The sequence below is a fragment of the Neofelis nebulosa genome, chromosome X (genome assembly GCF_028018385.1).
Source record: "Neofelis nebulosa isolate mNeoNeb1 chromosome X, mNeoNeb1.pri, whole genome shotgun sequence".
Taxonomy (NCBI): Eukaryota; Metazoa; Chordata; class Mammalia; order Carnivora; family Felidae; genus Neofelis; species Neofelis nebulosa.
In genome coordinates this window covers 80,753,572-81,041,929 of record NC_080800.1, presented here as the reverse complement: position 1 = coordinate 81,041,929, position 288,358 = coordinate 80,753,572, and the positions used below count along the sequence as shown (strand labels likewise).

General features: G+C 38.9%; 1 protein-coding gene and 1 pseudogene across 3 annotated transcripts; one reads left to right on the top strand and one right to left on the bottom strand.

Annotated features, from left to right (window-relative positions):
* Nucleotides 1-12,417: 12,417 nt before the first annotated feature.
* On the bottom strand, nucleotides 12,418-13,628 carry LOC131502572 (annexin A2-like; annotated as a pseudogene).
* A 55,931-nt stretch (nucleotides 13,629-69,559) lies between these two features.
* PCDH19 (protocadherin 19) lies at nucleotides 69,560-223,554 on the top strand. Of its 3 annotated transcripts, XM_058712763.1 has the most exons (7): nucleotides 70,569-73,356; nucleotides 76,988-77,315; nucleotides 141,332-141,390; nucleotides 165,222-165,394; nucleotides 176,494-176,597; nucleotides 177,424-177,442; nucleotides 217,763-217,865. In XM_058712763.1, the coding sequence occupies exons 1-6, from the start codon at nucleotides 71,210-71,212 to the stop codon at nucleotides 177,439-177,441; spliced, it is 2,829 nt and encodes a 942-aa protein (XP_058568746.1). In that variant the 5' UTR covers nucleotides 70,569-71,209; the 3' UTR covers nucleotide 177,442; nucleotides 217,763-217,865. The 3 variants fall into 3 exon arrangements, with proteins under 3 accessions (XP_058568745.1, XP_058568746.1, XP_058568744.1); XM_058712762.1 differs by lacking the exons at nucleotides 176,494-176,597; nucleotides 177,424-177,442 and having other exon boundaries at nucleotides 69,560-73,356; nucleotides 217,763-223,554; XM_058712761.1 differs by lacking the exons at nucleotides 176,494-176,597; nucleotides 177,424-177,442 and having other exon boundaries at nucleotides 165,225-165,394; nucleotides 217,763-223,554.
* The last annotated feature ends 64,804 nt before the right edge of the window (nucleotides 223,555-288,358 follow it).

Below are 288,358 nucleotides of genomic sequence, written 5' to 3'. Positions count from 1 at the left end.
TGGCACAGAAGCAGACACAACGACCAATGGAATAGAGACTCCAGAATTGGACCCATGAAAGTATGGCCAACTAATCTTCAACAAAGCAGGAAAGAATATCCAATGGAAAAAAGACAGTCTCTTTAACAAATGGTGCTGAGAGAACTGGATAGCAACATGCAGAAGAATGAAACTAGACCACTTTCTTACACCGTTCACAAAAATAAACTCAAAATGGATAAAGGACCTGAATGTGAGAGAGGAAACCATCAAAACCCTTCTGCATTGCAAAGGAAACAATCAATAAAACTAAAAGGCAACGGACGGAATGGGAAAAGATATTTGCAAATGACATATCAGACAAAGGGCTAGTATCCCAAATCTTTAAAGAACTCACCAAACTCCACACCCAAAAACCAAATAATCCAGTGAAGGAATGGGCAGAAGACATGAATAGACACTTCTCTAAAGAAGACATCCAGATGGCCAACAGACACATGAAAAGATGCTCAAGTCACTCCTCATCAGGGAAATACAAATCAAAACCACACGTGAGATACCACCTCACACCAGTCAGAGTGGGCTAAAATGAACAAATCAGGAGGCTATAGATGCTGGCGAGGATGTGGAGAAACGGGAACCCTCTTGCACTGTTGGTGGGAATGCAAACTGGTGTAGCCACTCTGGAAAACAGTGTGGAGGTTCCTCAAGCAATTAAAAGATCTACCCTATGACCCAGCAATAGTACTGCTAGGAATTTACCCAAGGGATACAGGAGTGCTGACGCATAGGGGCACTTGTACCCCAATGTTTATAGCAGCACTTTCAATAATAGCCAAATTATGGAAAGAGACTAAACATCCATCAACTGATGAATGAATAAAGAAGTTGTGGTTTATATATACAATGGAATACTACTTGGCAATGGGAAAGAATGAAATATGGCCTTTTGTAGCAACATGGATGGAACTGGAGAGTGTCATGTTAAGTGAAATAAGTCATACAGAGGGAGATAGATACCATATATTTTCACTCTTATGTGGATTCTGAGAGACTTAACAGAAGACCATGGGGGAGGGGAAGGAAAAAAAAAGTTAGAGAGGGAGGGAGCCAAACCATAAGAGACGATTAAAAACAGAATACACTGAGGGTTGATGGGGGGGTGGGAGGGTGGGTGGTAGGCATTGAGGAGGGCACCTGTTGGGGATGAGCACTGGGTGTTGTACAGAAACCAATTTGATAATAAATTTCATATTAAAAAAAAGGAAAGAAAGGATGCTGTATTTTGTCAAATGCTTTTTCTGCATCTATTAACAAGATCATATGGTTCTTATCCTTTCTTTTATTAACATGATATATCACACTGATTGATTTGCGAATATTGAACCAGCCCTACAGCCCAGCAATTAATCCCACTTGACCATGGTGAATAATTCTTTTTATATATGTTGAATTCGATTTGCTAGTATCTTGTTGAGAATTTTTGCATCCATATTCATCAAGGATATTGGCCTGTAATTCTCATTTTTTGCTGGGTCTCTGTCTGGTTTGGGAATCAAGTTAATGGTCGCTTCATAGAATGAGTCCTGAAGCTTTCCTTGTCTTTGTATTTTTTTGGAACAGTTTGAGAAAGATAGGTATTAACTCTACTTTCAATGTCTGCTAGAATTCCCCTGGGAAGCCATCTCGCCCATTACTCTTATTTGCTGTTATACTTTTGATAACTGACTCAATTTCTTCACTAGTTATGGGTCTGTTCTAATTTTCTATTTCATCCAGATTGAGTTTTGGTAGTGTGTGGTTGTTTACAAATTTTTCCATTTCTTTCAGGTTGTTCAATTTGTTGGCATATAATTTTTCATTGTATTCCATGATGATTGCTTGTATTTCTGAGGAATTGGTTGTAATAATTCCATTTTCATTCATGATTTTATCTATTTGGGTCCTCTTTTCTTTTTGAGAAGCCTCACTAAAGGTTTATCAATTTTGTTTATTTTTTTTCAAAAAAACAGCTCTTAGTTTCATTGATCTGTTCTACTGTTTTTGTTTTTTTTCTTGGATTCTATTTTGTTTTTTTATACTCTCATATTTATTATTTCTCTTCTTCTGCTGGCTTTGGGGTGTCTTTGCTGTTCTGCTTCTAGTTCCATTAGGTGTGCTGTTGGATTTTGCATTTGGGATTTTCCTTGTTTCTTGAGATAGACCTGGATTACAATGTATTTTCCTCTTAGGACTGCCTTTGCTGCATCCCAAAGAGTTTGGATTATTGTATTTTCATTTTCATTTGTTTTCATATATTTTTTAATTTCTTCTCTAATTGCCTGGTTGCCCCATTCTTTCTTTAGTAGGATGTTCTTTAACCTCCATGTTCCAAAATTTTGGAATTTTTCCAGACTTTTTCCTGTGGTTTATTTCAAGTTTCATAGCATTGTGATCTGAATGTGTGCATCATATGACCTCAGTTCTTTTATATTTAATAAGGGGGTATTTTGTCACCCATTATGTGATCTGTCTTGGAGAATGTTCCATGTGCACTTGAGAAGAAAGTATATTCTGCTGCTTTAGGATGTAGAGTTCTAAATATATGTCAAGTCCATCTGGTCCAGTGTATCATTCAGGACCATTGTTTCTTTACTGATTTTTCTCTCTAGATGATCTGTCCATTGTTGTATGTGGAATATTAAAGTCCCCTGCAATTATTGCATTCTTACGAAAAGATTGCATATGTTTGTGATTAATTTTTATATATATTTGGGGGCTCCTACATTCAGTGTATAGAGATTTATAATTGTTAGCTCTTCCTGATGGATAGACCCTGTAATTATTATACAATATCCTTTTTCATCTCTTGTTACAGCCTTTAATTTAAAGTCTAATTTTTCTGATATATGTATGACTACTCCAGCTTTCTTTTGACTTCCAGTAGCATGACAATAGTTCTCCATCCCCTCACTTTCAACCTGAAGGTGTCCTCAGGTCTAAAATGAGTCTCTTGTAGACAGCAAATAGATGGGTCTTGTTTTTTTTTTAATCCATTCTGATACCATATGTCTTTTGGTTGGAGCATTTAGTCCATTTACATTCAGTGTTGTTATGGAAAAATATGGGTTTAGAGTCATTGTGATGTCTGTAGGTTTCATGCTTGTAGTGGTGTCTCTGGTACTTTGTGGTCCTTGCAACATTTCACTCACAGAATCCCCCTTAGAATCTCTTGTACAGCTTGTTTAGTGGTGATGAATTCCTTCAGTTTTTGTTTGTTTGGTAAGACCTTTATCTCTCCTTCTATTCTGAATGACAGACTTGTTGGATAAAGGATTCTTGGCTCCATATTTTTCCTGGTCATCACATTGAAGATTTCCTGCCACTTCCTTCTGGCTGCCAAGTTTCAGTAGATAGGTCTGCTACTACTCTTATGTGTCTACCTTTGTGTGCTAAGGCAAGTTTATCCCCAGCTGCTTTCAAAATTCTTTCTTTATCCTTGTATTTTGCCAGTTTCACTATGATATGTCATGCAGAAGATTGATTCAAGTTACGTCTGAAGGGAGTTCTCTGTGACTCTTGGATTTCAATGTCTGTTTCTGTCCCCAGATTGGAGAAGTTCTCAGCTATGATTTGTTCAAGTGCACCTTCAGCCCCTTTCTCTTTCTTCTTCTTCTGGAATTCCTATGATACGTATATTGTTCTGTTTGATTGAATTACTTAGTTCTCTAATTCTCTCCTCATGATGGTGGATTTTTTTTATCTCTCTTTTTCTCAGCTTACTATTTTTCCTTAATTTATCTTCTATTTCTCCTATTCTCCCCTCTGCCTCTTCAATCTGTGCTTTGGCCACCTCCATTCTTTTGCACCTCATGTATAGCATTTTTTAAAACATCGTGACTAGTTTTTAGTTCCTTGATCTCTGCAACAATAGATTCTCTGCTATCTTCTATGCTTTTTTCAGGCCCAGTGATTAATCTTATGAAAATTATTCTAAATTCTTGTTTAGTTATATTGTTTATATCTGTTTTTACCAATTCTTTAGCTATCACTTCTTTCTGGAGTTTCTTTTGAGGAGAATTCTTCCATTTCATCATTTTGGCTAGTTTTATGTCACTTTTGAGTCTTAAAAACTTTTTATGTGTTCTGCACCTGCAAGCACTGCTATATTAAAGATGGGTCATACACTGCCCAGGGCCTGGCCCTTCAGGAGGTGTTTTTTTTGAGAGTTTTATTTGCTCTCTGTTGTGACTTTGGTTATTTTATTTCCCCACTCATAGTGATGTTTTGTACCCTCCACCAGGTGTGCTTTTATTTGTTCCTTGAAGTAGCCCTGGATAAGAAAACAGACAAACAAACAGGAAACAAATACATGCAAATACACAAATAAAACAAACAAACAAACAAACAAACAAACAAAAATATCCAAAAACAAAAAAACCAGAAACACCAGCTACAAGTAAAGAACAGGGTGGAGGCAGTGCTGATGGAAGAGCACAAAGAAAGAAATGACAGGGGCGGGGGGGAAAGAAAAAAATAAACATTGAGCAGGCAGATAAAGGGCTTAATCCAGAGAGAGAGAGGAAAGTAAAGGAGGTGGGGAAAAAGAAATGAAGATAAAGGAGGTGGGGAAAAAGAAATGAAGATAAAGTTACCCAGACAGAGAAACTATACAGCTTGATTATTCCAGTGAGAGAGAAAGGAAAGTAAAGAAGGAGGTGTAGAACATATATCAAGAGAATGGTGGGAATGTAGATCCACATGGTCATTCTGTTAGACAATTTGGCACTATTATATCAAATTTTAAAATACAAATATACTTTGATGCAGCAAATTCACTTATAAAAATGCTTGCACATGTGTACAAGGAGATGTATACAAGGATGTTTATAGTTTTAAAAGATTATAAACTACCTAATGGTTCATCTGTAGTTGAAAGATTAAATAAATTATTGTACCTCCTTGCTATAAAATACCACTGTGCAGCTGTAAACAAAATGGAGCAGACCTATCTATCCTGGCATACAGAGGTCTACAAAGCATATTTTTAAATGAAAGGAGTAGGTATCATAAAAATGTATAGAGTATGATCCAATTTTTGTGAAAAATCAAACACTTCAAATTCTATACATGTGTTTGCATGTACATAGGAAAATTTGTGAAAAGATGTACACAAAATTGTTAGCATTGGAGTTATCTCTGGGGGAGTAATATAGAAAGGACAGTGATGATGAAGAGAGGCTTTCATTTTTACTTTATATAGTTTTGTATGGCTCACATTTTGAAATTTTTTTATTGAGAAAATTTGTAGATATTTTATGATGAGAATGCATTCTATTTGTGTATTACCTGAGTAATTAAAAAACATTTACAAAAAGTGAAGATAAGCAAATGGATTTGAAAGCTTTTCATATTCCTTCATATTGGGAGACAAGAAAGTGAAGATGGAAGATTCAGGAAGTGTAGGAAGTGAGAGTAAGACAAGAGATAATTCTAATTCTACCTCTCTTCCAATTCTACCATATATATTTTTAAAAATCAATGATACTTTAAATCAGTAGTTTGTTTAGGATCTTGTATCACTCAGAGTACAATTAGGAGGGCAGTTCTATGGTATAAGAGATTTATAGGGGCGCCTGGGTGGCGCAGTCGGTTAAGCGTCCGACTTCAGCCAGGTCACGATCTCGCGGTCCGTGAGTTCGAGCCCCGCGTCAGGCTCTGGGCTGATGGCTCAGAGCCTGGAGCCTGTTTCCGATTCTGTGTCTCCCTCTCTCTCTGCCCCTCCCCCGTTCATGCTATGTCTCTCTCTGTCCCAAAAATAAATAAAAAAAAAAAAAGAGATTTATGATATCCTTATGGTTACACCTCTTATGAAAAAAGAGATCTCTTACAATTTTGGGAGGAACATATAGCAGGAGAGAAATAAAGGTCTGAAAAGAATAATTCAAAGATCACCATAAAGATTACTAATCAGCTCCACAGGAGGTGTAAAAGTTGGAATTTGGAGAGAAATCTAAAAGTTAGGCATGTCAGGCTGTGAGAGTTAGGCTGTGAAAGGGGCTGATGCAGAAAACTATGGAAGATTTTTGGCTTTGTTTGATTATACTGTCTTAGTGAGGTTGCAGTGAAGTATCTGGTGGTGAGCCTTGGATAAGTAATAAATGTTGGAGATGGAGCAGAAAAACATGAGGGCAAATTGGAATATATCCATGCCTCTGTCTGTCTCTTCCTGCTTCTAAACAAAGGTGACATGTTTAGTGTAATGACTACTGCTTTACTTCAGCCTCTGAAATCTCTAAAAATCTCACTTTTTCCGAACTCTAAGCAAACACTATCCAAGGATAAGGATTTGGGGAAATATAGTTTCCAGTGTACCCAAGTTGACAAGAGAACAAAGTAGCATAGATCCTATTCAATAATCACTAAAAGATAATAGGGGCATTACATAAACTGAAAGATAGGGTTGTGTATTTGTACTGAGGTTGGATTGGAAAGAAGTCTGTATTTTGTAGCCCTCTTTGAACTGGGCATTTTGGTTTTGCTCTGTGACTGATTTGCAGCATTGTTTCCAGAAGTCAGAGATTAGCAGGAAGTGGTCCATACTAACAATTTATTCATGTCATTCAGCCAGTGAATATTTATCAGAGTCCCTAATATGAGGTTGGTGCTATGCTGGTGCTGGGGATATAGACGGAGCAAAACTAGACATGGTCTGTCCTTGTATAGTTCCCATTCATAAGGTTGAATCACAAACGTGTGTGTACAATTGCAAGAGATATAAAAATTGTACATTTGGTAAATATTATGAATGAGTGTGTTATTATGGGGCATAGAGGATATTTAAGTGTTCAAGGAAGATTTGGGCTACAATTTAAAGACAAGTAAGAGTTAACTAGATGATAGACAATGTTGGTGGTCATAGTGGGAAATAAAGTACAGAATGTATGTATTTCTGTGCAAGAGTGAAGGCATGGATCTTCAATGAACAGAAGCTGAGAATGAGGAGAAACTGGGAAATTCTGATGGCTAATGACAGCAGCTCTGTGGGAGTTGGTACTAAATTGGTTTCTAGGCTTCCCAGTCACTTGGAAGCTAGTTTTGGTTGGGTTGGAAACTGGGATTTTTGGGTCAGGAATAAGCTGGAGGTTAGAGCCTCTTAACTACAGCCCCATGGAAACATAGAATGTCTCCCTCCCCTGTAATTGGGGTTGAGATGTAGGTCAAACCCCAACCATTTCTATGATTTCAAGAAGACAAAGCAGTTTCAGTGGATGTGGCATGTACCTACCTTCTTGGTGGAGCACATTCAAAGTATATGCTAGCAAAGCTTCTCTTTTAATATTAAATTGAGGAGGTATTAGGGTGCAGGTAGAGCAGAGTCTCCAGCTGCATCCTTAACTTGATACACGTATCTGCAGGTCCTTGATTCCGTGTGGGTGACAGTGGGACACAGAAACTATGGGCCCTAGGTAACATGCTATCAAACCCTCAGTCTCTGATGGGGAGCCTGGATGAAGCATAGACTGGGATCCATGGAGCCAAGACAAAAATGGAGTTGCCAAAACCAAAAATATAAGCAGAGCTAAAAATTCTGCAGAAAGTCAAGTTTCCAGAGTTAGGAGGGGAATAGTCTGCCCATAGTCAGTTATGGTGATCTGTGCACAGATACAGGACCGACATGGTAATATATTAGAAACAGTGACTAAATATAGTAGTAGTGATGGTTGTGGGCATGTCTGTGACATTGGTCTAGAAAGATAGAGGCTGTCTGCTATTGTTTTATCTTCATTAATGGGGAGGTCAGGTGTTTATGGAATATCCAGTTAGAAACATCTTTGCAACTCCATGTGTGTCTGCAAACTCTTTCTCAGTTGCTGGTGTGTGATAAGATAAGGAATTTTAGCTAGATTGTAAGTCAACTATTTTACTGTGCATACTTTTATTTAGTTCAGCTTATTTTTTTGATAAAAAAACTTTCTCAAGGAAGGAAATGGTATGTTGATATGCATCATTCTGGCCAAGCTCCTTATCTTAAAACTTATGAGCACTTTGAATAGCTCTAGAGATAACTCTGGGCTAGAGTAAAATCTAGGAGTCATCAACATATTCCTAGTATTTGAAACTATGGAGTAGATAAGATTTCCCAGGAACCATACAAAGAATGAGGAGATAGCCAAGAACAGGACCCAGAAGGATAACAATATGTTTTATAGTTCATTTATTGAGCATTTTCTGTGCTAAGCACTTTGCATGCAATAACTCTAGAAGTATGATTATTCCTATTTTGCGCAGGCAAACCAAGGCTAATGGTTACTAATATTTTGTACCCAATTTCAATGTGTGTGAATTTTTCCAAACCACCAAGCAATTCTGTGACAGGAACTGGGTGTCCTACAATTCAGCTCAATTCTGACACTGTCTACCTGGGAATAGTATCAGATCCCACAGATTAAGAGCTCGGTTTCACAAGACTTCCCCCTCCCCACCTTCAGATGCCAATTGAAAGTCCAGTTTGTCACCTGTGCTTCTGATCTACTGACTATAGATTGGAGATTCCAATGGCCCCCTCCTTGGGTTTGATTAATATGCTAGGGCAGCTCACAGAACACAGAGAAACATTTTTCTTACTAAATTATTACCAGTTTGTTATAAAAATATAATCAGGAACATCCATATGGAAGAGATGCATAGGGCAAGATATGGGGATGGGGCATGGAACTTCCATGCCCTTTCCTAGCCCACTGCTTTCCAGCATTTCCATCTGTCCATCAACTTGGAAGCTCTTTGAACCTGTCCTTTTGGCTTTTTATGGAGGTTTCATTACATAGCCGTGATTGATTGAATCATTGGCCATTGGTGACTGATTCAACCTCTAGCTCCAAACCTTCCCATAGGTCAGAGGGTAAGATGGAAAGTTCTGAGTATGGAAATGGTTTACAGTAAGCAGGGATAGATAAGGGATCCTTGGGGAGGCTGATTGAAGCTGCAGGCTCCACCCAGGCCCAAGGCTCACCAAAGAGGCAGGGCCTCTGCCCTCCTACTCCTTCTACTCCTCCGTGCTAGTGCCATTGCATCCCCTGCCCCCACCCCCTGCTGATGCAGGTGGGAGGCTATAGCTACGGAGAGGATTTTGGAAGAAAAAGGATAAAAGTATTCCAGATCTGGCCATGCTTGGTGCCATGAATAGAATCTCACAAACTGTTATACAGTTCCTGATAAGGTCCCAATAAAAAGTCAGAGACAAAGACCCTTGGCAGCAAGCCAGTTGGGAACCCTCTCATTCTTGAGAGCTTTGTACTTTCCCTTAATAAACCCTATAGCTTTTGTCACTCTGTTGTCCAGGAAATCCATTCTTCATGACTCCATGAGACAAGGACTAGCATTTCTCCCACCCTCCTGTAACAGTTTCAACCCTCTAATCACATGGTTGGTTCCCTGGCAACCAGCTACCTTCCTGAGGTGTGGTCCAAAAGTCATCTTGTTAACATGGCAAATGACATCTTTATTGCTCTTATTGCTTAGGAAATTCCAAGGGTTTTAGGAGCTCTGTGTCGGAAACAGAACAAACACCAAATCTATATTTCCTATTTTAACTCACTATATCATAGCTACAAAGCTAGGAGGTAGCAGGACTAGGAATATAACCCAAGCTCTCTGATGCCAGAACCTACACTCTTAATTGCTAAGATCTACCAGGGAACTGTCTGGAAGGAGAAACCTCCCAAGAGCCTCTTACCAACAGCAGCTTATGAAATAGAAGGTGCTTGGGGGCAGAATCATATGGGGGTCCAAAATGGTTCACTGGATCAAGGTCTGTAAACAACAAAAAAGGGAGCTGAAATGGGCTCATGAGAATTAGGGTCTGGGCACACACCAGAGACAGTTCCTAATATCAAAAGTGGGCTTTATAGTTTGTTTGATGGAGTGAATGTGTTACACAAATTTTCTTGATTTGTTTTTATAGGTATTGTGCAACTGAATAAAGGACACTTCATTTAGAATGGAGTTGATAGGCCATTAGGGACAACTCTCATGACCTACTGAGGCAGAGAAGCTAAAGGGACACCACGAAAAACTGATTTTTTTCTCTCATTTTCCTGCTTCTGTTGCTAGTATTTACACTCTCTTCCCCTTACAAATACCTTATAAGATAGATAATGCATGTCTTCCTTGTAAGGGTCAAGGATTTAATCATCTCTTTGGAGTCTTCCAGCACAATAGATAATATATAAGGTGTGACCAGTTGGGGTCATCATGAACATTTTCCAAGATCACTCATTCATCCAGACCCCAGACTCTAAGGCATAAGTGACTTATTAAGAACATCTAACCACTCACCTTTCTTCCTAGATTACTAAGAAAGACACGTGCACCAAACTATTCTCAATAAAAGCCCTAGGCCCCAAGCAAAGAATGAGGCTCACTCTTCTTTCATTTCTGAGTCTCCCAGATGCTCTGTCCATATCTACACTCTCTATGCCTTCAATAAACTTTACTTTTACTTATTCTCAGTTCACTTTGATTTCTATTCTGTGTGAAGCCAAGGACCCTCTGGGTTGGTCCTGTGGGACCCCCTCTGTGTCTTCAAACCCAGCCAGCCTGTATAACTACCACTCATTTTCAATTGCAGAACCTAACAGGAAGAGGCCTACTTTGCTACTCTGGCAGGAGAAAGGAATAATTTCTCCTTGCCCAGCAACGAGCTCAACCAATAAGAAAATACCACCACTCCACTGATGAGAAATCATCACCACCCTGAACTCTGGCTTTTGAAAGAGGACTATTGAGTAAGGACTACAACTACGTCCATTTTGACCTCAGTCTGTAGTTTTTAATTAAGTTCTTCTTTCCGGCTTATCTTTTAACTTAGGAAAAAGACCCCTTGGGCAAAACATACTGTGATGGGAACCAAAACTACTCCTTCAAGCAATAATGACTTCCCTGACACCAGCAAGACCCCACATGATTGAACTGAAAACAATGATCAACATGACCTTTACAGCCTAGCTGCATGTGCTCACTGACCTTTGTCCCACATTTTCCTTACATAAACCTAGCAGTATTTTCAGCATTTTGGAGACAGGCTTTGAGACATTAGTCCACCGTCTTCCTGGTGTTGGCCTCAGTGAACCAAATTCCTTTCTTGTTTCACCACCACTCATTTCTATACTTTTGGATTTTGTCATTGGCAAGTGGCCAAGCCTGGTCTGTTTGCAACCCCCAGAGTCAGGTGCTTTTGCATCCCTGTGCCCTGATTACACTATCATTCAAAAGATAACCCCCCAGAATCCTCTTTTTCTCTTTAATGTTCCTCTCCTTTGATCTCTGGACTTGCACATGGTTTCCTATACGTTACATATCCTGAATTGTATTTCTGCTTCTATTCCTTAATAAACCCATTTTGTCTGGTAAAATAGCTGGCTGCTTTACTTCTAAGCTTGATGTTATGATGCATGGTGCATGGCAGAGTGCCCTGGCTTAAAGGGCCAAAAGTGGAACAGATGGTTATTGGATGTTGGAAATATTTTGATCATGTTGGACTGACTTGTTTGGAATGTTGTGAGATGATCCACTTGTGGCAGGGCTGGGAAGAAAACTTCTGAGACCTGTGAAGAGCTGAGAATTTGAGCTGGGAGAGACCTGAGCTTTCTCCAGCCTCAGGGTACCTTGTAATTTTTGTTATGTAAATGGACTGAGAAAGATTTGGGTCCTGTGAAACAGGAATAAGTGGGCAGGCACCTCAGGAGCTTGGGCTTCTGAAAGAGAATAACCTGCAGTTTTCTGCTATTTCAGCAGGCGAGTGGGAATTAAATGAGAAAAAAGCTGTCACAGAAGCCATGTGCCTTCCTATGATCCCAGAACAATAGGCAGCAAATCTGACCTTCTTCAAAGAAGAGAAACTGCCTTAATTTGCAACTAGTGATTGGTTCAAAGCAAATGAAACTCATCTCTACTTTATTTACTTCAAACATATACAACTGCATGATGCTATATTATAGATTAATTCATTTTCTCTCACCACTCTTCACCTGTTATACCCCACTAGATATTTCATGTTGGCAGACCTTGTTCACTGTTATAGCACTATGCCTAGAACAGTGCCTGGCACATTATAGGTCTTTAATAAGTATCTGTTGAATGAATGAAAAGACAGAAATGGATTTTGGAGGTGGGAGAACAGGGACCCATAGCCATAGAAATGTTTATGAGGAACAAAGAATAGTTACAAACAGAGACTGGCACTAAATTGCTTTGCTTCAAATCATATCTCTCTTACTTATTAACTATGTGATCTTGGGCAAGTTGGGTTTTTTTAAGCAAAATTCAGTTTATTAATCTGTCTATAACACAGTACACAAGAGGTAAACTGTTTCACATCATAGATTTCACTTGCAACTCCTTGGAATGTTCATTTCTTTGGATAAAAGGAAAGACTAGACATGAGAGGCAGGCATGCTTAGGCAGCTTAAATAAGGATGGAAAGGGGGCAATGCTAACATAATCCTTTCAGGGATGGGCATAAGGGGACTGTTAGTCACAAGCTAATTTCTAGAACTCTTAGCTAGAACTAAAGGAGCACCACTCCTGACACCCATGTTGTTGTGGACCTCAGTCATCTCCACCACACAGGTACAGCAATGCTTTCTGGTAACTCCATTTTGTGTCTTGCTGGATGCAGTAGTACAGGGATTTGGCATACTTTTCTCTTGAATTCAGACCTAATTTTCAACATGTCCACTTCATTGCGAGAGACCATGATTCTAATCAGGACTTTACCGCAATTCCCCCTGGAGTTGTACAGTCAGTCAACAAAATACAGGGGTTTGTTCTGAATGCACTAGACCAAGTTCAGGAAAGCATTTTCCAGGTCTCCTTGGATCTCCTTCTTGATGCTTTCCAGCTTGTCATAAGGGCTGTAGCTCTTGTACTTGACAAATACTTTCTGGAGGTGAAAAATACTCTGCTCGGTCATGATGCTGATCCATTTGGGCACATCATTCCTTTCCTCTTCAATCCTAGCATCATAGAGATCCCAGGCATCTTGGTCAATCAGTTCATAAGCAATTACAGAGCCATCCTCTGATCTTCTACCTTTGCAAGGGCAACCATCAGCTTGCAGAAGTCACCAGATGTGTCTGAAACAATGTCCTTCTCTAGATCAGTCTTGTATATTTCCTTGTAAACTCCATTAATTTCCTGAAGCTCCTGGTTGATCCTTGAGCAGATGATCTCAATGAAGGAGTCCTTATCAATTCCCAGCCCCTTCATGGAGGCTTCTAGCTCAGAAGCCTCATACTGAACAGATATTTTGATTAGGCCCAGAATCATGGTCTCCAGGTGGCCAGACAAGGCTGACTTTAGTGCTGATGCAAATTCCTTTTTGGTCTTTTTTCAGTAGGCAAAGGCAATATCCTGTCTCTGTTCATTGCTGCGGTTGGCCAAAATATTGACAATGGTAACCTTATCCACACCTTTGGTTGTGGTTGCCATTTCAATGTTCAGAGCATCACGCTCAGCGTCAAAATTGGTGTATGCTTTGAAGCATATGCACTTGGGGTGTGGAGTAATCACTCTCCAAGCTGAGCTTACAGAGAATTTTGTGAACAGTAGACATTTTGAAAGAAGCTGAGCCAGGCACTGAGAGCTGCAAGTGTCCCTAGTTGTGGAGCTTGGGCAAGTTGTTTAAGTTGTGCTTTAAATTCCTAATCTGGAAATGGAGAAACTATTATCTATTTCATAGGGTTTTTTATGGCTTGAATGAGCTAATAGGTGTGAAACATTTAGAATAGTGCCTGACACATAATAAAACCAATATAAATGTTTGCTATAGTAACTATTATTATTTTGGAAAGGTTGGTGAAGGAAAATACTAAGTACATGGAAAAAGACAGGTTAATATTCTCGAAGCAGCTGCTATGTTCCAGAAACTCTGCTTTATGAATTACTTGCACTACTTTATTGAATCTAACTATAATCTTGGGAGATGGGTTGCATTACTATCCCATGCTACAGATGACACTGTATCCCAAGTCATGAAGAGCTGAAACTAAACCTTCATACTGTGTCCAAGCTTTTCCCACTTTAAAGTACTAACTGCAAGCTCCAGATCATAAGAAAGGGCTGTGTCTGGTTTTGTTTATAATTTTATTCTCAGCTGCTAGCAAATAGTGGGTACTCACAAATGATTCATGGATTTGAATGAATGATGAATAAATAAATGCTTTTAAGAACAGCAGAAAGGGAAATTCCAACTTAAAAACTATTGAAGAATCTAGGAAAATTGTGGAGGCTGTCAGTTTGAAGTAGGACTAAAGCAGACCAGAGTGGGCAATCTGAGTCTGCCCACATGGTAATGAAGAAGGCCGTTGGGTGTTACAGTGCCCATAGGAAGCCACTTTGGAATCTTGAACTGTGGATAGAGATTACAATTATGCTTTTAAATTAAAAAATAAAAATAAAAATATATGAAATACATTCTCACTTTTTAAATGCACACTATAAAATTCAGGGGAAGATGGCAGAATAAGAGGACCCTATGTTCACCTCATCCCATGGATACAACTAGGTAACACTCATATTAGCATAAATAACCCAGAAATCAGTGCAAAGACTGGAAGAACAGTCTCCATAGCTAAAAGTAGAAAAGAGACCACATAGAAGAAGGTAGGAAGAGGTAGAGAAGAGGCCACATAGAAGGTGAGAAGGCAGAGATGTGGTTTGGGAGCAAAATGGACTATATACAACTGAGGTCAAGAGGGATCTGAGGGTGTGGTAAAGGGCAAGAAATAGACTATCACCCAGGGCAACCTGCTTGGGGAAGACAAATCCCCATAACATTTGACTTTGAAAGCAAGATGGGCCGAATTTCATGAGTTCTTACAACCAATGGGATTTAAAGCCTGGAATTTTAAAAAATCAACAGGCCCAGCTCTGGGAGAGCCAAGAGGGTGGTAGGAAGCTGAGTCTCTTCCCTTAAGGAGACAGTATGACAGCCACTGGAGATAAAGGATAGAAGCAGCAGTTTGAAAAATGCCTGGGGTACACAGGAGGGAGAGTTATTTATTCATCTCAGAGCATGCCCCCAAAGAGACAGGGATCACAGAGAGACCCCACCAGGAACAAAGGAGCTGGCAGGTGCCATTTCCTTCCCAGACCCCCAGAATAGACACATGGCCACTTGTGGAAGCCAGCACAGCTCTGACACTTGATACCTAACTTGTTTGCATCAAGCCCTGCTACCCACACTTCTGTGGAGCTGCCCTTTCCAGTCATGCTTGCCTCAGTATCAGCAGTGCAGGTCCCCTCCTCCAGAAGACTGGTGAAAATCTTGACAGCAACTCGTCTCCTGACCCAAGACCTCAATTCTGGCAGTGGAAGGTCTCATTTTGCAAACAGAGCAGAGCACACGTGGTTAAAATGCAACCCACCTGGCCAAAGACAAAACACTGATGACAACAGACAAAGGGAGCCTCTCCAGACAACGGGACTGAAGGAAAGAGTGGCCAGGACACAATAACAGGACACATGAAACACAAAAAAAGACAGTACCTGAATCAACAGGTTATAGAGAACAGGGAACCTTACACTACAGGGCACTATAGGACCTTATCTTTATAAAGCCATTACCTTCAAGAGCAGGAGAGGTAGCTGACTTTCCTAACACACAGGAATAGACACATAAAATAAGGCAAAATGATGAGACTGAGGAATCTGTCCCAAATGAAAAAAATAAGACAAAATCACGAGAGACCTAAGTGAAATGGAGATAAGTAATATGCCTGATAGAAAATTTAAAGCAACGATCATAAAAACACTCAGTGGACTGGATAAAAGAGTGGAGGACAACAGTGAAACCCTTACTACAGGGAAAAAAAATAACCAGTCAGACATGAAAAACACAATAATTTAAAGAAAACATACACTAAATGGAATAAACAGCAGGCCGGAGGAGCAGAAGAACAAATCAGTGTCATGAAGGACAGAGTAATGCAATATAATCAAGCTGAGCATGTGAGAGAAAAAATATGCAAAGTGAGAATAAACTTAGGGAACTCAGTGACTCCATCAAATGTAATATCATCCTCATTATATGGATCTCAGAAACGAGAAAAGGGGGCAAAAGACTTATTTGAAGAAATAATAGCTGAAAACTTTCCTAATCAAGGGAAGGAAACATATATTCAGATCCAGTAGGCACAGAGATCCTACTGCAAAATCAACCCAAGGATGTCCACACCAAGACACATATTAATTAAAATATCAAAAAGTGGAGACAAAGAAAATATTTTAATGCAGCAAGAGAAAAGAAGACAGTTACATACAAGGGAAACCCCATAAGCCTATCAGGGGATTTTTCAGCAGAAACTTTGCAGGCCAGAAGAGGGTGGCATGATACATTCAAAGTGTAGAAAGGGAAAAATCTGCAGCCAAGAATACTCTATCCAGCAAGGCTATCTATCGTTCAGAATGGAAGGAAAAATACAAGGTTTTCCAGACAGACAAAAACTAAAATAATTCATGACCATTAAACCAGCCCTACAAGAACTATTAAAGAGTATTCTTTGGGGTGCCTGGGTGGCTCAATCAGATAAGCATCTGACTTCGGCTCAGATCATGATCTTGAGATTCGTGAGTTTGAGCCCCGCATCAGGCTCTGTGCTGACAGCTCAGCGCCTGGAGCCTGCTTCAAATTCTGTGTCTTCTTCTCTCACTGTCCTTCCCCCCACACACTCTGTCTCTCTCCCTCAAAAATAAGTAAACATTTAAAAAAGAGGACTCTTTGAGTGGAAAAAAAAGACCACAAGGAGAGTATGAAAAATAGAAGCATAAAGCAATAAAAATAAGTATTTTTATAAAAATCAGTCAAGGGATTCTCAAAATAAAAGCATGTAAAATATGACTCCATTTACCTAAAACTTGTGCGGGAGGAAGAAGAGTAAGTAATGGATTCAAATTTAAGCAATCATCAAATTAATATAGACTGCTAGACAAGAGATAAAGAAGGACACTATATAATAATAAAGGGGGAAATCCAGCAAGAAGGTATAACAATTATAAATATTTGTGTACCCAAATGGGAGCACCCAAATACATTAAACAGTTAATAATGAACATAAAGGTACTAATCTATAATAATCCAATAATAGTACGGGACTTTATCACACCATTACATCAATAAACATATAATCCAAACAGAAAATCAACAAGGAAACAGTGGCTTTGAATGACACACTGGACTAGATGGATTTAAAAGGTATATTCAGAACATTCCATCCTAAAACAACACAATACACATTCTCTTCAAGTACACATGGAATATTCTTCGAATAGATTACATATTACATCACAGAGCAAGTCTTAACTAATTAAAAAAGAAAGAAGTCATATCATGCATCTTTTCTTTTTTTAATTTTTAAGTTTCTATTAATGTTTTATTATTTATTTTTGAGAGAGGGGGCACAGCATGAGTGGGGGAGGGGCAGAGAGAGAGAGAGGGAGACACAGAATCTGAAGGAGCTCCAGGCTCTGAGCTGTCAGCACAGAGCCCGATGCAGGGCTCAAACTCATGAACTGCGAGATCATAACCTAAGCTGAAGTCAGACACTTAACCAACTCAGCCACCCAGGCACCCCTCATGCAACTTTTCTGAGAACACTATGCAACTAGAAATCAAACACAAGAAAATATCTGGAAAGATCACAAATACGTGAAGGCTAAATAACATGCTAGTAAACAATGAATGAGTCAACCAAGAAATCCAAGAAGAAATTATAAATTACATGGAAACAAATGAGAATGAAAACACAATGGTCCAAAACCTTTGGGATGCAGCAAAAATAGTTCTAAGAGGGAAGTTTATAACAATACAAGCTTACATCAAGAAGCAACAAGGGGCACCTGGATGGTTCAATTGGTTACATGTCCGACTTTGGCTCAGATCATGATCTTGAAGTTTGTGAGTTCGAGCCCCACATCAGGCTCTGTGCTGACAGCTGGGACCCTGGAGCCTGCTTCAGAATCTGTATCTCCTTCTCTCTCTTCTCCACCCTACTCGCTCTCTATCTCTCAAAATAATAATCAAAACATTAAAAAATCTTTAAAAAAAGAAGCAACAAAAATATCAAAAGAACAACCTAACCTCTCACCTAAAGTAGCTAGAAAACAAGAACAAACAAAACTGAAAACCACTAGAAGGAAAGAAATAATAAATAATAGAGCATGGAGGTTAAAGAACATCCTTCTTGGGGCATCTCAGTTTAGTGTCAGACTTCAGCTCAGGTCATGATCTCATGGTTCATGAGTTTGAGTCCTGTGTCAGGCTCTGTGCTGACAGCTCAGAGCCTAGAGCCTGCTTTGGAATCTTTGTCTCCGTCTCTCTATGTCCCTCCCCCTGCTCTCTCTCTCTCTCTCAAAAATAAATAAATATTTTTTAAAAATGTAAAAAAGGGGCACCTGGATGGTTCAGTCAAACATTGGACTCTTGGTTTCAGCTCAGATCATGATATCAGGTTCATGAGTTTAAACCCCACATCAAGCTCTGTGCTGACAGCGTGGAGCCTGGTTGGCATTCTCTCTCTCCTTCTCTCTCTTCCCCTCCCATGTTCACTCTCTCACTCTTTCTCTAAAAATAAATAAGTAAACTTGAAAAAATAAACAAAAAGTCTTTATTTAAAAAGGGGGGGTATCCTACTAAATAATGAATGGGGTAACCAGGAAATTAAAAAAGAAATTGAAAAATATATGGAAGCAAATGAACATGAAAACATGATAGTCCAAAACCTTGGGATGCAGCAAAGGCAACATGAAGAGGAAAATACATTGCAATTCATGCCTCTTTCAAGAAGCAAGAAAAGTCCCAAATACACAACCTAACCTTACACCTAAAGGAGAAAGAAAAGGAGCAGCAAGTAAACCCCAAAGTCAGCAGATGAAGGGAAATAATAAAGATTAGAGCAGAAATAAATGATATAGAATAAAAAAACAACAGTGGAACAGATCAATGAAACTAAGAGCTGGTTTTTTGAAAGTTTAAACCAAATTGATACCCCTAGCCAGACTCCTCAAAAAGAAAAGATTAATGACCCAAATAGACAAAATCACAAATGAAAGAGGAGAGATCACAACCAACATCACATAAATACAAACAATTATTAGAGAATACTATGAAAAGTGATATGTCAACAAACTGGACAATTTGGAAGATATGGAAAAATTCCTAGACACTCACACACTACCAAAATTCAAACAGGAGGAAACAGAAATTTGAACAGGCCCATAACCAGCAAAGAAATTGAATCACTTATCAAAAATCTCCCAACAAACTAAGAGCCCTGGGTCAGATGGCCTTTTAGTGGAATTGTACCAGACATTTAAATGAAGACTTAATACTTATTCTCCTCAAAATGTTCCAAAAAACAGAAATGGAAGTAAAGCTTCCAGTCTCACTCTGTGAAGTCAGAATTACCTTGATTCCAAACCCAGACAATGACCCCATGAAAAAGGAGAATTATGGGCCTATATCCCTGATGAACCAGGATGCAAAAATTCTCAACAAGATACTAGCAAATCAAATTCAACAGTACATTAAAAGAAATATACACCATGGTGAAGTGGGATTTATTCCTGGGCTGTAGGGCTAGTTCAATATTCTTGAATCAATCAACATGATATACTACAATAATAAAAGAAAGGATAAGAACCATATGATTCTTTCAAAAGATGCAGAAAAAGCATTTGACAAAATACAGCATCCTTTCTTGATAAAAACTCTCAAGAAAGCAGGGATAGAAGGAACATAGCTTAACATCATAAAAGTCGTATATGAAAGGCCCACAGCGAATATCATCCTCAATGGAGAAAAATTGAGAGCTTTCCCCTTAAGATCAGGAACATGACAGGGATGTCCACTCTCACCACTGTTGTTCAACATAGTACTTGAAGTCTTAGCCTCAGCAATCAGACAACAATAAGGAATAAAAGCCATTCAAATCAGCAAGGAAGAAGTCAAACATTCACTCTTTGCATATCACATGATACTCTACATGGAAAACCTGAAAGAATCCACCAAAAACCTGATAGAGCTGATACAGGAATTAAGCAAATTTTCAGGATATAAAATCAATGTTCAGAAATCGGTTGTATTTCTATACACCAATCTTGAAGCAGGAGAAAGAGATCAAGGAATCAATCCCATTTATAATTGCACCGAAAAGAATATGATACCTAGGAATAAACCTAACTAAAGAAGTAAAATATCTGTATACTGACAACTATAGAAAGCATATGAAAGAAATTGAGGGCACAAGGAAATGGAAAAATATTCCATGCTCATGGATTGGAAGAACAAATATTGTTAAAATGTCAATACTACCCAAAGCAATTTACACATTCAATGTAATCCTAATCAAAATTACACCAGCATTCTTCTCAAAGCCAGAACACACAATCCTAAAACTTGTATGGAACTAGAAAAGACCTCAAGTAGCCAAAGTAACGTTGAAAAAAAAATCAAAGTTGGAGGCATCACAATCCTGGAATTTAAGCTGTATTACAAAGCTGTAATCATCAAGATGCTATAGTACTGGCACAAAAACAAAGACATAGATCAATGGAAGATTATAGAAAACCAGAAATGGACCCATAAATACATGGCCAACTAATCTTCAAGAAAGCAGGAAAGAGTATCCAATGGAAAAAAGACAGTCTCTTCAGCAAATGGTGTTAGGAGAACTGGACAGTGACATCTAGAGAATGAAATGGGACCACTTTCTTACACCATACCCAAAAATAAATGCAAAGGATGAAAGACCCAAATGTGAGACAAGAAACCATCAAATCCTACAGGAGAATGCAGGCACACCCTCTTGGACCTATGCTGTAACAACTTCTTAGCTGTCTCCAGAGGCAAGGGAAATAAAAGCAAAAATGAACTATTGGGACCTCATCAGGATAAAAAGCTTCTGCACAGCAAAGGAAACAATAAAACTGAAAGGCAACTGATGGAATGGGAGAAGATATTTGCAAATGACATATCAGATAAAAGGTTAGTATCCAAAATTTATAAAGAACTTACCAAACTCAACACCCAAAAACTAAATAATCCACTGAAAAAATGGGCAGAGGACATGAATGGACACTTTTCTAAAGAAGACATCCAGATGGCTAACAGACACATGAAAAGATGCTAAACATCCCTCATCATCAGGGAAATACAAATAAAACTCACAACGATATACCACCTCACACCTGTAAGAATAGTTAAAATTAACACCTAAAGAAACAACAGATGTTGGCAAGAATGTGGAGAAAGGGGAACCCTTTTGCACTGTTGGTGGGAATGCAAACTGGTGCAGCTACTCTGGAAAACAGTATGGAGGGTCCTCAAACAGTATGGGTCTTCTCCCCATGCCTCACCCACACCTGTGCCTGTGGAGGGGACCAAATACCCCTCACTTTCATTGAGGTATCTGACTAGAAAACTTCCTCTGTGCATTTGCTTACATTTGAACTGAGCTCTACATGTTTAGTCTAAACTCGTGGTGGTATTTTAGGCATTAATTCCTGGGCACAAAAGGATTATTTGAACCTCACAGCCTCCAGGTACCTCTTAAACTATAGCAAATTGTCAGTAAGCAAATTCCTTCTTTACCTCAGGCCTATACATGGTTCAGAGTGGGCATATTGTATGAGGTCCTCAAGGGTCCTTTCCTCTTGAATAGTAAGAAGAGATTTTTCCCCTTGCTTGTAGATGTGGTTCAGAAGTCAGTTTTCAGAAACATAGCCTAATCCGTATTATCAAACTGTCAAGAGAATGGGATTCCATTTGGCTTAGTAATTGTTTTCTTTTATTAACTTTTTAGTAACAATTTTCCCTTCATTGTAATTAGACCTAGTGATTAGAATCTCTAGAGTTTCCTCTTTAAGTACAAGCAAGTGTTAAAGTGTCTAGGATTGTGAAGAAAGCTGAAGTTTGAGCTGTTGGTGGACAGGGGAGGTTTAGGCAGGCCCTCAGTCTCTAGAGCTGTTGATTTAGAACAGGCATTAGGTGCCCAGAGAGACTTGGGAGAAAGGTGTTTATAGGGGCCATTAATGAATCCACAGGGGAGAATGAATTATTTCTGTAATAATGTGGTCCATTTATTTTTAAGATCATTTGTGGGTTCCTTATATCATCTAGTTTGTGGTGGAAAGAGAGGAAAGGGAATATTTCTGTCCTTTTCCTCTTTGGATTTTGGAGAACTTTGCCCTGATAAAGACATAAAAGCTCCAAAGTACAGTAGTACTGTAGGTATGGAAATGGTCTTTAAAGACAAATACTTGATATTATTAATATATAATGAGCACCTATAGATTAATAAGAAAAATATGAACATCCCAATAGACAAAAAGACAAAGGAAATGGACAGTTTACACACACACATACACGCAAAGACAAAAAAACAATGAAATAAAAATGGCCAATGATCATAATTTGAAGAACAATGAACTCACATGCTCTAATACCTAAAACATTGTCAGCAGTTAACAGGTTAAAAACAAACTGTCATGGCCAATGTTGGACAGTTTAAGGGAGAAACATTTCTAGAGGAGTTGTAAACTGGTTTGACCTTTCTGAAGAACAATTTGAGAATACACCCCAAAAGCTATAATATTTGCATATCTTTTGACCCAGTATTTTCACTGTTAGGTATTTATCTTAAAGAAATAATTAAGAATGTACAAAAAGAGGGAAGAGCCAAGATGTCAGAACAGCATGGAAGATTTTTTTGTGTGTCTCACATCCATGAAATATAGCCAGATCAACACTAAACCATCCTGCACACCTAGAAAACTGATCTAAGGGTTAACACAACAATCTGCACAACCTGAAACACAGAACTCAGCAGGTAAAAGGCATAGAGAAGTGAAATTGGGGAGAGAGAAGCCACGGAGGGCAGGCAGCTGTTTTAACTTGCAGAGAGAGGACAGAGATGGGGGGAGAATATGGAAAAAGCACCCCCCCAAAAAGCAGCTGGAGATAAAGTGGAAAAGTGGAAACAGCCACGGGGACTGAACTAAAAAAGGGAGAAGGGAGAAAAGAGAGCATTTAAATTCCATTAAGACTCTATAAACAGGGGGAGTGCAGAGTCTGAAACCCTGCAACTCAATAACTGGCAGTGCTCTGGTGAGAAGGGCAAATCCCCAGGAGCAGAGTGGGGTCCAAGGGTCTTTGGGCCACACAGGGAGATGTGGTTTCCCTACTGGGAGGACATCTAGTAGAGGCTGTGTGGCTCCCCACAAGAAAAGGCGCCAGTAGACCCGGAAAAACAACCACATTCGCTGGTGCTGGAACAAGATCATTGAGGGTGAAGCCTGGTGCCAGATGTGTGTTGTGATTTTCCATAATCCCTGAAATCCTGCTGCTACATGACTGCGTGCTTTTTCTGGGGCAGGATGGCACCCAGCTGCAGTATTGGCATCAGCAGCAGGGAGGTACCACGAATGTTCCTAGGTGAGCCGGCACCCGGCCATTGCTCAGTGAGACCATCCTGCAGAAGGGCAGAAAGGGTGAAAGCCGCAGTCCCTCAGAAATAAGGGGTTAGGAAAAACAGCTGCACCTGAGATAAAACTCAGGAGGGAGGTGCCACCTGGTAACTTGATGGCTTGGTCACAGACAGTGTAAAAGTGGGGAGTGGACTGAGGCCAAAGACAAAGGATGGGTGCACGATTGCTGATCAGGGAAAACAGAGTTCCAATAACTAGAGACTGGGTAGCTGGGTGATGCCATTTTCACCCCTCTAGTGCATGCGCATACACACCTAACAAGTGCCACAACAATCAACCCCAATAAGCTAAGCAGTGCCTTCTAGTGGAGAACGGAGCCATTACACTAAGCCCCGCCCAACTGGGGCCAAGATCGCTCTTCAGCAATACATAAGTCTCTCACTTGCTGAGTTTATGGGCTATAAAGTCCTTCATAGTTTGACTTTTAGGGTAAACTGATGTAATTTCAATCACATTTCAGTTTGTTCACTGATCCATCTATTTATTTATTTTTATTCTTTATCTTTTTTTCTTATACTTGAACACAGAAAGAGAAAAAATTAGTTTTCTTTTCAATTTTTAGTAAAAATATTTTCTTTATTTTTTTTCTACTATATTTTTTCACTTTTGTGTAAATTGTTTCAAACTCTATTTTACTTTCATCATTTAACTTTATTATATTTCAGTGTATTCTTTTTTTTTAATTTTCAGATGATTTCCTGTTTTATTTTCTTTTCCTTTCCCGTTTTTTTACTGATTTTTCAAGTGCTTTTCAAAACCTAGATGAAAACACACCTAGTATCTAGCACCATTTATTTGATTTTTGTGTGTGTGTTGTTTTAAATTTTTTTCTAATTTTAATTTTTTTTACCTCATTAATTCCTTTTCTCTATTCAAAATGATGAAACGAAGGAATTCACCCCAAAAGAAAGAGCAGGAAGAAACGACAACCAGGGACTTAACCAACACATATACAAGCAGGATGCCTGAACCAGAATTTAGAATCACGATAATACGAATATTAGCTGGAGTCGAAAATAGATTAGAATCCCTTTCTGTGGAGATAAAAGAAGTAAAAGCTAGTCAGGATGAAATTAAAAAAATGCTACAAGTGAGCTGCGATCTTGAATGCTTGCCACAGTGGCAAGGATGGATGAGGCCGAGCAGAGAGTCAGCGATATAGAGGACAAACTTATGGAGAATAATGAAGCAGAAAAAAATAGGGAGACTAAGGCAAAAGAGCTCAGTTTAAGAATTAGAGAAATCAGTGTCTCATTAAAAAGGAACAACACCAGAATCATAGGGGTCCCAGAAGATGAAGAGAGAAAAAAAGGGGTAGAAGGGTGATGTGAGCAAATCATAACAGAAAACATTCCTAATCTGGGGAAAAACACAGACTTTAAAATCCAGTAAGCACAGAACTCCCATTACAGGAAACAAAAACCAACCATCAACAAGACATATCAGGGTCAAATTCACAAAATACTCAGGCAAGGAAAGAATCATGAAAGGGGCAAGGGAAAAAAAGTCCTTATCCTACAAGGGAAGACAAATCAGGTTTGCAGCAGACCATCCACAGAAACTTGGCAGGCCAGAAAGGAGTGGCAGGATGTGTTCAGTGTGCTGAATCAGAAAAACATGCAGCCAAGAATTCTTTCTTCAGCAAGGCTGTCATTCAGAATAGAAGGAGACATAAAAAGTTTCCCAGACAAACAAAACCTAAAGGAGTTTGTGACCACTAAACCAGCCCTGCAAGAAATTTTAAGGGGGAGTCTCTGAGGGTAGAAAAGATGAAAAAAAATAGAGACCAAAAGCAACAAAGACTAGAAAGGACCAGAGAACACCATCAGAAACTCCAACTCTACAAGCAACATAATGGCAATAAATTCATATCTTTCAGTACGCATTCTAAACGTCAATGGACTAAATGCTCCAATCAAAAGACATAGGGTAGCAGAATGGATAAGAAAACAAGGTCCATCTCTATGCTAGTTAGAAGAGACACACTTTAGATCTAAAGACACCTTCAGATTAAAAGTGAGGGGATGGAGAACCATCTATCATGCTAATGGTCAAGAAAAGAAAGCCAGAGTAGCCATACTTATATGGCTAGACTTTAAAGACTGTATCAAGAGAGGCAGAAGGACATTATATCATAATTAAGGGGTCAATACACGAAGAAAACCTAACAATTGTAAATATTTATGTGCTAAATGTGGAAGCCCCCTATTATTTAAATCAATCACAAACATACAGAAACTCATTGATAATAATACCATAGTAGTAGGGGACTTCAACACCCCACTTACAACAATGGACAGATCATCTAATCAGAAAATCAACAATGGCTTTGAATGACACACTGGACCAGATGGAATTAACAGATATATTCAGAACATTTCATCCTAAAGCAGCAGAATACACATTCTTCTCCAGTGTACATGGAACATTCTCCAGAATAGATCATATACTGGGACACAAGTCAGCCCTAAGTAAGTACAAAAATATCGAGATCATACCATGAATATTTCCAGACCACAATGATATGAAATTCAAAATCAACCACAAGAAAAAAATTGGAAAGGTAACAAATACTTGAGGACTAAAGAACATCCTACTAAAGAATGAATGGGCTAAGCAAGAAGTTAAAGAGGAAATTAAAAAGTACATGGAACCCAATGAAAATGATAACACCAAAGCCCAAAACCTCTGGGATGTGGCAAAGGTGGTCATAAAAGGAAAGTATATAGCAATCCAAGCCTTTCTGAAGAAGGAAGAAAATCCTCAGATACACAACCTAAACTTACACCTTTATAGCTGGAAAAGAACAGCAAATAAAACCCACAGCAGAAGATAGGAAATAATAAACATTAGAGCAGAAATTAACACTATTGAAACCAAAAAACAAAACAAAACAAAACAAAACAAAAAAACAAAAAACAGTACAACAGATCAATGAAACCAGAAGCTGATTCTTTGAAAGAATTAACAAAATTGATAAACCACTAGACAGTTTGATCAAAAAGAAAAAAAGAAAGGACCCAAATAAATAAAATCAAGAATGAAAGAGGAGAGATCACAACCAACACTGAAGAAATAAAAACAATAATAAGAGAATATTTTCAGCAATTATATGCCAATAAAATGGGCAATCTGGAAGAAATGGACAAATTCCTAGAAACATATACACTACCAAAACTGAAACAGGATGAAATAGAAAATTTGAACAGACCCATAACCATCAAGAAAATCAAATTAGTATTCAAAAATCTCCCCCAAAAAAACAAGAGCCGAGGGCCAGATGGCTTTCCAGGGGAATTCTACCAAACCTTTAAGGAAGAGTTAAAACCTATTCTCTTGAAGCTGTTCCAAAAAATAGAAATGGAAGGAAGACTTCCAAACTCTTTCAATGAAGGCAGCTTTACCTTGATTCCAAAACCAGACAAATACCCCACTAAAAAGGATAACTTTCGACCAATTTCCGTGATGAACATGGGTGCAAAAATCCTCACCAAGATATTAGCCAACCAGATCCAACAATGCATTAAAAAAATTATTCACCACAACCAAGTGGGGTTTATACCTGGGATGCAGGGCTGGTTCAATACTCACAAAACAATCAATGTGATTCATCACATCAGTAAAACAAAGTGAAAGAACCATATGATCCTCTCAATAGATGCAGAGAAAGCATTTGCCAAAATACAGCATCCTTATTCATAAAAACCCTCAAGAGAGTAGGAATAGAAGGATCATACCTGGAGATCATAAAAGCCATATATGAAAGACCAATGCTAATAACATCCTCAGTGGGGAAAACTGAGAGCTTTCCCCCTAAAGTCAGGAACAAGACAGGGATTTTCACTTTCACCACTGTTATTCAACATAGTATTGGAAGTCTCAGCCTCAGCAATCAGACAAAGAAATAAAATGCATCCAAATCAGCCAGGAGGAGGTCAAATTTTCACTCTTCAGAGATGACATGATACTCTACATGGAAAACCTGAAAGACTCCACCAAAAAACTCCCAGAACTGATCCATGAATTCAGAAAAGTTGCAGGATGTAAAATCAATGCACAGAAATCAGTTGCATTCCTATACACCAACAATGAAGCGACAGAAAGAAAAATCAAGGAATTGATCCTATTTACAATTGCACCAAAAACCATAAATTACTTAGGAATAAATCTAACTAAAGAGGTGAAAAATCTATACACTGAAAACTATAGAAAGCTAATGAAAGAAACTAAAAAAAACACAAAAAAATGGAAAAAGATCCCATGATCCTGGATAGGAAGAACAAATATTGTTAAAATGTCGACACTACCCAAAGCAATGTACCTATTAAAGGCAATCCCTATCAAAATAACACTAGAATTCCATGTAGAGTATCATCAAGATAAAAAGACCTCATCAAGATAAAAACCTTCTGCACTGCAAAGAAACAATCAACAAAACTAAAAGGCAACCGACAGAATGGGAAAAGATATTTGCAAAAGACATATCAGATAAAGGGCTAGTATCCAAAATCCAAAAAGAACTCACCAAACTCCACACCAGAAAACCAAATAATCCAGTGAAGAAATGGGCAGAAAACATGAATAGACACTTCTCTAAAGAAGACATCCAGATGGCCAACAGACACATGAAAAGATGCTCAATGTCACTCCTCATCAGGGAAATACAAATCAAAACCCCACTGAGATACCACCTCACACCAGTCAGAGTGTCTAAAATGAACAAATCAGGAGACTAGAGATGCTGGCGAGGATGTGGAGAAATGGGAACCCTCTTGCATTGTTGGTGGGAATGCAAACTGGTGCAGCCACTCTGGAAAACAGTGTGGAGGTTCCTCAGAAATATAAAATGAAACTACCCTATGACGCAGCAATAGCACTGCTAGGAATTTACCCAATTGATACAGGATTGGCGATGCTTAGGGGCACTTGTACCCCAATGTTTATAGCAGCACTTTCAACATAACCAAATTATGGAAAGGGCCTAAATGTCCATCAACTGATGAATGGATAAAGAAGATGTGGTTTATATATATACAATGGAATAGTACTTGGCAATGAGAAAGAATGAAATCTGTCCATTTGCAGCAATGTGGATGGAACTGGAGGGTATTATGCTAAGTAAAATAAGTCAGGCAGAGAATGACATATACCATATGTTTTCACTCATATGTGGATCCTGAGAAATTTAATAGAGAACCATGAGGGAGGCAAAGGGGGGAAAAAGTTACAGAGAGGGAGAGAGGCAAACCATAAGAGACCCTTAAATACTGAGAACAAACTGATGGTTGATGGGGGAGGGGGGAGAGGGGAAAGCAGGTGGTGGGCATTGAGGATGGCACCTGTTAGGATGAGCACTGGGTGTTGTATGGAAACCAATCTGACAATAAATTACATTTAATAAAAAAAAACATAAAAAAGGGCATACTGATGATGATGATGATGATAACAATGACAATAATAATAATAATAATAAACCTTTGAGATTTGTTGAGACTTAAAAAAAAAAACCAAGAAAAACAAAAACAAAATAACCAGAAAAAAACAATCCAAAAAATTGTTTGGAACCAGAAAAGACTCTGAATAGCCAAAGCAATCTTGAAAAAGAAAACCAAAGCAGGAGGCATCACAGTGCCGGACTTCAAGCTGTATTACAAAGCTATAATCATCAATACAGTATGGTACTTGCACAAAAACAAACACTCAGATCAATGAAACAGAATAGAGAACCCAGAAATGGACCCACAAACATATGGCCAACTAATCTTTGACAAAGCAGGAAAGAATATCCAATGGAATGAAGACAGTCTTTTCAGCAAGTGGTGCTGGGAAAACTGGACAGCGACATGCAGAAGAATGAACCTGGACCACTTTCTTACACCATACACAAAAATAAACTCAAAATGGATGAAAGACCTAAATGTAAGATAAGAATCCATCAGAATCCTTAAGGAGAAAGTAGGCAAAAACTTCTTTGATCTTGACCGCAGCAACTTCTTATTCAACACGTCTCTGGAGGCAAGGGAAACAAAAGTAAAAATGAACTACTGGGACCTTATCAAAATAAAAATCTTCTGCACAGCGAAGGAAACAATCAGCAAAACTAAAAGGCAACTGATAAAGTGGGAGAAGATATTTGCAAACGACATATCAGATAAAGGGTTAATATCCAAAATCTATGAAGAACTTATCCAACTCAACACCAAAAAATCAAATAACCTGGTGAAGCAATGGGCAAAAGACATGAATAGACACTTCTCCAAAGACATCCAGATGGCCAACCAACACATGAAAAATGCTCAACGTCACTCATCACCAGAGAAATACAAATCAAAACCATAATGAGATACCACCTCACACCTGTCAGAATGGCTAGCAATGACAACTCAGTCAGCAACAGATGTTGGCGAGGTTGCGGAGAAAGAGAATCTCTTTTGCACTACTGATGGGAATGCAAACTTGTGCAGCCCCTCTGGAAAGCAGTATGGAGGCTCCTCAAAAAATTAAAAATAAAACTACCCTATGACCCAGCAATTGCACTACTAGGTTTTTATCCAAGGGATACAGGTATGCTGTTTCGAATGGACAGATGCACCCCAATGTTTATAGCAGCACTATCAACAATAGCCAAATCATGGAAAGAGCCCGAATGTCCACTGATAGATGAATGGATAAAGAAGATGTGGTGTGTATATATATATATATATATATATATATATATATATATATATATACACACACATACATACATACAATGGAGTATTACTCAGCAATCAAAAAGAATGAAATCTTGCCATTTGCAACTATGTGATGGAACTAGAGGGCATTATGCTAAGCGAAATTAGAGAAAAACAAATATTGTATGACTTCACTCATATGAGGACTTTAAGACACAGAACAGATGAACACAAGAGAAAGAAGCAAAAATAATATATAAAACACGGAGGGGGACAAAACACAAGAGACTGTTAAATATGGAGAACAAATAGAGGGTTACTGGAAGGGTTATGGGAGGGGGGATAGGCTATATGGGTAAGGGGCATTAAAGAATCTACTCCTGAAATCATTGTTTCACTATATGCAAACTTAGATGTACATTAAGAAAATAAAATTAAAATAAAAAAAAATAAAAAAAACCAGAATGTGCAAAAAGATTTAGATACAAAAACAATTGCAGAAGTAAAATTTGGAAGTAACTAAATATCTAAATATTGGAAACTGGTTAAATTATGATATAGGCATATAATAGAAAATTATGCAGCTATTTAAAATCATGATTTGAAATGAGAAAATGCTTATGATATAATAATATTAAAATAAGAAAGTAAAATATGAAGCTGTGTATACATAATGTGATTCCAATTTCATAAACAAAAGTATATAAGAAGACAAGAAAATATACTTAAATGTTAACAATGATTATCTCTGGGAGGTGGGATGATAGATAATCTTTACTTTCTTCTTTTTAGGCTTTTATGTCTTTTCAAAATTTCATACAGTGAGTATGCTAACTTTTATAATTAGAAAAAACAAGAACAACATAGAAACAGTATTTTTAAAAAGACATTTAAGCTTGTCTCTGAAAGCTAATCTTTGATTTAATTTTTCTCTTCAAATTTAAACATAGTCATTTCCTTTAGGAAATGAGGAAAAACATGTTTACTGTCTGGTGGGAGAAATTATATAAATGCAGGTTTTTTTTCTGGGGCATGCAGGGAATATCACAAGGTAAAAGTATTCCAGTGGAGTGTATATTTTCCAGACTGACCCTTCTTTGAAAGGCTTTATGTTACTTTTAAAACTGCTTTATTGAGATATAACTCACATACCATAAAATTTACCCATTTAAAGTGTACAACTCAGTGTTTTCTTAGGATATTAGCAGGATTGTGTAGCCATCACCATTTAATTCCAAAACATTTTTATTGCCCTATTAGCAGTCACTCTCTATTTCTTCCTCTCCCCACCAACTGACAACCACTAATTTACTTTCAGTCTCTACGAATTTGCCTCATGTGGATATTTTGTATAAATGGAATCACACAATATGTGAGCTTTTGTGAGCTCTCACTTAATACAATGCTTTTAAGGTTCATCCCTGTTTTAGCATGCATCAGTACTTCATTTCTTTTATGGCTGAATAATATGTAATTGTATGGATATACCAACAAGCTTTTTTTTATTCATTTATCAGTTAATAAACATTTGAGTTTTGTTTTCAGTTTTTGGATCTTATGAATAATACTGCTGTGAACATTTGTGTACAAGGTTTTGGATAAAAATATGTTTCCATTTCTCTTGGGTATGTAACTATGAATAAAATTGGTAAGTCATATGATAATTCTATGATTAATCTTTTGAGGAACTACTGAACTATTTTCCAAAGCAGCTGCACCATTTTATATTCCTACGTGTTATGTTCCATCCAACAATTCTTACATGTGCCATAAGAAATATGTACAAAGTTGATCATGATGATAACATAAACTAGAAACAACCAAATATCCATAAATAGGGGGTAAGTTAAGTCAATTATGATATATTTAGGCTATGGAGTACTATGTAGCCACTATAAAGGATAAGGTACTATGTATATTCTTACTGAAAAAGATACTCAAGAAATATTAGATTGAAAAAACAAGTTTTAATGCAGTATATTTGGTGTTATTTGTGTAAAATTCAATTATTACACATATACTAATATATGTATAGAACATTGCTGGAAGTACATCTAGGAAATTGTTAACAGTAGTTACTGCTGGAGAGTGGGACTGGGGTATGTTGTTGATGATCTGAAGTGTGGTGTGGGGAGGGAACTTACTTTTCAATTTAAGGCCTTCTGTACATTAGATTTTCAAGTACTATGTATTATTTTATAGTGATAAGAAAGCCTACATTAGCAAAATTTAGTGTTTTCATTGGAGTAGATAGTTTGCTTTTCATTATTCCTGCAAGTGCACTGGGGAGGAATTGCATATTTCATAGTCTCCATAGCACTTGATTATAGTGCAGAACCTCCTCTACATCAGTAGTCCAGAGTTATTTAATCTCTTTTGGGATACTAAGCCAACATTTAGAAACTAACACCTTTTGTTTTTTCTATTACATCCAGATACGTAAATTTATCTTATCATGAAACATGTTTCTAGGAAAAATTTATGTCTTGTAAACATTTCAGTAAAAGTAGAGCCTTCAAGATTAAAGTAGGAAAGATGTGGGAGACAATATTGAGATATATTTGTTGGTAACCAATTTTTGATAAACTGCACTTTCTAAATAAGAGTTTGGCAGGACAGTTTGTTGTATGACAAAAATTTAGAAATCTCTAAAGCCATTTCTGGGTTAGAAAAAAATTACTTGAACAATATTGGATCATGTGACTACACATAGAATTTAATCATTTAAAATGAGCCAGATCTTGAAAGAAAACAGAGATTGCTGCTTTTTAAAAGATGTTGCATTAAAATCCCCTTGATATGAAACCCTGTGCTGGGGAGAAGGTAGGCACTAGTGTTTGGAGTAATTGCCCTTTATTTTAATGGGAAAAAGTAAGTTGCCTTGGCTCTCAGATTAAGAGAGCCACATGAGATGAACAGTGTGGTGCCCTAGGTATAGTGAAGATGTAACTTGCTCTGTTAAATACCTTTACAATGGATTGCCTTCATTAATTCCTTTCAATTTGGTTACACATCCTTTTCCATTCTATTGTAAGAAACTCAATCAAGTACCTAAGGGTGTGTCAAGCATTATGTTAATCTCTGTAGTGGATACAATTATGAATGAGACTAGGTTCCCATTCCTAAGGAACTCATTTTGTGGCTATTTACAGATAATTTATAAAACTTGCCCTTTTTACTTTAATGCATATCTTATATGCACACAACTGGTTATATTGTCTTTGTTGAGCTTTTAAAGGCTTAAGATGCAATTGGAACACTAATTAAGTGGTCTAATTCATCTAAGGTAAACTTTTGAATTCACCTAGGGAATGGTCCAATGTGGAGCAGAAGCCTGTTTTATTATGGTGTAGGCTAGAGAATTTAAGGCTGTGTTCCTCTGCCTCTGGCTTTCCTATCATAATACCTGGAATCCCTCATACCTCAGAAGAGTTGTGTTTCAACAAAGTCTTCTAAATGTAAAGTTTTATGGGAGTCCTATATTCCATTGTGTAAAAAGAAAGAAAGAAAGAAAAAAGAAATACGTGCATTTTGACTGAAAAAAATGGCCCTCATCTCTAATACAATAAAAATGAAATAAATATATGCCAATAATTACTACTCCTCCCACACCATGTTAATGCTTCTACCAGCTGTACCTAAAATCAATTTCATTTTATAAACAACAACAGTAGCAACAATGAAAAACCCACTGGTAGAGGTAATTTACAGCCAAGAAGGACTTTAGTGCTCTTCTGCCATCCTTTGCTTCATACACTGTTCCTGCTGTAGTAGTATCAATCCTTAAAACTTTAACACATATGCTGATTTTCACCATCCTTGAACATCTTCAGCATTTCTAAATATATATTCAAGATGATTCTATTATTATTTCTGTCACCTTTCACATCACTTGAATTTACACGCCTCTTTTCAGACATTTTCTGGTAACACCTGTACATTAATTACAGTGTTCTTGATTGAGAGAAACTAACAGCATCCACAGGCAGGGATTGCAATATCCCGTCCTTATTTGGCAGTGGTTGTTCAATTGCAGTTTCTGCTGGGAGAGGGTTCCACATTCTGTAGCTAATACTGTTAACTAGATGCCTTGTGAGGAGTTGCAAAGGCAGCACCTCCAGGCCATGAATTTTAAATGGCATGGTTCAAGAGACTTAAAGATGGATTTGACCATTATACTAGGAATTTGGTTTGCTGGGGGACATAGCCAGCCTAAATCAAGATGGAAGAATTACTCTAGGTGAGCACATTTGACTTTTAACTTTGACAAACTAACAATGGCAACAATTCTCTGGATCTTGTGTATCTTACAGAAGTAATTTTGGGTTAAGAGTTTTGGCCAATGTCAACATGATTTCTGGCAATCAAACTTGCATGAATGTTGGCTGGGGAAGGGAATGGTGAATGGGAGAAAAATTTTCCTGCCAAGAATTGCTTTTTCTAGATGTGATCCTTCTTAGGTATGTAAACTTGGGTAAGTTACCTATCTTCTCTAAGCCCCAGTTTCCTTTTTGTGCAGTGAAGATAATAATCCCTATTATGTAAATGAGACAGGGAAACTGAAAGACCCATGAAAGATTGCTTTTTGTTGCCTCTATTCTTGCTAGTACCTACACCCCTACCTTACACATACCTTATAGAACAGATAATGTATGTACTTCTTGTAAAGGTCAGGGAGTTAATAATTTCTTTGGAAAAAGCACAATAGATAACATCTAAAGAATGACCAGGCAGAATTGTCAAGAATGTTTTCCTAGACTACTAACTCCAGACACCTTGATGCCAATACCCTTGGCTTAAATGACTTGTGGAACACACCTAAACACGTGTCTTTGTTTTAACCAGTTCCTGGATGCCTGAGAAGACATGTACACCAGACCACTGTCCTCAATAAAAACCCCAGACTCCAAGCAAAGACAAGACTCACTCTTCTTTCTTTTTTGAGTCTCTCAGAAGCTCTGTTTATATCTGCAGTCTCTCTATGTCTTCAATAAACTCTCCTCTCACTTCTTGGCTCATGTGTGATTTCTATTCTGCATGAAGCCTAAGATCCTCTTGGCAGGTCCTGTGGAGCCCCTCTGGGTCCCCAAACCCAACCAGCTGCACCAGTATCACTTTCATTGATAGCTGTTCAACCTTCTGTATGTATTTTTCCTTATAAACACTTTGTAGTAAGACACCGTATTTTAAGCAATAAAAGGAAGTTTGAAGCCTTAATATTCACTGTTCCCTTTGCCTGAAATTCAATCTTTAGAGACTCCCTCCCATGCCTGTGATAATAATCATGAAGAAAATAAAACTACAGTGTTCCTCTTCTAATCCTTATTTCACTTTCTTTTTTAAAAATAATTTTCATTGTTTTTCCTAGGAAAAGTCTCTCTTTAAATGCCAAGTTAAGACTTGCCACTCAATGATCTCTACAATCTGCCCACAACTTACCTTTGTACATTTCCAACTTCTGTATCCCACCAACTTCCTGCAGACTGGGCTTGTCTCTGTTCCTGGGACAAAGCATATTCACACCTACATTCATCCTTTCTTGATGCCATCCATCTTGCCCTCCTGGCTGCCCTTTAATCATTCAAATGCTCCTTATTCCTCAAGGAAGAACTCAAGAGCATGCCCATATGATGTTTTACTGGTCTATCCTAGCTCAGAGTAATTGCTCTCTCTTTTGAATTTCTAGTCCTTATGCTTGGACCTATTCATATTATAGAGCCTTGTAATTTTTCTTGTTTCATTGTCATGCATTGTTATTATATTTATTATGCATATATGTTTTGAGCATCTTCTATGTTCTTGACCCTGTCCAAGGACCTGAGGATACAGGAATGAACAAAGACATACAAACTGCTGCTCTCAAGGGGCATGTATTCTAGTGGGTGGAGTTTAGTAGATAATTGAAACAAAGAATAAATGAGATAATTTCAGGTAGTGATGAGTACCATGAAAAAATAAAACAGTGAAATAAGGGACCTTCATAGTTATTATTGTAGACATGAGAGTATCTAGGGAAAGGCATTTCAGGCAGAGGAAATAGCCAATGTTAAGGCCCCAAACCTCCTGTTTTTGATTAGAGTATGGGATCTTATTAGTAAAGGGGTTAAAAGGAAAAATATAGAGAGAGGGCCAGGTAGGCATCTGGCTGTGGGAATAGCTGAACTTTATTTACAGTGATTACTGTGCACATTCCTTCTTTTATTTGCCTTATAAATTGAAAAGTGCTATACAAACAGGTTTCCAAAATATTTCACCTGAGTATCACAATGAGCCTTCAACTTTGGTAAGTTAGGTATTATTATCCCCATTTTTTTAGTGATAAAACTGAGGGGTTAGATGACTTGCCCACAGTTTTATATTTAACATCTTTTGTTTCATTTCTTCCACCACAATGGAAACACCTGAAGTCAGGGATCTTGAAGTGAGAGTAATGAAAAGCACTCTGGAGGCACCCAGATTAGAGTTCCAGTCCTGACTCTGCCTTTTCCTATCTATGGAATCTTGGGCAAGTTATTTTACCCTTTGTGTCTCAGTTTCCTCCTTTGTGAAATAAGGATAAGAATATCTCATGGGGTTGTTGTGCAGAATGAAAAAGATAATGCAGGGAAAGCTACTGGCACAACATTTAGTACCTTAATAAATGGTCCCACCTGTTATTATCATTAAAATTAATATAATAAACAAAGGTAAAATAATAGTATTTGCCAAGATCATAGTTCTCAGGGAGCTTTCTGTTCCACTTACATTACATGTATGGTACCATTAACTATTGGCTGATATTTTTCTCTGTACCTAACACAACCTCCATACATTATTAGATACCAGATAATTTGAGTTGCAGTGATTTTGTGAGAGTGATGCAAAAGAACCTGCAAAAGCATTTATCATAGAGGTTGGTATATAGTAGTTCTTTCATTCGTGGTTGCTGTTATTATATAAGCCAGTGTTTCTATATTCCTAGGTTGCCTAACATTGTGCTGAGTGCACAGGTGTTCAAATAATATCAAGTGAGTGAATTAATAATGAATTTAAAGTACAAAATGGCTTTGTTTAGTTGCAGCTAAAAGAGAGACAAATGAATTAAAACTGGACTTTGTCTATTGTTTCTTTATATTCCCACTGTTGTTTTGACTAAGAGGACAAACCATGCCCCTATTTCCTTTGTGTCCCACTCCCACTCTCATTTCCATTGGTTACTGTGCTTAGTTCAATCTTTTGTACAAAGTGAGCAATCAATAACTACATGTTGATGAACAATCAATAACTAGATGTTGAATGCATTACCACTTTACATTGTCTAGAGGCTCATTTCTAACTGATCAAATTCCATGACATCTCAATGACTCACACCTGCATTACTATCATTGTTCGAAGGGGAAACTGAGTCTGAGGGTTCTGGAAATTTGAGGATGGGACTTCATGATTCTTGTTTTAATTCAATATCTGGCACAGGCAGGTGCCCAATACAAGGTTGTTGAAAAAAATGAGTGAATATTGAATTAATGCATCTTTCACTTTTGCAACTAGATGTTTCTTTTGTCACCATTATGTCATAGCAGGGAAGTCCAAGATTTTCATTTCTTTGTCTTTCCAGTGCTTAGAGCCAAAGGGATCCCTTTGGATCTAAGCCATTGTTTCTATATTCCTAGGTTGCCTAACATTGTGCTGAGTACACAGGTGTTCAAGGGATTGCTTAGGGATCCCTTGAGCAATGCCATCCTATTTGAATGCCATTAGGCAAGTCTCTCAACAGAAGCAATTTGGCCTTTGGGTCATCTGATGCCTTATTTTCCAGTGACTGTTCTGCCCAAGTCAGTAAAAAGCAATCTGCTTAGCCTTGGCTGAGTGGGCTTTTGTGCCCGTGATTCAGCCTACTAGAGATCCAGCCAAGTGGGGCCATATTTCCACCTCCAGAGACAGCAGGCTCTGAAAGTGTGTTGTCATTGAAATTTATATCTTTCTTGAATTAGCAGTGGAACCTGGTTAACACCATTAGGTTTGCAGCTTGAGAACTATAAATAGAATTTGGGTCCCTCCATCTAAAAAAAACAAACAAACAGCCATTTATTGTCAGAATAACTATGTGTTAGTGGCCTGGGTGAGGAGGAGGAAATTCTGTTTAAGGATGTTAGGCATTATTTAAATGGTTTTCTATTGCTTATAATACGATTTCATTTTTTTGCTGATTAAATTTATTTACTTTTGAAGCTGGTGTGCAAGTTCCTGGTTGGGAGGGTGTGTGTGTGTGTGTGTGTGTGTGTGTGTGTGTGTGTGACCTTTTTAACTTTGTAGCACTTTAATGCAAATGAAATTTAGATGGTGGGGAAGCAAGCCAAACCAACCTAATGACAATGAAATCATTTTATAAATATGTTTACAATCAAATATCTCTCTCAAAAATTTGATTTGTAGGAAATGGCAGAGTGCAGCATTTTATACAAAATCTTTTCAATAATGCATCCTTATCTCACTGATGTGCAGGACTTTGGTTAGGTTGGTGACTGCAATAGGTGCTTTTGCATTGGGGAGAAATTCATTTGAGCCTTGAAATAAATGTACCCCCTATCTGACCCATCCATCTAATGCTGCTATATCCCTATGACTAGAGGCTTTTCAACCTTAGTGGGCTCCTACAGTTCCCTTTTCCAGGGTACTGGGAATATTTGAAGATTGTGCTTTCTCCTCATTTAATTTTTTTGGGAATTTATATTTATATAATTGTTATTAAGCTACCCAAGTGCTTAAACCTCTCTGTAGATACTTCTGGAAAATTGACACTCTCAAGTGTTAGCTTTTGGGAGCCTGAGGAAATAGAAAACAGTGGGAAGTGGCAATTCAGGGAGAGTCTTCTACTAGATGAAAAGATAAGTCTCTCATTGTCACAAGGTCTAGTGAACTTGAATGCACAGGGAGTAAAGAGTCTAAGAGGCATTTGAAATTTCCAAGTTTGAGTCAACTTCTAAAGTAGTCTTTTCCTGGGAACTTACATTCTTGTAGTGGGTCCTCACAGAGTATCTACAAGACGGAGTTTCTCTGTTCTTGTGTCAGGGTGGGGGAAATCTTTATCAAGCTAGTTCCTGTGGATTTTTTTTTCTGTAAAATGGAGCAGGAGGAGGTAGGATAGAGGGAAAAAGTTAGTGAGGAGAAAATGGCATGGTACACCCAGTCATCTCAATCAGAGTCCCAGAATCCTCAGGGAGTAGTGTGCTGAGGCTTTGGCACTGAAAGAAACCAGACAGTGACTACCTCTTTTGTAATAATAGACAGGATACATGGAGTTTGCTATTGTGCTGCTACTGCTGCTGCTCTGAAACTTTGTGAAACAATGGATCTGACTTCAATGAACCATAATACTACTGATTTGGTGTCAGATCACTGGTTGGCACTTGAGTCACAGGCTGAGTGGATGTGGTGTTACATTTAAATTGTCCTTTTGTTTGCTTTCTAGTTTTCAAAATCTCTTGATAGAATGTGTGCTGCCAAGTGCCTGTACAGTCCTTATTAGAGTTCAAGTGCCAAGAACATCTGCTGCATCATTAAACAAAATGGGTGGCACTTGGCCAAATTCTATTGGTCAAACGTATATAATATTTGGTTAGCCTGTTTTTCTCTAACTCGCTCAGAAAAAGGCACTGGGTCTTGTCCTCTTAAGCTGGAGAGAGTAGAAGCAAATCATCCTTCACACCCCCTTATTTCCAATCTTATTCATAGCTGAGATTCATGCCATTCCAGCAACATTTTTGGCTGTGCCAGGACTGAGAAAACGTTTTATAAGGTATGAAAATCCAGCAGGTTGAAAAGTACCTTGGGCCATCACAAAGGCAGTGAGGGGAAAAATCAGTGGAATTACTTTGACACATTTTCCCCAGGTTATAGTTCCAAATTAGGTCTCATACAGGCACAATATGTGAAGTAGTGCACCAGTGAGAATATGAAGTGGGAAAAATAGAGATGTGTAAACTCGTGGAGAACATTCCTTTGTTGATTTCAGTCATTATTCTTATTTAGTGATTACATATTGAGAACTTGCTAGATGCTAGGCACAGTGCTTAGTGCTAGACATATATTAGTGAACCAGAATGACATGGCGCCTATCCTCAAAACACAGTTTAGGGGGGAAAGAAGGACCAAATAACTATAATGAAGAATCCTAGATGCAATGATAGAAAAAGGGAGAGAGTGTGGTGCAAAGGACATGGGCTTTGAATCTGGTAGCTCTGCCATTGAATTTAGATGAGTTGTTTGTTGTTGAACAAATTACTTCTTTTTTTTGAGCCTTAGTTTTCTCCTCTGTAAGATGATGAACATAATAGTGCACACCTCAAAGAATTATTGCCAGAATTAAATGAAAATATGCATGTAAAAGTCTGGCTCAAGGCTTGACACTACTACATACTTAACTGCAGTGGGAAGGAGGAATGGAAAAGTGGTGGAAGAAAGCACACTGACAAGTATATGAAGGTTCGAGAACAAAGGTGAGGGTTCATGGCTAGTTAGGAGACTGTTGCAGTAACACAAATGAAAAATGATGATGTCCAAGACTACAGTGGTGGCAATGGGGATGGAGAAGAAGGGACACATGCCTATGTTACAGATGCAGATAGAGGAGATGAGAGTGAGAGAGATGCTAATCTCCATGTGTCCAGCTATAATAATTGGACATCTAAGGGTTCTCTTTATGCAATAGAGAATAAAATGAGAGGGGATTTTGGATAAATTAAATATTAAATGTCTGTGGGACCTCCAGGTATGTATCAGATGTCCAGTAAATATGCAATTAAATACATAAGTGCAGAGCTCAGTGGACAGATGAGGGTTAGAGATCTAGATTTGGAAATAGTCTGCATATAGATTGAAACTTTAGCTATGAGATATTTCATGAAGAGAGTATGGAATGAGAATGGAAGAAAATCAGGGACAGATTTATGGGCACAATTTGGCAGCCTCCCCCTCCTATGTTTAATACTCTTCCCACATTTCCAGAGAGGGGTATATGAGGTTCTTTAGGCATTTTGTAGAATTTTCCTTTGTATAACTGATTTATGAGTCGCCCATGAAAGGAACAGATAGCTGGCATTTAGATTATGTCCGTATTTTTTTTTAGCAGATGGGAACACAGATGTATCATGAAATTGTCAAGGTCACCCAGGTAGCACCAAACTCAGGACTCCTTCTTGCCCACCTGCCCATGTCAATTCTTTCTTCCCAGTCTTTTTTGAAATAGAGCTGTTCAGTCCTTTGAGTCTAGATATGACATTGTGAATTACTCATGCCTTGATCTCCTCATCTATAATGACATGGGTTGTTATTTAGGGTTGTTTGTGTTGGGAGGAGGGAAAAAGGTAGGGAATGGGAGGGCTCTGTTTTGAGCATGATTTGCCACTGTAGACAGAGGAAACAACAAGAAGTCTGTGGGAGATGATGACATTATGCAGTTGGAAAACAAAGAAAAAGAAATTGAAGAAAGTAGAGTTAAAAGAAGTGGACATGTAGTAAAAGACACAGGAAAATACTGTTTAGAGAACTCAGCATGAAGAATCCCGGGAGTCAAGAGACTCAAGTGGAGGAGGTTGTAAGTACATGTGTGCATGGCAAGAAGCTTGGTTTTTTCCCTTTTAGTTTATTCAGAGTTTGTTAATGAAGGCCCAGCAGCAGGAAACGAACAGTCCATTTAGGAATGACAAGGACCGCTAATCTAGGATTTACCTATGCTTGTCGGAGGTGAAAGCCCCTGCTACTAAATTATTTCAAGTGAATGCACTGGCTCAAGCAGGGATCTAGTTGTCTGGCTGGGTCAAACCTTTGAATTAATGCTTTAGCCCATGACGGTGGAAGTAAAATCTTGAACTGGATTTCCATATTTGTCTAATACAGACTCAGGCAAGAGCCCAGGATGAAGATTGAAGCCTCTGTTTGTTTAAGGAGGCATGCAGAATTTCAACGAGCTTCATTTCCATGAATCAGTGGCTGAAATATGACCCCTAATCACACTGTGAGTTTGAGTGTGCTTTGTACTGGCTGGTTTCAGAGGAGTGACTTTAACCTCTTTGGCATTAGCCTATAGAGAAATCATGCCTTACTGCTCCAGTGCTTTTTCCCATCATCCCCAGTGAATCAAGAACGGCAACAAGATGATAAATACTGGTTAATGGGATTGTTTGCTTGGTTTCTCTCCTAATCTCAATGGTGGGAGCAGGTGCTTGCTTGGCAGCTCTGGAGCCCTGGACCATCACAGAACAACTACAGTCATGAGTCCTTAACCCACAGCCCCTCCACAGCGTCTTTCTGCTTGGCAGACCTGATATGCCCTGATAAACAAGGCTCACCAGCTAGCATCTGCTCTCTGGAAACTAGTCTGAGAATCTCCCCTTAGTACCCCAATTAGCCTGATGCAGATAGATAGGAGGCTTCTGGTAGTATCTATGGGTAAGGGCCATTGTTTGAAGAAAGAATCATTCAATTCCAGACTCCCAGATTCGGGAGCTCATACCCTTTCTTAAACATCCTTTAACAATACTCCCATTGTATTTTTTAAAAATTTTTAAATGTTTATTTATTTTTGAGAGAAAGACAGAGTGTGCATGGGGGAGGGGCAGAGAAAGGAAGACACAGAATTTGAAGCAGGATCCAGGCCTTGAGCTGTCAGCACAGAGCCGGATGCGAGCTCAAACTCATGAACTGTGAGATCATGACCTGAGCCCAAGTCAGAAGCTTAACTGGCTGAGCAACACAGGCACCCCTCCCATTGTTAACATGGTAAACAATTCTTTTACGAAGTGCTTCAGTCATGACCAGAGTAACACCTAGCATCTCTAAGTGCTGAAAAGCTCTTGATTTCCCCATATGTAGTTCAAAAATCTTCTTATTTTGACATAATGACTATCTTGCTTTCTAATAGAAAACATAATAATGTATTTTTTTTAATTTTTGTTAAATTTAGATAATCTGGAAGTGGCTCCAGGCTGACTCTATCAGAATCAGGGGAAAGAGGCTACTTCTGCAGAGAGACCAATTGAAGTCTATATGCAGAGAGTCCATTATTCCAAAGTTCACAACCTCCTTCCCCAACTCATTTTAGAGACTATTACAAACAAATATGTCCTTGTAAGGTGCTCCAGACTGATCCTAGTGAGCCTATGTCATCACTCAAATAGTCAGTGTTTCTCTTCTGGAAAGAACCAAAGAAATCCCAATTGCACAGACTGGCCCAACTTGTCTGAGCTACCTGATTCCCTCTTAATGCTTGATTAGAAAAATCAATCTGGTTAATCAAAGAAGATGATCACTCTGGCAACTCCTCAAATCTTCAAATTCACATCTTGTCTTGAATGTATGACTTGACACTAGCTGTTGTTTGCAGGAACTTCTACCAGGAATTTTGCTTGGCTGCCCAATTTTCATATGAAACAATTCTCCCTTTCCTTTGAGCAAAGCTATTACTGAGGTGTAGGTGGTTTGGGCTGAAAGAGAGGATGGATTTTCTCAGTTCTGTAGTGTGGCAGAACAATCCATCATTAAGTACACAGATGGCCCAAGGGAAACAACTCAAAGATTAGCCCAAAAGGTATTCCTTGATTTGTTCTCTGTGTTGTTTTTCTTTTTTTTCATTTTAATGGAGACAAAAGTATTGCTAGTGGGAGATATACCTTTTTCCACATGACCACATGGAGCACTGAAAACCAACTTTGCTGAACCAAGTAGAGAGATATCAAAGCCTCTAGCAGGAGGAAGTTATAACCAAGAACATTCTGTTTATTCAACAATTTAACCTTAAAGCTCATTGTTGATTAGCCCTAAATAATGATACACTTTCTGGTATACTTCCACTTATGTAGGATTCAGAGAAATTGAACACGGCTTACTGTACTGTGTATTCAGTTGCTAAGCAAGTCTTGAATACCTAGAGAGCTACTTGAAGTAGCAAGGGACTGATCTTACTCTGGACCTGGGTTTATGTCTATGCTAGGGACACCAAGGGCCAGGGATGTTTGGGTGAATTCCTATTCTGAAAAACACCTTAAAGTCTCTGTTTTACTGATTGGGGCTCAATAATCTTATTTCTATTTAAAGGACAGTGCATTCTATTTTTCAAAAGTGATTCCTTCTGAAGCATCTATTATTTATATTAAATAATGCAATGTATATGTTGGATTGGTTTATAGAAACCCAGACTGTAGTTTTGTAACATGTAATATTTTGCTTCCTTATAACTGTTCTTCCTGCAGCAAGCAATCAAACAGAAACATTATTAGTGAACTTGACCTGAATTTTGGGATGGGGGAAAGAACCTACTTATCCATCTTACCAACTGGTTTTGGAATCACAAATGTGGATCTGTAATTCCCAATTACACACTATTTTCCCTAAAGGGATATCTTATAATTGTGTGATCAATATGGCCAGAGAAATGTTTACTAATTTGCTGATAAGAAAACAGGTATGGGCTGGTCAAGCAATGTTCCCAGGTATAGTGGGTTGCATAGTTCCCTCCCTCAAATTAATTTCCACCTACGACCTGTGAATATGATCTTGTTTGGAAATAGGTTCTTTTCAAATGTAATCAAGTTAATATGAAGTCATACTGGATTAGGGTGTGCCTTAAATATAGTGACTGGTGTCCTTTTAAGGAAAGGAAGGTTTGGAGACAAAGGCATAGAGACCATAGGGTAGAAGATGATGTGATGGCAGGCAAAGTTTGCAGTGATGCAGCCACAAGTCAAAGAACTCAAAGGATTGCCAGCAACCACCAGAAGACAGAAGATAAGCATGGAAGAGATTCTTCCATAGATCCTTCGGAGACAGCATGGCACTGCAGACTCCTTGATTTCAGACTTCTAGCCTCCTAAACTATGAAAGAATAAATTACTGTTGTTTTTAGTTCCCAGTTTGTGGTAATTTATTAAGACAGCCCTACGAAACTAATACATCAGAGTTGCATAGGTAGTGAATAGTACGTTCCTAGGGTGCCTGGATGGCTCAGTCGGTTAAACGGCTGACTTTGGCTCAGGTCATTATCTCTCAGTTCAAGAGTTCGAGCTCCACATTGGGCTCTGTGCTGACAGCTCAGAACCTGGGGCCTACTTTGGATTCTGGGTCTCCCTCTCCCTCTCTCCCTCCCCTGCTTGTGCTCTGTCTGTCTCTCTCAAAAGTAAATAAATATTGGAGAAGCCAAGATGGTGGGACAGCATGGAAGCTTTTTGTGTGTCTTGCATCAATGAAATACAGCCAGACCAACACTAAACCATCCTACACACCTAGAAAACTGATTGGAAGATTAACACAACAATCTGCACAACCTGAACCACAGAATTCAGCAGGTACGTGACAGGAAGAGCTGAACTTGGGGAGAAAGAAGTCCTGAAAGGTAGGGAACCCCTTTTGTGGGTGGAGAGAGGAGGGAGACTGGGGGGGGGGGTAGCATACAGGAAAAGCACCCCTCCCCAAAAGCAGCTGGAGAGAAAGTGGAAAATTGGAAACAGCTGCAGGGACTAAACTAAAAAGGGAGAAAGGAGGGGGTTTAAATTCCATTAAGACTGTAAACAAGGGGAGTGCAAAGGCTGCAACTCTGCAGCTCGATACCTGGCGGTGCTCTGGTGGGAAAGGTGAATCCCCAGGAACAGAATGGGGTCCGGGAGGTTCTCAGACCACACGGGGAAAAGCGGTTCCACTGCTGGAAGGACATTTGGTAGAGACTGTTGAAGCCACCTGGTCCCACCAGACCCTGGAAGGCAGCCACATTCGATGGCGCTGGGGAAAGGTTGTTGAGGGTGAAGCCTGGTGCCAGATATGTGTTGCAATTTTCCATGGTCCTTGAAACGCTGAGGCTACACTGTCTTGCTATCTTTTTTGGGGTGGGCTGGCACCTGGCCTCAGTCTTGGGGCACCAGCAACAGTAGGGTACAGAGGGAGTTCCTGGGTGCAGCCGACATTTGGCCATTGCTCATTCAGCCATTGCTCGGTGAGACCCTCCTGCAGAAGGGCAGAGCAGGTCAAAGCCACAGTCCTTTGGAAGTAAGGGGCCAGGGAAAACAGCCTCATCTGAGACAAAACTTGGGAGAGAGGTACTGCCTGGGTCACGGAGAGTGGAAAAGCAGGGAGTGGACGAGAGCTGAAGACAGAGGACTGGTGTGTGATCCTGATACGGGAGAACAGACTGGGTGGCTGGGTGGCGCCATTTTCCACTGCTCCTGTGCATGCGCACCAAAGAGCACCACAACAATCCACCCCAGTAGGCTAGCAGTGCCATCTAGTGGAGAGCAGAGCTGTTACACTGAGTCCTGCCCAACGGCCAACTTCCCTCTTCAAGAACACAAACCTCACTGCCGACTTAATTTATGGACTACAAAGAGCTACATGGACTGACCTCTAGGGGAAAATGAAGCAATTTCCATCCTACTTCAATCTGTTAGCAGGTTCATCTATTCAATTTTTTTCTCTCTCTTTTTCCTTTTTCTCTTTTATAATTCTTTACTTTTTCTTGAATACAGAAAGACAAAAAACTCATTTTTATTTTTAATTTTTATTAAAATATCTGTATTTAATTTTTATTTCTATATTTTTTAACTTTTGTGTAAATTTTTTTCAAATTCTACTTTATTCCATCATTTTATTTTAGTCTACTTCAGTGTTTTCACCTTTTCAAATTTTCAAACCATTTCCTTTCTTTTTCTTTTTTTTCTCTTTTTCATTTCTTTTTCTTGAATGCAGAAAGACAAACACTTCATTTTTACTTTAAATTTCTTTTTAAAATATTTTTATTTAATTTTTATTACTATCTTTTTTGCTTTTATGTAATTTTTTTCAAATTCTATCTACTCCCATGATTTTATTTCAATCTACTACAGTGTATTCAGTTTTTCAAACTTTCAAACGATTTCTTCTTTTTTATATTCTTCATTTCTTTTCTTTTTCCTTAAATACAGAAAATGAAAAAAATTCATGTTTCTTTTTAACTTTTATTAAAAATATTTTTCTATAATTCCTTTTTTCTACTACATTCTCTACTTTTGTGTATTTTAGTCTACTTTAGTGTATTCATTTTTTCAAATTCTCAAACGATTTCCTTTTTTCTCTCCCCCCCCTTTTTTTGTTTGTTAGTTTCTCTAAGCTGTCAAACCACTTTCTACACCCAGACCAAAACACACCTAGGATCTAGCATCATCTATTCGATTTTTGTGTGTGTGTTTTTAATTTTTAATTTTTAATTGTAATATATTTTTTAATTTTAATTTTTTTAATTTCAACTTTTCTACCTCATTAATTCCTTTTCTCCCTTCAAAATGACAAAACAAAGGAATTCACCCCAAAAGAAAGAGCACAAAGAAATGACAGCCAGGTATTTAACCAACATGGACACAAGCAATATGTCTGAACCAGAATTTAGAATCACGATAATATGAATACTAACTGGAGTTGAAAATAGATTAAAATCCCTTTCTTCAGAGATAAAAGAAGTAAAAAATAGCCAGAATGAAATAAAAAATGCTATAACTGAGCTGCAATCATGGATGGATGCAGTGGCGGAAAGGATGGACAAGGCAGAACAGAGAATCAGTGATATATAGGACAAACTTATAGAGAATAATGAAGCAGAAAAAAAGAGGGAAATTAACGCAAAAGAGCACGAGTTAATAATTAGATAAATCAGTGACTCACTAAAAAGGAACAACATCAGAATTATAGTGGTCCCAGAGGAGGAAGAGAGAGAAATAGGGGTAGAAGGGTTATGTAAGCAAATCATAGTGGAAAACTTTCCTAACCTGGGGAAAGACACAGGCATCAAAATCCAGGAAGCACAGAGGACTCCCATTATTTTCAACAAAAACCGACCATCAACAAGGCATATCATAGTCAAATTCACAAAATACTTAGGCAAGGAGAGAATCATGAAAGCAGCAAGGGAAAAAAAAGTCCCTAACCTACAAGGGAAGACAGATCAGTTTTGCAGCAGACCTATCCAAAGAACCTTGGCAGGCCAGAAAGGAGTGGCAGGATATATTCAGTGTGCTGAATCAGAAAAACATGCAGCCAAGAATTCTTTATCCAGCAAGGCTGTCATTCAAAATAGAAGGAGATGTAAAAAGTTTCCCAGACAAACAAAAACTTAAAGGAGTTTGTGACCACTAAACCAGCGCTGCAAAAAACTTTAAGGGGGACTCTCTGAGGGGAGAAAAGATGAATATATATATATATATATATATATATATATATAATAAAATATAATAATAAATAATATAATAAATATATATAGCCAGTAAGGAAATAATATAATGATAAATACATATAACCACTAAGGAAGTCGAATTACTAATCAAAAATCTGACAAAAAGCAAGATTCCAGGGCCAGATGGCTCTCTGGGGGAATTCTACCAAACATTTAAGGCAGAGTTAACACCTATTCTCTTGAAACTGTTCCAAAATATAGAAATGGAAGGAAAACTTCCAAACTCTTTCTATGAAGCCAGCATTACCCTGAATCCAGAACCAGACAGAGACCCCGCTAAAAAGGAGAACTATAGACCAATTTCCCTGATGAATATGGATGCAAAAATCCTCAAAAAGATATTGGGCAACCGGATCCAACAATACATTAAAAATTTATTCACCACGACCAAGTGGGATTTATACCTGGGATGCAGGGCTGGTTCAATATCCACAAAACAATTAACATGATTCATCACATCAATAAAAGAAAGGGCAAGAACCATATGATCCTCTCAATAGATGCAGAGAAAGCATTTGACAAAATACAGCATCCTTTCTTGATAAAAACCCTCAAGAAAATAGGGATAGAAGGATCATACCTCGAGATGATAAAAGCCATATATGAGTGACCCAAGGCTAATATCATCCTCAATGGGAAAAAACTGAGACTTTTTCCCCTAAGGTCAGGAACAAGACAGGGATTTCCACTCTCACCACTGTTATTCAACATAGTATTGGAAGTATTAGTCTCTGCAATCAGACAACATAAAGAAATAAATATATCCAAATCAGCCAGGAGGAGGTCAAACTTTCACACTTCACAGATGACATGATACTCTGTATGGAAAACCCAAAAGATTCCATCAAAAATTGCTACAACTGATTCATGAATTCAGCAAAGTTTCAGGATATAAAATCAATGCACAGAAATTGGTTGCATTCCTATACACCAACAATGAAGCGACAGAAAGAGAAATCAAGGAATCGATCCCATTTACAGTTGCACCAAAAACCATAAAATACCTAGGAATAAATCTCACCAAAGAGGTGAAAAATCTATACACTGAAAACTATAGAAAGCTTATGAAAGAAATTGAAGAAGACACAAATAGACAGAAAAAGAGTCCATGCTCCTGGATAGGAAGAACAAATATTGTTAAAATGCCAATACCTACCAAAGCAAACTACATATTCAATGCAATACCAGCATTCTTCACAGAGCTAGAGTAAAGATTCCTGAAATTTGTATGGAACCAGAAGACCCGAATAGTCAAAGAAATCTTGAAAAAGAAAACCAAAGCAGGAGGCATCACAATCCCAGATTTCAAGCTATACTACAAAGCTGTAATCATCAAGCCAGTATGGTACTGGCACAAGAACAGACACTCAGATCAATAGAACAGAATAGAGGACCCAGAAATGGACCCACAAACATACGACCAACTAATCTTTGACAAAGCACGAAATAATATCCAATGGAATAAAGACAGTCTCTTCAGCAAGTGGTGCTGGGAAAACTGGACAGCGACATGCAGAAGAATGAACCTGGACCACTTTCTTATACCATACACAAAAATAAACTCAAAGTGGATGAAAGACCTCAATGTAAGACAGGAAGCCATCAAAATCTTCGAGGAGAAAGCAGGCAAAAACCTCTTTGACCTTGTCTGCAGCAATTTCTTACTCAACACGTCTCCAGAGGCAAGGGAAACAAAAGCAAAAATGAACTATTGGGACTGCATCAAAATAAAAAGCTTCTGCACAGCGAAGGAAACCACCAGCAAAACTAAAAGGCAACCGACAGAATGGGAGAAGATATTTGCAAATGACATATCAGATAAAGGGTTAGTATCCAAAATCTACAAAGAACTTTTCAAATTCCACACCCAAAAAACAAATAATCCAGTGAAGAAATGGGCAAAAGACATGAATAGACACTTCTCCAAGGAAGACAACCAGATGGCCAACTGACACATGAAAAAGTGCTCAACATCACTGATCATCAGGGAAATACAAATCAAAACCACAATGAGATACCACCTGACACCTGTCAGAATGGCTAACATTAACAACTCAGGCAATAACAGATGTTGGCGAGGATGCAGAGAAAGAGGATCTCTTTTGCATTGTTGGTGGGAATGCAAGCTGGTGCAGCCACTCTGGAAAACAGTATGGAGGTTTCTCAAAAAACTATAAATAGAACTACCCTACAACCCAACAATTGCACAACTAGGCATTTATCCAAGCGATACAGGTGTGCTGTTTCGAAGGGACACATACATCCCAATGTTTATAGCAGCACCATCAACAATAGCCAAAGTATGGAAAGAGCCCAAATGTCCACTGATGGATGAATGGATAAAGAATATGTGGTATATATACACAATGGAGTATTACTCGGCAATAAAAAAAGAATGAAATTTTGCCATTTGCAACTATGTGGATGGAACTGGAGGGTATTATGCTAAGTGAAATTAGTCAGTCAGAGAAAGACAAAAATCATATGACTTCACTCATATGAGGACTTTAAGAGACAAAACAGATGAACATATGGGAAGGGAAACAAAAATAATATAAAAACAGGGAGGGAGACAAAACAAAAGAGACTCATAAATATGGAGAACAAACTGAGGGTTGCTGGAGGGGTTGTGGGAGGGTGGTTGGGCTAAATGGGTTCGGGGCATTAAGGAATCTACTCCTGAAATTATTGCTTCACTATATACTAACTAATTTCAATGTAAATTTTAAAAAATAAAAAATAAAGTTAAATTATAAATAAATATATATATACATATATATACATATATATGTATATAATGTATATGTGTGTGTGTGTGTGTGTGTGTGTATATATATATATATATATATATATATATATATATATATATATGTAGTTGGTTCCTGGATGGGGTTTGGCTTTTCTGAATGCCAGTGAAGTATTTGTTTTTTTCAAGACACCTCAGTACCTCCCTATCAGTGCCTCTTCTCCATCTACTCTTACTGTCCTCAGTAAAAATAAGTTAGGGAAATCATTATCTTTGGGATTTATGCAGTTTGTGTTTTGGGGTGTTTTATTATACGGAGGAAGATAACAGATTTGAGTTTTAAGAGGACAGCAGTGAAAAATTCCCATAGATGTTGTCCAGAGGCAAAACTTGATATACTGGGCAATCCATGTCATGTGGAGAACATATTTCTCCTTTCTGGTTTCCCTCACTGAGACTATATCAAAACAGAGATGTAGTGAGCACTATCTATCTCTGCTGGTAACCTATGATACAATTATGGCAATGATAATGATAATGATAAACATTTATTAAGCACCCACAGTATAAGGTGTTGCTTGTTCAAAATGCATAAAAGATTTGGTCCCCACTATCGTAGTATTTACCATAATATTGGCACAATGGGGGGGGTTGATACTTTGTGTTCAGTTAATGCTTTGAACTGATCTGCTTTAGAAAAACAGACCACAATCCTTCATACTTCTGAATTTCTTTTCGGTGTTCTTGTGTTGTCTCATGTTCTTATAAGTACACTGTGGTTGGAGACCATAAATATTATAGAGTCTGGAAAATTTGGAATTCCTATAATCAGCAAAATACTTTGAGCCTACTTTTATTACCAATTTGCTGATGAGGGAACTAAGGTGTGGGCAGATGAAATAATGTTCCCGGGAGTAGTGAGTTGAGTAGTGCCCCTTGCCTCAAATTCATGTCTACCTGGGACCAGTGAATATGACCTTATTTGGAGATAGGATCTTTGCAGATGTAATCAAGTTAAAATGAGATTATACCAGATTAGTTATGTTGCTTTGGTTGTTGTTCTGAATAACAGAGTTTTCATAGGTTTCCCTGCTTCTAGGTTTCCTTGCTATGGCTCCCTTAGGCTAGCAGTAGTTCTGTTATAAGGAAGAGCTGGTGATGGTCTCAGAACCATATATCTTAGAGTTGGAAGGGACCTTAAGATATAAGTGAGTCACCTACTTTAGGGTAAGCATTCACAATTTCAATTTTACAGATGAAATAAAGATAATTTCAATGACCTGATAAACATAATAGAATTGATTAGTAGTAGATAAAATCCAACATTTTTTAGTAATTTCTGTGTGTCAGGCATTGTGCTAAGAATTTTATGTGCATCATTTCATTTATTTTCTACAACAACCTTATGAGGTAGGTAATATTATTATCCTATATTAAAGAGAAACCTGAGACACAGAATGATGAAGTAATTTGCCAAAGGCAGTAGTGCTGGTAAATATAAAAATCACATATCTGCACCTACATAGGGTATACACCATTGTGACCCAAGAAAGTCTGATTCCAGAGCCTAAGCATTTAATCACCACACTATCCTGTTTAATGGTTATATGGTTATAGTAAGAATCAAGTTCTCTTGCTGAGGTTTAGTAGAGAGGTTCCCAGACATTGTGCAGAATCTTTGAATCTATATACACTCCAAACATTATCTGTAGACTACAAAACAATGTGACCAACTAATATTTTAAAATGAATACTGGTTTTATTTGGATAAGTTTTAAATTCTCTTAAAAGCATTATTTTTTTAAAGTTTTTTAAAAAACTTTTTTATTTTGAGAGAGAGGATGGGAGAGGGGCAGAGAGAGAGAGGGAGAGAAAGAATCCCAAGCAGTGTAGAGCCTGATGCAGGACTTGAATTCAAGAACTGTGAGATCATGACCTTAGCCTAAATCAAGAGTCAGATGCTCAACCCATTGAGCTATGCAGACGTCCCTAAAAGCATTATTGAATTAAGAGTGGCTTCTTGTCATGATTCATTTGATTAAATTAGCAACTAGTAAAATAGCAGCCTTCTTTTGTGGGAGTCTAAAAACATTTTGACCTGGAAAGGAATCCTTATGTTCATAAAGAACATTATGAACTACCAGTATAATAGAGTAAGAACTCAATTTGGAGTCAACAGACTTAGGTTTGAGTCTTGACTTCTGTTTACTTCCTACTTCAGTGATCTTAATTATCTTAGCTTCAGTCTCCTCATTTGTAGAATGATATTTTATTACTTATCTCAAAATTTTGTTGGGGATCTCAGATATAACACTTTATATGAAAGTATTTTATAAAAAATAGAGTTCTATAGGAATATAGGAATATAAGGAGAATGTTATTATTCCTTTGTGATACTCAGGGAATCAAGTTTGGTCCTGAATACTGCCTTGTTTCAATTTTACCCACGGTTGTTCTGTATACATTTTTTAAAGCCTTTGTCACTATTGTGATGATAAGCTATGGAGCAGGCCAATTTTTAAGAAAATAATATTCATTCCTGGTATGAGCTGTCTTCACTTTCTAGTCATGCCTAAAATAGTATATACTTTGTGAGGTGAAGATTTAGGGTCGGAAAGAGAAAAAGAAGATGGCATGTCAGCTCTTCTGTGGGTTCAACTTCATCCTACGACTTTCAGTAGATCACAGCCATTCTGGGAGACCCTACACCATTTTTTCTAGGCTGAGAAGTAGAGATGGAAGAATGGAGTCCAGCCAAAGAGAGGAAGAACTGTTTCTCTCTCTCCCACGTCTCTCCTCTCCTAGTTTTCTAATCTCTTCCCAGGGCATTATTTATTGAAGCAGAAGTCCAAAAGAACAAACCAGATCTATCTTTGGCCTTTTTGGACATGAAAACCTTGTTGGGCCAACTTAGTAAATATGATTATGAAATGGCCAGCCAAGGTCCTCCTGTCAATGAATCTAAGAGCCCTGGAGTTGTGTCTGATGATAGCAGAACTTGAAAGAACCTCATATATAACCCTGCATCTATTTTAGTCTGATTTGGTCACTGTTGTGACTTTTGATTTCCCCTTGGATCTCAGTCATTTGTAACTGCTGAGCTGCTCCAAAGCTTAACATGAAAAGGTTACCTTAAACTAGAGCTGCACTGCCACCACCTGGAATTATGGGGGATTTCAACAGCAGTTGTCAACCTTACTCTTTTTTTTATAATTTTTTTTTTCAACGTTTTTTATTTATTTTTGGGACAGAGAGAGACAGAGCATGAACAGGGGAGGGGCAGAGAGAGAGAGGGAGACACAGAATCGGAAACAGGCTCCAGGCTCCGAGCCATCAGCCCAGAGCCTGACGCGGGGCTCGAACTCACGGACCGCGAGATCGTGACCTGGCTGAAGTCGGACGCTTAACCGACTGCGCCACCCAGGCGCCCCTCAACCTTACTCTTAACAGCCAGTTATCCACAGACAGAATGTTAAATTAATTCTCTTGTTTGAGAAAAGTCCTCTTCTCTGCAAGCTTTCTAATTCTTTGGGAGGTACTTGATAATGGAAGGGGGTTTGGTTTCTGAACTGTCGAATGAAATTTACAAGGTTGACAGTAATGAAGTTTTAAACAAACTTCTCATATGCTAGTTACCAGCCATAGCTATCCATTATGATTAATAAAATAATGTGTTAGTAACCTAGGTCTTTCCAGTGCTAGAGAATGATTAATCTTGAGGCCCAACTATACTGCAGCACTTTTTGTTAATCTCTTGACTGAAAACATATTTGACTCTAGAGAGACTTAGGGCTTCCTTGTCAATTATGCTAGGAGCCCACAGGCAATGCTTTATAAGACCTGGGAAGTATGGGAAAACTGGTTGGTTGCTCCATAATCCTATTATAAACCTATGCAGAGAGCCTTGACACCTATCTCCTTGGTTCCATCTACATTGCTATTGGGGTGCCACCATAGTCTATCCTCACAGTAGACTTCAGTTGAGAGTCTTGGAAGAAGATAAAGATGAACTTCAGTGCTTTATCTGATGCATTCTTCATGGTCAAGGAGAGAGTAGAGGTTACCTTTTTACAGATAAGTGAAACCTGATGCAAGATGGGTAGGTCTTATAGAAAGGAATTTTCCTCTGAACTTTGAAGTAGGTCCACATGTCAGGCCTAAAGTAATCATGTGGGTAGCACCAATAGAGCCATTATTTGCTGGGTTCAGTCTCAGTCAAGCTTGATTTATGTTCACATAGAAGAGGTTGGTTATTTGTGGTGGTCATCTGATTGCTCTTAGACATTTAATTTTCATTATGCCAAGGCAAAACCTGAAAAGAAATGTCACAGGCTTGGAACATACCACACTTCTGGTGCAGTCATGAGATCTGACAGAGGTGCAATTGTGGAAGTACACAGGAGAGTTCCAGGACATTCTGTCCTCAAGATTATACAAACCATAGTAATACGTGGTTTTACAGACATACTGCCAGTGTTGCCAGAATGAATGATTTCCATTTCTACCACTAGGTCTTATACTAACATCTGCCTCCTGGTCTTTTCCTTATACTATGTAATCTTTTGACAAAGCTCTGCTGCTTTTACTGAAACTTTCCTGGTCTAACTGCTAGCAAAAGTCTTGAAGAAAATCAAGTTTGCTCAACAGACTATCTCTTGGCATTTAATGAATTCCTATCAATGTATATGCCTTAGATGGTCTTTACATCTTAAATTAAATGTTACTTCCTCAGAGAGGACTTTTCTGACCATCTGTTCCAAAGTTAGTTTCTCCAACATCTTCTTTGGTGCAATAGTTAAGAAAACATGCTCTGGAGCCAGACAAATCCATTCCCTGGCTCTGCCTACCACTAGTTATGTTACCCAAATTACTTAGTCCTCTTGTATCTCAGTTTCCTAGTAAAATAGGTGAAATAATAGTACATACTTGAGAGGGTTGTTGTAAGGATTAATTATGGTGCATTAAGCATTTACAACAGTGCCTGGTTATCATCATCATTATTTCAGCCCATGTTTGTGTATTTCATGTCACTTATTTTAACTTGAAATTGTTGTAGGTGTCAGTTTGTCTGTTTTTTTTCAGTCTCTCCCTCACTGTTCTAAAAGTTTCATGAAGGCAGAAACCATGTTCATGTTTGTCTTGTTCATTCTCCTTTACCCAGTGCTTAAGCACACAGTAGGAGCTCAATAAATACCTGCTAAGTGAATGAATGATAATTTAAGAAAAATTTCCTAAACTCAAATATTGTATCTTTCCTCCAAGTTTTCCTATTACCATAAAATCTCTTTATAACAACAACAACATAAAAGATTCCCAGAGATCAATCAGTGGGACATTTTATTTCAAGGAACATTTGCCAAAAACAAAATGTCAGGGCAATACATACCAAACAGTCTTCTGTGTCAGCCTTTTTGTTTTCACTATTTCCTTTGCTTCCTCAGACTAATTACAACTAGATCTACTAATGGGACCCACCTCTAGGTCCAGGCCCAGAGCCCAAGTAAATCATCCAAGCCATAACTAAGGTAAGGTGATTGAGTATTTACTATAGGTTATGAAAACTATGAATGTACAGACACATTAAATTACTTAAATGTGTTGTGTAGACTGTAAAGACCCTTACCCTGGCATAAAATGTGTTAGAGATGTATTCTGGGTAACTAAATCATAGTTCTTGTTCACTGTACCTTCTGTTACAAACAGATCTCCATCTAACAGGACTCCATCTGTGTTTGTTGCCTGGAATCTTCTGCTAATGTATCCTGTCCTCTTCTTCCCTGAAACATATTGGAACTTCATGAATTCTTTGGACACAATGCCTTGAACATCCAGCTGCCATTACTGATATCAGCCTCCTCTGATTTCCATTACCTCAGGTCTCAGTGCTGCTACATATTCGCAACCTTAACTCCTTAACTTGCTCTTTTTATAATGTTTTGATGTATGTTATACTGGAATTGCATTTGTGTAAAAATTAGAGGAAGGTAGAGGAAGCCAACTTAATTTGTCATTTCCAAGTAAACCACAAATCACAAAAAAATGTTATTTAGTTACTAACCTGTTCAAAATCTTTGATGACACTGCTGACCTCCAGTATAAGATTCTAAATATTTGTTCTAGCCATCAAGGTTCTACACAATAGACTCTACTTACCTTTTCACCATCAATTCTCATTACTCCACTGTACAAAGCTTCTGTGAGTTCCAAGGATAGAGGCTTTCTTTTTGTGAGTAGCAGCCTGGCATTTTGAATTGTATCTGGCACATTGTCGAGCTCAGTAAATTATAACAGGTAAAAATTACTGGGTTTTTTTGTGCCACACATGTAAAACATGAAATGCTTTAAGATATCATCTCACTTTACAGGTATCATTTCATGTAATTCCCCAACTTTATGAAATAGATATTATGTTGATTTGTCCAAGTTCACTCAATTCAACTAGGGAAATGGTAGAATCAGGACTTGAACCCAGATCTATTTAGCTTCAGATCTTGTGCCATTAAAAACTACACCACATCACTTCAGTGGTGTTTGTAGAATAAATACTTGAGTCAGACTGTACTGTTTGTTGTTTCCCTAAAGCAAGAAGTTACTGAAGCTTAAGTACCTTTACAAACACCCTTTCCTTCACCTGAAAGACTTTCCCACAGCTTCTAGGTGCTCAGTCACCCTTTGGACTTGGACTATATTAACGATAAGCACTACTTCCCTGACACCTGATAAATGCTTCCTAGCATTTGTAGTTCTCCATTTATGATACCCAGAACTAGATTATAAGCCTTTGGAGGACAAAATTCACATCTTACACTGCTATTTAGTCTCAGTCTTAAGCATCAAGTATAGGCACTTAGATCCATTAAGGAATATTTCCTAATGGTGATGGGTTAAATTAGGACAAAGAATAAACTTTTTATTTATTTATTTATTTATTTATTTATTATTTTATTATTTTATTTATTTATTTATTTATTTATTTATTTATTTTTTAATATATGAAATTACTGTCAAATTGGTTTCCATACAACACCCAGTACTCATCCCAAAAGGTGCCCTCCTCAATACCCATCACCCACCCTCCCCTCCCTCCCACCCCCCATCAACCCGCAGTTTGTTCTCAGTTTTTAACAGTCTCTTATGCTTTGGCTCTCTCCCACTCTAACCTCTTTTTTTTTTTCCTTCCCCTCCCCCATGGGTTTCTGTTACGTTTCTCAGGATCCACACAAGAGTGAAAACATATGGTATCTGTCTTTCTCTGTATGGCTTATTTCACTTAGCATCACACTCTCCAGTTCCATCCACGTTGCTACAAAAGGCCATATTTCATTCTTTCTCATTGCCACGTAGTATTCCATTGTGTATATAAACCACAATTTCTTTATCCATTCATCAGTTGATGGACATTTAGGCTCTTTCCATAATTTGGCTATTGTTGAGAGTGCTGCTATAAACATTGGGGTACAAGTGCCCCTATGCATCAGTACTCCTGTATCCCTTGGGTAAATTCCTAGCAGTGCTATTGCTGGGTCATAGGGTAGGTCTATTTTTAATTTTCTGAGGAACCTCCACACTGCTTTCCAGAGCGGCTGCACCAATTTGCATTCCCACCAACAGTGCAAGAGGGTTCCCGTCTCTCCACATCCTCTCCAGCATCTATAGTCTCCTGATTTGTTCATTTTGTCCACTCTGACTGGCGTGACGTGGTATCTGAGTGTGGTTTTGATTTGTATTTCCCTGATAAGGAGCGACGTTGAACATCTTTTCATGTGCCTGTTGGCCATCCGGATGTCTTCTTTAGAGAACTGTCTATTCATGTTTTCTGCCCATTTCTTCACTGGGTTATTTGTTTTTCGGGTGTGGAGTTTGGTGAGCTCTGTATAGATTTTGGATACTAGCCCTTTGTCCGATATGTCATTTGCAAATATCTTTTCCCATTCCGTTGGTTGCCTTTTAGTTTTGTTGGTTGTTTCCTTTGCTGTGCAGAAGCTTTTTATCTTCATAAGGTCCCAGTAATTCATTTTTGCTTTTAATTCCCTTGCCTTTGGGGATGTGCCGAGTAAGAGATTGCTAAGGCTGAGGTCAGAGAGGTCTTTTCCTGCTTTCTCCTCTAAGGTTTTGATGGTTTCCTGTCTCACATTCAGGTCCTTTATCCATTTTGAGTTTATTTTTGTGAATGGTGTGAGAAAGTGGTCTAGTTTCAACCTTCTGCATGTTGCTGTCCAGTTCTCCCAGCACCATTTGTTAAAGAGACTGTCTTTTTTCCATTGGATGTTCTTTCCTGCTTTGTCAAAGATGAGCTGGCCATACATTTGTGGGTCTAGTTCTGGGGTTTCTATTCTATTCCATTGGTCTATGTGTCTGTTTTTGTGCCAATACCATGCTGTCTTGATGATGACAGCTTTGTAGTAGAGGCTAAAGTCTAGGATTGTGATGCCTCCTGCTTTGGTCTTCTTCTTCAAAATTACTTTGGCTATTCGGGGCCTTTTGTGGTTCCATATGAATTATAGGATTGCTTGTTCTAGTTTCGAGAAGAATGCTGGCGCAATTTTGATTGGGATTGCATTGAATGTGTAGATAGCTTTGGGTAGTATTGACATTTTGACAATATTTATTCTTCCAATCCATGAGCAGGGAATGTCTTTCCATTTCTTTAAATCTTCTTCAATTTCCTTCATAAGCTTTCTATAGTTTTCAGCATACAGACCTTTTACATCTTTGGTTAGATTTATTCCTAGGTATTTTATGCTTCTTGGTGCAATTGTGAATGGGATCAGTTTCTTTATTTGTCTTTCTGTTGCTTCATTATTAGTGTGTAAGAATGCAACTGATTCCTGTACATTGATTTTGTATCCTGCAACTTTGCTGAATTCATGTATCAGTTCTAGCAGACTTTTGGTGGAGTCTATCAGATTTTCCATGTATAATATCATGTCATCTGCAAAAAGCGAAAGCTTGACTTCATCTTTGCCAATTTTGATGCCTTTGATTTCCTTTTGTTGTCTGATTGCTGATGCTAGATCTTCCAGCACTATGTTAAACAACAGGGGTGAGAGTGGGAGGACAAAGAATAAACTTAAGTTCTATTTTTTTAAGGAGGCTTCACACCCACTGTAGAGTCCAACATGGGGCTCCAACTCATGACCCTGAGATCAGAACATAAGCTGAGATCAAGAGTCAGACGCTCAATTGACTGAGCCAGCCAGATGTCCCAAGGTTAATTTTTTTTTAAATGTTTTATTTATTTTTGAGAGAGAGAGACAGAGCATGAGCAGGGGAGGGGCAGAGAGAGATGGAAACACAGAATCTGAAGCAGGCTCCAGGCTCCGAGCTGTCAGCACAGAGCCCGACACGGAGCTCCAACCCACAGACCGCGAGATCATGACCCAAGCCGAAGTCGGCAGCCCAACCAACTGAGCCACCCAGGCGCCCCCAAGGTTCATTTTTAATTACAGTTGGCAAGAAACCTATATTACATAAGGACGTGTTAAAACATAAAACCCTTTCATGTGCAAATATTAGTTAGTGGGATGAAAAATTGAGGAGCAAGGAGGAACTAGATAGTCATCATCATAACTATCATCCTTACAAGTAAATTTGCTTCAGAGGTTGAATTATCTTGCTATTTCTGCCATCTATTTTACACCAGTCTATTGGAAGTTCCAGAAATTAGAAATTAGTTGCCTAGGCTGAGAATAGTTATTTTGCATCTATGGAGTAATTTACATTTATAAAACTATTTTATCATTATTTTAATGTTCATTGGAGATCAAACAAGACTGAACACGAATCCCGGGAGGGTCTTCAAAGGCTTCCTGATGATCAGGAACTGTCTCTGGTAAGAAATCTTTGGTTAAATTCTATGTAGATCTCTTTTTCTCAAGAGAGGATCAGATTTCATTGATCTCAGTGTTCCAAAGCTGTTCATGAACCCTGATGTTCTGGATCTGTGACAACTATTTATTTCTCATGGAAAAGGGAACTAAATTAAGCATCTTTATTTTACTCTCCTTGGCTAGAAAAATCTAATGCTTTATTAGAACAGGTTAATGGTCCACTAAGTAATATTCAGACCCCTGAGTTATAAAGGAAAGGAGGCCCATGTGTGAATCTCCCATAATGTACAAGTAAAGATGTAAAATTCAGAGTTGTGAATTCTCTTCTGACTCTTGTTGGTGATTACCTTTGCTGGGGTTTTAATCTGGTGGTTTCACAGACCATGAGATCAAGTATGGTGCTATATATAAATATATAATATGTGTGTGTGTACATATATATATGTGTACACACACACATTATATACCTTCTAATATACATATGTATATATACACATACACACACATATATATGTATGTATATATATATAAAACTTTCTATTCTCTTTACATTGGGAAGAGGGATCTGTGGAAGGTGTCTTTATGTACATTAACATTGAAGATAGACTCTCTATTTAATTTTTTCCCCCAGATAGCTCTGATCTCTGCTATAGAGCATGCAATTTGATTACCTTGCTAGTTTTCACTAGTATGGCATGACTAACAAAATTAATAGCTATAAAATTATTCAGGTCCTTAAAGATGCAGTCACTATGCTTCTGTCAACGGTCTCTTATAGCAACAAATTCTAGGCTGATTAGAAGTTGGTCACCAATTTTAATTTTAAATGTATTTCCATTAATTTAATTAAGCCCACTCTTGCTCTCCTGAAATGGCATCAAGAATCAGAAAAGCTTTCCTGTTTCTCCCACCACATCCTCCATGGTTGGAAGAAATAAAGCCCAGCTTTTCTTGCTTTTCATCTTCACCTTTTCTTTCTGAATGACCCTGCTCTTGACCCTGAGCATGCAATCTGAGAGCTGGATGGGGGTGGAGTGTGGGGAGGATGTTCTGGAGCTCAGCAGATGGATCCCAAGAGCACAATGCTTACCAGCCCTCCTATGATTGTTGCCAAAATTTTCAAAAGTATTGTGTCCCCTGTTGCTTTGTTTTGTTTTGCTAGGACACTGAAGTTCTGACTTTGCTAAGAGCCAAATCTGCTGTTTCAAGGAAATGCAGCTGCTTGCTTTGGTGGGTGGCTTGAAAGAGATAATTTTTCTACCCTCCTTTCCCAACCTCCTTCTCACCCCACCCTCATGTGAACTCCACTGGCTGGCTCATCATCTCATGAAGCATTGATTTCAGAAGCTATTTGTTATTGTTTGGCTGGGGCTGCAACGAAGTCATTGATGTATCTCATTTTGAGCTATCATCCTGTCTACTGTTTTCGGTCAGCCTTCCAGAACTGATTGTTGCCCCAAATGAAACTGCGCAGCCAGACAATGAGCCTTTCTCAACTTCTACCTTTTCCCAGTGCAGAGAACACTCAGAGCTTCATGGGCCTCAAGCTGGGCCTGCTCCTCTCTAAGACTGTTAGTTCTCTTACCAAACCATCATTAGGCATGAGACTTAATTTAATCACTGCTGCCTAGGATGTTATTCTTGAGTAGATATTGCTTGGTACTGATGTTGCTGCATTTTGTGATCTTTGCTAACAGAGACCAGCCAAGCGTAGCCCAGCTGGTGTCTCCTGTGATACAGGACACTCTTTCCCTACTCTTCCTAATTCCCAGATTTTGGAAGAAAGGTCATTGGTTCTCTATGGCCGTTCTGGCCCCAGCTGCAGGCAACAGACACAAATTAATATGCTTTCCCTTCCCAAGCCCAGTGCACCGATATGCAAACTGTTGGAACCCAAATCAAGATACTTTCCCAGCTGGCAAGCCATTGTTTTCTTTTCATTCAAAAAAGGTGCATAACTTCTCTGTTGCTAAAATGATTTTTCTGTCACTTCTGCTCTGTGTATCCCTTTTGTGGTGCTCTCTTTGCCTCCTTCTGGGATCTACTTTTTTCAGTTTACTCTCCACTGCCCCGGGGCTTGTCAACCTGAACAAATATTATGCATTGTGCTGTTAGTGGCACACGTGACATGCCTTTGGTACTTACATTGCTAGCCCAGGTAATGTAACTGCATCTGTCGAACTGGCAGTTCTTCATGTTTATTAGTTTTCTTTGTTTCATTTTTAAATTGACATTAACTAACTAGTAAGTTTTCCTAGTTCAGTGAAAAATCAGTCAATGGAGCAGATAGAACTCCCATGAAGCTACACAAAGCCTCTCCTAAGTCCTAGGTGAATCTTTGGAGGAATCAAGAACAACTTAGGCCTAGCCTGGTCACCTAGAGCTAAAGAGTATACAACAGGTCTGGTGTCCTCACCGAGATCATCTTTGGCCCATGATATCTACAGAAGCCCTGGAAGTTGGCTTATCAGATTGAATTTTGTATTCCTCTTCTTACCAATTCTCTGGCTATTACTGTCTATTTGAACTTAATGCAAAAGGGTGCTATAACACGGAGTTTACACACTCATTCCAGCTCTATTACCATATGTCTCTAAGCCTTGAAAGATCTGGTTTGTTTTTTCCAGTCCTGTGTACATCTCCAGAAAGAACTGAGCCTCCATTAAGACCAGACAACTAGTTTTTTTTTTTTTTTTAATTTGGAAAACTGATCATCAAGACCTATCCTGTAGGGCTGATATGTTGGTCAGAGGTCTTTCAGCACCCTCAGCCATTACTTTCAGTGATATTTCTGCCTCTTTTTTCTCCCTTTTTTGCTTCAACCACTCCAGAAAGAACAGAAGAGACTGTGAGAGAAATCTAGGCTGAGAGTCAAAAGCCAGACCCCTGCCTAGAGCTCGAACTTGAGGAAGTTACACATGGTACAAAGGGTTCTTAGGGATCCATCTACTAGGTTGCAGCCCTAGAGTTTGGGGGGGGGTAGGTTACAGTACAAAAAATTCACTTGCCCTAAATGAGGGCATCCCTAGTCTGTACATTTACAGTGTTCTCTCTCTCTCTCTCTCTCTGTGTCTCTCTTTCTCTCTGTCTTTCTCTAGGATTCAGTTCATATTTCAATTGGTTTTTGAGGTCTCTTATTTGGTGATAGTTTTTTTCCCCAAGTTGTCAGGAAAGCATTTCACCTAGGGGTGTGTGTGTGTGTGTGTGTGTGTGTGAAATCCTCCTTGGGATGAGAGAGGCAGCAGTGGGAAGGCTGGTCATGATGTGATCAGAGTGCCTTTGAAAGGAGAGCTCTCTGTTTTCAAAGGTAGTGGTGGGGAACAACAACAGTTGCTATGAGTTTGCACCTAAGAAGATAGTGTTTGGGATCCACTTGGAGAGAATTCACAGGAAAATGTTGAGGCAATAATGCTGGGAGCCCAAATGGTGCTGTCAAAACATCACAGGTAGTCACTGCAGGGTAGTATAGAAGGTGTTAGAGAGTGGTGTCATTTATTGAAATGTATCTGCTGATTTAGCCTTTGCTAAATAAATGGTCCCCATGATGTGTGTTTATTTAGGTATAGTTATGAGTTTTTTAGCAGCAGAGGTTTGGCCCTGTGGGAAGATCCATTTCTAGAGAGAGGAGATAAATATGGAGCAGGATTGGACATAATTTCTTCAGGGATGCTGGCCTTGTCAAAATGGGAAGAGTTGGAGTGATTAATAGCTTTCTCTCCCTTTTTCACCACTGTTCCCTACTTCTCCTATGTTTCTTGGAAAAGGCAGGTGACAGGGCCATAGTGAACAATTTTAGCACTTAAGGAGTACTTTCTCTTTGTTTTTCTGCTACAACTCCCTGGGTGCCACTGTGATCCTATGTCACAGGGTGGGAATGGGAATGGAGCTTGGAGGAAGAGGGAAGAAAAAGTGCAAGAGACTTCAAAGACTTTTCTTGGCCCCCTTACCTGGTCTTCTTGGTATTTCAGAAGGGTCAGAAACAGTATCCAGTATGGTGGAAACTGCATCCCACCCCTGCCCAGCAGGTCTACATCTCTGGTTGTTGCTTTTAATGACTGTCCTTGTGATGCCTGGAACACATATGTGTATGGGCGCATGTGTGTGTGTGGGCTTATTTGTGTGTGTAGGGGGGTGGGGGTACTAACCAGAAATTGGACAATCACTTTGAGCAGAAGGGAACAGATTTTTAGGAAGCCATCAACATGATATACCTCATTCTAGTTCCTCTTCTAGAAAAATCCATAGTATATAGAATTGCATGCTGCTATTAAATTAATCAACTGAATTTAAAACTTTACAAGGGCAGGGACCATTAAAAAAATTCTCAGTCCCTAACACAATGCTGGGCACACAGCCAACATTTGTTGATTTCATAAGGGATGTGGTTGAGTTTTGTGTAATGAGATCATCTTGGCAAATCACTGCTCTGCTCTGCAACTCTGCTTCCACATCTGCAAAGTCTCTTTACCTCCCAGGGATATCTTAAAGATTAAATGAGAAGATGACTTTAATAATGACACTTTCCAGTATTGTGCTGTTTCCTCCATTTTCATTTTTGATTTTCTCTACTCTAGGGAGTACTCTCTACTTGTAACCCAAGTAAAGAGACCAGATATGCAGGATGAAGAAACTTTGACTTTGGCTATTTTTTTAAATAAAGGTTTTCTTCCTATGAGAACTTCATCAGGTAGCTGGTCAAATTGGTTGGGTAGAATGGGATGTCCATGAGATGCAACAAAAGCCAAGCTAATAGATGATGTACATTTTTGCAGCAAAGGCAGAAGGTTGGGGTGAGGAGTTTGGGGGAAAAAAGAGAAAATCAAGTTATGTGAAGGTTAATCTCTTTGGAGCTTGAAACAAACATTTTAAAAACACATCGTGAAAAGCTCCCTTAAGCTTGTCAGTGCTACAGTCTTCATATATTGGTATCTGAGTATTTATTATAAATTTTAACTTTTTTGAACAAAACCTTTTACTCTATCCTTAATGATATCAGGACAGCAAGAATTATCCACACACACTGGCTCAATTTAAATGTAACGATATCTCCATTTTGGTCTTCTTCCATTGCTATTTCAGCATTGTTTCAGTGGTGTGGCTGAAATTTTAAAGACACAAAAATCTTACTAATTTTAACTCTGGCCTCAGCAACCCAAAGAGTTTCCTTGGCCCAGAGAGTTGGTGCAGGCTGCACAGCACTGTAATTGGTATCCAGGGCCCACTGTTTCTCAGCAAAAGTTGGGTCAAAAATACTGAGGATGGTCACTAGATGTCCCTCTTGTGTCTCTAAAGAGGCTGAGTGGTGGGCCTTCTTCAGGATTGAAATGAAGCTAAGACTGAGAGAACTTTCTTTTTGTTTTTATTATCCTCATACAGAACGTTTTTTTTCCCCCAGAATGGTTTTATTAATTTAATTAATAAATTCCTGATCATGAAGGTGTTTTCAGGCACTCATTTAGTCAATAGCATTATTGGAGTATAATAATCAAGTGTGCTTATTTAAAAAAAACACATTATCAGAGCAAACGGTGTTAGGATTATCTGTAGAAACAGACTGGGAAGATGGAAGAACTATTTTTTTGGAGGGGAGGTGTAACTATCAATTTGAGCTTGGGGGTGATGGTAAAGATGGAAAGCAAAGATACACTCCTGTGCCTCTCTCATAGCCTGGCTTCCATAAAAGCCATTTGGTATAGCTGGAAGTACTTGGAGTGCTCTGCCTGGAAAGGAGAGGTGCCTCAAGTGTGAACAGCGAGCAGGAAGCAGGGAACCTGATCTCCTTAGGGAAGAGCGTGTTTGTCTTTGCAAATGCAGAACATGTCTTTACAATGTGATTGCAATTATAAAGGTAATGACATTGTATGTGAATTGAATTCCCCTATTTATCTTTAAAAGACAGCATAATATAGACATTCTATTAGCACTCCCCAAGGTAAGAGGTTCACAGCCTTCTTATCTTGTTGTGTGCATCTTTATAGATGCCACAGCAATGTTAATCATTTTACTTGAGTAATTCTTCCATTTCTTGTTACCTGGGGGATTGTTAATGGCCAAGACTACCTCTCAGACTCTTTGCTCCCACTCGATCAAGCGGTGGAGGCGCCAGTTTACTTTTATTGATCAGCGGGTTCCTGACAGCCTGCGCCACAAGGAAGCAGCATCATCCTTTTTTAACTTAAAGGGGAACAGATCGCCTTAAAGTTTACAGCTAAAAGCTTCTAAGCATAGCATGCAAACATTTTAGCATGCTGCTAATTGTTCTGTTTAAATAGTGCAAGCAATATTTTAGAAAGCTGCCAAACACCGAGTTCACATCCCGTGATCAGATAGCAAACCCATTTCAAATGCCTTTTTAGGCATTTTTATTTAGACAAAGATTCACTTCATTCCCACTGGCTGACATCAAAGGTAAATAACTGTGATAAATCAAATGAGACCCTTCTGTTTGTGGAGCTTTGAGGTGCGCCCACGCTGCCTGCCATGTTGTCACTCTCCTCCACTACTTGCCCATTTCTCAAACCGGCTGTGCAGAAAAACGGGAGGACCACTGGATTCCCTCCAGCCACCACTCTGCTGTCCACCCGTACCTCTAATTTTTTTTAAATGTTTATTTATTTTTGAGACAGAGAGAGATAGAGCATGAAGGGGGGGGAGGGTTAAAGAGAGGAAGACACAGAATCCGAAGCAGGCTCCAGGCTCTGAGCTGCCAGCACAGAGCCCTACGCGGGGCTCGAACTCACGGACCGTGAGATCATGACCTGAGCCGAAGTCGGATGCTTAACCCACTGAGCCACCCAGGCGCCCCTGTCCACCCGTACCTCTAAATGACCGAGACTAAATGATACTCATTGAAGACACTTCGATTTTCTTCCTAATGTTTTGGGCTGATTGGCATCCTAATATGAAAGGATCCCCATGGCCAAATTGGATCAGGCTCCCAGCGCCCTCCCCTTGGTTTCAGAGGTACGTTCAGGGGATTGTAACCTCACTCCTGAAATAATTCCTTTTTGTAGGAGGAAGGTGTCTTCTCCTTCCCGCCGCCAAGGTAAAGGCTGCTAAACCAGCTCCTCTGGGAAGGAGAAGTGTTTTTTAAAAGAAGCTCGGTTGCTCTCTGAAAGATGGCATTTTGAGAAAACCTATTATGTTCCCAAATTCCACTTCCCCCTTTCTCGTTTAATGTTTTTTAAAGGGCAAAAGTGAGTCTCATTTTAAACCCACAAGCTCAGGCCAATGTCGCTGGACTAATTATAAGTTTGCTCACCCAAGACTCCCAAATATCCAAGACGACTCACTCAGAAGGTAGGTTTACTCTTCCAAGTATTGTGAATTCAGAAGCTGGTCCCCGCAACCCCCACTCTATGATGGAAAAAAATCCCGACTTGTTCCACGGCGTGTTTTTGTTTCTTCCTGCTGGTGATCTTAATTAAGAGCCACAGAACAGGGTGGGGTGGATTCCCCCGTTGTCCTCAGGGCGCCTTAGTTCGGAAGGCACACTGAGTTTGATGTCAGCCCCAGCCATGCTGGCCTTCATCTTCCCAGCACTGATACAGGCCGCAGCCTTTGCCACCACAGCCTGAGAGAGCTGGCAGTCCCCTGGGACTGAGACCCCTGGGAAGGCTAGGGAGCCCCCCACACCGGAGCCGGATCCAGCGGCCGGCCAACTATCGGGACTGAGCGCCCGCCTCGCAGCTCCCGCAGGGCTGGGGCTCTCCGGGCAAGGCACTGCACGGCAGCGTCCGCTCCACCCGCTCTTCTCCAACGTACAGTTTATTTATAGGGAGCTAAATTCTCCAAAAGGGTGGGGTGAGGAGCGACGAAATTTGTCCTGCCCCCTCCCGTCTCAGTCCCTGCGACAAAGATCCCATTTGATTAACAAGCAGCAGACAAGAGCGAACCGAACCGGGCCAAAGGCCCTGCTCTGGGGGAATAATTGCAGCGTTTGCCGGGGAAGGAGGGATGGAGGTGACGGTCCGGGAGGATGGCCGCCGGGGTTCTCAGCTGAAGTGAAGATTCACCCGCCAAGAGCCGGATGAATGACCACCACCTCGGGGGCTCGTTCTCCTTTCCTTTTTCCTTCCACTACCAGAGAAAGAGAGGCGAGGAAGACAGAGAAGCAGACAGACAAAACCCAGGGTGAAGAGACAAAGAGGGAAGGGGGAGGGTGGTGAAGAGAGAGAAAGAATATGAATATGAATATTATATTCAAGATATGAACAAATGTGAGGGAACTGAACATGCCTAGAGATTCAAATCCTCATCTTTTCTGCAATCTACAAACAAGAGAGGCGCGCAGTTCCCGGGAATGCTCAGTCTCATCACCAGCACGCCCTCCTCCCCACTCCACCCAGTCCTCTTGCCCCCGCCTGCTCGCCCGCGGGGCCTCCACAGACTCCAGCGCCCGCACGGCGGGCGGGGGTACCACTTGGTTCTGCCAGTGTGTAAGTTTCCGGCTGGCCCTGCCCAGCCCCGCCCCCCGTGCTTTGGCCCCGCCCCAAGCCCGGAGCCCGCTGGGCGGCGCGCTGATTGGCCAGAGCCTGGCGTAGCCCAGCTCCGCAGCTCAACTCTCACCCGCTCTCTCCAGACTCCACCGCCAGTAGTTTGCGGCAACCGGAGGAGCAGCAGCAGAAGCAGCAGCGGCGGTGGCGGGCGTAGGGGGAGACGGACCAGAGGGCGCAGACGGCAGCACAGCTCCAGCACACCATGCCGGACTTGCCCGGAGGGCAGTGGCACTCGCGTCCCTAGCCTGGTGCGGGCCCTTGGCGCGTTGCGCTCGGCGGCATTCCAGCTGAGCGCCTTCATAGGAGATCGGAAATCTCCCACCCCTGCTCACTTACACTCCTACATTCACACTCCCCGCACCACACACTCAGTCTTCCTCTCTCTCACGCATTCACAGAGAGCAAGACAGACCTCCCGAGTGCGACAGCGTCCGGGAGGGAGGGAGCCCAAACGCAGAGAGGCCAGCGCCTCTTTGGGAAGATGGAATCAAGACGCTCCCGCAAGTAAACTTTGGCGGCGACAAAACCCTCGACCGTGGCAGCTGCTGAGGTGGACCTTAGCGACCTTCGACTGGGCTAGGAGGGTTTCCTCCCACCGCGGCGGCGGCGACAACGGCCCGCAGACCTACACCCCAGCCTAGACCAAGGGAGGAGGTGAAGCCCCCGGTACCCGCGGCAGCGGCCCCGCCTCTCCTTGCCGGTACTGTTGTCGATTTCCCTTCCCTCTTCGCCATTCCCTGCCCTCCCCCGGGCCATTGGAAAGAATGAGACTTTGATACTCTTGAACAAATCCCCATCGCCCCGTTTTCACAAACTTGACGTGGAGGCCCGGGCTGCGTTGGTAATTTTGATTTCTGAGACGCAAACGCCCTCAGTCCAACTGCTCTGTGGAGGGGACTCTGCACCTATCTCCAAGCCTGGACAGACGTGCCCCCCGCCCCGAGTCTTCTGAAGCCAGCCTCAGCGAGAGGGAGCGCTGTCTTGTCTCAGCAGCCTCCTTCTCTCCCCTCCCCCTTCTGCCAGCCCTGGAACTGCCATCCCTTTCAGCTGGTTACCCGGGCGCCTCCAGCGCTTGACAGCAATTCTAACTCCCATCTTTGATCATCCTTTCTCCCCAACAGACCTCGAAAAAACCAGCGTGCCCCCCCTGGACCTCGGAGGGCGCGTTCCAGGCGGGTTCTCTCTCCGCAGTGAGCCAAGGTGGGGGGGGAGGTCCTTGCGCATGCCAGGTGCACACACAACGCGTTCGCCAGCCTCAGTGCTGGTGCTCCAAGGCGGGTTGGGCAGTGTCTGAGAGGCTGCACCCCCACCGACCTCCCTGTCTTAGCCCCAGGTGCGGTCCAGACTCAGCCTCCCGTCGGCCAGGCAGCTCAGAAGGCGTCCGACCCTCAGCCCTGCGCCGCCTCAGCCAGTCGCGCCTGGCTAACTTTGAAGGGGGAAAACTGAGTAGCCGGGCTGGAGGGAGGGGGCTCGGGGCCGCGCGGCGCTTCCTCGGCCCCCCAGAGCCCTCGGGCCCCCCGCCAGCCCCCTCCGAGTCTGCTGCAACCTCAGCATTGGAGCCGGCGCGGGTGTCTCCCCCGCGCCGCGGGGCCGCCCTGGGCGGGACGCCTCCCGCGGCCTCCGGGGCCCCGGGGCGCGCGCAACAGGCGGCCCGAGTCAGCGGGAAGCTGGAGCGCCGGCGGCGTCGGCCTCGGAGGGGTGTGGAGAGGCGAGGCCAGGCAGAGCCCCGCGCAGCCATGGAGTCTCTCCTGCTGCCCGTGCTGCTCCTGTTGGCCGTTCTGTGGACACAGGCAGCCGCCCTCATTAACCTCAAGTACTCGGTAGAAGAGGAACAGCGCGCCGGGACGGTGATCGCCAACGTGGCCAAGGACGCTCGTGAGGCGGGTTTCGCTCTGGATCCACGGCAGACCTCTGCCTTTCGTGTGGTGTCCAACTCAGCTCCGCACCTGGTGGATATTAACCCCAGTTCGGGCCTGCTTGTCACCAAGCAGAAGATCGACCGCGACCTGCTGTGCCGCCAGAGCCCCAAGTGCATCATATCGCTTGAGGTCATGTCCAGCTCAATGGAGATATGTGTGATTAAGGTGGAGATCAAGGATCTGAACGACAATGCGCCCAGCTTTCCAGCGGCACAAATTGAGCTGGAGATCTCAGAGGCGGCTAGTCCAGGCACGCGCATCCCGCTGGACAGCGCCTATGACCCGGACTCCGGCAGCTTTGGCGTGCAGACGTATGAGCTCACGCCTAATGAGCTGTTTGGCCTGGAGATCAAGATGCGTGGCGATGGCTCACGATTTGCGGAACTTGTAGTGGAGAAGAGTCTGGATCGAGAGATGCAGTCGCACTACAGCTTTCACATCACTGCGCTCGACGGCGGCGACCCACCGCACCTGGGCACTGTTGGCCTCAGCATCAAGGTGACCGATTCCAATGACAACAACCCGGTGTTTGGCGAGTCCACCTATGCAGTGAGCGTGCCAGAGAACTCACCTCCCAATACACCGGTCATCCGCCTCAATGCCAGCGACCCAGACGAAGGCACCAATGGACAGGTGGTCTACTCCTTCTACGGCTATGTCAATGACCGCACGCGCGAGCTTTTCCAGATCGATCCGCACAGTGGCCTGGTCACAGTCACCGGTGCCCTAGACTATGAAGAGGGCCACGTGTACGAACTGGACGTGCAGGCCAAGGACTTAGGACCCAACTCCATCCCGGCACACTGCAAGGTGACCGTCAGCGTTCTGGACACCAATGACAACCCACCGGTCATCAACCTGCTGTCAGTTAACAGCGAGCTTGTGGAGGTGAGCGAGAGTGCCCCTCCAGGCTATGTGATTGCGCTGGTGCGGGTGTCTGATCGGGACTCTGGCCTCAATGGGCGCGTGCAGTGCCGTTTGCTGGGCAACGTGCCCTTTCGGCTTCAGGAGTATGAGAGCTTCTCTACTATCCTGGTGGATGGACGGCTGGACCGTGAGCAGCATGACCAGTACAACCTCACGATCCAGGCGCGTGACAGCGGTGTGCCCATGCTGCAGAGTGTTAAGTCCTTTACAGTTCGAATAACTGACGAGAATGACAACCACCCGCACTTCTCCAAGCCTTACTACCAGGTCATTGTGCAGGAGAACAACACGCCCGGCGCCTACCTGCTTTCTGTGTCTGCCCGAGACCCAGACCTGGGTCTCAATGGCAGTGTCTCCTACCAGATCGTGCCATCGCAGGTGCGGGACATGCCTGTCTTCACCTATGTCTCTATCAACCCCAACTCCGGTGACATCTACGCGCTTCGATCCTTCAACCACGAGCAGACCAAGACATTCGAATTCAAGGTGCTGGCCAAGGATGGCGGCCTGCCCTCGCTGCAGAGCAACGCCACCGTTCGGGTCATCATCCTCGACGTCAATGATAATACTCCGGTCATCACGGCCCCACCCCTGATCAATGGCACTGCAGAGGTCTACATCCCCCGCAACTCTGGCATAGGCTATCTGGTGACGGTCTTAAAAGCAGACGACTACGATGAGGGCGAGAACGGCCGGGTCACCTACGACATGACCGAGGGCGACCGTGGCTTCTTTGAAATAGATCAGGTCAATGGCGAAATCAGAACCACTCGCACCTTTAGTGAGAGCTCAAAAGCTTCTTATGAGCTTATTGTGGTGGCCCACGACCATGGCAAGACGTCTCTCTCCGCCTCTGCACTCCTATTAATCTACCTGTCCCCTGCTCTTGACGCCCAAGAGTCAATGGGCTCTGTGAACTTGTCCCTCATTTTCATTATCGCCCTGGGCTCCATTGCGGGCATCCTCTTTGTCACTATGATCTTCGTGGCAATCAAGTGCAAGCGAGACAACAAAGAGATCCGGACCTACAACTGCAGGTAGAGCCAAAATTTTTTCTTTCCTTTGTCTTGGATGAATAAGGTATATCTGTGCCTCTGTGTGAAAATACCAGTGCTTTTGTTTCCTACTTAAATGCATGCTCTGTACATACTGTGCTTCTTTTTGGAGGGGGGAAAGTTTGTGGCAGTCCAAGTTTATCAATTCTTTTGATCTGACAGTTTGCTGGAAGACAATCATTTACTGTTCTAGTGGATTCTGTCACACAATGATGATGAGCAGAAAAGCAATTTTCATTTTTTAAAATTTGCACAGCTGTCTCCATGAAGTTATGGCAGGGAAAAAATGAGAGGGAGAGAGAGAGAGAGAGAGAGAGAGAGAGAGAGAGAGAGAGAGAGAGTTAATTTACAGCAGAACCACCAAGTTCCACGACTTGATTTCAGGGCCACAGTGTTTTGAGGACAGATATTGAAAGGAGAGGAAGTGCTGGTAGTTGCCCTGTCCTGTTGTAAGGATGAACTGAAGACAGCCGGTGAGTGAGTGTCTAAGGTAGGAAACAGAGAGTTGAGGGAAGAGAGAACAAGAATGTGTGGGGAAGCAGGTGCCTAGTGTTTTCTAAAAGTGTGTTATTGGCTTATTTTTTATCTATTCCCCAAACATCTGGCTATATAAGGTGAAATTCTACCAGTCATTTATGTTTTCAAATATCTGGTTGGTTGGTGGGGTAGAGATCTAATATCCTAATGGGGGGTAGGACTTTGCCTCCAGATGTTGTGGTAAAAATGGCAGTCTTCTGGAGCTGATGGTGCTTTTCTCTAATGTGGGACTCTGCTGTAGCACTAAGGTCTGGTCCCTACCAGTGGATGTCACTATGGGCTATTTACTGTGTTACAGTTTCTCTTGAACTGTATGCAGGGTGTGTGTGTGTGTGTGTGTGTGTGTGTGTGTGTGTGTGTATGAGAGAGAGAGAGAATATGAGAATAGAAAGACAGAAACTGGAATGACAAGTAGTATTAAGAAAATTTCCTGAAAAACATATCAGAGGGTCTTGTTGAAGCCCTTCCTTACAATTGGAGAGAACAAATAAATATAAGTACTTCTAGAGTAAATTTAGGATAATACATGTAACGTTTTTCCAGCAGTGTCTTATCGAAATGGTTGAAAAAAAAAAAAAGAAGTTTCTTTAGTTTCCTGAAAATGAATGACACTGCTGTTTCTAACCAAGGTGTGTGTGTGCTTTCAACACACCTAAACATCCAGTGTGTCTTTTGTGCCATCTGTGCTTGCATGTTAATCAGTCAAAATATGTTCCTATAGATCCAATTTGTGTTTGACACCATCTGAAATGCACACTTGTGTGAATCAGAGCCCCCTGAATATGTAACAGCCATGCAATTATTGTTTCCCTTTTACTATTCTCTGCATTACACAAGTTAGTAGACAAATGCTAACCACACATGAATATCAATCAGGTGCCATAAAAGAGCAGCTGCAATGCCTCATAAATGCTTTAATCCTGTTACTAGTGAAATGGCCATGGCTTTTCTTTCCTTCAGCTCTGAGTCATTTCAGATGGGAGAAATGGAAATTAATATTGCTCTTACCTTTGAAACCTGTAATTGTCAGTGGCGATTTTTATAGGAGAAAAATTCGGGGTCTGTAAAATTTTATTTATATGGAGATAATGAGAGAGTGGACTCTCTTTTTAAGCCATTTCCTTAGCATAAATTAAATGTATAAGACCCTTTTCTTAATGAAAAAGAAATGATCTTGAAATAAAGATAGTGAAGGCTTTGCCACTTCCTGGTAATGTATGACTAGAAGTGAAAGCTCTTTCTGAGAGCTTGCCAGGGAGATCATTAAACAGGGAGGAGAGCATTTGAAATTAAAAAAAAAAAAAAGAAAGAAAGAAAAAAGAAAATCTCAGTTCTCTCCAACTTCGCTCACATGTGTATTTTGTAAAGAGCTCTGTTCCCTGTGATGGTTTGGGATTAATGAAGTACAGTTTAATTAAATAATTGGCCAATACAGAAAGGGCTGCGCAGTGAATGCCTCAGCCAAGTAATTGGATGGGGCATTGCCAAACTTACCCATCATGGGTAAACAAAATCATTAAAACTTCCCATTGATTCTGTAAACAGATTAGTAAAGAAAATAAACCCTAGTCCTGGGGTCTTTGGGATTTTATCTGCTCTCAAACTCCAGTAGCATCAGCTTGCTATCACTGCAGGTTTGCCTGACCACTGAGCTAAAAAGGGTGAGGGGAATGCAACTGCTCTAGAAGATCCCAGGGACAGAGTAAGAATTTGCCTCTGGAAATATGCATTCTTCCTGTATGCTCAGACTTTTCAGAAACCTAAAGTTCAAGACCTTGTGTTGCCATGTATTAGGCAGAGGTCTCCTGTTCTCAGCCTCTCCTGAGCCTCTTCCCCAAATGCATTCATTTATGAGACTTGTGAGGTGATCTGCAATTGCTGCTGAATTGGGCTCCTTTTGTATTCAATAATTAGCTTTGTTGAGAGAGAATGCAGACACAGTTTCCCTTGTGAAGATCAACCCCATATTATTTATTAACCCTATTGTTTTGCTGATTATTGCCCATAAATGGAATTTTGAAACAATAAGGTGAATCATTATGTGCAAAGTAATAAATAACTTTGAGAATCTGGCTGCATTTTAATGTATTCTGTTTAAGTGTCTTAATGCTTGGTGTCTTTGGTGCATGTTGCTGGGTCTGTGTCAGTGTTAATTAAATTGAGCTCTTTGTGTTCCAGTTGTAGTGCAGCTGCTTGTAGGTACACCTGAATGGAGAAGGATGCTGAATGCACTAACCTTTAAATTCCTTTGCAGTAATTGTTTAACCATCACTTGTCTCCTCGGCTGTTTTATAAAAGGACAAAACAGCAAGTGTCTGCATTGCATCTCGGTTTCTCCCATTAGCAAGGAGCAAGACAAAAAGGTAGAGGAGAAAGTGAGCCTGAGGGGAGAGAGGTAAAAAGCATTTCCCCTAATTCAAATGGGTTTGGCTATCAGATTTCTCCAGGAGAGGAGGGGTCAGGGAAGGGAGTAGAAGGGAGCAGAGCTAGGGCAGGGGGATGGAGGGTGTGGAGGAGAAAAGCTGAGGATATGTCAAAGGATGGTGTCTGATCTCCTACCCCAGTCCAAAACTGATCAGGTGAATCAAAGAGAAATCTGATTGAGAGTGTTCCCCACATGGAAAAGGCCTAGAGGCACTGGAAAGGGGGTGAGTTCTTATTTCCTTCTATCTCCTCTTCTGTTAAATTAAGACTTCCTTCTTATTTCACCCAGGGGTTCCTTTGGGATCTAGGGGAGCTCCAGATTTGAGCATTTTCATGCTTTCTTTCTCATAGGCTCAACTTTCCGTGCCCACCCCCCTTGCTAAATAGCCACTCACAATGAGGAATTCCACATCCAAAGTATGGAAACATTTTTGGGGGTGGAAGAGTGGGAGGTTGGTCTGTTTTATATGAAAACTGTATGGCCCTTAGTTTTTTTCACATGTAAAAAGCACAGGGAGAAACCCAATGATGTAATGCACTGGAATAAGAAGCTGGAGCGGAGATTGGGTGCAACTCTGTGGGGTGCTTAATATTTATTAACACATGGTTCTGGAGGGCATTAGCAATATATGTTGCCTTTTTTGTCATATAGAATCGCTGAGTACTCCTATGGGCATCAAAAGAAATCAAGCAAGAAGAAAAAAATCAGTAAGAATGACATTCGTCTGGTACCCCGGGATGTGGAGGAGACAGACAAAATGAATGTTGTCAGTTGCTCTTCCCTGACCTCTTCCCTCAACTATTTCGACTACCACCAGCAGACACTGCCCCTGGGCTGCCGCCGCTCTGAGAGTACTTTCCTGAATGTGGAGAACCAGAATACCCGCAATACCAGCGCCAACCACATCTATCATCACTCTTTCAACAGCCAAGGCCCCCAGCAGCCAGACTTGATCATCAATGGTGTGCCTCTGCCTGAGGTGAGTGCAGCCAAGCGGCTCTGTGAGGTCCTCCCAGATCTTTTTCCTTGCTGCTTGCTGACAGAATAGGCCTTTATGCTGGAGAATTCCCTGGCACAGGTGGAGAGAACTTCTCTGCTTAAGCCCATTTCTGTGGTCAGGGTTTGCTACCAGGCTCTCTTGGGGCAAAGGGTAACACAACATATGGAGCCTTTGTAGGGGTGGATGTTGGGAGTGGGAGCTCCAGGGGTCTGAGCATTTGAAATCTCTGTATGGTATTCTGGCATAATACGAATTTGCTCCACCTGTTGCAAATACAATATGTTTGCCAGCCAGTGGCAGTAGCATTTCAGTTAAAGTGGCTGAGAAAGAATCAACAAGTATTGTTAAAGATAAGTGAACCTTAGAATGCTCAAGGGCCAAGTTCCCAGTATGAGAGTGATTCAGCCTCCTGAAGCCCCCTTTTGCTTTTTATTTGGCCATATACATGCTTTGCCAAGAATATGGATGGGCTACTTAAAGGGAGACAAATAATTTTTAAAAACACTGCCATTTCTTGGTAGTTCTTATAGTGACGTTTGACAAATGAGGAAGTAGAAATTGTCACTAATAATGAAAATTTCAGAAATTAACTATGATTTGAATTAGCTCTGTTTTCCTTTACCAGGTATGAATGTTTTCAAATGGAAGCATTTTTAAAACATTATGTAGTCCAGTGTTTGCTGGCTATTGGAATATCTCAGGGTAGTAGGGTGATAACATGGATGATGGTGGGTGGCTGGCTGGCTGGGTGGAGGGCTAAAAGTTCTTAAGTTGATTTCATTTTTCCATGAATTGCTTAAGTCCCTTTTTGGTTGGAAATTTTATGCACTTGGAGGTATATGTCCCGTTCCAGGCCACTAATGAAAGGAATACTGTATATTTGAAGAACACTTCCACATTTTTTGAAGCACCTGTATGACCATTGTCTCCTTTGATCCTTGTAAATAGTTATCTTGATAGATTGCCCATCAGTAGATGGTGAAACAGAAGTCCAGAGATGGTAAGAGAGATGGTAAAGAGTCAAAGAGCAGGAGAGAGAGACAGGGAAAGGGAGAGAGAGAGAGAGGAGAGACTAGATAGCAGGGCTCTATGACTCTCTGGCAAGTTCTGTTTCAGTGACACCTTCCTGCCTGGGAAATAATTCAGCCTGATATACTTAAGCTATGATGCATATAAAATGGCCTCATAGTATTTGTATCAATTTCATAGGGCAAAGGGTCTTAGGACTTCTTGAATCAATTGCTTTTCCTGGTTTCCTGAAGAATAATTCTCATCAGAATTAATTGGACCAAACAGCAGTGCTTTTAATGAGAAACTGATATTCTGTAAGCAACAAAGCACCAATATTTTCAATATATAAGTCTATAAATAAGGATTTATTGAAAATCCAGTATCATGCTGTATAGGATCAATTATAATTATGGATTTCAGTATATACTACTAGGAACTAGAAGTCTATACTTTTTGGAGGACTACTTGTGGAGTTCAGCAATAGAGAGGGAGAGGTAGTGCTATGTAGTGGAATCAGGTAGAACATGATTTTGAATCTGGTGTGGAATCTGTCTCTTTCCTCATCTACAAAACAGGAATATCTACCATACAACATTGGTCCAAGGAGTAATATGACATTGTGTAATATAAGATATTGACACATAGGTGTTCCTTGAATCATAGATGTATTAATTAGACAATAATTGGAAAATCATTTATAATGGCCTGCACACCTGAGCATGACCCCATAGACACTGTAACTAAAGAGGAATTTAAGTTGGCTTTATATAGATAACACCTACAAATTGGTGTGGTTGTATTATTCATATTGGACATTAAATGATGAAGGTAAAAGATGGCAAGGTTGTGGGTGCAGGTGCTGACTGCTATTGCTTGTGGAGATAGACAAAGGAATAATCATCTGAGGGCTTGGTGATTTTTTATGTAATCAATTCAAGGCACTAGAGAAATATGAGCCCTGGTGTTACGAGATATTTAGAGGGGGCAGGAGACATATGATGGTGTATGCACTAAGATCTTGGTGCTTTTTTTGATTCTCCTATGGGCAGAATAAAACAAAATATGCTTCAATTATTTCGAAAAGCCATTGAAAGTCTGAATTCTGATCCTATCCCCAACTCACAAAGCCACATGCTCTCCTTATTTAACAAAATCATACAGATGTAATATGTGGGACTAGTCAAGGGCCAAGGCAGTGTGTACTAGACACAGTGAGGTTAAGTGTGTATTTCTAATAAGCAGTCCTAGAAAGTTCAACTGACAAACCCTTTCAGAAAGAGGAGAGACCCTCTCACAGCTAAGCATGAATCAGGCCATTTAACTTGGATCTGCCACAAAGTTATGCATGGGGAAAATAACACTTCTCCTTTTCTTTCCATACCTGAAGACCCTGAATGTGGACTAGGTAGAATACTTAGGTACAGTGAAATCTCCTGAAGAGTGAGAATGATTGATGCATACATTCAACTAATATTTCTTGAAGGTCTACTTTTTTTGCTCTAGGCTCTGGTGTTATAGATATGAAAAAGATGTTCTATTGTCTCAGGGAATGCACATTCTAACAGACAGGACAAGCAAACCAATAGTTGATTTGCAGTATAGAATGATTTATGCTACTATTGGGTTCAATGGGATAGTCTCCATTCCTAGGATAGTAATATCCTGATATATTTCCTATCTTCTCTTTATATTTTCCAATTAATTAATTAATCCATCCAAGAAACCACCATTTATTAAGCAATTATAGCACAGAATAAGTGCTAAGATGTGAAAAATATGAGATTCTGCAGAAATTTCTGTATTAAATCTTATGTCACTTACATTTTTCTTTACATTATTCCATTAAACTCTTATTTTATTTTTTCATTAATTAAACCCAGGAACATTTGTTGTACACTTAGAATGTATTAGACACTGTGCTACTTGTCCAGGATACAAAAATACAACACTTGATTTTTGACCCTGGGGAGTTTACAGGGAGACAGACAAGTAAACAAGCCAATTCAATTCAGGATAACATTTCTTTTCTGAGCATATATTACATTATTACTCTCAAGATTGGGACCAAAGCAGTGCACATTAGGTTTCTCTGCTGGGCTACCTTGTGACAAACCTACTCCCTTCATTAGCTGCAGTCAGTTACAAGGCTTATGGATGACATTGTAGAGGAGTCAAAACTTCTTCCCTTGCAGCAAGCACTCCATCACACCTTATCACCATGGCATTAAATCAAATAAACCAGTAAGAATTATTAGAAAATACACTATGTGCTCAGCTGTGTGGCGGGTACCATGGGGATCCCAAATAAATATGAGATGCAGCACCTGCCCTCAGAGAGTTCAGTCTGGTTGGGGAGCTAAGATCACCCAGTGATTTCCCTGCATGTAATACAAGAGAGTTTCTAACCACGTGTTACTTCGTAGACTTCTTAGTACTCCCCTTCTTCTTCCTTGGCAGCCCTGCCATCATTTATAGGTAGACTTACTGTTGAACTCCTGAGGTTTGGTGCTGACTTGAGCGTAACTTTTACATCAGTGTGCAAACCTAGCCACATCTGTTGGCTCTCTGTAATACACATCTGTATTGTTGGTTCTCGAAACCAAAGGGAACATGATGTTAAGTGCAGTGATTAGTAGGTAAGGTAAAGGGAACGGAGTACTGGTCTAGGGAATTGGAACTCAGCCTTTAGTATCACAGAGACCATCTTGCCTAGAATGGCATATTATTGTTTACTGGTCTTCTGATGTTGGTCAGGAAATCAGCTATGTGGATTTTGTGGTTTTGGACACAAATTTGAAGAGCGAAAATGGAGGATGCCTTTGCTGTTTACAGAAGACTTTTGTAGAATTAGTGATATCAGGTAGCCCATAAATATCTTAAATTGAAAGGTGAGATTTGAATTTCTTGGCACCCTGGTATAATTAGTCCATAGATTTAGTATATGCATAAGTGAATGCATGGTGGTGGGAGGAGAGTGGAAAGAGGGAAAAGAAATTGAAAAAGAATGGAGGGAGAGAATAATAATAGGTTTGCCAATTTGCTAAGATTTTTTTCTAAAAATATTCCAGCATTTTTAGGTTCTCCTTATTATGGCAAATATTTTTTCTTCCAATCTTATGGAATGGAGGCATGCCTATTGAGCGCCTTTGGATGCTGGAAAGTGAAAGTACACCAGCATCCCTGCATTACCCTTTTTGTCACCCAAGCCATGGTCATTGCTGGAGGAAGAAAATGCAACTCATTTCTTTTACTGCTAAATGGAGACTTTGGTGGGACCTCCCTGCCTTTGGGGTGGTGGTGGTCAAATGGCCCAGACACCCAGTCTCTTTGGTGAGGTATTTTAAAACTTTGGTTTTCTAATGTTGAATATTTCTGGGCTGACAACTCTAAGAGAGTGATAGTTTGGCAAAAGCTTCCAGAATTCTAGTCATATGTGCATAGGAATTTAGATTTTGGTTTCGAACTCAATCTTGAGTTCTCTCTGTTTTTCTACCATTCACTAGGAAACTGTAGCATCTTCAATATGAGACATCCTAAGGGTGTGTGTGCTCTACTATAACACTGAACGGTTTCATGAGTAGCAGTGGAAGAGTTTGCAGACTAAGGATGTATGTGGCAAACTAAATTGAATGCTTCCAGTTATCTTATAGGAAGTCTTAGTGCATGTTATCTTAGTGCAAATAGTGAAACTAAGACATCAGTTAGGCTTTGAAGAAAAATAAGAAGAAATAAATAGCTCAGTATGCTTTGGTCCCTAAAACAGAGTTTTAAAATTAGGGATTTGCAGGGATTTGAGTAGAACTCTGGGTTAAGGAACTAAAACAGCAGCCACAAACCTATCAGATGTCAGATTCAGAAATCATTAGGAAATTGGTATGTATGATGAGGCTGGTTTGGATAGCAAGGAAATGACACAAAACACCACCTGCAATTAAAACAAAGCAACAAGTTGTTCAGTGAGCACCTTTTATTTTACTTTCCTTGAAACGACAGTGTCTTGGAACCATCTAAATCTTACCTCTAAAGGGTCTAAAGTAACCCTCAGGTTGTAGAAGGAAACAATGGAAAATAGCCCACATCTTTTCAAGTGTATTCAAGCCAGTTTTCTTTAAATTTTTTTTTTTCAACGTTTTTTATTTATTTTTGGGACAGAGAGAGACAGAGCATGAACGGGGGAGGGGCAGAGAGAGAGGGAGGCACAGAAGCGGAAACAGGCTCCAGGCTCTGAGCCATCAGCCCAGAGCCTGACGCGGGGCTCGAACTCACGGACCGCGAGATCGTGACCTGGCTGAAGTCGGACGCTTAACCGACTGCGCCACCCAGGCGCCCCAAGCCAGTTTTCTTTAAAAATCAAAGGCTCTGCTTCTACTAGGAGACATTCTAGGGCCATCCACTGCCTACATTGTATCTTATTGGCCCATTCAGATCTAGCAGAGGCAGTGTGTTTCCCAGTGAGGATCTGTTTGTAAGATGTGTTCCAGAATAAACCGTTCCACTGTTGTCTCCATGCAACTGCTGCAGCACTGAGTTAGTTTACATCAGTATTTGCTAATTTATTATTATCATTCCTTATTGGCAATTAACTGGTTACCTTAGAGATCATGTCTCTCCCCATACACCTTCACTAAAGTTGAGCTCAGCCAGAGTACTTGCTAATGATCCTGAGATTTCTCTCCCTAGAGGACTGGAGGCAGGACATTTTCCATAGAGGGCTCTGAGGCCTTGGAATTCTTCTTTTTGAGGACCACTTGTTTTGGGTCCTGGTGGCCCTACCTGGTTTTTCTTTTGATTGTCAGTCAGACTTATAAGGCCTGAAAAGCGGCAGACCTCTCCTTCCCTATCTTCGCCCCAGTCTTTGCTGTGATTTTGGTATACTGTGCCCAGAGGCTGAAGGTAGGGTTGTGGAGAATTGCTTGTTAGGAATTAGAGGGTTAAAAAAGGGTGAAGCCACCTCCTGGCAAAGCTGGAATCTTTCAGTTATGGTGCTGCAGTGGATCTGAAGTGGCTGTTTGGAATTTCAGATGCTGAACCCTCTGCTTGTGTATCTCAGCTTCCAGGGCATAGGGGAGACCAAGCTTGGCTGGATCAAGTGTCTCAGATGTGGGTAAATGAAACCATTTGTACAAGAGGCCTGTGTGTGAGAGGCAGGAGGCTGGCTCTGGAGTGGCCATTTTCCCCTACTGAGAGGAGGCTTAATTTCTTGATGTGTGACTGGCTGGCCTTTAATGTGAGCCTCATTTACTTCGAACAATTGAGAGGCTTGAAATGAAAGTCCCAGAGGATCAGTTGTTTGTAGAGGGAAATGTTCCTCAAGTTACATTTCCTTTTTAGCTGTTGTGTAGTTACGAGTAGTTTTTGTGTGGGCTGCATGGTGAGGGTCACTCCACTAACAGTGGGTGTACCCAGGCTGCTAGCGCCTCCATGTGTCACCCCAGGGAATGGTGAGGAAAGTACTGCAGCTGCCTGAAGAACAGCTCTGCCAACTCCGGGAACTTGGGTTCCCATGCAGACATCTCATTTGTTATGTCATTCAACATTTTGCTTGAAAATATTGGCTAGAACCACACAGCTCCACAGAGCTCCTGGAAGAGATGTGAAAAGGAACCAGTATTTTCACTCTAATCATGAAAATGGAGTTACAGAGAGGTCAAATGACTCAACTAAGCACACAACATTTGGGGTCAAACCTGACTATTTATCTTGACAGCAGCTTCAAAGTGCTGCTTCAAGTGCATTCTGTCACAGAACAGATTGGATGTCACAAGAGGACCTGTGGATGTACCTTTGAATGGTAGTTGTGTTCCTGAAAAGCTGTGCAGCAAGCGAGTGCTTTGTAAATTAGACCCTGTTTTAACGACAGTGATGGCATTCCATATTTATAGAAATCCTATGGTGGACTCTTTCATAAAAGAAAGAGCCCCCATGTAATGTGAATAAACAACTCCTGACTGAGATTTCCTTTGTTAAGTCTAGATTTTTCACCTATCTTGTTTACTTAAAGTGAGATTCCTCACATTGGCAAGATTTACAAAATCTTTGAAAGGTGGGCCAATTCATTATTCTCTTGAATTCTCACTGTTTGGCTTTCCTGGTTGAATTTCACTTAATTAAAAAAAATGTCACCATGTAATATTTAAAATATGTGGAGTCCAGAGAAGACAGATACGTATCACCTAGATTTAACAAATGTTACATTTTGGGATACCTGGGTGGCTCAGTCAGTTAAGCGTCTGACTTTGGCTCAGGTCATGATCCCAGTTCCTGGGTTTGAGCCCTGAGTTGGGCTCTGTGCTGACAGCTCAGAGCCTACAGCCTGCTTCGCATTCTGTCTCTCCCTCTCTCTGTGTTACTTTCTCACTTGTGCTCTGTATCTATCTCTCAAAAATAAAATTAAAAATTAAAAAAAAATGTTCCTCTGTGTCTTTATTTTTTTTTTGCCATTTTCATAGTTCACTTTATTTTTTTACATTTATTTTTATTTATTTTATTTTATTTTTTTATAATATATGAAATTTATTGTCAAATTGGTTTCCATACAACACCCAGTACTCATCCCAAAAGGTGCCCTCCTCAATACCCATCACCCACCCTCCCCTCCCTCCCACCCCCCATCAACCCTCAGTTTGTTCTCAGTTTTTAAGAGTCTCTTATGCTTTGTCTCTCCCACTCTAACCTCTTTTTTTTTTCCTTCTCCTCCCCCATGGGTTTCTGTTACGTTTCTCAGGATCCACACAAGAGTGAAAACATATGGTATCTGTCTTTCTCTGTATGGCTTATTTCACTTAGCATCACACTCTCCAGTTCCATCCACGTTGCTACAAATGGCCAGATTTCATTCTTTCTCATTGCCACGTAGTATTCCATTGTGTATATAAACCACAATTTCTTTATCCATTCATCAGTTGATGGACATTTAGGCTCTTTCCATAATTTGGCTATTGTTGAGAGTGCTGCTATAAACATTGGGGTATAAGTGCCCCTATGCATCAGTACTCCTGTATCCCTTGGGTAAATTCCTAGCAATGCTATTGCTGGGTCATAGGGTAGGTCTATTTTGAATTTTCTGAGGAACCTCCACACTGCTTTCCAGAGCGGCTGCACCAATTTGCATTCCCACCAACAGTGCAAGAGGGTTCCCGTTTCTCCACATCCTCTCCAGCATCTATAGTCTCCTGATTTGTTCATTTTGGCCACTCTGACTGGTGTGAGGTGATATCTGAGTGTGGTTTTGATTTGTATTTCCCTGATAAGGAGCGACGTTGAACATCTTTTCATGTGCCTGTTGGCCATCCGGATGTCTTCTTTAGACAAGTGTCTATTCATGTTTTCTGCCCATTTCTTCACTGGGTTATTTGTTTTTCAGGTGTGGAGTTTGGTGAGCTCTGTACAGATTTTGGATACTAGCCCTTTGTCCGATATGTCATTTGCAAATATCTTTTCCCATTCCGTTGGTTGCCTTTTAGTTTTGTTGGTTGTTTCCTTTGCTGTGCAGAAGCTTTTTATCTTCATAAGGTCCCAGTAATTCATTTTTGCTTTTAATTCCCTTGCCTTTGGGGATGTGTCGAGTAAGAGATTGCTACGGCTGAGGTCAGAGAGGTCTTTTCCAGCTTTCTCCTCTAAGGTTTTGATGGTTTCCTGTCTCACATTCAGGTCCTTTATCCATTTTGAGTTTATTTTTGTGAATGGTGTGAGAAAGTGGTCTAGTTTCAACCTTCTGCATGTTGCTGTCCAGTTCTCCCAGCACCATTTGTTAAAGAGACTGTCTTTTTTCCATTGGATGTTCTTTCCTGCTTTGTCAAAGATTAGTTGGCCATACGTTTGTGGGTCTAGTTCTGGGGCTTCTATTCTATTCCATTGGTCTATGTGTCTGTTTTTGTGCCAATACCATGCTGTCTTGATGATGACAGCTTTGGAGTAGGGGCTAAAGTCTGGGATTGTGATGCCTCCCGCTTTGGTCTTCTTCTTCAAAATTACTTTGGCTATTCGGGGCCTTTTGTGGTTCCATATGAATTTTAGGATTGCTTGTTCTAGTTTCGAGAAGAATGCTGGTGCAATTTTGATTGGGATTGCATTGGATGTGTAGATAGCTTTGGGTAGTATTGACATTTTGACAATATTTATTCTTCCCATCCATCAGCATGGAACGTCTTTCCATTTCTTTATATCTTCTTCAATTACCTTCATAAGCTTTCTATAGTTTTCAGCATACAGATCTTTTACATCTTTGGTTAGATTTATTCCTAGGTATTTTATGCTTCTTGGTGCAATTGTGAATGGGATCAGTTTCTTTATTTGTCTTTCTGTTGCTTCATTGTTAGTGTATAAGAATGCAACTGATTTCTGTACATTGATTTTGTATCCTGCAACGTTGCTGAATTCATGTATCAGTTCTAGCAGACTTTTGGTGGAGTCTATCAGATTTTCCATGTATAATATCATGTCATCTGCAAAAAGCGAAAGCTTGACTTCATCTTTGCCAATTTTGATGCCTTTGATTTCCTTTTTTGTCTGATTGCATATGCTAGAACTTCCAGCACTATGTTAAACAACAGCGGTGAGAGTGGGCACCCCTGTCGTGTTCCTGATCTCAGGGAAAAAGCTCTCAGTTTTTCCCCGTTGAGGATGATGTTAGCTGTGGGCTTTTCATAAATGGCTTTTATGATGTTTAAGTATGTTCCTTCTATCCCGACTTTCTCAAGGGTTTTTATTAAGAAAGGGTGCTGGATTTTGTCAAAGGCCTTTTCTGCATCGATTGACAGGATCATATGGTTCTTCTCTTTTTTTGTTGTTAATGTGATGTATCACGTTGATTGATTTGCGAATGTTGAACCAGCCCTGCATCCCGGGAATGAATCCCACTTGATCATGGTGAATAATTCTTTTTATATGCCATTGAATTCGATTTGCTAGTATCTTATTGAGAATTTTTGCATCCATATTCATCAGGGATATTGGCCTGTAGTTCTCTTTTTTTACTGGGTCTCTGTCTGGTTTAGGAATCAAAGTAATACTGGCTTCCTAGAATGAGTCTGGAAGTTTTCCTTCCCTTTCTATTTCTTGGAGTAGCTTGAGAAGGATAGGTATTGTCTCTGCTTTAAACGTCTGGTAGAACTCCCCTGGGAAGCCATCTGGTCCTGGACTCTTATTTGTTGGGAGATTTTTGATAACCGATTCAATTTCGTCGCTGGTTATGGGTCTGTTCAAGCTTTCTATTTCCTCCTGATTGAGTTTTGGAAGAGTGTGGGAGTTTAGGAGTTTGTCCATTTCTTCCAGGTTGTCCAATTTGTTGGCATATAATTTTTCATAGTATTCCCTGATAATTGTTTGTATCTCTGAGGGATTGGTTGTCATCATTCCATTTTCATTCATGATTTTATCTATTTGGGTCATCTCCCTTTTCTTTTTGAGAAGCCTGGCTAGAGGTTTGTCAATTTTGTTTATTTTTTCAAAAAACCAACTCTTGGTTTCGTTGATCTGCTCTACAGTTTTTTTAGATTCTATATTGTTTATTTCTGCTCTGGTCTTTATGATTTCTCTTCTTCTGCTGGGTTTAGGCTGCCTTTGCTGTTCTGCTTCTATTTCCTTTAGGTGTGCTGTTAGATTTTGTATTTGGGATTTTTCTTGTTTCTTGAGATAGGCCTGGATTGCAATGTATTTTCCTCTCAGGACTGCCTTCGCTGCATCCCAAAGCGTTTGGATTGTGGTATTTTCATTTTCGTTTGTTTCCATATATTTTTTAATTTCTTCTCTAATTGCCTGGTTGACCCACTCATTCATTAGTAGGGTGTTCTTTAACCTCCATGCTTTTGGAGGTTTTCCAGACTTTTTCCTGTGGTTGATTTCAAGCTTCATAGCATTGTGGTCTGAAAGTATGCATGGTATAATTTAAATTCTTGTAAACTTATGAAGGGCTGTTTTGTGACCCAGTATATGATCTATCTTGAAGAATGTTCCATGTGCACTCGAGAAGAAAGTATATTCTGTTGCTTTAGGATGCAGAGTTCTAAATATATCTGTCAAGTCCATCTGATCCAATGTATCCTTCAGGGCTCTTGTTTCTTTATTGACCGTGTGTCTAGATGATCTATCCATTTCTGTAAGTGGGGTGTTAAAGTCCCCTGCAATTACCACATTCTTATCAATAAGGTTGCTTTTTTTTATGAGTAATTGTTTTATATATTTGGGGGCTCCGCTATTCGGCGCATAGACATTTATAATTGTTAGCTCTTCCTGATGGATAGACCCTGTAATTATTATATAATGCCCTTCTTCATCTCTTGTTACAGCCTTTAATTTAAAGTCTAGTTTGTCTGATATAAGTATGGCTACTCCAGCTTTCTTTTGGCTTCCAGTAGCATGATAAATAGTTCTCCATCCCCTCACTCTCAATCTAAAGGTGTCCTCAGATCTAAAATGAGTCTCTTGTAGACAGCAAATAGATGGGTCTTGTTTTTTTATCCATTCTGATACCCTATATCTTTTGGTTGGCTCATTTAATCCATTTACATTCAGTGTTATTATAGAAAGATATGGGTTTAGAGTCATTGTGATGTCTGTATGTTTTATGCTTGTAGTGATGTCTCTGGTACTTTGTCTCACAGGATCCCCCTTAGGATCTCTTGTAGGGCTGGTTTCGTGGTGACAAATTCCTTCAGTTTTTGTTTGTTTGGGAAGACCTTTATCTCTCCTTCTATTCTAAATGACAGACTTGCTGGATAAAGGATTCTCGGCTGCATATTTTTTCTGTTTAGCACACTGAAGATCTCGTGCCAATCCTTTCTGGCCTGCCAAATTTCAAAAGAGAGATCAGTCACGAGTCTTATAGGTCTCCCTTTATATGTGAGGGCACGTTTATCCCTTACTGCTTTCAGAATTTTCTCTTTATCCTTGTATTTTGCCAGTTTCACTATGATATGTCGTGCAGAAGATCGATTCAAGTTACGTCTGAAGGGAGTTCTCTGTGCCTCTTGGATTTCAACGCCTTTTTCCTTCCCCAGTTCAGGGAAGTTCTCAGCTATAATTTTTTCAAGTACCCCTTCAGCACCTTTCCCTCTCTCTTCCTCCTCTGGGATACCAATTATGCGTATATTATTTCTTTTTAGTGTATCACTTAGTTCTCTAATTTTCCCCTCATACTCCTGGATTTTTTTTTTATCTCTGTTTCTCTCAGCTTCCTCTTTCTCCATAACTTTATCTTCTAGTTCACCTATTCTCTCCTCTGCCTCTTCAATCCGAGCTGTCGTCATTTCCATTTTGTTTTGCATTTCGTTTAAAGCGCTTTCCAGCTCCTCGTGACTGTTCTTTAGTCCCTTGATCTCTGTAGCAAGAGATTCTCTGCTGTCCTCTATACTGTTTTCAAGCCCAGCGATTAATTTTATGACTATTATTCTAAATTCACTTTCTGTTGTATTATTTAAATCCTTTTTGATCAGTTCATTAGCTGTTATTTCCTGGAGATTCTTCTGAGGGGAATTCTTCCGTTTGGTCATTTTGCATAGTCCCTGGAGTGGTGAGGACCTGCAGGGCACTTCCCCTGTGCTGTGGTGTATAACTGGAGTTGGTGGGCGGGGCCACAGTCAGACCAGATGTCTGCCCCCAGCCCACCACTGGGGCCACAGTCAGACTGGTGTGTGCTTTCTCTTCCCCTCTCCTAGGGGTGGGATTCACTGTGGGGTGGCGTGGCCCATCTGGGCTATTTGCACACTGCCAGGCTTGTGGTGCTGGGGATCTGGCGTATTAGCTGGGGTGGGTAGGCAAGGTGCACGGGGGCAGGAGGGGCAGGCTTAGCTCGCTTCTCCTTAGGTGATCCACTTCAGGAGGGGCCCTGTGGCAGTGGGAGGGAGTCAGATCCGCTGCCAGAGGTTTGGCTCCACAGAAGCACAGAGTTGGGTGTTTCCGTGGAGGGAGCAAGTTCCCTGGCAGGAACTGGTTCCCTTTGGGATTTTGGCTGGGGGATGGGCGGGGGAGATGGCGCTGGCAAATGCCTTTGTTCCCCACCAAACTGAGCTCTGTCGTCTGGGGGCTCAGCAACTCTCCCTCCCTTTGTCCTCCAGCCTTCCCGCTTTCTGAGCAGAGCTGTTAACATATGACCTCCCAGACGCTAAGTTGCGCTTGCTGTGGGAACACAGTCCGTCAGGCCCCTCCTCTTTTGCCAGCCAGACTCAGGGCTCTGCTTGGCCGGCGAGCTGCCCCTCCACCCTGGCTCCCTCCCGCCAGTCCATGGAGCGCGCACCGCCTCGCCGCCCTTCCTACCCTCTTCCATGGGCCTCTCATCTGCGCTTGGCTCTGGAGACTCCGTTCTGCTAATCCTCTGGCGGTTTTCTGGGTTCTTTAGGCAGGTGTAGGTGGAATCTAAGTGATCAGCAGGACGCACGGTGAGCCCAGCGTCCTCCTATGCTGCCATCTTCCCTCTCTGCTATTTTTATTTCTCTTCTGTGTGTTTAAAAAAATGCTATATTTCCTATTTGTTCCAGATTAAAAAAAAAAAAAAAACAAAAATCAAAAAACTAAAGATTACAGCTACCCCCTTCCCATCCTATTCATCTCCCTCCACTCTTTGTCATTCTGTGGCTGGAGGGACTGAAGCCTATCAGGAATGTTGTTGGTACTTCTTGTCTTAGATTCCTGAGCTCACTTGTGAAAGAGATGGCTCTCACTTTGCTGATCCAGGTTCTGAAAACTCCCCAAGTCAGTAATTGTCTCCCAGGTTGAGTAGAGACTGGGAACTACTTCAGCAAATGAAAGAACTCTCTGATACTTCCTTTAAATTCAGCTTTGGGGGAGGTAGAATATTACTTTTCAGAAAGAACAAAATGAGAGCGAGAGTTAGATTGATGTACAGGTATTAGAGGTAGCTACCTTTACTTTTGAGCAGACAGTTTGGGATTGAAGCAGGCAAGAAGCCAGGTGTGAAGTCTGCATTCTCCTTGAGCTCAGTGTTCATGCACTAGCATCAGGATCTCTTCATGTCAGACTCTTAGGTGCTGCCTTGATGTGCATAGTCTTCGGATCCTGCATTAAGTCTCTGAGTGCCAGAGTGGCCAGTTTTTGACTTCTCCCACTGGGCCCCATCTGGCTGCTGTTCTGGGGCAAGGTGCTCTCGGTCTCTGCCACTACCACTGGTCTTAGTGGTCTTTGCTTTCTGGATTATTTTCATTTCTTAATCTGATCTCCAGAGCATGAGGGGCACCTCTTCTCAGAATGTGTAGTTTGATCTTCTGAACAAAATGAATTCTCTGTGTAAGCTGGCAGGAAGATAAATTCAATCCAAAGACCAGACTCTCCCTCTCCCTTTAGGGGAGTGTGTGTGTGTGTGTGTGTGTGTGTGTGTGTGTATGTGTGTGTGTATGAGAGAGAGAGAGAGAGACAGAGAGAGAATGATCTGCTTCTCTCATCCCCTTATTCCATCTCTGTGGTGATGGAGCCTTTATAGGCCAGAGCACCCCAATTTGATATAGCCCAGCAACAGATCTCCTGGGGACTATTTATAATTGAGAACTCTGAGTAGGAAACAGCCAAATAATCATTGCTGTGCATGTAACCCAGCTTAAGAAAATTTTATGGGGAATTTCAATTCTTTGGAAATTATTTTCTGAGGCTCAGTTTCTCTTTTTGTGCCTTTGAACACAATTCTGTTTCAAACCCTCCTCTTCTTCCTCTTTAGTTCATTTGGCTTGAGGAAATCTTATTTGGGCTGCTTATGTGTACAGGTACTTAACTATGACACGATATCTTTTCTAAGTGAGATGTATGAACAGGGATCAGCCTGTATTCACAGGGGTTGGCTTAACCTTCAAGCAACTTTTTTTTTTAATTTTTACAACTAAAGATGTCTGTAAGCTAACATTCATATTTGAAACTTGACATGTTTGAGGGATGTGGGGCTCTGAAAATGCAGGTACAAGGAGAGGCATCTGGCTATAGGTAATGGTGAATGGCTTGTTGGAAGACTGATTTCCTCCTCTGTGCTGACAGGCACAGAGGCCCATGGTGAGGACACAGGACACAGGTACACTGCACTCAGAGGACTGGCATTGACTATGATTTTGCCATACTGGTCATTTCTTTAATTAGTGCATTTCCATTTTCTCAAGTATAGACTTTCGAGTGATGGCATATGTTAATGGCAATGTTTGTTTCTAAGACCTTAGGGGAGAACATCATGGCATTAGCATTAAATAAGGGCTTTTTCATGGGATTTTGCCTGATTTTTTAAAATTGAACAACAATTTGATAGCTATGGCTCTTTAGAAACAAATCTCAAATGCTACATACGAAACACCAATTTTCTGTGTGGCTTGTGAGCTTGCTAATGGGATGTATGTCCTTATACCTCTAGGTCACTTTTTAAATTTTGCCTCTACTGGTAATTTTTTTAGAAAGGGAAAAAAAAACCACATGCTTTGTTGCAGTAAGAAATACAATAAGGAAATGTCTGAAATGGGAAGAAAGTTAAACTGCTTTGCAAAAACTATACTTTGTAGAGTGACCTGAGAAAGCAAAATTTTATAAAACTAGTAAGCCATAATACCGTGGTGCTGGGCACTGTTGGAATGGCATCAGGGGATTCAGTCTTTGCATATTTGATCATCTGGTATCCTCAAGAAGAGACATTGGAAGGTGGGAAAAATCCAGAACTGTAAAGTTTTGTGGCTGTGCATGGAGCCATTTTTGGAGGTATGGGATCAAAGAATGTGTGACATTTGCATTGTCTGTCTCTCCTCACCCACTGAGCCTAGCAAGCTCTAATCAGGGCAGTTATCTCTAATGTATGACTCACCCAAATCACTGTATTCCCAAAGATAACAATCTAGAAATCTGTAATTCTGTGACAGGGGAGGAGGTCACTAGCAAAACAGATGAAACAGAATTAAAAACCTCATAAAAGAAGAGCTTTAGTTTATTGAAATCTATTATTACTAAGGAAAATTCAAGACATGGAGAATTATGAAAAATCCAAACAGATCCCAAACTGCATCAACCCTGGAACAATTGTGTGAGGAGATTGGGTCAGGATATTTCCAAGTTCTTTTGCCGCTCTGACTGTAATTCTGTGAATTTTATAGCATTGGGTCGAAGGGCTTCATTCATACAGCTGACTGCATTAAGGTTTGAGTCCATGTGATCATTAACAGCTGCTCGGTAGGTGGTATTGAGGGTAAGGGACTTAGCTATGACAGGAGACACAATAAGTATAAGCCTCTAGCTTTTAAATGACGGCAACATATTCTGTGTCTAATGTGAGTTGTGTGTGTGTCAAAATTCAGTAGCCTCCCCGTTCAAATAGGTCTTCCTGTCCAATGTGAGTTCTGCCGTAAAGACAGTATTGAGTATACTAACCTTGCTTCAGTTGGTCTGTACTTGTTCTAGGGATGTGTAGCAGATACACTCCCCTTTCCTGGAAAACTAGAAAACTTTCAGAAGAACACAACTTCACTTAAATATAAATTACGTTGATTATCACGCTACCTAAAATTTCACAGACCTGAAAGTCACCAAGATCTCCTTTTGAGTTAGGTACCCTTGAGAACTGTTTTGTTTATCATGATAAATTATCTAAACTTTCATATTGTTTAAGACCAACATTATGGAAATAAGCAGCTCTTTATTTCATTCTAAGATCAGTCTAACCAAATTATGCAACTTCTAATGCAAGTGCTTGAAGTTTCCATTTTGAAAGTTTTCTCATTTTAATACCTTGCAAGAGATAAATATTTTAGCTACTATTCATGCTTAACAACATATTTTACTGATTGTCATTCTCTTTGTGGCATTTGTTGGCATGAGGGGCAGTTCACCATGGCTTTGCTCATTTTGCTGTTTGCTTTGGATAGTCAGCAAAGAGCCAGAATTCAATAAAAAACATGTATTTTTGTTGTTGCTATTTTTAATCTCAGGCCATGGGAGGCTGAGACCTACAGAATCAATATATATATATAGGGCATGTGGATGTTTTGCCTGAGAGTCAAAAATGAGGTAGATTTTCTTTTAAAGTAGATTTGATTCCAGAATTACTAAACTATTAAACTCAACACATGTTGGAGACTGGCAGATGGCATTCAGCAGGATTTGGGGCACTGTCTGTAACAAAGCAATCTATTTCTTGCAGGGAATAAATTGCTATTTCTGGGGAAGGGGAGGTCAGTTGGGGAGCCCTTGGGAAGCTTTGTTTTACTTTTAAGCTCATAAAGAGTATTTTTCAGGGGCTCCTTGAAGGCAGGGCCAATTCTATACAATTCCTTTTGCTTGGTGTCAGTGTTATTAAGATTTGTGACTTAAGAGTTTCTACAGTGGTTGTTATGCCCTGATCTTAAAAGGTATTCATTTATTTTAGATGAATCTTACTGCTCTATGATGGTTTGCCTCTAGACTTTAGTGAATGGACTTTCCATTTAGTAATTAGGTTCTTTTCAAACAAATATTTTGGCTTGAAAACATTCACCCATTCATACATCTACCAAATATTTGTAGATCATCCTTTACTGACCAGCTCTGAACTCAGCTCTGAGGGATAGAGAAAATATATGGTACCTACTCATAGCTTATGTTATTGTTGAGGACACAAGATGAGAAGTTAAATACATTTTAAAAAAAACAATGGGAAAAGTAAGGATTATTGGCTAAATGGTGCTATGTGATTGATTATTGGAAAAAATAAGTTTTTATTTCCCACTATATGACAAAATAAATTCCACATGGATTAAAGAGTTAAAATTTTAAGATGAAAACTCAGTAAAGTCAATAGCACAGGACTTCAGAGGATAAAAGCAATGGAAATAAACACAAAGAAAAATACCAGCAGCTCTATTAAAATTTGGAAATGTCTGTATGTCTAAAAAATAATAAGCCAAATGAAAAAATAAACTGTAAGCTGAGGACATGTTTTAAGTTTATATAGAAAAGAACCTGTATTTATTACTTCTACAAATGTTTATATAGTGTTTACTATGTGCTAGTCAGTATTCAAGGTGCTGGGGATATAAGAGTGAGCAAAACAAAGTCCCTGTCTTCATTGAGTTTATAATTTTATGCACACAGACAAGTGATAAACAAATAAATATATATGTTAGGTGATGATATGGAGAAAAATAAGGAAGGGTAAAGGGTACATGTTTCTGTCAGAAATGAGGGCTCTCTAGAAAGGTCAGGGAAGACATCTTGGATAAAGGGACATTTAAACAATGCTTTTAATATATAAAGAGCTCTTATAAATCAATAAATAAGACAAATACCACAATATAAAAATTATGCAAAAGACACAGATAATTCATAAAGAAGCTGTACAAATGGCCGGTAGATAGAAAAGTATTTCAATCTTAGTAAGTCAATAATAACAATGGAATGCCATTATTAACTTTTAATTACAAACACTATATATACTTATTAAAAAGTCAAACAATACAGGAGCATATAAAATAGAAGCTAAAGTCTCCACAACTCTCTCCCTATTAATCCATTACCTTGGGGGAACCACAGACAACAATTTGATATGCAAAATGTCTTATTTTTACTTATAGAACTAGGAAAATTTTAAAAATTATACTCCACATTGATATGGTTATCACACACTGTTACATGGAATATAATTGATAGAATTGAAATTGACATAATCTTTCTTGGGGGCAATTTGCAAATGCACATTAAAACCCCTATAATATCTAGTGTTTCTTTTTCTGGGAGTTATCCTAAGGAAATAATTTTAGATTTGCCTAGAAATTCATGTTCAAGGATGTTAATTTCAGTACAATTTATAGAGCTAAAATATTGAAAATATCCTTAATATACAAAGCATTATTATAATTTTAAATATCGTCTGGTGAAGCCATAGGGAAACAGGCGGTCTCATACATTGTTCATGGGTGTATAAATTGGCACCAGTCCCGTGGAGGAAAATTTGATAATGTCCCTCAAAACTGCAAATGCATATATGTGCATTGCTAGAATACTGTGAAGACATTAAAATAATATTTTGAGGAATATTTAATGATGCAAGAAAACACTCTTTGCATAACATACATTAATTGAAAATATCGCAAATGAAACAGCATGTACAGGTTGATTACACTTATTTGAAAATACATGTGTGTGTAGAAAAAAATACTGGAAGGAATATTACCAAAGCATTAATACTTTTCACAGGATTCAGGAAATCAGGTGATTTTTACTTTTGAAACACGCTTTTCTAATTTCCCAAATTTTCTATATTGAACATGCATTATTTCTGAGATCAGAAAAGCAATTACTTAAGAGGTAACTACTAGACTACATAGTAAATATTAAGGACCAAAGAGGTGGCATAAAATATAACTTATTTTGAAGCAGGACATATCAATTATATTCTTTATTTTCATTTTTGAATCAGGTCATACCTTCTAAATTTTTATTTTTTCTTTTTTGGATGTTTCTCTCAGATAAATGTTCACATTTTTAAAATATATTTATTTTATTTTATTTTCAATATATGAAGTTTATTGTCAAATTGGTTTCCATACAACACCCAGTACTCATCCCAAAAGGTGCCCTCCTCAATACCCATCACCCACCCTGCCCTCCCTCCCACCCCCCATCAACCCTCAGTTTGTTCTCAGTTTTTAACAGTCTCTTATGCTTTGGCTCTCTCCCACTCTAACCTCTTTTTTTTTTCCTTCCCCTCCCCCATGGGTTTCTGTTAAGTTTCTCAGGATCCACACAAGAGTGAAAACATATGGTATCTGTCTTTCTCTGTATGGCTTATTTCACTTAGCATCACACTCTCCAGTTCCATCCACATTGCTACAAAGGGCCATATTTCATTCTTTCTCATTGCCATGTAGTACTCCATTGTGTATATAAACCACAATTTCTTTATCCATTCATCAGTTGATGGACATTTAGGCTCTTTCCATAATTTGGCTATTGTTGAGAGTGCTGCTATAAACATTGGGGTACAAGTGCCCCTATGCATCAGTACTCCTGTATCCCTTGGATAAATTCCTAGCAGTGCTATTGCTGGGTCATAGGGTAGGTCTATTTTTAATTTTTTGAGGAACCTCCACACTGCTTTCCAGAGCGGCTGCACCAATTTGCATTCCCACCAACAGTGCAAGAGGGTTCCCGTTTCTCCATATCCTCTCCAGCATCTATAGTCTCCTGATTTGTTCATTTTGGCCACTCTGACTGGCGTGAGATGATATCTGAGTGTGGTTTTTGATTTGTATTTCCCTGATAAGGAGCGACGTTGTAAATGTTCACATTTAAAAATTACCCTTTTCTTTACAGTTTGCCTTTTAAATATGAGAAATAATGTTATGAAAAATAATTTTTCCTTCTTCACTTTTCTTGCCATTATGTATACTCTTGTAAAAGGAGATTTATCTCACCAGTGTTAGACATCTGGCTCACAAATTTTATTTTTAGTATGAGAGATTTTAAAATAGTAACATTTAGCTATGATCTGTACAGATTTTTAATACTATGAAAATGATATAGGCTTTCTCTAATGGTCACTTTTGGCAAAGTGTATTTTTTCAGTTTCCTTTTCAGGACCAAATAGCCAATTTTAAGGAGGACCTTTTTAATATCCTTCAATATTTGATTTCATATTTGGGCTTCTTGAACCTGAGGCACACAATAGCCCCAACAATGTGGAACAAAAAAAAGAGGGATTTAATGAGTTGATCCTCACTGAGATGCTCAAATTTCAAATCTAGCCTTGACTAAATGCACTATTTTTTTTCAACAAAATGGAATGAGTTCAACTTTTCTTTTCCTTCCTTTCTTCTTCTTCTTCTTCTTCTTCTTCTTCTTCTTCTTCTTCTTTTTTGCTTTTTTAATGTTTTTTTATTCAATCTTTTTAAGAAAGGCACATTTATTTGATTGACTGCCCATATAGTAGCCTAACTTTGTAGTGCATAAATAAAAAAGTAGAATCCTCTGGGACAGGAATTTAATTCAGTTCAATTGATGGCTGTGTAAACTTCTCTTATAGTAAGTACTGCACTAAAATGCAAAATGTTTGTTCAGTGGTCCTGTGTAGATACCAGAACTATTTAGATATCGCAAAGGAAATTCTTATTATGCAAACAAACAGATGCTTCACCCCGTACCTAATAGTTAATAGAAGAGAATGTTATCTGTACAATGTCATCCTGATTGTAGATGAAGTGTTTGCCTGCTATGGGAAAACACCTACGGCCTAATTCGGTAGTCTGTCTCATGGATAAATGAATAGAGACTATCGCCTCTGGTAGGATTGATTGTATTTCTTATATCTGTAATCATTTAACTAGATATGTTTCAGCTCGAATTATATGTTTTTCATGTTATAACATGGACTATTTGATAGAAATAAATATGCTGCGTGTGTGTGTGTGTGTGTGTGCGCGCGCGCACAGAAGGGACTAAAAATTAAGGGAGATTAAGGAAAAAACACTACCTTCTTCCCAACCCTCCTCTTTTCTCTCTTACTTCTTTAATGTAAAAGTCCTCATTTAAAGAAATATTGAGAATGCCTAAAATTTGGTTATGAAGCAACTTGAAATTCACATTGTCCCTTTGTATATATCTTAAAGAAGAAATTGTTTGGATTAGAAAACAATTTCCAGGGAATTAAAATACTTAATTGATTTTAAGCCAGAGTTTGAAAGACGTTAATGTGGTAAAGCACAGTATTCTGTCTGAAAAAATAAAATGTAATACTATGCAAATTCATATCACCTCTTAAGTGAGTATAAAACTCCAGAAAGTGATAATAAGATTAAAATCAAGGAATTTTGTTTATTGAATTCTGATCCTATTGGCAGTTGACAGTCAGTGGGGTTTGGTACTGGCTCTGAGGAAGGCCCTGCGAAACACATGCTACTGCATACGATGTATGTGAAAGTCTGATTCTGAACTTGCTTATGGACCCTGAATGGGCCTGAAGACCTTGGAGTTCTCCCTACCTTCATCTCTCCATGGCTGCTGTTGCTTAGGACCCAAGAACAGAACTGATGTTGTGGCTGAGATGTTCTTGTTTACTAGTGCCATTATGAGGGAGACTGAGCCACCTAGGGAGATATACATACCCAAAAGCCCCCTGCAGTAAATGATCTTAGCGGGTTGGCATCTTTGAAGACACATCTGTAAATGTCCTGAATGCAGTATACTATCTGACTTTTACTTTACAATTATTAAGAAACCTGTTGCTCTATGAGGGAAAAGTAGGCAGGGCCCTATTATCTTCTATTATTGTTTTTATTGGTTACTTATTATAAAATCAATTTGTTTCCATTGTGAAAAAAATGGAAAAGAGCAGAAATATTTGAAGTAGTTGGAAAATCATCCATAATTCTACCACTTAGGGGCAGCCACCATTAACTTTCTTTTCAGTGCTTGGCACAAAATAAATACCCAATAAAAGTTACTGAATTAATAAAAAAAACTTTCATATTTTTACTGTTTTAAAGATCATTTTAGTTGGGATAATTCTGACTATTTTTCTATATTTACATTTTATCATAAGAGTTTTTCTATATCATTAGAAAATATTTCTAAGCAAGCTGTTTTTTGGTGGTTGAATTGTATTCTGTTTTATAGGTAGAATTTATTTTACTCAGTCTCTAATGTTGACCTTTTAAGTTATTTAAATTTGGACTTATTATAAATAACACTGTGATATCCTTATACATAAATCTTGTTATGATCTCTGATTGTTTCGTTAGAATAAATTCCTTAGAAGTGAAATTGTTTTAACTGAAGTTTTACATGTTTTAGGCCTTCTGATGTATATTTTCCCTAGAAAAGTAACAATGTATAGTTCCACCAACATTGTATAAGAGCCCATTTTACTGTACTCACAAAGAATTATTATAATTTTAAATATAGTCTGGTGATGCCACAGAGAAACAGGCAGTCATACATTGTTCGTGAGTGTATAAATTGACACCAGTCCCGTGGAGGGAAATTTGATAATGTTCCTCAAAACTGCAAATGCATATGCCCTTTGACCCAGCAATTCCATTTGTAGAGTATTCATCCCATAGATATGCTTGACCATGTACAGAATGATGTAAATGCAAGGGTTTTCACTGCTGTATTATTTAATACAACAAAAATGGAAACAATGAGTATGTCATTTAAAAAATATATTTTTAAAAATGAGTGTTTTATATATTGATATGGAAGAATCTCTAAACATATTGTTGACTAAACAAAAAGAATATTCAGTAAACTATGTAGGCATACTGGGTTAAAAAGGAGAGAAAAAGACAACATATATTTTGTTTTATATATGCATGAGATTGTATGAAAGGATAAATAGGAAATTAATTGGAATGCATACCTGTTGGAAAAATGGCAAATGAGAGGATAGGGAACAGGGGTGGGAGGGAGAATTATTAGTTCCATAGATGAAAATGGATTATATAATTTTATTTATTTATTTATTTATTTATTTATTTAAATTTTGTAAATGTTTATTTATGTTTGAGAGAGACCAAGAGACACAGCATGAGTGGGGGAGGGACAAAAAGACAGGGAAACACAAAATTCGAAGCAGGCTCCAGGCTCTGTGTCAGCACAGAGCCCATGTGGGGCTTGAACCCACAAACTGTGAGATAATGACCTGAGCCCACATCAGACACTTAACCGAATGAGCCACCCAGGCACCCCAGATTATCTAATTTTAGTTTCTTTTATATATATAATTTATTGTCAAATTGGTTTCCATACAACACCTAGTGCTCATCCCACCAGGTGCCCTCCTCAATGCCCATCACCCAGTTTCCCCTCTCCCCCATCCCCCATCAACCCTCAGTTTGTTCTAGGTATTTAAGAGTCTCTTACGGTTTGCCTCCTTCCCTCTCTGTAACTTTTTTTCCCCCTTCTTTCCCCCATGGTTTTCTTTTAAGTTTCTCAGGGTCCACATATGAGTGAAAACATATGGTATCTTTCTTTCTCTGCCTGACTTATTTCACTTAGCATAATACCCTCCAGTTCCATCCATGTTGCTACAAATGGCCAGATTTCATTCTTTCTCATTGCCAAGTAGTATTCCATTGTATATATAAACCACATCATCGTTATCCATTCATCACTTGATGGACACTTAGGCTCTTGCCATAATTTGGCTATTGTTGAAAGTGCTGCTATAAACATTGGGGTACAAGTGCCCCTATGCATCAGCACTCCTGTATCCCTTGGGTAAATTCCTAGCAGTGCTGGGTCATAGGGTAGATCTATTTTTAATCTTTTGAGGAACCTCCACACTGTTTTCCAGAGAGGCTGCACCAGTTTGCATTCCCACCACCAGTGCAAGAGTGTTCCCATTTCTCCACATCCTCTTCACCATCTATAGTCTCCTGATTTGTTCATTTTAGCTACTCTGACTGGTGTGAGGTGGTATCTCAGTGTGGTTTTGATTTGTATTTCCCTGATGAGGAGTGACGTTGAACATTTTTTCATGTGCCTGTTGGCCATCTCGATGTCTTCTTTAGAAAAGTGTCTATTCATGTCTTCTGCCCATTTCTTCACTAGATTATTTGTTTTTTGGATGTGGAGTTTGATGAGTTCTTTTTGGATTTTGGATACTAGCCTTTTATCTGATATGTTATTTGCAAATATCTTTTCCCATTCTGTCCATTGCCTTTTAGTTTTGTTTATTGTTTCCTTTGGAGTGCAGAAGCTTTTTATCTTCATGAGGTCCAAATAGTTCATTTTTGCTTTTAACTCCCTTGCCTTTGGAGATGTGTCAAGTAAGAAATTGCTGTGGCTGAGGTCAGAGAGGTGTTTCCTGCTTTCTCCTCTAGGGTTTTGATGGTTTCCTGTCTCACATTCAGGTCCTTCATCCATTTTGAGTTTATTTTTGTGAATGGTGTGAGAAAGTGGTCTAGTTTCATTCTTCTGCATGTTGCTGTCCAGTTCTCCCAGCACCATTTGTTAAAGAGACTGTCTTTTTTCAATTAGACACTCTTTCCTCCTTTGTCAAAGATTAGTTGGCCATACATTTGTGGGTCCAATTCTGGAGTCTCTATTCTATTCCATTGGTCGATGTGTCTGTTTTTGTGTCAATACCATGCTGTCTTGATGATGACAGCTTTGTAGTAGAGGCTAAAGTCTGGGATTGTGATGCCTCCCACTTTGGTTTTCTTCTTCAATATTACTTTGGCTATTCGAGGTCTTTTGTGGTTCCATACAAATTTTAGGATTGCTTGTTCTAGCTTAGGGAAGAATGCTGGTGCAATTTTGATTGGGATTGCATTGAATGTGTAGGTAGCTTTGGGTAGTATTGACATTTTAACCATATTTATTCTTCTAATCCATGAGCATGGAATGTTTTTCTATTTCTTTGTATCTTCTTCAATTTCCTTCATAAGCTTTCTATAGTTTTCAGCATACAGATCTTTTACATCTTTGGTTAGGTTTATTCCTAGGTATTTTAGGCTTCTTGGTGCAATTGTGAATGGGATCAGTTTCTTTATTTGTCTTTCTGTTGCATTCTTATTGGTGTATAAGAATGCAACTGATTTCTGTACATTAATTTTATATCCTGTAACTTTGCTAAATTCATGTATCAGTCCTAGCAGACTTTTGGTGGAGTCTATTTGGTTTTCCATGTATGATATTATGTCATCTGCAAAAAAGTGAAAGCTTGACTTCATCTTTGCCAATTTTGATGCCTTTGATTTCCTTTTATTGTCTGATTGCTGATGCTGGAACTTCCAACACTATGGTAAGCAATAGCAGTGAGAGTGGACATCCCTGTCGTGATCTCAGGGAGAAAGCTCTCAGTTTTTCCCCATTGAGGATGATATTAGCTGTGGGCTTTTCATAGATGGCTTTGATGATGTTTAAGTATGTTCCTTCTATCCCGACTTTCTTGAGGGTTTTTATTAAGAAAGGATGCTGAATTGTGTCAAATGCTTTTTCTGCATCGATTGACAGGATAATATGGTTCTTATCTTTAATTTTAGTTTAAATTTGTATTTGTTTGAAAAAAAGTCTCCCTTCATTTGTTGCAAAGACTTTTTTTCAGTGTGTCTTGTATGACTTTTAATGCAATTTTTGCTTATTTTTTACTTAGAGAGTTTTGGAAGGAATTATTATATACAAAAATTTAAAAATTGTGTATATGTATATATACATATCTATCTCACATTTTTTCCAGTATATTTATGAATTTTTTGTTATGTTTTTAATTCCTTAAGAATTTATTTTGGCATATGATTGGAAGTGACAATGTAAAAAAATATTTTTCTCGATAGTTAATTGGTTGATTTTGTACCATTTATTATTTTTCTTCCTTCCTCACTGTTTTCTGGTCCTTCTTAAAACCATCATGTACTAAATTTTTATATAGACTAGGAACTTTTTTGAGGTATTTATTTTTTTCCCACTGATCTGTTCACTTTTGTATCAGTACCACGCTGACTTAATCATTGATGGTTTATAATGGATTTTAACAGGTGGTAGGGTTTATTTCTCCCTATTTGTCTTTTCACAAAAAGTTTTAGTTTTTCTGTGTTCTTTTAGATAAACTTGGTAGTCAATGTTAAGTTTTTAAAATGTTGGTATTTTTCCTGGAATTGTGACAAACATAAATAAATTTAGGAAGGGTTGACATGCATATAGTATTTAGTCTTTTTAAAAATGTTTTATTTATTTATTTTTGAGAGAGAAGGGGGGAAGGACAGAGGGAGAGAGGGAGATAGAGAATCCCAAGTAGGCTGATGCGGAAGTCAATCTGACTGTGAGATCATGACCTGAGCCGAACTGAAGAGTTGGCTCCTTAACTGACTGAGCCACCCAGGCACCCCAATACTTAGTCTTTTTATCTAGGAACATGACATGTCTCCATTTGTCACATTTTGTTCTAATGTCATCAGTAAATTTACATAGTTCTCCTTACATTTCTTGTTAACCTTATATCCAGCTATTTCATAGTTTTGCTGTTAATTTGACTGGGCTCTTTTTTCCATTACATTTTCTCTTTTTTCTTTTTCTTTTTTTTAAATATGAAATTTATTGTCAAATTGGTTTCCATACAACACCCAGTGCTCATCCCAACAGGTGCCCTCCTCAATGCCCATCACCCACTTTCCCCTCCCTCCCACCCCCCCATCAACCCTCAGTTTATTCTCAGTTTTTAAGAGTCTCTTATGGTTTGGCTCCCTCCCACTCTAACTTTTTTTTTCCTTACCCTCCCCCATGGTCTTCTGTTAAGTTTCTCAGGATCTACATAAGAGTGAAAACATATGGTATCTGTCTTTTTCTGTATGACTTATTTCACTTAGCATAACACTCTCCAGTTCCATCCACAAAAGGCCATTACATTTTCTAGCTGGTAATGATGGTAGAGTATGTAGGAGAAGTTAACATTTGCATCTATATTTTGAATCTAACTCTTAACATTTGCAGCTATATTTTGAATCTAGCCCTTCTTGTTTTCCCAGGCATGGTTTTCAATTGGGTGGCTGGGCAAGTAAAAGGCAGGACTTGGACTTCTACAGCTAGGCATAGAAAGGACAGGACAGAGATGCCTGGGTGGCTCTGTTGGCTAAGTGTCTGACTCTTGATTTCATCTTAGGTCATGATCTCAAGTTCTTGACATCCAGCCCCATGTTGGATGTCAAGATTCTCTCTCTCCCTTTCCCTTTGCCCCTCCACTACTTGCTTACGTGCACACACATTCTCTCTCTTCCAAAAAAAAAAAAAAAAAAAAAAAGGACAGGATACTAGTAAGAGCTTAGATCCTGGGGGCACCTGGGTGGCTCAGTCAGCTAAGCATCCGACTTCAGCTCAAGTTGTGATCTAACGGTTCGTGAGTTCGAGCCCTGTGTCAGCTCTGTGCTGACAGCTCAGAGCCTCGAGCCTGCTTCAAAATCTGTGTGTCCCAATCTCTCTCTGCCCTCCTCCACTCGCGCTCTGTCTCTCTCTCAAAAATAAATAAACATTAAAAAATTTTATTAAAAAAAGAGCTTGGATTCTGGATGCAGACTATCTTTTAGAATTCTAAGTATACCAGTCTTTAGCCAAGTGACTTTAGGGAAGTTATTCTCTGTGCCTCAGCTTCCTCATTTGAAAATTAGAATAATACTACCTACCTCATAGATTCTTGTGAAGATTCAATGTGAGTATTCAGCATCTGATGCAAAATAAGTCTTAAATAAATATTAAGTAGCTGTTGCTATAATCTCTTTATGCCAGGGAAGACATATAATTTATACTCTCTATCTGGAAGGAGGAAATAAGATTCTCATCTACCTTAACAATGTACTGCAGAGGGCAACACAATCCAATTTCAAAATTAAGGAAAACTTCTATTTGTCTCTGTTTAATTATTACAAATAAATTCCACCCACCCCAGGATACATTTTTGCTTTTAGTTATATGAAGTTCCTTTTACATGCAATATTTACTCTTTTTATTATGGTTCCCTCAAGGTTTTTCATTGTTCTTTACTATGATACTCATATATAGTTCCATTGTGAAGTTGGATGAGGTCCTACATGAATCAGAGTTAGCTAGATGTGCTGGCAGGAGAGTAAAAAGCCTTTTTCTGATGTTACACCTTTGTGTTTTCTTTCTAGAATCAGTGGATATCAATTTAGGCCTTAATCTGGCATTTTTCAACCTTTCTCCTTCGTGAGTCTGTGCTGGGCATTTCCATTAGCTAGGAAGCTCTGGAGATGGCAATTTCATGGACCACTGGCTTAGGTTTGTGACCTGCACTTTAATAAATACTGCCCCAAGCCTTTCTTCTCCTGTGACCTGCTGCTTCTGCAGACCTGGGCTCTGTTTCAGGGCCACTGCTTTTTCTTTTTTCTTTCATGCAAGTGACTTACAAATGAATTTTAAATAGCCAGTTCATGGTGAGGAAATTTTGAGCTCAGGTTCCCAGGACTGTGCTCTGTCCAGATATGCCTTCCTTCCATCCAGGAAACCAGTTCCTGGTGTCTCTTAGGCATATTTTACACTCTTTTTTCAATTTGGGGATGGAATATAGTGGCCTAGGGCAAAGGCTCCAATTCCACTTTGGCCACTTAGGGACCAATTTATACTTTTGGGGGCTTTAGGGAAAATGTCAGGAGGCTGGTTGGGGGGGTGGTGGGAAGGAAGAACAAAAACTTGATTCTCTATTATAATATTTAACTTGAATGAAATGTGTGAACCCTGGCAAATGTGGTGTCACTGTAAGTGAATCACTGCTGCCAACAAAATAATAGGTACCTGGGTGCCACTATTTCCTAATCAGGTTTTTTTTTTAATAACTAGATATTGTTCTCTATGGAGTCAGCAACTGAGTAACAATCACTTTCTGTTCATTTGAGTACAAACTGATCCCCCCCTTAGATTATAAAGTTTTAATCCATGCACGTACAATTAAAATGATATCCAAATACATCTCAGGTTTCCTTTGAATTTGTAGCAGCTTTTGTGCATAGGGAAGGTTGTTGCTTTGCTATAAACCACCGGCCCAGAGTAAACCTCAGCTGTGCTGTAGCTATTTTGGACAACAAGTTTCTAGTTGCTTGTGTGTAATTGCCCATATTACATCATCCTAACCATTGTGAAATGTGCAAAATACAAAGCTTATTTAATGATTCATTTCAGGTGGACAGTTATTTTGAAAGTAATTTTAAAATGTTTCCCTGTATGAAACAGATTTCTCCCCTTTGTTCTTGCTTTCTTGTTCAGATTGAAGGTAATTCAGTAATTGATAATAATATAGCAGAGAGAAGTGTACCATTAACATTGAGCCGCACAACCTTGGCAGTCTGCCTAAAATGTTGCATGGGATGTTGTTTTTCTTCATGCAAGTAAAGAACCGAGGGGAGAAATTTCCCTTCATATCACATCAAGTAAGCATTAACCCCAAATCAAATTTAATTTCCCTATCAGTGAGCAGCAACAACAAAAAATCTATTTTCAATTATCACAAGAAACTTGGATATGTATCACTCACTGGTCTTAGCTGGTTTCATTTTGTCAGATTTTGCTGGCTTTTGTGATGGTAGATGTATGCCATACAGAAGACTTTAAAATGTCTCTGTTGGTGGATTGAATTAACCCATCAGTCAGATATGTGAAATTCCACTAAACTAAGACTTTTTGGCATTTTCCTACCAATGTTAAACATTTGCAGACTAGGTAATAGGTCATGTTTACTCACCTATTAGTAGGAAGAAGAATTTAAAAATAACATTTATATTTGTCCATGTACCTTATATATTGCACACAGAGTGAAGTTTGGTAAAAGGCCTTATAGGTAATATTTCAAAGTGAGAAAAAAAAGATTGCTTAGAATCTGTAAGGTCAGAGATGGATCAAATAATTCTGGGCTCATTTATTACTGAATAATGGAGTTTGTAAATACCATATGTGACTATAAGATCAAATGAGAATACATAGAGTTCAATATTTATTAGTTCAGTATCAGCTGATGGCCTGTTTGCAGAATACAATGAAATTATGTTATCAATATAATGTTTTATCAACTTCTTGGTTTGCAAAATTAAATAAAGATAGCACAAGCACTTGCAGTGTAAGTTGTAGTAAGGAACAGGTTTTGATTTGGAATTTGAAAACAAAATTAAAGGTGATTGAAGCAGAAATCAGTCTGTGGAATAAGATTTCTGCCAGCATTTCTTGAAGGAACTAAGTATATCTGGGTATTTGGGAGGAATAAGAACCAAAGAACAGAGACTTTGGGGGAAGTGTTCCAAAATGCTTTCTTAGGGCTTCTGCCAACATTAACAAATCCTTTTGTTGAATTGTTTAATTTGCTTTGGTATGAATGTATTTACATATTTCATTATATACTTTGCCTTACCAGTGTCTTCTTGGTATTGTTCTAGATACTGGTTAAACAGTGGTGAACAAAACTGACATAGTCCCTGCCTCCATGGAGTGGGGAGACAAAACCTTAATATAAAATCAGTCTTGTGAAAGAAATGATTATATTATTATACAAGAGACAAATGGGGGAACTTGATCTAGTGTAGGGGATTATGGAAGTCATATTTGAATTGACACTTGAAGAGTGAGCAGAAGTTAGTGATGTAAAAAGCTGTGGGGTGGGGTGATCGTTCGGAGCTGAGAATAGCATGTGAGAAGACCCTGATGTGGGAAAGAGCTTAGCAGAGCAGTAGTGAGAGTACCAGTGGAATCAGGGCAGGAGTGGAAAAACCTCACTTGCTGTAACTGGCGAAGTATGGATCTGAAATTAAACCACTGGCCTAATCTCAGGGAGACCTTGCTCCCTCCCCCATGTGGTTTGAAACTGAGTGCTGAAGTCCTGAAGCCTTGAATCCCACAACTATCCATTGGTTAGAAAAGTAGAAGGGGCTGAGGCAGGAGGGTGGTGGCAGAAGTTCACAGAGTCTCTTGTGAATTTTGCAGAGAGCAAATTCATTTCAGAAAAGCAGCCATGGAAAGAATTGATTTCAAAGTAAAGAAAGAAGCAGCCTGCAGCCAGCTTCAGATGGATGGTTTGCAGCTCAAGTCCATTCTCACAGTCTCTGATGAATGGCTTTTCATCTCTTTGCAGCACCCCCACATGATAATGGGTGGTGTGCAGACAGACTCATGTCTGTGCTGCATGCAAAGCTTATCTAGTCACATTCTCGGTGTGGAATCAGTAATTTCAGGGCAATATTTATGATTTTATCTTCTTTTTCGACTGCTCTTGATAGAGAAGACAAGGAATTCTTCCTCTTCCTCATCCCTCTGCATAAACAGACAGCAGGCCCAGAGAAGAAAGGACTCATTCAATCCCTATTTGCTGCTTCCCATCTCCGCTTCTGTTTTCACTTTCTCCATTTTTTTCTGTGAAGTTCTGCCTGATAGTCACCAGAGGGCGTGCAGATGCACCAAAATGCAGCCTTTATTCCTCAGGCCACAGAAATTTCATTGTCTTTCTCTCTTCATCTTTACATTCCTAGGAGACAGGAATGTATCTTGTCCTTTTCTCTTTGTAGTATTTCTATCAAGGGCAACCATTCCCCCCCTATTTTTTAAAGGTGGGCAAAAGCTACTGTCTAGATGAAAAAGAGAAATGGATTGCTTCCTGAGATCTGGGAGGAAAGTGTGTGTGTGTGTGTGTGTGTGTGTGATTGCTTTTGTGAGATCTCGGAGGAAAGTGTGTGTGTGCGCGCGCGTGCGTGTGTGTGTGTGTGTGTGAAAGAGAGAGAGAGAGGGAGAGAGAGAGAGACTGTGACAGATCTCAGAATTGCTAGTACCCTGCGTGACTCGTTTGGGAAGGACTCATTTTGCCAATAGCAAGGTAGACCGTCAGGGCTCCTCTTCTTTTTGCTTTCCCTGGGCTGTTGTCCTCATAGCAGCTGCCCTGCTTCTGACATGTTCTAATAATGAGGATGACGTGGCCAGGAGGAGATTCATCTTCTTCCCCAATCTGACTTCTTTATTGAATTTGCTCCTTGCTGAAGTCCAAAGAGGATTGTCTCCTCTTAACTGTGTGCTCTGTTCACTCTGTCCAAGGTCAGAGAATCCAGCTGCAGCCTGTCTGCCTCCAACATCACTGGCCATAGACAGCAATCTGCATATGGCTGTGACAGTTCTGTGCCTGATGCATGAGAGGCAGAGGAAAGCTAGTTTAAGATCTTCCAAAGATGTCTTGGCATGGCAGTGCTGATGAAAGTGGAGACTTGTTTGTGTCAGTGACATAGCCAGAAAAGACAACCAGGGACCAGCTGCATGGCGTGAGGAGGTGTGCAGTTTAGTATGATCTTCTGAAAAAAGCCCACACACTTTACATTTGTCTGCTCCTACTGCCAATCTCCTTCTGATGTCTTAACCTGACTTTTGTTCTGGTTTGCTCGAACAATTCTGGTGCCACAAAGAATTGCTTGGCCGGTGGTAGTTATACTGGCTAGCATGCTAATATGAATGCAGGACTCTTTATCACCAGCTAGTCTCATAATGATAACTACACATGAGGAACAGTTAAGGTTTAGCATATTCTGCCTATTGTAAAGCATCAGGCACAGTTATAGCTCTTCATAAATAACAGTGATGGCTCTGAAAGGCCATTTTTCATGTGAATTTCCTTACTGTTAGCAAGTTTGGAAAAGAGCTGTGTTGAAGAACAGGTTATTTAAAAAGCAGAGTGATTTCCCAATAAAATACTTTTCAACCTTTCCCTTTAGGGCACTGTGGTGCCCCCTTATTTCAAAGACCCACGTGGGTAGATTGCATGTTAACTTGTGAACCCAGTAGCAGTGTTCTTACTTTCCATGCCAGCAAAGCACTAATACTCTAAACACAAAGGACATTTAACACAGTAATTGTTTCTGATGGAGCAAGTGGCTCTGCCAGCTTGCTCTCTCTTGGATGGCTTCTCTACGATGGGAGCAAGATTGGGAGTCAGGCCCAGGCTACTCCTTGGTTTGTGTGCTATAAATGAATAACTTAAAAAAAGTGTTTGTATAGCCAAGGTCATTCCTGCCCTTTCTTCAATAGACTTGCAATCCTGGGCTGAATACTTATCTGGCTTGGTTTTGTGTCTTTGGAACAAAGGAAACTTCCAGTAACCAGTATGGTTAATCACTAACACTTATTCCCTCTTCCCTATTATTTTGCATTGGGTTTCCTTCTATTTCAGTACATTGGATTTCCAATCACATCAAACCCTATTGGGCTGTTTTCCATTCATAGCAGATTAGATTCCCTTACACCTCACTGCCTAGCAGGATTTTGTTCTCCACAATGTGAAGAGTATTAGGTTCCCTTACATGGGTTGCTGCTTGTTAAGTTGTGTTTGGTGCTGCATAGTATTGAATTATCTTTCTTGTCAGCAATCATTGGGTTATTAATTATACACTTGCAGATTCACTTCTCCTGCACATTCTATAATGTACAGCTCTCCATAAGCTCTGACTGCACACTTCAGTGCCTTAGGCAGCCATATCTGCTCACAGGTTCAGTTCCATTCAGCTGTACAATATGGAGCACCTGTATACCAGAGTCTGTGCTAGATATTGCAGTGTTTACAAAAGTGAGTGGGGCATAATCCTTGCCCTCAAGGAGTTCACAGTCTACTAGGCTGGGAATAGAGAAGGGCAGTATATAAGATGAACTATGTACTTGAAAGGTAAGTGTTGGTTATACTACTTTCCTAGTAACAGTTTATTATTTGGCATATTTAAAACACCTTAGAAGGCAGCTTGATACTTATAATGTCATTATTGTCACCACTCTGTTCCATAATGGAAAAAACATTAAGAAGGACAATTGTGTAGGAAGTGGCCATTTTACCAGGTTCCACTGCAGGTATTGGAAGAATTGTGATAAAAACTCTCATGTCTTTTAACACACTCAGTCCTGCTTTTATATGTAGCTAGTATGATATTAGAAATCGTGTGACTTCTAATAGATACCCATCACGCATGGATAATGTAATAAAAATTCATATGTAGACTATTCTATAACATGCATGGACATTACATACAGACTAGAGTCTATCTCTATTTTTTTTCTTTTGATACTAAAATATGGTGCAATTTTATTCATCCCTGGAAAGGAGGGAACCAAAAGTAATGCAAAAGGGTGTGAGTCATGGATTCCCACAAGCAAAAGAAGGGAAGGACATTACCAATTGTGATCTTAATGCTCTCGAGACTCTCGACTTTGTGTCAGAATCACAATCCTGTGTCTCACATTAGTGTAAATATTGTCTAATTTCTTCTTTGTACAACTTTTCATTCCTTGAACACTTACCATGTGCCAGGAAGTGTTTCAGGTGCTTTATTGTAGCATCTCAGTAATTGCTCACCAGAAATGAACCTTTGTATTTGCTGCCATAAAAAAATCCAAGTTTACTGGCAACAAATGAATGTGTTTTGTATCTCTCTCTGCAAACTCTACCAGAGTGCCTCATTAATGCCAAATTTCTAATTGGCTGTGAACAGTACTTATAGCATAGTCTGAAGCTTGAAATGACAAATAGTGATCTCAAAAGAAATGCAGTTTAGAAAAAGACCTAGGTAATAAATAAAATGATTTGATATAAGAATTAAGCAAAAAACAAGAATTTGGTTTATGTTTTTTATCTTCACGCCAAAATATTGTTCCATTTTTTTTAAATCCCTGGAATGGAGGGAACCAAAAGTAAGGCAAAATAGAAAGAAGTGACAGGACCAGTGCTTTTGCAATTTACCCACTCTTTTCTAACTTGTCAAACATATAGTGTTTCTAAAACTGAGAGTGATGACATCTGTATTTCCTATTCTAATTGTGTAATGTAAAGAGATTTTACTGGTATGGAAAAATGACAGCAACATTCAGAACTCATTTTTCAAAAGTATATTATTATTCCAACATATAAACCATAGCACTGTTGCATTAGAATAATGCAGCATTGATCTTTCAACTGAAATGCCCTGCTTATTTACTGGACCAAGTTCATCACCAGTTGTCAAGGGGATGTTTCTTTTCTTTTCTGAGGCTTTTCCTTACTGCATAAGGCTTAACATGCACATCTGGATATAGACTGTATTATTCCCTAACACAGTCCCCTACTGTGTATAATGCAGCATTCTCTGATCCTCACAAACACTCCTACCAGAGTATATTATGTCCATAACTCAACTATTCCATATTTCATTTTTTTTGAATCCAAGACTTGTGATCATAACTTAAGGATTAGGGTTTCAGAGAAATAGTCAATTATAGTGTACCCTACTATTCCTTACATGCCTTATTTCATAGTACAGTTTCCACTTTCCTCCTATTGCTCATTTTAGCAATAAATACTGTAGAGTCAGTCACTGCTTCAAATCTAGCCACCCTGTTTCACATTAATAGAATAATGGTGAACATTCTGTACATTGCCTGTGACTCACATAATCACCATGCAAAATGCATCATTCATAAATTGTTTAGTGCGACCTTTTGCACAGTAGCACTAATTATTATCACAGAAGCCCAGTAAATGAGACTGGTAATTATCAGGGATTTATTTGAATGGGCAGCTAAGCTATTCTTGGCAAGTTAGTCAAAGCAGTTGTCATGACAGTCATACAAATATGTCTTATGAATTGGGTTAATTAGGGTAATTAATAACTGTTATTTGGCCCCCTTTCCCCAAGGTATTGCATAAGCATTATCAAAAGGGGAGAGGTAAAGTTAAAAAAAAAAGTTTGTCTCCCTCTTCTAAGAAAGCTAATTTTTAAATCAATAACAACTATCCAGCCTCCAAAGGTGGCTCCCCTAGAGAAACCCTTACTTTTACAGGGTCTTCTCCTACTTTTGGAGGTTTAAGAGTCACTAACCACAAGCCACATTAAAAAAAATGTAGTTAAAAAGAGGAGCTAAATAGTTTCCTAAGGTTGCTGCTTTCTTCTAGTCACCTCTGAGAGCTCCCAAGGGACCATCCCTCTGGCTTCTACTTTGGGCAGAGTCTTCCTTTGTTTATGCTCATCTACAACTTTCTTGCCTTGCTTTCTAGCCTGCTCATTGTATTGGTTTTCTTTTCTTATTTTTCCATCACAAGGAAGTTGTGAGTTTTCCTCCCTTGGGTTTCTGGTCCTCTGAGGTTTTTCTAAGTTTTAGTTCTGTTGCAGGACTTTTTTTTTTTTTTTAATGCCTTGGGGACCATCTAACATTGCTTGGTGGCAGTTTTGTTCTTTTTTCAAGAAAATAAAGGGGCTAGCTCTGAAGAGTTCTTTGTTTATATCTCCCCCCCCCCCCAAAAAAAAAGTAAAGGGTAGGGGCGCCTGGGTGGCGCAGTCGGTTAAGCGTCCGACTTCAGCCAGGTCACGATCTCGCGGTCCATGAGTTCGAGCCCCGCGTCAGGCTCTGGGCTGATGGCTCGGAGCCTGGAGCCTGTTTCCGATTCTGTGTCTCCCTCTCTCTCTGCCCCTCCCCCGTTCATGCTCTGTCTCTCTCTGTCCCAAAAATAAAAAAAAAAATTAAAAAAAAAACACGTTGAAAAAGTAAAGGGTAAAAGTCCAAGTTTCTTCTCTGTGCATTTCAACATATTAAGATGTTTTCTTTATTATAGTGCAAAGAGAAAGGGAAAAGTTAAACATGAAACTGGTTTTCTTCAATGAGATCATCCTTTCAGAGAATACCATTGTCCACAAAAATAATTTGAGATTTTTCATAATGGTTTTGAATAGCAAATCGATTTTCCCTGCTTCTTCCATAAAACAGAGAAGTGATACAAAGAGGGAAGGGAATTGAGGACATTAACTGGACATCAGATCTATGTCAGATCCTGGACTCAACATTTTTTATATATTAGCTAACTTAATCCTCATAGCCCTATGAGACTAGAAACGGTATTATCCTGGTTCTACAAATGAAACCAAAGTATATAAAGGTTAAGTAATTATCCTGAGGCACACATAATCAGGACTTGAACCTAAGTCTCTCTGATACACTTTCTTCTATACCAGCTAGCACAGAGTTTCCCAGAAGAGTGATAGGCTTCTAGTACTTTACCATTACAGATACCTTGTTCATAGCCCAAAAGCCCAATGACTAGAAATGCCCGTTCTTTCTTGCTTCTCTACTTCCTTGGCAAATGAGAATTCTGTCAGAGGCTAGTATTTTGGCTCACCTATAAAATTCGAGTTTGAGGACAATTCTAGTAAAAAGCCTTTAGTAGAGGTCATTAGGCTAATACCTTAGAAATGTCCATAACACTTCCTTCCCATGTCACACTGGAATCTCATGATCAGGAAAAAGCAGGTTCCTTTTCTATTTAAAAAAAAAATTAACATTTATTCATTTTTGAAAGACAAAGAGTGACAGCATGACAGAGCATGAGTGGGGGAGGGACAAAGAGAAAGAGAGGGAGACACAGAATCCAAAGCAGGCTCCAGCTGAGCCTGTCAGCTGTCAGTACAGGGCGCGACACAGAGATCATGACCTGAGCTGAAGTTGGACACTTAACAGTAGAGTGCCACATAGGCACCCTCTATTTTATAAGAAAGGCTTTGTGTTGTCTGAAGTGACTTGGTACTGCTTGGAGGCTACACAGGACACATGGGAGATGAAGGTGGGTGGGGTCCTCTGGGTATCCCTGTCCTAGTAAAACAGGACCAAGTTTGAAACCTTAGGGCTATTCTAGGCCCATTTTTTTCTGGTGTATGCTTACAAAATTTAGGAGTATTATACTTGTGGTATTTATTTTATTTTGTGTAGCTTTGCCTAGTCCATAAAAAAAACATTAATTCATTCAAGATATAGTTATTGAATACCAACTTCATGTCAAGTATTGTTTTCATGGTTCCAGGAAGAGCAGAGAACAAAATAGACAGAAAATTTTTTTCCTTAAGTTTATTTATTTATTTTGAGAATGAGAGGGAGAGAGAGAGGGAGAGGAAGAATAAGAAGGGGAGGAGCAGAGAGAGAGGGGGGACAGAGGATCCAAAGCAGGCTCTTTGCTGACAGCAGAGAGCCCAGTGTGGGACTCGAACTCACGAACCATGAACCAAAGTTGGATGCTTAACCGACTGAACCACCCAGGCACCCCAAACACACAAATTTCTAACATCATGGAGTTAACATTCTAGTAGGTGGAAAGAAATAATGAAAAAAATTAGTGAAATATGTAGTATTTTAGACTATAAATGCTATAAGAAAAATAAGGTAGGAAAGGGGGATCGTGAGTATTGGAGAGATTTTGCATATTTAAATAGGATGGTTAGGTAAGGTGTCAATGTGATATAATTATATTCCTTACCATTTCACACACAGACTCTTCTCCATCCAGGCTGATAGTTCATTCATTAGTGCCTACTCCACCTACCTTTGTATCTTACCAGGCATGAGATACACTTTTAAAAGGAAAACAGACATTGCTCCTATCCTTATGGAGCCAAGAGTATGGTGCTGAGGATAGACAGTGAAAAATTATTACACAGATAATGACTTGTAATCATGATAAGTGTGATGAAAAGCAGTATAAGGTACTAACATGTACCATGCATGGAGGACAGTACACACATACTAATTCTTTTAGGATAAGGGCCACAGAGAGACCACTGAACAAAATTTAGTCTCATTGGATTCTGTGGGAAGGACCATGATGACATGATTACAAAACAATAAGTCTCATTTGGTTGAGTTTGTGTCGAGGGATCCATGAATTTGTGATTTCAAATGTCCTATTGCCATAATTGCATGTAGATACCTTTTGCTTCAAACCCAGCTAATTACTGACATTTTATTTTAAACACACAGACATATATGGCTATCTTTTTTTCTGAAAAACAAATAAATTACTGTTTCATGTGGTGAATTGCGAGCCTGCTAGAAAACTGACTCAAAAGAAGGGGAAGCATTCATGACGTTAATGGCTAATTTTTAGAGAAGAGTTCCTATTTGTTTGTTCTCCTTTCATTGTGCCTCCAAAGCTCCAAAACCCCCTAAAATGAAAGATTGTAGGATAAAATGCATCATTTTATTTTTGAACCATTGATAGCAAAGCATTTTAATGAGGAAATATATTATATTAGTCTCCTATAAACCAAGGGCTAATAGCCTTGAACTGGTACTTTGGCTCCCTAAAAAGTCCAACAAGACAAGCCAATTATATACTCTGAAACATTTTTATTTTTAGTTTCTTGTAATAGCAATTCATTCTGTGCTATGGTACATTAACTGGGAAACAAGTTGAAATGAGAGTTTTGGCATCTTTTAGAATAATTGAATATATTTACAAAACTTCTAATAGTGCAGAGAGGTTGGTGGGGGGAGGATAGAAGAGCAAAAGAAGGCATGACTTTCAGATTGACATCTGGGGAACACAGTCTAGCTTAACTTTTTTTTTTTTTACTTTGAGTTTATTGTTCAAGTAGACAATAGTTTGGTCATTTGTGCTGATTTCTGCCTTAATGTATGATGTAGTATCACTTTGGTGAGCAGGAATAATTAGTTGTTTACAAACAAAGAGTGCACTAGGCACATCTGTGATATTCTTCTCCATACCACGATCTCTGGCAGTCCTCAAGTGTCCTCTGTATCTGGGTGCATTGTTAATGCTATTAGATGGCCTGTTCCCTTTCCTTTTAAGTGGAATGTCTTGTTTTGGAGGACTGTTACTTTTTGGATCTACTCTTCCTTCAGTGGTTCTTCATGTCTATCTGGTGGTCTTTTCGGAAATTCCAACCCAATGCCAATGCTAATGTGGAGTGGAACTGGTAATGCCAAATGGAGGAATCTTTGGGAAGGACAGAAATGTTATGAGGGAAGAAAGTTGAGGTAATGAACTGCTAAAACAAATATAATATTAGGCTTCATTAATGAAATATAGCTTCCTGATTATGGAATGTATTAACCCCTCTGAACTCTTTGCTGCTCAGAGACATCTGGAGTATTATATTAAATTCTGAATGCCTTATTTCAAGTAGCACACTGACAGACTGGAGTAAGTTTCAGAGAAGGTTAAGAAACTGGTAAAGGGCCTAGAGACCACATCACTTGTGCAACAACATTTATATTGATTAATTATGATGGATGCAAAAAGTCAGTTGCATGTGTTTCGAAGGGGCACATACACCCTAAAGTTTATAGCAGTGCTATCAACAATAGCCAAAGTATGGAAAGAGCCCAAATGTCCATCAATGGATGAATGGATAAAGAAGATGTGGTATATATATATATATATATATATATATATATATATACACAATGGAGTATTACTTGGGAATCAAAGCAAATGAAATCTTGCCATTTGGAACTATGTGGATGGAACTAGAGGGTATTATGCTAAGCAAAATTAGTCAGAGAAAGACAAATATCTCATGACTTCACTCGTTTGAGAATTTTAAGATATAAAACATATGAACATAAGGTAAGGAAAGCAAAAATAATATAAAAACAGGGAGGGGGACAAAACATAAGAGACTCTTAAATATGGAGAACAAACAGAGGGTTACTTTAGGGCTTGTGGGAGGGGGATGGGCTAAATGGGTAAGGGGCATTAAGGAATCTACTACTGAAATCATTGTTGCACTATATGCTAAGTAACTTGGATGTGAATTTAAAAAAATAATAAAAAATAAAATAAATACAAAATAAACATTAAAAAAAAGTTTCATGAAGCCAACATTATCATTGGGCTGTGCTGGGCAAATGTGTTGAAATGAAGAGACTAAAACATCACAGAAGCATCAAACCTTCTTCTTTTTAGTGTTTGGATTGTGAATTAGTCTGCATAAAAATATGCAGGCATACCTCAGAGGTATTGTGAGTTTACTTCCAGACCAGCACAATAAAGGATGTCAATATGTATGTCAAGTATGTAACAGTATTATGTAGGACAACGTATATAACTCAATTAAAAATATCTTATTGCTAAAAAATGCTAACCATTATTTGGCGTTTGAGTGAGTCATAATTTTTTTGCTGGTGGAGGGTCTTGCCTCTGTATTGATGGCTGCTACTGACTGATCAGAGTGGAGACTGCTGAAGGAGGTGGCTGTGGCAATTTCTTTTTTTGAAGTTTATTTATTTTGAGAGGAATAGAGTGCATGTGCACACAAGCACTGGGGAGGGCCAGAGAGAAAGAGGGAGAGAGAGAATCCCAAGCAGGCTCCACACTGTCAGCGCAGAGCCTGATGACTCAGGGCTCGATCTCATGAACCATGAAATCATGACCCAAACAATCTCACAAACTGTGAGATCATGACCTGAGCTGAAATCTGGAGTCAGACACTAAACTGACTGAGCCACCCAGGGGCCCCTGTAGCAATTTCTGAAAATAAGACAATGAAGTTTGCCACATCAAGTAACTCGTCCCTTCACAGATGATTTCTCTGCAGCATGCAATGCTGTTTGATAGCCTTTTACCCACAGTAGAACTCCTTTCAAAATTGGATCAATTCTCTTGAACTCTGCTGCTGCTTTATCAACTATGTTTATGTCATATTCTAAATCTTTTGTTGTCATTTCAATAGTCTTCGCAGTGTCTTTACCAGGAATAGATTGCATCTCAAGAAACCAGTTTCTTTGCTCATCTATAAGGGGAAACTTTTAATCCATAAAAAGCAAGTTTTATCATGAGATTGCAGCAATTCAGTCTCATCTTCAGGTTCTACCTCTAATTCTAATTCTCTTGCTATTTCTACCACTCCTGCAGTTTCTTCCTTTGCTGAAGTCTTGAACCCTTCAAAGTCATCTATGAGGGCTGGAATCAGCTTCTTCCAAAATCTGTTAGTGTTTATATTTTGATCTTTTCCCATGAATTGTGAATGTTCTTAATGGCATCAAGAATGGTGAATACTTTCAAGAAGATTTTCTTTCTTTTTTTAAACTTAATTTTTAAGTTTATTTTATTTTGTTTATGTATGTATGTATGTACATATTTTGAGAGCACGCACATGTGAGCAGGGATGGGGCAGAGAAAGAGGGAGAGAGAATTCAAGGAGGCTCCATGCTGTCAGCGTGGAGCCTGATGTGGGGCTTGAAATCATGTACCATGAGATCATGACCTGAGCTGAAATCAAGAGTTTGATGCTTAACCGACTGAGCCAACCAGGCACCCCTCCAGAAGTTTTTCAATTTACTTTGCCCAGATTCACAGAGGAATCATTATCTATGGCAGCTATAACCTTACAAAATGTATTTCTTAGATAATAAGAGTTGAAATTTGAAATGAATCCTTGATTCATGGGCTGCAGAATGGATGTGGTGTTAGAAGGCACGAAAGCAACATTAATCTCATTGTATATCTCCATCAGAGCTGTTGGTTGACCTGGTACATTGTCAATGAATAGTAATATTTTGAAAGGAATCTCTTTTTTCTGAGCAGTAGGTCTCAACAGTGGGCTTCAATTATACAGTAAGCTATGCTGTAAACAGGTGTGCTGTCATCCAGGCTTTGTTGTTCCATTTATAGAGCACAGACAGAGTAGATTTAGCATAACTAATAAGGGTCTTAGGGTTTTCATAATGGTAAATGAGCATTGGCTTCAACTTAGTCACCAGCTGTATTAGTCCCCAACAAGAGTCAGCATGAACTTTGAAGCTTTGAAGGCAGGCATTGAATTCTTCTCTTTAGCTATGAAAGTCTTAGATGGCATCTTCTTCCAATAGAAGGCTGCTATGAAAATCTGTTGTTTAGTGTAGTCACCTTCATAAGTTATCTTAGTTAGATCTTCTGGCTAACTTGCTGCAGCTTCTACATCAGCACTTGCTGCTTCTCATTGCACTTTTATGTTAAGGAGAAGGCTTCTTTCCCTTAACCTCAGAACCAACCTCTGCTTTCTTTTGTAGCTTCCTCACCCCTCTCAGTCTTCATAGAATTAAAGAGACTTAGGGCCTTTCACTGGATTAGGCTTTGGCTTAAGGAAATGTTGTGGCTGGTTTGAGCTATCCAGACCACTAAAACTTTCTTCATATCAACAGTAAGGCTCTTTTACTCTCTTATCATTCATGTGTTCACTGGAGTAACAATTTTAATTTCCTTGGCTAACTGTTGCAAGAGGCCTAGCTTTCAGCCTATCTCAGATTTCTATATGTCTTTCTCACTAAGCTTAATCATTTCTAAGTTTTGTTTTGAAGTGAGAGATGTGTGACTCTTCCTTTCACTTGAACACTGAAAGGCCATTGTGAGGTTATTCATTGATCCAATTTCAATATTGTTGTGTCTCAGGAGATAGGAGGCCTGAGGAGAGAGGGAAATATGGGGGAATGGCAGGTTGGTGGAGGAGTAAGAACATACACATTTATCAATTACATTCGCTATCTTATATGTGTGCAGTTCGTGGTGTCCAAAAACAATTAGAATAGTAATATCAGAGATCACTGATCAACCATAATAAATACAATAATAATAAAAAAGCCTTAAAAACTGTGAGAATTATCAAAATGTCACACAGAGACATTCAGTGACCAAATGCTGTTGGGAAAATAGCTGTGATAGACTAGTGTGATGCAGGTTTGGCAAAAACCTTCAATTTGTAAAAAATTCAGTGTCTGTGAAGGGCAATGAAGTGAAGCACAATAAAAAAAAAGGTATTCCTGTATACTGTTTGAATCCAAGACCAGCTAATTATTTGACTAGCACAAAACCTTTCACATATGCAGCATGGAAAATAGGTTCTCAGGTGTAAGGTCAATACCTGATGGATCATTGAGTGATCAGGAACATTTCTTTACCCCTTGTAGAATGTTCTGTACTTAATCTTCTCATCATTAATGAACAGATAATCACCACTGCCAGAGGCAAGATTGTAGAAAGGATGGACTTATGGCTAGTATGCTGCCTTCCATCTTCTTGACCCCTTTGCAGCTTTGTAGTGGTGTGCTTTGTGTGGAGTTAGGAAAAAGTTAATATCTTTGAAAAGCCTTGGATGTGGCTTGTTTTCCTCTTAGGAATATTGAAAAGATGAACATGTGATAGGAAATTTTGAGATTTTTCTGGTATTATAGATTCTTTTTCCAAAAAGCACTTTTCATAATAATAAGCCCAAATGACAGAAGAAATATTAACTTATGAAAATAAAATTTCTAAAAGCAAATTTTATGAAATGGTTGACTGCCATTGTATCTTCATTATTTTTAGAACACATTGGGAGAGGTCACTCATACCTTTATTTATTCTCTATCTTCCCATGCCTTATTTATTTTTTAAAGCACAGGGAAGAAAAGTTTGTGAGGCAAGAGATAAAAGTCGTCTTCGCACAGAAACACAATGTGTACTTTGTTGGCTCAAGGGCTGTAATAGACAGAAGAGTCTGGCTTCAGAGTCATCCATGCCCTGTTAGAAGACATAGAAACATTGTTCTTAGAGCAGAGACAATGTTTCTGAACAAGCCAAGATTTCCCTTGTTTCTTCTCCCTTTGGGCTCTGTATAGGATCAGGCTTCTAGGGATGGCATACAGTTAGCCAGTAAGCGATAGGGAGAGACTAGGGCTCAGGCAGCATCTGGAAGCCAGGAGGGTTATCCAAGAACTTTCAGCTTCTGGAGAAAAGTCACAGTGTCAGGTGATCAGAAGAAGAAGAATGGAACAAGAATTAAATCCACATCTTTAGACTCTATGAAAGGAGAATAAGTGTCTGCTTTCCTCCCCATCAAGCATGTAAATTTTATGGTAATCTCTTTTTGTAGGGCTGAGAGTGAGTGGTCTGAGGTGCTGAGGAAAATGAAGGTCTCCACCTATAGGCTGCTGCAGGAAAGAACTCGATCTTCCTTTTTTACCTCTAAGTGGACTAGGGGAAGTTGTAAGAAGCTATCCAAGCTAGAGTTGACTTGCTTAGGATTCATCTTTATGCAATGGCTGAAAAAAGAATTTGGAAGTAATGAACATCTGCCCACTGGAGAAAACCTTTACTGGCTCAAAAATCAGTCTCTGTGGTTTAATTAGCTTCCCATTTGGACATTGATTTTTCTAGCACTTGTTCTGCATGTAACTTATCTTCCAAACTTTACAGAAGAGCCAACCCAAATCAAGCTGGATTTGTGGCTGTAGGGAAGTTGTTCGATTTTATTAAGCATGGCTTATTCTCTCTCTCGCTCCCCTGACACTCATACATAACTTGCAAAACAAGGAATTAGTGCTAGAGAGAAGCAAACTATTACCCCCAAACAAATGTTTTCCCTACTTCCATCCCCCCTTAGATCTCATGTGTCTAAAGGCAGTTCTGATGGTAGGTGCTACCCAGAGGGGCCTTCATGGTTCCTCTGTCCTCTGTGCTCCACACATATATACCATTGACATAGCATTGCAATGCCACATTATATTTGTGTCTTCACTTGCTTGTCCCTAACATTAGAAATGTGAGATCCTTGAGGGCAGGAGAAGAAATCTAATTCATCTCCATATTCCTAGCATCTACCATAGGGCCTGGCACATAGTCTTAACAGTATCTGTTGAACTGAATTAAATAATTTCGGCCCTGAGCTATACTAGCTGTCATTTGTTCTGCAACAGGCAGTCATGGACAACCAGGGAACATGAATCAAATCTTTTCAATTGTGGGGAGGATTCTGAATGATCTTTTTTTGCTTTTCATTCTACCTCTTCTCATTGCTACCATCTACCAGTTTTCATTACTGGTTACCTATAGTTTGTGCAAAGAATGGTTTTAAACATAGTGCAGGGTTTTCTGTGACTTTTATGTCTTGACCTGTAACTGATGGCTTTGTCATTTTACTCAGCTTTTACATAGTACAGTCAAATCTGATTGAGACTAACTTGAGGGTAGGCCAGTCAGAATTATAGATAGAAAAGAAATGCAATATTATTACTTTCAAGTTCATAGAGTAATAAGAAGTAGACTAACAAAGCCCTTGCCAGGATGTTTTGCCAAGTAGAAGTCCTTGGACCTGCTTTAATGAATAAGTAAGAAATATGTGCAATTAACATATTTATTGTTTCTAAATTGCTTCCAAAGTGCTTAAAAACAATTTATTCTCTTAAGAAGTTTAAACATTTCTCCTGTAATCTTGTTTGCACCTTAATTTGCCCAGCAAAACTTTAAAAAAAATAGATACAGCAGCCTAGCTCTATCTGAATGATCACTAAATATGAATTAGTGATGTCTGAACTGCAAACATGTGATTCCAACACGGGAAAACCAGTAAACCTGAGAATAATGCTTTGAGGAAGTAGGCAGAGCAGATTCCTTCTTTCCTATTTAGATGTTAGTGATAGAGGCAGGGGCTTAGATTTAGCTCCTCAATCCTATTTAGAGTAGAGAAAAGCCTCCTTAGAAGGAAGTAATGTTTGCCATCATTCTAGCCCCACTCCGTAGCCTAATGGCAATTTCCACTGAGGCAGTAAAATGAGCAAATTTACCTTTTGGATAATTTCCCTATGATCAAACAATCCCCAGTGGGCAAGACTAATACCAGATACTGTATTTTGATTGCAGTTTATCTCTAGCAATTATAGATGAGTAATTTAAGTGGCAAGAAAGCAAGTCATTTGCTAGAATGAGGCTATATTTCACAGAGCTTTATCATTCGACTTTCTTTGGATCACTCAGCTAAAGACAGTCTGTTTCCTTGGGTGGATCATACATTCTCTTTCTACAGTATCCTGAGGAACACTTACTTTTCTTAATGATAGGATATTGGTAAGAAGTGGTTTACAAACATCATTTACATTAAGTTTCACTTGTTATTCCTGTGAAAAATCTACTTGACAGAACTTAAAGCCTTTAGTTTTACTCTTTGGGTACTTCTTAGGAGAAATAATAGGAAGGAGCTGGGAAAGTTGAAAAAGATGAGACCTGGCTTGGATGTCAGAAGAGCTGAGTTCTAAACCCATGCCTGTGTATTAACCAGTTGTATTGCTTGGGGGTAGTTGTGAGGTTCCCTGGCTCATTTTCTGGTCTTCCAAATAGTGTGTGTGTGTGTGTGTGTGTGTGTGTGTGTGTGTGACGGAGAGAGAGAGAGAGAGAGAGAGAGAGAGAAAGAGAGAGAGAGAGAGAAATAGAAACAGAGAGAGAGAGACTCCCAAAGGTCTTTTTGAGTTTTAATGCTCTGTGGTTATATGCTTTTGTGATGGTAATAAATTCAAAAGGAAATTTTTCAAAGCTTGCAGTGGACAGCATAGCATTGTCAGATTGCACTAATAATTTGAACAACCTTTGCAAATGACCACATTTTGCAGTAAAGCAACTGAAATCTCTCTCATGATCTGAAGAAGTAATTAATATTGCATAAAAGGATTTTTTTTAATTTATAAAGGATGGATCTCAGAAGAGATTATAGATTGAAAGCAAAAGCAGTAAGTCAGCCAATTGGGCTTCCATTTCCTGATGCCTGTAAAGTTAGACTGGGTGGAAGGTCCCCTGGTTCAAGAAGCAGGAGTCTTAGTTTCTTGCTATGACTCTGCCAACACTTGGCTATTTGATCTTGAATTCAAAAACTCTCTGAGCCTCAGTTTTTACATCTGTTTAAAAGGGGAAATGATACCTTACTTATATAGTTCTTAAGTCTGCTGTAGTTATTGGGAGAGGGTATAAGTGAGGGCTCTGTGAAAAACAATTGCCACAGCAATGCAAAGTACTATTTAAGAAAATATTTTTTTTATTTTTAAAAATTTTTTTAACGTTTATTTTATTTTTGAAAGAGAAAGACAGAGTATGAGTGAGGGAGAGGCAGACACAGAATCTGAAGCAGGTTCCAGGCTCTGCACTGTCAGCACAGAGCCTGATGCGGGGCTCGAACTCACAAACTGTGAGATCATGAACTGAGCTGAAGTTGGATGCTTAATCAATTGAGCCACCCAGGTGCCCCAGAAAATGATTTTTTAAATTGGGCCACTGAGATACACAGCTCTATAGGTGTTTCTCATTCAGTTCAATTGTAAACATCCCCTTTAAAGGTGTGGATTGCATCATGTTCAATATAATGTATATTACATACTGGTGTCTTAATATCAATAAACATGTATTCTAATTTTTTAGGTTTATATCGTACTCTGGATAAATGAAAGAGATGGGAATAGAAAGATGGGAAGACAGAAAGTTAGTTTTTTACTAAGCCATTTCTCCCTACTGTCTAAATTCTTGAGAAATATTGAAATAAATACAAGTCTAGGAAGCACAGTGGCCTTTTTAAAAAGAGCTTTGCAAATCTTACATATCTGAATCAATGTATGAAAAACATGAGTGAGCTCTCTCTATCTCATGGACATGTCTAATATCCACTGTTATTCAATTAACACACAGTGCATGAGCACCTGCTTTGTGCCAGGAACAGTGACAGGCACTGAGGATATATACACTAAAGATGTGGTCTTTACCCTTAAGGAGTTTCCAGCCTAGTGGTGGTGACAAATAGACAATACAATGTGTTACATGATATGATAAAGATAAGTGTACTTATATTTCCTTAGGTCACCAAGTGCCTCACATTTTAGAACTGGAGAGTCCTAAGTCACAGGCCAACAGACTTGCTCTAAGGCAGCACTGTCCAATAGAACTTTATGTGATGATGGAAATGTTCTATATCTGTGCTGTCTAATATGGTAGCCACTAGCCACATTTGCCTACTGAGCACGTGAAATGTGGCTACTGTGAGGAGCTAAATTTTTAATTTTATTTTTGTTAACTTAAATTTAAATAGCTACATGTGTCTATCCCATTGGACAGCACGGCCCTAAGGAGTGGTAGAGTGGGCCCACAGTCAGGGTCCAAGGCAGTCCTGAGTTGGAATCTCTCTTTTTGCTCTGGATCTTAGAAAGCCTTGGTGAAGCTGCTCCCATCCTTTAACCCTATTATTCTAGTCACACACTACACTAGTTTTTGAATGGCTCATTTTCAGCTGACAGCTCTGAATTATGCATGCTAATTTGTTTTACTTAACCCTGGAATGAAGTTTTTCTTTCTTCCTTTGTCTCTCTCTCCCCCCATGACCCCCCTCTTTATTTAAGAACAGAGATTCCATGATAGTTCAGTCATAACAAAGGAAGGAAATGAGGTGAAGGGAAATTAAGGCTTTTAAAATGTCTCAAATCTTGATTTTCACATAATTTCAGATGGTGTGAGGTCATTTCAACTGTCTTCAAGTTGAATTTTCTGTCTCTCTTATACACACACACACACACACACACACACACACACACACACACACATAGACCAGCTAAGGTGTCTGCTGTTGGAGGCTGGGCTCCTTCTATTCCTATTAAATCAGCAATTAGAAAAGTTAGGTCCATATATATTTTTTATCTCTCATGTCAAATCCAAGACTGTTCACTGCATTATTTCTTTTTCTGGTAGAACAGATGGGGGGGCGGAAATGAGATAAAATGTCCTAGTAGGGAACTCCAAAGAAAACTGTTCATAATGTTCAATGGGAATTTAGTTGGAAATGGAAATAAATATGCAAAGTAAATCAAATTTATGACCTGATGATCAGAAGACCTGTCATTTGTCTATTAATACACAGTCTTAGAAAGTACCTGTACACATATTAGTTTATGTGATACTAAAAATAATTCTGTAAGATACTTAGGACAGATGTTATTTCCATTTTATAGATTAGGAAATTGAGTTTCAGTGATTTCTTCAAGGTCACATAGCTGGTAAGAACTTTTTCTATTTTCACTTTGAGGGCTCTGTATTTGAAGGCTTTCTAGGGATTCCCTTTGAATATTCTGTGATGTTTTCTAAGCTTATAACCACTGCAAAAACATTTGCCAGGGTAATTTGTGACCCTAACTGAAGTGAGGTCTACCAGGAACAAGGGCTTTCTAATATCAAAACACAAAGGTACAACGTTCTTTCCCTCACCAAAGTTATGTATAATGTGTGTGTGTGTGTGTGTGTGTGTGTGTGCACGTTTGTGTGGATTAAGACATGACTGCCCACACCTCTTTGTACTTTAACCTCAAACAAAATGTTTCTTTGTTATCAAGTAGAACCATTCTTGAGAAGGCCAGGATGAAGAGTGAGTGTGCCAGTTTTCTTTGATAAAAGGGTGCGTGTATATGTAAGAATAAATGGAGAAAGAGATGTCTAAGAGTATTTGAAAGACCAAGAGGAAGCTGGAGAGGGAGGAAACTGAAAACAGGGTAGGGAAGGGAAGGCAGAAATCAATTGCATAGGTTAAAGAGGTATGACTGCCTGGCAGCGTATGGTATTATATTTCTGACAGTGTTAGTTTATTATTTTTTTTGACAGGTTAAGTTTGGGATTGTTCCCGGTTTTTGCTGCTGGGAGTATGATGGTAGAGGGAGAGTGAAATGCTGCTTCCCATTTTTTTCTTTTTTAATTTTCCAGTTTTAATAAGAAATAATCGACATACATCACTATAACTTTAGGCATACAGCATGATGGTTTGACTCACACATACTGTGAAATGATTACCATAATAGGTTCAGTTAACATTCATCTTCTCATATAGATATAATAAAAAAGAAAATAAAGAAAAACACATTTTCTCCTTGTGATGAGAACTTATAGGATTTACTCTCTTAACTTTCCTATATAATCTGCAGCAGTGTTACAGTTATCATGTTATACATCGCATCCCTAGTATTTATTCATCTTGTGTATCTTGTGTATCTTTTGAATGCCTTCCTCCAATTTCCCCTCCCCCACCCTCTGCCTCTGGTAACTTTGAGTCTGATCTTTATTTCCGTGAATTTGGTGTTGTGCTGTTTAGTTCCATATATAAGTGAGATCACATAGTATTTGTTCTTCTGTGACTTATTTCAGTGAACATAATGCCTTTAAGGTCCAACCATATTGTCACAAATGGGAGGATTTCCTTGCTTTTTTTATGGCTGAATAATATTCCATTGTGTGTGTATGTGTGTATAAAACAACGTCCTCATCCATTTATTAATTGATGGACACTTAGGTTGTTTCCATGTCTTGGCTATTGTAAATAATGTTTCTTTGAACATGGGGGTACAGAGATCTTTTCAAGTTAATTTTTATTACTTTTGGATATATTCCCAGAAGTGGAATTGCAGGATCATATTGTAGTTCTATTTTTAATTTTTTTGAGAATCCTCAATACTGTTTTCCATAGTGGCTGTGTACTAATTTACAATTCCACCAACAGTGCACAATGGTTCCCCTTTCTCCACATCCATGCCAGCATTTATTATCTCTTGCCTTTTTGATGATGGACATCCTAACAGGCATGAGGCGATATCTCATTGTCGTTTTAACTTGCATTTACCTAATGACTAATGATGTTGAGTATCTTTCCATATACCTGTTGGCCTTTCATATATTTTATTTGGAGAAATGTGTATTCAGGTCCTTTGCTCATTATTTAATTGTATTATTTGTATTTTTGATATTGAGGTTTATGAGTTCTGTATATATTTTAGACATTAATTTGTTATCAGATATATGGTTTTCAAATATTTTTCCCACTCCATAAGGTTTTTTTTTTTTTTTCACTTTCTTGATGTCTTTTTTTTCTTCGCAGAAGCTTTTTAACTTGATCTGGTCCCACTTGTTTTTTATTTTGTTGCTTATGCTTTAGATGTCATATTCAAAAAATCATTAACAAGACCCATGTCAAAGTGCTTTGTTTCTATGTTTTCTTCATAGAAAGTGTTTCATAGTTTCAAGTCTCATATGTAAGCCTTTTATTCATTTTGAGTTAATTTTTGTGAGTGGTGTAAGATATGGGTCCAGTTTCAGTTTTTACATGTTAATATTTAATTATTCCAGCACCATTTATTGAAAATATTTTTTCCTATTGGGTATTCTTTGCTTCCTTGTCAAGTATTAGTTGACCTTTTATACTTGTCTTTGTTTCTGAGCTCTCAGTTTTCTTCCATTGGTCTATTTCTCTGTTTTTATGCCTGTACCATACTGTTTTGATTACTATAGCTTCACAGTATATATTGAAGTCAGGAAGTATGATGCCTTCTGCTTTGTCCTTTCTCAGGACTTTTTTGGCTACTTGGGGTGTTTTGTGATTCCATATAAATTTTAGGATTTTTTCCTGATTCTGTAAAAAAATGCCATTGGAATCTTGATAGGGATTTCACTGAATTTCCCCTCATTATATGTAAATCTACCTGCAGGAGGTAATTGCTCTAGTTGTGTTTACCACCCTTGAACCTGTCATGTTTAAGCAGGCTAGATGATTTTTTCCCCTCTCAAATGGTACACCCAGTTAGCCAGTCCTAATTAGTTGTATTTCATTGCATTTTCTAGAATTCTAATGAGATTTGGCCTAGTGGTGTCAGTGCAGGATGTAGAATAAAACGTCTTGAATTCTAGCTGCAGTTGTGACACTGCTTCTCTCTAGCAGAAGGCAAATTTCTTAACCTGTTCTGTTTTGCTGTTAGTGGAGTTAATAATATTTATTTAGCTCATAATAGTAGCGGAAAATTAGGTAGTTAATGTTGGTTAAAAGGTAAAAAAAAGGAGAAAAGAAATGGTAAGTTTTTGTGTATTATGTCCATTTCCAAATGCTAATTCTTTTTACATGATGATATTAATAGAAGGCATCTGCTCCATCACAGTCATTAAGCACCTCATGGAAGTCTTGCTGGCTGGATAAGAAGCAAAATTCTTCAATTCTGTGCCATGAGCTCTGTAGAAAATGTAGCTACCTTCAGCCCCATTTCCAACTTGGGTGTCTATTTTCTGCCTGTCTAAAAATATTTATTTCCCTTCTGGCTTCTCTAAGGTTTAGTAATTTTTCTCTCTCCTGAAACCCTTTTTATTTACTGTTACCAGTGCAACATGATTATTTTGTTTCAGCTGTTTGAGAAAATGATCCCTTTTTATAACAGCCTGTTAAGCATTTATTCTAGAACTCTTTCTGATAGTAAGTTCCATATAAATGCAAGATGCTTTAGTAATTGTTCTGTTGGTGCATTGCATAACTGCATTACATATTTCTAATAGTCTGACAATTTCAAGCTGCTGATAACATGAGCCACTTTGTGAGGTGTAATTATGGCTTTACTATGCATGGTTCCCAGCACTCTATGTCCCAGGCTATGTCAGTAGCCTTTTGATTAATCTCTGTTTTGAAATCAGGTCAAATTCTAATCTGACCTTACCTCACACCCTGCATAAAATGAGAAAGTCTATTAGGACGTGGGAGGACAGGTAGGGGCTTTTAGAGAATGAGTAAACTTTTCCATTACTTTCATGAATCCTCTTCGTATTGCTTCTCATTTATTGTTCATGAAGTGATACTAAAATGTGATCTCTATCTTGCTTCCAACTCTGATTTGCTGCAATGCTTGTTTAAGTTGCTCAAAACTGGAGGCTACTGTGGATTTCCTCCAGTCCCTAATGTCCTTTATTTAAACTACAGACATAATTAAAGGGCTACCAATGTTAAGCAACCATGGAGTCTGATTTTGAGAAATATTTATTATGCCTCATTAAATTTGAAGTTAGTACTTAAAAGATCAGAAATAAATAATCTGTTTATATTTTTGTGACAGTAAATATAAGTGGATGCTGTGTGTGCACATCTTTGACACTACACATTACACTAAACTGAGACGCCCCTTTGTTTGCCATGGCAGTAATCAAAATAGCTGCACCAAGAGAGAACTGTGGCGAATTTCATTGACCAGAAACAAGAAAATGATCTATTGTATTGAATCTAATTAGAAAACATCAATATTAAAGGATAACACATTCACTGTTTCTAAGATGGTATATTACTTGACTGTTTTTTGTCAGCATGATCAAATATTACAAGCTTGAGTAACAAGCTCCTACAAGGAAATGAATTTAGAATGGTATGCCAAAGGCTCACTCCTTCAATTTTAAATAAGCTTGTGGAGGCAACTGGGTTTTAAGTGATGTATAGTATAAACAATGAGACTGGGGTTGGAACTGGATTTGGGGGTATTGTTTGGCTCATATGCACAGGGTCACCCACTGTTTTTTCCCTCCAAATATTTTAAGTCTTGTCAGCTGACAAGGCTCCTCAATAGAAATTGCACTCTGCAGGAAGTTAGGGCTCCATAGCTGCTCAGTAACAGAGAATTGAGGCACCAATAAACTAGAATTTAGCAGAAAGGAATGGACCAGTTCAGGTCCTGAGGGTATGCTGGGCCTCTCTGGGCCAGAAGGGCTCAAACGCATGTTGTATTCAGGAGAGCTCATACTGTGGATCCCGGGCTTGTAGGAGGTCTTATATTGGTTTCTTATTGTCAGTTGGACCAGATTTACCAAGTCATAATTTCTGAAATTAGAGCTACCCCATGAAGTCATCACTAGTTATGTTAGGTCACTTTGTAAAGATGGTTGTCAGTATCACTAAAGAACAGTTGAAAGAGTCACCAAAGTCTAGGAATGAAAGTGGCTCTTTCCTGGATCCCTTGGACTATGTGACTGGGCTGTCCAGCTGGGACTGGAGAAGTATCTTCAGTTAGTGTGTGCCAAATTTATCTTTGTCTAACTGCTAGACTATACTCTCCTGACTCACTCACTTAAAGTAACTAAGAAAGTCATTTTGAGGAAAATAGGTATAAAGCAGTGACTTCCTCGGTGTTGCCATCTTGTGTTTGCTTTCTGTCTCAGTAGTTGGTAATGCCCAGAACAGTGTTCCTGGGAAAATTTCTTATTGTTCTTGTTTTTGTGGCATGGTCTAGCTGAGTTGGTATTTAACATGTCTGTAGCACTTAACCTGTGTGTTTGTTTTTCTTGGCTGTTTAAAGGGGGAATTACAGCACCTGCTTGTAAAGTACTTGGATATTTGGGGATGAAAGACACTCTGTGCCTGCAAAATAGCTTTAATATGCTATAGTTACATATTTGGAGATGGTGATTGGACTTAAGCATTTGTTCCAGTGGTGAATGTGATTGATAGCTATTTACTTCTCAGGTTGAATTTTGTTTATGTGGGATGAGATAGCATGGTTCACATGATTGGATTCACCTTATTCACTTTTCAGCTACTTTTACTCACACTGAGATCTTGTTGATTTTTCATTTGTACCTAGAATAGGCATTAACTGGTTCCCGAGAGCATTTGTACCTAGAATAGGTATTAACTTGTTCCTGAGAGCTGTTTACAAGCACATACTATTTTATAGTACACAGTAGCCCACAAAACACTTAGAAAAAGATCCCAGAGTCTTATTCAGAAACCTGTGCTCATCTATTTAATGGTATGGCACTTAGCCTGGTCTTTCAGCAGGCTTTTTGCCTCTGAATTGCATGGATTCCTGCAGTTTTCTGCAGAAAACTGCTGTATTTCTCAAGGAAGTCTTTGTAGTAAAATTTGCAACTGGGCTGCTCTTCTAAAGGCACCTCTTTGACCCAATCAAATATGAAGGCAGAGAAAAGCATCTTCCCTAGGCTGCCTTTGTCACCTATAGGTAGTCTGACCACATTGATAGTGCCAGTGAAATTTTAGGAGTGATGATGAAAGGCCACCAAGAGGGGAACTCTTTCAACTTGACTTGTTGGATGTTAACCACTTGGCCTGTGTTTCCCATAGCTAGCCTTGTCTTGAAAGCCACTGGAATCCTAGAGTTCTCTTTCACATGTAGAAAAGTAGATGCTGCAGCATCAATCTGTGACTCAGAGATTTGTAATGTGGCAAAGCATTATCTTCTTACAGAAATTTCATCTAAAGTATCCAAAGTGTTTTGGAAGCACTATCATGTGTCACTTCCGTCATTCCCAGAGATGTGGTAGGACTGATAGATTTAGAAGGGAAGAGTTGCCACGGCACCTGGGTGACTCAGTCAGTTGAATGTCTGACTTTGGCTCAGGTCATGATATCATGGTTTGTGGGTTTGAGCCCTGTGTTGGGCTCACTGCTGTCAGCCTGTCAGTGCAAAGCCCACTTCGGATACTCTGTCTCTCTCTCTGTGCCCCTTCCCTGCTTGCACTCTATCTCTCAAAAAATAAATAAAACATTAAAAAAGATAGAAGGGTAGAAAGCACCAAACTGTGTCAGCTTATCCCTGGCAGTTATATCCAGACTACTGTATATTTATAAGGCACTAGTTGGGAGTTAAGACAGAGAACAAATTATAACCACAGAAAGCAGTGTGTAGAATGGATGCTTTCTGAAGAAGCAGGACCACTTGCCCTAATAGAATTGGTCATCTGCTTTAATTGTAATAAGTAGCCTCATTATTAGCCTCTTCCATCTCTTCTCTATTCATTCATTGATGCGTTATATGTATACTTGGTAAGTGTCCAACATTGTGGCACTGAGAACTCAAAAGAGAGGGATGCCTGGGTGGCTCAGTGGATTGAGTGTCTGACTCTTGATTTCAGCCCAGGTCATGATCTCACGAATCATGAGATTGAGCCCCACATGGGACTCTGTGCTCACAGCATGGAGCCTGCTTGGGATTCTCTCTCTCCCTTTCTATCTGCCTCTCCCCTGCTCATTCTCTCCCCCACTCAAAATAAATAAATAGACTTAAAAAAAAAAGAACTCAAAAGAGAGCTTCCAGTCCAGTTGGAAAATGAATTGACTTACATACTACACATGAAATAATCATAGAACCTAAGGAAATGCATAACTACATTGCATAGTCTGTACACAGTGCTGAGAAAATGCTAAGCAATGTGGGATGACCAGTGATGTGGATATATTAAAAATGAGAGAAATTAGATATGGGGGAAGTAGAGGACTTATATTTTATAACCATTCAGTTAAAGATTTAGTTTAGATTTAATGCTAAATCCATCAAGAAACCCCTGGAAAGAGTTTCTTGAGCCGTTGGAAAGAGAAGTGCTGTGATGAAAACAGTGGTTGAGGAAGATTATCCACATAGCGTTTTGCAGAATGGGCTAGATCAAAAGGCAAATACTGATAAGAAAATGGTGTCACAAGGTGAAGGCTGTGGAAATGGAGCTAAAGGAACATATACATGCACTATTTCTTAAAAAATTAAGAATTTTATAACCCATTTCATAGAAGAGAGAGGTTGCTTTTATTTATGATGTGAGTTTATATGTGTAAGAAAAATAAAGTCCAAATCCTCCCGTGTAAGTCACCTATGTTCATCAAGCCGTTATGGTACTATTTATCTCTATGAAGTAGCAGTGTAATTTTCAAAGCTGAATTCTAGCAGCCTGTGTATAAGTATATGCATGTATCTGCGGGAGAGCACATGCCACTCTGTGTGTGTGTGTGTGTGTGTGTGTGTGTGTGTGTGTGTGTGTATTTTTCATGTTTTTCTGAATGGCTGACGTTTTAACCATCCCTGGTAAGAAGTCCATTAGTTTGTGACCTCCTTGCAGGTGTATGTTTATTGAATGGATGAATGAATGAATGAATGAATGAATGAATAAGAGCCTTTTGTTTTAGAATCCTAGAATTTTTGTAGTTTAAAGGGAATATTGACATCATTTAGTTTATTGTTTTCATTTTATAGACAGATAACTTAAGACTTCAAGAGAGATTAAGTGATTTATTCAAGACCATCAGTGAGTCAGTGACAAACATGGGGAGGGAACCCAGGTCATCCCTCTGAACTGTATTGATCACTACAGTCAAAGTGGATATGTATGAGTGTGTGTGTGTGTGTGTGTGTGTGTGTGTGTGTGTGTGTGTGTAAGATGGGGAGGGAAGGAGGGAAGGAGGGAGATGGGGGTGGGGGAGAGAATGAGAATAAGGCCTGAGATATGTGTAGTCATAGTTACTGGGACCTTACTTGGCTTGGCTTGTTTTCCAGTTCAGGGTAAATATGAGCTTTCTAGTGATGGCAGCTCTAGGAATGGTGCATTTTATTCCATCTTCACTAATTCCTGCTTCAGATGCTGAGGTCTGGATGGATGAGTATTTGAAAATACATTCTAGCTGGAGGCATATTGGCATTTTATTTTTATATAGATTTGCATTTTCATTTCATGTGTTGGGCATAGGAAGTAGGAAAAAGCCATTTGGAATTCATTTCCTAAAAATGCCCGTGAGAAGAGATGCCATTTGAACATCTAAAATAGCAATTAGTTTTAGAAAAGGTTATGGGTCTTTTCATCATTGATCAATAAGCACAATTATCATTATTAGACATCAGCAGTTAAAAAAAAGGACTAGCATTTTAAAACCACTTTGCTGTGCATCTGATTTGAGATTCCAGTTTTCCTGTTTGTATTGCTAAAATGATTAAGAGTTAAAAAAACAAAATAATAGGTAACAAATTGCAATTAGAATGCTTTTCAGTTTGATGGGACTTTTAAAGTGCATTTTTAAATGGCTATTCATTTTCAAATGAAGACCTTAAAGTTTGAGGAATCTCTGTTTTAATCTCAGTGCTTGCAACCTTTTTTAGCTTTGTGTAGTGACCTGGGGATTTGTGATACTGGGCAAAGATTCTAGTCCTAGATATCTGCATTTATTGGGTTTCTTTCTCCTTCGGGTTGAAGTCTCTCCTGGTGATAAATGTGGTGCTGAGAGAGTCACAGTCACTCTTTCAGAGAAAAGGGTAAAATTCAGTGAACTGTAAAAGTAATGCAAAATGACAATTAAAGTAGGGCATTCTTGTACTTTGGAGGCCTGACAAAATGGAAACATTTGACTTCTGATGTTCCAGACTTATTAACATAGAGACATAACAGCATACCACCTACCCCAAAGTCTCACTGGAAAATCTGCATATCCAGGAGGGAGCTCAGAATAGAAAGTAGTCATCAGAGAAGGCTCCAAAGCAGGTAAAGAAACCAAAAAGCAACAAGAACCAAAACATTACACAAAGTCTCTGTATTAAAAATCATGTAATTTCCCTTCTAAAACAACATTTCAGCTCTCCGCCCAGACCTTAAGTCTTATTTTCTAGCCAAATATAATTAGCTTCTAAGAACACAGTAGAGTAGAAGTATCAAACTCAAAATGGAAGAGGAGCTGTTTTTGATATACTGATAGCACTGAGAAGTAACAATACTGAGTGTTTGATAGCAACGTGGTGAAGGATGTATGTTAAAAATTAAAGACAAGAACTCAAAAACCACAGCACTTTGGGGTCAGTGAGTGTACAGGCAAAGCCAACCAATAAACAACTATATGATTCCCTTCAGAAACAAGGTAGAATGGTTAGGATTTTAAATCAGTGTTTTAGTCCTTACAGAGGAAAGCCCTAAGCTGTCTAAAAAACTCAGCTATCTAGAAGTATTTATTCTTTAGGTTTTCAGAAAATCAAGGTTTTATTAAACCTAAGCCAAGTGAGAAGTCTGTTTTCAATGAGTTTCTAGGATAAACACTTCTAATTAAGGAAAGGATTTGGGATAAATATGTTAAATGATAGGAAAGTGACTCTTATTTTCCATTGACACTAGAAATAAGAGTTTGTTGCAGACCCATTTTTTTATGTTAAAATTAGGTTTTCCAGAAGCAAATGTTGTTCTTGTCTTTTTACTGCGTTCCTGTGTTAACTTGGCTGTCTCATTAGACATGGGGACATTTCCTAGTGAAATTAATGTGACATTTAGAGAAAATTTCCCCTCTCAAATGTTTCATGTTATTTGCCATTTAGAATACTTAGAGAGGGGATTGGAATAATGTCAAGCAAATTTTGATTAAATAAGGCTAACCAGAAGCCAATACATTCATGCAAAAAAGAAAAGCTCTTTTATCATTTCTTAAAATGTGTATTTCTGCTCTAATTATTTAGTCTATATTGAGATAGCCTTGGCAAATAATCTGACAGAAGGGATGCCATCTTCTAAATAGCTGGGCTTGCATTAGAAAACACAGTACACCGGGTCAAAGCCTGTGGTCGGTCCTTTGCTCAGGACAGTTCTCTTCTCTGGATGTACATTAGAAGTACCTGGGAAGTTTTAAACAAATACCAATGCCTGGGCCCCACTCCAGGCCAGTTACCTCAGAATCTCTTGGAGTGGGACTTTGGCAACAGTATTAAAAAAAAAAAACAAACAAACCCAAATTCCCTAGTTGATTCTAATATGCATTAGGGCTGAGAACCACTGGCTTAAGACATGCAAGCTATTCATTAAGAAAAGATTATTTCTTTCTTCAGGGTGGTCTGAGTCTCACTCTTTACTCCATCTGAAGTGTGGAAAAAAATATACGCTTTCAATGCACAGGAGTTGGGTTTGAGTACATACCTTGAATCACTATGAGCAAGAACACTTGATGTCAATATACATAGACTCATAATTGGCTATTGATAGCAAATTACCTCAGTTGTTTGGAATGTAGTATTAATGGGGCCAGAATAGTGAGTGTGTCCTATCAATTAGAATAATTCTGTTTCATAGGTTGTTTCCAAACTCCAATTAAGTGGCTTCACAGAGACCTGAGACTGAATATAAAAACAAAAAGACAGTGGATGACTCAGCATAGCCCTATCCACTATGGGAAAATTGGTTCTAGGAATCTACCTTATGACTAGTGCTTCTAATTTCATGGGGGTGCAGCATGGGACACCTGCCTATTATGGTTTGTGCCACTTTGGGGAATGGAATATTTACACTTGGACCCACAAAAATGAGTGGTTTAGTCTTTTAGAGTAAAAAAAAAGGGGGGGAAAGAAAGATAGGAAGGTGATATAAGCTTCAGTGATACTCTCCTACCTGCAGTGGCAGATCATGCCTGGCATGTTTGCCCGGGTTAACCAATCTGTATCCCAGAGAGAAGGACAGAGCACTGATAAAGTCTCCATAAGCAAGCCTTCTAGACTTATTTCTTCTTTTAACTCATTGCCTGTGAGTGGGATTCTCATGGTGAGATATATTATTCCATTAGGATCAAGAAGTAGTACAGTCACCAGGGATAGAATTTGTATGGTTTTGTTTATTTGCCCATACATAGAGTTCTGGCACAATGGCTGGAGGTCAGGTCTCCAAAGAGCTCCATATTCCATGCACATTGCACACAGGTTGGATGCCTCATATGCAAAGCTATGCAAAATATTCTACTTGAAAACTGGCTTCTTTAACATGACAGTATCTTGGGATGCTCCTCAATGCTTTTTTTTGCAAAGCCAGTATCATCACAATTTCCTTCTTTTGCTTCTGTGTGTCTATTAACTTTCTTGAAAAAATGATTTAAGTAAGTTTGGAAACTGAAATGAAATGTGTTCATGCTACTCTTTTATTGCCTGAGTGAGGTCAAATTCTCAATCCTATTTGGGGTTGTGGGTTCTGTAGAAAGCAGGGGATAAAGGATTTCCCACCATGTCTACCATGAGTCATGATAAATTCAGTTGAACTTCCCCTTTGGATTCATGTTCTATTATCTTTATTTTACATAGGAGGAAAGTGAGGCATGCATAAATTAAGTAATTTACCTAAGGTTTCATGGTGAAACTAGACATTGAACTCCTTAGTACTTAATCAGTTTCCTGTTTTAATTGGATAGCATGGTGTTTGGCAGGTGGGGAACTTCTAATTGTTAATAGAATATGTATTGAATATCATAGAAGAGCACATTTACACAGCATATTGTGTGTTTATTATGTTGATATAATAAATTAATTCAAGAAATGCTTGTTGGTTGACTGATTGATGGATAACCTCTTCCAGCAATACTTCTAGCATTGTATTCCCAATGTAGCTTCAAGTTTGCCTCTTCTTCCTGTAGTTATATTTGTAACAATTTCAGCATCCATTTTATTTTATTTTATATTTTTAATTTACATCCAAATTAGTTAGCATATAGTGCAACAATGATTTCAGGAGTAGATTCCTTAATGCCCCTTACCCATTTAGCCCATCCCCCCTCCCACAACCCCTCCAGTAACCCTCTGTTTGTTCTCCATATTTAAGAGTCTCTTATGTTTTGTCCCCCTCCCTGTTTTTATATTATTTTTGCTTCCCTTCCCTTGTGTTCATCTGTTCTGTATCTTAAAGTCCTCATATGAGAGAAATCATATGATATTTGTCTTTCTCTGACTGACCAATTTCACTTAGCATAATACCCTCTAGTTCCATCATGCAGTTGCAAATGGCAAAATTTCATTCTTTTTGATTGCTGAGTAATACTCCATTGTATATATATGCCACATCTTCTTTATCCATTCATCCATTGATGGACGTTTGGGCTCTTTCCATGCTGTGGCTATTGTTGATAGTTCTGGTATAAACATTGGGGTGCATGTGTCCCTTCAAAACAGTATACCTGTATCCCTTGGATAAATACCTAGTAGTGCAATTGCTGGCTCATAGGTAGTTCTATTTTTGTGAACAAATTAGAAATGAACTGATCCTTTTTATTTTTTACTCTCCCACTCCATTCCTTACAACAGAACCAAAAATCACTTGTGGTTTATGTTAAAGTGGATTTTAACCTGTACATAAAAGTAGTGTGAATAGATATTATAGAGCCCATCTTCAAATGAGGGGCATGCAGAGGGCATGAGCATGCCTAAGTACAAAACAATGATGGGATTTAGATTCCTTCTCAATATTCTCTCCTCCTTTTTCCTGCCTACTTACCACCCCCCATCCCCACCTACTGTAGATACTTAGGGTCTCTACCCTAACTGTTGGCTGTTTGATACTCATGTGGTAGTTGCATCTACTATCACCTGTCCTGTTCTCCTCTACTAAACTTTCAGTTCCTTGCAACCAAAAGTTGTGTCTAAGAGCCTAGCACAGTTAATGTCTGACAGGTAGTCATCTGAAAGGAATCTGGTATTTTGGTAGCTAGACAGCTATTGTGTTTCCTTTTCCAGGCACTTTTAGTTGAAGTCATTTCAGAAGGTCCTAAGGAATGATAGGAATGGTGGGGATGGAAATGATTTCTGGTAGAAGAGCAGGAGGGTGGAGGAGATGTGTTTATGCATTTTCCAGTATATACGATGGCTCAGTCAGAACAAAACTTGAGTGTTGGGAGTAAGATCCACTGTACTAGAACTTTCAGTTACTTTAGTGTCAACTTTTCCCTGCATTCCCACCTTCTAAGGCTGCTCCCTTTCGGTGCTCATGAACTGTTTTCCCATCTCATTCATCTGGCAGGTATTTTGCATTTGTTTTTGTAAAGCTGTTGCTCAGGCAGTCTACTGTAACCAGATTAGGAAGTGGTGTTTTAATGATAGGAGCTGAGACAGGGTTTGCTTGCAAGCTTCATGTTTCACATGAAAGGCTTTGGCACTCCCTGTGGACTGCCCTTCATCCAGTTTCAGGCATAATAGTTGTTTGCCTTTATATCTGTGATAAAACGAAGGCCTTCCTGCATAACCAATGCTGAGCAAAATGTCTTAAAACAAAAGAAAGTGCAGAGTTTAAATCCACACTAGGGGATTAGCTTGTCTGCATTTCCATATCTATGGAATATATATTTTAACATGTTAATTATGTACTACTAATAAAAATACCTTTGAACTTCCAGTCAATTTGATAGATACAGAATTATATCCACTGGGAATGGAAAACAATTAGTTTCTGTAAAGATTGTAGGTCATGTTGTATCTTCCTCTAAGTAGCCATCCATATTATAGGGGATGTTTGAGTAAAGTTCATCTTGGTCTGTAAGTGAGGGCTGCTTCTACAGAGCCCTCAGAGCCCTAAGCAGGCAGCAGGCATTCCTCAGGGTGTTACCTGGCTATGGCCTTGGTTTCTGATTCATTCATTGCCTCTCATCCAGTAGAAAAATTCCTCATAAGTAGGACAGTTTGGCTCTTTCCATGAATCATCTATGTAACATTTTTAATCTTTTTTTTCCCCATTGCAGACTGAAAACTATTCCTTTGACTCCAACTATGTGAACAGCCGAGCCCATTTAATCAAAAGGTATGTTGATTCGCTTGCCTCTTTCAACAACTAAGCTTGATTTAATATATAGAGAAAAATAGATTAAATTTTTAAATGATGCCTTTGTTTTTGGATTTTAAAATGAATGCCTATCTGCTTCAAAGATATTTGAAAAATTCAGAAAAACATTAAAAAATAAAAAATCATGGTAATTCCACAACCCCAAAATAATCACTGTTGGCATTTTACCATATTTCTTTACATCAAAATGTATTCATAAACACAAATTTAAAAAAATTGGGATCATATTAAAATGTAGTTTCAGTTGATGATTTTGAAATCTAATATTAGAAAACATATACTTTCACAATCATGTTCATATCAAAATTCCTGTTGCTCTTCACTTTAAATGAAGAGAGGCCTTAATGTGGAACTTTCAATGAATTTCAAGATTGCTGTTGTTTTGAAAACTTTGGAATCATCTTAAAGATATTTTAATGGAAGATAAACTAATTTCTTACCTTTTAAACAGTTTGTAGGTGAGAGAGGGAAAGAAAAGATCTTTGCATGATTCACTACTTCTTAAAATATTTGGAAGTGTTTCAAATGTAGCATTCAAAGTTAAGATTTGTGAGATTGGTTGGTCATAACTCAGTTATCCATGGAACCAAAATGTATGTGAATACAGAGCTGAATACTGCCAAGGAAGATTCCCTCTGTTGCCATGGACACTAAGGTTCAGGAAGTCTCTAAGGAGGGAGAACTAAACAAACTGGAGAATTTACTGCACTGAAAAACCAGTACTGATTATTTAGATAATGCCTTTATTACTGCTTCATGCAAATATCCTCTTGAATGGTCTAGTTGTTATTCTTCAGCTAAAATTGAACTCTGAGTGTATTTGTTAAAATAATATAAATAAAATAGAGAGGCAAGCAGTGTATGTTAGAGTTACAGTAGAGAAGATGAGAAAGTTCTATTATTTTTCTGGCTCTAATCCCATAAATTTACATCACCAAATGAGTAGGATTCAAAGAATGAACTGGCTGGTTGAACAAACAACTTCAATTCATATTTAATTTAATTCATGATGCACAGTAACCCCTGAAAACACACTAGTTTTATCTATATTGGTCCCGAATTGCTTGTGACCTTGAGTGATGATTGTAAATTATCATTAATCAAAATGAATAGCCCAGCATTACCAGTCATAGCATAGTTTGGAATGTTTTTGAGGGGTTTGGAGGAATCCATCTCAAATATTATCTTAGCCTACAGAATAAAAACAAAAGCTAAGGAATTCAAAATTATCTGGTTAATAGGAAATAAAACGCCTCTTCTTGTGCAATGATTAGAGTAATTTTGCAGCAGAAATATACTTCATTTTCTGTTTTAGGACTGTTATTTCAAAGCTCCTTTTTAAAAATTCTGATAAAAATGATGACTTGACTTATCCTTACAGGTCCCCTGGGCTAGCTCTGGATACCTGGAAATTCTACGAAAAGTTTAAACGATTAACGTGAGCCTGATTTTCAGAGCATAGCAAAAAGCTAAGACTCTGGGGACCCTCACTGTCTTAGGTCAGCCCTGAATATCCAATGCACAGGGAGACCGATGAGATGAAAAGTTAATGTTCAAACATTTAGTCTACAGCAGCTTTGGGACTCACTAGGAACCTCTGATTCGGATTAGTTACTTCTATGATTTTGTTTACACATGCATACACACAAATTGCACAAACTGGAATGGTTGACAGGCTTTTGGTGAAAAAATCTCCTGATGTTGCCTGAAACCCAGAATAGTGGCTTTTTACCAGGGACCACTTTGATGAAGAGGAAACATCTGAAAACTCAGAGACACATGCATTTTTGCCAGGTTCTGTTTTTGGAACCTTGAAGGATTTGGAAAACTACAGGGGCCTTGGAATTTAAGGGCTCAATTGAGAGTAGACAAAGAACAATACCTGGAAAGATACAGGAAATCTTGTGTGCCATGCTTTTCTGTGAACTAACCACTTTATTTATTTTTTTTATTCTTTTTTTTTCCAATATATGAAGTTTATTGTCAAATTGGTTTCCATACAACACCCAGTACTCATCCCAAAAGGTGCCCTCCTCAATACCCATCACCCACCCTCCCCTCCCTCCCACCCCCCATCAACCCTCAGTTTGTTCTCAGTTTTTAAGAGTCTCTTATGCTTTGGCTCTCTCCCACTCTAACCTCTTTTTTTTTTCCTTCCCCTCCCCCATGGGTTTCTGTTACGTTTCTCAGGATCCACATAAGAGTGAAAACATATGGTATCTGTCTTTCTCTGTAGGACTTATTTCACTTAGCATCACACTCTCCAGTTCCATCCACGTTGCTACAAAGGGCTATATTTTGTTCTTTCTCATTGCCATGTAGTACTCCATTGTGTATATGAACCACAATTTCTTTATCCATTCATCAGTTGATGGACATTTAGGCTCTTTCCACAATTTGGCTATTGTTGAGAGTGCTGCTATAAACATTGGGGTACAAGTGCCCCTATGCATCAGTACTCCTGTATCCCTTGGGTAAATCCCTAGCAGTGCTATTGCTGGGTCATAGGGTAGGTCTATTTTTAATTTTCTGAGGAACCTCCACACTGTTTTCCAGAGTGGCTGCACCAGTTTGCATTCCCACCAACAGTGCAAGAGGGTTCCCGTTTCTCCACATCCTCTCCAGCATCTATAGTCTCCTGATTTGTTCATTTTGGCCACTCTGACTGGTGTGAGGTGATATCTGAGTGTGGTTTTGATTTGTATTTCCCTGATGAGGAGCGACGTTGAGCATCTTTTCATGTGCCTGTTGGCCATCCGGATGTCTTCTTTAGAGAAGTGTCTATTCATATTTTCTGCCCATTTCTTCACTGGGTTATTTGTTTTTCAGGTGTGGAGTTTGGTGAGCTCTGTATAGATTTTGGATACTAGCCCTTTGTCCGATATGTCATTGGCAAATATCTTTTCCCATTCCGTTGGCTGCCTTTTAGTTTTGTTGGTTGTTTCCTTTGCTGTGCAGAAGCTTTTAATCTTCATAAGGTCCCAGTAATTCATTTTTACTTTTAATTCCCTTGTCTTTGGGGATGTGTCGAGTAAGAGATTGCTACGGCTGAGGTCAGAGAGGTCTTTTCCTGCTTTCTCCTCTAGGGTTTTGATGGTTTCCTGTCTCACATTCAGGTCCTTTATCCATTTTGAGTTTATTTTTGTGAATGGTGTGAGAAAGTGGTCTAGTTTCAACCTTCTGCATGTTGCTGTCCAGTTCTCCCAGCACCATTTGTTAAAGAGACTGTCTTTTTTCCATTGGATGTTCTTTCCTGCTTTGTCAAAGATGAGTTGGCCATACGTTTGCGGGTCTAGTTCTGGGGTTTCTATTCTATTCCATTGGTCTATGTGTCTGTTTTTGTGCCAATACCATGCTGTCTTGATGATGACAGCTTTGTAGTAGAGGCTAAAGTCTGGGATTGTGATGCCTCCTGCTTTGGTCTTCTTCAAAATTACTTTGGCTATTCGGGGCCTTTTGTGGTTCCATATGAATTTTAGGATTGCTTGTTCTAGTTTCGAGAAGAATGCTGGTGCAATTTAATTGGGATTGCATTGAATGTGTAGATAGCTTTGGGTAGTATTGACATTTTGACAATATTTATTCCTCCAATCCATGAGCATGGAATATCTTTCCATTTCTTTATATCTTCTTCAATTTCCTTCATAAGCTTTCTATAGTTTTCAACATACAGATCTTTTACATCTTTGGTTAGATTTATTCCTAGGTATTTTATGCTTCTTGGTGCAATTGTGAATGGGATCAGTTTCTTTATTTGTCTTTCTGTTGCTTCATTGTTAGTGTATAAGAATGCAAGTGATTTCTGTACATTGATTTTGTCTCCTGCAACTTTGCTGAATTCATGTATCAGTTCTAGCAGACTTTTGGTGGAGTCTATCGGATTTTCCATGTATAGTATCATGTCATATGCAAAAAGCGAAAGCTCGACTTCATCTTTGCTAATTTGGATGCTTTTGATTTCCTTTTGTTGTCTGATTGGTGATACTAGAACTTCCAACACTATGTTAAACAACAGCGGTGAGAGTGGGCATCCCTGTCGTGTTCCTGATCTCAGGGAAAAAGCTCTCTTTTTCCCCATTGAGGATGATGTTAGCTGTGGGCTTTTCATAAATGGCTTTGATGATGTTTAAGTATGTTCCTTCTATCCCGACTTTCTCAAGGGTTTTTATTAAGAAAGGGTGCTGGATTTTGTCAAAGGCCTTTTCTGCATCTATTGACAGGATCATATGTTTTTTCTCTTTTCTTTTATTAATGTGATGTATCACGTTGATTGATTTGCAAATGTTGAACCAGCCCTGCATCCCAGGAATGAATCCCACTTGATCATGGTGAATAATTCTTTTTATATGCTGTTGAATTTGATTTGCTAGTATCTTATTGAGAATTTTTGCATCCATATTCATCAGGGATATTGGCCTGTAGTTCTCTTTTTTTACTGGGTCTCTGTCTGGTTTAGGAATCAAAGTAATACTGGCTTCCTAGAATGAGTCTGGAAGTCTTCCTTCCCTTTCTATTTCTTGGAATAGCTTGAGAAGGATAGGTATTATCTCTGCTTTAAACGTCTGGTAGAACTCCCCTGGGAAGCCATCTGGTCCTGGACTCTTATTTGTTGGGAGATTTTTGATAACCGATTCAATTTCGTCGCTGGTTATGGGTCTGTTCAAGCTTTCTATTTCCTCCTGATTGAGTTTTGGAAGCGTGTGGGTGTTTAGGAATTTGTCCATTTCTTCAATGTTGTCCAATTTGTTGGCATATAATTTTTCATAGTATTGCCTGATAATTGTTTGTATCTCTGAGGGATTGGTTGTAATAATTCCATTTTCATTCATGATTTTATCTATTTGGGTCATCTCCCTTTTCTTTTTGAGAAGCCTGGCTAGAGGTTTGTCAATTTTGTTTATTTTTTCAAAAAACCAACTCTTGGTTTCGTTGATCTGCTCTACAGTTCTTTTAGATTCTATATTGTTTATTTCTGCTCTGATCTTTCTTATTTCTCTTCTTCTGCTGGGATTGGGGTGTTTTTGCTGTTCTGCTTCTATTTCCTTTAGGTGTGCTGTTAGATTTTGTATTTGGGATTTTTCTTGTTTCTTGAGATAGGCCTGGATTGCAATGTATTTTCCTCTCAGGACTGCCTTCACTACGTCCCAAAGCATTTGGTTTGTTGTATTTTCATTCTCGTTTGTTTCCATATATTTTTTAATTTCTTCCCTAATTGCCTGCTTGACCCACTCATTCATTAGTAGGGTGTTCTTTAGCGTCCATGCTTTTGGAGGTTTTCCAGACTTTTTCCTGTGGTTGATTTCAAGCTTCATAGCATTGTGGTCTGAAAGTATGCATGGTATAATTTCAATTCTTGTATACTTATGAAGGGCTGTTTTGTGACCCAGTATATGATCTATCTTGGAGAATGTTCCATGTGCACTCGAGAAGAAAGTATATTCTGTTGCTTTGGGATGCAGAGTTCTAAATATATCTGTCAAGTCCATCTGATCCAATGTGTCATTCAGGGCCCTTGTTTCTTTATTGACCATGTGTCTAGATGATCTATCCATTTCTGTAAGTGGAGTGTTAAAGTCCTCTGCAATTACCACATTTTTATCAATAAGGTTGCTTATGTTTATGAGTAATTGTTTTATATATTTGGGGGCTCCGGTATTTGGCGCATAGACATTTATAATTGTTAGCTCTTCCTGATGGATAGACCCTGTAATTATAATATAATGCCCTTCTTCATCTCTTGTTACAGCCTTTAATTTAAAGTCTAGTTTGTTGGATATAAGTATGGCTACTCCAGCTTTCTTTTGGCTTCCATTAGCATGATAAATAGTTCTCCATCCCCTCACTCTCAATCTAAAGGTGTCCTCAGATCTAAAATGAGTCTCTTGTAGACAGCAAATAGATCGGTCTTGTTTTTTTAATCCATTCTGATACCCTATTTCTTTTGGTTGGCACATTTAGTCCATTTACATTCAGTGTTATTATAGAAAGATACGGGTTTAGAGTCATTGTGATGTCTGTATGTTTTATGCTTGTAGTGATGTCTCTGGTACTTTGTCTCACAGGATCCCCCTTAGGATCTCTTGTAGGGCTGGTTTAGTAGTGACAAATTCCTTCAGCTTTTGTTTGTTTGGGAAGACCTTTATCTCTCCTTCTATTCTAAATGACAGACTTGCTGGATAAAGGATTCTCGGCTGCATATTTTTTCTGTTCAATGCATTGAAGATCTCGTGAGAACTAACCACTTTAAATGTAAAACGTGTGGAAAATGCTAAGAGAGGGTGGTAACATCAGGTGACAAAACCATGCAAACTGTGTTCAAATAGCTCACAGTGATGTTTGAAAGGGGTTTCACTGTACGTGGTTTCTTGAGGATCCATTTACATGCATGGAAAAAATCTCCTACCCAGTAAATTTGAATCTTATTATCAGTTTTAATTTTGCTATCAAGTCCTATTACTTTGAATACAATTTTGGGTGAATTTTGAGAACTTCTTTTCCTATCCATTTTCTTTTCCTCTATTCATTTCTAGTTATCCAAGGATTCTCCTTGGACCCTTATTTTTGGCATTATCTAGCAGTTGTTAACTTGTCCAGTTTATATTCAGGCTTCTTATTCTCTCTCATATCTATTTACCTTGTATAAACTAACAGAAAAACAGAGAGCAAGGGGGTTCCCCTTAGCCCAAATCAAGGTTAAGAAGGGGAAAGACTGTTTCTGTAAGGGAAAGGGAAAATATATGGCACATGTTTGCACCATGGAATCTGGTGTTACATTTTTGTAGTTTTTGGGTTTTATAATATCACCTGAAACCTGCAGGTGTACCCAAGGCTTATGTCAGAATTCCATATTAACAAGCCAAGACAGTTCAGATTTTTTTTTTTCTGGATGGACTTTCTTCTTGCTGTTTGTTTCCTTGCTATCTTCTGAGAGTAAGGAAAGCCAGCGGTTGCACTTTGCCCCTAGTGCAACACTCTCTCCTCATGGTTGCTTTCTGTGTTGCTGTCTTATATCCATTCCTTAAGTGCTTTTCAAGCAATATCAAGCAGGGCATGAGGCTGTAGCTCAAAGAGAATAAAACAGGAAATGAACAAGGTACTGAAACAGTGTAGAAAGGAAAATGAACATTGGCTCCTAAATCATACATAGTGTTTTCCTTTCCCACCCAAATTGTTCTGGGGGGTTTGCAGCTCCTAGTATGATGCCTTGTCTATAACAAGTGCTGGTACATGTTTATTGAATGAATGGATGAAAGAAGTTGAGGAAAATCTCGCATTTTTTCCATTGAAAACTAGCACTAAACTTCCCTATAAAACCAGAAATTTCTGACCTTTGATGTGCATTAGGATCACCTGGGAGGCTTGTTAAATGCAGTCTTTAGCTCCCTCCCTTGAGAATCTCCAGTTTTCATACATTCCCAAGGTGATTGTGATGCAGGTAGGAGGTACAGGAACCACTGTGGAATCATCCCTATATTCTCCAAATATAGTTACAATACTCTTTTGACTTTTACTCCCTTCTCATTCTTATTCTTACATGGCATTCCTTGGGTATGTGATGTCATCTACTAGGATGATGTGACCTATTTCCTTTCAGATTATTTTGTCTTTTGGAAAGATTTCCAATATATTAAGGTGTAAATACGGGTCAGAATTTGAATAATTTTATTCATGAAGAATTTTCTGAGTAACTCTTATGTTCAGAGTCTTGCTCTTCAAACAAAATCTGTTTTCAAACAAATCCGTCCCTCTATTGGCCACCAGCACAATAATAGAAACATTTGTATTTACAATACCATTGCAAACAGGTACCCCTAATTGATTGTCCCAGAAACATTGTTTTACAAGTCTTTCATCGCCCAAGAGGTACACATGTAATAAAGCAAGTTCAATCAGATTTTTTATGCCTGGCATAAATTGTTATTTGTTTTGGGTGAGTAGCCATTTACCAGGCTGTTTTACAATTTGCAGCATCTTGCTCACAGGGTCTTAAACTTCCTTTCACATATCCATTCATTAAACCACTAAATGTCCTGACAAGATTAGAGTAAGTACTTAGTTCCTCAGATGGGCAAACTAATCTTTAAGTGGCTTAACTATTCCAGGGTTTGGGGGAGGGGAGTAATACCCTTTGCATATTTTCAGAGAATACATGTATTTTTTGAGCCTTTAAAAAAGTTTTTAGTATTTTTAATCATAATTCCAGTATAATTAATATACAGTGTTATATTAATTTCAGGTGTACAATATAGTGACTCAACAATTCTCTACTCAGTGCTCATCATGCTAAGTGTACTCTTTTTTTTTCAATTTTGTTTTTTAAAATTTACATTCAAATTAGTTAGCATATAGTGCAAAAATGATTTCAGGAGTAGATTCCTTAGTGCTCCTTACCGATTTAGCCCATGTCCCCTCCCACACCCCCTCCAGTAATCCTCTGTATGTTCTCCATATTTATGAGTCTTTTATGTTTTGTTCCCCTCTCTGTTTTTATATTATTTTTGTTCCCCTTCCCTTATGTCCATCTGTTTTGTCTCTTAAAGTCCTCATATGAGTGAAGTCATATGATATTTGTCTTTCTCTAATTTCACTTAGCATAATACCCTCTAGTTCCATCCACGTAGTTGCAAATGGCAAGATTTCATTCTTTTTGATTGCCAAATAATATTCCACTGCATATATATACCACGTCTTCTTTATCCATTCATCCATCAATGGACATTTGGGCTCTTTCCATGCTGTGGCTATTGTTGATAGTGCTGCTATAAACATTGGGGTGCATGTGTCCCTTCAAAACAGTATACCTGTATCCCTTGGATAAATACCTAGTAGTGCAATTGCTGGGTTGTAGGGTACTGCTATTTTTAGCTTTTTGAGGAACCTCCATACTATTTTCCAGAGTGGCTGCACCAGCTTGCATTCCCACCAACAGTGCAAATGAGATCCCCTTTCTCTGTATCCTCGCCAACATCTGTTGTTGCTTCAGTTGTTAATGTTAGCAATTCTGACAGGTATAAGGTGGTATCTCATGGTAGTTTTGATTTGTATTTCCCTGATGATAAGTGATGTTGAGCATTTTTTCATGTGTCAGTTGGTCATCTGCATGTTTTCTTTGGAGAAGTGTCTATTCATGTCTTTTGCCCATTTCTTCACTGGATTATTTTTTGTGTGTGTGTTGAGTTGGGTAAGTTCTTTATAGATTTTGGATACTAACTCTTTATCTCATATGTCGTTTGCAAATATCTTCTCCCATTCTCTTGGTTGCCTTTTAGTTTTGCTGATTGTTTCCTTCATTGTGCAGAAGATTTTATTTTGATGAAGTCCCAGTAGTTCATTTTTGCTTTTGTTTTCCTTGCCTCCAGAGACGTTTTGTATAAGAAGTTGCTGTAGGCAAGATCAAAGAGGTTTTTGCCTGCTTTCTCCTCAAGGATTTTGATGGCTTCTTGTCTGACACTGAGGTTTTTCGTCCATTTGAGTTTATTTTTGTGTATGGTGTAAGAAAGTTGTCCAGGTTCATTCTTCTGCATGTCGCTGTCCAGTTTTCCCAGCACCACTTGCTGAAGAGACTCTCTTTATTCCATTGGATATTCTTTCCAGCTTTGTCAAAGATTCGTTGGTCATACATTTGTGGTTCCATTTCTGGGTTCTCTATTCTATTCCATTGATCTGAGTGTCTGTTCTTGTGCCAGTACCATACTGTCTTGATGATTACAGCTTTGTAATACATTTTGAAGTCTGGGATTGTGATGCCTCCAGCCTTAGTTTTCTTTTCCAAGATTGCTTTGGCTATTTGGGGTCTTTTCTGGTTCCATACAAATTTTAGGTTTGCTTGTTCTAGCTCTGTGAATAATGCTGGTGTTATTTTGATAGGGATAGCATTGAATATGTAGATTGCTTTGGGTAGTATAGACATTTTAACAATATTCTTTCAGTTCATGAACATGTAATGTCTCCATTTCTTTGTGTTGTCTTCAGTTTCTTTTATCACTATTTCATTTTTCAGAGTACAGGTCATTCACCTCTTTGGTTAGGTTTTTTCTTAGGTATCTTATGCTAGGTATTTTTGGTGAAATTATAATTAGGATTGTTTTCTTAATTTCTCTTTCTGCTGCTTCATTACTGGTGTATTAAAATACAGTAGATTTTATACATTTATCCTGTATCCTAGATTGCTTTGGGTAGTATCAACATTTTAACAAAATTTGTTCTTCATATCCAGGATCATGGAATCTTTTTCCATTTTTTTGTGTCTTCTTCAATTTCTGTCATAAGCTTTCAATATAGTTTTCAGTGTATAGATTTTTCACCTGTTTGGTTAGGTTTATTCCTAGGCATTTTATGTTTTTTGGTACAACTGTAAATGGGATTGATTCTTTGATTTCTCTTTCTGTCACTTCATTGTTGGTGTATAGGAATGCAACCGATTTCTGTGCATTGATTTTATATCCTGAAACTTTGCTGAATTCATGAATCAATTCTAGAAGTTTTTTGGTGGAATCTTTTTGGTTTTCCATATAGAGTATCATGTCATCTGTGAAGTGTGAAAGTTTGACCTCCTCCTGGCCAATTTGGATGCCTTTTGTTTCTTTGTGTTGTCTGATTGCAGAGGCTAAGACTTCCAATACTGTGTTGAATAACAGTGGCGAGAGTGGACATCCCTGTCTTGTTCCTGACCTTAGGGGGAAAGTTCTCAGTTTTTCTCCATTGAGGATGATATTAGCATTGCCGTCGTTCATATATGGCTTTTATGATCTCGAGGTATGCTCCTTCTATCCCTACTTTCTTGAGGGTTTTTATCAAGAAAGGATGCTGTATTTTGTCAAATGCTTTATCTGCATCTATTGAGAGGATCATATGGTTTTTGTGCTTTCTTTTATTGATGTGATGAATCACGTTAATTGTTTTGTGGATAATGAACCAGCCCTGCATCCCAGGTATAAATCCCACTTGGTTGTGGTGAATAATTTTTTTAATGTATTGTTGGATCCAGTTTGCTAATATCTTGTTGAGGATTTTTGCATCCATGTTCATCACGGAAATTAGTCTATAGTTCTCCTTTTTAGTGTGGTCTCTGGTTTTGGAATCAAGGTAATGCTGGCTTCATAGAAAGAGTTTGGAAGTTTTCCTTCCATTTCTATTTTTTGGAACAGTTTCAAGAGAATAGGTGTTAACTCTTGATTAAATGTTTGGTAGAATTCCCCCAGAGAGCCATCTGGCCCTGGGCTCTTGCTTTTTGGCAGATTTTTGATTACTAATTCGATTTCCTTACTGGTTATGGGTGTGTTCAAATTTTCTATTTCTTCCTGTTTCAGTTTTGGTAGTGTATATGTTTCTAGGAATTTGTCCATTTCTTCCAGATTACCCATTTTATTGGCATATAATTGCTGATAATATTCTGTTGTTATAGTTTTTATTTCTGTTGTGTTCATAGTGATCACTTCCCTTCCATCCTTGATTTTATTTATTTGGGTCCTTTCCTTCTTCTTCTTGGTCAAACTGGCTAGTGGTTTATCAATTTTGTTAATTGTTTCAAAGAACCAGCTTCTGGTTTCATTGATCTGTTCTACTGTTTTTTTTGGTTTCGATAGCATTATTTTCTGCTCTAATCTTTATTATTTCCTGTCTTCTGCTGGTTTTGGGCTTTATTTGCTGTTCTTTTTCCAGCTCCTTAAGGCTTAAGGTTGTGTATCTGAGATCTTTCTTCCTTCTTTAGGAAGGCCTGGATTGCTAAATACTTTCCTCTTATGACCACCTTTGCTGTATCCCAGAGGTTTTGGGTTGTGTTTTTATCATTTCCATTGGCTTCCATGAATTTTTTAATTTCCTCTTTAACTTCTTGGTTAGCCCATTCATTCTTTAGTAGGATTTTCTTCAGTCTCCAAGTATTTGTTACCTTTCCACACTTTTTCTTGTGGTTGATTTCGAGTTTCATAGTGTTGTGGTCTGAAAATATGCACGGTATGATCTCAATCTTTTTCAACTTACTTAAGGCTGATTTGTGTCCCAGTATATGGTCTATTCTGGAGAATGTTCCATGTGCAATGGAGAAGAATGTATATTCTGCTGCTTTAGGATGAAATGTTCTGAATATATCTGTGAAGTCCATCTGGTCCAGTGTGTCATTCAAAGCCATTGTTTCCTTGTTGATTTTTTGATTAGATGATCTGTCCATTGTTGTGAGTGGGGTGTTGAAGTCTCCTACTATTATGGTAATACTATCGATGAGTTTCTTTATGTTTGTGATTAATTGATTTATATATTTGGGTGCTTCCACATTTGGCGCATAAATGTTTACAATCTTTAGGTCTTTTTGTCTATAGAACTCTTGATTATGATATAATGCCCTTCTGCATATCTTGACACAGTCTTTATTTTAAAGTCTAGATTGTCTGATATAAGTATGGCTACTCCGGCTTTCTTCTGTTGACCATTAGCATGATAGATGGTTTTCCATCTCCTTGTTTTCAATCTGAAGGTGTCTTTAGGTCTAAAGTGGGTCTCTGTACACAGCATATAGATGGATCTTGGTTTCTTATCCATTCTGTTACCCTATGTCTTTTGATTGGAGCATTGAGTCCATTGCTGTTTAGAGTGAGTACTGAAAGATATGAATTTATTGCCTTTATGATGCCTGTAGAGTTGGAGTTTCTGGTAGTGTTCTCTGGTCCTTTCTAATCCTTTTTTGCTTTTGGTCTTTTTGTTTTTGTTTTTCATCTTTTCACCCCTCAGAAAGTCCCCTTAAAATTTCTTGCAGGGCTGGTTTAGTGGTCATAAACTCCTTTAAGTTTTGTTTTTCTGGGAAACTTTTTATCTCTCCTTCTATTTTAATGACAGCCTTGCTGGATAAAGAATTATTGGCTGCATATTTTTCTGATTCAGCACATTGAATATATCCTGCCACTCCTTTCTGGCCTGCCAAGTTTCTGTGGATGGTCTGCTGCAAACCTGCTCTGTCTTCCCTTGTAGGTTAACGACCTTTTTTCCCTTGCTGCTTTCATGATTCTCTCCTTGCCTGAGTATATTGTGAATTTGACTATGAAATGCCTTGTTGATGCTTGGTTTTTGTTGACCCTAATGGGAGTCATCTGTGCTTTCTGGATTTTGATATCTGTGGCTTTCCCCAGGTTAAGAAAGTTTTCTCCTATGATTTGTTCGCATAACCCTTCTACCCCTATTTCTCTCTCTTCCTCTTTTGGGACCCCTATGATTCTGATGTTCCTTTTTAATAAGTCACTGATTTCTGTAATTCTTAAATTGTGCTCTTTTGCCTTACTCTCCCTCTTTTTTTTTATGCTTCATTATTCTTTATAAGTTTGTCCTCTATATCACTGATTCTCTGCTCTTCCTTCTCCATCATTGCCACTGTGGCATTCTTTTGAGATCACAGCTTACTTATAGCATTTTTTTTAGCTCATCCTGACTAGTTTTTACTTCTTTTATCTCTGCAGAATGGGATTCTAATCTATTTTCGACTCCAGCTAGTATTCTTATTATCGTGATTCTACATTCTGGTTCAGACATCTTGTTTGTATCTGTGTTGGTTAAATCCCTGGCTGTTGTTTCTTCCTGCTCTTTCTTTTGGGGTGAATTCTTTCATTTCATAATTTTGAAGGGAGAAAAGGAATTAATGAGGTAGAAAAAATTAAAATTAAAAATTAAAATTAAAAAATGTTAAAATTAAAAAATTAAACACACACACACACACACAAATTCGAATAAATGATGCTAGATCCTAGGTGTGTTTTGCTCTGGGTGTTGAAAGTGGCTTGATGGATTAGAGATAAAAGGGGGAAAAAACAAAAAAAAAAGGAAATAGTTTGAAAATTTGAAAAAAATGAATACACTGAAGTATACTAAAATGAAATGATGGAAGTAAAATAGAATTTGAAAAAAAATTACAGAAAAGGAAAACATATGGTAGAAAAATATTAAATAAAAGTGATTTTAATAAAATTAAAAATAAAAATGAATTTTTTCCCTTTATGCTGAATTCTGTGCTTTAGGTTGTGCAGATTGTTGTGTTAAACCTCAGATCAGTTTTCTAGGTGTGCAGGATGATTTAGTGTTGTTCTGGCTGTATTTCATGGATGTGGGACAAAAAAATTCCATGCTATTCCACCATCTTGGCTCCCTCCCATGCTAAGTGTACTCTTAATCTCCATCACTTATTTCACCCATGTCCCCACCCACATCTCCTCTGGTAACCATCAGGTTGTTCTCTATATTTAAGAGTCTCTTTCTTGGTCTGCCTCTTTCTGTCTCTGTCTCTGTCTCTCTTTTTGTTTTGTTTCTTAATTATGTGAGAAAAATCATATGTTATTTGTCTTTAACCTATTTCACTTAGCATTATACTCTCTAGCTCCATACATATTGTTGAAAATGGGACTATTTATTTCTATTTTTATGGCTGAATAATATTCCACTATATATATCCCACTTCTCCTTTATCCATTCATTAATTGATGAACACTTGGGCTGCTTCCATAATTTGGCTATTGTACGTAAATAATGCTGCAATAAACATAGAGTTGCATATGACCTTTTGAATTGGTGTTTCTGTATTTGGGGGTAAATACCAAGGATGTGATTACTGGATTTAATAGGGTAGTTCTATTTTTACTTTTTTGAGGAACCTCCATACTGTTTTCCACTGGCTGTACCAGTTTGCATTCCCACCAACAGTGCACGAGGATTTACTTTTCTCCACATCCTCACCAACACCTGTTATTTCATATGTTGCAGATTTTAGCCAGGAATACCTGACATTTTAAACTCACATTACCAGTCCTGTAGATCCTAGTAGTCAATCCTTCACTGTATTATTATTCCTCTCACTTCTGCATAAAAAACAGAAGCTCTGAGATGGTTTGTAATATCCAGATGCATATAAAAAGAATGATCCCACTTTTAAAAGGCAGATCCAAAACCAATTGGGAGAAGCTAAATAGATATCCCTGGCATCCAAATCACTGCAATTAAACATTATATTTATCTTGAAGCTTTTGAGAAGCCAAGGCAAAATTATAAGTACACCAGGGTATACAGTTCTCATTTTTCATTTAAGGAAGGACACACATTTGACAGGAGAATTTCTTCTCCTGTTCCTGAATTTTAAGAGAAATTAACATAGTTGAGTGTGTGACTGTAGTTTATAGAAGATATAGAAATATTATTTAAATATATATTTCCTTTATTTAAAATATGAAATTTATTGTCAAATTGGTTTCCATAAAACACCCACTGCTCATCCCAACAGGTGCCCTCCTCAATGCCCATCACCCACTTTCCCCTCTCTCCCACCCTGATCAACCTTCACTTTATTCTCAGGTTTTTTTAATATGAAATTTATTATCAAATTGGTTTCCATACAACACACAGTGCTCATTGCAACAGGCGCCCACCTCAGTACCCATCACCCACCCACCCCTCCCTCCCACCCCCCATCAACCCTCAGTTTGTTCTCAGTTTTTCAGAGTCTCTTATGCTTTGCTCTCTCCCACTCTAACCTCCTTTTTTTTGTCCCCTCCCCCATAGAATTCTGTTAAGTTTCTCAGGATCCATATGAGAGTGAAAATATATAGTAACTGTCTTTCTCTGTATGACTTATTTCACTTAGCATAACACTCTCCAGTTCCATCCACGTTGCCACAAAAGGCCATATTTCATTCTTTCTCATTACCAAGTACTATTCCATTTTGTATATACACCACAATTTCTTTATCCATTCATCAGTTGATGGACATTTAGTCTCTTTCCATAACTTGGCTATTGTTGAGAGTGTTGCTATAAACATTGGGGTACAAGTGCCCCTATGCATCAGTACTCCTGTATCCCTTGGGTAAATTCCTAGCAGTGCTATTGCTGGGTCATAGGGTAGGTCTATTTTTAATTTTTTGAGGAAATTCCACACTGTTTTCCAGAGCGGCCACACCAGTTTGCATTCCCACCAATAGTGCAAGAGGGTTCCCATTTCTCCACATTCTCTCCAGCATCTATAGTCTCCCAATTTGTTCATTTTAGCCACTCTGACTGGTGTGAGGTGGTATCTCAGTGTGGTTTTCATTTGTATTTCCCTGATGACGAGCGACGTTGAGAATCTTTTCATGTGTCTGTTGGCCATCTGGATGTCTTCTTTAGAGAAGTGTCTATTCATGTCTTCTGCCCATTTCTTCACTGGATTATTTGTTTTTCTGATGTGGAATTTGGTGAGCTCTTTATAGATTATGGATACTAGACCTTTGTCTGATATGTCATTTGAAAATATCTTTTCCCATTCCGTTGGTTGCCTTTTAGTTTTGTTGATTGTTTCCTTTGCTGTGCAGAAGTTTTTATCTTCATGAGATCCCAATAGTTCATTTTTGCTTTCAATTCCCTTGCCTTTGGGGATGTGTCAAGTAAGAAATTGCTGAGGCTGAGGACAGAGAGGTCTTTTCCTGCTTTCTCCACTAAGGTTTTGATGGTTTCCTGTCTCACATTCAGGTCTTTTATCCATTTTGAGTTTGTTTTTGTGAATGGTGTAAGAAAGTGGTCTAGTTTCATCCTTCTGCATATTGCTGGCCAGTTTTCCCAGCACCATTTATTAAAGAGACTGTCTTTTTTCTATTGGATATTCTTTCCTGCTTTGCCAAAGATTAGTTGGCCATACTTTTGTGGGTCTAGTTCTGGGGTTTCTATTCTATTCCATTGGTCTATGTGTCTGTTTTTGTGCCAATACCATGCTGTCTTGATGACTACAGCTTTGTAGTAGAGGCTAAAGTCTGGGATTGTGATGCCTCCTGCTTTGGTCTTCTTCTTCAAAATTACCTTAGCTATTCAGGGACTTTTGTGGTTCCATACAAATTTTAGGATTGCTTGTTCTAGTTTCGAGAAGAATGTTGGTACAATTTTGATTGGGATTGCATTCAATGTGTAGATAGCTTTGGGGAGTATTGACATTTTGACAATATTTATTCTTCCCATCCATGAGCACGGAATGCTTTTCCAGTTCTTTGTATCTTCTTCAATTTCCTTCATAAGATTTCTATAGTTTTCAGCATACAGATCTTTTACATCTTTGGTTAGATTTATCCCTAGGTATTTTGTGCTTCTTGTTGCAATTGTGAATGGGATCAGTTTCTTTATTTGTCTTTCTGTTGCTTCATTATTAGTGTATAAGAATGCAACTGATTTCTGTACATTGATTCTGTATCCTGCGACTTTGCTGAATTCATGTATCAGTTCTAGCAGCCTTTTGGTGGAGTCTATTGGGTTTTCCATGTATAGTATCATGTCATCTGCAAAAAGTGGAAGCTTGACTTCATCTTTGCCCATTTTGATGCCTTTGATTTCCTTTTGTTGTCTGATTGCTGATGCTAGCACTTCCAACACTATGTTAAACGACAGCGGTGAGAATGGAGATCCTTGATGTGTTCCTGATCTCAGGGAGAAAGCTCTCAGTCTTTCCCCATTGAGGATAATATTAGCTGTGGGCTTTTCATAAATGGCTTTTATGATATTTAAGTATGTTCCTTCTATCCCGACTTTCTCAAGGGCTTTCATTAAGAAAGGATGCTGAATTGTGTCAAATGCTTTTTCTGTATCAATTGACAGGATCATATGGTTCTTATCTTTTCTTTTATTAATGTGATGTGTCACATTGATTGCTTTGTGAATGTTGAACCAGCCCTGTTGCCCTGAAATGAATCCCACTTGATCATGGTGAATAATTCTTTATATAAGCTGTTGAATTTGATTTGCTAGTATCTTGTTGAGAATTTTTGCATCCATATTCATCAGGGATATTGTCCTGTAGTTCTCTTTTATACTAGGTCTCTGTCTGGTTTAGGAATCAAAGTAATGCTGGCTTCATAGAGTGAGTCTGGAAGTTTTCCTTCTCTTTCTATCTGTTGGGACAGCTTAAGAAGGATAGGTATTATTTCTGCTTTAAATGTCTGGTGGAATTCACCTGGGAAGCCATCTGGTCCTGGACTCTTATTTGTTGGGAGATTTTTGATAACTGATTCAGTTTTTTCGCTGGGTATGTGTCTGTTCAAACTTTCTATTTCTTCCTTTTTTAGTTTTGGGAGTGTGTGGGTGTTTAGGAATTTGTCCATTTCTTCAAGGTTTTCCAGTTTGTTGGCATATAATTTTTCATAGTATTCCCTGATAATTGCTTGTATTTCTGAAGGATTGGTTGTCATAATTCCATTTTCATTCATGATTTTATCCATTTGGGTCCTCTCCCTTTTCTTTTTGAGAAGCCTGGCTAGAAGTTTATCAATTTTATTTATTTTTTCAAGAAACCAACTCTTGGTTTCATTGATCCACTCTACAATTTTTTTAGATTCTATATTGTTTATTTCTGCTCTGATCTATATTATTTCTCTTCTTCTGCTGGGATTGGGGTGTCTTTTCTCTTCTGCTTCTCTTTCCTTTAGGTGTGCTGTTAGATTTTGTATTTGGGATTTTTCTTGTTTCTTGAGATAGGCCTGGATTGCAATGTATTTTCCTCTCAGGACTGCCTTCGCTGCATCCCAAAGCGTTTGGATTGTTGTATTTTCATTTTCATTTGTTTCCATGTATTTCTTAATTTCTCTAATTTCCTGGTTGACCCATTAATTCTTTAGTAGGGTGTTCTTTAACCTCCATGCTTTTGGAGGTTTTCCAGACTTTTTCCTGTGGTTGATTTCAAGCTTCATAGCATTGTGGTCTGAAAGTATGCATGGTATAATTTCAATTCTTGTAAACTTATGAAGGGCTGTTTTGTGGTCCAGTATGTGATCTATTTTGGAGAATGTTCCTTGTGCACTCGAGAAGAAAGTATATTCTGTTGCTTTGGGATGCAGAGTTCTAAATATATCTGTCAAGTCCATCTGATCCAATGTATCATTCAGGGCCCTTGTTTCTTTTTGATCCTGTGTCTACATGATCTATCCATTTCTGTAAGAGGAGTATTAAAATTCCCTGCAATTACCACATTCTTATCAATAAGCGTGTTTATGTTTGTGAGTAATTGTTTTGTATATTTGGGGGCTCCTGTTTTCGGCGCATAGACATACATAATTGTTAGCTCTTCCTGATGGATAGACCCTGTAATTATTATGTAATGCCCTTCTTCATCTCTTGTTACAGCCTTTAATTTACAGTCTAGTTTTTCTTCTATAAGTATGGCTATTCCAGCTTTCTTTTGACTTCTAGTAGCATAATAGATAGTTCTCCATCCCCTCACTTTCAATCTGAAGGTGTCCTCAGGTCTAAAATGAGTCTCTTGTAGACAGCAAATAGATGGGTCTTTTTTTTTTTATCCATTCTGATACCCTATGCCTTTTGGTTGACACATTTAGTCCATTTACATTCAGTGTTATTATTGAAAGATATGGGTTTAGAGTCATTGTGATGTCTGTAGGTTTCATGCTTGTGGTGATGTCTCTGGTACCTTGTCTCACAGGATCCCCCTTAGGATCTCTTGTACGACTGGTTTAGTGGTGACGAATTCCTTCAGTTTTTGTTTGTTTGGGAAGACCTTTATCTCTCCTTCTATTCTAAATGACAGACTTGCTGGATAAAGGATTGTCAGTTGCATTTTTTTTCTGTTTATTACATTGAAGATACCCTGCCATTCCTTTCTGGCCTGCCAAGTTTCAGTAGATAAATCCATCACTAGTCTTATTGGTCTCCCTTTATATGTTAGAGCATGTTTATCCCTAGCTGCTTTCAGAATTTTCTGTTTATCCTTGTATTTTGCCAGTTTGACTATGATATGTCATGCAGAAGATCGATTCAAGTTATGTCTAAAGGGAGTTCTCTGTGCCTTTTGATTGCATCACTTAATTCTCTAATTCTCCCCTAATACTCCTGGATATTTTGTATCTCTCTTTTTCTCAGCTTCCTCTCTTTCCATAATTTTACCTTCTAATGCACCCCTTGTCTCCTGTCCCTCTTCAATCCATGCTGTAGTCGACTCCATTTTATTTTGCACCTCATTTATAGTATTTTTTAGCTTCTCATGACTATTTTTTAGTCCTTTGATCTCTGTAGCATAGATTCTCTGCTGTCCTCTATGTTTTTATCAAGCCCAGCAATTAATTTGATGACTATTATTCTAAATTCCTGCTCCATTATATTGCTTATATAGTTTTTGATCAATTTGTTAGCTGTCGCCATTTCCTGGATTTTCTTTTGAGGAGAATTCTTCCATTTCATTATTTTGGGTATTCCCTGGGGTGGCTCCAAACTGCAGGACATTTCTCCTGTGCTTTCCGGAGAAACTTGTGTTGGTGTGCAGGGCTGCAGTCAGACCAGATGTCTGTTCCCACCCCATCACTGCGGCCACAGTCAGACTGGTGTGTACCTTACCTTCCCCTCTCCCAGTGGCAGGACTCACTGTGGAGTGTTGTGTCCCCTGTCTGGGCTACTTGCACACTGCCAGGCTTGTTCATTTTGATCTGGCTAAGGGCGTATTAACCGGGGTGGATCTGCAAGGTGCACAGAAGCGGGAGGGGCAGGCTTAGCTCGCATTGACATGGTGGTCCTCTGCAGGATGTGCCCTGCAGCACTGGGAGGGAGGCATGCCCATCGGAGGGATGGGTCCACAGAAGCACATCTTGGGAGTTTGCATGGTTCAAGCAAGTTTGGTGACAGGAACTGGTTCCATTTGGAAATTTGGCTGGGGGATGGGAGAGGGAAATGGTGCTTGCCAGTGCCTTTGTTCCCCCGCTGAGCTGATCTCTGTCTTTCAGGGCTCAACAACTCTCCCTTCAGGAATCCTCCTATCCTCCCTGCTCTCTGAGAGCAGAACTATTGACTCTTAACATTCCAGATGTTAAGTCCAGCTGGCTGTTAGAACTCATGGAGTCCGGCCCGTCCACTTTTGCAAGCCAGACTTTGGGGACTCTGCCTTACCAGATGGGCTGCCCCTCCACTGCCCTAGCTCCCTCCCGCTAGTTCGTGTAGCACACACCGCCTCTCTGCCCTTCCTACCCTCTTCTGTGGGCCTCTTTTCTACACTTGGCTCTGGAGAGTCCATTGTGCTAGTCTTCTGGTGGTTTTCTGGGTTATTTAGGCAGATGTGGGTGGAATCTAAGTGATCAGCAGGATGAGGTAAGCCAGCAGGATGAGCCAGCAGGACGAGCATCCTCCTACTCCGCCATCTTCCCCAAGCTTTCTCCTAAATATATATTTCCTATATCACTCCTATAAAAAGACCACAGACATAATATTTAATTATAACTCAATGAAGACATCATATGTAGTAATGATCATATAAACAGTAACCATGTATTGAGCATTTGTGTGTACCTGGTACTTCATGTGCAGTATCTCATTGAGTCTTGAAAATGGCCTTGTGATGAAGCTTTTAGCAAATGCCTTTTGCAGACAAAGAAATTGAGGCTCAAAGACATTAGATATCAGGCCCAGGGTCCCATAGATAAAGTGGCAGAGTACGGATTGTTCTAATGACAGTGCTCTTTCCTCTACAGTCTGGCAATCTAACATGCCACAGGAATAGCATTTTAAAGAGTGTAAACAGTGTTTGTCAACTGAGGGTGATTTGGCAATGTATGGAGACCATTTTAGTTGTAAATCTTGGGAGAGGCACTACTAGCATCTAATGGGTAGAAGACAGGGATGCTGCTAAACATCCTACAATGCGCTGGACAGCCATAGACAACAAAATATCAATAGTATCAAGGTTGAGAAACCTTGGTCTAAGGGGTGGTTAATTGCATTGTCCTTATATTCCTCTTCAACGTATGTCTTAAGCATGTTTTGGCAACTGCTGAAATGCACTCAATTCAGGATTGAAGTTTCTGGCTTAAAGTAGCAATTTTTTGTTGTGAATTAAGGAAATTTTCATGTGCTCCAGATACCAGAGATGCAGGTCAAAAAATTAATATTTGTTATAAGAATATATGATTCAGACAGGTCATTTCCTTTCTTCTGAGATGCAGGAGTCCATGTGGGCAGGACCAATTTTTTTTTTCTAAAAGATAAAGTTTGAATCTGTTTAGGCTGTGGGATTAGTATTTACAGGAAGCCCCAACATCTGTGCCATAAAGCTAGAAATGGCTACACGTTGTAAAGCCTGTGTTTCCAGTTGGTCTTCTTGACCATAAAGGAAATATAAGATGATTGGTTTTTTAATAGAACTACATGCTGGTGGGTCCACAGGGCTGCATAGCTGCATGACATAATTTGGAGGAGCTAAGTGAGTTGGCCTATTTAATGATTTTAGTTTTAATACAGGTGATGCTCAGTGATCCTTTCTGAAAATAATTAGCAAAGAGGTCAATGCTTTACTCTCATGCTCTTCATTTTCTTATAATTATGGCTTTCGAGTTATTGGCCTTTTGATCTTTACCTTTTCATATTCAGGGCAGCAAGCATTCTATATCTAGGTTGGTCATATGTTAAAAATCTGCTGTGATTCCTTTTGACCAATGTAGAGAATGACAATGTATCTATTGTGTCCATTGCATAGCTCTTCATAATATGTACTGAATGTTCTTATCAAAGCCTCAGAGAGTCAGGCTGGTGGATGTTCAAGGTTGAGCAAACAAGTTTGCACTATCATCTCCACAGAGGTACACCTCTGTGGTACACCACCTCCCTTTTCAGAGATACAATAGGTCTGTTGGGACTTGTCCTAATTCAAAAGCATGACACTCTCCCTTGTCGAGACAACAACACATTTCCTTGAGTATGCCTTTGCTACTTGCTCATTGACTGGGGAATGGATTCACCATTTACTAGGTATTTCAGATGCATAATTTATGGCGCATGGTGTTGCACATCTGAAGATTCTGTCAGAACTTACAAAATATTAGAAATTGCAGGTGGGGGCCTCTATGGATATACATTATGTATTATTCTCTATGTTGGATAGTATGGATAGTATATTTAGTGCATTGTATGGTGGATTGATTTAACAAATACAAGAAAAATTGGCCGATAAACTCTTCAGCTGAAAGTTTTCATATTCTTATCATAGCTACACCCAAAATATTATTAGAGCTCACTCTCTGGTTCTCTTTCATCTTACTGTGCATGCACCAAGGCTTTTGTCTTCTCAGCCCCTGCTTCTCCTCTTTGTGTTTGAATTTGTCTCTCTGACTTTCTCTGTTAAAACTCACCTGAGTTCTCTCATCCGGATTTCTATTTTAATTACATTGCCTCAATTTCTGCCACTTTCATTTTACAGTTGATTAGTAGACATCTTTGGAGAAGCAGCATACATAGTGGTTAAGGGCCCAGGCTCTGGAGCTAGACTGCCTGTCCTGGGTTTGGTCTTACTAAATTTTCATCAGTTGTATGCAAGTTACTTAACTTCCACGTGCTTCTGATCTTTCATCTGTAAATGGGAATATTAATGGTACCTTTCTCTCATATAGTTGTAATTATTAAAAAAGTTAATTCACGTCAAGCATTTAGAATAGTGCCTTATTTATAGTAATCACTCAGTAAACATTAGTTATTATTTTACTTTGATTCTATAAGAAGAGAGAAAATCTTTTGAAATGGTGATATTCTTTGGAAGTGGTGGTTTCAGATTTGTACCTTCTTCCACCTTGCCTGTAGTAGTAATACATTGAAGATAAGTGAATGAAAGTATTAGCTGCATCAGCCTCCAGTAGTGGGAACCTCTCTGCAGTGTTAAACAGAAATTATCTTTAAACAGAAAATTCCTCTTTCTACTCTTTTGAACAATCCAGTCACTGTTGGCCTCACCACAGAGCTGATATCATCTTGCCTCTGAAAGATTTTACAAAACAGATTTATCACAGTTGTAAATTATCATTCTTTCTTCAACCCAGCAGCTCCACCTTCAAGGACTTAGAGGGCAACAGTCTGAAGGATAGTGGTCATGAAGAGAGCGACCAGACTGACAGTGAACATGATGTCCAGCGGAGCCTATACTGTGATACTGCTGTCAATGATGTGCTGAACACCAGTGTGACGTCCATGGGATCTCAGATGCCTGACCATGGTAAGGGTTGGTTGGATGTAATTTGCAGCCATAGATCCCAAAGAACCCAGAATGTTTGTAGGTACTTTGTTCTACTTTACTGTAATGAGTGTGTTGCCAAGGTGTACACTCTGCTCATGCCTGAGTATCATCTATATAGTTTTGAGGTGTCCTAACACCTAACCAGTCTACTTCACCCTCATAGCTGACTACATGTACATATTGTATACATTCTCTTCAATAATAAATGCACTGAGCACATAGAAAGTGAGCAGATGCCTTCTCACCAGGAAAAAATGCCCCTTTTTGCTTTAGTACATGAAATTTAATTGATCAGTTGAGTCGCAAAAAACATAGCACCAACGAGACCAAAGCGGTGGGTTTTATTTCCATATCAGGCTGGTTAAATTTACCCAGAGAGAGACTCTGTTCTCTGACCACAGATTGCATACCCTTTACTGAGGGTAGAAAGTACCAAACTTCCCATTTTGCCTGTGGGGCTGCAATGCCAAATCCCTCTAGCTACCACACAAATATATGTCATTGATCATAGGACAGACCAGGGTAAGAAAGTATGGCTGACTCAAAGTAGCATTCTGTGCATATGAGAAACACCTCAAAGCAAATGTCAGGAGTGGTATTCTCATGTATGAAGAAGAGTCTATTTTCGTGAATTCAGCCACACATGGTTTAGCAAGAGGAGCTATTTAAAACTGTGTTAGGCAGAAACCAGGGTATAAAAACATTAGCAGAGTTCAGCTAACGCAGAATGTTCAGATGGGCTTGGGCACAAATGTCATTTTAAATGTTTTACTGATGCAAACATGGTAGGCAAACAGCCTGTCTTTTTCAATTAAGAACTATGAATTCATCTTGGTGTTTAGGCTCAGTGAAGCTTCAGAATGCTTGGCTGTGTCTTGGGAAACACTAGACACAACCTCAGTTGGAAGCCCCACTGCTAAAAGACTTAAAGATGAGGAAACAAAATATGGTGATTATGTGCTGGTCTTCAGCTATTTCATTTCACTGTAAACATCATTAAATGCTTTTGTTTTGGTCTTATAAATGAATCCAAAGGAAAAAAAATTGCACAATTCACAAAATAAAATGTTTTTCATAGAAAAAAAGTCACTGTAGAGTCTATTAAATTGTCTAATCCATCCCCTCCCCAGCAGACTCAAGTGTCAAAGTCTATAATATATAGAGCTCACTACTGATTGTGCATTGGTGTCTTCCCTAATTGGTGAGTGGTGACATCCACAGAAATAATATAGTTTCTGGGCAACCTTACTAATATTAAAGATGAAAAAATTAAACATTTATATAACTGAAACAGAGACTGTTTAATTCTCAGAGGTTAGTAGTGTGTTACAGTATACAGACTGTTATGTATCAGTTACTAGTCTTGTGGCTCAAAAAAGTGCTTTTTCATTTATGTCACAAAGGCTTTTATTTGGATGCTTTTTAAAGATGAAGTGAATGCAGAACAGGAAATAGCCATAATTAATTTTCAGTTTATCCCTGGCCAGAACAACATCTGTTTTAATTTTTTGTCACATTTTTATAGAAAAACAGTATCAGTGGACTATTTTAGTTTTTCTGAGGGAGTGTTTCTTACAAATGGGATGTATTGTATATATATGGTGTGCAAATTGTATAATAATCAGAGTATTCTAAAGCAAATGTGTGACATTATTCCAAGACTCTTCTACATATAAGATGATTACACACTCATGAGTGTGCACACAGACACTTTCTGCTATTCCATTTTGGCAATACCTTCAGACATTTTTTTTCCCCTCAATATTCAATTTGCATGTATATATCTTAATTTTTTTCCATCATTCCAGCAGTAGCTAGAGTTTGTTTTTTTCAATTTGGTTGAGTCATTAAACTTTAGGTACAGAGGGCATTCCAGTCTTGCTTACATCTCAGGTTCTAACTTGTGATATCCCAGTACTTCTGAGCTTTCCATAATAATACTTAATTGTTATATCTCAAATCAACTCTAGGCTAGCCACATAAATTGTGTCACCTCAGTTATTGCTACCTCAAGCAACAGCAACAATTTCAACAATTAACATTTTATAGCATTTTATTATCTCAATCCTGGATTCACATGTTTCTCATTTTATCCTGAGGCACAGTAGTTGAAAGACAATCACTGGGGCGCCTGTGTGGCTCAGTCGGTTAAGCGTCCGACTTCGGCTCAGGTCGTGATCTTGCAGTCCGTGAGTTCGAGCCCCGCGTCAGGCTCTGTTCTGACAGCTCAGAGCCTGGAGCCTGTTTCAGATTCTGTGTCTCCCTCTCTCTGACCCTCCCCGTTCATGCTCTGTCTCTCTCTGTCTCAAAAATAAATAAAGGTTAAAAAAAAAAAAGAAAGACAATCACTGAGCAAATTTACCATGTATACTTGATCTTGTGACTATTCTAACTAGAATAGTTCTAGGTATATTAATTCCAGGGCAATATGTTATTGTCACTTCTGAGGACTACTGATTTAGAAAGGTCATGAGGGAAAATGAAATTTTCTCTAAACCTGTACTGAAAGTCTCAAAGATTCCTTGAGGGAAAAAAAAAATATATTCCCAGATCTCTTTGGTTCATTAATACTGTGATAAGCATCTCAAACCCATGTGCCCTGAAATCCAAAGCTGAACTATTTTTAAGGTTTGAGTAGATGTCTCTGGAGAATAAGGGTTATAATAACCTTGTCCAACTAACTCTAATCCTGATAATATTTCTTCTGGTCCTGTTAGAACCACTCCAAAGTTGGGCCAAATATACCCAATAGAGTGTACCTTATACCTTTGTCTTGGCTTACCTTGGATTTCATGATTGTAGTTTTCTGTGTTTTCTAATTTTGATATTAGTACAACATCTTTCTTTAATTTTTTTATTTTTTAAAATTAGTTAAGATACAATGCAATATTGGTTTCAGGAGTAGAATTTAGTGAGCATCTTTCTTTGCGTATATATGGACACATGATTTATGGGGACTTTCAGGATTTGTAAAATAAAGATAAATTTTTAAGTTTATTTATTTATTTTGAGAGAGAGAGGCAGCGTGAGTGGGGAAGAAGCCCAGAGAGAGTCAGAGAATCCCAAGTGATTCAAGAGAGCCCCAAGTGGGGCTTGAACCCACAAACTGTGAGATCATGACCTGAGCTGAAATCAAGACTCGAATGCTTAACCTACTGAGCCACCCAGGTGCCCCTAAAATAAAGATAATTTTATGCATCTGTTAACTTTTTCCTTGAGAAGGAATGGGTTGTTCAGTGAGCTATTATTGTGTTGCCAGAATTTGAGGAAAAGGTAAAAATTGTATTTGTTCCCCATATTTCCAGACATCTGGGCCATGTGCTTCCTCACACTGCCAAAAGCCTCTTTGGGTTTTGTTCTTTTAACTGCTATAGCAAAAGAATGCTCAGTGTGAATGTCAAAGGTGCTTCATGATTTTAAGAAGAAAGGCCCAAATCCCTTAATTTTCAGCAACCCATCTTTGAGGCCATTCCTAGGGATGGGAACCCAGAATCACTATATTCAACCAAGGAAAGAATTTATGGAAGACTTTTGCTCCCAAAGGGCAAAGTCCAGAGTTCAGCCACTTGCGTTTGGATTATATTTTGATTGCTCCAACCTGATACATACATGAGCTGGGTCAGGGTGGGGATAAGAAGAAATGATAGGAATTACTACTTTCTGGATTATTATCAAGCCTGGTATCACTCTCAACATGCCTAAGACCAGGTCAGTTTGTTGATGAACTGGCTGAGCTGAATTTCCTTGTTGCCAGGTGACTGAATTACAAATTCATTTATCATCTGAGTGCCCTTGAATTAATATGTCTCAGCTTGTCCCCAGTAATGCAGCTCTCAGTGTCATGGATTACCAGAAAAGAAGGTGATGGAGACTTCTTTATCCTGTACTTTCTACTCATATATAGCACTTTTTGGAATGCTATCTCTCTATAGCTCTCTAAGTGCCTTGAGAACAATTAAGTGTTGTCACTCAGAGATTTTACTACCTGATTTAGTTCTTGAGGTGATTTGGTGCTGAGCTTGGGAGGTCACACTCAAATATTTTAACCAATGCCTTTTCTTTCTGAATTTGAGTTATTTGGTAAAATTAACTTCTGTCTCTGGAGAATAAGAGAATTCTTATTTCTATAAGGCCAAGAATTTTGCCTTATGGAAAATTGCTGCAGAGAGTCTCTAAGAAGAGTAATTGACCAGAAGAGAGGTCAGAGGTGCTAAAGGTTCATGGGTTTGTTGCACAATTAGGGCTATCACTGGGTTTGAATCTCTTCGTCTCAAAGTTATTTCTGGATTGAGTAGTGCTGGGGTTACTAGGATTCTGTCTCTTCCATGCTTCTTTGCATGGCCATTTGTGATGACTTGGATATACCATTATGCTTACTTAAATATGTAGTCCTGATATGAAATTGAGGTTTATGGGAATCATGTCCTAGAACTATACATACTAGTCCCAAGCTCAACTAATTTGTTTCAAATCATACTCAATCTCTCTTACTTTATGATTTTAATTACTGATTATAAATTCACCAACTGAAAAGGTGACTCTAATTGCTCTAATGTGCACTTAACTTAGAGTTCACTACGACACTGAATTTCCCTCCCCTGCTAATTGATACCGAATGGAAGCAATGTACAGCACCTCGCAATAACATCTATCTGCTTTTATATCCAAATGCATCCAAATGCAATATAATGATTGCTTTATTTCTGAAAGTTTAAATCCTTCTGAATTTTACTAAACTTGTTTATTTGGTAGCTCATCACCTGAGTATCATTTAATATATTTGTTGTGTAAAACATGGATTTAAAGAACTTGATCTGTGCCCAATGCAACTGCTATTATAAATTAGCCATGAAAATATTCTGTAGGCTTCATACTATGCATATTCTAGTTTCACTCACAGGTGTATTAAGATGTTTATACTTCCAACATTCTACCAGCAATTTGTAATTTTATTTCCTTTAGTTCTTCTAATGAAATTATGATTTAGTGAGTGAATATCCCTTCCTTATCCTCTTACCTATCCCCCTGACTCATCTCTCACCTCACTAGATTTCCAAACATTCATTTCAGTTAATCTCTTGGTAAAATAGGGAGTTATCAATGGAGAATATTTTGTGACATTGCAAAGTAGTGTGCTTCTGGGCTCCAGAAATGTTAGCATGGACCAGATGTTCATAGAGTAATTGAAAATTACATTTTATCAGAATAGCATTTACTGTTAAAAAGTTTTATCTTTACTTCAACAAAGAGGTTGAACAGATCCCCCTGGACCTGAATTAGCATCTTTGAGACTAGATATACTGTTTTGCAATTCATGTGATTATTTCTCCCCTAGTTTTCCTCATATAGAATCTTTTAAAAATGTCTTCAGCCTCATGCATATATATACCAGGTGAAATGTTTAATAACTTGAAAAATGGAATGTATATATATATACATATATAGTGAATGTATATATACATACATATATACATATATAGTGAATGTGTATGTGTGTGTATATATATATATATATATATACACACACACACACATATAGTGAATCTGTATATGTGACTTTCAGCTGTTTTCATCTTGTCCCAGGTATACAGTAGTCTAATTCCAGGTAGGAACAATGCATGCATAGCTATTTATCATTTATCCATGCATTCAACAGTATTTTTCAATGCCCACTGTGTGCCTGGCTCTGGGAATTGAATGTGTCAATTACTGCTGTTATTAACTGTGAAAGTTCTCATCTTTTTAGCTTTGCTGATCTGGGGTTTACTGAAGTGAACAATGTCAGCTCAATGATGAGTAACTTCCTGATTTTAGAAATCATCATATGAATAGAGCCAGGTACCATTAAAAACCTTATTACTATTGTGTCAACAAAGAAGAAGAACCAATAAAAGGAGATTATTGCAATCGAGGTCTTATTTTTAATAAGAATATCATGAAAGACTCTTATTTGGTGTCCTAACTTGAACAATGTCACAACGGTAAACATTTTCTTTTTAAATATATCTGCTCTGAGGCTGAACTTCTTGCTCACTTGTAGCTAATGTCATTATAAGATGGTAGGTCTAATGTCTGACATGCCCAGTTACCTTGCTGGTTTAAATTTTATTTAATGTTTATTTACTTTTGAGAGACAGAATGCTAGTGGGAGAGAGGCAGAGAGAGAGGGAGACACAGAATCAGAAGCAGGCTCCAGGCTCTGAACCGTCAGCACAGAGCCCAATGCAGGGCTCGAACTCACAAACTGTGAGATCATGACCTGAGCCCAAGTTGGACGCTCAACCGACTGAGCCACCCAGGCCCCCAACCTTGTTGGTTTAGAGGCACTCAGTGGTATTCAATGCTCAGTCTCCCTTTTCCTCTGATGTCCAGCAATTTTTATACATTCTCAGTCTCAGCACTGCCTGGGCAGGTGGGAATCGAAGGACAGGTGATTGCTTTTGTTATTTCAACTACATTGCTGCACCAGATAATTGGACTCCTTTCAAAGCATTATTTACATTTTATTGGCAAGACAGTCACTGGAATAAAAAGTTGTCCCTAACTAATGGAAACATTCATGCTGTTAGCCGTTGTTTGTTAGCATTATTTTGGCATGGGACTTTTGGTCAGAGATTTCTTTTAGGCCAGTTCTGTTCATCTGCTTTGAAATAGAAACACTATTCCCCCTCTTTTTAAATATTTTTTTTCCTGATCCTCTTGGAACTTTTAGTTGTCTCATATTCAATGTCTACTTTAAAATTTATTATTATTAATAATTACCTGTGGAGAGAGATTCATTATTCATCAAGAGAATAAATGCCAGGGGCTTTCTTGACTGGTTAACGCTAAGAATTTCTATATTTCTAAGCACTTGGAAAGCATTGAAGGATGGAAATTATATAAAGGAAGCACACTGAACAATTAAGAATTTCATTCTCTAGGAGTTCATGGCCCAAAAGCACAAATAGTCCAGTATGGAATAGACCAAGTAGGATCAGTGAATAAATTAAGAATACTTGAGCTACAAAGCAAAATACATTTCAAAGGACACTTTGGTGTAATGGGATCCCTTTGGAGGAATACTGGAAGCCAGGTCCTGGTATAGTATGCTAGATAAAAATATGCTCTGTTTGGGTGATTTGCCAGGTGAATGTTTTCTAATTGCTTTGTTTTTTTTTCAAGTTTTTATTTAAATTCTAGTTAGTTAACATATATGATAAAATTGGTTTCCGGTGTAGAATTTAGTGATTCATCACTTACATATAACACCCAGTGCTCATCACAATAAGTGCCCTCCTTAATACCCATCATCTATTTGGCCCACCTCCACCCACATTCCTCCATCAACCCTCAGTTTGTTCTCTATAGTTAAGAGTCTATTATGGTTTGCTTCTCCCTCTCTCTCTCTTTTCCCTTCCCATACGTTCATCTGTTTTGTTTCTTAAATGCCACATATGAGTGAAATCATATGGTATTTGTCTTTCTTTTGCTGACTTATTTTGCTTAGCATAATACACTCTAGCTCCATCCACATCGTTGCAAATGGCACAATTTCATTCTTTTTGATGGCTGAGTAATATTCCTGTGTGTGTGTGTATACAGCACATATTCTGGTTTTAAATGTTTCCTTATTTTTGAGAGAGGGAGAGAGAGAGAGAGAGAGAGAGAGAGAGCAAGCAGGGAAAGACAAAGAGGGAGGGAGACATAGGATCCGAAGCAGGCTCTGCACTGACAGCAGAGAGCCTTATATGGGGCTGGAACTTACTAACTGTGAGACCATGACCTGAGCCAAAGTTGGGCGCTTAACTGACTGAGCCACTCAGGTGCCCAAATACCATACATTCTTTATCTATTCATCAGTCGATGGACATTTGGGCTCTTTATATAGTTTGGCTATTGTTGATAATGCTGCTATAAACATTGGGTTGTATGTGCTCCTTCAAATCTGTATTTTTATATCCTTTGGGTAAATACCTAGTAGCGCAATTGCTGGGTCATAGGGTAGTTCTATTTTTAGCTTTTTGAGGAACCTCCATACTGTTTTCCAGAGTGGCTGCACCAGTTTGCATTCCCACCAACAGTGTAAGAGGGTTCCCCTTTCTTCATATCCTCAGGAACATCTGTTGTTTCCCGAGTTGTTAATTTTAGCCATCCTGACAGGTGTGAGGTGATGTCTCATTGCAGTTTTGATTTATATTTCCCTGATGGTGAGTGATGTTGAACATCTTTTCATGTGTCTGTTGGCCATCTGAATGTCTTCTTTGGGAAAATGTCTATTCATGTCTTCTACCCATTTCTTTTTTTTTTTCTTTTTCTTTTTTTTTTTTAATTTTTTTTCAACGTTTTTTTTTATTCATTTTTGGGACAGAGAGAGACAGAGCATGAACGGGGGAGGGGCAGAGAGAGAGGGAGACACAGAATTGGAAACAGGCTCCAGGCTCCGAGCCATCAGCCCAGAGCCTGACGCGGGGCTCGAACTCACGGACCGCGAGATCGTGACCTGGCTGAAGTCGGACCCTTAACCGACTGCGCCACCCAGGCGCCCATCTTCTACCCATTTCTTAACTGGGTTGTTTGTTTTTTGGGTGTTGAGTTTATTAAGTTCTTTATGTAGTTTGGATACTAACCCTTAATCAGATATTTAATTTGCAAATATCTTCTCCAATTGCTTTATGATAAAACAATAGTTACATAGGCCATGATAAGTAGGCATACTGCTAATAGGGTAAGAGATGAGAAACAAATCAAGTTGTTTTATCAGACTAGATCATATGGGTTGCTTCGCATACTCAAAAAAGTCCATTGAACTGTCAAAACCATTATTTTCTTTGGGTCTTCCTATCTATTTAACATCATTTCTGTCCTGTCATAAGATGGCTAAGAATCATAAACTCCATCAGAATGGGAAAACATAAATCTAAACTTGTCATTTAAATATTTATGAAGATTTTTTTTCTGTTCATTTTTCCTTAACCCCTTTATTATGAAATAAATATTGAGAATCAAGTCCAGTCATAATTTAAAAAGCAATTTCAAGAATACCAAAATCATGTGTTATTTCTTTACTTTTTGGGAAAAATACTTGTGAGATGTGTTTCCTCTCTTATCATAGATGCTTTTGATCATCCAGAGTTTTATGTCTTAGTCTCAGGTATTTTTGGTCTCAGTCTTTACTAGATGGGTGATTGCCTGTTTACTTTGGGCCAAGAAAAGGTCATTTGACATATCTACTTGCAGTTGTTTTTTTTGACAAGCAAGTCTTTTCAGTTTCTTTTCCTACATGGCTTATCCCCAATAAATTTCCAAGTGTGGAAAAATCACCAAGCTCTAGACTGGAAAATGTTTGAGCTGGCCCTTAGGGCCATCAGAAAAGTTGTTTTTTAGATATTTACACACAGCTCAGGGAGGGTATACAGAGAAGATATTTTTGCAACTGGGCAGAATGGAGTCCCATTAACCAATTTTTTCTGCCATGTAGAGAGAATACAAAGCAGTTCCCCATAACTTGGGCGAAAGAGATTATCAGTGAGATACCAGTATCTATAATTGTTTTGGAGCAAATCCTTTGAGGCTGGAAATTTGTGTGCAGATGACAAAGTCAAAAGGATATTGTGGGATTTTAGGTTTTATGGTGAACCCTGAACATCACTCAAAAATGTGCAGATCTAAGATCTACTCCGTAGATGGAGGAATTTGTGAGATGGTATGTGGTAATTTTTTTTATTATGAAATTTATTGTCAAATTGGTTTCCATACAACACCCAGTGCTCATCCCAACAGGTGCCCTCCTCAATACCCATCACCCACCCTCCCCTCCCTCCCCCCCCCCCCCCCGCCATCAACCCTCAGTTTGTTCTCAGTTTTTAGGAGTCTCTTATGGAATCTGTCCTTCTTGTGGCAGAGGTAATTTGAAAGACACTAAATCCAGAAGTGGCCAAAGGAGTTTATTTGAAAACAAACTTTTTGTGGCTGAACTCATTCAAAGTTTTGTCTTTTTGAGGTGGCCTCATGAGAGGCATTTTGTTTTTTGAGGGTTCCTGGTAATCGGAAATAATAGTTCTTCTCCATTATTCTTTATAATAGTATAAACAACAAAGTTGCAAGCGGTTAAATCTGAAGTAATAGACGATGCAATTTTATCATAAGTTAGTTCTTTTAAACTTTAGTAACATCCATTTCAATGGTAAATGAGACACTTTAGGTTCTTGTCTTTGTCTAACGGAAATATTTTCAATTTGGTGGAAATTAGAACCTTAAAAACTTATTCATCTTCTCCTATCCCAGTTAGCTAAGCCTTAGGTTCTTTCTAATTTGTGGTCTAGTACCTAGACTCTAAGTCATGCAGGATTGCCACTGTACATTGCTTTAAATAAAAGCATAACTTATTACATTGCCATTTTAAATAGATATCTGTAAACAAACACTGCGGTTATCACCTGGAAAAACTTGGTAGCCTTAAATGATTTCAGCTAGGCAGTTTTGCAGCCATGAGTTTGCACACTTAGAGACAGTGCCAGAGGTATGTTTTCCAACTTGTATGAAGCCACTTTCTTTACCTTTAACCTTATATAGTCTCTCCTTTCTATTTTTAGCTTGGAAAATAATAGATGTTTGACCACTTGCTTTCTTCCCTCCTTTTTTACCCTGTGTGGAGTTCACAACCTATGTGAACAATAGAATCTTCCTCATTTTAATACATGGACAAGAGGAATGGTTTAGGTTCCAAGATATTTAGACTAGTCAAACTGTTCCAAGGCATCACCACCTGCTGTTTTTAGTCATTAATGAGGCTGTCAGTTGCTCTAATCTGGGAGGTGAACCAAAATAATGGTTTTTGATTTTAATTTAATTTAAAAATTAGTTCATTGAAAAAAAAATGCCTCCAGCATTTAAGAGTCAGGTTTCCCACTGTTGATAAACCAAAGCCAGTCAGATGCAGAAGTTGAACCACTATTCATATGCAAACATTACTAGTTTAAACTTGGAGAACTATTATTATTATCACTAGGTAGAAAATTTAGTCCTTTTATTTATTTTACTTTTTTAGTTATTATTTTAATTACAGTTGACATACAGTGTTATAAATATTGTTTCAGGTGTACAAGAAAATAATTCAACAATTCCATACATCACCTGGTGCTCATCAGGAGAAGTGCACTCTTTAATCCCCATCACTCATCTCCCCACCACCTCCCCTCTGGTAACCATCACATTGTTATCTATAATTATTATTATTTTTAAAATTTTTAATGTTTATTTTTGAGAGAGAGAGAGGGATAGAGCATGAGTGGGGGTAGGGCAGAGAGAGAGAGAGAGAGAGAGAGAGAGAGAGAGAGAGAGAGACAGAATCCGAAGCAGGCTCCAGGCTCTGAGCTGGCAGCACAGAGTCCAATGCGGGGCTCAAGCTCATGTGAGATCAAGAACTGTGAGATCATGACCTTAGCTGAAGTCAGACACTCAACTAACTGAGCCACCCAGGTGCCCCTGTTCTCTGTAATTAAAAGTCTGTCTCTTTCTTTGACTCTCTATCTCCCATTTTTTTCCTTGGCTTGTTTGTTTTGTTTCTTCAGTTCTACATATGAGTGAAATCATATGGTATTTGTCTATTCTGACTTATTTTGCTTAGCATTATACTAACTCCATCCATATCATTGCAAGTGGCAAGATTTCATTCTTCTTTATGGCTGAATAATATTCTGTTGTATATATGTACCACATCTTCTTTATATATTCATCACTCATTGGACACTTGGGCTGCTTCCATATCTTAGCTATTGTAAATAATACTGCTATAAGTATAGGGGTGCATGTATCCCTTTGAATTAGTGTTTTTGTATTCATTGAGTAAATAGCCAGTAGTGCAATTGCTGGCTTGTAAGGTAGTTCTATTTCTAAGTTTTTGAGGTACATCTAAACTATTTTCCACAGTGGCTACGCCAGTTTGCATTCCAACCAACAGTGTACGAGTGTTCCTTTTTCTCCACATCCTTGCTAACACCTGTTGTTTCCTGTGTTTTTGATTTTAGCCATTCTGGAAGGTGTGACGTAAGATTGCATTGTAGTTTTAATTTGTATTTCCCTGATGATAGGTGATGATGAGCATCTTTTCATGTGTCTATTGGCCATCTGGGTGCCTTCTTTGGAGAAATGTCTGTTCAGGTTTGCTGCCAAATTTTTAATTGGGTTATTTGTTTCTTTTGGTGTTGAGTTTTGTAAGTTCTTCATATATTTTGGATACTAACCCCTTATCAGATATATCATTTGCAAATATCTTCTCCTATTCTGTAGGATGCCTTTTAGTTTTGTTGTTTCCTTTGCTGTGCAGAAGCTTTTTATTTTGATGTAGTCCCAAGAGTTTATTTTTGCTTTTGTTTCCCTTGCCTCAGGAGACATTTCTAGAAAAAGTTGGACTATGGCCAGTGTCAGAGAAGTTACTGTCTGTGTTATCCTCTAAGATTTTTATGGTTTCAGGTCTCAAATTTAGGTCTTTATTCCATTTTGAATTTATTTATTTATTTATTTATTTATTCATTCAATATATGAAATTTATTGTCAAATTGGTTTCCATACAACACCCAGTGCTCATCTCAAAAGGTGCCCTCCTCAATACCCATCACCCACCCTCCCCTCCCTCCCACCCCCCATCAACCCTCAGTTTGTTCTCAGTTTTTAACAGTCTCCTATGCTTTGGCTCTCTCCCACTCTAACCTCTTTTTTTTTTCCTTCCCCTCCCCCATGGGGTTCTGTTAAGTTTCTCAGGATCCACATAAGAGTGAAACCATATGGTATCTGTCTTTCTCTGTATGGCTTATTTCACTTAGCATCACATTCTCCAGTTCCATCCACGTTGCCACAAAAGGCCATATTTCATTCTTTCTCATTGCCACGTAGTATTACATTGTGTATATAAACCACAATTTCTTTATCCATTCATCAGTTGATGGACATTTAGGCTCTTTCCACAATTTGGCTATTGTTGAGAGTGCTGCTATAAACATTGGGGTACAAGTGCCCCTATGCCATCAGTACTCCTGTATCCCTTGGGTAAATTCCTAGCAGTGCTATTGCTGGGTCATAGGGTAGGTCTATTTTTACTTTTCTGAGGAACCTCCACACTGCTTTCCAGAGCGGCTGCACCAATTTGCATTCCCACCAACAGTGTAAGAGGGTTCCCGTTTCTCCACATCCTCTCCAGCATCTATAGTCTCCTGATTTGTTCATTTTGGCCACTCTGACTGGTGTGAGGTGATATCTGAGTGTGGTTTTGATTTGTATTTCCCTGATAAGGAGCGACGTTGAACATCTTTTCATGTGCCTGTTGGCCATCCGGATGTCTTCTTTAGACAAGTGTCTATTCATGTTTTCTGCCCATTTCTTCACTGGGTTATTTGTTTTTCGGGTGTGGAGTTTGGTGAGCTCTGTATAGATTTTGGATACTAGCCCTTTGTCCGATATGTCATTTGCAAATATCTTTTCCCATTCCGTTGGTTGCCTTTTAGTTTTGTTGGTTGTTTCCTTTGCTGTGCAGAAGCTTTTTATCTTCATAAGGTCCCAGTAATTCACTTTTGCTTTTAATTCCCTTGCCTTTGGGGATGTGTCGAGTAAGAGGTTGCTATGGCTGAGGTCAGAGAGGTCTTTTCCTGCTTTCTCCTCTAGGGTTTTGATGGTTTCCTGTCTCACATTCCGGTCCTTTATCCATTTTGAGTTTATTTTTGTGAATGGTGTGAGAAAGTGGTCTAGTTTCAACCTTCTGCATGTTGCTGTCCAGTTCTCCCAGCACCATTTGTTAAAGAGGCTGTCTTTTTTCCATTGGATGTTCTTTCCTGCTTTGTCAAAGATTAGTTGGCCATATGTTTGTGGGTCTAGTTCTGGGGTTTCTATTCTATTTCATTGGTCTATGTGTCTGTTTTTGTGCCAATACCATGCTGTCTTGATGCTGACAGCTTTGCAGTAGAGGCTAAAGTCTCGGATTGTGATGCCTCCTGTTTTGGTCTTCTTCTTCAAAATTACTTTGGCTATTCGGGGCCTTTTGTGGTTCCATATGAATTTTAGGATGGCTTGTTGTAGTTTCGAGAAGAATGCTGGTGCAATTTCGATTGGGATTGAATTGAATGTGTAGATACCTTTGGGTAGTATTGACTTGAATTTATTTTTGTGTATGCTGTAACAGAGTGGTCTAGTTTCATTTTTTTGCACATTGCTGTCCAGTTTTCCCAACACCATTTGTTGAAGAGACTGTATTTTTCCCATTGGGTATTCTTTCCTGTTTTGTCGAAGATTAATTGACCATATAATTGTGGGGTTATTTCTGGGTTTTCTATTCTGTTTTATTAATTTTAATGTTTATTTATTTTATTTATTTTAATGTTTATTTTGAGAGAGAGAGAGAGCAAGCGCAGGAGAGGGGAAGAGAGAGACACACACACACAGAATACAAAGCAGGCTTCAGGCTCCGGGCTGTCAGCACAGAGCCTGGTGCGGGGCTCCATGAACTGTGAGATGAACTGTGAGATCATGACCTGAGCCGGTCAGATGCTCAACTGACCGAGACAGCCAGGTGTCCCTATTCTGTTCTATTAATCTATGTGTTTGCTTTTGTGCCAGTACCATACTGTTTTGATTACTACAGCTTCATAATAAAACCTTAGGTCCAGAATTGTGATGCCTCCAGCTTTGTTCTTCTTTCTCAAGGTTGCTTTGCTATTCTGGGTCTTTTGTGGTTCCATACAAATTTTAGGATTGTTTGTTCTAGTTCTGTGGGAAATGCTATTGGTATATTGACAGGTATTGTATTAAATGTGTGCAATGCTTTGGGTGATATAGAAATTTTAATAATGTTTGTTCTTTCAATCCACGGGCATGGGATATCTTTTCATTTCTTTGTGTCCTTTTAAGTTTCTTTCAACAGTTTTTTATAGCTTTCAGAGTACAGATTGTTCACCTATTTTATTAGGTTTATTCCTAGGTGTCTTATTGTTTTGGTGTAATTGTAAGTGGGATTTATTCCTTAATTTATCCTTCTGCTGCTTCGTTATTGGTATATAGAAATGCAACATATTTCTTTTTTTTCCAATATATGAAATTTATTGTCAAATTGGTTTCCATACAACACCCAGTGCTCATCCCAAAAGGTGCCCTCCTCAATACACATCACCCACCCTCCCCTCCCTCCCACCCCCCATCAACCCTCAGTTTGTTCTCAGTTTTTAACAGTCTCTTATGCTTTGGCTCTCTCCCACTCTAACCTCTTTTTTTTTTTTCCTTCCCCTCCCCCATGGGTTTCTGTTAAGTTTCTCAGGATCCACATAAGAGTGAAACCATATGGTATCTGTCTTTCTCTGTATGGCTTATTTCACTTAGCATCACACTCTCCAGTTCCATCCACGTGAAATGCAACAGATTTCTGTGCATTGATTTTGTATCTTGTGACTTTTACTGAATTCGTGTATCAGTTCTAGCAGTTTTTTGGTGGAGTCTTTTGGGTTTTTCTATAGATTATCATGTCATCTGAAAATAGTGAAAATTTTACTACTTCCCTACTGATTTGATGCCTTTTCTTTCTTTTTGTTGTCTAATTACTATGGTTAAGACTTCCAGTACCATGTGGAATAAAAGCGGTGAGAGTGGACATCCTTGTCTTGCTCCTGACCTTAGGGGAGAAGCTCTTAGTTTTTTCCCATTAAGGATGATATTAGCTGTGGGTTTTTAATATAAGACCTTAATTATGTTGAGGTATGTTCCCTCTAAATCTATTTTGTTGAGGGTTTTTATCATGAATGGATGTTGTACTTTGTCAAATGTTGTTTCTGCAACTATTGAAATGATCATATGGTTTCTATTCTTTCCCTTCTTGCTATGATGTATCACTTTGATTGATTTGCAAATATTGAACCATCCTTACCTCCCAGGAATAAATCCCACTGGATGATGGTGTATGATTTTTGTTAATTTATTGTTGAATTCGGTTTGCTAGTATATTTTTGAGTATTTTTGCATCTATGTTCATCAGTTATATTGGCCTATAGTTCTCTTTGTGGTTGCTTTATCTGGTTTTGGTATCAGGATAATGCTGGCCTCCTAGAATTAATTTGAAAAATTTCCTTCCTTTTCTATTTTTTTGGAATAGGTTGGGAATAGGTATTAACTCTTCTTTAAATGTTTCATAGAATTTGTCTGTGAAGCCATCTGGTCCTGGACTTTGTTGGGACTTTTTGATTACTAATGCAGTTCCTTTGGTGGTTTTCAGTCTTTTCAATTTTTTGATTTCCTCCTGTTTCAGCTTTGGGATTTCATATGTTTCTAGAAATTTATCCATTTCTTCTAGGTTGTCCAATGTTGGCATATATTTTTTCATAATATTCTCTTCTAATTGTTTGTATTTTGGTGGTATTGGTTGTTATTTCTCCTTTCTCATTTGTGATTTTATTTATTTGAGTCCTTTCTCTTTTTCTTGATAAGTGTGGCTAGAGGATTATCAATTTTATTTATGTTTTCAAAGATCCAGCTCCTGGTTACACTGATCTGTTCTATTGTTTTTTTTTTTTTTTTGAAGATTCTGTATCATGGGGCGCTTGGGTGGCTCAGTTGGTCAAGCGTCCGACTTTGGCTCAAGTAGTGATATCACAGTTCATGGGTTTGAGCCCTGCGTCAGGCTCTGTGCTGATGGCTCAGAGCCTGGAACTTACTTCGGATTCTGTGTCTCCCTCTCTCTCTGCCCCTCCCCTGCCCATTCCCTGTCAGTCTCTGTCTCTCAAAAATAAATATATGTTAAAAAAAATTAAAAAATAAAGATTCTATATAATGTATTTCTACTCTAATCATTATCATTTCTTTTCTTCTGGTGGTTTTATGTTTTGTTTGTTGTTCTTTTTCTAGCTCCTTTAGGTGCTAGGTTAGGTTGTTTGTTTGAAATTTTTCCGGCTTCTTGAGTTAAGCCTATATTGCTATAAACTTCCCTCTTAGAATTGCTTTTGCTGCATCCCAGATGTCTTGGACTATTGTGTTTTCATTTGCATTTGTTTCCATGTACTTTTTAATTTCTTTTTTGATTTCCTGTTTGACCCGTTCATTGTTTAGTAGCATGTTGTTTAGCTTCCATGTATTTGTGGTCTTTACAGTTTTTTCTTGTAGTTGACTTGTAGTTTTATAGTTTTGCGGTCAGAAAATATGCACAGCACAGTCTGATTTTGATCTTGAATTTGTTGAGGTTTGTTTTGTGGGCTAATATGCGATCTATTCTGGAGAATGTTCCATGTGCACTTGAAAAGAATGTATATTCTGCTGTTTTAAGATGGAATGTTCTGAATATATATGTTAAATCCATGTTTTTCAGTGTGTCATTCAAATCCATTGTTTCCTTGTTGATGTTCTGTTTAGATGATCTCTCCATTGATGTAAGTGGGGTATTAAAGTCCATGAGTATTATTGTGCTAATATAAATCAATTTATTTATGTTTGTTATTAACTGTTGTATGTATTTGAGTGCTCTTATGTTGGGTGCATAAATATTTATAATTGTTGTATCTTCTTGTTGGATTGCCCCCTTTGTTGTTTTATAGTGTCCTTACTTTGTCTCTTACAGTTTTCCTTTTAAAGTCTATTTTGTCCTTTATAAGTATTGATACACCAGCATTCTTTTGACATCCATTTGCATGATAAATGTTTCTCTGCATTTATCTTCAATCTGCAGGTGTCTTTAGGTCTAAAATAAGTCTCTTGTAGGCAGCATATAGGTGTGTCTTTTTTTTTAATCCATTATGGTAACATATCTTTTTTTCCCCCTTTCTCCAAATTTTCATTTAAGTTCCAGTTACTTAACATACAGTGTAGGGGTGCCTGGGTGGCTCAGTTGGTTGAATGTCTGACTTCAGCTCAGGTCATGATCTCACAGTTTGTGGGTTCAAGCTCTGCATCAGGCTCTATGCTGACAACTCAGAGCCTGGAGCCTGCTTCAGATTCTGTGTCTCCCTTTCTGTCTGCCCTCCTCTGCTTGCACTCTGTCTCTCTCTCAGAAATAAATAAACATTTATAAAAATTTTTAAAAATACAGTGTAATATTTGTTTCAGGTGTAAAATGTAGTGATTCATCACTTATATACAGCACCCAGTGCTCATCTCAACAAGTGCCCTGCTTAATATCCATCACCTGTTTAACCCATCCCCCACTCCCCTCCCCTCCAATAGCCCTCAGTTCATTCTCCATAGTTAAGATTTATTTCTTGGTTTGCCTCTCTTTTCTTACCCACTATGTTCATTTGTTTTGTTTCTTAAATTCCACATATAAGTAAAATCATATGGTATTTGTCTTTCTCTAACTGATTTATTTCATTTAGCATAATACTCTCTATCTCATTTATGTCATTGCAAATGGCAAAATTTCATTCTTTTTGATGGCTAATATTCCATTTTCTTTTGATTGGAGCACTTAGTCCATTTACATTTAAAGTAATCATTGACAGATATATATTTATTGCTATTTTATTACGTGTTGTTTGGTTGTTTCTGAAGATTTTCTCTGACCTTTTCCTATCTTTCATGTTTTGCTGATTTTTTAGTGATATATTCAGATTTATTTCTTTTTATTCATTGCATATTTATTAGTGGTTTTTGATATATAGTTACCATTAGGTTTATGTATAAACTCTTCTGTATATAGCAGTCTTTATTAAGTTTATGGTCATTTAAGTTTGAACCCATTCTTTTCTCCTCTCTTCCCCATGTTTTTGGTATATGTTATTATGTTTTATATCATTTTTTTGAATTCCTTGACAGTTGTTTTATAGGATTATTCATCTTTACTACTTTCATGTTTCCTACCTATGTACTGTCACTTTTGGTCTCTACTTTCCACTCAGATTTTCCCTCTTAATATTTCTTGCAGAGCTGGTTTAGTGGTCATGAACTCCTTTAGTTTTAGTGTGTCTGGAAAACTCCTTATCTCCCCTATTCTGAATGACAGCTTTGTTGGATAAAGTATTCTTGGCTGTATATTTTTCCCATCCAGCCCTTTGAACATATGATGCTCCTCACTTCTGGCTTACAAAATTTCTCTTGAAAAATTTCCTGCTAACCTTATGGATTTTCCTTTATAAGTTAATGACTTTTTTGTCTTGCTGCTTTTATAATTTTTTCCTTATCACTATATTTTTCAAATTTAATTATAATATGTCTTGGTGTCAATCTGCTTTTGTTGATTTTGATGAGAGTTCTTTGTGCCTCCTGGATCTGGATATCTGTTTCCTTCTGCATATTAGGATCATTTTCAGCTATTATTTCTTCAAATAAAATTTCTGCCCTTTTCATTCTTCTTCTGGGACTCCTATAATATGAATCTTTTTATGTTTGATGGGAGTCAGTGGGTCCTCTAAGTGCATTCTCATTTTGCATAATTCTTTTTTCTCTTTTTTTTGTTCTGCTTGATTACTTTCCGTTACTCTGTCTTGTAGGTAACTAATTTGTTCCTCTGCTTCTTCCATCGTGGTGTTCATTCCATCAAGCATGTTTTTCCTTTCATGTATTGTACTCTTTATCTCTACTATGTTATTCCTTATCTCTGTGTTGAGTCTTACTCATGTCTTCCACTCTTTTCTGAAGTCCAGTGAATATCCTTATGATCACTGCTTTAAATTCTCTATCAGGCATGTTACTTATATCTGTTTCTCTTAGATCTGGCTATGGTCTTGCCCTCTTCTTTCATTTGGGATAAATTTCTCTGTCTCATTTTGTCTGCCTGTCTTTATTTCTCTGTTTTAAGAAAGTCAGCTCTGTCTTCTGCTCTTGAAAGTGGTGACTTTATGAAGAAGAGGTCCTGAACTGCCCTTCAGTGCAGTGTACCCTGTTCACCAGAACCTGCCACTTCAGGAGAGTATCTTATGTGTGTTGCTTATGTCCTGCCATTGTGTCTGAGTCACTTTTCATTGCCATTGGTCACCTGCACTAACTCTCTGCCAGTTGTGGGGTTGCTTGCTCTCTGTGGTGTCAGTGAGACCCAAGCAGGCCAGCTCTGGGGGAGCGTGCTTATCAGGGAGCTTGAGAGCAGGGCAGCAGTGTTAGCAAAGTGTGTGCTGGACCAGTAGTTGTATACTAGATTCTCTGAAGTGCTGTGGTGGCTGGGTGCTAGGTGTCAGGGCAGCCAGGGGCATGAGGCTAGGCACAGTATGTGACACTGGCTGGGGGCACACCACTAGGCACAGTGTGGTGGTTTGGCCCAGTGCTGTGGCTGAACTGAGCATGGAGCATGGCCTCAGCTGTGCACCTGGTGTCTGTGCCCATTATGTGAAGGTTGCCTGGGGCACATGACTTGATATGGTGTGAGACAACACCTGTGGGCACCTGGCTGGGAGTGGAATGTGGCAGCTGCTGGGAGTGCGTGGCTGGGCCAGACACACAAGGATGGCTGTGGATGCACAGGTAAGCATGGCACTGTGGATGTGCACCTCACTTGGTGGCAGCTGTGCACCAGGCAGCTGGTGGGGTGAATTCTTAGCTTTAACAAGATTTGTCCTGATCCCTGGGCCGAGGCCAGCAGGCTTAGAGTGGGTAAGTCCTCAGGAGAACTCATGGGCATGGTGCACTGCTAGAGGGTTAGGTAGCAAGTGTCTGTACAGCCCTGCCTGGGGCAGGTGTCTTTGTCCTTATTCTGGGGATGGGGAAGGAAAATGTCTCCTGCCAGCTCCTGTGTTTTCACAGTCCCCCAACATGATCAGAAATCAGTATGAATAGATCTGTCTCTTGTTTGCCCTGGAATTGTGTAAACTGTAGTTTTTATGTTGCCTCTCTGAGCAGGCTGCTATCTCTTTAATGACAGTGAACAGCTATTACCAGCCCTTTAGGCTCTCCCATTGCTGAGTTTGCTGTCTTCCAAAGCTCCAGGTTAGAAACCCCACAGGTTTTACAAGCTCAAGGAATTCAGCCCCTTTGGTTTTTAGAGCCAAATGCTTTGGGGATTAGTATTCTCTGTGTGAACTCCCTGGTATGAGGGCCAGTTTCTTGGCTCTCTCTGAGTGCACAGCCTCTTCCCTCCTACAGACAGCCTCCCTCTGCCTTTCTGACTTTACTAACTTTTCAGATGCAGCTTCTTCTCTATATCTAGTTGTAGAGTTTGTTCTGCCAGTCTTTGGATCACTCTCCAGTTTATTGACTTGGATATGGGTGATATCTAGTTGAAAATGTGGGATCGGGTGAACTCAGGGTCCTCCTAATCTGCCATCTTCCCAAACTCTGAAAATTTAGTCCTTTTAATTTAAGGAGCCATTTTATCCCAAAGACATGCTTCATATAAATATATGTTCCATTTTTTTTTTCTGGAAGAAAAACAGATGTACCAAAGTTTGAAAACTTTATTAATGTCAAAACCCAAATCAATGGCAAAGTCCAGAGTAAAGCCCAAAGTGAAAATTATTTTGCTTGACTCACTGCCCATCAAACTGTACATTTTAGAAGTTGAATGATTATCTGTGAGTAACCTATTAAATCTGGGTTTCCCTACACTGAATGATTTTGCTGAATGGCAAAATGAAAATTCAGAAATACAGTTTCTTTGTACAAAGTGGATTGCTAAGACCTGGAGCCAGACCTTTGTGCCAACTGTCAACTTACAAGGTTTCATTATGTCTCTCAGAGCTTCACCAAACACTTTAAGATTTATAATTGATGTCAACTGTAGTTGAAGGCAAAGAAAACCTTCCTCCTTTGACTACATAAAACAGTACTTTACTGTAGGGCCCTAGTTAGCTGCAGGGTAGGTGTATTGAATCACACTAACCTTTTGCTAACACAGCAAATGAGCACTTCCTGAATTCAGCTGATAGTCTATGCAGCTAATGAGTCTGCAAACACATTGAGCTGCTGGAGCTGGTACCAAGAAACCACCATTCCAAGCTAACCATCTCTTATTAACCTTTTGGTGTTTCCTTTGTTATCCTAATTAGAGACTCATAAAAGTATTTGATTTTGGGGCACTTGGCTGGCTCATTTGGTAGAGTGTGCAACTCTTAATCTCAGGGTTGTGAGTTCAAGCCCCATGTTGGGCATGTAGCCTACTTAAACAAAAAGAAAGTGTTCAGCATGGATGGAACTGGAGAGTGTGATGCTAAGTGAAATAAGCCATACAGAGAAAGACAGATACCATATGGTTTCACTCTTATGTGGATCCTGAGAAACGTAACAGAAACCCATGGGGGAGGGGAAGGGAAAAAAAAAAAAGAGGTTAGAGTGGGAGAGAGCCAAAGCATAAGAGACTGTTAAAAACTGAGAACAAACTGAGGGTTGATGGGGGGTGGGAGGGAGGGCAGGGTGGGTGATGGGTATTGAGGAGGGCACCTTTTGGGATGAGCACTGGGTGTTGTATGGAAACCAATTTGACAGTAAATTTCATATATTAAAAAATAAAAAATAAAAAAAATAAAAAAAATAAAAAAGAAAGTGTTCATATCTGCTTTGGATCTTTGGTTTAAAATACAATTTTCAAAGAGACACAATCCACTTTAAGGCCTCCATTAGTATGGTGTTTCTCCTCATGAAGGAAAATGAATAACTTGCCATTAAAGTTTGTGTGATTAATCTGTAATGTTCCAGTAATTAAAATGCCAGAAAAAGTTGCTTCTGTAGTTGGTATAATTCATTATGCTCTCCAGTTCCAGTGGTAGTAAAGAGGGTGGCAGTTGTTTCTATCAGCATTGTATGTTGACAGTCTGAAGGTACCTATTCCCAGGCTGTAGCCTTGCCTGCCAGACTACTTGTCTTTCTTTTGCTTTGGACTTAATTCCTCTTGATTACCTGAAGCAGTTAGAGGTGTGTTTTGCTTCCTTTCTGCAAGATAATGAGTCAAGGAATGAACATTGTACTGTTGGAAGATGGGAAGTCTTCTATATTTAAGAGCTATTTAGCTCAAAATTATAGCTTATCAAATGGGCCTGGTCACCATTCAAACTATTACATTTGCATGGTGAAGATGAACAAACATTTTTTACTGTTATAGTGTCCCATCCCATTCCATCTTTGATAGTTTTTATACCAAGAAGTAAGTGCATCATTGAACAAAGAGCATTGTGACATAGGTGTTCAAAGCATGTTGGACCAATGTCTTCATCTTTTGCTTTTGTTTATCCATCTACAGTACCTGTAAGTGCCTCATTTCTCTTTAATTTGTCTTAAATAAAAATTATCTAAAATAAATGACATATGATCCTTGGGGACAGAATCTATGGATGAGGAATTTGCTGTCTATTAAATAAGTGATATTTGCAATTTTGTTTGATTTAGAAAAAGGTACTTCTTCCAGAAGCTTAATATTAATCATCTAGGATCTTTTAGAGATTAACATACCTATGCCAGAAATGTAGGTACAGAGCCTAATATTCTACTTGCAACATTACTTAGAGCCATTTTGGTATTTTAAGTTTTTACTATCATCAATATAGAATCCTTAAAAAGTCCCGAAAAGTCCCCAAAACCATTGTGGCAGGGAGTTCATATTATAGATATTAATTGTCTCTTACAGCAACCCTGAGGGGGAGACAAGCATAGAATTTCAAAAAGTTAACAGGGGAATGACAGCCATTTAAACTGAGACTCAAAGTTAGAATCTTAGCTGATTGACAAAGGAGAAATTAAAATGAGGAGTTATGAGCGAAATAAGATACAAATATTTAAGGTTGAAATTGAAGTTGGCAGGGACATGAGGTGGCATAATCCAGACTTCCTTTGGTATGTACTAGCTAATTTTTATAGGTAAATCTAAGAATTCTGATTGTCATTAGCATCGTCCAGATAGACAGTGTACCATAAATTCAGGCTCTAACTAATATGAGCAAGTCTTATTGAGCCAGTTCAACTGCTTCTATTCTACTCTGTTGTCAAGACTGACATCACTAATCTGCCTGTAAATCCAAAGGCAAGCGTAGCATTATAGTGACTAAGAGTATAGATTTTGGAATAAGACAAATTTAAGTTCCACTCAAATCTTTGCCACTTAATAGCTATTGACCTTAGTCAAATTACTTATTCTTTTCTTGAATCCTCAATATTCTCATCTGCAAAATGGGAGTAAAAAATAAGTTACTTATCAAGGTGGTTGAGAGATGATCCAGGTAGGGTACTTAGTGTACTTCCTGGCACATAGTAAGTGCTCAAAAAATAGAAAGTGTGGTGATTATAGAGATTCAGTCAGTGAAATATCCACTCCACATGATTTCAGGGACACCACCACCCAAAACCTCTTATCTCTTTGCTGCTATCTATTATCCCTTTAACAGAGGGTTAGGCATTTCATTTAAAAATCATAGTTTAAACCTCAAGTAACCCTTAGAAAGAGGGAATGCATTTATTCAAATTCACTATAAGTTGTAAATGGCTGCTATTAGATTGTTTCTAAATCTGGAATTTGGCATGAATTGGGGGATGGTTCCTAGAATATTGAACTTTAAGGGTCTCAGAGAGGGGAAGCACAGAAAAAGGGTGCCAAGGGTGAAAACCTTCTGAGTTTGCCTAGAGCTGTCAATGTCCAAAGGAACATTGGATAATTATAATTTGATTTACTCACGGTCAAACCTCTGGATGCTGAAAAACTGCTTTCACTATCAAATCATTCTTCTGAATTAGCCCCAGATTCTGTTTTGAGGAATTATAGGATGTCCGCCAAAGGTTTTTATGAAACTTGGAAGAGAGGTTCCTGTTAGGCAACATTACAAAATGCATGTATTCTTGAGCACCTGTGGTGAGGCAAGCAAAGCTAGAATTATTTTCTGGTGGCATTGACTCTGCTTTCCTCTCCCTATGTAAAAATGTGTATGCCCCAATCCCCAAGGTCCATATTCTTCTTCCCTGCTCTCCTTTTCTTGCTTCGCTGGTTTTAAATGGCTAATGGGTGACAGACCTCATTTTGATTTTTTTTAGTTCCTACCTCAGACCCAGACTTTCATTGAGAAATAAGTGAAGAGATACATTAAAAAAATTTTTTTAACGTTTATTTATTTTTTGAGACAGAGAGAGACAGAGCATGAACGGGGGAGGGTCAGAGAGAGAGGGAGACACAGAATCTGAAACAGGCTCCAGGCTCCAAGCTGTCGGCACAGAGCCTGACGCGGGGCTCGAACTCACAGACCATGAGATCATGACCCTAGCGGGAGTCGGATGCTCAACCGACTGAGCCACCCAGGTGCCCCATGGAGATACATTTTTTCTTTCTAGTTTTCTTCTAAAAAAAAGTCACCCTGAAAAGGAACCTTTCTATTCTTTTTTTTTTTTTTCTGCAAATGGATGGAAGAATGCATAGCTCCTACCTGAAAGGTCATATCTTCTTGTCATATGAATGAGCTCACAGCAGGTCCATGGGGACAGTGTCATCTGAGTAATAATGGGAATTTATGTGTCTTTGGATTTTTGCCTTTTTTTGTAGTGGAAAAAAATGAATTTGTTAATGATGGAAAAAACTCACCCAAAGCTCCTTACAAAATCCTCTTTAGATCAATTCCAGGAGAGAGACATTCAAACATACAGTTGTGAAATGATTTTTTTTTTTACTCCTGCCTTGCTTAGAGCTGGTTGTCTTATATTAACGTAAGTTACATGGCTCATCTTCACTGGTTATAGTGTGTTGAATTTAGCTGGCAGGCTGTGGTTTTGTGGCATAAAATGTTTTGGCTTGTAAGAGACCTTATGACATGTTTATGTTTGCCAACAAATGGAGATGAAGGGAAGAGAGGAGAAAGAGGACAGGAAGACAGGAGGGAGGGGGGAGAGAGAGAATAAAAGGGAGAGGGAGAGGGAAAAGTGGGGGGCAAATACACATAGAACTGTGTGAAATTAGGGATATTCAGAAAGAACATATAACATAAGCAGAAGCACTATGGTTCTGAAAGACAGATTCTGAAAAACCTTCATAGCTTGAACATAACATTCCATGATCAATGTAACTTGAAGTGTATAATTTTTGTCTTCCTAAAAATCGAAATCCATGTGCTATATGCAAAATGCTAAAAAGATAATTATAGCCCTAAAATAATGCCATGTTGCCAGGGGAAACTGAGAATTATAGTTTTCACTCTATTATTTATTCATCACAGAACCCCAGATAAGTCACTAGCCTCTCAAAATCTCAATTTATATATTTATAGATGGGTTGATGAGCAGTGTTGCAATAATGTTGCTAGGAGTAATAACCAAAGTGATATTTACATGTGAATAATACCTTTTGTTAGTACAATATAATTGTGAATCAGATAGCTAGTTTTTTTTTTTTTTTTTTTCTGTACCATTCTCCTCCCTGGCCTGTGACCTGAGCACTTTACTTTCAGCACAATCGAGCTTAGCAGAAAGAGAGCACTGACCTGAGAGTTAGGGGCTTTAAGTTTTCATCATATTCCACAAATTAATGGCTGGGTAACTGTATACAAGTTTCTTGTCCTGTCTAGTCTTTGGGTTTCTCATCTGTAGAATGGAGGGTTCTGGTAGTAGCTACATTATAGAGTGGTTGTAAGGATTAAATGAGATTATGCATAAGTGCCTATTCTGTAGTAGACACTCAAAGAATGATAGTGATAAGGTGAGGCTGATGAAGTCATTCTCCTTCTTGGTTTATTTTCCTTCTTCACTTATCCATATCTCTTTCTCACTTTAAAATCTTGGGCAAAATTGACGTTCTATAAGAAAAAAGGCTTTCTTGACTAACACTTTTAGTTTGCCCTGATTTCTCTTTTATTTGGTACCTCTTCAACACCTATATACATAGTTTATATCACATTAATTTGCTTTTTGCCTACTTTTAATGTAAAATTAGGGTGTTGATAATTGTTAGGAGGATTCAACTTTTAAGTTCTTTTATTCTGCATTTTGGGTTCTGGGCACAATTTTTTTCAGATTCCTGAGCACACAGCCGTTTGCTAGTGGATCTGTAATGAGTGTCATAGTCAAGTTAACAGATGGTATCACGTGCTTGCTTTGAGGGGTAATTGCTCTTTCATCTTAATTTCCTCCCTTTGGCATTCCTTCTTGGAAGGTGCTCAATGGCAATGCCATGAAGCATAGGGTGAAAATCAAAGTGAAGTAGCAGGTCACTGCCTACTTCAGAAAAAAAATACAGTTAAAAACTAAGAGCCAGTGGAGTTCTACCAAGGGAGGGCTTTTCACCCTTGTATTAGGGGCCAAATAAGTCAAAGGATACAATGCACTTGGATTACCTGTTCATTCCTCTTTTCCTTTGCAGGGTGGCTATTCTTAGTTCATTATTGTCTCCATTTTCCATAAAAAAATTTAAGAGTCCTCCTCCTTGGCTATGTCACATTGCTGTCTTTTCTTCTTTTTTTTTAAATTTTTTTGTTGATATTTATTTATTTTTGAGAGAGAGAGGGAGACACACACACAGAGCATGAACAGGGAAGGGGCAGAGAGAGAGGGAGACAGAGAATCTGAAGCAAGCTCTGAGCTCCAGGCTCTCAGGGCCCAAACTCACGAAACCTGAGATCATGACCTGAGCAGAAGTCAGATGCTTAATCCACTGAGCCACCCAGGCACCCCCTGTCTGTTCTTCTTAAAGTCTAACACTCTAAGCCAAATCTCATATTCTTGTAAACTGTTAACCTTACTATAAACTTTTTGTCCCTCTTTTCTTCTCCTCCTTCTCTCTGTATGCACCTTTTTTCCTTGATGTTTTTTATTTAGCTCTTTCTCCCACCCTCTTCCTTCTAAGCTCAGTTTTATTCTATCCTCTTTCCTTTTAGGGACAACTCCTCTTTCATTATTATATTTTTACAAAATATGGAGATATTTTCAAAGACATTAACTAAGAATTTATTTGGTTGTGGTGGCTAAGCATTCCTTTATGGAAATTTTTTATAGCTTCATTTGGTACAGTTGTCTTATCACTTTTTCCCCTCTTCCCACACAGCTCATAGCACACCACTATGAGTGGAGAAGGCCTTCAGTGAACAAATCTTGATCAGTTCATTGCTCTGAACACTACCAAACAACAGGTGCTATCCACCAATGTTTGATCCCCAAGGCAGTTCTCATCCATCCCATTTTAAAAACAACAGAGGTGAAATGATTTACTCTTAAGACAGGGCCAGGATTAAAGAGAGTTTGTGTTTCCTGGATTTGTTATAAGACTCCAGGGCATTGTTCTATTTTTCCATTTGAAATCTCAAAGGCTATTGGACTAGCAGGAAGTTATGAAAGGACTACCTCCTCCAGTTTAGAAGATATGTTGCTTAGGGAAACTGCTGAAGAATATAGCAATGAAGCCAGAAAGATAAGGGAGTCAGAACCATTGCTATGAGATAGAAGGAAATAACTTGGTGTGCCTAACTAGTTTGGTAGGCACGTTTGATAATACCCAGGTGTGTCTACAGTGTTGGCATCTATATAGATACTGGCTTTTCACTTTCTTACATTTTGCTCTTTAAGCTGGCCTGCTGTGTTATCTGTGTCCCTGGCAATAATGTTGACCACAACACTTCAGTTGAATCACAGCTTGAGTGTTCCTGAGGTTTCAGTCACTTTGCTGGTTCTTGCTTGTGTTAGGGTTTTAAACCTTTTTTCTTTCACATATACCTGATGAAGTTGAAGTCTTTAGCTTCTCATCATTTTGTCTAATTTGGGATGTTATGAATTGATTGCTTTTATTAAGATAAATGTTATAAGTTTTAACTGATGGCCCAATCATTCTAGATTGCCTTGTTCTTTGTGGTACTGTATGAGCATTTTGGTGATGGTCATTTCCCAAAGATGATCTAAAAGATATATTGCACATTTTTAAAACACTCTATGATCACTCTTTATTTCCCAATAGTTATTGAAAAAAATCTTATTTTTTCTTTTCTTTTTATTGGGGTTTTTGTTGTATCATGGGGGAAAGCCTTAATTCAGGCATCTGGATTCAAGTCCTAGATCTGTTACTAACTCCATTTGTGATCTCAAGCAACTTACTCCTCTCTCTGGGTCCCAGTTTCCTTATCTGTAAATGAAGAATTTGGACTGGGATGATTTTTATGTAGGGGATAATTATTGCTGATAGTTTATGACTTTTTACTTTTAATTTAGTATAAAAAGGTTATTGGGAAAGTAGAAAGGATTTTGGCTGGATTTTTTGCTGTATTGCTAAAGACTGTGGCAGGATGGGAAATCTTACTGTTAGTCATGGGGTTGTAAAAATTGTTCCATCATAGGAAGGTAAATTAGGATGAAAAATTGGTGAGGCTAGCTTGTGTTAAACATTCTGAATTTCTTCCTCCTCTTTGACTTTTATTTGCATGTGTTTAGCTTAACTTTGCTTTTAAGTGTGTATATTTTTGTGGAAATGGTCCTCCTTTCCTTTTACTCCCATTTCATGTTCTTATCTTCCTTCTCCCTTACTGAATCATTCATTTCTGAATAGTTTGCAATTTTCAACTTAATTAGGTCTTTCCTCTAAGTGAAGAACACAGCTGTTTCTTTTCTGATGCTTTGGCAGCTGCTTCTGCCTTTCCCAAAATGGAACCATTAACTCTTTCCTTTTATTTCTTAGTTGGTCATTAGTTCAGGACTACTAGCCCATCTGCTGGTGCTGGAACTCCCAAATCTCATGGCCAGAGGTGCTCCTATTGCCTTTGGTGCCTTTCAATATTTTGGGGCGCTTAATTAATATGAAAAGATATTTAGCAGTTTTTCAGAGTTCCTTTTGCCTCATTATCTTCAGTGATTCCATTGTTCAGCCTTTTGAGGTGTTGAATCATCTATCAGGAGAACCTAGCCTGATGTCCCTGATGTGGTTTTGATGGAGAAATAGAGGATAAGAAGATCATAAATGTACTTTGCCCCTGAATTACACAGCCCTCATTTGTCCACTCACAGATTCTACACTACAATTTCTAAGAAGCCCTCTTACCTATTGGTCTTTTTGTTTTACTTTTATGTACCTGCCTTTCACAAAGTGATTGATATTTTTCCCTGGATGCTTTGACTTTATCTGACCCTCTGGCCTTTAATTTTATGATTACTCACTTCCAGTGTTAATTGCTGGGATTTGTGCTTATCATACCATGCTTTTACGTCTAAGATATCAAGTTAGTTTCTTCATGCCACTCTAACTCCCTTCTCACATTATGCTCCCTGTTAATCAACCAAAAGCCTTCCTTCTGTATTGTCTGTTTAGCAGTGTTGTTTCAAATGTGTTTGGTGCAGCCTGTTTTGGCTTCTCCACCCCATGTACCTCATTCAATTTAGTTCTTCATACTTAGCATATTAGCTATCATGTTAATATTTCCTTTCTGAGGTCTAAATTTTAAATTTGAATGCATTTTGTGTGTGGGGTTATTTTTCTTAAATGATGAGATCTATTGCTACAGAGAGTCAGAATTATCTCTGTACCTAGGAGGAAAGAAAGCACAAAGAGAAAGAGCATTGCTTACATTCTCAGAAGGAGTATGTAAGGGTGAGCTCTTGGCAACATTGTGTCTACAGTGTGATCATATCTATCTGCCTGCATCTTCCCCTCCATTTGGGAGCACAGGCATCTAATACTTCCCTTAAATTTTATTTTTTTAAACGTTTTTACTTATTTTAGAGAGAGAGACAGAGTGGGAGTCAGAAAGGGGAAGAGAGAGAGAGACACACAGAATCCGAGGCTGGCTCCAGGTTCCAAGCTGTCAGCACAGAGCCGGATGTGGGGCTTGAACTCACAAACCGTGAGATCATGACCTGAGCCAAAGTCAGATGCTTATTCGACTGAGCCACCCAGGCACCCCTCCCCTTAAGTTTTAATTTATGTCACCATTTGCCTTTCTACTCAGGGTCCTAAATTCTCAGGCTTTCTTTGCTTGTTTTCTGCTTCCCACATATAAACTTATCTGTTCATGTTTCATTTCCCCAAGGTCCTAATTTTTCCAAGGGACCTGTTAAATTCACTGGTATCCTTTTCAAAATAGCATTTAATATCTCTTTTTATTGAAGTATAGTTGACATACAATATTACATTAGTTTCAGTTGTGCAACACAGTGAATCGACAATTCTATACATGATGCTATGCTCACAACTGGTAAGCGTAGTTACCATCTGTCACCATAAAATGTTATTATATTATTGACAATATTCCTATGCTGTATTTTTCATCTCCATCATTTATTCTATAACTGGAGGTTCGTGCCTTTTAATCCTTTTCACTTATTTAATGTGATGATAATACAAAGAAAAAATTAATGGCATTTGGATCACCAAGGCAGACCTGATGAGGGCGATGTCTTTAACATAGGGTCTCTCCCAGTATCCCTTTCTAAGAATAAGGCCAGCTTGCATTCCATCTATCCCAAAGAATCAGAGCTTCCTGATGGATAACAATACCTAACATGTAGTGAGTTCTTCCTTTGTGCCAAGCACTCTTTAACTTGGTTTTCATGCATTTCCACCTGAAACTATCCCAGCAACACGAGGAGGTCAGTGCTATTATTCCTATCTTACAGACGGGGAAAAAAAATCCCAAGGTGCAGAGAATAACTTTGAGTAACTTCCATATGATAGGGCTATGAAGTGGTAGAACTGGGACTTGAACCACGCAGTACTTCTCCAGATCCCACAATCTTAGACCCTATGCTACACTGCTTCTGGATAAGAGATGGTATCTTTTACGAATGCACATTTCATTAAGAAGAGCTGGGTTCAGATGTCCTGCAGGGTAGTAAGCTTCCCTTTAACAAGGAGCAGATTAAGTCTTGAGTTGTTCCAGTAAAGGTGATTTATGTCATTGTTTTCTTGAGAGAAACTTGCCTTTAGATACAGTGCTGCAGCACAAAGGTTAGATGTTGCTTTTCTGCACACCCCAACCTAGCAATGTTAAATTTTTTTCTTCACCAGTCCCTATGGCTTTAGGTTCTTAGTAGGAATGATTGCCAAATGCCTAGGACTGAGCTTATCCTCTATTTTTACCTACTTTTGGAGCTTATGGAGCTGGGGGACATCTCTCCTTGATGTTGGTGACCAGGAACATGGCAAACTCATGGTGGGGGTTCTGTGAAGGGAAGAGAAGACTCACTCATACTCTCGAGGGCCAGAATGGTCAGGAACCCTGCCTCACTGAGGTAGTGCCAATCTTTTCATTATAAGTAGCTTTTCCATATAGTCATACAATGAATTGTTTTCTGAGGTGAATGGTTGTGTTTCCTGTTATTACTGCATTTACTTCTGGACTGAGTTTTTATTGGCTGCTGCCTACTTACTAGCAGACAGAAAGTTTCACCCTGTTGGGCTGCTGCAATCACGGTAATGAACATTCTGCTCAGGAAGGGAGCTTTCCCTTTCTTTCCCAGTAGCTGTTACCTCAACACTAAGAATTTAATTTACATTTATTTATTCATTTATAAACAGGATTAAATCCAGAATGAAGCAGGGAGCAGTTTTACCCAGTCTGTGCTTTGCATGATTTTCAAGGTCTGCACAGTTCCATCTGTGTAAACATGATTGAAGAACTTAGGTATTGTCTAATGGAGGACTGCAGTTTGGGAGAGGCCCATCATGGCTGGGCGAGAGCCAGACATTCTTCTACCTATTCCAATCCATACCCTGTGAGGTTGGCTTGCTCAGCTCCTAGAGTTAGAAGTGAAAATGGGGCAACTGGTGTTAATTATACTGTCTCATCACTTCTTTTCAGTAGAGAATGAGAACTAGGTAAGGGTTAGGAAAATCTAAAGCCATATCCTCTAAGATGCTCCAGTTATGGTGCTAGGAAACAAAGGGAGGACATTGGAAAAAATAAGAAAGCCTGAAATATTAAATATGACAATAAAAATAAAATATGTATTAAAATTATAGCTGCATTTATATTTAGTTTGATTCTTTCTGTGATCACTGTAAGCAAGGGCAGAGAATTACTGTGTTCAGAAAGGACCAATTTGTTCTGATATTGGGACTTGGCTTTGTTATTGAGATTTGTTTACATAATGACTAGCTCAGTAATACTAATGGCTTTTTATATATGAGCACTATTATTGTGGAAGGAAATGTGTTTTCTCCATAACAACTACAAATATTACGGATCATCCAGTTCCTCCACTCATGATTATATACAAAGTTGGCTTTGTTCAGTTCAATAGAATCTGGGATCTGTCTAGTAATTTTTCTGTCCCTCTAAAGAGGCACATGGTCATACATATTCCTGAGCTCCAAGGTATGGGCTTTCTGATGAAATAGCAGGTTATCATGCCTTGGATATTCCAGGTTATTCTTGGGGAAAGTCAATAATAATTAAAACTAAGGCAGCTGGCTTTCCACTGGATGTGAATGCTGGGACATGGTTCTGATCAAAGAAGAAAATAAAGCATTACATTAAAAAAAATTTTAATGTGAAGTTTATTGTGAAATTGGTTTCCATACAACACCTAGTGCTCATCCCAACAGGTGCCCTCCTCATAAAGCATTACGTTTTAAATGCACTGGAATGCTAACACATATAGGGATAACCCAATTGGCTATGTTCACTCCTGATACAAAGAACTATTTGAAAAACTACTTTCCTGAGCAACTTATTTCAAAACAGTGCCCCAGAGACAAAATATTCTTTTGTAGAATAGAAAGCCTCTGGTTTGAGAAGAAAAGCCATTTTGGTAGAGCACTGAGTTTATATCATATGTTCAAGAATAGGATGGGGGGAATTCAATAAATTATCTTTTGATGCAATATTGGGATGTCAGGAAAATAAGAGACTTGCTGGAGAGTTCTAGGCTGTGATGTATACACATGCGTTCCTTTGTTTACTAGCTGTGGGAGTCTGAAAAGGCATTAACAAGCCTTTATACTAGCAGCAGGGCTTATGGGAACCCCTATGTCTTCCCTCATATCTAACCAGGGAGGGGGCAGTCCTGTCAATACCATCCATGTGGTATGCGTGGAACTTGAAACTGGGATCCCTATTAGTGCTATGCTGAATGCTGTAATTGTAGCATGTGCAAAACATGCCATAACACAGACTTGGATGCTTGTCTGAATCATTAGACATGAACATTATGGGTGTGATAATAGCACTGGAATTCCTGCAACTGAAAAGGAAACACATTGGCTTGTACTTCATCTACAATCACTTACACTTAAGCTACTGATGTTTGATTGGGATCTGTAGACTGCTGGGCTTGTGCCATGGGACTTTTAAGCATATTTGATGGATGGAACAGACAGGGAGGCTATAGATTTTGGCAAGCTATAGTTCCCATTACTCAGGATGACTATATCTGACACTAGAGATTACATTTCACCAAGATGAAGCTTCTCTAGGCTTTGGCTGATGGCCCGATGATATTAACATGACGAACAGGAGAGGACCAATGTTACATTAGGCTATAAATTTCCAATGAGCAAATAGTTGAGTAGTTTATTGAATACGCTGTTGATTTTTTGGACAGACATAAAGTTCATGGCAAGTTTTTTAGAATTTGAGGGAAATGGAAGTTTTTTTAATGTTTATTTATTTTTGAGGGTGGGGGGAGAGCGCACAGCGGGGGAGGGGCAGAGAGAGGTAGATACAGAATCTGAAGCAGCTCCAGGTTCTGATGCAGGGCTTGAACTGAAGAGCTGTGAGATCATGACCTGAGCCGAAGTCAGATGCCCAACCGACTGAGCTACCCAAGCGCCCCATGTAAGTTTTTAAATGTTATTTTATGATAAATGTTAACCAGTTAGTCTCCTAATAAAGAAATGTGGTCTCTTTGTTATAGGATATGCAGACTATGTTTGTAGCTGTGCAGTTAATATTCTTCTCCAAGTTTTTATTATAAGGGGTGCTGGTAACATACCTTGCTAAGGAAATTCCAGACAGAGCTGTTTCTAATATTTGGAGGGGCCCCCATGGAATCATTAGACTTATTCTGAAGGTTCCTTGGTGGGAAGGACGAAATGTCCCAGAGAACAGCTTTTATTCCATATTGGTGGATTTTCTGTCAGAGACTTGGCCATTGCTATTGTTTCTGATTTCTTCCTGATAGCTTCCCTGGGGGTGTGAGTTTCTAGGCAGAAAGATTTGATGTGATGAGGAAATACTACAAAGCTGAAGGAAGAGAGTCTGAAAAAAAATGGTAAGACAAGAGACTATTCTGGGCATGGCAGAAACAAGTTGAATACTATGGAACAGAGAAAAGGGAGATGAGATGACTAAAGAGAAATGAGAATTAATTCATAACAGTACTTATTATTTATAGGTGGGAATAAAAGGTCCATTGAACTTCAGGGGAATATTCCTTTATGCAATGCTTGTGAATATGTTGAAATTTTGTAAAGGCAATTCCATCTTAAATGCACTGGAGGAGCTGACAACCTGCAGTTTGTGGATTGCACTATCTAGTCATAATCAATTTACTATTTCCCTTCTCTGGACAATCTTCAGGGTGTGGTCAGGAGAAAGTAAATAGAGAAGATGGAAGATTTCCTCTCAGGAGAGTTTAAGAGCTTCCTTAAACAAAGGCAAGATGTGAGCATCCTCTTTCACTCTTCAAGCAACCTTTCTAAGAACTACCTTGGAAATTCTCTGGCTTCCTCACAGTTCCTAAGTAATTTCTGAAACATATAGGTACTCTGATTAACTTTGCTTTTGAAAATAAAAGTTGGTTTGTGTGTGATAAAAAAAAATAATCTGGACAATCTGTGTCTAGTTGGGTGGTGCAGAAGAAAGGTGAACTCTTGTATCAATCTTTATTCTCTTTGTAAACACGGATGACCAGAAGGGAAGGCTGTTATTAATGGTAATGCAGACCAGAAAAAAGGCTATTATTTTCAGTCTGTTGAACAATACAAAAATGCTTCTCAAGCACCATGTTCAGATGTTTCTTTTTATTAGCCGTCACACAAGGAATTAGACTCATTTCAAACAGTTCATTTTCCCACTCTTGTCTCCGTAAAATCATTACTCATGAGTGATTTCTTTGTTGAAATACCGCTGACTTCCCATATTAGAATGGATAACAGGGTGTTAAATGTATAAACTTTTCAGTTTGCATAAACTCTGGAAGAAGGGGGACCAAGATTCCCCAGGAGAATAAAGCCATTTGTCAATGTCCTTGTTTGTTATTGTCCTATATAAGCATCTTATCCAGGAAGCTATGTCAGCATTGCAATTTTGTGGTGTGTGTGTGTGTGTGTGTGTGTGTGTGTGATTAATCACAGGAGAGAGCTCGTTGAATGCCAGCAGGAGGTTTTAAAATATAATTCTGCATCTGCCCTGCTCTTTTCTCCTTTCCAATCTTTTTCTACCCCTTGCCTCCAATCCACCATTAGGATAGATAAAGGAGTTGTGCCATGTCTAAATATATAGACAGATGACAATCCTTAGATCTTCAGCTAGGCACCGTTTGCATTTTGCCACAGCTGATTATTTTATCTACAGTTTTAATAACAAGCCAGATTATTTTCTGTTCACTGATAGAACCAAATAAAAAAAAAAAGGTTGCAAAGTGGAATTAAGGGGATAAGAAATCTCTAGGGCCAAAGAAACTTTTTATTTAATTAATAATTTCAACTTACTCTTCAAATATTTCTGTGCTAGAATTCAACATCTTATATTAAACAAGTCTGCACTCTCTCTCTCTCTCTCTGTAACTGCTAGATTGGAATCTCAGAGAATAGAAAGAATGCAGGCTTTAATGAAGCTTCAAATTTTCTACTCCCAGTGCTGTCTTGTTTTCTGAACGTAGAACTATACTCCTCAGAGATTCTCTAGCCACAGCGTGGCATTCCTTCATTAGGTACATGTTTTGCAGACCAACTCATGAAAGACTGGCACTTTAACCAACAAGGGGCAAATGCAATGAATTGGAGTTCAGGAGATGAAATGTTTTGGAAAAACAGATTATTCCAAGGGTGTAGATATATGATCTGTACTAAATGGACAGAGAGTTTAAATTTTACCAGGCTAGTTTTTAGTAATCTTTTGATTTGCTCCATTAATTTTTTCCAGCTTTATTGAGATATAATCAACATATCATGCTCCATTGTTTTAACTTGTGAATGGTAATGAGTATTTAGAGTGATGAAGACTGGTGGTGGTGTGTGCACATGAGTGTGTATCTGTGATATATTTTTGTGTCTATAATCCAGGCTTACTATGTATCAGTACTTACATAGATTTTACTAGACTTGTGTCAGAGTGTCTTAACTCAGGTCATCTCAACCTAAAAGCCTTCTGCTACTTCTTATAATTCAGAGTTTGAGCCAACTCAGAAAAAGCCCTCACAGCTGTGGCCCAAAGAGATTTCAAGACTTCCATGATACTTCAGATGGAGCAGCCATTCTTTCTTTCAAAGAAGAGTTGGACAAGCTAAGGGCCAGGGGCTCATATAAGAACTGCCATGTGCTAAAGGTGTAAAGGACTTTTTCCTCCTAATAGGAGCAGCAGGTCAAGCATAGAATACCTTCAAATGATGAAGATTACTCAAAGAATAGATTAATTGGTCTCACTTCTGAATTTGTCTAATTGCTTTTGAAGCAACAACCTGAAAAATAGAACTTGCTTTCTTCTATTAGTATGATTAAATGGACACCTGGAAAAAGAATAATTATGAGTATTTCTAAGGAAAGGAGCAAAAGAATAGAACTGAGCATTGTCCGTGAAAGATGGATAATGATAAGTAAACATAGAAGGTGTATTTGATCCCTTCAATTTTGGTATTCATTATTCATAGTTATTATTCATAAATTCCAGCACAAATGTTAGGCCTGCACCTCAGTGACACATTTGCATTTTATTTTAAGTTGATTTCTACCTGGTTTTGCAAACAAGGATTTAATGGTTTTGCTTGTGTCTCACTCTCCGTTTGTTGCTATAGCTTGTCTTTTTCATATACTGACTTCTTTCCCTTTCACACTCTTTATCTCCATCTTCTGTCTCACTCCCTTATCCAAGGTTCATTCATTCATTCTCTCTCCCTCCTTCTCTCCTTCCCTCCTTCTAATGTTCTAAGAGAAAAGATAGATTCTAACACGTAAAAGTGATGTTTGAATAGATTCCCCTAAGGCAATCAATTTACTTTTAATTTGTCTGGGACTAAGTTTTTCTTTGTTGCAATGAGGAAGTATGAAATTGTTGCAAAATTTATTAGCTTCTAGAAAGATATTTCAAATGAATTTTTTTAATGATTGTGCTGTTTTCTGTGCCCAGAAGCAGTGTCATAGCAATTACAGTATTCCAGATGGTTGCTGAAGTTACACTGAAACATCAAGATAATGCTAGACTTTTCTATGAGGCTTTTGTTGGTAACGAATAGTCCAACCTAGGTAGTTAATAGATATTAATCTTTCTGACACTGTGTGCTTCCAATGACTATTTCTAGTGACTCCTACCTAGGTAATGACATGACATACACTATCTTTATGAATCATTGCAAGCGACAGTGATTGGTTTACTGAGCACTTTATTTTTCAAATATGAAAGAAGTGATTGTAGAATCACTAATGTTGTTTCTTAGCTTCACCACTCAGTAACAAGAACATTTTGGCAGTCAAGAATCTTCAAAGAATTTAGAAATTACAGTTGCAACCTTTTTTTTTTTGACCCATGTATAATATTGCCTATTTTACAAAACTGGACATCCTGGAACTTTACTGAAGGAAATGTCAGTTCCTGTTAAGAGGAACACCAGCTTTTTTCTCTCTCCAACATTAAATTTTCATTAAAAAAAAGAAAATCTTTTCTCCTGGATAACATGCCTTGCTCTTCTTGCTTTCTTTACCAGTCTTATTTGTGCCATCTCCACTACACATTCTATCTAATATCCAGAAGCTTATAACCAGTATAAATGTGGCTTTTTTTTTCTGAAGCTAATAATGTGTCAACTATTTCCTTATTTTCCAGGAAAGAATGAAACCAAGTTGGTGATGACTTTAGTTCAGCGCTACTTGTAAACATCATTTGAAGGCTCTATCTTGCCAGGAGCATAACTACCTGTAAAATGTCTGAAATGGTCTGACTGTTTTTAATCTACACAAAATCAAACACCTGGTTTTAACTCTTCACAGAAGTGACTACGTGTTGTAAGGGTCCATCAAATATGGGCTAAGGGACTTAATTCGGTGGACATCTTAGAATGAAACTTTCAAAAATGGCTCCACTTTGCTCAGAGTTTCGGTATCTCAGTGTTCCTCCTTTAGGGAAATGTTTCAACAGCCTTCTTTGACACCTCATATTTTACTTGTAAAGATGCCTTTCAAATGGCTTCTAAGTATCCAGTTGAAGTTCAGCACTTTGTCAGATAATTTTTTTTCCCATAGAAGCCAAAATGCAAAGATTCCAGTTTAGTCAATTTTTGCTTATCTCAGTCACTGTGAGCACCTCTTATTTCTTAGTCTCAATTTTCCAGGCAGCCTTCTGCTTCATTTCCTACTCCCCATGCATCACCACAAATGATTTATATTTATACACATCTTGAAATCTCTTCTTTATGGGTGGAATTTAATTGAATCCTAGTACAAAAATGAAAACTCCAGGAACTATTGTGATTGCCCAAATTGCAACTTAGATTGTATGACTGTACATGCCACACTATCATCTATGATAAATATTCAATTCTAAAACACTTCTACTTCAATATGTTTTAACTTTGTCTCTTTGACAAGCTCAGTACTGAAGATTCCATTGAAGATAATTCAATTGCTTTGAATTCTGAAAGGGGTAACTTTTTAATCTATTTTCATGTTGCACTGGGAGTAAGTGAATTTTAGGTGCATAGACTGTGAATGAGGAGAGAGGCTTATGTGCCATTTGGTATCACAGAGGCCAAGTGCTGAGTGGCACTTGCTAATTGATGTTGATCTGTCAAATAGTCTAGGACAAGATTGGGGTCCATCAGTTTTTTCAGCCATCCTCTCCATCCCAAGCTAAAACTCAACTTTGCAGATTCGTGCTGTTTAGTTACCCATACTGAAAATGCCAAGCTACGCTAATCAGGACTGTCTTTCTTCTTTGCCTATCTGCTGTCTTTTGGCAACATCCTTTTGTCAGTCTCAAGAACTTTGTTCCTATACCCTGTCCCCCACTCTGCCCTTTCTAGGTATCTCTACCTCTAGATATTGGTAGACTTACCCCATAAAAACTCTCCTATCCTGGGTCTCTTTCCCCATGGATTTTCTATATGACCAAAGAAAACCCGATGATCTCAATTTGGTAATGGATTATCTTAACAAGGACTTTTAATGCTTGTACCCGCTGAATGAAAAATGTGGAAATTTCTCTCTCTGTTACAAGGGCTGGTTTTTGGATAGCTCTTCTTTGGCATCCATAAAATAATACTACATAGATGTTTTGAATACAAGTCACACAGTTCTGGTATCTTACCCTCTCTTCCTGTTGTCTGTCAGACCAATGGTGCTATAGGAAGGGCTGCTAACAAGTAGGAATCTAGAGAACAGGAGAATAAAAAGAAAGCATTAGGGAGGAACCAAAATGGGAGAAAATTCTGAAAGAAAGAGAAGGGAGTGAGAGACAAGTAATTGTTTGTAGTGTAATTTGTGATTTACTTCTTATTACACTCCAGTGGCTACAGGATAGCTTAGTGTCTTTGGTTAATGAATCTCTAGGAAGGTCTCAGCCTTCACTGATGTGCCCTTGAATATTTTATAGATGGAGCTCCAACTTTTCTTGCCAAAACTTTGGGTCCTTTAAGAAGTGAGTGTAAATTCCTCTCAGAATTGCAACCTGGGATGGCTCTGGGAAGTTGTCATTTTGCAAAGTCCTAAGCCCTTATGAATTTTTTTTTAATTTTTTTTTGTATTTTATTTATTTATTTATTTATTTATTTATTTATTTTTTATTTTTTAATATATGAAATTTACTATCAAATTGGTTTCCATACAACACCCAGTGCTCATCCCAAAAGGTGCCCTCCTCAATACCCATCACCCACCCTGCCCTCCCTCCCACCCCCAATAAACCCTCAGTTTGTTCTCAGTTTTTAACAGTCTCTTATGCTTTGGCTCTCTCCCACTCTAACCTCTTTTTTTTTTTTCCCCTTCCCCTCCCCCATGGGTTTCTGTTACGTTTCTCAGGATCCACCTAAGAGTGAAACCATATGGTATCTGTCTTTCCCTGTATGGCATATTTCACTTAGCATCACACTCTCCAGTTCCATCCACGTTGCTACAAAAGGCCATATTTCATTCTTTCTCATTGCCACGTAGTATTACATTGTGTATATAAACCACAATTTCTTTATCCATTCATCAGTTGATGGACATTTAGGCTCTTTCCATAATTTGGCGATTGTTGAGAGTGCTGCTATAAACATTGGGGTACAAGTGCCCCTATGCATCAGTACTCCTGTATCCCTTGGATAAATTCCTAGCAGTGCTATTGCTGGGTCATAGGGTAGGTCTATTTTTAATTTTCTGAGGAACCTCCACACTGCTTTCCAGAGCGGCTGCACCAATTTGCATTCCCACCAACAGTGCAAGAGGGTTCCCGTCTCTCCACATCCTCTCCAGCATCTATAGTCTCCTGATTTCTTCATTTTGGCCACTCTGACTGGCGTGAGGTGGTATCTGAGTGTGGTTTTGATTTGTATTTCCCTGATGAGGAGCGACGTTGAACATCTTTTCATGTGCCTGTTGGCCATCCGGATGTCTTCTTTAGAGAAGTGTCTATTCATGTTTTCTGCCCATTTCTTCACTGGGTTATTTGTTTTTCGGGTGTGGAGTTTGATGAGCTCTTTATAGATTTTGGATACTAGCCCTTTGTCCGATGTGTCATTTGCAAATATCTTTTCCCATTCCGTTGGTTGCCTTTTAGTTTTGTTGGTTGTTTCCTTTGCTGTGCAGAAGCTTTTTATCTTCATAAGGTCCCAGTAATTCACTTTTGCTTTTAATTCCCTTGCCTTTGGGGATGTGCCGAGTAAGAGATTGCTACGGCTGAGGTCAGAGAGGTCTTTTCCTGCTTTCTCCTCTAAGGTTTTGAGGGTTTCCTGTCTCACATTCAGGTCCTTTATCCATTTTGAGTTTATTTTTGTGAATGGTGTGAGAAAGTGGTCTAGTTTCAACCTTCTGCATGTTGCTGTCCAGTTCTCCCAGCACCATTTGTTAAAGAGACTGTCTTTTTTCCATTGGATGTTCTTTCCTGCTTTGTCAAAAATGAGTTGGCCATACGTTTGTGGGTCTAGTTCTGGGGTTTCTATTCGATTCCATTGGTCTATGTGTCTGTTTTTATGCCAATACCATGCTGTCTTGATGATGACAGCTTTGTAGTAGAGGCTAAAGTCTGGGATTGTGATGCCTCCTGCTTTGGTCTTCTTCAAAATTACTTTGGCTATTCGGGGCCTTTTGTGGTTCCATATGAATTTTAGGATTGCTTGTTCTAGTTTCGAGAAGAATGCTGGTGCAATTTTGATTGGGATTGCATTGGATGTGTAGATAGCTTTGGGTAGTATTGACATTTTGACAATATTTATTCTTCCAATCCATGAGCAGGGAATGTCTTTCCATTTCTTTATATCTTCTTCAATTACCTGCATAAGCTTTCTATAGTTTTCAGCATACAGATCTTTTACATCTTTGGTTAGATTTATTCCTAGGTATTTTATGCTTCTTCGTGCAATTGTGAATGGGATCAGTGTCTTTATTTGTCTTTCTGTTGCTTCATTGTTAGTGTATAAGAATGCAACTGATTTCTGTACATTGATTTTGTATCCTGCAACTTTGCTGAATTCATGTATCAGTTCTAGCAGACTTTTGGTGGAGTCTATCGGATTTTCCATGTATAATATCATGTCATCTGCAAAAAGCGAAAGCTTGACTTCATCTTTGCCAATTTGGATGCCTTTGATTTCCTTTTGTTGTCTGATTGCTGATGCTAGAACTTCCAGCACTATATTAAACAACAGCGGTGAGAGTGGGCATCCCTGTCGTGTTCCTGATCTCAGGGAAAAAGCTCTCAGTTTTTCCCCATTGAGGATGATGTTAGCTGTGGGCTTTTCATAAATGGCTTTTATGATCTTTAAGTATGTTCCTTCTATCCCGACTTTCTCAAGGGTTTTTATTAAGAAAGGGAGCTGGATTTTGTCAAAGGCCTTTTCTGCATCGATTGACAGGATCATATGGTTCTTCTCTTTTTTTTTGTTAATGTGATGTATCACGTTGATCAATTTGCGAATGTTGAACCAGCCCTGCATCCCAGGAATGAATCCCACTTGATCATGGTGAATAATTCTTTTTATATGCTGTTGAATTCGATTTGCTAGTATCTTATTGAGAATTTTTGCATCCATATTCATCAGGGATATTGGCCTGTAGTTCTCTTTTTTTACTGGGTCTCTGTCTGGTTTAGGAATCAAAGTAATACTGGCTTCCTAAAATGAGTCTGGAAGTTTTCCTTCCCTTTCTATTTCTTGGAATAGTTTGAGAAGGATAGGTATTATCTCTGCTTTAAACGTCTGGTAGAACTCCCCTGGGAAGCCAGCTGGTCCTGGACTCTTATTTGTTGGGAGATTTTTGCTAACCGATTCAATTTCTTCGCTGGTTATGGGACTGTTCAAGCTTTCTATTTCCTCCTGGTTGAGTTTTGGAAGAGTGTGGGTGTTTAGGAATTTGTCCATTTCTTCAAGGTTGTCCAATTTGTTGGCATATAATTTTTCATAATATTCCCTGATAATTGTTTGTATCTCTGAGGGATTGGTTGTAATCATTCCATTTTCATTCATGATTTTATCTATTTGGGTCATCTCCCTTTTCTTTTTGAGAAGCCTGGCTAGAGGTTTGTCAATTTTGTTTATTTTTTCAAATAAACCAACTCTTGGTTTCGTTGATCTGCTCTACAGTTTTTTTAGATTCTATATTGTTTATTTCTACTCTGATCTTTATTATTTCTCTTCTTCTGCTGGGTTTAGGCTGCCTTTGTTGTTCTGCTTCTATTTCCTTTAGGTGTGCTGTTAGATTTTGTATTTGGGATTTTTCTTGTTTCTTGAGATAGGCCTGGATTGCAATGTATTTTCCTCTCAGGACTGCCTTCGCTGCGTCCCAAAGCGTTTGGATTGTTGTATTTTCATTTTCGTTTGTTTCCATATATTTTTTAATTTCTTCTCTAATTGCCTGGTTGACCCACTCATTCGTTAGTAGGGTGTTCTTTAACCTCCATGCTTTTGGAGGTTTTCCAGACTTTTTCCTGTGGTTGATTTCAAGCTTCATAGCATTGTGGTCTGAAAGTATGCATGGTATAATTTCAATTCTTGTAAACTTATGAAGGGCTGTTTTGTGACCCAGTGTATGATCTATCTTGGAGAATGTTCCATGTGCACTCAAGAAGAAAGTATATTCTGTTGCTTTGGGATGCAGAGTTCTAAATATATCTGTCAAGTCCATCTGATCCAATGTATCATTCAGGGCCCTTGTTTCTTTATTGACCGTGTGTCTAGATGATCTATCCATTTCTGTAAGTGGGGTGTTAAAGTCCCCTGCAATGACCACATTCTTATCAATAAGGTTGCTTATGTTTATGAGTAACTGTTTTATATATCTGGGGGCTCCGGTATTTGGCGCATAGACATTTATAATTGTTAGCTCTTCCTGATGGATAGACCCTGTAATTATTATATAATGCCCTTCTTCATCTCTTGTTACAGCCTTTAATTTAAAGTCTAGTTTGTCTGATATAAGTATGGCTACTCCAGCTTTCTTTTGGCTTCCAGTAGCATGATAAATAGTTCTCCATCCCCTCACTCTTAATCTAAAGGTGTCCTCAGATCTCAAATGAGTCTCCTGTAGACAGCAAATAGATGGGTCTTGTTTTTTTATCCATTCTGATACCCTATGTCTTTTGGTTGGCGCATTTAATCCATTTACATTCAGTGTTATTATAGAAAGATACAGGTTTAGAGTCATTGTGATGTCTGTATGTTTTATGCTTGTAGTGATGTCTCTGGTACTTTGTCTCACAGGATCCCCCTTAGGATCTCTTGTAGGGCTGGTTTCGTGGTGACAAATTCCTTCAGTTTTTGTTTGTTTGGGAAGACCTTTATCTCTCCTTCTATTCTAAATGACAGACTTGCTGGATAAAGGATTCTCGGCTGCATATTTTTTCTGTTTAGCACACTGAAGATATCTTGCCAATCCTTTCTGGCCTGCCAAGTTTCAAAGGAGAGATCAGTCACGAGTCTTATAGGTCTCCCTTTATATGTGAGGGCACGTTTATCCCTTGCTGCTTTCAGAATTTTCTCTTTATCCTTGTATTTTGCCAGTTTCACTATGATATGTCGTGCAGAAGATCGATTCAAGTTACGTCTGAAGGGAGTTCTCTGTGCCTCTTGGATTTCAATGCCTTTTTCCTTCCCCAGTTCAGGGAAGTTCTCAGCTATAATTTCTTCAAGTACACCTTCAGCACCTTTCCCTCTCTCTTCCTCCTCTGGGATACCAATTATGCATATATTATTTCTTTTTAGTGTATCACTTAGTTCTCTAATTTTCCCCTCAAACTCCTGGATTTTTTAATCTCTCTTTCTTTCAGCTTCCTCTTTCTCCATAACTTTATCTTCTAGTTCACCTATTCTCTCCTTTGCCTCTTCAATCCGAGCCGTCGTGGTTTCCATTTTGTTTTGCATTTCGTTTAAAGCGTTTTTCAGCTCCTCGTGACTGTTCCTTAGTCCCTTGATCTCTGTAGCAAGAGATTCTCTGCTGTCCTGTATACTGTTTTCAAGCCCAGCGATTAATTTTATGACTATTATTCTAAATTCACTTTCTGTTATATTATTTAAATCCTTTTTGATCAGTTCATTAGCTGTTGTTATTTCCTGGAGATTCTTCTGAGGGGAATTCTTCCGTTTGGTCATTTTGGATAGTCCCTGGAGCGGTGAGGACCTGCAGGGCACTTCCCCCGTGCTGTGGTGTATAACTGGAGTTGGTGGGCGGGGCCGCAGTCCGACCTGATGTCTGCCCCCAGCCCACCGCTGTGGCCACAGTCAGACTGGTGTGTGCCTTCTCTTCCCCTCTCCTAGGGGCGGGATTCACTGTGGGGTGGTGTGGCCCATCTGGTCTACTTGCACACTGCCAGGCTTGTGGTGCTGGGAGCTGGCGTATTAGCTGGGGTGGGTAGGCAAGGTGCACGGGGGCGGGAGGGGCAGGCTTAGCTCGCTTCTCCTTAGGTGATCCACTTCAGGAGGGGCCCTGTGGCAGCGGGAGGGAGTCAGATCCACTGCCGGAGGTTTGGCTCCGCAGAAGCACAGAGTTGGGTGTTTGCGCGGAGCGAGCAAGTTCCCTGGCAGGAACTGGTTCTCTTTGGGATTTTGGCTGGGGGATGGGCGGGGGAGATGGCGCTGGAGAGCGCCTTTGTTCCCCGCCAAGCTGAGCTCTGCCGTCCGGGGGCTCAGCAGCTCTCCCTCCCTTTGTCCTCCAGCCTTCCCGCTTTCTGAGAAGAGCTGTTAACTTATGACCTCCCAGACACTAAGTCGCGCTTGCTGTCGGAACACAGTCCGTCCGGCCCCTCCGCTTTTGCCAGCCAGACTCGGGGGCTCTGCTTGGCCGGCGAGCCGCCCCTCCACCCCGGCTCCCTCCCGCCAGTCCGTGGAGCGCGCACCGCCTCGCCGCCCTTCCTACCCTCTTCCGTGGGCCTCTCGTCTGGGCTTGGCTCCGGAGACTCCGTTCTGCTAATCCTCTGGCGGTTTTCTGGGTTCTTTAGGCAGGTGTAGGTGGAATCTAAGTGATCAGCAGGACGCGCGGTGAGCCCAGCGTCCTCCTACGCCGCCATCTTCCGGAACTCCCAATGATTATTTTTAAAGAAAATAATTTTCTTGTTTGCATTACATATAGGGACAGTGATGACTCAGGAGCAGTGGAATCATCCTGTTCTCTCGGTGACTTCTCAGCGGCAGAACTCGGCCGCCAGGCCCTTCTCCCTGGAGTTGGGAGCCAGCCCTTATGTATTTTTGCTGGATGTTCTAAACACCCAAAAGGAACCCAGTCCTTAAGATGTCATATCAAAACCAAGACAGAATGTTTAAAACCTTCATAGTGTTTCCAGCTCTCCTTCCTTCCTTCCTTCCTTCCTTCCTTCCTTCCTTCCTTCCTTCCTTCCTTCTTTCCTTCCTTCCTCCCCCCTCCCTCTCTCCTTCCTGCCTTTCTTCTCCTTTTCACTGAGCCCATTGGTATTCTGTTAAGTTACAGATACAGGATGGATATTCTTTCTCCTGAACTCTGCAGGCCTTAAAATGCCTTTTTTTTCTTTTTTTTTTTTAATTTATTTATTTTTTATTTTTTAATATATGAAATTTACTGTCAAATTGGTTTCCATACAACACCCAGTGCTCATCCCAAAAGGTGCCCTCCTCAATACCCATCACCCACCCTGCCCTCCCTCCCACCCCCCATCAACCCTCAGTTTGTTCTCAGTTTTTAACAGTCTCTTATGCTTTGGCTCTCTCCCACTCTAACCTCTTTTTTTTTTTCCCTTCCCCTCCCCCATGGGTTTCTGTTACGTTTCTCAGGATCCACATAAGAGTGAAACCATATGGTATCTGTCTTTCTCTGTATGGCTTATTTCACTTAGCATCACACTCTCCAGTTCCATCCACGCTGCTACAAAACGCCATATTTCTTTCCAGGATAATTATTTCCTTTGGTAATTCCATGGCATATATAGAGCATTAATTTTTGCCATACGTATTTTAATTAGTGTTTCCAGAGGAGTCAGTATCTGCAGTTGGTCTAAAAGGCTCACTATAGGTCCCATTTTTGGTTTATATCTTATAGGAATTAACAACAGTTGTGTTTGATGCCAAGAAACAATGCTTGATATTTGAACAGGACATTCATTTCATAAAATTGATGTTTCTGCTTATTGTGTTGTTAACTTAGCAGAGTATAGACCCCATTAACTATTGTTAGAATTGAAAACTCCAAGGTACATGACATATGTATCTTCAACTGGACATCAAAGCATGATACATCCCTTTAAGACCTGCTTATCATATATAGGAAACCATTCAGAGACTAAATGACACTTGACCTTAATGTTTCTCAAGTGATAAATTTACTTTATTGTTTCTGATACAGCTACATAGTTTTCTTTGTAGGTTTTCATAGTGTTTCTACTAAATAGAATAGTAATTTCCACTTTTAGGAGTTGTATCAGTAGCACAGTGTCTGGTGTGTTGATCAATATTTTTTGTTTTATTGCTATCACTCTTGTGCCTTTTTCATCCATTTAAACTGTTACTGAGTACCTGTTCTATGCTGGATCCTTTGCTACCTTCTGTGGGTATGGGAGGGAACAAAATAGATATAATCTTTGCTCATTTAGAGTTTACAAGCTAACATTTGAATATAGATATTAAACAGCTGTAATGAGTGCTATAAAAGAAGGTGGTATGCAATGTACCTTAGTCTAATGGATCAGGCAAGGATTCCTTGAGAAAGTTAAATTTAAATTAAATTTAAAATATATTACATGGGTAATGTATCAGTTATAAATAGTGCTCAACTGCTGGTAATAAAGACCCCCCTCTCTCTCTAAAGAAAATAACTCAGTGCCTTAGCCAAGAGGGAGGTTTATTTTTTCTCTTATATGAAAGAAGTTCATATATGAACTAGTGAGATGGATCTACAATATCTTCAATATCTCAGAGTTGTTGTATCTTTCTATTCTGCTATCCATAGGCACGTGACGTCCATCCTCAGAGTTGCTTCATGGTAGTAAGATGGATGCTATAGGCCCAGCCTTTATGTCTCCATTCCAGACAGGACAAAGCAGGAAGGAATAAGGACAACAGGGTCTCCCAGTTACATCACCCCCTCCTACTTTTAAGGAGTTTTCTTGATATTTTGCCTTCATAACATTGGTCCAATATTAATTATGTGGCCACATCTATCTACAAGGGAAGCCAGGAAATGCAGGGTTTTTTTTTTTTAGCTGGTACATTACAAATCCTAACAAAAGTGGGGTTCTTTTCCTAAATATTAAGTATAGGTATGGATATTTGGTGGGCAATTCATTATGTGTGCTTCAGATGAGTAGGAACTAGTTAAGTCAAGAAGGGGATACTTCCTAACAGTTATGTTTTCTTGATTAGGTGCATACAACAAATTTTAGCAACACTTAACCTGTTCATAATTGGTACTACCATCCCTTTCATTATATCTTACAAAATTGTCCCTGCTATGGTAGTAGATTATTTTGTTCATGGAGTGATACAGATTAAGCTAAATGGATGTTTGTAAGTACAATCCAGGGAGCTTTTCTAATTTGGTCATAGGTTATTTTGTTCAGGGAGTGATGCAGATTAAGCTAAGTGGATGTATATGAGTACAATCCAGGAAGCCTTTCTGATTTCCACATTACTTGCTTGCAGGTTATATTACTACTTCTACTTAGAAGTAACTACTTGAGCTCTTAGGAACTAGAACTCACTTTAACTTTCCCTTTCTGCCTCATTGATTGCAGATCACTTCCGAGGAGGGTAACACATTGCTCTTGTAACTGTTACCTTGAACTATTTTAGTGTTAGAGTTTTGTCTCTGATCATTGGAATCTTTCAGTTGATACACCTAAAGTCTGAATCACAATAAAGAGCTGCAGCAGTATTAAACACATCCATGTGGCTGGACATGTATATAAACCGAACAGAGCCTCTCAGCTCTTCTATTCCACCAGAACTTCGAAAATTTTAGCAAAGCCTGAGATGGAATTTTCATCATTTTCCTTTTTTGCTTTGGTTGGGACCATGGGTAGGCTCTTTCTAATGTTATTTGCCTACATCTGAAGAGACAGCAGTTTAACTCCTGAGGAGGGTAGTAATCACTGCAAAAAGTTTTGCTAACATTTGCACAAAATAACAAATTCTCTTCTTTTCCTATTTGAAGTACTTCCTTATCCATCATGACTTAATCATTGCTGCCTCTTATGCCTTCTATTTAAGATATAAGTTTTTGCCAGAGGTTTTAGGTTTCTCTCACCAAGGTCCTTCATGAAATATTGTGACAAAACAAATATATATTACCACCTACATTAAATAAGCTTTATTTTTTCTCCATATTTTTTTAAAAAAACTTTGTCGAAATCTGATTTAAGGAGTGGCCTTGAAATTTGTGTCCCTGTTCCAAACTTATGCATTTCATTTATTTATTTATCTTTCCAAATCTTAGGGACAAGTTCAGAATCAGGGAAGACCAATTTGCAAATTTATAATTCATCCCTAATTATATTTACATTTGAATTAAAGATACCTACCTTCATTTATCTGTACATGACAATGTGTTTGAATATCCACAACTATGTGTGGATTTTAGTTTTACATTTTCCTTTGCCTATGCTCAGGCCAAGATGTAACAAGGCATAGAGTCACAAAAAAGCACATAAGAGGAATCTTAAGGAATTACTGAATTGTTAGCTGACTTCTGTTTCAGCTGGAGCCAGCCTCTTGGCAGTTAATTTGAATGATATAAAATGATTCCTCTCTACTCTCATACCTCCATCCCTAGCCACAATACTACATGGTGGCAAGTCCATAGTCTCTACCAGTTCTATGCAATTCCAGAAGTAGCTGTTTTGCTTTATTCACATCTGGTCTGCATTTTCTTTTTCACACTTAAAGGGAGCATAAAATGTCCATCTTAAAGATAAACTGGCAAATTGTGTCCCAGTACACTGAAAGGGTCTTAGCTCTGATTGGCTTTTCAGTAGTTTAAACTAGGTCAAAGGCCACTCCCAGAGCTGTGTTGAAATCTGGACTCAGCCTGGATTAGGCCTTGATGTTTAGCTGTTTCCAATGCTTTTTCTCCAAATGATGAGGTATACATCCAATTCAACCATTATTTCTCGATCCCCTTCTCATATGTATGTGCCCCTTTACCAAGATAGCCTTTAACAAAGGAGTCAGAGCATTGCCTCTTTCCTATGCCATTTTTTAAAAATAAGAAGCGAACAAGAAATACAAGTGTATAAGAAAGATGTGTTATATATAGACTAATATCAGGCAAGGCCCTGAATTTCTGATTTCTTCCCCCAGCAAAAAGCAATCACAGCAATATATTTTCAGCTTTTTTTGGCATGTTTTTTTTTGTCTTTGCAACCTCTCCTTGTCTCCCCATCTCCTCTGATTATACCCCAAGGTTTTCTGTGAATGTTAAACTGCTCATATTTTGATGCATTGTACAATGTGATGAAAATTTTCATTAGGTCATCATCATACAAGAATGTAACATAAATAAAAATGGATCTGGAAAATTAAGGCTATAACCAGACATTAAGATGAACAATTTCCTAATGAACAGGCAGAAATTAACCCTGGGTCTATGGTTTGATGAAACCCATGTAGAAAGCTTCTCTAAGAGTCAAATTAAAGCCTTAACTCTGAATGAACCTGACTTGAGAATAGAGAAAAAAAGTCTCACCAAAAATTCTGAATTCTAACTGCTGAGATATTCTATGATAGGGTTAAAGTAATCCATAAAAGATTTCTTTATTTTAAGAAATATGACCCTAATAAAACTGCAGATAAGAAAGATAAGGAAGGATGGTTAGTTGAATATAGTTAAATGATGTTCAACCTATGAGTGATGTGTAGACAAGGTTAATTGAAGCTTATGGGTCAAATGGAAGGAAAAGATATTAGTATATTCCTTCTAATGGGAAATCAAGTCATATAAATGGCTTAGTGAGAAGATTGGCTGGCAGAACTGATGGTCAAAAAGAAGTGAAGTGATTGGGTTTTCAAAGAGAGCATGATACCAATCTAAAATTAAGCATGGCATATCATTGACAAGTAGGGTGGAAATATGGTTAGCAGTGCTGTTGTTCAAAATATGGCCAAGACTTCTCAGATACACTGATTGTTGGATTCCCTACTCTTCCTCCACTCCCTCTTCTGCTGTAACTAGTTTCAAATGCAGTGGATTTTTAGCTGGAGTTGATAAAAATGCTGACTCTCAGCCCCTTGACACTCAGGATAAACTTTTATATGTTTTATTTTTTAAATGTTTATTTATTTTTGAGAAAGAACGAGAAAGTGTGAGAAGGGGAGGGACAGAGAGAGGGAGAGGATCCGAAGCAGGCTCTGCGCTGACAGCAGAGAGCCCAATGTAGGGCTTGAACTAACGAACTTCAAGATCATGATCTGAGCTGAAGTCACAAGCTTAACCGAACTGAGCCACCCAGGTGCACCTAAACTTTTTTTTTAAATACATTTTTTCATCATAGCATGTTTACCTTTAGGTTTTTAGTTTTTTCAGCAGTGGGAACAACAAAGCTAATAATAAAAGACATGAGTGTACAGGGGGAGATCTACAGCCTTTTAAAAATCCAATTCTTCACACTTGTCCCAAAAGGCAATAAAGGACCATCTAGAAGTGCCATTTCCCAGAAGGGCCCGTGGGTACCTAAGAAAACAGAACACTGGGGTGTAACAATGATTCCTGGGAAAAGCTGATGAAATTGACATTTTATTTTCTCCAAACAGATCAGAATGAAGGATTTCATTGCAGGGAAGAATGCAGGATTCTTGGCCACTCTGACAGGTGCTGGATGCCCCGGAACCCCATGCCCACCAGGTCCAAGTCCCCTGAGCATGTGAGGAATGTCATAGCTCTGTCCATTGAAGCTACTGCTGCTGATGTTGAGGCTTATGACGACTGCGGCCCCACCAAGCGGACTTTTGCAACCTTTGGAAAAGATGTCAGTGACCACCCAGCTGAGGAGAGGCCCACCCTGAAAGGCAGAAGAACTGTTGATGTGACCATCTGCAGCCCCAAGGTCAACGGCGCTATTCGGGAGGCGGGCAATGGTTGTGAGGCTGTTAGCCCTATCACCTCCCCCCTACACCTCAAGAGCCCTCTGCCCACCAAGCCCTCCATGTCTTACACCCTGGCGCCCCCTGCCCGTGATCTGGAGCAGTATGTCAACAATGGCCCTTCTCGTCCCTCTGAAGCTGAGCCCCGTGGAGCCGACAGCGAGAAAGTCATCCATGAGGTCAACCCCACTCTGAAGGAGGGTCGCGACAAAGAATCTCCTGGTATGAAGCGTCTGAAGGATATCGTTCTCTAAAGCAGTCTAGGGGAAGAAGAGAGAGAATCCATACTGGTTATTGAAGAAGAAGGAGCTGATTGTTTTAATTGCTCATTAATGGTTGGTTCTTGAGTGGCTGTAATTTCAGAGCTTTCCCTAAATGTATTGTTTATAAGTGACTATCATTCTTTGACAATCCCTCTTGTTTCAACAAGCAGCAGGGGTGTTCAGTTGGAGCAAATTAGCTTTGGTTTGAGTTGTTCATGGGGCCTTGATGTTGGGGAAACAGAGACAAATTCAGTTGTGAAAAGTATTATGTATTAAGTGTTTGAATTTGTATATTTTTCTATGTCAAAATCATAATATAAATTACCATTGTTTGTGGAGGATTACATTTAAAAAAAGCAAAAAAAAAAAAAGAAAGAAAAAAGAAAGCTCTGGACATCTTTAATAAGCTTGCCACTGTTTTGTAGTGTAGACAAGTTAATGGTCATTTATTGTGTACTATTCCTTGATTCAGTGATGTGAAATTGAGTCCCCAAAAGGTTGTTTCTGAAGCTTGAGTACTTTCCAGTTACGCTACTTTGCTATGGACACCCCTGCTTTAAGAACCCTTTTGCTAGCTGTGCTGTTGTTGTATTTGATATTGCAAATTGCTATGTGTGTGGTGATGGCAAAAGGCTTTTAGAAGTTGGTGTTTTTTTTCTTAAAAAAATAAAACCATAGACAAAAACAAAGTGCAAAAAACTGAGATGGCAAGTGAAAGAGCAACACCACACATATAGATTGAACACTTGGAGGATACTCACTCATGGAGGATACCCATGTAGTGATTGCTCACTACCTTGCAGAGTATTTTTCCTGCCTTTCAGTCTTCTGCCCAGATCAGTGATAGATCGTCATAGAAAGTCATTCATGGATATTCTGCTATGTAATTTGCATTTGTTAGAAATACTGTCCTAAAAGTTTTATGAGATCAATTTTTAAAATTTTCAGGACCTGAATGGGAAAGAAGCTCCTGAAGTTATCAGTTTCCAGGCTTAGAAATTCCCTGTCTCTAATCATCTAAAACTCAAAAAGACTGAATCTATTTTGAGATCTAAATTAACATCTTTTCAGACACATACTTCCTGATTCAGTGTTTCTAATCATGATTAGAATTAGACTGCAAAGCATGTTGGGGGCTAGAACTGAGAACTCCATGTTGCTCTATATTGTAGGATTATAAATAGGAATGGAGTAAGCAGTACAAAGTGTACATTTTGGAAAAGACAGGTAGGTAACAAGTAACAGCATCACAAATCCAATTACTGTGCCTTCTAAATGAAGACACTTGGACACTTGAACTCCTCTTTTTATGACTAATACTTTTTTTAAAGTTAAAAATGTGAACAGGAAACTACTAAAATAAAAATTCTTTAAATTTAGCTGACTCTTTGCTGTAGGCTAGGAATACACCTGTTGTTATTAACAAGTTTGTTATGCATGTTCTTTTTTGTCTAACATTTCTTAACTCCCCCATTTATTGTCTATTAATATTTACTAGCAAACATAGTATTCTCACAGCCTAAGAGTTCATTATTTAAAGCTAAATAAATACATCACCTTTGCTCTGCCTTGGTCTTAAAAAAGATGTTTCTAGAGAAACAAGTTTTGTGGTTCTGTTCTCATTCGTTTCATTTTTTGAAATTCAAGAGTACCCAGAAAAAAGGCTTAGAGGTTAGAGCACTAAAATGCAAAAAAGGATTTATTTTCTTAAGTTTAAATAGATAAGTGAGTTCTTTTAAATGTTTTAGTTATTTTTCTCTAAGTTCCTGGCTTTATACATTACTAGGAATATTTTATTTTATGGGAGGGAGGGTTTTGAGGGAGGGTAGTAGGTATTGAAGAGGGAGTGGGGCTAGGTAGGGGAGAATATTTCTGAAAAAGAACGTATAATGAAGCTACAAATTAATCCTTATTTCTTATTCACTGCTGAATACTACCTCATGCAAAAATATTGATGTGGCTGCAAATTTCCCTCTGAAACTGATACAACTAGAGATCGATTACTTTAACATCTTCATTTAGGCTCATTTCATTATCTCTCATATACTTTTTTCTCTCTTTGATTCATTTCATTTTAGCAGATTTTAAATTAGGTATTTATTTGTGTTTTCAAGTGACTGTTTGATTAACACATTAAAACTTATTTTTCCCCTTTAAGTTATGATGCCTGCCTATAGAATTTAGACTGTTCTTCACCTGACCCATCCTGATATTATGTTGTTAGCTACCACGTCAAGGCCACTTTTAAGTCAGATTTGACAGCTTTTGTACAGGTGTATTTCCTACTATGCTCAGTACGAATGAAGGAGATGAAAAGATTGTGGCAAGTGGGAGTATTAAACGTTAGATGGCTGTTGAGCCAGAGAGGCCACTGGCTGTCATGCCTCTTACCAGCCAAGTTTAAAATAGAGTAGCAGTGGCATTGATTTTGCTTTTTTTCTCCCCTCCATTTTTTTTTTCAGATTTCAGTTTTGAGCCATAGACCAATCCTGTTTCCTTATTAAAATACTTTTTTTTTCTCAGTGGGTAGTCAGAGATTTTCTGGCTTCGAAACCCTTTCTTAAGCATGATCAGAGAATTCCCCTCATTAAGAGAGTGTCTTTTTTTCTTTTCAATTGTCTGATGTATACATACTCATGTATACATGTGCTCCTAGGAAGCACAAGTGCATCCTAGGAGGGCTTTGTAAGCTGGTTTTATAGACAGACTATGCCTGCAAGTAGGAATTTTGTGAAAGATCCTAGATTTCCCTTTGGCTCATATTTTTTCCTCTCTTCTTTTCAACATGTCTGATGAAGAGCCACATAAGGCCAAATATTCTTTCTTTTCCCTCTCAAAACATGTTACACGTTTAAATGTGAGGGAGCAGTCTCAGTTCTTAAATCCTAGGGAGTTCTATTCCATCTATTCTGATATCCCCTTTGGGAAGGAATTGGTGTGGCATGACTTACTTTTCTAACAACTGCATTGGGGACATCCCTGGGCAGGTAAACTTCTTCATGCAATATAAAGGCTTTATTTTGCATTGATTGCTTTTCCCCAAATATGGAAATATGCTATATACATGTAATTGGAAGAAGAAGAGAACCATGCTATGTGGAATCTCTTTTTTCTTTTCTCAATACTGATTAATCTTTGAAACTGTTCAGGATGAAATTTACCATCCCTTTGATCCTCTTAAAGCCAGTAGAATAAATTATGGCCCACCTTATTGCCCAAATAGGTAATGCACCAAGCTATCCCACAGTTCCTGAAGGGCAGTTGTTCTCAAAGTGTAGTCCTTTAACCAGCAGAAACAACATCACTTGGGAACTTGTCAGAAATGGTCATTCTCTGTTCTCATCCAGACCAACTGAAGCAGAAGCTCTGGCAGTGAGGCCTAGCAATTCATATGGATCAGATACACACTGAAAGGTTGAGGGCTTGTGAAAGTACAGGTTGATGGGCCCCACACTTAGAATTTCAGTAGGTGTGGGATGGGTCCTGAGTCTTTGCCTATTGAAAAATTCCAATGTGATGCCGAAGCTGCTGGTCCAGGGACAACACCTTAAGTATCACTGATCCATGGTAAACCTGCCTAATAGAGCTAATTGCACCTAAGGTGCTCATTTAAACTAGTTTGTTGACAAGGTGATCCACTGGTCGTGAATCAAAAATGTTAAATGGAATACAACTTAGAACTCTGAAAATTAGCAACATCAAGAGTACCATCCCGATAGTGTTCCTTTAGCATACAACTGATTGTATGATGGAAATTCAGTTGAACTTTTCATATAGCTCAATCATATCATTAATAAGCAAAAGAAAAGTGGTCCATTTGAGGCTGCAAGGATAAAGGGCAGTTTGGGGAGAGGCAGGGGTGTAGAGGATAACTCAATTGGACATCTATGATGGGAAAAGGATTATTATTGTACATAAGAGCAGTTCTGGTTGGAATTCCAATTCACTCTATGGGGACCATTTTGGTGTCGAATGTTTCCCCAAGCATCCTGACAAGTCTGGTCCACTTGGCTCTTTACCCTGGATAATAAGACCCTAACTGACTTTGAAAACCTGGCATACATGAGGTTAAGAAGTCTATTGTATACAGTCCTAGTGTTTGCCTTCTCAGTAAAATTACATTTAAGGATGTCATTTCATGAATCAAATTGTATCTGCTGACACTGAAGTGTATTGAGATGTTCTTTAGTTTAAGTATGTAACAAAGTAATATTCAAAGGGGAAGTGTGGGGGTGGGGATGGGACTGGGTGGCTTTATATTGATAATGAAATATTCCAGAGCAAAACACATTGTCCTAATGAAGTTGTTGCAGCTCTTTTTGTTTTCTTGTGAGGCTGGAATTGGCCTGTGGGTCACTTGTTGTGCAAAGTGAATTAATTTCAAATAGAACTCATATTGCTTTTGTAAAAAAAAAAGAAAATCAACCACCTTGTCTGAAATATATATTGTAAGGTGCTCTTGGTAAAGAACAACACACAAAAACCTGATCTTGATTGGAAAGCACTGTAGGTCATTAGGGAAAACTGATGATGCTGATTGTGCTCCAGCTGTGTTGGCAATTAAAGATGACCTTGTTACTAATTGAAAGTTGCTGTCAACCTTAGCAAACAAACCAGGTAACACCATTACAGGACTGGTTAAATAGATTTTTACTGGCACTGGCTGGTGTTCAGCTGAGGAAGGCTAGGATACAGACTTTAATGACCAAGAGCCAGACTAGCTCAAGCTAGAAATTCAGCAACAAATACCTCCTTGTGCTATTTGAATGCTAAGGTATTAGTTGCAAAAGGCTTATGCCTTCGCTCCTCTAGTGAGGGGAATGAGCCTGATGACACTATTACTGTTTACCTGTCAAACCAGGGTGGAAATACAGAGGGATGCAAGTACAGTATGTCTCATTAAGCAGTCTCTGTTGCTGATTATATGAAGATGAAATTGTTGTATATGCTGATCTGTATGTTGTGTACATTTTCACAGTGATTGAATCATTGTAAAAAAAAAAGACAAAAAAGAATCACCACTCTATTTTATGAAGATGATAAAGCAGCTTTATTAAATTATTACAGTTATGTTTTAAATGGTATTATCTGCCACATTATTTCCTTTTATCTGGTGGTTCTCTGTTTCCCCTTTAAATGTGTTTTCTCTGCTTCAAAAATTTAATGCATTTTAGTATTAAAAGATATTATGGAAAAATTGTTGAGTGTTGGGTGAAAATGTGTCTTGGAGAGCATTGGTTGGCTTGGGGGTAGGGTAGCTATTAGGCCAAGGAGGCAACCAGCCTTTGGTGGGGTCACTGGTGTTCAGGCCCAAAGGGTTCCTCTTGCTGTTTCTACGCTACACAATTGCTAGCTCTCCAACTGAGGAGATTCTTCATTCAGACTCCTGTCATTTCCTGAGAACCTCCCTTCCTTCCCCCACTAGTTAATACCATTTTCTGAGGAGAAAGACCCATTCATATCCATAATGGTAAATACTTTTCTGGGTGGTACTTTAAACAGGAGCATAAAACCATTCTTTTTTTTTTTTTTTTTTTTTTTTTGACTTCTTTTTTTTTAATAGTCCTTCTTGGATCTAATTATGAATCATTGATTCACTTTTTTTTTTTTAATTTATTTATTTATTTATTTATTTTTTACTTATTTATTTTTTAATATATGAAATTTACTGTCAAATTGGTTTCCATACAACACCCAGTGCTCATCCCAAAAGGTGCCCTCCTCAATACCCATCACCCACCCTGCCCTCCCTCCCACCCCCCATCAACCCTCAGTTCTCAGTTTTTAACAGTCTCTTATGCTTTGGCTCTCTCCCACTCTAACCTCTTTTTTTTTTTTTTTTCCTTCCCCTCCCCCATGGGTTTCTGTTACGTTTCTCAGGATCCACATAAGAGTGAAACCATATGGTATCTGTCTTTCTCTGTATGGCTTATTTCACTTAGCATCACACTCTCCAGTTCCATCCACGTTGCTACAAAAGGCCATATTTCATTCTTTCTCATTGCCACGTAGTATTCCATTGTGTATATAAACCACAATTTCTTTATCCATTCATCAGTTGATGGACATTTAGGCTCTTTCCATAATTTGGCGATTGTTGAGAGTGCTGCTATAAACATTGGGGTACAAGTGCCCCTATGCATCAGTAATCCTGTATCCCTTGGATAAATTCCTAGCAGTGCTATTGCTGGGTCATAGGGTAGGTCTATTTTTAATTTTCTGAGGAACCTCCACACTGCTTTCCAGAGCGGCTGCACCAATTTGCATTCCCACCAACAGTGCAAGAGGGTTCCCGTCTCTCCACATCCTCTCCAGCATCTATAGTCTCCTGATTTGTTCATTTTGTCCACTCTGACTGGCGTGAGGTGGTATCTGAGTGTGGTTTTGATTTGTATTTCCCTGATGAGGAGCGACGTTGAACATCTTTTCATGTGCCTGTTGGCCATCCGGATGTCTTCTTTAGAGAAGTGTCTATTCATGTTTTCTGCCCATTTCTTCACTGGGTTATTTGTTTTTCGGGTGTGGAGTTTGATGAGCTCTTTATAGATTTTGGATACTAGCCCTTTGTCCGATGTGTCATTTGCAAATATCTTTTCTCATTCCGTTGGTTGCCTTTTAGTTTTGTTGGTTGTTTCCTTTGCTGTGCAGAAGCTTTTTATCTTCATAAGGTCCCAGTAATTCACTTTTGCTTTTAATTCCCTTGCCTTTGGGGATGTGCCGAATAAGAGATTGCTACGGCTGAGGTCAGAGAGGTCTTTTCCTGCTTTCTCCTCTAAGGTTTTGATGGTTTCCTGTCTCACATTCAGGTCCTTTATCCATTTTGAGTTTATTTTTGTGAATGGTGTGAGAAAGTGGTCTAGTTTCAACCTTCTGCATGTTGCTGTCCAGTTCTCCCAGCACCATTTGTTAAAGAGACTGTCTTTTTTCCATTGGATGTTCTTTCCTGCTTTGTCAAAAATGAGTTGGCCATACGTTTGTGGGTCTAGTTCTGGGGTTTCTATTCGATTCCATTGGTCTATGTGTCTGTTTTTATGCCAACACCATGCTGTCTTGATGATGACAGCTTTGTAGTAGAGGCTAAAGTCTGGGATTGTGATGCCTCCTGCTTTGGTCTTCTTCTTCAAAATTACTTTGGCTATTCGGGGCCTTTTGTGGTTCCATATGAATTTTAGGATTGCTTGTTCTAGTTTCAAGAAGAATGCTGGTGCAATTTTGATTGGGATTGCATTGGATGTGTAGATAGCTTTGGGTAGTATTGACATTTTGACAATATTTATTCTTCCAATCCATGAGCAGGGAATGTCTTTCCATTTCTTTATATCTTCTTCAATTACCTGAATAAGCTTTCTATAGTTTTCAGCATACAGATCTTTTACATCTTTGGTTAGATTTATTCCTAGGTATTTTATGCTTCTTCGTGCAATTGTGAATGGGATCAGTTTCTTTATTTGTCTTTCTGTTGCTTCATTGTTAGTGTATAAGAATGCAACTGATTTCTGTACATTGATTTTGTATCCTGCAACTTTGCTGAATTCATGTATCAGTTCTAGCAGACTTTTGGTGGAGTCTATCGGATTTTCCATGTATAATATCATGTCATCTGAAAAAAGGCGAAAGCTTGACTTCATCTTTGCCAATTTGGATGACTTTGATTTCCTTTTGTTGTCTGATTGCATATACTAGAACTTCCAGCACTATATTAAACAACAGCGGTGAGAGTGGGCATCCCTGTCGTGTTCCTGATCTCAGGGAAAAAGCTCTCAGTTTTTCCCCATTGAGGATGATGTTAGCTGTGGGCTTTTCATAAATGGCTTTTATGATCTTTAAGTATGTTCCTTCTATCCCGACTTTCTCAAGGGTTTTTATTAAGAAAGGGTGCTGGATTTTGTCAAAGGCCTTTTCTGCATCGATTGACAGGATCATATGGTTCTTCTCTTTTTTTTTGTTAATGTGATGTATCACGTTGATCGATTTGCGAATGTTGAACCAGCCCTGCATCCCAGGAATGAATCCCACTTGATCATGGTGAATCATTCTTTTTATATGCTGTTGAATTCGATTTGCTAGTATCTTATTGAGAATTTTTGCATCCATATTCATCAGGGATATTGGCCTGTAGTTCTCTTTTTTTACTGGGTCTCTGTCTGGTTTAGGAATCAAAGTAATACTGGCTTCATAGAATGAGTCTGGAAGTTTTCCTTCCCTTTCTATTTCTTGGAATAGCTTGAGAAGGATAGGTATTATCTCTGCTTTAAACGTCTGGTAGAACTCCCCTGGGAAGCCATCTGGTCCTGGACTCTTATTTGTTGGGAGATTTTTGATAACCGATTCAATTTCTTCGCTGGTTATGGGTCTGTTCAAGCTTTCTATTTCCTCCTGATTGAGTTTTGGAAGCGTGTGGGTGTTTAGGAATTTGTCCATTTCTTCAAGGTTGTCCAATTTGTTGGCATATAATTTTTCATAGTATTCCCTGATAATTGTTTGTATCTCTGAGGGATTGGTTGTAATATTTCCATTTTCATTCATGATTTTATCTATTTGGGTCATCTCCCTTTTCTTTTTGAGAAGCCTGGCTAGAGGTTTGTCAATTTTGTTTATTTTTTCAAAAAACCAACTCTTGGTTTCATTGATCTGCTCTACAGTTTTTTTAGATTCTATATTGTTTATTTCTACTCTGATCTTTATGATTTCTCTTCTTCTGCTGGGTTTAGGCTGCCTTTGCTGTTCTGCTTCTATTTCCTTTAGGTGTGCTGTTAGATTTTGTATTTGGGATTTTTCTTGTTTCTTGAGATAGGCCTGGATTGCAATGTATTTTCCTCTCAGGACTGCCTTCGCTGCGTCCCAAAGCGTTTGGATTGTGGTATTTTCATTTTCGTTTGTTTCCATATATTTTTTAATTTCTTCTCTAATTGCCTGGTTGACCCACTCATTCGTTAGTAGGGTGTTCTTTAACCTCCACGCTTTTGGAGGTTTTCCAGACTTTTTCCTGTGGTTGATTTCAAGCTTCATAGCATTGTGGTCTGAAAGTATGCATGGTATAATTTCAATTCCTGTAAACTTATGAAGGGCTGTTTTGTGACCCAGTATATGATCTATCTTGGAGAATGTTCCATGTGCACTCGAGAAGAAAGTATATTCTGTTGCTTTGGGATGCAGAGTTCTAAATATATCTGTCAAGTCCATCTGATCCAATGTATCATTCAGGGCCCTTGTTTCTTTATTGACTGTGTGTCTAGATGATCTATCCATTTCTGTAAGTGGGGTGTTAAAGTCCCCTGCAATGACCACATTCTTATCAATAAGGTTGCTTATGTTTATGAGTAACTGTTTTATATATCTGGGGGCTCCGGTATTTGGCGCATAGACATTTATAATTGTTAGCTCTTCCTGATGGATAGACCCTGTAATTATTATATAATGCCCTTCTTCATCTCTTGTTACAGCCTTTAATTTAAAGTCTAGTTTGTCTGATATAAGTATGGCTACTCCAGCTTTCCTTTGGCTTCCAGTAGCATGATAAATAGTTCTCCATCCCCTCACTCTCAATCTAAAGGTGTCCTCAGATCTAAAATGAGTCTCTTGTAGACAGCAAATAGATGGGTCTTGTTTTTTTATCCATTCTGATACCCTATGTCTTTTGGTTGGCGCATTTAATCCATTTACATTCAGTGTTATTATAGAAAGATACGGGTTTAGAGTCATTGTGATGTCTGTATGTTTTATGCTTGTAGTGATGTCTCTGGTACTTTGTCTCACAGGATCCCCCTTAGGATCTCTTGTAGGGCTGGTTTCGTGGTGACAAATTCCTTCAGTTTTTGTTTGTTTGGGAAGACCTTTATCTCTCCTTCTATTCTAAATGACAGACTTGCTGGATAAAGGATTCTCGGCTGCATATTTTTTCTGTTTAGCACACTGAAGATATCGTGCCAAGCCTTTCTGGCCTGCCAAGTTTCAAAGGAGAGATCAGTCACGAGTCTTATAGGTCTCCCTTTATATGTGAGGGCATGTTTATCCCTTGCTGCTTTCAGAATTTTCTCTTTATCCTTGTATTTTGCCAGTTTCACTATGATATGTCGTGCAGAAGATCGATTCAAGTTACGTCTGAAGGGAGTTCTCTGTGCCTCTTGGATTTCATTGCCTTTTTCCTTCCCCAGTTCAGGGAAGTTCTCAGCTATAATTTCTTCAAGTACCCCTTCAGCACCTTTCCCTCTCTCTTCCTCCTCTGGGATACCAATTATGCGTATATTATTTCTTTTTAGTGTATCACTTAGTTCTCTAATTTTCCCCTCATACTCCTGGATTTTTTTATCTCTCTTTCTTTCAGCTTCCTCTTTCTCCATAACTTTATCTTCTAGTTCACCTATTCTCTCCTCTGCCTCTTCAATCCGAGCCGTCGTGGTTTCCATTTTGTTTTGCATTTCGTTTAAAGCGTTTTTCAGCTCCTCGTGACTGTTCCTTAGTCCCTTGATCTCTGTCGCAAGAGATTCTCTGCTGTCCTGTGTATACTGTTTTCAAGCCCAGCGATTAATTTTATGACTATTATTCTAAATTCACTTTCTGTTATATTATTTAAATCCTTTTTGATCAGTTCATTAGCTGTTGTTATTTCCTGGAGATTCTTCTGAGGGGAATTCTTCCGTTTGGTCATTTTGGATAGTCCCTGGAGCGGTGAGGACCTGCAGGGCACTTCCCCCGTGCTGTGGTGTATAACTGGAGTTGGTGGGCGGGGCCGCAGTCCGACCTGATGTCTGCACCCAGCCCACCACTGGGGCCACAGTCAGACTGGTGTGTGCCTTCTCTTCCCCTCTCCTAGGGGCGGGATTCACTGTGGGGTGGTGTGGCCCGTCTGGACTACTTGCACACTGCCAGGCTTGTGGTGCTGGGGATCTGGCGTATTAGCTGGGGTGGGTAGGCAAGGTGCACGGGGGCGGGAGGGGCAGGCTTAGCTCACTTCTCCTTAGGTGATCCACTTCAGGAGGGGCCCTGTGGCAGCGGGAGGGAGTCAGATCCGCTGCCGGAGGTTTGGCTCCGCAGAAGCACAGAGTTGGGTGTTTGCGCGGCGCGAGCAAGTTCCCCGGCAGGAACTGGTTCTCTTTGGGATTTTGGCTGGGGGATGGGCGAGGGAGATGGCGCTGGCGAGCGCCTTTGTTCCCCGCCAAGCTGAGCTCTGCCGTCCGTCCGGGGGCTCAGCAGCTCTCCCTCCCTTTGTCCTCCAGCCTTCCCGCTTTCTGAGCAGAGCTGTTAACTTATGACCTCCCAGACGCTAAGTCGCGCTTGCTGTCGGAACACAGTCCGTCCGGCCCCTCCGCTTTTGCCAGCCCGACTCGGGGGCTCAGCTTGGCCGGCGAGCCGCCCCTCCGCCCCGGCTCCCTCCCGCCAGCCCGTGGACCGCGCACCGCCTCGCCGCCCTTCCTACCCTCTTCCGTGGGCCTCTCGTCTGGGCTTGGCTCCGGAGACTCCGTTCTGCTAATCCTCTGGCGGTTTTCTGGGTTCTTTAGGCAGGTGTAGGTGGAATCTAAGTGATCAGTAGGACGCGCGGTGAGCCCAGCGTCCTCCTAAGCCGCCATCTTCCGGAACTCTCTACAAACAGTTTTTGAAAGCCTACCTTGTGCTAAGCATTGCACTAGGCTCCAATGGTACAGATGTAAATGATAGCTAATTTTCATATATCTGTATGGGATCTGTTCTAATTGCATTATGTATAGCCATTCAGCATATTTGTATTGAGCACTTACTGCATGCCAGGTAATGTTCTGCACACTAGGGTTACATGATTAAGAAAACAGACAAAAAAATATGTCCTCATGGAATTTATACTGTAATCCTCAGCACATTTATGAGGTTGATGCTATCTTTACTATTTATTTTATTCTATTATCATTTTTTAATTTACATCCAAATTAGCATATAGTGCAACAATGATTTCAGGAGTAGATTCCTTAATAACCTTTACCCATTTATCCCACCCCTTCTCCCACAACCCCTCCAGTAACCTTCTGTTTGTTCTCCATATTTAAGTGTCTTTCATGTTTTGTCCCCCTCCCTGTTTTTACATTATTTTTGTTTCTCTTCCTTTGTTTTCATCTGTTTTGTATCTTAAAGTCCTCATATGAGTAAAGTCATATGATATTTGTCTTTCTGTGACTAATTTCACTTAGCATAATACCCTATAGTTCCATCCACATAGTTGCAAATGGCAAATTTCACTTTTTGATTGCCGAGTAATACTTATATATATATATATACCACTTCTTCTTTATCCATTCATCCATCAATGGACATTTGGGATCTTTCCATACTTTGGATATTGTTGATAGTGCTGCTATAAACATGGGGATGTATGTGTCCCTTCAAAACAGCACACTTGTATCCCGTGGATATATGCCTACCAGTGCAGTTGCTGGGTCGTAGGGTAGTTCTATTTGTAGTTTTTTGAGGAACCTCCATACTATTTTCCAGAGTGGCTGCACCAGCTTGCATTGCCACCAACAATGCAAAAGAGATCCTCTTTCTTCCCATCCTCGCCAACATCTGTTGTTGCCTGAGTTATTAATGTTAGCCATTCTGACAGGTGTGAGGTAGTAACTCATTGTGGTTTTAATTTGTATTTCTCTGATGATGAGTGATGTTGAACATTTTTTCATGTGTCAGTTGGCCATCTGGATATCTTCTTTGGAGAAGTGTCTATTCATGTCTTTTGCCCATTTATTCACTGGATTCTTTGTTTTTTGGGTGTTCAGTTGGATAAGTTCCTTACAGATTTTGGATTTTAACCCTTTATCTGATAGGTCATTTTCAAATATCTTCTATTCTGTTGGTTGCCTTTTAGTGTTACTGATTTTTTCCTTCTCTGTGCAGAAGCTTTTTATTTTGATGTGATCCCAGTAGTTCATTTTTGCTTTTGTTTCCCTTGCCTCCAGAGACATGTTGAGTATGAAGTTGCTGCGGGCAAGATCAAAGAGGTTTTTGCCTGCTTTCTCTTCGAGGATTTTGATGGCTTCCTGTTTTACATTGAGGTCTTTCATCCATTTTGAGTTTATTTTTGTGTATGATGTAAGAAAGTGGTCCAGGTTATTTTTTCTCCATGTCGCTGTCCAGTTTCCAAGCAGCAATTGCTGAAGAGACTGTCTTTATTCCATTATATGTTCTTTGCTGCTTTGTCAAAGATCAGTTGGTCATATGTTTGTGGGTCCATTTCTGGGTTCTCTATTCTGTTCTATTGATCTGAGTGTATGTTCTTGTGCCAGTACTATACTGTCATGATGATTACAGCTTTGTAGTATAGCTTGAAATCTGGGATTGTGATGCCTCCTGCTTTGCTTTTCTTTATCAACATTGCTTTGGCTATTCAGGGTCTTTTCTGGTTCCATACAAATTTTAGGAATCTTTGCTCTAGCTCCTTGAAGAATGCTGGTATTATGTTGATAAGTATTGCATTGAATATGTAGTTTGCTTTGGTAGGTATTGGCATTTTAACAATATTTGTTCTTCCTATCCAGAAGCATGGAATATTTTTCCATTTTTTGTGTCTTCTTCAATTTCTTTCATAAGATTTCTATAGTTTCCAGTGTATAGATTTTTCACTTCTTTGGTTAGGTTTATTCCTAGGTATTTTCTGGTTTTTGGTGCAACTGTAAATGGGATCGATTCCTTGATTTCTCTTTCTGTTGCTTCACTCTTGGTGTGTAGGAATGCAACCGATTTCTGTGCATTGATTTTTTTATCCTGCGACTTTGTTGAATTCATCGATCAGTTCTAGCAGTTTTTTTGGTGGAATCTTTTTGGTTTTCTATATAGAGTATCATGTCATCTGTGAAGAGTGAATGTCTGACCTCCTCCTGGCCAATTTGGATGCCTTTTATTTTTCTGTGTTGTCTGAATGCTGAGGCTAAGACTTCCAATACTATGTTGAATAACAGTGGTGAGAGTGGACATCCCTGTCTTGTTCCTGACCTTAGGGGGAAAGCTCTCAGTTTTTCCCCATTGTGGATAATATTAGCATTGGGCCGCTCATATATGGCTTTTATGATCTTGAGGTATGATCCTTCTATTCCTACTCTCTTGAGGGTTTTTATTAAGAAAGGATGCTGTATTTTGTCAAATGCTTTCTCTGCATCTATTGAGAGGATCATATGGTTCTTGTCCTTTCTTTTACTGATGTGATGAATCACATTGATTTTTTTTTTTTTTTTTTTTTTTGGATATTGAACCAGCCCTGCATCCCAGGTATAAATCCTGCTTGGTCGTGGTGAATAATCTTTTAAATGCATTGTTGGATCAGATTGGCTAATATCTTGTTGAGGATTTTTGTATCCATATTCACCAGGGAAATTGGTGTATAATTCTAGTTTTTAGTGGGGTCTTTGTCTGGTTTTGAGAATCAAGGTAATGCTGGCTTCATAGAAAGTTTGGAAGTTTTCCTTCCATTTCTATTTTTTGGAAAAGCTTCAAGAGTATAGGTGTTAACTCCTCTTTAAAGGTTTGGTAGATTTCCCCTGGAAAGCCATCTGGCCCTGGACTCTTGGCAGATTTTTGATTACTAATTCAATTTCTTTACTGGTTATGGGTCTGTTCAAATTTTCTATTCCTTCCTGTTTCAGTTTCGGTAGTGTATATGTTTCTCAGAATTTATCCATTTCTTATAAATTGCCCATTTTATTGACATATAATTGCTCACAATATTCTCTTATTTTTATTTCTGCTGTGTTAGTTGTGATCACTCCTTTTTCATTCTTGATTTTATTTATTTGGTTTCTTTCCTGTTTCTTTTTGATCAAACTGGGTAGTGGTTTATCAATTTTGTTCATTCTTTCAAAGAACCAGCTTCTGGTTTCATTAAACTGTTCTGTTTTTTTTTTTAATTTTATATTGATAGAATTGATTTCTGCTGTAATCTTTATTATTTCCTACCTTCTGCTGGTTTGGGGTTTTATTTGCTGTTCTTATTCCAGGTCTTTAAGGCATAAGGTTAGGTTGTGTATCTGTGACCTTTCTTCCTTCTTTAGGAAGGCCAGGATTGCTATATACTTTCTTCTTATGACCACTTATGCTTGTCCCAGAAGTTTTGAGCTGTGGTGTTATCATTTTCATTGGCTTCCATGTACTTTTTCATTTCCTCTTTAACTTCTTGGTTATTCCATTCATTCTTTAGTAGGATGATCATTAGTCTCCAAGTATTTGTTAGCTTCCAAATTTTTTCTTGTTATTGGTTTTGAGTTTCATAGCATTGTGGTCTGAAATATGCATTGTATGATCTCGATCTTTTTGTACTTGTTGAGGACTGATTTGTGTCCCAGTACGTGATCTATTCTGGAGAATGTTCCATGTGTACTGAAGAAGAATGCCTATTCCGCTGCTTTGGAATGAAATGTTCTGATTACATCTGTTAAGTCCATCTGGTCCAGTGTGTCATTCAGAGTCACTGTTTCCTTGTTGATTTTTTTAATAGATGATCTGTCCATTGTTGTAAGTGGGGTGTTGAAGTCCCCTACTATTATGGTATTATTATCAATGAGTTTCTATATGTGTGTGATTAATTAATTTACATATTTGGGTGTTGCCACATTTGGAGCATAAATGTTTATAATTGTTAGGTCTTCTTGGTGGATAGACCCCTTAATTATGATATAATGCCCTTCTTCATCTCTCATTACACACTTTATTTTAAAGTCTAGATTGTCTGATATAAATATGGCTACTCCAGCTTTTTTGTTGACCATTAGCACAGTAGAAGTTTCTCCATCCACTTACATTCAAACTAAAAGTGTCTTTAGGCCTAAAGTTGGTCTCTTATAAACAGCATATAGATGCATCTTGTTTTCTTATCCATTCTGTTACCCTATGTCTTTTGATTGGAGCATTGAGTCCATTGACGTTTAGAGTAAGTACTGAAAGATATGAATTTATTGCCATTATGTGGCTTGTAGAGTTGGAGTTTCTGGTGGTGTTCTCTGTTCCTTTCTAGTCTTTGTTTTTTATTTTGTTTCATCTTATCTCCACTCAGAGTGTCCCCCTTAAAATTTCTTGCAGGGTTGGTTTAGTGGTTAAAAACTCCTTTAGTTTTTGTTTGTCTGGGAAACTTTTTATCTTTCCTTATATTTTGAATGACAGCCTTGCTGGATAAAGAATTCTTGGCTGCATTCATTTCTGAGTCAGCACATTGAATATATCCTGCCACTCCTTTTTGGCCTGTCAAGTTTCTGTGGATAGGTCTGCTGCAAACCTGATCTGTCTTTCCTTGTAGGTAAAGGACTTTTTTTCCCTTGCTGCTTTCATGATTCTCTCCTTGCCTGAGTATTTTGTGAATTTGACTATATATGCCTTGTTGATGCTTGGTTTCTGTTGACTCTAATGGGAGTCCTCTGTGCTTCCCGGATTTTAATGTGGGTGTCTTTCTCCAGGTTAAGAAACTTTTCTGCTATGATTTGCTCACATCACCTTTCTACCCTCTTTTTCTCTCTTCATTTTCTGGGACCCTATGATTGTGATGTTGTTTCTTTTTAATGAGTCACTGATTTCTCTGATTCTTAAATCATGGTCTTTTGTCTTAGTCTCCCTCTTATTTTCTGCTTCATTATTCTTCATAAATTTGTCCTCTATTTTTTTTAATATATGAAAATTATTGTCAAATTGGTTTCCATAAAACACCCAGTGCTCATCCTAAAAGGTGCCCTCTTCAAGACACATCACCCACCCTCCCGTTCCTCCCACCCCCCATTAACCCTCAGTTTGTTCTCAGTTTTTAAGAGTCTCTTATGCTTTGTCTCTCTCCCACTCTAACCTCTTTTTTTTTCTTCCCCTCCCCCATGGACTTCTGTTAAGTTTCTCAGGATCCACATAAGAATGAAAACATATGGTATCTGTCTTTCTCTGTATGGCTTATTTCACTTAGCATCACACTCTCCAGTTCCATCCACGTTGCTACAAAGGACCATATTTCATTCTTTCTCATTGCCACGTAGTACTCCATTGTGTATCTGAACCACAATTGTTTTATCCATTCATCAGTTGATAGACATTTAGGCCTTTTCCACAATTTGGCTATAGCTGAGACTGTTGCTATAAACATTGGGGTACAAGTGCCCCTATGCCATCAGTACTCCTGTATCCCTTGGGTAAATTCCTAACAGTGCTACTGCTGGGTCATAGGGCAGGTCTATTTTTAATTTTTTGAGGAACCTCCACACTGTTTTCCAGAGCGGCTGGACCAATTTGCATTCCCACCAACAGTGCAAGAGGGTTCCCGTTTCTCCACATCCTCGCCAGCATCTATACTCTCCTGAATTGTTCATTTTGGCCACTCTGGCTGGTGTGAGGTGATATCTGAATGTGTTTTTGATTTGTATTTCCCTGATGAGGAGCGACGTTGAACACCTTTTCATGTGCCTGTTGGCCATCCGGATGTCTTCTTTACAGAAGTGTCTATTCATGTTTTCTGCCCATTTCTTCACTGGATTTTTTGTTTTTCAGGTGTGGAGTTTGGTGAGCTCTTTATAGATTTTGGATACTAGCCCTTAGTCCGATATGTCATTTGCAAATATCTTTTCCCATTCCGTTGGTTGCCTTTTAGTTTTGTTGGTTGTTTCCTTTGCTGTGCAGAAGGTTTTTATCTTCATAAGGTCCCAGTAATTCATTTTTGCTTTTAATTCCCTTGCCTTTGGGGATGTGTCGAGTAAGAGATTGCTATGGCTGAGGTCAGAGAGGTCTTTTCCTGCTTTCTCCTCTAGGGTTTTGATGGTTTCCTGTTTCACATTCAGGTCCTTTATCCATTTTGAATTTGTTTTTGTGAATGGTGCAAGAAGGTGGTCTAGTTTCATTCTTCTGTATGTTGCTGCCCGGTTCTCCCAGCACCATTTGTTAAAGAGACTGTCTTTTTTCCATTGGATGTTCTTTCCTGCTTTGTCAAAGATGAGTTGGCCATACTTTTGTGGGTTTAATTCTGGGGTTTCTATTCTATTCCATTGGTCGATGTGTCTGTTTTTGTGCCAATACCATGCTGTCTTGATGATGACAGCTTTGGAGTAGAGGCTAAAGTCTAGGATTGTGATGCCTCCTGCTTTGGTCTTCTTCTTCAAAATTACCTTGGCTATTCGGGGCCTTTTGTGGTTCCATATGAATTTTAGGATTGCTTGTTCTAGTTTCGAGAAGAATGCTGGTGCAATTTTGATTGGGATTGCATTGAATGTGTAGATAGGTTTGGGTAGTATTGACATTTTAACAATATTTATTCTTCCAACCCATGAGCATGGAATGTTTTTCCATTTCTTTATATCTTCTTCAATATCCTTCATAAGCTTTCTATAATTTTCAGCATACAGATCTTTTACATTTTTGGTTAGGTTTATTCCTAGGTATTTTATGCTTCTTGGTGCAATTGTGAATGGGATCAGTTTCTTTATTTGTCTTTCTGTTGCTTCATTATTAGTGTATAAGAACGCAACTGATTTCTGTGCATTGATTTTGTATCCTGCGACTTTGCTGAATTCATGTATCAGTTCTAGCAGACTTTTGGTGGGATCTATCGGATTTTCCATGTATAATATCATGTCATCTGAAAAAAGTGAAAGCTTAACTTCATCTTTGCCCATTTTGATGCCTTTGATTTCCTTTTGTTGTCTGATTGCTGATGCTAGCACTTCCAACACTGTGTTAAACAACAGCGGTGAGAATGGACATCCTTGACGTGTTCCTGATCTCAGGCGGAAAGCTGAGGGCATCCCCACTGAGGATGATGTTAGCTGTGGGCTTTTCATAAATGGCTTTTATGATGTTTAAGTATGTTCCTTCTATCCCGACTTTCTTGAGGGTTTTTATTAAGAAAGGATGCTGAATTGTGTCAAATGCTTTTTCTGCATCGATTCACAGGATCATATGGTTCTTATCTTTTCTGTTATTAATGTGATGTATTATGTTGGTTGATTTGTGAATGTTGAACAAGCCCTGCATTCCAGGAATGAATCCCACTTGATCATGGTGAATAATTCTTTTTATTAGCTGTTGAATTCGATTTGCTAGTATCTTATTGAGAATTTTTGCATCCATATTCATCAGGGATATTGGCCTGTAGTTCTCTTTTATACTAGGTCTCTGTCTGGTTTAGGAATCAACGTAATACTAGCTTCATAGAATGAGTCTGGAAGTTTCCCTTCTCTTTCTATCTGTTGGAACAGCTTGAGAAGGATAGGTATTATTTCTGCTTTAAATGTCTGGTGGAATTCTCCAAGGAAGCCATCTGGTCCTGGACTCTTATTTGTTGGGAGATTTTTGAATAAGTGGTTCAGTTTCTTCCCTGTTTATGGGTCTGTTCAAACTTTCTATTTCTTCCTTTTTGAGTTTTGGGAGTGTATGGGTGTTTAGGAATTTGTTCATTTCTTCCAGGTTTTCCAGTTTGTTGGTATATAATTTTTCATAGTATTCCCTGATAATTGGTTGTATTTCTGAGGGATTGGTTGTCATAATTCCATTTTCATTCATGATTTTATCCATTTGGGTCCTCTCCCTTTTCTTTTTGAGAAGCCTGGCTAGAAGTTTATCAATTTTGTTTATTTTTTCAAAAAACCATCTCTTGGTTTCATTGATCTACTCTACAGTTTTTTTTTTTTTTTTACCTTACATATTGTTTATTTCTGCTCTGATCTTTATTATTTCTCTTCTTCTGCTGGGTTTGGGGTGTCTTTGCTGCTCTGCTTCTATTTCCTTTAGGTGTGCTGTTAGATTTTGTTTTTGGGATTTTTCTTGTTTCTTGAGATAGGCCTGGATTGCAATGTATTTTCCTCTCAGGACTGCGTTCACTGCATCCCAAAGCATTTCAATTGTTGTATTTTCATTTTCGTTTGTTTCTATATATTTCTTAATTTCTTCTCTAATTGCCTGGTTGACCCACTCATTCTTTAGTAGGGTGTTCTTTAACCTCCATGTTTTTGGAGGTTTTCCAGACTTTTTCCTGTGGTTGATTTCAAGCTTCATAGTATTGTGGTCTGAAAGTATGCATGGTATGATCTCAATTCTTGTATATTTATGAAGGGCTCTTTCGTGACCCAGTATGTGATCTATCTTGGAGAATGTTCCGTGTGCACTCGAGAAGAAAGTATATTCTGTTGCTTTGGGATGCAAAGTTCTAAATATATCTGTCAAGTCCATCTGATCCAATGTATCATTCAGGGCCCTTGTTTCTTTATTGACCATGTGTCTAGATGATCTATCCATTTCTGTAAGTGGAGTGTTAAAATCCCCTGCAATTACCACATTCTTATCAATAAGGTTGCTTATATTTAGGAGTAATTGTTTTATGTATTTGGGGGCTCCTGTATTCGGCGCATAGACATTTATAATTGTTACCTCTTCCTGATGGATAGACCCTGTAAATGGTTATATAATGCCCTTCTTCATCTTTTGTTACAGCCTTTAGTTTAAAGTCTAGTTTGTCTGATATAAGTATGGCTACTCCAGCTTTCTTTTGGCTTCCAGTAGCATGATAAATAGTTCTCCATCCCCTCACTCTCAATCTAAAGGTGTCCTCAGATCTAAAACGAGTCTCTTGTAGACAGCAAATAGATGGGTCTTGTTTTTTTATCCATTCTTATACCCTATGTCTTTTGCTTGGAGCATTTAGTCCATTTGCATTCAGTGTTACTATAGAAAGATATGGATTTAGAGTCATTGTGATCTCTGTAGGTTTCATGGTTGTAATGATGTCTCTGGTACCTTGTCTCACAGTATCCCCCTTAGGATGTCTTGTAGGGCTGGTTTAGGGGTGATGAATTCCTTCAGTTTTTGTTTGTTTGAGAAGACCTTTATCTCTCCTATTCTAAATGACAGATTTTCTGGTTAAAGGATTCTCGGCTGCATATTTTTTCTGTTCATCACATTGAAGATTTTGCCATTCCTTTCTGGCCTGTCAAGTTTCAGTAGAGAGATCCGTCACGAGTCTTATCGGTCTCCCTTTTTATGTTAGAGCACGTTTATCCCTAGCTGCTTTCAGAATTTTCTTTTTATCCGTGTGTTTTGCCCGTTTCACCATGATGCAGAAGATCGATTCAAGTTATGTCTGAAAGAAGTTCTCTGTGCCTTTTGGATTTCAATGCCTTTTTCCTTCCCCAGATCAGGGAAGTTCTTAGCTATTATTTCTTCAAGTACACCTTCAACAGTTTTGCCTCTCTCTTACTTCTCTGGAATACCAATTATGCATAGATTATTTCTCTTTAGTGCATCACTTAGTTCTCTGATTTTCCCGTAATACTCCTGGATTTTTTTATCTCTTTTTCTCAGCTTCCTCTTTTTCCATAATTTTATTTTCTAGTTCACCTATTCTCTCCTCTGCCTCTTCTATCCGAGGTGTGGTCGTCTCCATTTTATTTTGCAGCTCATTAATAGCATTTTATAGCTCCTCCTGGCTGTTTCTTATTCCCTTGATCTCTGTAGCAATAGATTCTCTGCTGTCCTCTATACTGTTTTCAAGCCCAGCGATTAATTTTATGACTATTATTCTAAATTCACTTTTGTTATATTGTTTAAATCATTTTTGATCAGTTCATTAGCTGTCACTACTTCCTGGACTTTCTTTTGAGGGGAATTCTTCTGTTTCATTATTTTGTCATTTTCGATAGTCCCTGGAGTGGTGCGGATCTGCAGGGCACTTCCCCTGTGTAGTCTTGAATAACTCGCATTGGTGGGCGGGGCCGCAGTCAGACCTGATGTCTTCCCCCAGCCCACCGCTGGGGCCACAGTCAGACTGGTGTGTACCTTCTCTTCCCCTCTCCTAGGGGCGGGATTCACTGTTGTGTGGTGTGGCCTCTGTTTGGGCTACTTGCACACTGCCAGGCTTGTGGTGCTGGGGATCTGGTTTATTAGCTGGTGTGGTTTGGCAAGGTGCCCAGGGATGGCGGGTCAGCAGACTCAGCTTGCTTTTGATTCAGTGCTCCACTTCTGGAGGGGCCCTGTGGCACCAGGAGGGAGTCAGACCCGCCAGAGGGATGAACCCGCAGAAGCACAGCATTGGGTGTTTGCGCAGTGCAAGCAAGTTCCCTGACAGGTATTGGTTCCCTTTGGGATTTTGGCTGGGGGATGGTCGAGGGAGATGGCGCTGTTGAGCACCTTTGTTCCCCACCAAGCTGAGCTCTGTCATCCAGGACTCAACAACTCTACCTTCTATTGTCCTCTAGCCCTCCCACTCTCTGAGCAGAGCTATTAACTTACAACGTTCCAGATGTTAAGACCTGCTTGATGTGAGAACACACTCCGTCCAGCCCCTCCGCTTTTGCAAGCCAGACTCGGGGGCTTTGCTTTGACGGTGGGCTGCCTGTCTGCCCCAGCTCCCTCCTGCTTGTCCGTGTAGTGCGCACCACCTCTCCACCTTTCCTACCTTCTTCCGTGGGGCTCTTGTCTACGCTTGGCTCAAGAGAATCCATTCTGCTAGTGTTCTGGTTGTTTTCTGGGTTATTTATACACAGGTGTGGGTAGAATCTAAGTGATCAGCAGGATGCAATGAGACCAGCATCCTCCTACGCCTCCATCTTCCCCTCCAGACAGTATCAAGTTTGTCCTCTATATTGATTATTCTCTGTTCTGCCTCATCCATCCCTGCTGCTGTGGCACCCATTCCAGATTATATCTCAGGTATAGCGTTTTTTTTTTTTATTTCATCCTGTCTAGCTTTTGCTTCTTTTATCTCTGCAGAAAGGGATTCTAATCTATTTTCAACCCCAGCTTGTATTCTCATTATCATGCTTCTAAACTCTGGTTCAGACATCTTGCTTGTATCTGTGTTGATTAAGTCCTTTGCTGTTGTTTCTTTTTGCTCTGTATTTTAGGGTGAATTCCTTTGTTTCTTCATTTTGAAGGAAAAAAATAATAAAGTAAAAAATTAAAATTAAAAAATTAAAAACAACACACACACATAAATCAAATAAATGGTGCTAGATCAAAGGTGTATTTTGGTCTGGGTGTTGAAAAGGTCTTGCTAGATTAGAGAAAACGGGGGAAAAAAGGAAGAAAAAAGTTTGAAAATTTGAAAAAATGAATACAGTGAAATAGAATAAAATGAAATTATGGAAGTAAATTAGAATTTGAAAAATTTATAAGAAATTAAATATAGTAGAAAAAAATTAAAGAAAAATATTTTTAATAAAAACTGACAATAAAATAATTTTTTCTCTTTCTATATTCATGAAAAAGAAAAGAAATTAAAAGAAAAAAAAGAAATTTGAATAATGGACCAGCAAACAGACCGAAATACGATTGAAATTACATTGTTTTCCCCTAGAAGTCAAACATGAAGCACCTTATAGTCTGTAAACTAAGCAGGTGGGGACACTTGTGGTTTTCCTGAAGAGCGAGGTTGGCCCAGTTGGGTGGGGCATAATGCAATGGCTCCGTTCTTGACTAGATGGTGCTGCTTAGTTTACTGGGGTGGATTGTTGTAGCACTTGTGTATGCACATGCGTGGGAGGGGTGAAAATGGCGTCACCCAGCGACCCAGTCTCTAGTATTGGAACTCTGCTCTCCCCTGTCAGCAATTGCACCCTATCCTTTGTGTCCAGCTTCCATCCACTCCTAGTTTTTACACTGTCCATGAGCAAGCCATCAGGTTGCCAGGCAGCACCTTCCTCCTGAGTTTTATCTCAGATGTGGCTGTGTTTCCTGACCCCTCACTACAGAGAGACTGTTTTTCACCCATTCTGACCCTCTGCAAGAGAGTCTCACTGAGATGGCTGGGTGCCTGCCACATTCAGGAACGTTCATGGGACTGTGCTGTTGCCAATGCTCAGAGACTGTGGCTAGGTGCCAGCTTGCCCCTGAAAAAGTTCATGCAATCATGTAGCAGAAGTGTTTCAGGGATTATGGAAAATCACCACACACATCTGACACCACGCTTCACCTTTAACGACCTTGTTCCAGCACCAGCAAATGTGGTTGTTCTCTGGGGTCTCCTCGGACCTCTGGTGTCTGTTGGCATGGCCGCACAGATTCTACCAAATGTCTTCCCAGCAGGGGAACTGTCTCTCCCTGTGTGGCCTGAGGACACCCCGGACTTCACTCTGCCCCTGGGGATTCACCCTTCCTACCAGAGCACCACCAGGTATAGAACTGCGGAGTTTCAGACTCTGCACACCCTCTGTTTATAGTCTTAATGGAATTTAAACTCTATTCTTTCTCCTTTCTCCCTTTTTTGTTCAGTCCCTGTGGTTGTTTCCACTTTTCCACTTTCTCTCCAGCTGCTTTTGGGGGGGGGTGCTTTTCCCATACTCTCTCCCAGTCTCTGTCCTCTCTCCACAAGCAAAAATGGCTCCCTCCCCCTCTACAACTTCTCTCTCCCCCAGTTCACCTCCCCATGCCGCATACCTGCTGAGTTCTGTGGTTCAGTTTGTGCAGATTGTTTTGTTAATCCTCAAATCCGTTTATTAGGTATGCAGTATGGTTTAGTATTGATCTGGATGTATTTCATGGACATGAGATGCAAGAAAAACTTCCATGGTTTTCCTCCATCTTGGCTCCTCCACATTGATTCTATCTTTACACCCATTTTATAGATGAGAAAGCTGAGACGCAGAGAGATAATTAACTTATGCAAGATCTCACTGGCAGGAAGTGGCTCAGCTGTGCTTACACTAAGGTAGTCTGTTTTTCAAGACTAGTTTTAAGTATTGCATTCTATTGACTTTCAAAGAATAATAAGAGCCTTTGCACTCAAGTAGCTGATGGATTATATGGGAAGACTGGGCAAAAAAATTAACAAAAATAGGTATAACAAAAATAGCCATAGCTAACACTTACTGAGTGCTTACTCTATTCCAGTCGTTCTGTTAAGAGTTTGACATGTTTTGTTTCATTTCATCTTCTTAAAAACCTAAAGTATAGATAACATTATGAACCCCATTCTACAGATGAAACAATTATTGGGCTCCACATCCCATATCCTTAACTACTATAATGTAGGGCTCTCTAAATAAGTATTTAAAATACATTACACACATATGTGAGCACAGTACAACTTATAGAATAACAAAGTTGGAACCTCCCCACCTCCAGGCTTTGTTTTCATTACTTTCAAAGTGCTAATATTGTATTTTGATCTTTGGTAGCTTGTCCATACTGTAGGAGCTACATGCTTTGCTGTGATAGTCTTTTCTGAAAGGCCACCTAATTTAGCTGCTCAATTTCCAAGATATTTCTGGCCTGACGTCTCTAGAAGGTCTGCCAAGGTTTATTGGTGTTGCAGGCTGCTGTTGTAACAGCATTTTTAGGACTTTTAAAAAATGGGACTCTGTCCCTTGGTGAAGAAGCATCATGGTATAGTGACTAAACTTATTATCCTTAGACTCTTGCAGCCTAAAGTTCAAATCCAGTCTACTACCTCTCTCTAGCTTGGCAAGTTACTTAAACTTTCTTTACCTTAGTTTCCTAGCACTAAAAGCAAATTCTTCTGGAAGCCTTAAGAGGAGGGAAAAGTGTATATTAGAAAGAGGACTAGGACAACTACTTATTTTTCTCAGTGTTGTGTGTGTGTGTGTGTGTGCCATGAGTGTGAAAGTACAGACTCAGTCTCACAGTCTCCAATCTCCCCAGCCCAACTGACTACAGTATAAAGAAGTATTATTCCCATTTATTCAGCCATCCTTTATGATTTTCCCTCTAGAAAGTACTATATAATAGAATCACACATAAAATTGTATTTCATATCTATCCTAATAATAAGAGTTCACTCTTGACCACATTTGTTAAAATGAATATCAAATAATGATTTTCCACTTATTGTCAAGTGTTAGCCAACTTTATATCCACCCATAGTTATCATGCAACAGTTGAACATTAATATTTATTGCTGGATGATAGCAATTTTACAGAGCTTTGCTTCAAATGTTTGGTGCCTCACAATCTGTTGTCACAAAAAGTGTAACAAAGCAAATGACAGGAGAGCAGATTATAATGGAGTCTGATGGTTCATCTTTAAAAGGGAAACCTATTTCCAGAGACAACATCTGCAGGGCCATAGCTGGAGCTGTTATACTCTTAGCAGATGGAACTGGTGTGAACTGGAAATTCACAAAGCATGGGAGACTGAAGTTTGTCACCTCACCGGATTGCTTTCTAGATAGTTCATTGTCTAGTAGCCTTAGAATCTGCAAATGTCAAATGAATACACATTGTCTTCAGAGTAAAAGACTTTCCCATGGGGGCGCCTGGTTGGCTCAGTCAGTTGAGTGTCTGACTGCAGCTCAGTTGATGAACTCACAGTTCATGAGTTTGATCCCCATGTCGGGCTCTGTGCTGACAGAGCCTGGAGCCTGCTTTGGATTCTGTGTCCCTCTGTCTCTGTTCCTCCCCCCTTACACTCACTCTCTCTTAAAAGTAAATAAAGATGAAAAAAAAAGACATTCCCATGTATAAATTTCTTTCTTTTTTTAAAAAATGTTTATTTATTTTTGAGAGAGAGAGAGAGAGACAGAGCATGAACAGAGGACAGGAGAGAGAGGGAGACACAAAATCTGAAGTAGGCTCTAAGCTCTGAGCTGTCAGCACAGAGCCTGCCGCAGGGCTCAAACTCATGAACCATGAGATCATGACCTGAGCAGAAGTCAGTCGCCTAACTTACTGAGCCACTTCATGCGCCCCCATGTGTAAATTTCAACATTACTCTTTTGTTGAGAGACTCATGGCTCAGATAGTTACATGTTTCCTTGTACTGTATACATGGGAAGATCACAGCCATTTGTCTGTGGATGCATTTGTAAGAACTGAATGATAAAATCATGACTATCATATATGGAAAGAACCTATCAAGTCAGTTAACTCCCCCCTAATCATGGCAGTGTTGTTCCTTCAACAGTCTGGCCTATGTCCAGTTTTACTTTAAAGGAAAAGCATTTACAATATTCCCTTTCACATTAGCCTCCTGATTGTAATAATGCTTTCTTTCTTCCCTCTCGCCACCTTTTCTTGGTGAATAGTTGTAAGATAATGAAATCTATACTGTATTAAATTACTCAAAGATCTAAATGTAAAACTTTATTATAATACAGGACTGTGCTAAAATAACATCCTGTGTTAGTAACTTTACATTATGTTAACTTCCTATTTTGCCTAGAAGTAGAAAACACAGAGCCTTTTAACAAAGGAGCTAGTTCTTTAACAGTCTCACTTAAACACAGGTAGTTGTATTCTGAGGGTTACATTTAACACACTATATTTTGAAAATGACAATAAAAATTGATTTGGAAATTCTAAAACTTTTTGCTAATGTGTCATTCCTATTTCTAACATTGAAGGACAATATATTTAATATATTTGGCTTAGTACCTATGGCTGATGGGCTAATGGAGACTAGAAATATGTAGAAGGATAGATTTTGATAAGGGAGACTAGTGACTCACACTTGCTTATCAAATGATATTTCATTCAGAGTTATATATCAGCAATAATAAGCACAGTGCTATGATTTGTAGTTGAACATCAAAAAAAGAAGCTGTTTATGAGTGGTCAAAAAAATAAGCAATAATCAGAAGAGTTCCAAAAATTACTGTAAGTAAAAGACTTCATCTTGTGTCTCTGGGAAGAAGAGATTTTTCACTCTTTAATTTTTAAGCAATAAAAATTAAAACAAAGGCATTGGCAATAATACTACATACACATTGCACGTTAAATATGTGTAAACCCTCCTGAACCTACAGAGCACTTCACATTATTCAACAAAATCTTGGTTGGCCACCTACTCTATGGAAAGCACTCTGCTAGATGATATGGGGAGAACAAAAGAGTGTATCATTAACTCACATGTAAAATGACAGTTGTCAAAGCCCTGTTCAACATGCTGTTTTCTCCACATCTTCTTTATATTTTTTTTAAATGTTTATTTATTTATTTTGAGAGAGACAGGGAAAGTGTGAACAGGGGAGGGGCAGAGAGAGAGGGAGACAAAAAGTCTCAAGCAGGGGCCATGCTGTCAGCACAGAGCCTGATGTGGGGCTCCATTCTATAGACTATGAGACCATGACCTGAGCCGACATCAGGAGTTGGACGCTTAACTGACTGAGCCACCCAGGCTTCCCTATTTTGTATTTTTAACAAACCATCCACATGTGACAGTCTGCAATATAAGGGCAGACTAAAGAGGCTACTTACCAGCAACATGATTTCAATCTAAAGAGACAAATAGCGGTGCATAATTTGTGAAGCCCAAAGGGCATGTTTCAAGAAAATAGCACTTCTATGGAATTAACTCATCCTATAGGATTAAGGACTAGACAACATCAGAAATGCAATGTGTGTGTGAGTTTACAGATGCATAATAACTACAGTTACCAGATCTGAGTTTGAGGATAAGACAGAATATCATAGTGTTTGCTGTGTTTGTCAAGTATATATAGTTACACATCTAATGCTTTAATCATCGGATGTTGGATTCTTTTTTCTTCATATGATCTTTTAGTAATGTGTTGATGCTCAAAAATATTTAGACATAAAGTTTGGAATATTGAACCATTTTGGCATCGCATTAACATTTTTTAATACAAAATATCAGGTTTCTTCAAAGCTTCACTCATTTTTGGTATTTTTGATTCTAAGGAAAACAAAATATCGAACCTGCCTTGTCTTGGGTCTACTTTAAAAACTGGCCCCGGGATTTTCCCTCTCGTGCTGAATTTTTTTTGTGGAGCATCTTGAAGTCAATCAGCAATGGCTAGGGAAAAACTCAGTGGGTAAGAGTAACTTCTAGGAGAATAAATTTTTGCTTTCTTCCTTATTACTATTTTAAAAATTTTCTAATGTTCAATTTTGAGATCAAGAGAGAGAGAGAGAGAGACAAAGCGGGGGCAGGGGAGGGGTAGAGAGAGAGGGAGGCAGAGTCTGAAGCAGGCTCCAGGCTGTCAGCACAGAGCCCAACATGGAGCTCGATCGAACTCATGAACCACAAGATCATGTCATAAGCCAAAGTCAGACGCTTAACCAAGCCACCCAGGTGCCCCAATCCTAGTTTTTCTAATAGAGGTTAAGACTAGTGGTGCTCATCGGTAAAGGTAATAGCTAACATTAACAGGTGCTTCCTGTGAGCCAGGCTTTGCTTTAATTACTTTACAGGAATTCTCTCACCATAACTCTGTGGTTTATGTAATATTATTACCTCCATTTTGTAGTTGAGGCAACTGAGGCTCAGAGATTAAATAAGTTGCCCACCAACTCACAGTCTTAAGTAGCAAAGCTGAGTGTGATACTCAAGCAGTCTGGCTTCAGAATTCAAGAGAGTAACCACTAAAGTGTCCTACCCATGGGACAGACTTGAGAGTGGTGTGGTCTGGTAATTGACATTAAAAAAAAATCTCCCTGGGGATTCTGATGAGCTTCCAGGGTGTAGAAGTTCTGTTTGAAAGCAAGCTGACCTCATTTATTTGAAAAGGATCCAGTGCCAACGTTTGAGGAGAAAAGGGAGGCAGACAGTAGAGAAGCTCATGAACCATCTGATACTAAATACCTACCATATGGTCAAAATGATTCCCACTGCCTCCCAGTGAAGAAAGCAGACACTTTGCATATGAAATCCACTGTTTATTTTCTTGTGCAGTGGTTTCAGTTATAATTAAGTGTTTCACATCAGACAAGGAATTAATAACAAACGATCTCTTACCTCAGTGGTGCAGTAACAAATGTGTAGTAATTTGAAGGCTGGAAATAAAATTATTACTCCCAAAGATGCAATAAATATACGATATGTTTAGAGAGTCCTTTGATGAAATGAACACTGAAGGTGCTGCTAGCAGTACTTCTGCTTAAGAAAAAAAATAGTTAAAAAAAGAAGCAGCATTTAAAAATGCTGTCTGATCTGTCACCATTTTGTTAACATGTAATACCTTAAGGACACAACTTAGAAATAGAGTCTTCAGTGAAGCAAAAACTCATTCCCTCTTCACATCACAGGAGGGGAAACTAGCAAGTAGAACAGTCAGGCATATAATTTTGCAGTTTAAAAGCAACTTGGTAAGATAGGTTGCTTCTGCTTCTTTTCTTTCTTTGCTTGGTCTCTGAAAAGAGCAATGGCCAAATGTTATGATTTTTTTTTCAGTTAAGCACCCTGATGCCTGCCCCCAAGACCCATTTCCATTCTATTATCTTAGCACTCACAGCATTCTGGGAGATCTGCTATTTTTCCTCTCTCTGCCAGGCTCCTTGTTTCAAGGACTCCAAGGAAATCATTCTCAGCCTGTATATTCAACTGACTCTGGCTCTGATCTTAAGCATTAGCAGAAGCAGAAAAGAAGTCCAAGGTTGGGACTAGCTGCTGTTGCTAGTGTCCAGTCCCTGGGGAGAGTCCGAGGTCGGGTTTCTTTAAAGGAACTTGCCTGCTTAATGCTTGCCACAACCAACTTTCCTATTGCTGGACACTAGTAGGTACTGCACCACAGTGCAAAGCAGCAGCTCCCCATGTTGGAGTTGGGCTTTTACCCTACATTTAAAATTTTGTTGAAATACATATATATACACACAAAGTTACAAAAATGTGCAAGGAAGTTCATGCAGTATTCACCCCTCCTTCCCCAATGTTATCGTCTTGCATAAATATAGTATACTATCAAAACCATGAAATTGGCATTAGTATGATTCACAGAGCTTACTCAAATTTCACAAGTTATAGTCACACCCATTTGTGTGTGCTGGTGTGTGTGTACGTGTGTGTGTATAGTTTTATGTAATTTTATCACGTGTATCTGTCTTGATTGCTGTACTTATGTAATAGGCAATAGGCCTTAACACCAGGAAGAGTGATTTCTTACTCTTTTTTAAAGAAAAATCTTCCCTTTATTTTTTCCTCCCTTTTTCTCATTACACTGAAGATTGCACTCATCAGCAACTTTTCCTACCCCCAAATTGCCTATGGCTACGAGTTCATGTTATCTCGTGTGAATGGAGCCAGTGCATTCTGGGAGCGGTCATAGGAACCAATTTGCTCGAGGAAATTTCCAGGTGTACAGCTGAGATTTTCCTTGGAAAATAGAATAAGAAATTGGAGGATATATTTGGTTTGCTTTACTACCAACTCTTTACAAATGCACTCCCAAATATCTCAGCCCAGAGGTATCACCTAGAAGAATTATCTGATTATTGCCTCTGTGTTTCTTTCCCATTATGCAGAAACTGAAAAACACAGAGGTTAAACCATTGGACTAATTGAGAAAACAAATCAGAGCAACACAAAACATTTTTTTTATTTTTCATTTTTTTTGAGAGAGATAATGAGTGGAGAAGGGGCAGAGGGAGAAAGAACCTTTTTAAATGTCTATTTATATTTATTTTGAGAGGCAAAAGAGCAGGAGAGGGACAGAGAGAGAGAGAGAAAGAATCTCAAGTAGTCTCAGCCCAGAGCCTGATGTGGGGCTCGATCTCACGAACTGTGAGATCACAACCTGAGCCAAAATCAAGAGTCAGACACTCAACTGACTTAGCCACCCTGGCACCCCAAAAGAAAACACCTTTAACTTTCTAATATAGGCAAGTGAAAGTTTGAGGAAAAACTACTTACTAGAGATGTGGTATAATTTGGGGTGTACATCAAAGTGTCCTTTACGCCCAAAGTTTCTCCCCAACTGCTGACTACTGATATACCGCTTCATCCCTTTATCACATGCTTTTAAGTCCCTATCACATGTACATATCAATGGGAGGGCTGATGCTTTCAACACTTTTTGATAATTTACATCTTAGTATGAAATCTGTGTATTTCATCGTTTCTTGAGACTAGATTTTTGTGGGGTAAAACCTATGAAGATGTTGGGCACTGGAAGCTTGAGAAAGCCAGAGAAGGTTCTAGAGTTGAGGAGTTGATGGCTCTGAGGACAAACGTTGTTCTGATCATAGTATTTTCTGAGCCAACTTTTCCTTAGACTCTCAGGTTTCTGAGCCAACTGTGTAAATCATCCTTGTCTTTTACTTAGATGGTTAGCATTATAAAAATAAAACTAAAACAAAAACCAGCTCTATCTTTGTTCTTCCTATTTTCTATGTTCTGTTGATCATTTGGTTATTCTCAGATTGAGGAAGTTTGAAATAGGACACTTGGAAGACTGCCATATATGTGAAAGGAAAGACCCTATTGAATACATCCAAACCAGTTAAATTCAATTTAATTCAATTTAATTATATGTGGTTCAGTTCAATTCAATTCAACATTTATTGCATGTTAAGCAAATACCAGAAACCAAGCTCCGGTGACGAATGTGTGTCTTAAACCAATATAGAATCATTTCTGTGACATGATATTGACACCCAAGTCAGTGACTCACTTTCACCAAGACACAAAGTGGTATGTTGTTTTTAAATATAAAGAAAAAAGGCAGATAGGTTATGAAGTGAAGATGAAAAAGGGATTTCTGAATGGAACTCACATCTCTGAGTCAAACTGAGTCATGCACCCTGGAAGATTAGTTCATAATTTCCTGGCTTTACCTGGTCTGACATTTCAGCAGTGTATCAGAGGGCTGATGAGAAGAAGAGTGGACTGCGACATAATAGTCAGACCAAAATAGTATGATAATGGTACATTCAGCCTCAGAGAAAGCATCTATTATTGGGATTTATTCCTGAAAATGGTTGTGGGTTGATGCCTCTATTACAAGCCTCACACTCCTGATTTCAGTGAGCTGCATAACCAGATTCCCATTATCTTTTAAAAGAGATGCAAGCTTGTGCTAACTTTATGTCAAGCTGGGTAAGTACAAATTGGTTTGAATCTTAAAACACCTTCAGTTGCTCCTCCTGTCATGTTGATCTATTGTGATGCCTGGCTAACACAACAGTGGCCTTGCTTCAGAAAATGATGCTAGCTAGTTCTTGGATCCAACTAAACTTTGGAAGCTGAGAAAGGAATCTGGATCAAGCAGAAGTGAATTTCCACATCATATACGACAGAGCTTCAAGTTGTTTCTCAGGCTGATTCTCAGAAGTTAACACACACCCCCCATAGAGACTTTTGAGTTAAAGTCATCTCCTTCATGCAGGAAAGTCATGTAGCTGGGCCTGGATGAATAGGCACTGTGACAGTCCTGGCTAGTAGGCATCTAAAACTTCTTAGGGATCTGCAAGGTATTTCTCATGCGATGCAGGTGGAACTGGTCATGTGTGTGTGTGTGGGTGTCCAGGTCCCTTTCCTGGCTCTCAAAGCACAGGCATTCACCTGAGAGAATCACTCATGTGTAGAAGCTGCACATCTTCCCCCTACCTCCAAGTCTTCTGACATAGAGTGGTGAGCCAGTTAGGTCAGCCTGTCACACTTTGGGACACATCACTGACAACTGCATGCATGCGAGGGAGGTGAGATGAGATGCAGGCATGAGAAATATGTCAGATCTTGATGTACAAAGACTTACAGCATGACCTGCACTCCTTGTAAATTGAGAGGTCTCTTAGTGGTAAGGGAAAGTTAAAAACAGGCATGATGACTGATTTAACTGCCTATTAAGCAAGATCTTCTAAATTGACATTTCCAAGGCAGGCACTTCTTGCTTGTTCTTTAACAAGTTGCTTATAGGTAGTTTATGAATCCCAGAAGCAGTGGGAAAGTACTCTCGCCAACCTCAGATGTAGGCTAGTCAGTAGCTGGAATGTTTGTAGGGGGCAGACTTGGAGGCAGGAAACACTGTGGGAAGGAGAACATTTAGCCAACTATTTGGAAAGTCAAATCAAATTATTTAGGAGCCATCTTGAACTTTTGAGGCTTTTCCAGGTCATTGTTTTTGCCTGCCCCTTGCTTCTGGGGATTGCTTGCAGGGTAGGAATACAGGAAGTGTGAATCAGTAAGATCTATAATATGTCAGCATCACTGGTCAAAAGGTTCAGTGGGAACATACAAAAAATATTAAGCTTTATTGGCAATAAAATAATTGAAAATCAGAACATTAAAAATTTCCCCTTATTAAAATAGTAAAGGAAGGAAAAAGGACATACTAGAGCCGGAGAAGGTATGATGAAATGGGAACACTCACATGGTACTGGTGGTTGTAGAAGTTGGTACAACTTCTTGTGAAGACAATTTGACAGATTTATGCCTTTTGATATAATAATTTAACTTCTGGGGATCTATATATCTTAAGTGAGTGATATTAAGTAGGTGAAGTTTTAAGCACAGACATGCTCATTGTTACTTATTTATTTTAGCCAACTAGAGGGCACAACCAAAGTGTATGAGAGTGTGGGAATATATTTAAGTACATTATGACATAGCCACATGATGCACTATTAGGCAGCCATTTAAACATGTGTTTACAAGACGCTTTTAATAACATGGGAAAATACTTATGTTGTAATATTGACTGGATAAAAAAGAGTGCAAGCCTTTATATATAAACACAACCATTTTATAAAAAAAAATATGTGTATAAATCCACAGTATAAAGGATGAAAGGAAATGCAACTGACTGCTAACAATTATTGAATTTGGGTGGTGGAGCTAGGACTGATTTTTCCTGATTTTTATTTTTATTTTTACATTTGTTCAAATTTGTTTACACTGAACATGAACTATTGTTATAATTGAGAAAGAATTTTATTCAAAAAATGTTTAATGGTGGTCTGAGTAGGAATTGAAAATATTGACAAAGATGAATTTGGGAGATTATCCAGGAGTTCTATTTAGCTGTGTGCTAGTTTTGTTTATTCCAGAGAGTTAAAAAGTAGTGATATTTAAGTCTCAGGCTATGTGGTCTTGTACAGCTCATTTCACATGATCTTCTGACCCTGTAAATGTCTTTGTCTTATGCACTATATGAGAGAAAAGAAAAATGCTGATAACTATCATTTATTGAATTCTTACTATGTTCTGGGCATTAGGCTAAGCTCTTGGCATTTATTATTTCACTTAATCCTCACAGAAATTCTATGAGGTAGGTTATGTTATTACTATTATACCACTTTACACACACAAAAACTAAAATGTAGAGAGATCAACAATCTAAAACACAATTAGTCAACAGTGGACTAAAAATTCAAACCCAGATCTCGATTACTATGTTTTACATACTTCTTGCTTTCAGTAAGTGGGTGAAAAATAACTATAAAAAATGTTTCAGGTTGGACACTTTTGCTTGAAAGTACCAGAAAACTCTACTAACAGTTATTTTATTATTTTTTTAACATATGAAATTTATTGTCAAATTGGTTTCCATACAACACCCAGTGCTAATCCCAAAAGATGCCCTCTTCAATGCCCATCACCTAACCTACCCTCCCTCCCACCCCCCATCAACCCTCAGTTTGTTCTCAGTTTTTAAGAGTCTCTTATGCTTTGGCTCCCTCTCCCACTCTAACTTCCTTTTTTTTCCCTTCCCCTCCTCCATGGGTTTCTGTTAAGTTTCTCAGGACCCACATAAGAGTGAAAACATATGGTATCTGTCTTTCTCTGTATGGCTTATTTCACTTAGCATCACACTCTCCAGTTCCATCCACGTTGCTACAAAGGGCCATATTTCACGCTTTCTCATTGCCACATAGTACTCCATTGTGTATATAAACCACAATTTCTTTATCCATTCATCAGTTGATGGACATTTAGGCTCTTTCCACAATTTGGCTATTGTTGAGAGTGCTGCTATAAACATTGGGGTACAAGTGCTCCTATGCATCAGTACTCCTGTATCCCTTGGGTAAATTCCTAGCAGTGCTACTGCTGGGTCATAGGGTAGGTCTATTTTTAATTTTTTGAGGAACCTCCACACTGTTTTCCAGAGTGGCTGCACCAGTTTGCATTCCCACCAAGAGTGCAAGAGGGTTCCCGTTTCTCCACATCCTCTCTAGCATCTATAGTCTCCTGATTCATTCATTTTGGCCACTCTGACTGGTGTGAGGTGAAATCTGAGTGTGGTTTTGATTTGTATTTCCCTGATGAGGAGCGACGTTGAGAATCTTTTCATGTGTCTGTTGGCCCTCTGGATGTCTTCTTTAGAGAAGTGTCTATTCATGTTTTTTGCACATTTCTTCACTGGATTATTTGGTTTTTGGGTGTGGAGTTTGGTGAGTTCTTTATAGATTTTGGATACTAGCCCTTTGTCTGATATGTCACTTGCAAATATCTTTTCACATTCTGTTGGTTGCCTTTTAGCTTTGTTGATTGTTTCCTTTGCTATGCAGAAGATTTTTAGCTTCATGAGGTCCCAATAGTTCATTTTTGCTTTTAATTCCCTTGCCTTTGGAAATGTGTCAAGTAAGAAATTCCTGAGGCTGCGATCAGAGAGGTCTTTTCTGGCTTTCTCCGCTAGGGTTTTGATGGTTTCCTGTCTCACATTCAGGTCCTTTATCCATTTTGAGTTTGTTTTTGTGAATGGTGTAAGAAAGTGGTCTAGTTTCATTCTTCTGCATGTTGCTGTCCAGTTCTCTCAGCACCATTTGTTTTTAAAAAAAAATTTTAACGTTTATTTATTTTTGAGACAGAGAGAGACAGAGCATGAACGGGGGAGGGGCAGAGAGAGAGGGAGACGCAGAATCGGAAGCAGGCTCCAGGCTCTGAGCCATCAGTCCAGAGCCCGACTTGGAGCTCGAACTCACGGACCTTGAGATCGTGACCTGAGCTGAAGTCAGACGCTTAACCGACTGAGCCACCCAGGCGCCCCTCAGCACCATTTCTTAAAGAGACTATCTTTTATCCATTGGATATTCTTTCCTGTGTTGTCAAAGATTAGTTGGCCATACTTTTGTGGGTCTAATTCTGGGGTTTCTATTCTATTCCATTGGTCTATGTGTCTGTTTTTGTGCCAATACCATGCGGTCTTGATGATTACAGCTTTGTAGTAGAGGCTAAAGTCTGGGATTGTGATGCCTCCTGCTTTGGTCTTCTTATTCAAAATTACTTTGGTTCTTCTGGGCCTTTTGTGGTTCCATATGAATTTTAGGATTGCTTGTTCTAGCTTCGAGAAGAATGCTCGTGCAATTTTGATTGGGATTGCATTGAATGTGTAGATAACTTTGGGTAGTATTGACATTTTAACAGTATTTATTCTTCCAAACCATTAGCATGGAATGTTTTTCCATTTCTTTATATCTTCTTCAGTTTCCTTCATAAGCTTTCTATAGTTTTCAACATACAGATCTTTTACATCTATGGTTAGATTTATTCCTAGGTATTTTATGCTTCTTGGTGCAATTGTGAATGGGATCAGTTTCTTTATTTGTCTTTCTGTTGCTTCATTATTAGTGTATAAGAACACAACTGATTTCCCTACATTGATTTTGTATCCTGCAAGTTTGCTGAATTCATGTATCAGTTCTAGCAGACTTTTGGTGGAGTCTATTGGCTTTTCCATGTATAATAACATGTCATCTGAAAAAAGGCGAAAGCTTGACTTCATCTTTGCCCATTTTGATGCCTTTGATTTCCTTTTGTTGTCTGATTGTTGATGCTAGCACTTCCAACACTATGTTAAACAACAGCAGTGAGAGTGGACATCCCTGTCGTGTTCCTGATCTCAGGGGGAAAGCTCTCAGTTTTTCCCCATTGAGGACAATATTAGCTGTGGGCTTTTAATAAATGGCTTTTAAGATGCTTAAGTATGTTCATTCTATTCCGACTTTCTTGAGGGTTTTTATTAAGAAAGATGCTGAATTGTGTCAAATGCTTTTTCTGCATCGATTCACAGGATCATATGGTTCTTATCTTTTCTGTTATTAATGTGATGTATCACGTTGATTGATTTGCGAATGTTGAACCAGCCCTGCATCCCATGAATGAATCCCACTTGACCATGGTGAATAATTCTTTTTATTAGCTGTTGAATTCGATTTGCTAGTATCTTATTGAGAATTTTTGCATCCATATTCATCAGGGATATTGGCCTGTGGTTCTCTTTTTTTAGTGGGTCTCTGTCTGGTTTAGGAATCAAAGTCATACTGGCTTCCTAGAAAGAGTCCGGAAGTTTTCCTTCCCTTTCTATTTTTTGGAATAGCATGAGAAGGATAGGTATTACCTCTGCTTTAAATGTCTGGTAGAATTCCCCAGAGAAGCCATCTGGTCCTGGACTCTTATTTGTTGGGACATTTTTGATAACTGATTCAATTTCTTCACTGGTTATGGGTCTGTTCAAGGTTTCTATTTCCTCCTGATTGAGTTTTGGAAGTGTGTGGGTGTTTAGGAATTTGTCCATTTCTTCCAGGTTGTCCAGTTTGTTGGCATATAATTTTTCATAGTATTCCCTGATAATTGTTTGTATCTCTGAGGGTTTGGTTGTAATAATTCCATTTTCATTCATGATTTTATCTATTTGGGTCATCTCCCTTTTCTTTTTGAGAAGCCTGGCTAGATATTTGTCAATTTTGTTTATTTTTTCAAAAAACCAACTCTTGTTTTCGTTGATCTGCTCTACAGTTTTTTTAGATTCTATATTGTTTATTTCTACTCTGATCTTTCTTATTTCTCTTCTTCTGCTGGGTTTAGGCTGCCTTTGCTGTTCTGCTTCTATTTCCTTTAGGTGTGCTCTTAGATTTTGTATTTGGGATTTTTCTTGTTTCTTGAGATAGGCCTGGATTGCATGTATTTTCCTCTCAGGACTGCCTTTGCTGCATCCCAAAGCGTTTGGATTGTTGTCTTTTCCTTTTTGTTTGTTTCCATATATTTTTTAATTTCTTCTCTAATTTCTTGGTTGACCCATTCATTCTTTAGTAGGGTGTTCTTTAACCTCCATGCTTTTTTTTTTCTGTTTATTTTTTTATTTTTGAGACAGAGATAGAGCATGAACAGGGGGAGGGCAGAGAGAGAGAGGAGATACAGAATCTGAAATGGGCTCCAGACTCTGAGCTGTCAGAACAAAGCCCGACGTGGGGCTTGAACCCACGAACTGTGAGATCATGACCTGAGCCAAATTCAGACGCTTAATCAACTGAGCCACCCAAGCACCCCAAACCTCCATGCTTTTGGAGGTTTTCCAGACTTTTTCCTGTGGTTGATTTCAAGCTTCATAGCATTGTGGTCCGAAAGTATGCATGGTATGATCTCAATTCTTGTATAATTATGAAGGGCTGTTTTGTGACCCAGTATGTGATCTATCTTGGAGAATGTTCCATGTGCACTCAAGAAGAAAGTATATTCTGTTGCTTTGGGATGCAGAGTTCTAAATAGATCTGTCAAGTCCATCTGATCCAATGTATCATTCAGGGCCCTTGTTTATTTATTGATCCTGTGTCTAGAAGATCTATCCATTGTTGTAAGTGGCATATTAAAGTCCCCTGCAAATACCACATTCTTGTCAATAATGTTGCTTATGTTTGTGAGTAATTGTTTTATATATTTGGGGGCTCCCGTATTCGGCGCATAGACATTTATACTTGTTAGTTCTTCTTGATGGATAGAGCCTGTAATTATTATATAATGCCCTTCTTCATCTCTTGTTACAACCTTTAATTTATTTTTTTAAATTTTTTTTAATATTTATTTTGGACAGAGAGAGACAGAGCATGAGCAGGGGAGGGGCAGAGAGGGAGGGAGACATAGAATCTGAAGCAGGCTTCAGACTCTGAACTGACAGCACAGAGCCCGATGCGGGGCTCGAACTCAGACTGTGAGATCATGACCTGAGCTGAAGTTGGACGCTCAACTGACTGAGCCACCCAGGTGCCCCTACAGCCTTTAATTTAAAGACTAGTTTGCCTGATATAAGTATGGCTACTCCAGCTTTCTTTTGACTTCCGTAGCATGATGAATAGTTCTCCATCCCCTCACTTTCAATCTGAAAGTGTCCTCAGGTCTAAAATGAGTCTTTTGTAGACAGCAAATAGATGGGTCTTGTTTTTTTTTTTTTTAATCCATTCTGATACCCTATGTCTTTTCCTTGGAGCATTTAGTCCATTTACATTCAGTGTTATTATAGAAAGATGTGGGTTTAGAGTCATTGTGATGTCTGTAGGTTTCATGCTTGTAGCGATGTCTCTGGTCCTTTGTCTCACAGGATCCCCCTTAGGAACTCTTGTAGGGCTGGTTTAGTGGTGACGAATTCCTTCAGTTTTTGTTTGGGAATACCTTTATCTCTCCTATTCTAAATGACAGACTTGCTGGATAGAGGATTCTCAGCTGCATATTTTTTCTGTTCATCACATTGAAGATATCCTGCCATTCCTTTCTGGCCTGCCAAGTTTCAGTAGAGAGATCCGTCACTAGTCTTATCGATCTCCCTTTATATGTTAGAGCACGTTTATCCCTAGCTGCTTTCAGAATTCTCTCTTTATCCTTGTATTTTGCCAGTTTCACTATGATATGTCATGCAGATCGATTCAAGTTACATCTGAAGGGAGTTCTCTGTGCCTCTTGGATTTCAATGTCTTTTTCCTTCCCCAGATCAAGGAAGTTCTCAGCTATGATTTCTTCAAGTTCACCTTCAACACCTTTCCCTCTCTCTTCCTCCTCTGGAATACCAATTATGCGTATATTATTTCTCTTTAGTGCATCACTTAGTTCTCTAATTTTCCCTCATACTCCGGGATTTTTTTATCTCTCTTTTTCTCAGCTTCTTCTTTTTCCATAATTTTATCTTCTAGTTCACCTATTCTCTCCTCTGCCTCTTCTATCCGAGCTGTGGTCGTCTCCATTTTATTTTGCAGCTCATTAATAGCATTTTTTAGCTCCTCCTGGCTGTTCCTTAGTCCCTTGATCTCTGTAGCAATAGATTCTCTGCAGTCCTCTATACTGTTTTCAAGCCCAGCTATTAATTTTATGACTATTATTCTAAATTCACTTTCTGTTATATTGTTTAAATCGTTTTTGATCAGTTCATTAGCTGTTGTTATTTCTTGGAGGTATTTTTGAGGGGAATTCTTCTGTTTCATTATTTTGGATAGTCCCTGGAGTGGTGGGGCACTTCCCCTGTGCTGTCTTGAATAAGTTGCGTTGGTGGGCAGGGCCACAGTCAGATCTGATGTCTGCCCCCAGCCCACCGATGGGGCCACAGTCAGACTGGTGTGCATCTTCTCTTCCCCTCTCCTAGGGGCGGGATTCACTGTGGGGTGGCATGGCCTGTCTGGGCTACTTGCGCACTGCCAGGCTTGTGGTGCTGGGGATCTGGCGTATTAGCTGGGGTGGATCGGCAACTTGCACAGGTGCGGGAGGGGCAGGCTCAGCTTGCTTTTGATTCAGTACTCCGCTTCGGGAGGAGCCCTGCGGCAACGAGAGGGAGTCAGACCTGCCACTGGAGGGATGGATCCACCGAAGCACAGCATTGGGTGTTTGAGCGGTGCAAGCAACTTGCCTGACAGGAACTGGTTCACTTTGGGATTTTGGCTGGGGGACAGGTGAGGGAGATGGCACTGGTGAGTCCCTTTGTTCCCTGCCAAGCTGCGGTCTGTAGTCTGGGGCTCAACAACTCTCCCTCCCTTTGTCCTCCAGCCCTCCCTCTCTCTGAGCAGAGCTGTTAATTTATAACCTTTCAGATGTTAAGTCCCGCTTGCTGTCTGAACACACTCCATCCAGCCCCTCCACTTTTGCAAGCCAGACTCAGGGGCCTGCTTTGCCGGCGGGCTGCCCCTCTGCCCTGGCTCCCTCCCACCAGTCCGTGTAGCACGCACCACCTCTCTGCCCTTCCTACCCTCTTCCATGGGCCTGTTGTCTACACTTGGCTCTGGAGAATCCATTCTGCTAATCTTCTGGTGGTTTTCTGGGTTATTTAGGTAAGTGTGGGTGGAATCTGATCCGCAGGACGCGGTGAGCCCAGTGTCCTCCTACACCACCATCTTCAAGTCCTGAGATTTGTTTTATTGCCTAATATGTGATCTATGCTGAATAATATTCAGCCCAGCGTACTCCTACGCTGCCATCTCCCACTCCAACATGATGTACTAACAGTTTAAACTGCAAGGCCACTAAAGTCTTACTTATAGTCAAGCCTGGAGGTAGATTATTCCTGAGGCATTTCAGCACCTGTATGATTCCTGGGCACTGGGTAGCCATCATGAGATTCGTTTCATCTCTCCTCAGAATTTAAGATGGCTGCAGAAGAATTCATGCATCATGTGAGCATCACGTCCTCACATGTAAGTGTTCTATGCAGGGAGAAATGGGAAGAGAGGTATTTTTGCAGCTTTTTCTTTTTACTGTGGAGAAAAATCTTTCACGAAAACCTCTACATCAAATTTTTGGGAGACAGTTCTTTGTTGGGGGTCAATTCTCTGATGGTCACTTGCATTTCAGTAAGTCTTATGAGCAGACACCATGACTGCCTTTGTTCTGGACTATTTTTTCAAGGATGTTTGTTTAGTAAATGACCTTGGAAGATAGAGGTAATGTCTTCTTCCAGGGCAAAGAGCAAGCCTGCTTACTGCCTATATTAAAAGTTTTGTGCTTCCTAACCTCAGGGTTCCTTTCCTATAACCTAATCCACTAAGTTCACAGTTGTCATGTGGCTCTCTTTGAAAAAAAATATTATGTTTATTTATTTATGAGAGAGAGAGAGAGAGACAGAGAGAGAGAGAGATCATGTGGCTCTCTTTGTATCAATTTGTGGGAACTGGGGATGGGAGAACAAGCACAATGAAATGTTAGTACTCTGGTCACTTATGCTGCTGTGAGTGATAAAGTCTTTTGTCCTTGGTTCATGATTTGTGTGCCTTCTGCCAGCATCCATAACACTCTGTCAGGTTAACCTGTTAGCTTGTAAGTGGGGTAAAATCTCAGACCCTTCACGTTTCTGACAGTCTTATTGGCTGGAATATTTTTCATATGGCCAGCCTCAGCTCTAAGGGAAACAAATATAGAGATCGTATGACAAAGGAAAATGAAATAGTCATATTTGGCTTAGATAAATTAAAATTCATTACTGGGGCTTGGCACATTTGTCCTCCAACCAAGGTTTCTTTTGGCAAGAAATGAGAAAAATGGTTGTTGAGTAGGCAACCAACAGTGTTTATTAAAAAAAAAAAATGACTGTCATAAAAGGGTAATGTGACATGTACTCCAGGGCAATGAAACTGAAGACTGTAGCTTCAAATATATATATATATATATATATATATATATATATATATATTTATTATATATATTATATATATTATATTATATTATATATAAATTATATAAATATATAAATATATATATATATATATATATATTTGGTTTGAAAGCATGGAATTAGAGAAAGATTCATAAAAGAGGTAAAAATTTATATGTGCCATGAAAAATAGAATTTTTATAGACTATGATGAGAATGGCCAGGCTGGTAACAAGATGTTCCAGGCAAAGGAATAATATCAGTGAACACATAGTGGGAAGAAAACACATGGCATATTCAGGGAGAAGTAGAAATGAGTTAATTTGTATTGCAAAGCCCATTCTAAGCATTCTACAAAGTAATGATGGAATACTGTGGTTTATAATGAATTCTGTGAATTTGGAAAAATCATTTAGTCATTGTCTGTCAGTGGTGTCACATGTAGGATGAGACTGAGTGTTTAATTTGCAGAGTCATGGCAAATCGTAATACAGATAGTGGCTCTGAAGTTACATGGAAGTAAAATGGCCAAAAAGACATCATTACTATAGTGTATGCAGTTAGAAGGGCAAATCAGTTGAGAACTGTCATTAAATAGCTTTATCCTCTATAAGTCCCCATCCTGTAGAGAGCAAAAGATACATACTAGGAACCAGAAGCCTGGCTTTGAGATCTGATTTACTCCCTCTTATTTTCCTCATTTATAGATCAAGGGCTACGAATTAGGGGTTTTCATATATTTCTAGACGAGGGTGATTGCTCCCAATCGTATACAAAGAATCTGTTCTTGATTACCCCCACTTTCTCCTACTTAGCACACATACATATCACATGCTGGCAGTATGATGAATAGACATACTAAGACATGAACTTTGATCCCACTAAATATTTTTGTGCCAAGCTCATGTTAAAGCTATGCTCCCTTGTGGATTTTATTTTTAGTTTATTTTCAGTTTAATCCTTGTGTATATCAAATCATTCTGTAATAGGTGAGGGCAAGATGGGACTAGGAACTGAAAGACCCTTAGCTTTTAATTAATTAATTAATTAATTAATTAACATTTGAGTATAGTTAACAAACTATGTTACATTAGTTTCAGGTGTACAACACAGTGATTCAACAAGTTTATACATTATTCTATGCTCATCACACAAGTGTAGCTACCATCTGTCACCATACAATGGTATTACAATACCATTGACTATATTCCTTATGCTGTACCGTTTATCCCCATGATTTACTTATTGCATAACTGGAAGCCTGTATCTCCCACTCCCTTTCAATCATTTTGCCTATCTCCCTACCCTGTTAGTTTTAGAACTAACATTTTAACATATGCTGGGTTAGTTCCTTATTTTGTGAATTCCATTAGAGTGAAATCTTATTTCTAGAATTTTTTATATCTGCTATTTTTAATGCTATATCAAATGCATTATCAATTTGTGTGACCCGTGACGGCTCCATAAGTCATCTCACAGAGGAATTAGGGTGAGATGAACTTCATGTGGAGAAATCTCCAATCATTAGCTTTCAGCTTTCATTTTGGAGCTTCTCTTTTTCATATCCTTCAAAACCCTATCACTATGGAGTATTCCTTTAGTGCAAAAGGGCAGGAAGGAGCTCAGCCTGTTTGGAGTCTGTCATTCTTTATGCACTCCTTTGTGATATATAGAAAAAGGCAGTAGGCAAGGAATCTTGTTCTGAGAGCACAGAACAAGGCCCGTGAGAAATTCCTCTAGTACAGAAGTCAGAGATGCAGCAGAGATTCTTATGTGTTGGTGGCTTACTACATTCTGAAAGACTGATAACTTCAACAATTAGCAGTGCCACTCATGGCACTGAGTTCTCAATGTGTGCATACTATTCTTGTAGGCACAGCTGAGGGGGAAGAATAGGACAAATGATTACAAGGAGCTAGTCATGAACTTGGAGAAAGAAATATATTTTTTGGAGGATAGAAAATGACTTATAGTGACATTTGCAAAACAGTATACAAGTGAATGAAAATTAATATGACACAAGTACAACAGGGATGAACCATGGAAGTCCAGAATTAAGAGGTGATCACAGTGATGAAGGGTTAATAAGAAAAGGCTTCCCAAAGAAGGAAAATTTTAAATGGAGTTTTGAGTGAAGGACGCCCATGACACATACATATAGTGCTCTTGGCACCCTTCCATTATGCAGTAAATATTTGACATCTGTTGTAGCAAGGCACTATTCAGGATTCTCTAGGGGATACATGAAGGTACAAAGTTCCACCTCTGCCTTCCCCCAGGAGCTACCAATCTGTTAAACAGGTTCACTTCTTCCCCAGTCCTGATGTTTTCTTCTATATGAAGTGACATCCCATTAGCATAACACTCTGGCCTCTCTCTTCTCCCTTATTCCAGCCTCTCTTAAGAAAGTGTAACTGCTCTGATTAGTGAAGGTGTAACTGCTCTGATTAGTGAGTTTGAGAGAGGATTATGGGCAGGTAAAGCTCAACAGTTCTCAATGATCTTCTTGAGAGCCTTGTAACTTATCTCTTTTGTTTGAGATACATTCTAGTCAGCTCCTGCATGCATTAATTCATATAGTTGGAGGTCCCCACAGGGGAAGGCCTGCTGACTTCTAGTGCCACTTGTGACAGAGAGTTAAATCCCTCCAGTTCTGTTTTTCAGATTTAGGAAGCTCACCTAAGCTATGTCCTTGACTCTGGACTTCAGCTGTTTAAAAAAAAAAAAAAGAGGTGATATTTTAATTTCTATCAGTCTGAATTCTTTATCTAGCAGTCAGTTGACTCAGAAGTCAAAGGAGATAAATATAAACGTTAAAAAAATTTAAAAAAAAGAAGTCAAAGGAGCACTATTTATTTAGCCTCCTTATTTCACTTCCACCAAAGTATAATAGGAGGTATGAAACAAGTCCATATATAATTATAAGAAAAGGTGAATGGGGGCCCCTGAGTGGCTCAAACATCCAACTTTGACTCAGGGCATGATCTCGCAGTTCATGAGTTGGAGCCCCATGTCGCCTCTGTGCTGACAGCTCAGAGCCTGGAGCCTGCTTTGGATTCTGTGTCTCCCTCTCTCTATGTTCTTCCCCTACTTGTACCCTGTCTCTCTCTCTCAAATAGAAAAAAACATTTAAAAAATAAAAAATAAAATAAAAGATGAATATGATAAGCACCATAAATGTGGCTTGGACCCTTTAAGATTTTTCTCTTGACTCTGCAAATCAATCCTGACACCAATATAGTCTCTTTTGAGATGCTCAACATTTATAGAATTGGTTGTAGGCTGGCCACTTTTCACTTGCTTTCAATTTCTTTTGACTTTCTGCTTGTTGAGTTTCAACTTTTCCTCTCATTTCTAGTCCTGGTTTCTCTCCTGAGTCCTTGGCTTGTACATCCAATTATCCACTTGACATTTCCATTTTGGTATTGCACAGCTTCTTCCAACCTTAAGTGACCAAAATTGAATTCTTGAGTCTGCAGAACTACACCCCTACCTGTACCTTTCTCAATTTCCTTCATTTTAGTAAATGGCACAATTACCCATCCATGTACTCAAGCAAAAGATCTTTGTGCAGTCTATATTGGTGTGGTGGTTTGATCAATGTCTGCTTCTTGTGTATCATCTTTCTTCTTTTTTCTGTACTGTAACTACTGTGCCTCTCAGGGTTTCCGGCCCATAGTGAGAACTCAATAGACATTTGTTCAATAAGTATATTTCATTAATTAAACCTTATTCTGGCCTTTTCAACTTATTGCAGGAGTTTGTCTTTATATCTTCGTTTTGTTTTTTCCTCCTTGAATTCTAGCATCATTTTACCCTTCTCCAACAAAGACTAAAACGTTTTTTTGTCCTAGGTCAGCACAGATAAGTTATTTTGAAAATTCAGAGGATGGGACTAGGATAGAAGAATTATGGAAGGTTCATGGAGGAAGAATAATTTGAGCTTGGCCTTGAAATAAGCAGGATTTTAATACATGGAGAGATGGAGGTGAGGGAATGAGACATTACTGGTGGAGGAATTTATTATGGGAAAATATATATAGAAAGAAGCACTGAGTATTTTGGGAACACAGCCAATAGACTGATCTGTGAAGAGGTATATTGGAAGCTACAATTAGAAAGGTAAGCTATAGACAGTTTTTGGAGAAAAAAGTGCCAAAATTCATGTAGGAAACATGAATCTGCTTGGTGAAACTGCAATATCAACCCTTCACTAAAACTGTTAAACTATAAATGAAAGCTGCATAGATAGGGTATGAAATTAAAATCTGTTTCATTAGGTTATGGCCAATTTTCTTGTGAGATTGGTGTGGCTGGGTTTTGGAGAATTTCACAGAAATATGCTATTTTTGACACTATTAATATTTCTTGTAAAATTCTTCACACCTCAACGTTCTCTTGGATTTGATGTGAAATTCTGCAAGTGCAATTATTCCCCTTGTCATCTCATGTAAACACATGTTTCAGGCTCATCCATTCTATAGCACTCCAATTCTCCCATGGATTCTAAGGACAAACCTTGGCCTAAGACTGTAGAAATGCAGTGTAGGGAGGGGGTAGTTTTCAGTTAAGGAGCCTCTGTTGGCCTTAGCATCAGGGAATCATTAGTGTTTAATGTTGAACAGTGTGAGAAATTGTTCAATTTCAGGGAAAATAATTGTTGAAGGGAAAATGCATCCATTTTCCTAGTTCCTCACTTGAATATATTTGTGCTGGCTGCTTGCTTTTGTGAATTGGACGCCACTCAGAAAGTTTCTGTTTTTAGCAATGATTATTTCACCGGACTCATTTACATCTCTATTTTTGCAGAAATGCTTTCTTTTTGGGGTGGGTTCTACTGGCACTGGGAGTGTTCATCAGGCTACTGGGCGGGGGCATGTATATGAGTGCAAGGAAGGTATGGATTCCTCACTCCAGCCTGACTTAGAAGAACTAAATACCTGCCTTCAGAAATGGGAAGAGTCATCATGTGGGAAATTTAGTAGACAATCTTTGGCACTTTAAAGGACAGATCTAGGACTAATTGGCAGAAGTTCTGAAGAGGAAGACTTTGTTTTAACATAGGAGCTTTGCCACAATCAGCTGCTCAGAAAAGATGAGCTGACTAGTCAGTGAATGACTTTTGTGCCCCTGAAAGTGTTGAAATAAGAGGTCAGATGGCAAACAGAGATGTGGTAGAGAGAATTCCTGCATTGGGTGGTGGGAGGTAGAATAACCTTAAAGATCTCTTTCCAAGCTCTGTTCATCTGTGAATCCTACTACCTATATATCAAATTCTACCCATGTTGTAAGACCAAGCCCTAATCTCATTTTCTGCACAAGGCCTTCTATAGTACTTGTCCATTGTCCATACTTGACACATAACATTTATGGCCTTATGTTGTTAGTTCAAGGTGTCAAAAACAGCTGTCCCCAAATATATAGAACACACAGACACACACACACAAACCCTTGCATTTCTTACAGATGGTATATGCAACAGACTTCTCTAACCTTTAACCCATTTACGAATTTTACCCTAAGCTTACTCCCCACCCCTATCTGTTTGGCAATCCAGGATGGGGTGAGATCTAGAGAAGGGATAAGAATATCGTTTTCACACATTATTTGTTTTTCACTTACTTCGTTCAAGACCCTCTCCTAAGCTTCAGTGAACAAAATACATTAGTGGAGAAAATAGAAAAAAATATCCCTACCCTTATCGAGCTTACATGTATATAAAATACCAGCAAAAAGGGAGCACTCAGTATATATTAATTTCCTTTCTTCTGAAATTTCCTCAGCTAGTATGACATCAAAGAAGCAACATTTATTGAACACCTATTGTGTGCTGTGTGCTTACACATGTGATCTTATTCAATCCCTGAAACAACCCAAAGAAGTAAATCTTCTCATCTACACTCTTATTATCATTATTATTATTATTAATATTTATTTATTCTTGAGAAGAAGAAGAAGAAGAAGAAGAAGAAGAAGAAGAAAAGAGAGAGAGAGAGAGAGAGAGAGAGAGAGAGAGAGAGAGAAAATATGAGGAGGGGGAGGGGGAGAAAGAGAAAGGGAGAGACAGAGAATCCCAAGCAGGCTCTGCACTGTCAAATCAGAGCCCAACACTGGGCTCGAACTCAGGAACCATGAGATCATAAACTGAGTCAAAATCAAGAGTGGGATGCTTACCCGACTGAGCCACCCAGACATCCCTCCTCATCTACACTCTTACTTCAGAAAAATTGAGGGTCACAAGATTAAGTATTTCATCTAAGACCAAATTACAAGTAGTGCAAGTGTAATTTGAACATAGATCTGTCTGATTTTATACTCACGTTCATGCATTATGTTGCTTTCAAGAAGCATAATGTTTTTGGTTATTCTATGGCTGGTAACTTTCTATATAGCAGAAGATTATCTTTTGTAAAATTAAATCAGGATCTCTAAAGGTATGACCCTCATACTTCAGGCTGCATAAGAATCACATAGAAAGCTTGATAAAAATGAAGATACAAGGATTCAAATGAGCCCAGTAATCTTCATTTTAAAAAGTACTTACCTGAAAATAGCTTTGATATCCACATGCAATGGAGCATGTTTTTAAGGATGTAGCATCCTTTATAGCTCTAAAACGTTGTATTGTATAAGACTTTGACTAGTCCCAATTATGTTATTTATAATACATAAGAGCACTTTTGAGATTCATTACCACTCAGTGTAGTCATTATAATCAACTCCACTACCACCTCCAGCACCATAAGACATAGTTGTCACCCATTTGTAAACCACTTTATGATATTTTGTTCTTTCTGAGGAATACCTGTTCAAGCAGTGGCCTTTTCTTTTCTGCTGGTACTTCCTGGTTGGAAGTACCATACAAAATCAACAAAACCAAACAGTTCTAGGGTGTGCTTTATAAAGCTATTAAGGTACAATTAGTGACTTGTTTTTAGATCATATACTTCAGGAATAACCAATGTTATGGGTTTGGATTATTCTGCCCCACTGAAGACCTGGTTTTCCTTGCTCATTGAATTTACTTTTCTTTTCATGACTATGATGCCACCTCTACCTTTTAAAAATGTTGCCTCAGGGGCGCCTGGGTGGCGCAGTCGGTTAAGCGTCCGACTTCAGCCAGGTCACGATCTCACGGTCCGTGAGTTCGAGCCCCGCGTCAGGCTCTGGGCTGATGGCTCAGAGCCTGGAGCCTGTTTTAGATTCTGTGTCTCCCTCTCTCTCTGTCCCTCCCCCGTTCATGCTCTGTCTCTCTCTGTCCCAAAAATAAATAAACGTTGAAAAAAAAAAATTTTAAAAATGTTGCCTCCAAGGTGGGTGATGGGTATTGAGGAGGACACCTTTTGGGATGAGCACTGGGTGCTGTATGGAAACCAATTTGACAATAAATTTCATATTAAAAAATAAAAATAAAAATAAAAATGTTGCCTCTAGTTGATCCATTGTTGACAAGAGAAGTTTTGTATTTTGGGGCTTAACTGCTGGAACTTTTCATTTTGAGAGCAAGGCTGATTGGGTACTGGCAAAGAACAATATAGGGTTTCAATAGCTGCATCTTGGAATTTACATGCTTTTCCACTCAACAACATTATAAGAGGTTAGAGTATCTCTCACTTTGTCTTAGCATGGTTCTGGGACCTCAATATACAATTGATTATTCACAATAATAATAGCTAACATTTATGGATTATTGACCATGTGTCAGCCACTATAGTAAATGTTTCACATGCTAATCATTTTGTTCAATTCTCCTGACAATCTTTGTGTGTACTTTTACGGTTTTCATTTTACAAATGAGGAAACTGGCTGAAACTAAGAGAGCTTAAGCAACTTGCTCAAGTGCACACAGGTAGGAAGTGGGAATTTAGAGCCAGTCTAATGACAGAGCTTTCCTCTCTGTTTTACCCTGTGTATTATATGCTTTATAAAAATGAAAGGGCAATATCTTAGAAGGGCTTGAACATTTGGATATGAGATTAAGGGTTTACAGGTTAAGCTGGAAGAGAAAGAGATTCAATCATGTTTGAATTTCTCAAACATAATTTTTTTGCTAACACATGTCTGTTGTCTTTTTTATATTAATAAATCTTTTCTATATGTCTGTGCACTTAATAAATAACTAATGATAATGGCTGCCACCTGTATTCCTCAACAATGGATTGAAAGTTAGAATGCAATTACAATTAATGTGTATGAATATGAGAACTGCTAAATTAACACAGAGTATTATCATGAAGAATGTAATGTGGCAACACTTTCAGCATAAAAATAAACATGGACTAATTAGGCATCACTGCTTCCTACTGATGAGTTTGTAGCCACACAGACACTTTGTCCCTCATCTCTATATAAGCAGTATCTCTAGAAGTAGCCAGAAAACATAGTAGCTCAGTGCTTGCTTGCATCTCAGCCCTCCCTCCTTTTCACCTCTTTGTTTCCCTGTAATTATAATGTGGATACCTATTCCTTTTGGCATTTTATTATTGTTGCTATTATTCTTATTAGTTTTTTTTCATTAAAAAATAATCCCTGTTCACGTAAAATTTCAAACTCTAAAGAAAAAGCAAAAGATCAAAAGTAAAATCCTCCTCCTTCCCTGCCTCTAGTCTGTAGTATCCAGTAGTCACCAGTAATAAGTGAGGTTGTGGAGTGCCTGGTGGCTCAGTCAGTTAAGCATCTGACTCTTGGTTTTGGATCAGGTCACGATCTCAGAGTTCTGTGACTTCGAGCCCTGCATTGCACTCTAAGCTGACAGTATGGAGCCTGCTTGGGATTCTCTTTCCCTCTTTCTGTCTGTCTTTTTCTCTTTTACAAAATAAATTAATTAATTAAAAAGTAATAAGTCAAGTTGACTATGTATTTATATGTTTGTTGGTGATTTGGATTTTTGTTTTGTGAACTGCTCATTTTTTATTTTTTTTCTCATTGAATTTTAATAGTTCCTTGAATGTGAAAGAAATTGGCCCTATTTCTGACACATACATAGCAAATATTTGTTCATAGTTTATCATTTACCTTCTTTCTTAATGGTAATTTTTTGCATACAGAATGTTTTAATGTTTATATAGCCAAATTAATGAAATACTTTCTTCACAGATCCCAGATTTTATATCTTCATTTGAAAAGCTTTTCCTATTTCAGTATTATTTTAAAATTTCCTTAATGCTTTATTTATCCATCTTTTAAAAATAAATTTTAAAATTTTATTTTAAAAGTAATATTGAGAAACTTTTTGGAACTAAATACCATGAGAATCCTCTTAGAGGATTTCTAGAAATATTAGATAAATTATAACAAGTGTTCTATTAAATATATAACTTAGCTCTTAGGAAAGTAAGATAAAATAAAAATATTGCCAGGATTCAGAAACAGAGAGGTAAAAGCAGAGAAGTAAATATATATTTTATGATATGGATGCCATAGAGGGAGGTGCAGGAGGTATAAGGCTTAGTAGTCTAAAGGTTTGTGTGTGAACACCTATATGAAGATAAGAGATAAAACCTTGGGTCAGTGCAAAGTGCCTTTTATATAAATCCAGGAAGCCAAAGGGCTACAACTTCAATGAAATAATGGGCTAGAAAAAATTACATGCAGTAATACAGGGAAATAAGGAAATCTATCATTATCTGGGATTTGAATGAGGAAAAGTCTTTCCTGAAAATTTGCAGTAATGGGTCATATTTCTCATAGATTTGAAGTTTTTACTTACACTACTTACAGAGTTTAGGAACTTTCAAGCCCAGTACTTAACATAAAATAATTTCCAATAATAGATTGGAAGAATCAATATTGTTAAGTATCCAAAGCAATCTACAAATTCAATGCAATCCCTATCAAAATACCAACATCATTTTTCATAAAACTGGAACAAATAATTCTAAAATTGGTATGGAACCACAGAAGATCCCAAATAGGAAAAATAATTCTAAGAATAACAAAGCTGGAGGTATCACAATACCAGATTTCAAGATACACTACAAAGCTGTAGTAATCAAAACAGTACGGTATAGGCACAAAAATATACACAATAATGGAACAGAATAAAAAACCCAGAAATAAACCCACACACTGCTATGATCCATTAAACTATGACAAAGGTAAGAGCATGCAATGGGGAAAAGACGATATCTTCAATAAATGAATGATGCTGGGAAAATTGGACAGATATATGTAAAAGAATGAAACTGGACCACTTTTTCACACCATACACAAAAACAAACTCAAAATGGATTAAAGACCTTAATGTGAGACCTGAAACCATAAAAATTCTAGAAAAGAGCACAGGAAATAATTCTTCTGACATTGGTTGTAGCAAGATTTTTCCAGATATGTCTTCTAAGACAAGGGAAACAAAACAAAAGTAAATGATTGGGACTACATCAAAATAAAAAGATTTGTAGAACTAACAAAACCATCAACAAGATGTAAAGACAACCTACTGAATGGAAGAAGATATTTTCAAATGATATATTTGAAAAAGAGTTAGTATTCAAAAAACGTATATGTAAAACCAATGGGCAGAGGACCTGAATAACATTTTTTCAAAAAAAGATATACAGATGGCCAGCATATACATAAAAAGATGCTCAATACCAGTAATGATCAGGGAAATTCAAATCAAAAACACAATGGGATATCACCTTACACCTTTCAGAATTGCTAAAATCAAAATGATAAGAAATAACAAGCATTGAAGAAGATGTGGAGAAAATAACCTTTGTGCACTTTTGGTGGGAATTTAAATTGGTACAGCCATTGTGGAAAACATTATGGAGGTTCATAAAAAAATTAAAAACAAAAATACCACATGATCCAATAATTCCACTGCTGGGCATTTACACAAAACAAAAACACTAATTTGGAAAGATATATGCACCCTTATGTTTCTTGCAGCATTATTTACAATGGCCAAGATATAGAAGTAACCTGTGTCCATCAATAGTAAATGGATAAGGAAGATGTGGTATATATACAAAATGGAATATTACCAAGCCATAAAAAGATGAGATTGTACCATCTTAGACATGGATGGACCTAAAGGGTATTAAGTTAAGTGAAATAAGTCAGACTGAGAAAGATAAATACCATATGATTCAACTCATTAGTGGAATCTAAAAAAAGAGAGAGAAACAAATGAATGAACAAACAAGAAGCAGAATCAAACCTATAACTACACAGAACAAATTGGTTGTTGTCATTGGTGAGACAGGTTGGAGGTTGGGGAAAATGGATGAAGGGGAGAGGGAGCTACAGGCTTCCAGTTATGGAATGAATAAGTCATGGGAGTAAAACTCACAGATGAAGGAATACAGTCAATGATATTGTAATAGTGATGTAACAGGACAGATGGTAGCTACATTTGTGAACATAGAATAATGTATAAACTTGTCAAATCACTAAGTTGTACACCTAAAACTAATGTAACATTGTGTGCCAACTAACCTGAAATTAAAAAATAAATAAATAAATAAAAATTTAAAAATTTGGAAAAAGAAAAATGGTCAAGAGACTTGCATAAACATGCTACTAAAGAGAAAATTTAAATTCCCATATTGGAAATAAGGGAGAAAAATTAAGCCTTAATGAGATACTGAAAAATAGACAAAATTAAAATTTTTACACTATTGTTGGCAAGAAACAGCATTACAGAAATTCTTAGGGTTGGTGAGAACACAAATTGATACAATCTTTTTATAAAGGTTGAATGGCATATGCATTTCTTCATCCCTTTACCAACACATTACACTATTTAAAAACAAATGAACAAAAATCTTTATCAGTTTTGTATGTAATACCTCCAGTGTTTCTATTATCAACAGCTACTTTTGAAAATTTGCTCAGGAGTTCTGCAACTGTTTGTGGTCATTGTCCTGATCCATAGATTAATTAAAGCAGAACTGCATCTCCGCAAGATGAGGGGGGACTGTTTTTATGGCCTTGGAGGAGTCAACAAATTTACACCAAGAACTTCCTGTTAAATCTACAAGATAGATTTTCCACCTGTTCTTCCCCTGTTTCTTTTTTAAGAAACTTTTTAATGTTTATTATTTTTGAGAGAGAGACAGAGAGAGCGAGCGAGTGGGAAAGGGGCAGAGAGAGAGGGAGACACAGAATCTGAAGCAGGCTCCAGGCTCTGAGCTGTCAGCAGAGAGCCTGATGTGGGGCTCAAACTCATGGACCGTGAGATCATGACCTGAGCTGAAGTCAGACGCTTAACCGAGTGAGCAACCCCCATGCCCCTCCTTGTTTCAATTAATTGCAAGATATTTGCAATTAAGATAGGACTTTATGTGGTTTGTTATATTTGACAATTTTCCAAGGAACAATCTTTCATGTTTGGGCAGAGAAAGCTTTCTTCTTCTTTTTTTTAAATTAATGTTTATTTTTGACAGAGAGAGAGAGAGAGAACATGAGCAGGGTAGGGGCAAAGAGAGAGGGAGACACAGAATCCGAAGCAGACTGCAGGCTCTTAATTGTCAGCACAGAGCCTGACGCGGGTCTTGAACACACAGATGGTGAGATCATGACCTGAGCCAAAGTAGGGCGCTCAACAGACTGAGCCACCCAGGAGCCCCCAGAGAGAGCTTTCTTCTTAAAAAGTTGATCTGGGACCTATATTACATTTTGGGATGGTTTTTCCTGGATTAAAAAAATGAAAGCAGCATATTTAAAAATGTGTGTTCAGAAAGATGGGGTAATGAATATTAGCATCTCTATGTGTTAGAGTTCTAGTAGGAAAAAAGATAACACACTCAAAGGACAACTGAAGAAACATTGATGAAGGGAGTATTTACCAAGGTGTGAACAGGGTTATGAGAACCAACAAGGGATGGTGAAATGCCTTGAGACTAATAACTTTAGGAAATGATCAGCACCCTAGACTTGAAGGGACAAGGGGAGAAAATGGTGCTACCTAAAACTGGAAAGGGGAGACTCCAGAATTTGACCCACAAAAGTAAGGCCAACTAATCTTTGACAAAGCAGGAAAGAATATCCAATGGAAAAAAGACAGTCTCTTTAACAAATGGTGCTGGGAGAACTGGACAGCAACATGCAGAAGAATGAAACTAGACCACTCACAAAAATAAACTCAAAATGGATAAAGGACCTGAATGTGAGACAGGAAACCATCAAAACCCTAGAGAAGAAAGCAGGAAAAAAACCTCTCTGACCTCAGCCACAGCAATTTCTTACTTGACACATTTCCAAAGGCAAGGGAATTAAAATCAGAAATGAACTATTGGGACCTCATGGACATAAAAAGCTTCTGCACTGCAAAGGAAACAATCAACAAAACTAAAAGGCAACCAATAGAATGGGAAAAGATATTTGCAAATTGCATATCAGAAAAAGGGCTAGTATCCAAAATCTATAAAGAGCTCACCAAACTCCAAACCCAAAAAACAAATAATCCAGTGAAGAAATGGGAAGAAGACATGAATAGACACTTTTCTAAAGAAGAGGTCCAGATGGCCAACAGGCACATGAGAAGATGCTCAAAGTCACCCTCATCAGGGAAATACAAATCAAAGCCACACGTGAGATACCACCTCACACCAGTCAGAGTGGCTAAAATGAATAAACTGAGGGTTGATGGGGCTTGGAAGGAGGGGAGGGCATTGAGGAGGGCACCTGTTGGGATGAGCACTGGGTGTTGTATGGAAAAGAATTTGACAACAAATTTCATATTAAAAAAATAATAATAAAAGAAAACTGGAAAGGGGATCCATAATGAAAGGTCAACATAACGGAAACTGCCAAATCACAGCCTGGCAGAGAAAGAGTAGAGGGAATAAATAATCTGATTTTTCTCTCCTCCTATCGTCTTATATCTTGCCAGTGCCGCTTGCTCATTGTTTGGATCCGATGGGAAGCCCAAGGGCAAAGGAGCCCAGCTAATGTAGTCAATATAGTTTTTCCTCTTGAAACCCAGAGTAGAGCAGAGAGGGTGGATGATGAATGTAGAGTCACAAATAAAAAAATACCCACTAAAGCCCATATACCAGGCATTTTAGCAGATTCAAGCTTTACAATAGCCTTGTCAGTTACATTGGGATGCATATGTCCTTTAAAAACAGTATACCTATATCTCTTGGATAAATACCTAGTAGTGCAATTTCTGGGTGGTAGGGTAGGTCCATTTTTAATTTTTTGATGAACCTCCATACTGTTTTCCAGAGTGGCTGCACCAGCTTGCATTCCCACCAACAATGCAGAAGAGATCCTCTTTCTCTGCATCCTCGCCAACATCTGTTGTTGTCTGAATTGTTAATGTTAGCCATTCTGACAGGTCTGAGGTGATATCTCATTGTGGTTTTGGTTTGTTTTTTCCTGATGATGAGTGATTTTGAACATCTTTTCATGTGTCGGTTTGACATCTGGATGTCTTCCTTGGAGAAGTGTCTACTCATGTCTTTTTCCCATTTCTTCACTGGATTATTTGTTTTTTTGGGTTTGGAGTTGGATAAGTTCTTTGTCGATTTTGGATACTAACCCTTTATCTGATATGCTGTTTCCAAATATCTTCTCCCATTCCATCGGTTGCCTTTTAGTTTTGCTGATTGTTTCCTTCACTGTGCAGAAGCTTTTTATTTTGATGTGGTCCCAGTAGTTCATTTTTGCTTTTGTTTCCCTTGCCTTCAGAGATGTGTTGAGTAAGAAGTTGCTGCGGCCAAGATCAAAGAGGTTTTTGCCTGCTTTCTTCTCAAGGATTTTGAAGGCTTCCTGTCTTACATTTAGGTCTTTCATCCACTTTGAGTTTATTTTTGTGTATGGTGTAAGAAAGTGGTCCAGGTTCATTCTTCTGCATGTTGCTGTCCAGTTTTCACAGCAGCACTTGCTGAAGAGACTGTCTTTATTCCATTGGATATTCTTTCCTGCTCTGTCAAAGATTAGTTGGCCATAAGTTTGTGGGTCCATTTCTGGGTTCTCTATTCTGTTCCACTGATCTGAGTGTCTGTTCTTATGCCAGTACCATACTGGCTTGATGATTACAGCTCTGTAGTATAGCTTGAAGTCTAGGATTGTGATGCCTCCTGCTTTGGTTTTCTTTTTCAAGATTGTTTTGGCTCTTTGAAGTCTTTTCTGGTTCCATACAAATTTTAGGAATCTTTGCTCTAGCTCTGTGAAGAATGCTGGTGTTATTTTGATAGGGATTGCATTGAATATGTAGATTGCTTTGGGTAGTATTGACATTTTAACAATATTTGTTCTTCTTATCCAGGAGCATGGAATATTTTTTCATTTTTTTGTATCTTCTTCAATTTCTTTCATAAGCTTTCTATAGTTTTCAGTGTATAGATTTTTCACTTCTTTAGTTAGGTTTATTCCTAGGTATTTTATGGTTTTTGGTGCAATTGTAAATGGGATCAGTTCCTTAATTTCTCTTTTTGTTGCTTCATTGTTGGTGTATAGGAATGCAACCAATTTCTGTGCATTGATTTTTTATCCTGTGACTTTGCTGAATTCATTGATCAGTTCTAGCAGTTTTTTGGTGGAATCTTTTTGGTTTTCAATATAGAGTATCATGTCATCTGCGAAGAGTGAAAGTTTGACCTCCCACTGGCCGATTTGGATGCCTTTTATTTCTTTGAGTTGTCTGAATGCAGAGGCTAATACTTCCAATACTATGTTGAATAACAGTGGCAAGAGTGGACATCCCTGTCTTGTTCCTGACCTTAAGGGGAAAGCTCTCAGTTTTTCCCCATTGTGGATGATATTAGCATTGGGTCGCTCGTATATGGCTTTTATGATCTCGAGGTACGATCCGTCTATCCCTACATTCTTGAGGGTTTTTATCAAGAAAGGATGCTGTATTTTGTCAAATGCTTTCTCTGCATCTGTTTAGAGGATCATATGGTTCTTGTCCTTTCTTTTATTGATGTGATGAATCACGTTAATTGTTTTGTGGATATTGAACCAGCCCTGCATCCCAGGTATAAATCGCACTTGGTCGTGGTGAATAATTTTTTTAATGTATTGTTGTAGCCCATTGGCTAATATCTTGTTGAGGATTTTTGCATCCATGTTCATCCGGGAAATTGATCTATAGTTCTCCTTTTTAGTGGGGTCTCTGTCTGGTTTTGGAATCAAGGTAATGCTGGCTTCATAGAAAGAGTATGGAAGTTTTCTTTCCATTTCTATTTTTTGAAACAGCTTCAAGAGAATAGGTGTTAACTCTTTCTTAAATGTTTGGTAAAATTCCCCTGGAAAGCCATCTGGCCATGGACTCTTGTTTTTTGGCAGATTTTTGATTACTAATTCAATTCCCTTACTAGTTATGGGTCTGTCAAGTTTTCTATTTCTTCCTATTTCAGTGTTGGTAGTTTATATGTTTCTAGGAATTTGTCCATTTCTTCCAGATTGCCCATTTTAATGGCATATAATTGCTCATAATATTCTCTTATTATTGTTTTTATTTCTGCTGTGTTGGTTGTGATCTCTCCTCTTTCATTCTTGATTGTATTTTTTTGGGTCTTTTCCTTTTTCTTTTTGATCAAACTGGCTAGTGGTTTATCAAATTTGTTAACTCTTTCAAAGAACCAGCTTCTGGTTTCATTAATCTGTTCTATTTTTTCTGATAGCATTAATTTCTGCTCTAATCTTTATTATTTCCCATCTTCTGCTGGATTTGGGCTTTATTTGCTGTACTTTTTCCAGCTCTTTAAGGCATAAGGTTAGGTTGTGTATCTGAAATCTTTGTTCCTTCTTTAGGAAGGCCTGGATTACTATATACTTTCCTCTTATGACCACCTTTGCTGCTTCCCAGAGGTTTTGGGTTGTGTTGTTATCATTTTCATTGGCTTCCATGAATTTTTAAATTTCCTCTTTAACTGCTTAGTTAGCCCATTCATTCTTTAGTAGGATGATCTTTAGTCTCCAAGTATTTGTTACCTTTCCAAATATTTTCTTGTGGTTGATTTCAAGTTTCATAGTGTTGTTGTCTAAAAATATGCATGGTATGATCTTGATATTTTTGTACTTGTTTAGGGCTGACTTTTGTCCCAATATGTAGTCTATTCTAGAGGACATTCCATGTGTACTGGAGAAGAATGCTTTTCCACTGCTTTGGAATGAAATGTTCTGAATATACCTTTTAAGTCCATCTGGTCCAGTGTGTCATTCAAAGCCATTGTTTCCTTGTTGATTGTTTGATTAGATGATCTGTCCATTGCTGTGAATGGGGTGTTGACGTCCCCTACTATAATGATATTACTATCAATGAGTTTCATTATGTTTGTGATTAATTGATTTATATATTTGAGTTGTCCTACGTTTGGTGCATGAATGTTTACAATTGTTAGGTCTTCTTTGTAGATAGACCCCTTAATTATGATATAATGCCCTTCTTCATTTCTTGATACAGTCTTTATTTTTTCAAATTAAAAAAATGTTTTTATTGATTTTTGAAACAGAGCATGAGTAGGGGAGGGGCAGAGAGAGAGGGAGACACTGAATCCGAAGCAGGCTCCAGGCTCTGAGCTGTTAGCACGGAGCCTGATGTGGGGCTCGAACTCACAGACCTGAGCTGAAGTCGGACACTCAACAGACTGTGCCACCCAGGTGGCCCTATTTTAAAGTCTCCATTGTCTTATATAAGTATGGCTACTCCAGCTTTCTTTTGTTGACCATTAGCATGATAGATGGTTCTCAATCCCCTAACTTTCAACCTGAAGGTGTCTTTAGGTCTAAAGTGTGTCTCTTGTAAATGGCATATAGATGCATCTTGTTCTCTTACCCATTCTGTTACCCTATGTGTTCTGTTGGAGCATTGAGTCCATTGACGTTTAGAGTGAGTACTGAAAGATTTGAATTTATTGCCATTATGTTGCTTGTAGAGTTGGAGTTTCTGGTGGTGTTCTCTGGTCCTTTCTAGTCTTTGTTGCTTTTGGTCTTTATTTATTTGTTTTATTTTTTCATGTTTTCTCCCCTCAGAGAATCCCCCTTAAAATTTCTTGCAGGGCTCATTTAGTGGTCACAAACTCCTTTAGTTTTTGTTTGTCTGGGAAACTTTTTTCTCTCCTATTTTTAATGACAGCCTTGCTGGATAAATAATTCTTGGATGCATATATTTCTGAGTCAGCACTTTGAATATATCCTGCCACTTCTTTCTGGCCTGCCAATTTTCTGTGGATAAGTTTGCTGCAAACCTAAGATGTCTTCCCTTGTAGGTTAAGGACTGTTTTTTCTTTGCTGCTTTCGTGATTCTCTCCTTGCCTGAGAAGTTTGTGAATTTGACTATGATATGCCTTGTTGATGGTCAGTTTTTCTTGAATCCAATGAGAGTCCTCTGTGCTTCCTGGATTTTGATGTCTGTTTCTTTCCCCAGATTAGGAAAATTTTCTGCTATGATTTGCTCACATAATGCTTCTACCCCTATTTATTTCTCTTCCTCTTCTAGGACCCTTATGATTCTGATGTTGTTCCTTTTTCATGAGTCACCAATTTCTCTGATTCTTAAATCGTGCTCTTTTGCCTTAATCATCCTCTTTTTTTCTGTTCATTATTCTCCATAATTTTGTCCTCTATATCACTGATTCTCTGTTCTGCCTCATCTATCCTTGCCACCGTGGCATCCATCTGTGATTGCAGCTCATTTATAGCATTTTTTATTTCATCCTGACTAGCTTTACTTCTTTTATTTCCGCAGAAGGGGATTCTACTATTTTTAACTCTAGCTAGTATTCTTATTCTCGTGATTCTATACTCTGGTCCAGACGTCTTGTTTGTATATGTGTTGGTTAAGTCCCTGGCTGTCGTTTCTTCCTGCTCTTTCTTTTGGGGTGAATTCCTTCATTTTGTCATTTTGAAGGTAGAAAAGGAATTAATGAGGTAAAAAAATTAAAAAAAATTAAAAAGAAAGTCACACGCACACAAAAATCGAATAAAGGACACTAGATCCTAGGTGGGAAAAAAGGGGAAAGTAAAAAAAGGAAATTGTTTGAAAATTTGAAAAAATTAATACACTGAAGTAGGCTAAAATGAAATGATAGAAGTAAAATTGAATTTGAAAATATTTACACAAAAGTAAAAATATAATTGAAAAAATTAAAGAAAAATATTTTTTTTTCTTTTTTTTTCAACGTTTTTTTTTTTTTTTTTTTTGGGACAGAGAGAGACAGAGCATGAACGGGGGAGGGGCAGAGAGAGAGGGAGACACAGAATCGGAAACAGGCTCCAGGTTCCGAGCCATCAGCTCAGAGCCTGACGCGGGGCTCGAACCCACGGACCGCGAGATCGTGACCTGGCTGAAGTCGGACGCTTAACCGACTGCGCCACCCAGGCGCCCCTAAAGAAAAATATTTTTAATAAAAATTGAAAATAAAAATGAATTTGTTCTCTTTCCGTATTCAATAAAAAGAAAAGAAATGAAAAAGAGAAAAAAAAAGAAAAAAAGAAAGCAAATTGAATAGATGCACCAGTGAACAAACTGAAAAACGACTGAAATTACTGTTTTCCCCTAGAAGTCAAACTATGAAGTGCTTTATAGTCCATAAACTAAGCAGGTGGAGAGACTTGTGTTCTTGTAGAGCTAGGTTGGCCCAGTTGGAATGGGCTTCGTGTAATGGCTCCATTCTCCAGTAGATGGCACTGCTTAGCTTATTAGTATGGATTGTTGTGGAGCTTGTAGGTGTGTATGCAGTGAAAATGGTGTCATCCAGCTACCCAGTCTCTAGTATTGGAACTCTGTTCTCCACAGTCAGCAATTGCGCCCCTTCCTTTGTGTCCAGCTTCTTTCCACTCCCCATTTTTTTTTTTTAATTTTTTTTTCAACGTTTTTTATTTATTTTTGGGACAGAGAGAGACAGAGCATGAACGGGGGAGGGGCAGAGAGAGAGGGAGACACAGAATTGGAAACAGGCTCCAGGCTCCGAGCCATCAGCCCAGAGCCTGACGCGGGGCTCGAACTCACGGACCGCGAGATCGTGACCTGGCTGAAGTCGGACGCTTAACCGACTGCGCCACCCAGGCGCCCCGACTCCACTCCCCATTTTTACACTGTGATCAAGCCATCAGGTTGCCAGGCGGCACCTTCCTCCTGAGTTTTCTCTCAGATGTGCCTGTGTTACCTGACCCCTCACTTCGGAAGGACTGCAGCTTTGACCCATTCTGCCTCTTTGCAGTAGCGTCTCACTGAGCAATGGCTGGGTGCTGGCTATACCTAGGAATGTTTGTGGGACCATGCTGCTGTCAATACCCAAAGAGTGTGGCAGGGTGCCAGCCCACCACAGAAAATGTTCATGAGATAGTGTAGCAGCAGCATTTCAGGGATTATGGAAAATCACAACCACATCTCACACCAGGCTTCATTCACCCTTAACAACCTTTTTCCAGCACCAGTGAATGTGGTTGTTCTCCTAGGTCCACTGGTGCCTTGCCTTTGGGGGACCCACAAAGCCTCTACCGGGTGACCTCCCAGCAGGGGAACCGCCTCTCCAAGTGTGGCCTGAAGAATCCCGGACTCCACTATGCTCCTGGGGATTCGCCCTTCCCACCAGAGCACCGCCAGGTATCAGGCTGTGGAGTTTCAGACTCTGTGCTCTCCCTGTTTATAGTATTAATGGAATTTAAACCCTCTCTCCTTTCTCCCTTTTTAGTTCAGTTTCTATGGCTGTTTCCACTTTTCCACTTTCTCTCCAGCTGCTTTTGGGGGTGGATTTTCCTGTATTTCCACCCCCCATCTCCGTCCTCTCTCAGCATGCAAAAGTGGCTTCCTGTTCTCCATGGCTTCTCTCTCCCCCAGTTCACCTCTCTGCGCTGCATACCTGCTGAATTCTGCAGTTCAGGTTGTGCAGATTGTTGTGTTAATCCTCAGATCAGTTTTCTAGGTGTGTAGGATGGTTTATTGTTGTTCTGGCTGTATTTCATGGACGCGAGACACACAAAAAACTTCCATGCTGTTCTGCCATCTTGGCTCCTCCAACCATTCATTTCTTTAGTTTTTTAAAAAATTTTATTTATTTATTTTGAGGGGGGAGAGCAGGGGAGGGCCAGAGAAAGAGGGGGAGAGAGAAATCCCAAGCAGGCTCTGTACTATCAGCACAGAGCCTGATGTTGGGCTTGATCTCATGAACCATGAGATCATGACCTAAGCCAAAATCAAGAGCTGGACATTTAACTGACTGAGCCACCCAGGTGCCCCATCACCATTCATTTATATTTTGTCCAATGAGGCTGCTTTCATGCTACAAAGGCAGCGATGAGTAGTAGTGACAGAGTTTGAGTGGCATACAAATCCTAAAATATTTACTATGTGGCCTTTCCCAGAAAAAGTTTGCTGGTACTTGGTTTAGAACTACAGGATTAGTCATTTAACAAATAAGTGCTTACTCTTTATGAAACCAAACTCAGGAAACAACTTAGTTCTATGATTTTCAAGTTTCCTTTCATTTGTTGAAGCCCCATTTTCAAGTAAAATATTACCTTACCCAAATAGTAATATTGATAAAGCAGAACTGCTCTGATCAGTGTCATGATGCATATAAGTGTCCAAGAGTCTCACACAATTGGCTTTCCTGTTGGTCTTTCCTTTTGCCTTCTCTTTTGGTGGTTCTTGAAGTATTCATAGCTCTATAGGCCTATGACATCCAAGGCCCCAATGGAATGTCATTTAAAAGTTATTGGTGCGTTTCATCCCTTTTACAGAGAAAGATAAAGACCCAGAAAAGTTAAGTAATTTACTGTAAATAATCCAGTGGCCTGACTGAAACTATCATCCAAGTATCTGGATTTGAGTGTATATGGGGTAAGGTGGTCCTGATGTTCCTACAAATAAAATTTATACATAAGGTCAGCCTTCTTTGTAGATGAAGTTTCTTCTGACCAAAGTTAACATAAACTGTCTATATTGGAAGTACATTTATAAGTCATGTAGTTCAAAGCTTCCATTGCTTCTACTGAAGAGAACATATGGGAATAAAGTAATTTTCTCAAGATAAACCAGTGAGTTGCTGAAAAAACTAAAATTTGGGGTTTTTTTAGTGACATTTACCTTAAACCAGGCTCTCTCTGATCCCACTATAAGTATGCTTATCTTTGAAAGCAAGTTGTCCACTAAATCCTCTTTCAGAATATGAATAAGCAGAGAAGTAATACATTAACATTTAGTTTATCAGAAATGAGCAAGTCTTTAGTCTCTTTGGTATCGCATTAGTGACTGGGTGAGAGTCTGGTTAGAAGGGGACAATTAAAAAGCTACTTAAAGTTAGTCAGGAGCTGTCCTTACATGTAAGGTTATAAACTATGAATGTTTAATCCAGCTCTTAATTACTCAGGAATAACCACCCAGACTTCTGGTTAGCCAGACCACACCTCCCTTTTGCTGCTTATTTTCCAGGTATTTTTCTAATATTTTAATAGCTGATTGATGTATGATAAAAGCATTGTTGAGAGACACTATAATAATTGGTTCGATACATGTCTTGTTGCCATCTGTGGATATATCTTTTCTCCATTAGTTTGGCCATTGAAGAAAGGGCCATTTGATGTTTTGCCGAGGCAACACATGCTATAAGGGTAATTTAAAGATTCTCTTTGCCAATAATCCTTTTTTGCAGCATAGAATTAAGGATGTTTACTGGGTGTACAGATCTAAGTGCATTTATCTGTATACTCAGAGTTGTGTTGACTTTGAACAACATGATTACTTTATGTTCAAAAACAGGGTAATTTTTTTCTCCTTAAGGGACTTAGGATAACTAACTCCAATTTCATTGGAACTGTTGGGATTCCATGATTTTAGAATCCAAGAATTGTTTTACTTCCAGCTATTCTGGAACAAGCCTTGAAATATTGCCAAGTGGCTGCTGGTTGGTAACGTGGCCATTGCTGGCATAGTAGATACTTTGATCATCCTGACTGACAAGTTTCTTTTCTGAGGAAGCTGAAAAGATTACTTAGGAAAATGGCTACTACATGACTGAATGGTAGGCTCTCAACTTCGAAAAATTTTTGTTGGATATATGCTGAAAGAGGGTCAGATGTTATAAAAGTTGCCTTGTGAATCCACAGTACTTTTCAGATATTATAAGAAGGGTTGGAAGGGCCCATCCATCAATTCTAGCAATAAGACCGGGCCTGTAAACTTGGTTTATGGACATTCAGTAGGAGTCAGTTGCATTTTTGTGTAAGGTAGATTATTGGCAGTGGAGTGAGCTGTTTGGAAGGGTTCCTGGGAGAGAAACAATTCTCTTATTTTCTTTAGATCACTGGATCTTCAATGGAAAGTTTTTTGTATGTTATATACTCTTGGTAATATGATATAGTTAAATTGTTTACATGCTTTTTATTCTTTCCTGTGACAGTTGTCTTTCTTAATAAGTAGTTTTACATAATGAAAAACATTGTAAACCTAAAATTGGAGACACAATCAGACAGACTTGAGCTTTCTTTGGAGAACATCTGACTATCTTTTAACAATCACCTGACTTCTTCAGAGTCAAGCAATAGTCCCCAACTTGACTGTACTCTGTATATAATCAGACTATTACAACTTTTATTTAGTCACCAATGTCTGGAATTAAACTCACTATCTGAGTTCTGTACTTCATAACTAGAGTGATAAGACATGCTAGTCTGCCTGTGGACAGTTATAGTTTATACCTGCTGTAATTATTAAGAGCTGCCACTTTTAACCTAAAAAGTGTCCCCGTTTAAACAACAAAGTGTATGGTTATCCTGTTACCACCACCACGTAAATGAATTTTGGATGTCCTCCACATGCCAGATACTGTACTGGCTGCTGTTCTATGGGGCCACCTTATAACCAAATACCCTATTTTTCTGGTTATCCTTTCCATCACTGTATGGCAGAAGGGAGCAAAGAATGACAAGCTGACAGGCTATAGTCACTGGCAAGAAACTCTACTATTCACTTGCTTTTAAGATAAACTTCACTGCTTCAGAACAGGGCAATTCATGGAAGCTCTTTCTTTTCTAATATTGTTTCCAACCTGAAGTGCAACTTTGGTTTCAAAGGCTCTGCATTAAGAAGACTCCCGATTGTTTCAAATATCTTTGAAAGATGACATAAAAAGCCCCTTTCCTGCCTATTTCACTCCCAGTACTACCTCATTTTAGGTTTCTGATTTTTTTTTTCATTTTGAAAACTTCTTGGCCCATCCATAAAGCTAATGTTCTCCAAGTTTCTAAAAATTCTCTTTAGGAGAAGTGCTTGCAAAAACAACAAAACCAGTCTTGATCTGTCACCAGTGCAGGTAGGAAAATGTTGACCTGCCTGAAGCTGTGTTTTTTTAATGTTTATTTATTTTTGAGGGAGTCAAGGGGCAGAGAGAGAGGGAGGCAGAGGATCTGAAGCAGGCCCTGCACTGTCAGCACAGAGTCTGATGCTGGGCTTGAATCATGAGATCACGACCTGAGCTGAGGTCAGACGTTTAACTGAGTGAGCCACCCAGGTGCCCCTGGAGCTGTGTTTTTAAAAAAATATGTTATGTCACACACAAATACACACACATGCAAACACATACAAGCCAAACACACATACACACATGTGCACACACACACACACACACACACACACGCAGCAAAATCTCATTTCTCTTTTGGGCCTCTGAGAGTAAACTGGGACATTTTTATAAAGACTACTTTAAATCAGGATAATATGGACTCTTCCTGTGTTAGTGGTAACTATTTTTTTTTTAATTTTATGCAGTACATTTCATCCAAATGCTCTGTCTTCCTTGGTTAGTAAGCTCAGCTTATATAGAATAGCTCCAAGTAGATAAAGTATAGAAAAGGTTTCTGAAAAACACAAACCTCTTCACCTATATGAGGTAGTGGTATCATTGTGGACTAAAAGGGATCTGTGATGACTGCAATGAGGGCAACCTGGGTAAACTCTTTAGCTTGGTACCGAGAAAGGCAAAGATTCACATTTGGGGCAGTGATGTTTAAGGCAGATAACTTCTGGCATCTTAAAATGTTTTGCATAGATGGAATGTGAAGTTCTTTTTGTCCTTTCTGTCTCTCTCTCCCTCTCCCCTTCTCTCCTTCTGTCCCTCTCTGTCTCTCTTTCTATGTAACATCAGCCATAGTTGAATCCTCAAATACTGGAAATGACCACCATTTGGACATAATAGATTGGAATTCACTGGGATTTGGATTGAGGGGTAAACCCACCAAGTTTTAACAGATCCCTTTAACATCTCTTAGAAGTGCTTCTAAAATGGGTGCTCAATACAGTGGATTTTTAAAGTTTATTTATTTATTTATTTTGAGAGAGAGAGAGAGAGAGAGAGAGAGAGAACACAATTTGGGGAGGGGCAGAATCACAAGCTGGTTCTGCACCATTAACACACAGCCTGATGTGAGGCTCAAACTCACGAACCTGTGAGATCATGAGTGGAACACTTAACCGATTGTGCCACCCAGGCACCACTACAGTGGATCTTATATCAGCACTTTCAACAATAGCCAAATTATGGAAAGAGCCTAAATGTCCATCAACTGATGAATGGATAAAGATGTGGTTTATATATACAATGGAATACTACTTGACATTGAGAAAGAATGAAATCATGCCATTTGCAGCAACATGGATGGAACTGGGAGGTATTATGCTGAGTTTAATAAGTCAGCCCGAGGGGCGCCTGGGTGGCTCAGTCGGTTAAGTGTCCGACTTCAGCTCAGGTCACGATCTCGCGATCCGTGAGTTCGAGCCCCGCATCGGGCTCTGGGCTGATGGCTCAGAGCCTGGAGTGAGAGGCCTGAGAAAATTAAAACTTAAAAGCTTAAGTTACGGGAAACTGAAACCTAACCAAGCTTAACCAGCTTGTTCCGGTTCTGTACAATTGCTTGGCACACCCATGTATTCCTGATCAATCATTGTTGCCTGGCACATCCGTATATTCCTGATCAACCATTGTTACTTGGCACATCCGTGTATTCCTGATCAATCATTGTGATACCCGTACCCCCGGTTGTGGTCTGACCTAAAGGCAGGAACGAATCGAATACTGTTAAGTGTCCAACTTTAAACACCAACCAATCGCAGCTCTGTAACTGTGGAAAATTCCTGATTTCCCCATGACTTGTTTGTACCTGTCTATAAAAGGGGTGTAAAAACCTCTCTCAGGGCCTCTTGGCGTCACCGGCAACGGGGGCGCAGAGGTCCAGGTTCGAACCTGCAATAAATGACCCTTGCTGCTTAGCTTTGACTCTGGACTCTGGTGGTTCGTTTTTGGGGGTCTTTTAGACTCTGGGCATTTCAGGAGCCTGCTTCCGATTCTGTGTCTCCCTCTCTCTCTGTCCCTCCCCCATTCATGCTCTGTCTCTCTCTGTCTCAAAAATAAATAAACGTTAAACAAAAATAAGTCAGCCCAAGAAGGACAGATATCATATGTTTTCACTCATATGTGGAATTGAGAAACTTAACAGAAGACCATGGGGGAAGGGAAGGGGACAAATAGTTACAGAGAAGGAGGGAGACAAACCATAAGAGACTCTTAAATACAGAGAACAAACTGAGGGGGGATGGGAAGGTGGGGGAGAGGGGAAAATGGGTGATGGGCATTGAGGAGGACACTTGTTGGGATGAGCACTGGGTGTTGTATGTAACCGATGAACCACAGGAATCTACCCTAAAAAACAAGAGCACACGTTACACACTGTATGCCAATTTGACAATAAATTATATTAAAAAAAGATAAAAATGCTCAATGTCAAAAGTGTTGCTTAACATGTTTCTGAAAGTACCAGCAACTATAATTACATAAGTAAATAAAATGGAATACAAACTTTTAAAAAAAAAGACAGAACTTTTGAATGTGGCTCTAAAGAGATGGCAAGCCTGGGCAAGAAAGGATTATAGGATGCATAATTCTAGGAATTTTAGAGTTTGAGGAGATTTTAGGTACAACCTACTTGACTTTTGATTGCAATATACAAATAATATTAAAAAATCAAAACCTGAAAAATAAGATAAGCTTGCTAACTTTGAATTTTTCCAAGACATTATTAAAGAAAACTATTACCATTTCTATTATCACCAGGTAATAAAATATTGTCTTATACCAATAAGTCCATAGGTTCCGAATTTGAAAAATTGAATA

What these genes read in the sequence shown, in the direction of transcription:
- PCDH19 (XM_058712762.1), top strand. Translation starts at nt 71,210, where the DNA reads ATGGAGTCTCTCCTGCTGCCCGTGCTGCTCCTGTTGGCCGTTCTGTGG. An exon ending in ATCCGGACCTACAACTGCAG is followed by an intron (nt 73,357 to 76,987) that starts GTAGAGCCAAAA and finishes TTTGTCATATAG; the next exon opens with AATCGCTGAGTACTCCTATG. An exon ending in ATCTCAGATGCCTGACCATG is followed by an intron (nt 165,395 to 217,762) that starts GTAAGGGTTGGT and finishes TTCTCCAAACAG; the next exon opens with ATCAGAATGAAGGATTTCAT.